Below are 271,207 nucleotides of genomic sequence, written 5' to 3' on the forward strand. Positions count from 1 at the left end.
CACAGGACCCCGGACCAGAACCCGTCGGCGATCAGCGGGGCCCAGTGATCCGACTCCTACCGCCGGCGCCGACAGATCAGAAGATATTATGTGGATACTATGTGTGGTATTGTTATATATATACACAGGTGTGCAGGCACTATTACTATATGGAGGCACAGAGGAGGCACTATTACTATATGGAGGCACAGAGGGGGCACTATTACTATATGGAGGCACAGAGGGGGCACTATTACTTTATGGAGACACAGAGGGGGCACTATTACTATATGGAGGCACAGAGGGGGCACTATTACTATATGGAGGAACAGAGGGGGCACTATTACTATATAGAGGCACAGAGGGGGCACTATTACTATATAGAGGCACAGAGGGGGCACTATTACTATATGGAGGCACAGAGGAGGCACTATTACTATATGGAGGCACAGAGGGGGCACTATTACTATATACAGGCACAGAGGGGGCACTATTACTATATGGAGGCACAGAGGGGGCACTATTACTATATGGAGGTACAGAGGAGGCACTATTACTATATGGAGGCACAGAGGGGGCACTATTACTATATGGAGGCACAGAGGGGGCACTATTACTATATGGAGGCACAGAGGGGGCACTATTACTATATGGAGGTACAGAGGAGGCACTATTACTATATGGAGGTACAGAGGAGGCACTATTACTATATAGAGGCACAGAGGGGGCACTATTACTATATACAGGCACAGAGGGGGCACTATTACTATATGGAGGCACAGAGGGGGCACTATTACTATATACAGGCACAGAGGGGGCACTATTACTATATGGAGGCACAGAGGGGGCACTATTACTATATGGAGGTACAGAGGAGGCACTATTACTATATGGAGGCACAGAGGGGGCACTATTACTATATACAGGCACAGAGGGGGCACTATTACTATATGGAGGCACAGAGGGGGCACTATTACTATATGGAGGCACAGAGGAGGCACTATTACTATATACAGGCACAGAGGGGGCACTATTACTATATGGAGGCACAGAGGGGGCACTATTACTATATGGAGGTACAGAGGAGGCACTATTACTATATGGAGGTACAGAGGAGGCACTATTACTATATGGAGGAACAGAGGGGGCACTATTACTATATGGAGGCACAGAGGAGGCACTATTACTATATGGAGGAACAGAGGAGGCATTATTACTATATAGAGGCACAGAGGGGGCACTATTACTATATAGAGGCACAGAGGGGGCACTATTACTACATGGAGGCACAGAGGGGGCACTATTACTATATGGAGGCACAGAGGGGGCACTATTACTATATGGAGGCACAGAGGGGGCACTATTACTATATGGAGGCACAGAGGGGGCACTATTACTATATGGAGGCACAGAGGGGGCACTATTACTATATAGAGGCACAGAGGGGGCACTATTACTATATGGAGGCACAGAGGGGGCACTATTACTATATGGAGGCACAGAGGGGGCACTATTACTATATGGAGGAACAGAGGGGGCACTATTACTATATAGAGGCACAGAGGGGGCACTATTACTATATAGAGGCACAGAGGGGGCACTATTACTATATGGAGGCACAGAGGAGGCACTATTACTATATGGAGGCACAGAGGGGGCACTATTACTATATACAGGCACAGAGGGGGCACTATTACTATATGGAGGCACAGAGGGGGCACTATTACTATATGGAGGCACAGAGGGGGCACTATTACTATATGGAGGCACAGAGGGGGCACTATTACTATATGGAGGCACAGAGGGGGCACTATTACTATATGGAGGAACAGAGGGGGCACTATTACTATATAGAGGCACAGAGGGGGCACTATTACTATATAGAGGCACAGAGGGGGCACTATTACTATATGGAGGCACAGAGGAGGCACTATTACTATATGGAGGCACAGAGGGGGCACTGTTACTATATACAGGCACAGAGGGGGCACTATTACTATATGGAGGCACAGAGGGGGCACTATTACTATATGGAGGTACAGAGGAGGCACTATTACTATATGGAGGCACAGAGGGGGCACTATTACTATATACAGGCACAGAGGGGGCACTATTACTATATGGAGGCACAGAGGGGGCACTATTACTATATACAGGCACAGAGGGGGCACTATTACTATATGGAGGCACAGAGGGGGCACTATTACTATATGGAGGTACAGAGGAGGCACTATTACTATATGGAGGCACAGAGGGGGCACTATTACTATATACAGGCACAGAGGGGGCACTATTACTATATGGAGGCACAGAGGGGGCACTATTACTATATGGAGGCACAGAGGAGGCACTATTACTATATACAGGCACAGAGGGGGCACTATTACTATATGGAGGCACAGAGGGGGCACTATTACTATATGGAGGTACAGAGGAGGCACTATTACTATATGGAGGTACAGAGGAGGCACTATTACTATATGGAGGAACAGAGGAGGCACTATTACTATATGGAGGAACAGAGGGGGCACTATTACTATATGGAGGCACAGAGGGGGCACTATTACTATATAGAGGCACAGAGGGGGCACTATTACTATATAGAGGCACAGAGGGGGCACTATTACTACATGGAGGCACAGAGGGGGCACTATTACTATATAGAGGCACAGAGGGAGCACTATTACTATATACAAGCACAGAAGGGGCACTATTACTATATGGAGGCACAGAGGGGGCACTATTACTATATGGAGGCACAGAGGGGGCACTATTACTATATGGAGGCACAGAGGGGGCACTATTACTATATAGAGGCACAGAGGGGGCACTATTACTATATGGAGGCACAGAGGGGGCACTATTACTATATGGAGGAACAGAGGGGGCAATATTACTATATAGAGGCACAGAGGGAGCACTATTACTATATAGAGGCACAGAGGGGGCACTATTACTATATAGAGGCACAGAGGGGGCACTTTTACTATATGGAGGCACAGAGGGGGCACTATTACTATATGGAGGAACAGAGGGGGCAATATTACTATATAGAGGCACAGAGGGAGCACTATTACTATATAGAGGCACAGAGGGGGCACTATTACTATATAGAGGCACAGAGGGGGCACTATTACTACTTGGAGGCACAGGCCTCATCGCCAGGACACAGCCTGTGTCGGCGCCTCCCACCTAACTACCAACGCGGACTCCATGAGCTCGGATCACGCTCCACACTGCCCCACCAATTGATGCACATCCACCCTATACTGGTGGACTAACACGGCGTGGAATTCCCTGCCTCCACTACCAAAACTCCCCCTCGGTTTGTCCGGTTCCCGCGGATTATACGATGCACGGACTAACAAAGCCAATCTAACATATGGCAGATGTCTCAAAACCACATATATACTGTCCCGGACAATCGCGGTTGAAAGTAAAGGGCCTGCATCTACAGTCTGGGAGAAAACGGGGCCGTCTCTACTTTTTGAATGTAATAGAATACCCTATTATCACATAACGGAATACGAACAACCACTAAGGCACTATTTTGTGATCAAGGCCACCGCGTGGCCGAAACGTTAAAATTGTTGCCTTATTGTTTCGTCTTCATCTTCGCATCTTTAATAAAATATTCACTTCAGCAAAAATTACCTGAACTGGATGAGTGCAGTGATTTGTCTCCTCTTAAAGTACCTGGGGGTCCCCGGACTCCGTTCACTTGCACCGTCAAACTCCACTTATAGTCGAGTGCTAGCTCCTCGCCTCTTCCACTATTATTATATGAAGGCACAGAGGGGGCACTATTACTATATAGAGGCACAGAGGGGGCACTATTACTATATGGAGGTACAGAGGGGGCACTATTACTATATGGAGGTACAGAGGGGGCTCTATTACTATATAGAGACACATAGGGGCACTATTACTATATGGAGGCACAGAGCGAGCACTATTACTATATGGAGGCACAGAGGGGGCACTATTACTATATAGAGGCACAGAGGGGGCACTATTACTATATGGAGGCACAGAGGGGGCACTATTACTACTTGGAGGCACAGAGGGGGCACTATTACTATATGGAGGCACATAGGGGACACTATTACTATAGAGGCACAGAGGGGGCACTATTACTACTTGGAGGCACAGAGGGGGCACTATTACTATATGGAGGCACATAGGGGACACTATTACTATATGGAGGCACAGAGCGAGCACTATTACTATATGGAGGCACAGAGGGGACACTATTACTATAGAGGCACAGAGGGGGCACTATTACTACTTGGAGGCACAGAGGGGGCACTATTACTATATGGAGGCACATAGGGGACACTATTACTATATGGAGGCACAGAAGGGGCACTATTACTATATCGAGGCACAGATGGGCCACTATTACTATATGGAGGCACAGAGGGGGAACTATCACTACATGTAGGCAAAGAGGGGGCACTATTACTATATGGAGGCACAGAGGGGGCACTATTACTATATGGAGGTACAGAGGGGGCACTATTACTACATGGAGGCACAGAGGAGACACTGCTACTCTATGGAGGCACAGATGGGCCACTATTACTATATGGAGGCACAGAGGGGGCACTATTACTATATACTGTAGAGGCACAGAGGGGGCACTATTACTACTTGGAGGCACAGAGGGGGCTCTGTTACTATATAGAGGCACAGATGGGGCACTATTACTAGATGGAGGTACAGAGGGGGCACTATTACTATACATACTATTACTATGCATACAGAGAGGAAGAGAAGGACTAGTTTTGCCCTTCACAATTCCCTTCCTGACAGCGGAGGTTTTCACCCTAAGTTGAACCAGTATGGCGCCCCCGCTCCTCGTCGACTGCCCCTATGTAGCTCTACCACTATTCTGACTGATCAGCCATCCTCTATAGGTGATCAGATAACATGTAACAAGCATATATACAGTGGCATTCAAAAGTTTGGGCAACCCTGATGAAAATTACTGTGTCTCTGAACAGTTAAGTGAGTTGAAGATGAAATGATCTCTAAAAGGCCTAAAATTGCAGATGACACATTTCTTTTGTATTTCAGAGCGAAAAAAATAATATATACAGCCCTGGCAAAAATCAAGAGCCCACTGCACAGTTTTATAAAAATCAGCTTCTCTCCATGTCTGACAGCCATTCCATTCCAGTGTCAGCTGAATTCCCACCAGAGTCCACATTCTACTTAATGTTCTTCTGATTGGGTGATCTCCAGAACCAAATCTTATTTAATGAGGGAAAGTATAAAAAACCCTGCTGTGGTGTTCACAATCCTCCTGCAATAGGACAAGCTGGATGGCAAAACAAGGGCTAGTAATATCTCAAAAGTCATAGGAATGAAAAAATAAATTTTAACCATGTCAAAGGAGTTGAAAAGAAAAGTCTTGTGTGAGGAAAAGAAGGGCTCAATTCTGGCTTTACTAGCAGAGGGACACAGCGAGCATCATGTTGCCTCCATCCTTAAAATTTTGAAGACGGCAGTCCATTACAACAAGGTCAAGCAGCAGACATTGGGGACAACAAAGCTACAGACCGGCAGAGGGTGAAAACGACTCTCCACTGACCGGGATGACGTCATCTTATTGAATGTCACTCAGTAACTGCAGGATGACATCAAGTGACCTACAAAAGGAACGGCAAATGGCAGCTGGGGTGAAGTGCACGGCAAGAATAGTTCGTAACAGGCTCCTAGAGGCAGGACTGAAGTCATGTAAAGCTAGAAAAAAGCCTTTCATCAATGAGAAGCAAAGGAGAGCCTGGCTGAAGTTTACCAAAGACCATAAGGATTGGACCATAGAGGACTGGAGTAAGGTAATCTTCTCTGATGAGTCTAATTTTCAGCTTTGCCCAACACCTGGTCGTCTAATGGTTAGACGGAGACCTGGAGAGACGTACAAGCCACAGTGTCTTCCACCCACTGTGAAATTTATTGGAGGATCGGTGATGATCTGGGGAGGCTTCAGCAAGGCTGGAATTGGGCAGGTTAATCTTTGCAAAGGATGTATGAATCAATCCGCATACAAGGTTATCCTGGAAAAACAGTTGTTTCCTTCTGCTCAGGCAATGTTCCCCAACTCTGAGGACTGTTTTTTCCAGCAGGACAATGCGCTATGCCACACAGCTAGGTCAATCAATGTGTGGATGAAGGACCAGCACATCAAAACCCTGTCATGGCCGCCCAATCTCCAGACCTGAACCTCATTGAAAACCTCTGGAATGTAATCAAGAGGAAGATGGATAGTCACAAGCCATCAAACAAAGAAGAACTGCTGACGTTATTGTACCAGGAGTGGCATAAGGTCACCCAGAACCAGTGTGAAAGACTGGAGGAAAGGTGCCAAGACACATGAAAGCTGTAATTAAAAATCATGGTTATTCCACAAAATATTGATTTCTAAACTCTTCCTGAGGTAAAACATTAGTATTGTTGTTTCTTAATGATTATGAACTTGTTTTCTTTGCATTATTTGAGGTCTGCAAGCAATGCATTTTTCTGTTATTTTGACCATTTCTCATTTTCAGAAAATAAATACAAAATGTATTGCTTGGAACTTCGGAGACATGTTGTCAGTAGTTTATAGAATAAAAGAACAATTTAGACTTTACTCAAAAATATACCTATAAAGAGAAAAATAAGACAAGCTGAACATTTTGCAGTGGTCTCTTAATTTTTGCCAGAGCTGTACGTACTGTAGCTCCCTTGAAACAGTATGAGCCCCAACTAGCCTCCTATATACTGTATGAGCCCTCGCTAAGCCCCCCAATACACAGTATGAGTGTTCACATAACTACCTGTGATGCTGGTCACTTCTCACGGCCAAGCCGTAAGTCAGGAAAATCAAGGAGTACAAGGTCAGAAGCCAGGAGGGTACGACATTAACCGAAGGATGAGACAAAAGTGTGCTCAGGTAACGTTCCAAGATCAGAATATCAGGAGGACAGTGGATCAGAGCAGATGGGGTTAAACAGACAGATGGTCAGAACAAGATCCGGCAATGAAAGAGCAACATAAAGAATGCAAGGCACCGAGGAAACAAACCACACTAGCTGAATGTACGTCTGGCAGAGGTCTGGGAGAAACAGCTCAGTTAAGTAGCATGGCAATTAACTGGAGTAATGAACACATGGAGACAGCCAGCGCCTTCCAACCTCAGATTGGATAGTCGAGCTGTCAATCAACACACTGACAGCTCAGCACGCCACTGTACCAGACTAGATGACTAAGCTGTCAATCAAAGCACCGGCAGCTTCAGTAGCAGATTGAGCAGCTGAGCCATCAATAACTGCATCCCGGACACACTGAGGGGTGAAATCGTTACAGTACCCCCTCTTCTAGGTGGGGCCACCGGACCTCCAGGCTTCCCAGGGAATTTTATATGGAAGGCCCTGACTAATTGATCAGCCTTCACATCTCGAGAAGGTGTAAGGGGTGTACAGGGACCGTGTAACACTCCATACGGTTGTAATTAATGTGAAGTATGTGTATATTGCTTTCCTCTACTGTGAATATTTAACAATGCTGCTATGAGCATAATGTAATGTATATATTTGCTATTGTGTACCTGTTAATTAGGGAAAGCATAGTACTCGTTTCTGGCTACTACATGGGGCATTATAATAGAAGTAATATAGTACAGTGAAACCAGTTAGAAAATGGTTAAACATAGGAGGGGTCAGCTGCAACTAAGACAGGGAGGATTTCCTGATTTGAGTCAGTTGGGCCAGGGTGCCAAACCACTTAAGTGCCTGGAATGTTAGCAGTGACCACGCAATGTTTATCAAGGTAAAAGTCCAGCCATCTGCAGCAGCAGGCCTGAACAGCAGTAGGCCAATACAGCAGCGGGAAAGGAGACTTAAGACAGAAGCAGTGACAGTACGGGGACTCAGGTGGCTCCATTATGTGGTAACTTTGCACATGGGCTGATGCCCTCAGATCCGGTGCGAAACAGCTGAAGGAATTCTCAGATGCAATGAGTTTGGACCAGGAGTACGCTGTGCCATCGCAAAGTACAGATGTGCAGGTCGCTCGCCAAGTGTCATCTGACTTCAGAGGCTGATACTCTCATGTCTGGGGCGAAACAGACTAAGAAAGGTCTATCCATAGCAGAGTTGAACAGGTAGGATGCTGAGGAACCGTACGATACGGTTCGACCTGGGTAAGTGCTGTGTGACAGAAATGGAAGTGCAGGGAAAGAGGAAGAAATGTGCCTTGTGAAACCTGTTGTAAATGCTGTGAAGAATATGGATGTGCTGCGTAAAGAAAATAGTAAAGTTGTTCAGATGAAAGTTGATATGGACTGTGTCTCAATCTGTGCAACACCATCTAAAGGCAGCCTACAGCGGAGCAGAGGGGACCCTGACGGCACAGAAAGTGGAGCCACAGGTATGCAAAGTAATGACATTATTTTCATGTGACGAGAAGCCGGGGCACAAATGCCCCGGTATCCTTGGCCATGACCACAACCCTGGCACTCTCTCACATAGGGACTCAGGATCTCTCTTGTGGTCCATATCCCCTCCAGTGGATGAGGTATTGGAGGGAATTACAGACCCTCAGAGAATCCACAACCGTCTGAACCTCATACTCCATGCCACCGTCTACTGAAAGTGGAGGAGGTGGGGATGAGGGAGACGATGCAGAAGGGACAAACTCCTTTAATAGGGATTTATGGAATAATTAGGGATGCAAATGGATGGAGGAAGCTTTAATCTAAATGCCACCGGACTGACCACCTCTAGGATCTCATATGGAGCAATTAGCTTTGGACCCAACTTCGCCGATGACACTTTAAGTTTAATGTTCCTAGATGACAACCAAACCTTATCCCCAATATTAAAAACACGACCCACCGAATGTCTTCTGAGCAGTCCCAATATTCTTTTGAACCTCCCTCCAGACATCCCCAAGTCTCTGCACGGTGACCTCCATCCCAAGGGCATTCAGAACTAATCCTAGAAAATTCACCAAAATGAGGATAAAAACCATAATTACAGAAGAATGGTGAAGTCCTGGTAGATTGATTTACACGACTGTTAAATCAAATTCAGTGAGAGGTAAAAACGAAGACCAGTCCTGTCGAGCTGCCTGAAAGCACCTTAAAATGTATTCCAAAGATGGATTTGTCCTCTCTGACCGTTGGTTTCAGGATGATAAGGAGAAGGAAATGACAAGTCAATGCCGAGTTTACTGCAAAAAGTTCTCCAGAATTTGCAGACAAATTGTACTCCCCTATCAGACATTCAGATATTCTGTCATGGCGGTCTGTTAAGGCCCCAACAAATTGTACAGGTGAGCGTTAGGCAATTTGGCGCCAGGAATGAGTTCAATAGCACAATCATAGGGATTATGGGGAGGTAGTGCGTCCACCTCTTTTTTCGAGAAAATATCTCCGAAGTCCTTCAGGTACCCCGGAAGACCCTTCAGTCTAGCGTAGCATATTTCTACATTTTTTAGACTTTTCTTGTAACACTTGGGGCTCCACGTCACATTCTCCTTCTGACACCAATCAATAACTGGATTGTGAATCTGCAATGATGCCTCCTATATACAGCATGAGACCCACACAGCCTCCTATATACAGTATGAGCCCATGCATAGCTCCCTTTATACAACATGAGCCTCACATAGCCCCCTACATACAGTATGAACCCCCACATAGCAACCTATATACAGCATGAGCCTCACATAGCCCCCTACATACAGTATGAACCCCCACATAGCAACCTATATACAGCATGAGCCTCACATAGCCCCCTACATACAGTATGAACCCCCACATAGCAACCTATATACAGCATGAGCCTCACATAGCCCCCTACATACAGTATGAACCCCCACATAGCAACCTATATACAGCACATACATCACATAGCCATATTTGTAGGCACACATCCCATATATATCTTATGAAAAAAATACAACCCATACTCCCCTCGCTCCCATTCCCCTTTGTTCTCTGCTCCGGTCCCCAGGTCCACTTCTACTTGGCACATCACAGCGGAGGTGGCCGGACCTCTGCGGTATTCTGCATGGTCGGCAGTGGAGCGCCAGGAAAGCTTCCTGCCGAGATATGTGCTCCGCCAATGGCAGAGTACAAAACCCTGTAATGACGGTATCCTGGCCATAGGCCCCCGGGCGGTATCCCTGATTGCCCTCATTCTAATCCTCCTATGGCGGCATTATGCGGAGACTCCACAAGCCCATGGTATTTTTTACATTCACCGCTCTTTGTGCTGACAGATGTCGGAGCTGAATCTCAGACCCACTTGGCCCCGGGCTGTGGACACAGACTGATTACACGGGAGGGTATGTGTGGGCCTGAGCCGTCACCACTGGGGTATGCTATGGCACCGTTCCCCTCGGTGTACCCCCTGCTCTGGATGCAGATGTTGGGGGCTCCTCTGGGTACATTTAGCGTCTTGCACTGGGAATACGATCTCCGCACTGCTAATTATATTGTTCCAGAGACGTAATGGTTTCCAGAGCTGGAGTGGGACAGGTGGGCGCAGAGCCCGGGACCCCTCAGACGCCTCCAGCACCGCACACAGATACAGCGCTAGAGAGTCAGGTGACCTGTGATACATACATACAGTATATATATATATATATATATATATATATATATATATATATACACATCTACATGTATAGACTCTCATGGCTCAGATCTATGGAGCCTGTATACAAGAGAGTGTGAGAACAGGACATGGATAGTATCAGTGTATGTCAGAACATGTCACACCTCTGCAGCAGGGGCAGATATCACGATATATGTGTATATGATCCGAGGTGACTCCTCCGCAGCAGGGGCAGATATCACGATATATGTGTATATGATCCGAGGTGACTCCTCCGCAGCAGGGGCAGATATCACGATATATGTGCATATGATCCGAGGTGACTGCTCCACAGCAGGGGAAGATATCACGATATATGTGTATATGATCCGATGTGACTCCTCCGCAGCAGGGGCAGATATCACGATATATTTGTATATGATCCGAGGTGACTCCTCCACAGCAGGGGCAGATATCACGATATATGTCTATATGATCCGATGTGACTCCTCCGCAGCAGGGGCAGATATCACAATATATTTGTATATAATCCGAGGTGACTCCTCCGCAGCAGGGGCAGATATCACGATATATGTGTATATGATCCGAGGTGACTCCTCCGCAGCAGGGGCAGATATCACGATATATTTGTATATGATCCGAGGTGACTCCTCCGCAGCAGGGGCAGATATCACGATATATTTGTGTATGATCCGAGGTGACTCCTCCGCAGCAGGAGCAGATATCACGATATATGTGTATATGATCCGAGGTGACTCCTCCGCAGCAGGGGCAGATATCACAATATATTTGTATATAATCCGAGGTGACTCCTCCGCAGCAGGGGCAGATATCACGATATATGTGTATATGATCCGAGGTGACTCCTCCGCAGCAGGGGCAGATATCACAATATATTTGTATATGATCCGAGGTGACTCCTCCGCAGCAGGGGCAGATATCACGATATATTTGTGTATGATCCGAGGTGACTCCTCCGCAGCAGGAGCAGATATCACGATATATGTGTATATGATCCGAGGTGACTCCTCCGCAGCAGGGGCAGATATCACGATATATGTGTATATGATCCGAGGTGACTCCTCCGCAGCAGGGGCAGATATCACGATATATTTGTATATGATCCGATGTGACTCCTCCGCAGCAAGGGCAGATATCACGATATATTTGTATATGATCCGAGGTGACTCCTCCACAGCAGGGGCAGATATCACGATATATTTGTATATGATCCGAGGTGACTCCTCCACAGCAGGGGCAGATATCACGATATATGTCTATATGATCCGATGTGACTCCTCCGCAGCAGGGGCAGATATCACGATATATGTGCATATGATCCGAGGTGACTCCTCCGCAGCAGGGGCAGATATCACGATATATGTGTATATGATCCGAGGTGACTCCTCCACAGCAGGGGCAGCTATCACGATATATGTGTATATGATCCGAGGTGACTCCTCCGCAGGAGGGGCAGATATCACGATATATGTGTATATGATCCGAGGTGACTCCTCCACAGCAGGGGCAGATATCACGATATATTTGTATATGATCCGAGGTGACTCCTCCACAGCAGGGGCAGCTATCACGATATATGTGTATATGATCCGAGGTGACTCCTCCGCAGGAGGGGCAGATATCACGATATATGTGTATATGATCCGAGGTGACTCCTCCGCAGCAGGGGCAGATATCACGATATATTTGTATATGATCCGAGGTGACTCCTCCGCAGCAGGGGCAGATATCACGATATATTTGTATATGATCCGAGGTGACTCCTCCGCAGCAGGGGCAGATATCACGATATATGTGTATATGATCCGAGGTGACTCCTCCACAGCAGGGGCAGATATCACGATAAATGTGTATATGATCCGAGGTGACTCCTCCGCAGGAGGGGCAGATATCACGATATATGTCTATATGATCCGATGTGACTCCTCCGCAGCAGGGGCAGATATCACGATATATGTGTATATGATCCGAGGTGACTCCTCCGCAGCAGGGGCAGATATCACGATATATGTGTATATGATCCGAGGTGACTCCTCCACAGCAGGGGCAGCTATCACGATATATTTGTATATGATCCGAGGTGACTCCTCCACAGCAGGGGCAGCTATCACGATATATGTGTATATGATCCGAGGTGACTCCTCCGCAGGAGGGGCAGATATCACGATATATGTGTATATGATCCGAGGTGACTCCTCCACAGCAAAGGCAGATATCACGATATATGTGTATATGATCCGAGGTGACTCCTCCGCAGGAGGGGCAGATATCACGATATATGTCTATATGATCCGATGTGACTCCTCCGCAGCAGGGGCAGATATCACGATATATTTGTATATGATCCGAGGTGACTCCTCCGCAGCAGGGGCAGATATCACGATATATTTGTATATGATCCGAGGTGACTCCTCCGCAGCAGGGGCAGATATCACGATATATGTGTATATGATCCGAGGTGACTCCTCCACAGCAGGGGCAGATATCACGATAAATGTGTATATGATCCGAGGTGACTCCTCCGCAGGAGGGGCAGATATCACGATATATGTGTATATGATCCGAGGTGACTCCTCCACAGCAGGGGCAGATATCACGATATATTTGTATATGATCCGAGGTGACTCCTCCGCAGCAGGGGCAGATATCACGATATATTTGTATATGATCCGAGGTGACTCCTCCACAGCAGGGGCAGATATCACGATATATGTGTATATGATCCGATGTGACTCCTCCGCAGCAGGGGCAGATATCACGATATATTTGTATATGATCCGAGGTGACTCCTCCGCAGCAGGGGCAGATATCACAATATATTTGTATATAATCCGAGGTGACTCCTCCGCAGCAGGGGCAGATATCACGATATATGTGTATATGATCCGAGGTGACTCCTCCGCAGCAGGGGCAGATATCACGATATATTTGTATATGATCCGAGGTGACTCCGCAGCAGGGGCAGATATCACGATATATTTGTGTATGATCCGAGGTGACTCCTCCGCAGCAGGAGCAGATATCACGATATATGTGTATATGATCCGAGGTGACTCCTCCGCAGCAGGGGCAGATATCACGATATATTTGTATATGATCCGAGGTGACTCCTCCGCAGCAGGGGCAGATATCACGATATATGTGTATATGATCCGAGGTGACTCCTCCGCAGCAGGGGCAGATATCACGATATATGTCTATATGATCCAAGGTGACTCCTCCGCAGCAGGGGCAGATATCACGATATATTTGTATATGATCCGAGGTGACTCCTCCGCAGCAGGGGCAGATATCACGATATATGTGTATATGATCCGAGGTGACTCCTCCGCAGCAGGGGCAGATATCACGATATATTTGTATATGTTCCGAGGTGACTCCTCCGCAGCAGGGGCAGATATCACGATATATGTCTATATGATCCGAGGTGACTCCTCCGCAGCAGGGGCAGATATCACGATATATGTGTATATGATCCGAGGTGACTCCTCCGCAGCAGGGGCAGATATCACGATATATGTCTATATGATCCGAGGTGACTCCTCCGCAGCAGGGGCAGATATCACGATATATTTGTATATGATCCGAGGTGACTCCTCCGCAGCAGGGGCAGATATCACGATATATGTGTATATGATCCGAGGTGACTCCTCCGCAGCAGGGGCAGATATCACGATATATGTGTATATGATCCGAGGTGACTCCTCCACAGCAGGGGCAGATATCACGATATATGTGTATATGATCCGAGGTGACTCCTCCACAGCAGGGGCAGATATCACGATATATGTGTATATGATCCGAGGTGACTCCTCCACAGCAGGGGCAGATATCACGATATATGTGTATATGATCCGAGGTGACTCCTCCGCAGGAGGGGCAGATATCACAATATATTTGTATATGATCCGAGGTGACTCCTCCACAGCAGGGGCAGATATCACGATATATGTGTATATGATCTGATGTGACTCCTCCGCAGCAGGGGCAGATATCACGATATATTTGTATATGATCCGAGGTGACTCCTCCACAGCAGGGGCAGATATCACGATATATTTGTATATGATCCGAGGTGACTCCTCCGCAGCAGGGGCAGATATCACGATATATGTGTATATGATCCGAGGTGACTCCTCCGCAGCAGGGGCAGATATCACGATATATTTGTATATGATCCGAGGTGACTCCTCCGCAGCAGGGGCAGATATCACGACATATGTGTATATGATCCGAGGTGACTCCTCCGCAGCAGGGGCAGATATCACGATATATGTCTATATGATCCGAGGTGACTCCTCCGCAGCAGGGGCAGATATCACGATATATTTGTATATGATCCGAGGTGACTCCTCCGCAGCAGGGGCAGATATCACGATATATGTGTATATGATCCGAGGTGACTCCTCCGCAGCAGGGGCAGATATCACGATATATGTCTATATGATCCGAGGTGACTCCTCCGCAGCAGGGGCAGATATCACGATATATTTGTATATGATCCGAGGTGACTCCTCCGCAGCAGGGGCAGATATCACGATATATGTGTATATGATCCGAGGTGACTCCTCCGCAGCAGGGGCAGATATCACGATATATTTGTATATGATCCGAGGTGACTCCTCCGCAGCAGGGGCAGATATCACGATATATTTGTATATGATCCGAGGTGACTCCTCCGCAGCAGGGGCAGATATCACGATATATGTGTATATGATCCGAGGTGACTCCTCCGCAGCAGGGGCAGATATCACGATATATTTGTATATGATCCGAGGTGACTCCTCCGCAGCAGGGGCAGATATCACGATATATGTCTATATGATCCGAGGTGACTCCTCCGCAGCAGGGGCAGATATCACGATATATGTGTATATGATCCGAGGTGACTCCTCCGCAGCAGGGGCAGATATCACGATATATGTGTATATGATCCGAGGTGACTCCTCTGTAGCAGAATTCCACTAGTCTAAGATCAGACGTCGCCCCGTGTGCTCCACCTATGAAGGAAATGGTTGTGCTATACTGGTTGGGACCGGGCGGCCGACAAATGCCACCGGGCAGCGACTTCCTGCAGGCAATCCTGGCTGGGAGCGGGCGCCACTTCCTGAGGGCGCAGTTCTGGGCCTGATGTCACCTCATGCGCCTGTAATTATTAATATTCCATCACAATTACTGTAATCAGTCATGTATCGGGCCGGAGGATGAGAATGTTAGTGGGGGGCTGTGATCACACTGTAGGGATGTAAACTCCCGGTGACCCCATTACTGGCAGAGAAGGGGTTAAGTCCTATGTGGCTGACACTGCCGACCTCCTCCTCACTACTCTTTCATCATCCTCTGCTGTTTACATAAGGGTCCTCCCTGGAGACATGTGTATTCAGCCAGGATCAGGGGGCTGCCGAAATCTCTACACTGGGGTCATAGGTCAAATCATTCCTGGAGGAGGAATGAGGAGAAGGACAGGAGTGTGACACAGAACCTCCACCACTCAACACTCAAGTCATTACTATGAGTTCCTGTAGTTAATGCACTCGTTTTACAATGCAAATTAGGGTTAGTGCTAAGGACACGGAAATGTTAGGGATAGGGATATGGTTAGTGCTAGGGATAGGGTTAGTACTATGGATAGGGTTAGTGCTAGGGACAGGGATAGTGCTAGGGACAGGGAAATGTTAGTGCTAGGGACAGGGAAATGTTAGGGATAGGGTTAATGCTAGGGACTAGGGTTAGTGCTAGGGATAGGGTTAGTGCTATGGATAGGGTTAGTGCTAGGGACAGGGAAATGTTAGTGCTAGGGACAGGGAAATGTTAGGGATAGGGTTAGTGCTAGGGACAGGGTTAGAGCTAGGATTAGGGGTAATGCTAGGGATATGGCTTGGTTTAAGGCCAGGGTAAGGGCTGGGGTTAGAGTTAAGGATAAGCTAGGGATAGAGCTAGGGTTAGGGATAGGATTAGAGTTAGTGTGAGGGATAGGATTAGAGCTAGGGTTAGTGATAGGGCAGGGGATATAGCTAAGGATAATCTAGGGCTAGGGTTAGGCTAAAGTTAGGGCGAGAGTTAGGGCTACATTTACGGCTAGGGTTTAGCTTTGGGGCTAGAGTTAGGCTTAGGGATAAGGATAGAGCTACGGTTAGGGATAGGGATTGGACTAGGGTAAGGGCTAAAGTTATAGCTAGAATTAGGGCTAGGGTTTAGCTTTGGGGCAAGAGCTAGGGTTAACACCCTTAAAATCCAAAACAGACGGACCGATCAAACCTGTCTGACACATTTCAGACCCACACACGTTATAGTTTTTTTTAGTTATAGTATATGGCGACTACATTGATACAATATACAACCGCTGGCAAAAATTATGGAATCACCGGCCTTGGAGGATGATCATTCAGTTGTTTAGTTTTGTAGAAAAAAAGTAGATCACAGACATGGCACAAAACTACAGACATTTCAAATGGCAACTTTATGGCTTTAAGAAACACTAAAAAAAATCAAGAGCAAAAAATGTGGTAGTCAGTAATGGTCACTTTTTTTTAGAACAAGCAGAGAGGAAAAATTATGGAATCACTCAATTCTGAGGAAAAAATTATGGAATCATGAAAAACAAACAAACAAAAAACCCTCCATCACATCCCTAGTATTTTGCTGCACCACCTCTTGCAGTCTCTGAGGCCTGGACTTAATGAGGGTCACACAGGACTCTTCACCAATCTGCCTCCATCTTTCCCTGATTGCTGTTGCCAGATCAGCTTTGCAGGTTGGAGCCTTGTCATGGACCATTTTCTTCAACTTCCACCAAAGATTTTCAATTGGATTGAGATCCGGACTATTTGCAGCCCATGACATTGACCTTGTGTCTTTTTTCCAGGAATGTTTGCACAGTTTTTGCTCTATGGCAGGACGCATTATTATCTTGAAAAATGATTTTATCATCCCCAAACATCCTTTCAATTGATGGGATAAGAAAAGTGTCCAAAATATCAACATAAACTTGTGCATTTATTGAAGATGTAATGACCGCCATCTCCCCAGTGCCTTTACCTGACATGCAGCCCCATATCATCAATGACTGTGGAAATTTGCATGTTCTCTTCAGGCAGTCATCTTTATAAATCTCATTGGAACGGCACCAAACAAAAGTTTCAGCATCATCACCTTGCCCAATGCAGATTCGTGATTCATCACTGAATATGACTTTCATCCAGTCATCCACAGGCCACGATTGCTTTTCCTTAGCCCATTGTAACCTTGTTTTTTTCTGTTTAGGTGTTAATGATGGCTTTCGTTTAGCTTTTCTGTATGTATACAGCATGAGAATAACCGAAGGGTGAGAATCACCAAATACAGCATGAGAACAACCAGAGGGTGAGAAGTACCAAATACAGCATGAGAATAACCGGAGGGTGAGAATGACCAAATACAGCATGAGAATAACCGGAGGGTGAGAATGACCAAATACAGCATGAGAATAGCCGGAGGGTGAGAATGACCAAATACAGCATGAGAATAACCGGAGGGTGAGAATGACCAAATACAGCATGAGGATAACCGAAGGGTGAGAATGACCAAATACAGCAAGCGAATAACCGGAGGGTGAGAATGACCAAATACAGCATGAGAATAACCGAAGGGTGAGAATCACCAAATACAGCATGAGAACAACCAGAGGGTGAGAAGTACCAAATACAGCATGAGAACAACCAGAGGGTGAGAAGTACCAAGTACAGCATGAGAATAACCGGATTGTTGTGAATTTACCTTTTGGCTCCCTCTAGTGGCTACTAGTGATTTGACTCTGGGTATGTCATTCATCCCTTGTATGCTCACCTGGGTCGTTAGGTCAGGGGTGTTGCTATATAAGCTCCCTGGACCTTCAGTTCAATGCCTGGCAACGTTGATATCAGAGCTAATCTGTAGTGCTCTTGTCTACTGATCCTGGTTCCTGCTTGATTAAGCTAAGTCTGCTTTCTTGCTTTTTGCTATTTGTTTTTTGTTTGCATTTTTTGTCCAGCTTGTATATAATCTGTTTTCTGACCTTGCTGGAAGCTCTAGGGTGGCTGGTGTTCTCCCCCCGGGCCGTTAGACGGTTCGGGGGTTCTTGAATCTCCAGCGTGGATTTTTGATAGGGTTTTTGTTGACCATATAAGTTATCTTACTACATTCTGCTATTAGTAAGTGGGCCTCTCTTTGCTAAACCTAGTTCATCTCTGTGTTTGTCATTTCCTCTTACCTCACCGTTATTATTTGTGGGGGGCTTGTATCCTACTTTTGGGGTCTTTTCTCTGGAGGCAAGAGAGGTCTTTGTTTTCCTCTTCTAGGGGTAGTTAGCTCTCCGGCTGGCGCGAGACATCTAGTGACCAACGTAGGCATGTTCCCCGGCTACTTCTAGTGTTGGCGTTAGGAGTAGATATATGGTCAACCCAGTTACCACTGCCCTATGAGCTGGATTTTTGTACTTCGCAGACTTGCTGACATCTCTGAGACCCTCACCATTGGGGTCATAACACCGGATGGTGAGAATGACCAAATACAGCATGAGAATAACTGGAGGGTGAAATTACCAAATACAGCATGAGAATAACCGGAGGGTGAGAAGTACCAAATACAGCATGAGAATAACCGAAGGGTGAGAATGACCAAATACAACATAAGAATAACCGGAGGGTGAGAATGACCAAATACAGCATGAGAATAACTGTAGGGTGAAAATGACCAAATACAACATGAGAATAACCGGAGGGTGAGAAGTACCAAATACAGCATGAGAATAACCGGAGGGTGAGAATGACCAAATACAACATGAGAATAACCGGAGGGTGAGAATGACCAAATACAGCATGAGAATAACTGGAGGGTGAAAATGACCAAATACAGCATGAGAATAACCGGAGGGTGAGAAGTACCAAATACAGCATGAGAATAACCAGAGGGGGAGAAGTACCAAGTACAGCATGAGAATAACCGGAGGGTGATAATGACCAAATACAGCATGAGAATAACCGGAGGGTGAGAAGTACCAAATACAGCATGAGAATAACCGGAGGGGGAGAATGACCAAATACAGCATGAGAATAACTGGAGGGTGAGAATGACCAAATACAGCATGAGAACAACCGAAGGGTGAGAAGTACCAAATACAGCATGAGAAAACAACCGAAGGGTGAGAAGTACCAAATACAGCATGAGAATAACCAGAGGGTGAGAATGACCAAATACAGCATGAGAATAACCGGAGGGTGAGAATGACCAAATACAGCATGAGAATAACCAGAGGGGGAGAAGTACCAAATACAGCATGAGAATAACCGGAGGGTGAGAATGACCAAATACAACATGAGAATAACCGGAGGGTGAGAATGACCAAATACAGCATGAGAATAACTGGAGGGTGAAAATGACCAAATACAACATGAGAATAACCGGAGGATGAGAAGTACCAAATACAGCATGAGAATAACCGGAGGGTGAGAAGTTCCAAATACAGAATGAGAATAACAGGAGGGTGAGAATGACCAAATACAGCATGAGAATAACCGGAGGGTGAGAATGACCAAATACAGCATGAGAATAACCGGAGGGTGAGAATGACCAAATACAGCATGAGAATAACCGGAGGGTGAGAAGTACCAAATACAGCATGAGAATAACCGGAGGGTGATAATGACCAAATACAGCATGAGAATAACCGGAGGGTGAGAAGTACCAAATACAGCATGAGAATAACCGGAGGGTGAGAATGACCAAATACAACATGAGAATAACCGGAGGGTGAGAATGACCAAATACAGCATGAGAATAACTGGAGGGTGAGAAGTTCCAAATGCAGCATGAGAATAACAGGAGGGTGAGAATGACCAAATACAGCATGAGAATAACCGGAGGGTGAGAATGACCAAATACAGCATGAGAATAACCGGAGGGTGAGAAGTACGAAATACAGCATGAGAATAACTGGAGGGTGAGAATGACCAAATACAGCATGAGAATAACCGGAGGGTGAGAAGTTCCAAATACAGCATGAGAATAACTGGAGGGTGAGAATGACCAAATACAGCATAAGAATAACCGGAGGGTGAAAAGTACCAAATACAGCATGAGAATAACCGGAGGGTGAGAATGACCAAATACAGCATGAGAATAACCAGAGGGTGAGAATGACCAAATACAGCATGAGAATAACCGGAGGGTGAGAAGTTCCAAATACAGCATGAGAATAACTGGAGGGTGAGAATGACCAAATACAGCATAAGAATAACCGGAGGGTGAAAAGTACCAAATACAGCATGAGAATAACCGGAGGGTGAGAAGTACCAAATACAGCATGAGAATAACCAGAGGGTGAGAATGACCAAATACAGCATGAGAATAACCGAAGGGTAAGAAGTACCAAATACAGCATGAGAATAACCAGAGGGTTAGAATGACCAAATACAGCATAAGAATAACTGGAGGGTGAGAAATACCAAATGCAGCATGAGAATAACCGGAGGGTGAGAATGACCAAATACAGCAGAAGAATAACTGGAGGGTGAGAAATACCAAATGCAGCATGAGAATAACCGGAGGGTGAGAATGACCAAATACAGTATGAGAATAACCGGAGGGTGAGAAGTACCAAATACAGCATGAAAATAACCGGAGGGTGAGAAGTACCAAATACAGCATGAGAATAACTGAAGGGTGAGAATGACCAAATACAGCATGAGAATAACCGGAGGGTGAGAAGTACCAAATACAACATGAGAATAACCAGAGGGTGAGAATGACCAAATACAGCATGAGAATAACCGAAGGGTGAGAATGACCAAATACAGCATGAGAATAACCGGAGGGTGAGAATGACCAAATACAGCATGAGAATAACCGGAGGGTGAGAATGACCAAATACAGCATGAGAATAACCGGAGGGTGAGAATGACCAAATACAGCATGAGAATAACCGGAGGGTGAGAATGACCAAATACAGCATGAGAATAACCGGAGGGTGAGAATGACCAAATACAGCATGAGAATAACCGGAGGGTGAGAATGACCAAATACAGCATGAGAATAACCGGAGGGTGAGAATGACCAAATACAGCATGAGAATAACCGAAGGGTGAGAATGACCAAATACAGCATGAGAATAACCGGAGGGTGAGAATGACCAAATACAGCATGAGAATAACTGGAGGGTGAGAATGACTAAATACAGCATGAGAATAACCGGAGGGTGAGAATGACCAAATACAGCATGAGAATAACCGAAGGTTGAGAATGACCAAATGCAGCATGAGAATAACCGAAGGGTGAGAATGACCAAATACAGCATGAGAATAACCGGAGGGTGAGAAGTACCAAATACAACATGAGAATAACCGAAGGGTGAGAAGTACCAAATACAGCATTAGAACAACCGGAGGGTGAGAAGTACCAAATACAGCATGAGAATAACCGGAGGGTGAGAAGTACCAAATACAGCATGAGAATAACCGGAGGGTGAGAAGTACCAAATACAGCATGAGAATAACCGGAGGGTGAGAATGACCAAATACAGCATAAGAATAACAGGAGGGTGAGAATGACCAAATACAGCATGAGAATAACCGGAGGGTGAGAATGACCAAATACAGCATGAGAATAACCGGAGGGTGAGAATGACCAAATACAGCATGAGAATAACCGGAGGGTGAGAATGACTAAATACAGCATGAGAATAACCGGAGGGTGAGAATGACCAAATACAGCATGAGAATAACCGAAGGGTGAGAATGACCAAATACAGCATGAGAATAACAGGAGGGTGAGAATGACCAAATACAGCATGAGAATAACCGGAGGGTGAGAACTACCAAATACAGCATGAGAATAACCGGAGGGTGAGAATGACCAAATACAGCATAAGAATAACAGGAGGGTGAGAATGACCAAATACAGCATGAGAATAACCGGAGGGTGAGAATGACCAAATACAGCATGAGAATAACCGGAGGGTGAGAACTACCAAATACAGCATGAGAATAACCAGAGGGTGAGAATGACCATATACAGCATGAGAATAACTGGAGGGTGAGAAGTACCAAATACATCATGAGAATAACCGGAGGGTGAGAAGTACCAAATACAGCATGAGAATAACCGGAGGGTGATAATGACCAAATACAGCATAAGAATAACAGGAGGGTGAGAATGACCAAATACAGCATGAGAATAACCGAAGGGTGAGAATGACCAAATATAGCATTATTATTATTATTATTTATTGTTATAGCGCAATTTATTCCATGGCGCTTTACAAGTGAGGAGGGGTATACATAATAAAAACAAGTACAATAATCTTGAACAATACAAGTCATAACTGGTACAGTAGGAGAGAGGACCCTGCCCGCGAAGGCTTACAATCTTCAAGGGATGGGTGAGAATACAGTAGGTGAGGGTAGAGCTGGTCATGTAGCGGTTTGGTCGATCGGTGGTTACTGCAGGTTGTAGGCTTGTCGGAAGAGGTGGGTCTTCAGATTCTTTTTGAAGGTTTCGATGGTGGGCGAGAGTCTGATGTGTTGTGGTAGAGGGTTCCAGAGTAGGGGTGATATGCGAGAGAAATCTTGTATGCGATTATGGGAAGAGGAGATAAGAGGGGAGTAGAGAAGGAGATCTTGTGAGGATCGGAGGTTGCGTGTAGGAAAGTACCTGGAGACGAGGTCACAGATGTATGGAGGAGACAGGTTGTGGATGGCTTTGTACGTCATGGTTAGGGTTTTGTACTGGAGTCTCTGGGCAATGGGGAGCCAGTGAAGGGATTGACAGAGGGGAGAGGCCGGAGAATAGCGGGGGGACAGGTGGATTAGTCGGGCAGCAGAGTTTAGAATAGATTGGAGGGGTGCGAGGGTGTTTGAGGGGAGGCCACAGAGCAGGAGGTTGCAGTAGTCAAGGCGAGAGATGATGAGGGCATGGACTAGGGTTTTTGCAGATTCTTGGTTGAGGAATGAACGGAATGTACCAAATACAGCATGAGAATAACCGGAGGGTGAGAATGACCAAATACAGCATGAGAATAACCGAAGGGTGAGAATGACCAAATACAGCATGAGAATAACCGGAGGGTGAGAAGTACCAAATACAGCATGAGAATAACCGGAGGGTGAGAATGACCAAATACAGCATGAGAACAACCGAAGGGTGAGAATGACCAAATACAGCATGAGAACAACCGGAGGGTGAGAAGTACCAAATACAGCATGAGAACAACCGGAGGGTGAGAAGTACCAAATACAGCATGAGAATAACTGGAGGGTGAAAAGTACCAAATGCAGCATGAGAATAACTGGAGGGTGAAAAGTACCAAATACAGCATGAGAATAACTGGAGGGTGAAAAGTACTAAATACAGCATAAGAATAACCAAAGGGTGAGAAGGATCAAGTACAGCCAGAAAATAACCTGGGAGGGGGGTGAGAATGAACAAATACGGCATGGGAATAACTGGAAGGTGAGAATTACCAAATACAGCATGAGAATAACCAGAGGGTGAGAAGTACCAAATGCAGCATCAGAATAGCTGGAGGGTGAGAAGTACCAAACACAGCATGAAAATGGTCACTATGTGATGGTAATATGTGATCTGGCCATGGTCTGGCAGTATTTGTCCTTTGTATGTGACATTATTTGGTCACTATGTGGTGGTAATATGTGGACAAGGCATGGTGTGGCAGCATTTGTCCCTTGTATGTGGTGGTATTATGTCACTTTGTGGTATTAATATGTGGTCTGTCATGGTGTGGCGGTATTTGTCCTTTGTTTATGGCAATATTCGGTCACTATGTGGTGGTAATATGTGGTCTGATCATGGTGTGGCAATATTTGTCTTTTGTGGCATTAGTCGGACACTATATGGTGGAAATTTGTTGTCACGGGGCTTCTGAGACAAAGAGGTTCCAGAGAACCGCAGCGCTCTGGGCCTCGTTTACACACAGTGAACAGAAGCTCTTCACCTGTATTCTGACCTGGCTGCTTTGTGCCAGCAGTGCAGGAGTTAACCTTATTGCTGTGTTGCTGAGAGCTGGGTCTCTCAGCTGAAGTGGATCTTGTAATCTGAACCTCTATATAGACCCAGTCCTGACTTCAGCTATTGTCAGTGATCAGTTCTACTGCCTGGCTTGGAGATTGAAGGAGCGTAGTGTTGGAGTTGGAGGTTTATTTACAGAGATTGGTGTCTGCTGTTTTGGTTCCATGTAAAACCTGTTTTCTTTCCTAGTTTATTCCTTCTCTTCCCTTCTCTGTGTTTCCTCTGTGGTTGTGTGAGCATTTGGTGAGTTTGAGACTTTTAGTTACCTTGTCTGTTTACCCTGTTGTTTGTTGTATAGTTACACTGGTGCAGTCCACCTCCTTTGGGGGTAGAGGGGGCCCCTGATAGGGCCAACTCAGGAGACAGGAAAACACTGGCAGCCCGGGCCTCCTAACCATCATAGGTACCCCTGAGATAAGAGAAAGCCAGGGCCCCATTATTGTGGCAGGGTCAGGTGCGGGTCCCAGAACGCTGTCCTGCCCCTTTATCGCCGCTTACGGCGTGACATTTGTGGTCTGGTCATGGTTTGGTGGTATTTGTCCCTTGTATGTGGCATTATTCGGTCACTGTGGTAGGGTTGTAATATGTGCTTTGGTCATGGTGTGACAGTATTTTTCTCTTGTGTGTGGTATTATTCGGTCACTATATGGTGGTATAATATGTGGTCTGGTGAAGATGTGAACTTGTTCAGGAACAATATGGGTATATCTTTTTTTCGGTAATTGGATGACTTATTTATTGTTATGTTTTCTATGAGATTTTTTGTATTATACCCTTAGCCATTTTTATGGGGGGCACTTCTGTCTTTATAGGACCTAGATCACTCCAGATGGGACTGAAAAAACCTCTCTGAACTATCCAGAGCAGAGGAGGAAGTGAGGGAGTCAGAGATGAGAGAAAAGAAAGAGCAGAGGAAACAGCCAGAGGAAATGCTCGCAGACTATGTATAGATACAGGTCTGTGAGGTCATCTGTGGCGCTACATGGGACTGCAGGTAACATCAACTACATCATCTGTACTCAGAGTTATCACTGTGTTATCTGTGGTGTTACATAGGACTGCAGGTGAGATCTACTACATTATCTGTACTCAGAGAGTTATCACTGTGTTATCTGTGGTGTTACATAGGACTGCAGGTGAGATCTACTACATTATCTGTACTCAGAGAGTTATCACTGTGTTATCTGTGGTGTTACATAGGACTGCAGGTGAGATCTACTATATTATCTGTACTCAGAGAGTTATCACTGTGTTATCTGTGGTGTTACATAGGACTGCAGGTGACATCTACTACATTATCTGTACTCAGAGAGTTATCACTGTGTTATCTGTGGTGATACATAGGACTGCAGGTGACATCTACTACATTATCTGTACTCAGAGAGTTATCACTATTATCTGTGGTGTTACATAGGACTGCAGGTGACATCTACTACATTATCTGTACTCAGAGAGTTATCACTATTATCTGTGGTGTTACATAGGACTGCAGGTGACATCTACTACATTCTCTGTACTCAGAGAGTTATCACTATTATCTGTGGTGTTACATAGGACTGCAGGTGATATCTACTACATTATCTGTACTCAGAGAGTTATCACTGTGTTATCTGTGGTGTTACATAGGACTGCAGATGACATCTACTACATCATCTGTACTCAGAGAGTTATCACTGTGTGATCTGTGGTGTTACATAGGACTGCAGGTGACATCTACTACATTATCTGTACTCAGAGAGTTGTCACTGTGTGATCTGTGGTGTTACATAGGACTGCAGGTGACATCTACTATATTATCTATACTCAGAGAGTTATCACTGTGTTATCTGTGGTGTTACATAGGACTGCAGGTGACATCTACTACATTATCTGTGCTCAGAGAGTTATCACTGTTTTATCTGTGGTGTTACATAGGACTGCAGGTGACATCTACTACATTATCTGTACTCAGAGAGTTATCACTGTGTTATGTGTGGTGTTACATAGGACTGCAGGTGACATCTACTACAATATCTGTACTCAGAGAGTTATCGCTGTGTTATCTGTGGTGTTACATAGGACTGCAGGTGATATCTAATACATTATCTGTACTCAGAGTTATCACTGTTATCTGTGGTGTTACATAGGACTGCAGGTGACATCTACTACATTATCTGTACTCAGAGTTATCACTGTGTCATCTGTGGTGTTACACAGGACTGAGTGTGGAGGACAGGTGCGCACAATCAGTCACACCCTGCTGGGAGCAGCACCTGTATTGTGAGCTCCAGGACTTCCAGCAGGAGGCCCAGAGTCTGCCTCTCTTCTCCCCAGGGAGAGGCAGGCTTCCTGGGAGGCCGGCATGGCTTCCCAGGCTTCTGTTCCCCGGTCTGTGCCGGCGGGGGACAGAGAGCAGCAGCAGCAACTGGCCCAAGAGGGACTGAGGAGGTCAGGACGGGTGAAGAAAACCTTACCCACCTACACCAACCCTGAGACGGCTCATCGTCCGCCCAGAGAGGGAGACAGGGGCACCCCAGGCCCCAGGAAGGAGAGCCCAGGAACATCCTGGGGGGAGAAGAGCTCCGGCGAGTCCACGAGTACCTTCTCCTCCCGAGTGGTCGCCATGCTACGTGAGTATGAGGACGCCGGCAAAGCACTGACCGGGCTGAAGGAGGAGCTGCGGGAGGCTCGGATCCTGAATACCCGAGCCTCTAGCAAGGAGAAACCTGTGACCTCCCAGAGGTTAAGAGCCCTCAGAGATGAGGTGGCCCGGTTAGTGCTCCTCCGGGAGGGGATTGAGAAAAGCGCAGGTCCCTTCCTGGAGAGGTTTAAGAACCAGCGGCGGTTCTCAGAAATGAAGGGGTTAAATACCTCAGGAGAACCGCCAGCCGGCGTCCTAAGCGACGAGGAGGAGGAGGACGCCGATGTGGTCGTGACTGGAGTCCTACAAGCTGGAACCAGCCGGGAGAGTGAGCCGCAGAGCCGACAACAGGGAAGCGGCCTCCCGGCACGGCAGAGGACTCCGACAGCACAGGCTGGAGTGTCAGCGGAGGAGGAGGGCGGTCTGCTACAGGAGATCAGAGAGCTGGAGTCTCCAGTGAACTTGGACCGCTTCTCCTTTGGTGAGGACGAGCCAGCAGAGGAAACCAAGAAGAGGAAGAAGAAGACGACGGAGACCACACGGGAGGTGGTGAGTTACAGATATGTACTGATGGATGATGTTACACCTACCACCTCCTGTGTAAACCCCACCAAACCTAAACGCACGGGCTCTGCAGTGGGTCCGGGGCATAGGCAAGGTGGGGAGAGGAGGAGGACGTCCGGCGGTGCTGCCGTCTGTGCGGGGAACAGTGCAGGGGGCGAGGCTGTGGAGGTACTCACGGCGCCGGACATAGGGGACCCCGAGGAGTTTCCCTCCCTGCCCTCTGCGGCTAAGCCGGTTATCACCGGGGCTGAGGGGGGTGAGGTGGGTGTCCACGCCGTTGCGAAAGGGGGACGGTGTGGGCAGACTCCATCCCTGCTCACTACGGCTGAGCCGGCCGACGCCGGGGCTGTGGGGGGCAGGTCCGAGGAACATGGTGCGGCGAAAGGAGGGCGCACTGTTGTGACAGGGGCGCAGTGCGCCTTAAAGGAGAACAGGCACGCAGCTGTGACAGGAGAGCAGCGTGTCCAAAAAGGACAGAAAAAGGATAAATCATCTGCAGGGAACAAGAGGCGCCCTGCTGTGACAGGGGGACAGAGTGCTCCAGCACCCCAGCATGACACCAGGACTGCGAAGTCTGTGGGTGCGGGGCAGGCGGCGCCCCCCAACGAGCAGCGGGCCCAAAATAATAAAGTGCAAACTGCTGCAGTGGGGGGGCAAGGCGCTCCAAGGACACAACAGAGAGTCAGCACCAATCAAGGGAAATCGAGTGTGGTGCTGCACCCCTCCCCCGGTCCGGCAGGTGTGAGTGCAGAGAAGCTAGCAGACACAAGTGAGGAAGGAATGGATGTGACTGTGGCAGGTGCAGAGAACACTGGGACAAATGGTGGTGAGAATACTGGAAAAAAAGTGACGGGAAGTGGTGGCAGTGGTAAGAAGAATGAAAGCAGCTGTGCAGGAAATGATGGGAGTAGTAGTGGAGTGAATGATGGGAGTAGTGGTGGAGTGAATGGTGGGAATAGTGGTGGAATGAATGATGGGAGCAGTGGTGGAGTAAATGATGGGAGTAGTGATGTTGCAAATGATGGGAGTAGTGGAGGAGTGAATGAGGAGAGCATTACTGGTGTTGGTGGAGGGGAAGCAGGTAGTGGTCCCGCTGCCCCCCCAGCGGTGGCGGGGGCTTCAGCCCCAAGCTATTCAGCAGCTGTCACTGCTGGGGGTAGTAGTGCGCCCTTGTCTGGTGACCCTGAGGATGGTGACTTGCAACAGCGCTTCCTGGACGCCCTGAGGAGAGGGGAGAGTTCCATCAATGTAGAGGGGAGGGAGGTTGATCTGTCTTTCTGGATAGAGAGACACGGTCTTTCCGCCTTCCGAGATAGAGGGGCAGAGACTGTCTGGTCTCTGCCAACACCAGGGCAGAGGAGCAACCGTAGGAACGTGGCCCGTCTCCAGTGGGTAAGCAAGGATGCCTGTCCTGATCGGTCAAAGGTTGCTGAGCTCCTGCTGGGGATGGGCTTCGTGGCATATGACATCTTCGCCTTGATCCATCCCTATGGGACCTCCTACTTCGATGTCAGCTTCGTGAGACCGGAGGGCCTTGAGCTTTTCTGGTCTCGCCATGAGCTGGCTCGGGGTCGCCCCGAATGGCAGGGTTTCCTCGCTGTGGCAATATCTCGCCAGAACTCAGTCAGGAAGGTGACCGTTTTGACCAGTAACGAGTCACTTTCCTGTGTCGACATCTCCACCTGGGTTGGACGATACGGCGACATCGTCGGTATTCCCGAGAAGACCCTCGATGAGCATGGTATCTGGTCAGGAGCCTGGACCTTCATGGTGAAATTGAAGGTTTCAGGAAACACCGTTACCCATATCCCTTCCTCAACATTTTTGGGGAGGGACAGGATCTTGATTTTCTACCGGGGGCAGCCTAAGGTCTGTCACAGGTGCGGCAGCCCCACACACTTCAGTGCGCAGTGTACCACCCAGAAATGCGCACTGTGTGGGGACCTCGGCCATCTTGCTGCTACCTGTGGCAGGATTAGGTGTAACCTGTGTGGTGACCTCGGTCACCCGTTCAGTCGCTGTCCGCGTTCCTTTGCCAATGCGGTCCTGAAAGCGGCGAGTGCGGGACAGGCGAAAGCCGGGACTAATCTCGCCGGTGAAGGGACCAGCAGAGGCGGAGGAGGCAGGGAACCGGTGAGGAGCAGGCTGCCGCCATCCAATATCAGGCGGCAGGAGCAGCGCCATGGGAAAAGGGGGCAGGGAGTAATGACCCTAAACTCTGACCCGGGTGCTCCACTTGCAGCTGAGGATCCTAAAGACAGCGAATTGAGCGAGGAAGTCAAGAGACTTGAAAGAGAGGAGCAAAAGGACGCCATGTCTGCCCAGGAACCTTCATCCGGTGACAGTCTGGATGAGGGAGAGGGGGAGTGGTCACAGCAAAAGAAAAAGGGTAACAGGAAAACAACTAAGGATAAGAGGGGGTCCGGGCCTCGAGCCTCCTCCTCGGAGTGCGACCCCTCTGACTCCGTAGCCCTGATCCAGGTGCCATTGGAAGGTCCAGCCGCCCCCCCTCTGGTGGATCTCTCTAACCGGTTCCGGGCCCTCCAGGACTCCCCTCCAGAGGGGGGCGATGGGGACCCGGGGCCGGAGGTTGCGGACGGGGTTGTTGGGGCTCAGGAGGTCGCTGGGTCTTCTTCTCAGGGGGCAAATACAAAGCCTTCTGGGGGGGGGACTACCTCGGGACCACCAGACAAGGGCCAGAGTGTATGTAAGGAGAGAATGGATGAGTCAGTTTGTCTTAAGCGCACTAAAAACTCATCATTGTCAGAGGAAGAGGGTGAAACTGTTGGGGGTGGGAAGAAAAAGGCTATCTAATTCAATCAATCATGATGGCGGCACCCACCCCGTTGACGCTGGCAACCATTAATGTTGCCAGCATAAAGTCAGAAGCGGCAAGGTACACGGCCTTTCATTTTCTCGGCCAACTTGACGCCGACATTTTGTTTTTGCAGGAGACCAGGTTGACCGACCTATCAACCATGCATAAAGCAAGGCGGGAGTGGAGGCACGGGCCCTCCTACTGGTCTCTCGCGGCCGAGCCGTATAGCGGGGTGGCGGTCCTTTTTAAGACCGCAGCGGTTGAATGCAGACGATTGATCGAGTTAGAAATGGGGAGATGCTTGATCCTAGATGTCTCCATGGGGGGACAGGAGCTTCGGCTCATTAACATCTACAGTCCCCAGTCCAAGTGGGACCGCAAGTGTCTCTTCATGAAGATCAAACCTTACTTATTTTCGAGTCGGCAGGTGGTCTTTGGAGGGGATTTCAACAATGTCACGAGACCCTGTGATAGAGGAGGTTCCGTAGACCGGCTGGCTTACGATTGCGTCGCGCTAAATAGGATAGTAAGTGAGGCACGCCTGGTGGATGTCCACATCTGGCACAACACAGGCCACGCGGGGTTCACCTATTTTAGAGGTAGTCAGTGCAGGTCTAGGATAGACAGGTTTTATTTGAAGGAGGAGGCCGTTTCCTCGCCGTTGTCGGTTGTGGAGGTGGAATTCTCCGATCACTGTTTGATTATGTTTTCTCTGAGCGTTACAGAGACTCCTCGGATGGGAAGAGGTTATTGGAAGCTGAATTCGTCACTCCTTGAGGAAGAAGCTGTAAGACGGTCCTTTGAGGAATTTCTTCAGAGCCAGGTACCGCTGCTGGGCCTAAGTAACACTAAGTCGGAGTGGTGGGAGATGTTCAAACATCGGGTGGCGAGATTCTTCCGGCAACTCTCGAACCTCAGAAGCCTGAACAGGGATCGCCTGTATCAGAGCCTGAGGAGGAAACTCGAGCAACTTGTCTCGACTGGGGGTAGCCGCGAGGCGATCTCCAGTGTGAAATCCTTGCTAAAGAGGTGTCAATACGATAGGCACGCATCTTTGGTTTTTGAGAGGGACTACGGGAAGTACTACTCGCCCGACCCCTACAGAAGCTGCAAGATGTCAGTGAATAGTAAGATAGTGACGGGGCTGATGGACAGTACGGGATCCCTGAGAAGGTCCAGATCAGGGATCTTGGAGGTCGTCAGTTCATACTACTCGCACCTCTTGGGAAGGAAGGAACTGGATCGTGACAGGATGTCGGCTTTCCTGGCTGAAGCTGTTCCTGAGCCAGGGGCTGACCTCTCGCTGGGCGGTTTGGCAGAAGCGATCAAAGAAGAGGAAGTGAGACTGGCGATCGATGGGCTCCGGCCCAAAAAATCGCCAGGTCCGGATGGCTTAACATCCGAGTTCTTTAAGACCTTTAGGGACTCCTTGGTCCCCCTCTTGACTCAGGTGTTTAATGAGTGTCTCTCCTCGGGCACTCTGCCGAGATCATTAAGGAGGTCGGCTCTGATCATTTTGTCAAAGGGTAAGGATCCATCACGCATTGAGAATTGGCGTCCCATATCACTTCTCAATGTGGACAGGAAGGTTTTGGCTAAGATACTCTTCAACAGGCTGGTGAAATTTGCGCCGCGGCTCCTTTCGGAGGCCCAGCACTGTTGCGTTCCTGGCCGTAGCACTTTCAGTGCTGTTCTGGGTGTCCGAGAGGCCGTGGAGCAAGGCAGGGCGGGCCTTTGGAAGGGGTTCTTGCTGACCCTGGATCAGGCAAAAGCCTTTGATCGGGTTGACCACGAGTACCTCTGGTCCACTCTTTTGAGGTATGGTCTGCCTGGAGGGTTTGTGGACTGGCTTAAGACCTTGTACGCAGGGGCTGAGACTTTCCCTCTGGTAAACGGGTGGATTGGACAACCTTTCGGGGTAGAGTCCGGTGTCCGCCAGGGCTGCCCTCTTAGCCCTTTGCTTTACGCGTTTGCGATCGATCCCTTCCTCAGAAGGGTCGATTGTGGGCCGTTGGCGGGGGTGGGGATGGGCGGGGTGGCGCCGGAGGCTATCCTGAGGGTAGTGGCCTACGCGGATGACGTCACGGTCTTTGTTTCTTCGCAAGAGGAGGCGATGGTGGTGATGTCAGAAGTGGAGAGCTACTCGGAGGCATCCGGGTCCAAGGTCAACCAGGACAAGTGTGAGAGTCTCTGGCTGGGAGGCGGGGATCCCGCGTTTGATCTTCCGGACACCCTCCCCGAACCCCAAGAACATGCCAAAGTCCTAGGCATCGAATTTGGCCAGGGTGATTACCCCACGAAAAACTGGGAAGGCAGAATCAAAGGTGTCGCCCAAAGAGTGGACCAATGGAAGGGTTGGTCTTTGACCCTGAGGGAAAGGGTTGACCTGTGCAAAGCTTTCCTGCTCCCCTTGCTAATCTACCTGGGCAGCGTCTGTGTCTTACCAGAGCCTCTCTGGACACGGGTCTACAGTCTGTTCTTCCAGATGTTATGGGGGAATAGACTGAATCTAGTCAAACGGGAGGTCACTTACCGCACGAGGAGACTAGGGGGGTTGAATATGGTAAACCCCGTGGTGTTCCTAGTGAACACCTTTTTGAAAGTTAACGTGGCAAACCTCTGGAAAGAGAGGGCTCCTCCGTGGGTATTCTCCTGCAAGGGATGGTTTCAGCCTTTCTTCCAGGAATGGGAGACAGGGGGAAGATTGAAGGATCTCCGCACACCGCACGGGCATCTCCCGGCTTATGTTACCCCGGTTCTGAAAATGATGCGCCGGTGGGGTCTGGGAATGTGGGAAGTGAGGTCCCTCCCGAGGAAACTCCTCGACATGCGGGTCTTGCTTTCGCATTTTCAGAAACCATTGGTCCTCAAGGACTGCCCAAGTCGGGATCTAGAGGTTGGGTTAAGTTTGCTAAATTCTAGCAGGATCCCCAAGAAGTATTGGGACTTGACTTGGCGCTGCTTCCAAGGTAAGTTGTATGTGAAGGACAATTTGAAGCACAGGAGCTCCGTGGACAGGAATTGTCCCCGTGAGGCTTGCGCTACCATGCTGGAAAGCATGGAGCACTTCCTGCTTCATTGTCCTTTTAATACAGAGGTGTACAACAGGCTGGGCGCTTCCATTGGTTGGCCGCGGCTGGCCACTCTGTCCTATGCCGAGTGGGCCTATGGAGCGTTCAGAGACCTCGGGAGAAGGGACCGAGCCACTTTATTCTTAGTCAGCGCAGTGGTCAGGTACTTCACGTGGAACGCACGAGTTTTAGTTTCGACGCAGCATAAAATCCTCCGTGTAGATGAAGTTTGTAGCAGCATCCTAGGTGCCCTGGTGAAGGTGCGTTCTCTGGAGTGCGAAAGACTGGGTGCCCGGAGGGCGGCCCATCTCTGGAGGGGTTTCTCCTTCGGGGTGCCTTAGTCCGTTAGCGCTCCTATATCCTGGTGGTGGGCTGATATCTTTACACCCTAGATTTTTGTTTTGTATCTCTGTTCCCTGAATAGAAGGTTTGCAGGCATCGAACTTGAGCCTTGGGTGGTGAGTATGTAGGTTGTGAAGTTGGTTTATGTATATATTGTATATAGTGTATTGTATATATTGTATATAGTGTGTATAATAGAGGGTCTTAGTTAGGTTGGGTGGGGGATTGGGGGGTTTCAACAGCGGTGATATGAGACTGATCTGGCCTGGCCCAGGCCCCGCCTGGGGAAAAACTTTGGGGCCTGATCCTAGCTCGGATAATTCCTGAACTTTGTGGCCAGAGCTGGATCAGGGGTGGCGGGATAGTTAGTGTAGGTGTGTGTGTATATATATAAAAAAAAAAATAAAAAAAAAAAAAAATAATTAATAATAATAATTTTGTACAGTGTATTGTATTTAGGTTTGTTGTAGGGTGTATGTGGCGGTGCAAGCGGGTGGCTGTAAGGTAAGGCAGTGGGACCAGTAGGGTTTTGCTGTGTTTGCGGCATTGTATAAATCTGTATATAATGTGTTTATAGTGTATATATTGTTTATATTGTATATAGGACGGTGTGAATGTAGTTGGGGTTGTATATAGTAGTATGAATGAAGCTGGGCCGGGGGTCTTGTATGATTTTATTACTATTTATAATTTTTACAGGGGTATTAATGTAAGTTATGAGTATTTTGTTTGTTGTCTTTTCTTTTTGCTTTCTTTATTTAATTGGAATTTTCTTTCTTGTCCCTGATTAGTAGGTTTCTTTTTTGTCTTTTGTGGCCGTCTGATTGGAGCTTTGTTCTTATGTTTTGTTTTGTTGTGTTCTATTTGTAGTGTATCATAGTTAGTGTCATGTGAAAGTATTTTATTTAATAAAAGACTCACTGTGTTATCTGTGGTGTTACACAGGACTGAGTGTGGAGGACAGGTGCGCACAATCAGTCACACCCTGCTGGGAGCAGCACCTGTATTGTGAGCTCCAGGACTTCCAGCAGGAGGCCCAGAGTCTGCCTCTCTTCTCCCCAGGGAGAGGCAGGCTTCCTGGGAGGCCGACATGGCTTCCCAGGCTTCTGTTCCCCGGTCTGTGCCGGCGGGGGACAGAGAGCAGCAGCAACAGCAACTGGCCCAAGAGGGACTGAGGAGGTCAGGACGGGTGAAGAAAACCTTACCCACCTACTCCAACCCTGAGACGGCTCATCGTCCGCCCAGAGAGGGAGACAGGGGCACCCCAGGCCCCAGGAAGGAGAGCCCAGGAACATCCTGGGGGGAGAGGAGCTCCGGCGAGTCCACGAGTACCTTCTCCTCCCGAGTGGTCGCCATGCTACGTGAGTATGAGGACGCCGGCAAAGCACTGACCGGGCTGAAGGAGGAGCTGCGGGAGGCTCGGATCCTGAATACCCGAGCCTCTAGCAAGGAGAAACCTGTGACCTCCCAGAGGTTAAGAGCCCTCAGAGATGAGGTGGCCCGGTTAGTGCTCCTCCGGGAGGGGATTGAGAAAAGCGCAGGTCCCTTCCTGGAGAGGTTTAAGAACCAGCGGCGGTTCTCAGAAATGAAGGGGTTAAATACCTCAGGAGAACCGCCAGCCGGCGTCCTAAGCGTCGAGGAGGAGGAGGACGCCGATGTGGTCGTGACTGGAGTCCTACAAGCTGGAACCAGCCGGGAGAGTGAGCCGCAGAGCCGACAACAGGGAAGCGGCCTCCCGGCACGGCAGAGGACTCCGACAGCACAGGCTGGAGTGTCAGCGGAGGAAGAGGAGGAGGGCGGTCTGCTACAGGAGATCAGAGAGCTGGAGTCTCCAGTGAACTTGGACCGCTTTTCCTTTGGTGAGGACGAGCCAGCAGAGGAAACAAAGAAGAGGAAGAAGACAACGAAGGAGACCGCACGGGAGGTGGTGAGTTACAGATATGTACTGATGGATGATGTTACACCTACCACCTCCTGTGTAAACCCCACCAAACCTAAACGCACGGGCTCTGCAGTGGGTCCGGGGCATAGGCAAGGTGGGGAGAGGAGGAGGACGTCCGGCGGTGCTGCCGTCTGTGCGGGGAACAGTGCAGGGGGCGAGGCTGTGGAGGTACTCACAGCGCCGGACATAGGGGACCCCGAGGAGTTTCCCTCTCTGCCCTCTGCGGCTAAGCCGGTTATCACCGGGGCTGAGGAGGGTGAGGTGGGTGTCCACGCCGTTGCGAAAGGGGGACGGTGTGGGCAGACTCCATCCCTGCTCACTACGGCTGAGCCGGCCGACGCCGGGGCTGTGGGGGGCAGGTCCGAGGAACATGGTGCGGCGAAAGGAGGGCGCACTGTTGTGACAGGGGCGCAGTGCGCCTTAAAGGAGAACAGGCACGCAGCTGTGACAGGAGCGCAGCGTGTCCAAAAAGGACAGAAAAAGGATAAATCATCTGCAGGGAACACGAGGCGCCCTGCTGCGACAGGGGGACAGAGTGCTCCAGCACCCCAGCATGACACCAGGACCGCGAAGTCTGTGGGTGCGGGGCAGGCGGCGCCCCCCAACAAGCAGCGGGCCCAAAATAATAAAGTGCAAACTGCTGCAGTGGGGGGGCAAGGCGCTCCAAGGACACAACAGAGAGTCAGCACCAATCAAGGGAAATCGGGTGTGGTGCTGCACCCCTCCCCCGGTCCGGCAGGTGTGAGTGCAGAGAAGCTAGCAGACACAAGTGAGGAAGGAATGGATGTGACTGTGGCAGGTGCAGAGAACACTGGGACAAATGGTGGTGACAATACAGGTAATAAAGTGACGGGAAGTGGTGACAGTGGTAAGGGGAATGAAAGGAGCTGTGCAGGAAATGATGGTAGTAGTGGAGTGAATGGTGGGAGTAGTGGTGGAATGAATGATGGGAGCAGTGGTGGAGTAAATGATGGGAGTAGTGATGTTGCAAATGATGGGAGTAGTAGTGGAGTGAATGGTGGGAGTAGTGATGTTGCAAATGATGGGAGTAGTGGAGGAGTGAATGAGGAGAGCATTACTGGTGTTGGTGGAGGGGAAGCAGGTAGTGGTCCCGCTGCCCCCCCAGCGGTGGCGGGGGCTTCAGCCCCAAGCTATTCAGCGGCTGTCACTGCTGGGGGTAGTAGTGCGCCCTTGTCTGGTGACCCTGAGGATGGTGACTTGCAACAGCGCTTCCTGGACGCCCTGAGGAGAGGGGAGAGTTCCATCAATGTAGAGGGGAGGGAAGTTGATCTGTCTTTCTGGATAGAGAGACACGGTCTTTCCGCCTTCCGAGATAGAGGGGCAGAGACTGTCTGGTCTCTGCCGACACCAGGGCAGAGGAGCAACCGTAGGAACGTGGCCCGTCTCCAGTGGGTAAGCAAGGATGCCTGTCCTGATCGGTCAAAGGTTGCTGAGCTCCTGCTGGGGATGGGCTTCGTGGCATATGACATCTTTGCCTTGATCCATCCCTATGGGACCTCCTACTTCGATGTCAACTTCGTGAGACCGGAGGGCCTTGAGCTTTTCTGGTCTCGCCATGAGCTGGCTCGGGGTCGCCCCGAATGGCAGGGTTTCCTCGCTGTGGCAATATCCCGCCAGAACTCAGTCAGGAAGGTGACCGTTTTGACCAGTAACGAGTCACTTTCCTGTGTCGACATCTCCACCTGGGTTGGACGATACGGCGACATCGTCGGTATTCCCGAGAAGACCCTCGATGAGCATGGTATCTGGTCAGGAGCCTGGACCTTCATGGTGAAATTGAAGGTTTCAGGAAACACCGTTACCCATATCCCTTCCTCAACATTTTTGGGGAGGGACAGGATCTTGATTTTCTACCGGGGGCAGCCTAAGGTCTGTCACAGGTGCGGCAGCCCCACACACTTCAGTGCGCAGTGTACCACCCAGAAATGCGCACTGTGTGGGGACCTCGGCCATCTTGCTGCTACCTGTGGCAGGATTAGGTGTAACCTGTGTGGTGACCTCGGTCACCCGTTCAGTCGCTGTCCGCGTTCCTTTGCCAATGCGGTCCTGAAAGCGGCGAGTGCGGGACAGGCGAAAGCCGGGACTAATCTCGCCGGTGAAGGGACCAGCAGAGGCGGAGGAGGCAGGGAACCGGTGAGGAGCAGGCTGCCGCCATCCAATATCAGGCGGCAGGAGCAGCGCCATGGGAAAAGGGGGCAGGGAGTAATGACCCTAAACTCTGACCCGGGTGCTTCACTTGCAGCTGAGGATCCTAAAGACAGCGAATTGAGCGAGGAAGTCAAGAGACTTGAAAGAGAGGAGCAAAAGGACGCCATGTCTGCCCAGGAACCTTCATCCGGTGACAGTCTGGATGAGAGAGAGGGGGAGTGGTCACAGCAAAAGAAAAAGGGTAACAGGAAAACAACTAAGGATAAGAGGGGGTCCGGTGTTATGACCCCAATGGCGAGGGTCTCAGAGGAACGTGGAAGTCTGCAGAATACAAAAATCCAGCTCATAGGGCAGTGGTAACTGGGTTGACCATATATCTACTCCTAACGCCAACACTAGAAGTAGCCGGGGATCATTCCTACGTTGATTCTAGATGACACGCGCCAGCCGGAGAATCTAGCTACCCCTAGTAGAGGAAAACAAAGACCTTTCTTGCCTCCAGAGAAGGGGACCCCAAAGCTGGATAGAAGCCCCCCACAAATAATGACGGTGAGGTAAGAGGAAATGACAAACACAGAAATGAACCAGGTTTAGCACAGAGAGGCCCGCTTACTGATAGCAGAATAAAGAAAGGTAACTTATATGGTCAACAAAAACCCTATCAAAATCCACACTGGAAATTCAAGAACCCCCGAACCGTCTAACGGTCCGGGGGGAGAACACCAGCCCCCTAGAGCTTCCAGCAAAGGTCAGGATGTAGATTTGGAACAAGCTGGACAAAAATATAAAACCAAAACAAATAGCAAAAAGCAAAAGGCAGACTTAGCTGATATAACTGGAACCAGGATCAGTAGACAAGAGCACAGCAGACTAGCTCTGATAACTACGTTGCCAGGCATTGAACTGAAGGTCCAGGGAGCTTATATAGCAACACCCCTAACTAACGACCCAGGTGCGGATAAAAGGAATGACAGAAAAACCAGAGTCAAAAAACTAGTAACCACTAGAGGGAGCAAAAAGCAAATTCACAACAGTACCCCCCCCCTTAGTGAGGGGTCACCGAACCCTCACCACGACCACCAGGGCGATCAGGATGAGCGGCATGAAAGGCACGAACTAAATCGGCCGCATGAACATCAGAGGCGACCACCCAGGAATTATCCTCCTGACCATAGCCCTTCCACTTGACCAGGTACTGAAGCCTCCGCCTGGAGAGGCGAGAATCCAAGATCTTCTCCACCACGTACTCCAACTCGCCCTCAACCAACACCGGAGCAGGAGGCTCAGCAGAAGGAACTACAGGCACAATGTACCGCCGCAACAAGGACCTATGAAATACATTGTGAATAGCAAACGACACAGGAAGATCCAGACGAAAAGATACAGGATTAAGGATTTCCAATATCTTGTAAGGCCCAATAAAACAAGGTTTAAATTTGGGAGAGGAGACCTTCATAGGAACAAAGCGGGAAGAAAGCCATACCAAATCCCCAACGCGTAGTCGGGGACCCACACCGCGGCGGCGGTTGGCAAAGCGCTGAGCCTTCTCCTGTGACAACTTCAAGTTGTCCACCACATGATTCCAGATCTGCTGCAACCTATCCACCACAGAATCCACCCCAGGACAGTCAGAAGGCTCCACATGACCCGAAGAAAAGCGAGGATGGAAACCAGAGTTGCAGAAAAAAGGCGAAACCAAGGTGGCGGAACTAGCCCGATTATTAAGGGCAAACTCAGCCAACGGCAAGAATGTCACCCAATCGTCCTGATCAGCAGAGACAAAACACCTCAAATAAGCCTCCAAAGTCTGATTGGTTCGCTCCGTCTGTCCATTAGTCTGAGGATGGAAAGCAGACGAAAACGACAAATCAATGCCCATCCTACTACAAAAGGATCGCCAGAACCTGGAAACGAACTGGGATCCTCTGTCTGACACAATATTCTCAGGGATGCCGTGCAAACGAACCACGTTCTGGAAAAACACAGGAACCAGATCGGAAGAGGAAGGCAGCTTAGGCAAAGGAACCAAATGGACCATCTTGGAGAAGCGATCACATATCACCCAGATAACGGACATGCCCTGAGATAGCGGAAGATCAGAAATGAAATCCATGGAGATATGTGTCCAAGGTCTCTTCGGGACAGGCAAGGGCAAGAGCAAACCGCTGGCACGAGAACAGCAAGGCTTAGCTCGAGCACAAGTCCCACAGGACTGCACAAATGACCGCACATCCCTTGACAAGGAAGGCCACCAAAAGGACCTGGCCACCAGATCTCTGGTGCCAAAAATGCCCGGGTGACCTGCCAACACCGAGGAATGAACCTCGGAAATGACTCTGCTGGTCCACTTATCCGGGACAAACAGTCTGTCGGGTGGACAAGACTCAGGCCTATCAGCCTGAAATCTCTGCAACACACGTCGCAGATCCGGAGAAATAGCTGACAAGATAACTCCATCTTTAAGAATACCAACAGGATCAGCGACTCCAGGAGCATCAGGCACAAAGCTCCTAGAAAGAGCATCGGCCTTCACATTCTTTGAACCTGGTAAATACGAGACAACAAAATCAAAGCGGGAGAAAAACAATGACCAGCGGGCCTGTCTCGGATTAAGGCGTTTAGCAGACTCGAGATACATCAGATTTTTGTGATCAGTCAAGACTACCACACGATGCTTAGCACCCTCGAGCCAATGACGCCACTCCTCAAATGCCCATTTCATGGCCAACAACTCCCGATTGCCCACATCATAATTTCGCTCGGCAGGCGAAAACTTCCTAGAGAAAAAGGCACAAGGTTTCATAACAGAGCAACCAGGGCCTCTCTGCGACAAAACGGCCCCTGCCCCAATCTCTGAAGCATCCACCTCAACCTGAAAGGGAAGTGAGACGTCAGGCTGGCACAAAACAGGCGCCGAAGTAAACCGGCGTTTCAACTCCTGGAAAGCCTCCACGGCAGCAGGAGCCCAGTTAGCTACATCGGAGCCCTTCTTGGTCATATCCGTCAAAGGTTTCACAATGCTAGAAAAATTAGCGATAAAACGACGGTAGAAGTTAGCGAAGCCCAAGAACTTCTGAAGACTCTTAACTGACGAGGGCTGAGTCCAATCAAGAATAGCTCGGACCTTGACTGGGTCCATCTCCACAGCAGAAGGGGAAAAAATGAATCCCAAAAAGGGAACCTTCTGTACACCAAAGAGACACTTTGAGCCCTTGACAAACAAAGAATTTTCACGCAAAATTTTAAAGACCAACCTGACCTGCTCCACATGCGAATCCCAATTATCAGAAAAAACCAAAATATCATCCAGATAAACAATCAAAAATTTATCCAGATACTTCCGGAAAATGTCATGCATAAAGGACTGAAAAACTGAAGGCGCATTGGAGAGCCCAAAAGGCATCACCAAGTACTCAAAATGACCTTCGGGCGTATTGAATGCGGTTTTCCATTCATCACCTTGCTTAATGCGCACAAGGTTGTACGCACCACGAAGGTCTATCTTGGTGAACCACTTGGCACCCTTAATCCGGGCAAACAAGTCAGACAACAGCGGTAAAGGATACTGAAATTTGACAGTGATCTTATTTAAAAGCCGATAATCAATACAAGGTCTCAAAGATCCGTCCTTTTTTGCCACAAAAAAGAATCCCGCACCAAGAGGGGAAGAAGACGGACGAATATGTCCTTTCTCCAGAGACTCCTTGATATATGAACGCATAGCGGTATGTTCAGGTACCGACAGATTAAACAGTCTTCCCTTAGGAAATTTACTGCCTGGGATCAAATCTATAGCACAGTCACAGTCCCTATGAGGAGGCAGTGCACTGGACTCAGACTCACTGAAGACATCCTGATAATCAGACAAATACTCCGGAACTTCCGAAGGCGTAGAAGAAGCAATAGACACAGGCAGGGAATCCCCATGAATACCATGACAGCCCCAATTTGAGACTGACATAGCCTTCCAGTCCAGGACTGGATTATGGGTCTGTAACCATGGCAGCCCTAAAACAACCAAATCATGCATTTTATGTAAAACCAGGAAACGTATCACCTCGCGGTGTTCAGGAGTCATGCACATGGTAACCTGTGTCCAATACTGCGGTTTATTTGCTGCCAATGGTGTAGCATCAATACCCCTAAGAGGAATAGGATTTTCTAATGGTTCAAGAGTAAAACCACAGCGCTTAGCAAATGAGAGATCCATGAGACTCAGGGCGCACCTGAATCTACAAACGCCATGACAGGATAAGATGACAGTGAGCAAATCAAAGTTACAGACAGAATAAATTTAGGTTGCAAATTACCAACGGTGACAGGACTAACAACCTTAGCTATACGTTTAGAGCATGCTGAGATAACATGTGTAGAATCACCACAGTAGTAGCACAAGCCATTCCGGCGTCTATGAATTTTCCGCTCATTTCTAGTCAGGATTCTATCACATTGCATTAAATCAGGTGTCTGTTCAGACAACACCATGAGAGAATTTGCGGTTTTTCTATCACATTGCACCGAATTAGGTGTCTGTTCAGACAACACCATGAGGGAATTTGCGGTTTTGCGCTCCCGCAACCGCCGGTCAATTTGAATAGCCAGTGCCATAGTATCATTCAGACCTGTGGGAATGGGAAAACCCACCATAACATTCTTAATGGCTTCAGAAAGGCCATTTCTAAAATTAGCGGCCAGTGCACACTCGTTCCAATGTGTCAGCACGGACCATTTCCGAAATTTTTGGCAATACACTTCAGCCTCGTCCTGCCCCTGAGACATAGCCAGCAAGGCCTTTTCTGCCTGAATCTCAAGATTGGGTTCCTCATAAAGTAAACCGAGCGCCAGAAAAAACGCATCAAGATCAGCCAATGCCGGATCTCCTGGCGCCAGCGAAAAAGCCCAATCCTGAGGGTCGCCCCGTAAGAACGAAATAACAATTTTTACTTGCTGAGCAGAATCTCCAGATGAACAGGGTCTCAGGGACAAAAACAATTTACAATTATTCACGAAATTCCTAAACTTAAACCTGTCTCCGGAAAACAGTTCAGGAATCGGTATTTTAGGTTCTGACATAGGATTTCTGATAACATAGTCTTGTATGCCCTGCACACGAGTAGCCAGCTGGTCCACACTTGTAATCAAGGTCTGGACATTCATGTCTGCAGCAAGCTTAAGCCACTCTGAGGTAAAGGGGAAGAAGAAAAAAAAAAAAAAAACTCAGAATCTTCTTTCTTATAATCCCTCTTCTGCAATGCATTAAACATTTAATACTGGCCTGGCAAACTGTTATGACCCCAATGGCGAGGGTCTCAGAGGAACGTGGAAGTCTGCAGAATACAAAAATCCAGCTCATAGGGCAGTGGTAACTGGGTTGACCATATATCTACTCCTAACGCCAACACTAGAAGTAGCCGGGGATCATTCCTACGTTGATTCTAGATGACACGCGCCAGCCGGAGAATCTAGCTACCCCTAGTAGAGGAAAACAAAGACCTTTCTTGCCTCCAGAGAAGGGGACCCCAAAGCTGGATAGAAGCCCCCCACAAATAATGACGGTGAGGTAAGAGGAAATGACAAACACAGAAATGAACCAGGTTTAGCACAGAGAGGCCCGCTTACTGATAGCAGAATAAAGAAAGGTAACTTATATGGTCAACAAAAACCCTATCAAAATCCACACTGGAAATTCAAGAACCCCCGAACCGTCTAACGGTCCGGGGGGAGAACACCAGCCCCCTAGAGCTTCCAGCAAAGGTCAGGATGTAGATTTGGAACAAGCTGGACAAAAATATAAAACCAAAACAAATAGCAAAAAGCAAAAGGCAGACTTAGCTGATATAACTGGAACCAGGATCAGTAGACAAGAGCACAGCAGACTAGCTCTGATAACTACGTTGCCAGGCATTGAACTGAAGGTCCAGGGAGCTTATATAGCAACACCCCTAACTAACGACCCAGGTGCGGATAAAAGGAATGACAGAAAAACCAGAGTCAAAAAACTAGTAACCACTAGAGGGAGCAAAAAGCAAATTCACAACAGTCCGGGCCTCGAGCCTCCTCCTCGGAGTGCGACCCCTCTGACTCCGTAGCCCTGATCCAGGTGCCATTGGAAGGTCCAGCCGCCCCCCCTCTGGTGGATCTCTCTAACCGGTTCCGGGCCCTCCAGGACTCCCCTCCAGAGGGGGGCGATGGGGACCCGGGGCCGGAGGTTGCGGACAAGGTTGTTGGGGCTCAGGAGGTCGCTGGGTCTTCTTCTCAGGGGGCAAATACAAAGCCTTCTGGGGGGGGGACTACCTCGGGACCACCAGACAAGGGCCAGAGTGTATGTAAGGAGAGAATGGATGAGTCTGTTTGTCTTAAGCGCACTAAAAACTCATCATTGTCAGAGGAAGAGGGTGAAACTGTTGGGGGTGGGAAGAAAAAGGCTATCTAATTCAATCAATCATGATGGCGGCACCCACCCCGTTGACGCTGGCAACCATTAATGTTGCCAGCATAAAGTCAGAAGCGGCAAGGTACACGGCCTTTCATTTTCTCGGCCAACTTGACGCCGACATTTTGTTTTTGCAGGAGACCAGGTTGACCGACCTATCAACCATGCATAAAGCAAGGCGGGAGTGGAGGCATGGGCCCTCCTACTGGTCTCTTGCGGCCGAGCCGTATAGTGGGGTGGCGGTCCTTTTTAAGACCGCAGCGGTTGAATGCAGACGATTGATCGAGTTAGAAATGGGGAGATGCTTGATCCTAGATGTCTCCATGGGGGGACAGGAGCTTCGGCTCATTAACATCTACAGTCCCCAGTCCAAGTGGGACCGCAAGTGTCTCTTCATGAAGATCAAACCTTACTTATTTTCGAGTCGGCAGGTGGTCTTTGGAGGGGATTTCAACAATGTCACGAGACCCTGTGATAGAGGAGGTTCCGTAGACCGGCTGGCTTACGATTGCGTCGCGCTAAATAGGATAGTAAGTGAGGCACGCCTGGTGGATGTCCACATCCGGCACAACACAGGCCACGCGGGGTTCACCTTTTTTAGAGGTAGTCAGTGTAGGTCTAGGTTAGACAGGTTTTATTTGAAGGAGGAGGCCGTTTCCTCGCCGTTGTCGGTTGTGGAGGTGGAATTCTCCGATCACTGTTTGATTATGTTTTCTCTGAGCGTTACAGAGACTCCTCGGATGGGAAGAGGTTATTGGAAGCTGAATTCGTCACTCCTTGAGGAAGAAGCTGTAAGACGGTCCTTTGAGGAATTTCTTCAGAGCCAGGTACCGCTGCTGGGCCTAAGTAACACTAAGTCGGAGTGGTGGGAGATGTTCAAACATCGGGTGGCGAGATTCTTCCGGCAACTCTCGAACCTCAGAAGCCTGAACAGGGATCGTCTGTATCAGAGCCTGAGGAGGAGACTCGAGCATCTTGTCTCGACTGGGGGTAGCCGCGAGGCGATCTCCAGTGTGAAATCCTTGCTAATGAGGTGTCAGTACGATAGGCACGCATCTTTGGTTTTTGAGAGGGACTACGGGAAGTACTACTCGCCCGACCCCTACAGAAGCTGCAAGATGTCAGTGAATAGTAAGATAGTGACGGGGCTGATGGACAGTACGGGATCCCTGAGAAGGTCCAGATCAGGGATCTTGGAGGTCGTCAGTTCATACTACTCGCACCTCTTGGGAAGGAAGGAACTGGATCGTGACAGGATGTCGGCTTTCCTGGCTGAAGCTGTTCCTGAGCCAGGGGCTGACCTCTCGCTGGGCGGTTTGGCAGAAGCGATCAAAGAAGAGGAAGTGAGACTGGCGATCGATGGGCTCCGGCCCAAAAAATCGCCAGGTCCGGATGGCTTAACATCCGAGTTCTTTAAGACCTTTAGGGACTCCTTGGTCCCCCTCTTGACTCAGGTGTTTAATGAGTGTCTCTCCTCGGGCACTCTGCCGAGATCATTAAGGAGGTCGGCTCTGATCATTTTGTCAAAGGGTAAGGATCCATCACGCATTGAGAATTGGCGTCCCATATCACTTCTCAATGTGGACAGGAAGGTTTTGGCTAAGATACTCTTCAACAGGCTGGTGAAGTTTGCGCCGCGGCTCCTTTCGGAGGCCCAGCACTGTTGCGTTCCTGGCCGTAGCACTTTCAGTGCTGTTCTGGGTGTCCGAGAGGCCGTGGAGCAAGGCAGGGCGGGCCTTTGGAAGGGGTTCTTGCTGACCCTGGATCAGGCAAAAGCCTTTGATCGGGTTGACCACGAGTACCTCTGGTCCACTCTTTTGAGGTATGGTCTGCCTGGAGGGTTTGTGGACTGGCTTAAGACCTTGTACGCAGGGGCTGAGACTTTCCCTCTGGTAAACGGGTGGATTGGACAACCTTTCGGGGTAGGGTCCGGTGTCCGCCAGGGCTGCCCTCTTAGCCCTTTGCTTTACGCGTTTGCGATCGATCCCTTCCTCATAAGGGTCGATTGTGGGCCGTTGGCGGGGGTGAGGATGGGCGGGGTGGCGCCGGAGGCTATCCTGAGGGTAGTGGCCTACGCGGATGACGTCACGGTCTTTGTTTCTTCGCAAGAGGAGGCGATGGTGGTGATGTCAGAAGTGGAGAGCTACTCGGAGGCATCCGGGTCCAAGGTCAACCAGGACAAGTGTGAGAGTCTCTGGCTGGGAGGCGGGGATCCCGCGTTTGATCTTCCGGACACCCTCCCCGAACCCCAAGAACATGCCAAAGTCCTAGGCATCGAATTTGGCCAGGGTGATTACCCCACGAAAAACTGGGAAGGCAGAATCAAAGGTGTCGCCCAAAGAGTGGACCAATGGAAGGGTTGGTCTTTGACCCTGAGGGAAAGGGTTGACCTGTGCAAAGCTTTCCTGCTCCCCTTGCTAATCTACCTGGGCAGCGTCTGTGTCTTACCAAAGCCTCTCTGGACACGGGTCTACAGTCTGTTCTTCCAGATGTTATGGGGGAATAGACTGAACCTAGTCAAACGGGAGGTCACTTACCGCACGAGGAGACTAGGGGGGTTGAATATGGTAAACCCCGTGGTGTTCCTAGTGAACACCTTTTTGAAAGTTAACGTGGCAAACCTCTGGAAAGAGAGGGCTCCTCCGTGGGTATTCTCCTGCAAGGGCTGGTTTCAGCCTTTCTTCCAGGAATGGGAGACAGGGGGAAGATTGAAGGATCTCCGCACACCGCACGGGCATCTCCCGGCTTATGTTACCCCGGTTCTGAAAATGATGCGCCGGTGGGGTCTGGGAATGTGGGAAGTGAGGTCCCTCCCGAGGAAACTCCTTGACATGCGGGTCTTGCTTTCGCATTTTCAGAAACCATTGGTCCTCAAGGACTGCCCAAGTCGGGATCTAGAGGTTGGGTTAAGTTTGCTAAATTCTAGCAGGATCCCCAAGAAGTATTGGGACTTGACTTGGCGCTGCTTCCAAGGTAAGTTGTATGTGAAGGACAATTTGAAGCACAGGAGCTCCGTGGACAGGAATTGTCCCCGTGAGGCTTGCGCTACCATGCTGGAAAGCATGGAGCACTTCCTGCTTCATTGTCCTTTTAATACAGAGGTGTACAACAGGCTGGGCGCTTCCATTGGTTGGCCGCGGCTGGCCACTCTGTCCTATGCCGAGTGGGCCTATGGAGCGTTCAGAGACCTCGAGAGAAGGGACCGAGCCACTTTATTCTTAGTCAGCGCAGTGGTCAGGTACTTCACGTGGAACGCACGAGTTTTAGTTTCGACGCAGAGTAAAATCCTCCGTGTAGATGAAGTTTGTAGCAGCATCCTAGGTGCCCTGGTGAAGGTGCGTTCTCTGGAGTGCGAAGGACTGGGTGCCCGGAGGGCGGCCCATCTCTGGAGGGGTTTCTCCTTCGGGGTGCCTTAGTCCGTTAGCGCTCCTATATCCTGGTGGTGGGCTGATATCTTTACACCCTAGATTTTTGTTTTGTATCTCTGTTCCCTGAATAGAAGGTTTGCAGGCATCGAACTTGAGCCTTGGGTGGTGAGTATGTAGGTTGTGAAGTTGGTTTATGTATATATTGTATATAGTGTATTGTATATATTGTATATAGTGTGTATAATAGAGGGTCTTAGTTAGGTTGGGTGGGGGATTGGGGGGTTTCAACAGCGGTGATATGAGACTGATCTGGCCTGGCCCAGGCCCCGCCTGGGGAAAAACTTTGGGGCCTGATCCTAGCTCGGATAATTCCTGAACTTTGTGGCCAGAGCTGGATCAGGGGTGGCGGGATAGTTAGTGTAGGTGTGTGTGTATATATATAAAAAAAAAAAAAAAAAAAAAAAAAAATAATTAATAATAATAATTTTGTACAGTGTATTGTATTTAGGTTTGTTGTAGGGTGTATGTGGCGGTGCAAGCGGGTGGCTGTAAGGTAAGGCAGTGGGACCAGTAGGGTTTTGTTGTGTTTGCGGCGTTGTATAAATCTGTATATAATGTGTTTATAGTGTATATATTGTTTATAATATTATATATAGGACGGTGTGAATGTAGTTGGGGTTGTATATAGTAGTATGAATGAAGCTGGGCCGGGGGTCTTGTATGATTTTATACTATTTACTATTTATAATTTTTACAGGGGTATTAATGTAAGTTATGAGTATTTTGTTTGTTGTCTTTTCTTTTTGCTTTCTTTATTTAATTGGAATTTTCTTTCTTGTCCCTGATTAGTAGGTTTCTTTTTTGTCTTTTGTGGCCGTCTGATTGGAGCTTTGTTCTTATGTTTTGTTTTGTTGTGTTCTATTTGTAGTGTATCATAGTTAGTGTCATGTGAAAGTATTTTATTTAATAAAAGACTCACTGTGATCTGTGGTGTTACATAGGACTGCAGGTGACATCTACTATATTATCTATACTCAGAGAGATATCACTGTGCTATCTGTGGTGTTACATAGGACTGCAGGTGGCATCTACTACATTATCTGTACTCAGAGAGTTATCACTGTGTTATGTGTGGTGTTACATAGGACTGCAGGTGACATCTACTATATTATCTATACTCAGAGAGTTATTACTGTGTTATGTGTGGTGTTACATAGGACTGCAGGTGACATCTATTACATTATCTATACTCAGAGAGTTATCACTGTTATCTGTGGTGTTACATAGGACTGCAGGTGACAACTACTATATTATCTGTACGCAGAGAGTTATCACTGTGTTATCTGTGGTGTTACATAGGACTGCAGGTGACACCTACTACATTATCTGTACTCAGAGTTATCACTGTGTTATCTGTTGTGTTACATAGGACTGCAGGTGACATCTACTACATTATCTGTACGCAGAGAGTTATCACTGTGTTATCTGTGGTGTTACATAGGACTGCAGGTGACATCTACTACATTATCTGTACCCAGAGAGTTATCACGGTGTTATCTGTGGTGTTACATAGGACTGCAGGTGACATCTACTACATTATCTGTACTCACAGTTATCACTGTGTTATCTGTGGTGTTACATAGGACTGCAGGTGACATCTACTACATTATCTGTACGCAGAGAGTTATCACTGTGTTATCTGTGGTGTTACATAGGACTGCAGGTGACATCTACTACATTATCTGTACTCAGAGATATATCATTGTGGGGACATACTAAAAAGAATGAAGAAAAGGAATAAAGAAAAAGAATGAACATAATAACTTATAGGTCCAAAGAGATGGAGAGGTGTTATAGAGAGGTGTTATAGAGAGGTGTTATAGAGAGGTGTTATAGATTTCTTATGCATCTTGGATATGAAATGAGCATGAATTATATGTAGATAATAGGAGAATGAGCACATTTCCCATATAAGCAGGTGTATATTGCATTATCTGTGCTATCCCTGTGTTATCTACATATATTTCATGTTCATTCCCCACCTATAAAGCTCAGGGAATATAATGTACACCCGTTTTTATGGGATCTTTGTTCATTCTCCTATTATCTACATATATTTCATGTTCATTTCATATCCAAGTGCATAAGAAATCTATAACACCTCTCTATAACACCTCTCTATAACACCTCTCCATCTCTTTGGACCTATAAGTTATTATGTTCATTCTTTTTCTTTATTCCTGTTCTTCATTCTTTCAGTACGTCCCATCACTGTTATCTGTGGTGTTACATAGGACTGCAGCTGTCCAGTAACTAGTAATAATTGGTAACACCCGGTCAGTGATGTGTCGGCAGCCTGAGATGTAGCAGAGCTGAGTGTGCGGCGTTTCCTCCCGGGGGATGTCGGCTCAGCCTCCGCCCTCCACATCTGGGGCGGCAGCAGTGTGAGGCAGCGCTGAGCGGGGAGTTACTGCCCAGAGGAAGCGAGGATCAGACTGCAGCCAGAGGAAAACCGAGAATGAACTTCACTTCAGAGGAGAACGAAGACTTTCTCCCCCGCAGCCAATAAACCGGATCTACAGGAACCGCACGAACAGCGCAAAACTGTCCGGAGCCGGGCAGCGGACCCCCGAACATTGAGGTACGGCGTACGGACTACTAATAGGCGACATCTCCTCTGTGGGCAGAGTTGTGGGGTGCACTCACATTCACTACAGGATCACATACTGCGGCTTTTGTGGGGGCCGACAGCGTCTGCGACATTACCCGATCCGACCAGATGCTGAGCGTCTCCTCACACCGCACCTCCATGTGGATGGTCCCCACCGGTCCCATCGTCATTACCACATCATAGTGTGACCAGAAGGAAAGCGCAGACAGATGTTTACCGACAACTCTGAGAATACGACTGATGTGTCTAATGTCCACCGCTGTGTGCGAACCGGGCCGGATGGGAAACTTACCCCCATATCGCACCTGGGCTAGAACTCAACCCTCAAATCCCCATGGGCAAGAAACCGACCCCCAAATTCCACCAGGCAAGAAACCGACCCCCAAATCCCCACCGTGCAAGAAACCGACCCTCAAATACCCACCGTGCAAGAAACCGGCCTTCAAATCCCCACTGTGAAAGAAACCGACCCCCAAATCCCCACCGTGCAAGAAACCGACCCTCAAATCCCCACCGTATCAGAAACTGACCCTCAAATCCCCAACGTGCAAGAAACCGACCCTCAAATTCCCACCGGGCAAGAAACCAACTCTCAAATCCCCGCTGGGCAAGAAACCAACCCTCAAATCCCCATGGGCAAGAAACCGACCCTCAAATTCCACCAGGCAAGAAACCGACCCTCAAATCCCCACAGTGCAAGAAACCGACCCTCAAATCCCCACTGGGCAAGAAAACAACCCTCAAATCCCTAACGTGCAAGAAACCGACCCTCAAATCCCCAATGGGCAAGAAACCGACCCCCAAATCCCACCGTGCAAGAAACCGACCCCCAAATCCCCACAGTGCAAGAAACCGACAATCAAATCCCGATCGGGCAAGAAACCAAAACTCAAATTCCCAATGGGCAAGAAACCAACCCCCAAATCCCCACTGGGCAAGAAACCAACCCTCAAATCCCCACCGTGCAAGAAGCCAACCCTTAAATCCCCACCGTGAAAGAAACCGACCCTCAAATCCCCACCGTGCAAGAAACCGACCCTCAAATCCCCACCGTGCAAGAAACCGACCCTCAAATCCCCACCGTGAAAGAAACCGACCCTCAAATCCCCACCGTGAAAGAAACAGTCCCTCAAATCCCCACCATGCAAGAAACGAACACTCAAATTCCCCCCATCCTAGAAATCGTCCCTCAAATCCCCACCGTGCAAAAACAGACCCCCAAATCCCCACCATGCAAGAAACGACCCTCAAATCCCCACCGTGCAAGAAACCGACCCCAAATCCCCACCATGCAAGAAACTGACCCCCAAATCCGCACCGTGCAGGAAACCGACCCCCCAAATCTGCACCCTGCAGGAAACCGTCCCTCAAATCCCCACCGTGCAAGAAACCGATCCTTGAAATCCCAACCGTGCAAGACACCGACCCTCAAATCCCCAATGTGCAAGAAACCGACCCCCCAAATCCCCACTGTACAAGAAACCGACCCTGAAATCCCCACCGTGCAAGAAACCGTCCCTTAAATCCCCACTGTGCATGAAACCGACTATTAAATCCCCAATGGGTGAGAATTGAAACCTACCCCCATATCCTCACCGTGCAGGACACTGACCCCCAAGTCCCCAATGGGTAAGAAACCCACTCCCATATCCCACCATGAAGAAAACCGACCCTCACGTCCCCACTGGGCAAGAAACCGACCACCAAATCTGCACTGGGAAAGAAACCGACCCCAAAATCTCCACCATGCAGGAAATTCACCCTCAAGGCCCCACTGGGCAAGAAACAGACCCCAAAATCTGCACTGGGCAATAACCCGACCCTTAAATCCCCACCGTGCAAGAAATCGACCCACAAATCCCTACTGTGCAAGAAACCATCCCCAAATCTGCACCGTGCAGGAATCCAACCCCCAAATGCCCACCAAGCAAGAAACCACCCTAAAGTCCCCACATGGCAAGAAACTGACCCCCAAGTCCCCACCATGCAATAAACCAACCCTCAAATCCACACTGGGTAAGAAACCGATCCCCAAATGCCCACTGGACAACAAACAGACCCCCAAATCGCCACCGTGAAAGAAATCAACCCCAAAATCTCCACCATGCAAGAAATTGACTCCCAAATCCCCAATGGGAAAGAAATCAACCCCCAAATAGCCACCATCCAAAAAACTGATCCCCAAATACACATCATGCAGGAAACTAACCCCAAATGTCCACTGGGCAAGAAACCTGTTTCCAAATATCCACAATGCAGGAAACCGACCCACAATTCCCCACCGTGCAAGAAATAGTCCCTCAAATTCCCACCGTGCAAGAAACTGACCCTCAAATCCCCCCCATGCAAGAAACCGTCGACCGTGCAAAAAACAGACCCTCAAATCCCCACTGTTTAAGAAACCGACCCCCAAATCCCCACGGTGCAAGAATCCATCCCCCACATCTGCACCGTGCAAGAAACCGACCCTCAAATCCCCACCGAGCAGGAAACCGACCCTCAAATCCCCACCGGGCAAGAAACTGACGCCCAAATCCCCACCATGTAAGAAACCAACCCTCAAATCCCCACCGTGCAGGAAACCGACCCTCAAATCCCCACCAGGCAAGAAACCGACCCCCAAATCCCCACCGTGCAAGAAACCGACCCCCAAATCCCCACTGTGCAAGAAACCGACCCCCAAATCCCCACCGTGCAAGAAACCGACCCCCAAATCCCCACCGTGCAAGAAACCGACCCCCAAATCCCCACCGTGCAAGAAACCGACCCCCAAATCCCCACCATGCAAGAAATCGACCCCCAAATCCCTACTGTGCAAGAAACCGTCCCACAATCTGCATCGTGCAGGAATCCAACCCCCAAATGCTCACCAGGCAAGAAACCACCCTAAAGTCCCCACTTGGCAAGAAACCGACCCCCAAATGCCCACCGTGCAGTAAACCAATCCTCAAATCCACACTGGGCAAGAAATCAATCCCCAAATGCCCAATGGGCAACAAACAGACACCCAAATCGCCACCGTGAAAGAAATCGACCCCTAAATACCCACCATGCAAGAAATTGACTCCCAAATCCCCAATATGAAAGAAATCAACCCCCAAATAGCCACAATGCAAGAAACCGATCGCCAAATACACATCATGCAGGAAACTAACCCCAAATGCCCACTGGGCAAGAAACCAGTCGCCAAACACCCACCATGCAGGAAACTAACCCCAAAATCTCCACTGGGTAAGAAACTGACCCCGGAATACCCACCGTGCAAGAAACTGACCCCGAAATGCCCACCGGCCAAGAAACCGACCACTGAATCCTCACTGGACAATAAACTGACCCCCAAATCCCCAATGGGAAAGGGACCAACCCCCAAATCCCCACCGTGCAAGCAACCGACCCCCAAATCCCCACCGTGCAAGCAACTGTCCCTCAAATCCCCACCATGCAAGAAACCATCCCTCAAATCTCCAATGTGCAAAAAACCCACCCTCAAATCCCCACTGTACAAGAAACCGACCCTCAAATCCTCACCGTGCAAGAAACCGACCCCCAAATTCGCACCATGCAGGAAATCGACCCCCAAATCTGCACCCTGCAAGAAACCGTCCCTCAAATCTCCACTGTGCAAGAAACCGATCCCTCAAATCCCCACCGTGCAAGAAACCGACCCCCAAATCCCCACTGTGCAAGAAACCGACCCTTAAGTCCCCACCATACAAGACACCGTCCCCCAAATCCCCAATGGGTAAGAAACCCATATCCCCACCATGCAGGAAACCGACCCTCAAGTCCCCACTGGGCAAGAAACCGAGCACCAAATCTGCACTGGTAAAGAAACTGACCCCCAAATTGCCACCATGAAGGAAATCCACCCTCAAGTTCCCACTGGGCAATAAACCGACCCTTAAATCCCCACCGTGCAAAAAACCAACCCCCAAATCCCCACCGTGCAAGAAACCGACCCCCAAATCCCCACCATGCAAGAAATCGACCCCCAAATCCCTACTGTGCAAGAAACCGTCCCACAATCTGCATCGTGCAGGAATCCAACCCCCAAATGCTCACCAGGCAAGAAACCACCCTAAAGTCCCCACTTGGCAAGAAACCGACCCCCAAATGCCCACCGTGCAGTAAACCAATCCTCAAATCCACACTGGGCAAGAAATCAATCCCCAAATGCCCAATGGGCAACAAACAGACACCCAAATCGCCACCGTGAAAGAAATCGACCCCTAAATACCCACCATGCAAGAAATTGACTCCCAAATCCCCAATATGAAAGAAATCAACCCCCAAATAGCCACAATGCAAGAAACCGATCGCCAAATACACATCATGCAGGAAACTAACCCCAAATGCCCACTGGGCAAGAAACCAGTCGCCAAAAACCCACCATGCAGGAAACTAACCCCAAAATCTCCACTGGGTAAGAAACTGACCCCGGAATACCCACCGTGCAAGAAACTGACCCCGAAATGCCCACCGGCCACGAAACCGACCACTGAATCCTCACTGGACAATAAACTGATCCCCAATGGGAAAGGGACCAACCCCCAAATAGCCATCATGCAAGAAACCGATCCCCAAATACCCATCATGCAAGAAATCGAACCCCAAATACCCACTGGGCAAGAAACTGCCCCATATTCACCAGCAGGAAAGAAACTGACCCCAAATGCCCACTGGGAAAGAAAACAGTCCCCAAATACCCACCGTGCAGGATATCGACCCCAAAATCTCCACTGGGCAATAAACTGACCCCAAAATCCCCACAGTGTAAGAAACCAATCCCAAAATACCCACCGTTCAAGAAACCGAGTCCCACATCCACACCGTGCAGGAAACCGTCCCTCACCTCAAATCCCCACCGTGCAAGAAACCAACCCTTAAATCCTCACAGTGCAAGAAACCGACCCCCAAATCCCCACCATGCAAGAAATCAACCCCCAAATCTGCACCGTGCAGGAAACTGACCCTCAAGTGCCCACTGGGCAAGAAACCGACCCTTAAATCTGCGGCGTTCAGGAATCCAACCCCCAAAATGCCCACCAGGCAAGAAACCACCCTAAAGTCCCCACTTGGCAAGAAACCAAACCCCAAATCCCCACCGTGCAATAAACCAACCCTCAAATCCACACTGGGAAAGAAACAGACCCCCAAATACCAACTGGGCAACACACTGACACCCAAATCACCACCATCAAATAAATCGACCCCTAAATACCCACCATGCAGGAAATGGACCCCAAAATCTCCACCGTGCAAGAAACTGACTCCCAAATCCCCAATGGGAAAGAAATCAACCCCCAAATAGCCACCATGCAAGAAACCGATCCCCAAATACCTATCATGCAGAAAACTGACCCCAAATGCCCATTGGGCAAGAAATCAGTCCCCAAATACAAACCATGCAGGAAACCAACCCCCAAATCTCCACTGAGCAAGAATCTGACCCCCAAATCCCCAATGAGAAAAAAACAACCCCTAAATAGCCACCATTCAAGAAATCGACCCCAAATACCCGTCATTCAGGAAGCTAACCTCAAATGCCCACTGGGCAAGAAACCAGTCCCCAAATACCCACCTTGCAGGAAACCGGCCCCAAAATCTCAACTAGGCAAGAAACTGACCCTCAAATCCCCACTGTGCAAGAAACCGACCCCGGAATACCCACCATGCAAGAAACTGACCCTGAAGTGCACACCGTCCAAGAAACCGACCCTTAAGGCTATGTGCACACTTTGCGGTTTTTGCTGCGGATCCGCAGCGTTTTTGGACACTGCGGATCCGCAGCAGTTTTCCATGTGGTGTACAGTACAATGTTAACCTATGGAAAACAAAAAACGCTGTGCACATGCTGCGGAAAAAAACGCGCGGAAACGCAACGGTTTACATTCCACAGCATGTCAATTCTTTGAGCGGAATCCGCAGCGGTTTGGCACCTGCTCCATGTTAAAAAACCGCAGGTGTCTAAAACCGCAGTGGAAACCGCACAAAAGACCGCAATAAATCCACAGTACTTTTTGCACTGCGGAATTCATCAAATCCGCTGCGGAAAAATCCACAGCAGAATCCGCAAAGTGTGCACATAGCCTAAATCTGCGCCGTGCAGGAATCCAACCCCCAAATACCCATCAGGCAAGAAACCACCCTAAAGTCCCCACTTGGCAAGAAACCAAACCCCAAATCCCCACCGTGCAATAAACCAACCCTCAAATCCATACTAGGCAAGAAACAGACCCCCATATGCCCACTGGGCAATAAACCGACACCCAAATCACCACCGTGAAATAAATCAACCCCTAAATACCCACCATTTAGGAAACGGACCCCAAAATCTCCACCATGCAAGAAATTGACTCCCAAATCCCCAACGGGAAAGAAATCAATCCGCAAATAGCCACCATGCAAGAAACCGATCCCCAAATACCGATCATGCAGGAAACTGACCCCAAATGCCCACTAGGCAAGAAACCAGTACCCAAATACTCACCATGTAGGAAACCAATCCCAAAATCTCTACTGGGCAAGAAAACAACCCCCAAATCCCCACTGTGTAAGAAACCGATCCCAGAATACCCACCGTTCAAGAAACCGACCTCCAAATCCGCACCGTGCAGGAAACCGACCCCCAATTCAGCACCGTGCAGGAAACCGACCCCCAAATCAGCATTGTGTAGCAAACGAGCCCTCAAATCCCCACCGTGCAAGAAACCGACCCCCAAATCCCCACTGGGTAAGAAACCGACCCCCAAATCCCCACCGTGCAAGAAACCAACCCCCAAATCCCTACCGTGCAAGAAACCGACCACCAAATCCCCACCGTGCAAGAAACCATCCCCCAAATCTGCACCATGCAGGAAACTGACCCTCAAGTCCCCACTGGGCAAGAAATCGATCCCTGAAATCCCAACTGTGCAAGACATCGACCCTTAAATCCGCGCTGTGCAGGAATCCAACCCCCAAATGCCCACCAGGCAAGAAACCACCCTAAAGTCCCATTTGGCAAGAAACCAAACCCCAAATCCTCACCGTGCAATAAACCAACCCTCAAATCCACATTGGGAAAGAAACAGACCCCCAAATACCCATTGGGCAACAAACCGACACCCAAATCACCACTGTCAAATAAATCGACCTCTAAATACCTACCATGCCGGAAATGGACACCAAAATCTCCACCGTGCAAGAAAGTGACTCCCAAATCCCCAATGGGAAAGAAATCTACCCTTAAATAGCCACCATGCAAGAAACCGATCCCCAAATACCCATCATGCAGGAAACTGACCCCAAATCTCCACCGTGCAAGAAACCGTCCCTCAAATCCCCACCGTGCAAGAAACCGACCCTCAAATCCCCACCGTGCAAGAAACCGTCCCTCAAATCCCCACCGTGCAAGAAACCGACCCTCAAATCCCCACCGTGCAAGAAACCGTCCCTCAAATCCCCACCGTGCAAGAAACCGTCCCTCAAATCCCCACCGTGCAAGAAACCGACCCTCAAATCCCCACCGTGCAAGAAACCGACCCTCAAATCCCCACCGTGCAAGAAACCGACCCTCAAATCCCCACCGTGCAAGAAACCGTCCTTCAAATCCCCATCGTGCAAGAAACCGACCCCAAATCCCCACTGTGCAAGAAACCGTCCTTCAAATCCCCACCGTGCAAGAAACCGACCCCAAATCTGCACCGTGCAGAAAACCGACCCTCAAATCCCCACCGTGCAAGAAACCGACCCTCAAATCCCCACTGTGCAAGAAACCGTCCTTCAAATCCCCACCGTGCAAGAAACCGACCCCAAATCTGCACCGTGCAGAAAACCGACCCTCAAATCCCCACTGGGTAAGAAACTGACCCCCAGATCCACACCGTGCAAGAAACCGACCCCCATATATGCACTGGGCAATAAACCGACCCCTAAATACCCACCATGCAGGAAATAGACCCCAAAATCTCCACTGGGCAAGAAACCAACCCAAAAATCTGACTGTTGATTCGGGGGGGTAGACTTATAAACTGGGGGTCTGGATTTATGATTCGGGGAGCTGACAGAAGATTTGGGGGGGGGGGGGTAGACATATGATTTGGGGGTCTGGATTTATGATTCCGGGAGCTGACTGATGATTCGGGGGGCAGATATGATTTAGGGGTCTGGATTCATGATTGAGCTGACTGAAGATTTGGGGAACTGACTTATGATTTGGGGAGCAGACAAATGATTTGGGGTACTGGACTTAAGATTCGGGGGGCCGACTGGTGACTTGGGGGCAGATTTATCATTCAGGGTGCTGGACTCATGATTCAGGGGGCTGACTGATGATTTTGGGGGCTTAGTGACACCACTGAGTGATAAAAAGCAATGATCTTAAGATGTTTATCTGTACAATGATAAAGCTGAATTTGCATAGGACTGCGCACATGCTGGTTATCCTTGTATCTTACGCTTCCTCCAACTCTGGTACATTGTACACAGCCCCCATTATGTGACCTGACTGAAGACAGAGATGAGCAGACCACCCAGTGACTCAAACACTGCTCCCCCCCAGGCTTCCCCCCCAGTAGCGCCCCCATCCTACACCCTTACTGCTAGAGGAGTGCACCGGACCGCACAGCAGGAGACCCCCTATGTAATCAATATTCTAACAGCTAATAATAATGTCCAGAACACAACTCCCATCATCCGTAACCTACAGCTTAATTTGTATCCCTCACTCTGACCATCACTTGTTACATATGTTACATGGGACTGTGCTGTTACATAGGACTGCAGGTGATATCTACTACATTATCTGTACTCAGAGAGTGATCACTGTGTTATCTGTGGTGTTACATAGGACTGCAGATGACATCTACTACATTATCTGTACTCAGAGAGTGATCACTGTGTTATCTGTGGTGTTACATAGGACTGCAGGTGGCATCTACTATATTATCTATACCCAGAGAGATATCACTTTTATCTGTGATGTTACATAGGACTGCAGGTGACATCTACTACATTATCTGTACTCAGAGAGTTATCACTGTGTTATCTGTGGTGTTACATAGGACTGCAGGTGACATCTCCTACATTATCTGTACTCAGAGAGTTATCACTGTGCTATCTATGGTGTTACATAGGACTGCAGATGACATCTACTACATTATCTGTACTCAGAGAGTTATCACTGTGTTATCTGTGGTGTTACATAGGACTGCAGGTGACATCTACTACATTATCTGTACTCAGAGTTATCACTGTGTTATGTGTGGTGTTACATAGGACTGCAGGTGACATCTACTACATTATCTGTACTCAGTTATCACTGTGTTATCTGTGGTGTTACATAGGACTGCAGGTGAGATCTACTATATTATCTGTACTCAGAGTTATCACTGTGTTATCTGTGGTGTTACATAGGACTGCAGGTGACATCTACTACATTATCTATTCTCAGAGAGATATCACTGTTATCTGTGGTGTTACATAGGACTGCGGGTGACATCTATTACATTATCTGTACTCAGAGAGTTATCACTGTGTTATCTGTGGTGTTACATAGGACTGCAGGTGACATCTACTACATTATCTGTACTCAGACAGTTATCACTGTGCTATCTGTGGTGTTACATAGGACTGCAGGTGACATCTACTACATTATCTGTACTCAGAGAGTTATCACTGTGTTATCTGTGGTGTTACATAGGACTGCAGGTGACATCTACTACATTATCTGTACTCAGAGAGTTATCACTGTGTTATCTGTGGTGTTACATAGGACTGCAGGTGACATCTACTACATTATCTGTACTCAGACAGTTATCACTGTGCTATCTGTGGTGTTACATAGGACTGCAGGTGACATCTACTACATTATCTGTACTCCGAGAGTTATCACAGTGTTATGTGTGGTGTTACATAGGACTGTAGGTGACATCTACATTATCTGTACTCATAACTGTTATCTGTGGTGTTACATAGGACTGCAGGTGAGATCTACTATATTATCTGTACTCCGAGTTATCACTGTGCTATCTATGGTGTTACATAGGACTGCAGGTGACATCTACTACATTATCTGTACTCAGAGAGTTATCACTGTGTTATCTGTGGTGTTACATAGGACTGCAGGTGACATCACTACATTATCTGTACTCAGAGTTATCACTGTGCTATCTATGGTGTTACATAGGACTGCAGTCAATTTCTTGAAAAGGATTAATTTTGCTGCACATATGTCTGCAGTATAGACCAGTGGTCACCAGAATATGTTTTTCCTGGGACTGCCTCCTTCCAGTTTTGGTCCTTCAAGTACACAGCATTATGTCTGGGGTTCTTTATGTAATTTTGTGCTCTGAAGGTAAAATAATTCAGGTTCTGTATTTCTAGGTGATGACCACGTTGCTGGACAGCAGGATGGGAACTCTGCGGATAGGTGAGAGAATCACATGCTATTATTAAGAGCTGTATATGGGATTTGACTGGAATAGACGTTTAGATCCACCCCTGCTTAACTAAGCCACACACCTGCTCCACTAAGCCACACCCTGGCTATATTAAACCACACCCCTTCTCACCAAAACCACACCCAGGCTCAACAAAACCACACCTTAGTCCTATTAAACCACACCCCAGCTCAATTAAACCACACTCTGGGGAATTAAATCTCACCCTGGCTCATCTGATCCAGACCCCTGCTCAATTGAAACACACAGACTCATGGACCCCACACCCCTGCTCTACTACACCACACCTCTGCTCAACAAAACTACGCCCATGCTCACCTGATCTAAACCTTTTCTCAACAAAACCATACCCTGGTTCAACAAAATTACACCCCTGGTCAACTAAAGCACACCCCCGTCCAATATGTGCACAGTGCCTGATACTGCGGGATTCTGGGACAAGTCAGGGACAAGTGAGGGAAGCTACCGCCTCACCAGCGCCGGAGCTACCGCCTCACCAACGCCGGAGCTACCGCCTCACCAACGCCGGAGCTGCAGCAACCCTCAACCTATTGTGTCCATCCCCACCATCCTGTAGAATGTAAGGGCAGGGTCCTCGCCCCTCTGTATCAGTCTGTCATTGTTAGTTTGTTTACTGTAAGTGATATCTGTAATTTGTATGTAACCCCTTCCTCATGTACAGACCATGGAATCAATGGTGCTATAGAAATAAATAATAATAATAATAACCGGACTGATGAATTCTAGAATAATGTGATTGGGATTCCGGGGATTTATTCGTCACATGTCAGTTGTTTTTTTTTTACGTCTATTCTATTGGAAGTGTAATGTCCACAGCAGCACAGATGATTTAAGGACAAGACATTATCTGTTAGAAATGTTTCCCAGCCGCACGGAGCATTGTCCGGATTGTCGGAGGGACACTTTGTCTTCGGGATGACTGATCCGTTCCGGTGAGCTCATCTTCAGGTCCGGGCTGACTCCTCACTCAGGGAGCGTCTGATGGAGGAGGCAATGTACGATGGAGCTCATATCTGTGTCTCCTCCTGTAAATGCACAGAGCCCATCAAATAGCTGCCAGATGGGAGATCTCACCCAGCGCCCGAGCAGCGGCCAGAGCCAAGCAACCAGCGGCCAGAGCCAAGCAACGGGAAATGTTTATTCTGGAGGCCACATGAGAAGAAGGCAGCCGAGGAGCAGATCGCAGCCGCTGATAAGAGGAAACCTACAGAAAGGTATTTCCTTCTCCTCCTTTCTCAGAGGATGTTTGGAGAGAACAGAATGACAACGCCCAACTTCCATGTACTGAGGGCTGAAGTCCGGGCGTCCATGGGCCACAGGGTCACAACAGGCAGGATGATGTCACCGAAACAGAGGCCGAGGCTCCACAAACTCAACAGAGAGGAGGCCGAGAGATCATCAAAACCGTGAGAGAGGAGACCGAAGGCTCCACAGGATCATCAGAGAGGAGACCGAGGGCTCCACAGGATCATCAGAGAGGAGACCGAAGGTTCCACAGAATCATCAAAGAGGAGGTCGAGGGCTCCACAGGATCATCAGAGAGGAGACCGAAGGCTCCACAGAATCATCAGAGAGGAGACCGAAGGCTCCACAGGATCATCAGAGAGGAGACCCAGGGCTCCACAGAATCATCAAAGAGGAGGTCGAGGGCTCCACAGAATCATCAGAGAGGAGACCGAAGGTTCCACAGAATCATCAGAGAGGCGGCCGAGTGCTCCACAGAATCATCAGAGAGGAGGCCGAAAGCTCATCAAAACCATGAGGGAGAAGACCGAAGGTTCCACAGAATCATCAAAGAGGAGGCCGATGGCTCCACAGAATCATCAGAAAGGAGACCGAAGGTTCCACAGACTCAGAGAGGAGACCGAAAGCTCATCAAAACCATGAGAGAGAAGACCGAAGGCTCCACAGAATCATCAGAGAGGAGGCCGATGGCTCCACAGAATCATCAGAGAGGAGACCGAAGGCTCCACAGAATCATCAGAGAGGAGGCCGATGGCTCCACAGAATCATCAGAGAGGAGACCGAAGGCTCCACAGAATCATCAGAGAGGAGGCCGATGGCTCCACAGAATCATCACAGAGGAGGCCGAAAGCTCATCAAAACCATGAGAGAGAAGACCGAAGGTTCCACAGAATCATCAGAGAGGAGGCTGATGGCTCCACAGAATCAACAGAGAGGAGACCGAGGGCTCCACAGAATCATCAGAAAGGAGGCCGAAGGCTCCACAGAATCATCAGAGAGGAGGCCGAAGGCTCCACAGAATCAGAGAGGAGGCCGAAGGCTCCACAGAATCATCAGAGAGGAGGCCGAAGGCTCCACAGAATCATCAGAGAGGAGGCCGAAGGCTCCACAGAATCATCAGAGAGGAGGCCGAAGGCTCCACAGAATCATCAGAGAGGAGGCCGAAAGCTCATCAAAACCATCAGAGAGGAGGTCGAAGGTCCAATAGAATCATAAGAAAGGAGGCCGAGGGCTCCACAGAATCATCAGAGAGGAGACCGAAGGCTCCACAGAATCATCAGAGAGGAGACCGAAAGCTCCACAAAGTTGTCAGAGAAGAGGCCGAGGGCTCCAAGAAGTCAGAGAGGAGGCTGAGGGTTCCACAAAATCATCAGAGAGGAGGCCGGGGGCTCCATAAAATCATCAGAGAAGAGGACAAGAGCTCCAAGAAGTCATCAGAGAGAAGGCCGAGGACTCCAAGAAGTCATCAGAGAGGAGGCCGAGGGCTCCACAAAGTTGTCAGAGAAGCGGCTGAGGGCTCCACAAAATCATCAGAGAGGAGGTGGAATGCTCCACAAAATCATCAGAGACGAGGCAGAGGACTCCAAGAAGTCATCATAGAGGAGGCCGAGGGCTCTACAAAAGGCAGAGGGCACAGATGCCTAAAACAGCAGAAATGGAGGACGGCCCCTGTAATGTGTGCATGGTGTCCTAGCTTTAGTCCACTGACAGATCTCTTGCGGGGAAGAAACATCAGACTGTGAAGTTTATACACAACTGATAACTTGTTCTCACAGGAGATCAGCCGCAGCCTTAAGTGACTGACAGCAGCTCACACGACATAAAAGCTACAATTACAGTATAGACCTATATAGTGCTGAAAAAGAGGATATCCACGTACATGGAACACTTGGCCAAATGCACACGGTCAGTAATTGGCAGCGCTTTGGGAGCAGCACATGTCCACTGCCAGCTATTGAATGCAGGAGACTCCTCTGATCACTGAACCGTGCGGATTCACAGCATCCAATACATTGTACGGGTGATTTATCACTTTTCGCAAGATAAATTGACATGATGCGGTCTGAAAAGACGCACCGCATGTCCGTCTCCGCGGAATCCCATGTCCACTATGCGTGCACTGTCGCCCTTGTGAGGGACGAGGGAGACTCCATTTTGGATTTATGAATTCAGGCCCCATAGGTTACCCAGATCTCCCTCCACTCCTGAAATCTGGCCCCCATCCTTGGGAAAAGTGCTCAGATTTCCAAAATAGCCGTATTAGAGGCCATGTGTTAGGGTACCGTCACACAGTGCCATTTTCATCGCTACGACGGCACGATTCGTGACGTTGCAGCGTTGTATGATTATCGCTCCCGCGTCGTAGACTGCGGTCACACGTTGCAATACACGGCGCTGGAGCGATAATTTCATGACGTATTTGCGATGTAGAAGCCGTTGGTTACTGTGCGCACATCGTATACAACCTGTGTCACACGATGCAATCATGCCGCCACAGCGGGACACTAGACGACGAAAGAAAGTTTCAAACGATCTGCTACGACGTACGATTCTCAGCGGGGATCCGGATCGCAGTAGCGTGTCAGACACTACGATATCGTAACGATATCGCTATAACGTCACGAATCGTGCCGTCGTAGCGATGAAAATGGCACTGTGTGACGGTACCCTTAATGAAGGCAGGGAGGAGCAGAGCTGAGACCCCCTGCTGTCTTTTGTGCAAGTCTGCCTACTTCAAGGGAAACCTAGACTTTTTGTCACCGACATCTAGAGATAAATTGTGAAAGTGCAGTGCATCTCAGGGCTATATCCGATATACCACCAGAACCCCCCCTGCACGCACACCTGAATCTCATATTTCTCCAGCACTCACGGATTCCGAGCTATTGAAACTGGCTCTCCAGAACCACTTAGCAGCCCCGAGTGTGGACTCTCTGTATCAGTCCAGCACCGACGAACCCGTTGAGACGTCAGTCGTCTCGTTTGGACCTCCCGCTAGGAAGTTATGACCCATCTTAGATATTGGAAATTATTTCGGCTAGAAGGAAAAGGGAGGAGAATTCAGCCAAACCCAGAGGGTCGGCGGCAAATATGGGAGGGGGCGCGCTAAGGGTTAAAAGCTAGCCACACACTTTTAACCCCGTCTTCGTTATGCCATGGAAGCCACTTCACGTCACGTGTGGAGACGGACCAGGAACTACGAAGGTGCCTGTGGACTCAGCGCTTCCCTGGGGTCCACATGCTATAAGAAACGGTAACTTGACACCGACAGCTAACTGCTATTCCCAACCTGTACCCTACTTTTATCTGTATTTCTGGCTGTATTATCTGTATATTACTCTGTACATATTTTTAGTATCTAGTGCGCCTTTCGGCAATTAAAATATCAATTAATTTTGGGCTGCTCTTTTACCTCAAAACCAGATCTCTCACTTCCATGAGTCCGGCTAGTTCCTGATATATGGTTGTTAACGGATCAGGCTTTTATCTAACGAGGAACTGGTGGCAGTATACCGTTCTGCTGTTATTAGGGGATCGGAGGTTTACATATATATATTCCTGGCCTGAGCCTGGTGATATATACCGCCCTCACTGCAAAGATAACCGATGTTACCGATGACCAGTACGTGACAGGGCAGCCACTCCGGCGACCACTTATCCTAGGTGCAGTTCCCTGACTGACCTGAGGGTAAGGGGGGCGCCAGAGAGCTGAGACTGTGTAAGCTCCGTCACAGATTGATAACTGGGGGGGGTGATATTCATATCCCCCGGTCCTCTCGTGTGTGGTTTTCCTTACACCCATGCCTTAACTGTGGAGACAGACATGCGGCGCATCTTTTCAGACTGCAGCATGTCAATTTATCTTGCAGAGATGCAATAAATCACCCAATGTATTGGATTTGGTGAATCCGCACGGTTCAATGAACACATGGGGATTCACCTACGTTCAATAGACTGCAGCGGACATGTGCTGCGTCCAAAGTGAGGGAGCATAGCCATATACACATACTGTACAAAGAAAGGAGGGGGCCAAGATAAGTTACATCCTGTACTATACTCCAGAGCTGCGCTCACTATTCTGCTGGTGCAGTCACTGTGTACATACATTACTGATCCTGAGTTACATCCTGTATTATACCCCAGAGCTGCACTCACTATTCTGCTGGTGCAGTCACTGTGTACATACATTACATTACTGATCCTGAGTTGCATCCTGTATTATACCCCAGAGCTGCACTCACTATTCTGCTGGTGCAGTCACTGTGTACATACATTACATTACTGATCCTGAGTTACATCCTGTATTATACCCCAGAGCTGCACTCACTATTCTGCTGGTGCAGTCACTGTGTACATACAGTGGGGCAAAAAAGTATTTAGTCAGTCAGCAATAGTGCAAGTTCCACCACTTAAAAAGATGAGAGGCGCCTGTAATTTACATCATAGGTAGACCTCAACTATGGGAGACAAACTGAGAAAAAAAAATCCAGAAAATCACATTGTCTGTTTTTTTATCATTTTATTTGCATTTTATGGTGGAAAATAAGTATTTGGTCAGAAACAAAATTTCATCTCAATACTTTGTAATATATCCTTTGTTGGCAATGACAGAGGTCAAACGTTTTCTGTAAGTCTTCACAAGGTTGCCACACACTGTTGTTGATATGTTGGCCCATTCCTCCATGCAGATCTCCTCTAGAGCAGTGATGTTTTTGGCTTTTCGCTTGGCAACACGGACTTTCAACTCCCCCCAAAGGTTTTCTATAGGGTAGAGATCTGGAGACTGGCTAGGCCACTCCAGGACCTTGAAATGCTTCTTACGAAGCCACTCCTTCGTTGCCCTGGCGGTGTGCTTTGGATCATTGTCATGTTGAAAGACCCAGCCACGTTTCATCTTCAATGCCCTTGCTGATGGAAGGAGGTTTTCACTCAAAATCTCACGATACATGGCCCCATTCATTCTTTCATGTACCCGGATCAGTCGTCCTGGCCCCTTTGCAGAGAAACAGCCCCAAAGCATGATGTTTCCAGCACCATGCTTTACAGTAGGTATGGTGTTGGATGGATGCAACTCAGTATTCTTTTTCCTCCAAACACGACAAGTTGTGTTTCTACCAAACCGTTCCAGTTTGGTTTCATCAGACCATAGGACATTCTCCCAGAACTCCTCTGGATCATCCAAATGCTCTCTAGCAAACTTCAGACGGGCCCGGACATGTACTGGCTTAAACAGTGGGACACGTCTGGCACTGCAGGATCTGAGTCCATGGTGGCGTAGTGTGTTACTTATGGTAGGCCTTGTTACATTGGTCCCAGCTCTCTGCAGTTCATTCACTAGGTCCCCCCGCGTGGTTCTGGGATTTTTGCTCACCGTTCTTGTGATCATTCTGACCCCACGGGGTGGGATTTTGCGTGGAGCCCCAGATCGAGGGAGATTATCAGTGGTCTTGTATGTCTTCCATTTTCTAATTATTGCTCCCACTGTTGATTTCTTCACTCCAAGCTGGTTGGCTATTGCAGATTCAGTCTTCCCAGCCTGGTGCAGGGCTACAATTTTGTTTCTGGTGTCCTTTGACAGCTCTTTGGTCTTCACCATAGTGGAGTTTGGAGTCAGACTGTTTGAGGGTGTGCACAGGTGTCTTTTTATACTGATAACAAGTTTAAACAGGTGCCATTACTACAGGTAATGAGTGGAGGACAGAGGAGCCTCTCAAAGAAGAAGTTACAGGTCTGGGAGAGCCAGAAATCGTGATTGTTTGTTTCTGACCAAATACTTATTTTCCACCATAAAATGAAAATAAAATGATAAAAAAACAGACAATGTGATTTTCTGGATTTTTTTTTCTCAGTTTGTCTCCCATAGTTGAGGTCTACCTATGATGTAAATTACAGACGCCTCTCATCTTTTTAAGTGGTGGAACTTGCACTATTGCTGACTGACTAAATACTTTTTTGCCCCACTGTACATTACTGATCCTGAGTTACATCCTGTATTATACCCCAGAGCTGCACTCACTATTCTGCTGGTGCAGTCACTGTGTACATACATTACATTACTGATCCTGAGTTACATCCTGTATTATACCCCAGAGCTGCACTCACTATTCTGCTGGTGCAGTCACTGTGTAAATACATTACATTACTGATCCTGAGTTACATCCTGTATTATACCCAAGAGCTGCACTCACTATTCTGCTGGTGCAGTCACTGTGTACATACATTACATTACTGATCCTGAGTTACATCCTGTATTATACTCCAGAGCTGCACTCACTATTCTGCTGGTACAGTCACTGTGTACATACATTACATTACTGATCCTGAGTTACATCCTGTATTATACCCAAGAGCTGCACTCACTATTCTGCTGGTGCAGTCACTGTGTACATACATTACATTACTGATCCGGAGTTACATCCTTTATTATACCCCAGAGCTGCACTCACTATTCTGCTGGTGCAGTCACTATGTACATACATTACATTACTGATCCTGAGTTACATCCTTCTCCCGGCTTTGCTCACTGGATGATTTCACAAACTCCCCTCTCCCGCTCTCTGACCACAACCTTCTTTCATTCTCTATCAAGAACTGCCATCCCGCTCAGGTCACCCCCACTTTCCACACTTATAGAAACATACAGGCCATTAACACCCAGAAACTTATGAAGAACTTGCAGTCTTCATTGGCCCCAATCTCCTCCATCTCTTGTCCTGATTCTGCTCTGAAGCATTACAATGAAACCATGCAAAGTGCCCTGGAAGAAGCTGCACCTCCTATACATAGAACAACTCGGCACAGACGGCGACAACCGTGGCACACGCTGCAAACACGTTTCCTGCAGCGGTGCTCCAGGTGCGCCGAACGTCTGTGGAGAAAATCTAATCTGCCCGAAGATTTCATCCATTATAAGTTCATGTTAAAAACATACAACTCTGCCCTTCACCTCTCCAAACAAACCTATTTCAACACCCTCATCACCTCGCTGTCCAATAACCCTAAACGTCTCTTCGACACCTTCCAGTCCCTACTCAACCCAAGAGAGCAGGCCCCAACCACGGATCTCCGCGCTGACGATCTGGCCAATTACTTCAAAGAAAAAATTGACCACATTCGACAGGAAATCATTTCCCAATCTCTTCATACCAAGCACTGTCCTCCCTCCCCCACTGCATCTAGTTCACTCTCTGACTTTGAACCAGTTACAGAAGAAGAAGTAAGCAGGCTCCTTGCATCTTCTCGCCCGACCACTTGCACCAGCGACCCCATTCCGTCGCATCTCCTCCAGTCCCTTTCCCCGGCTGTCACCTCTCACCTAACAAAAATATTCAACCTTTCCCTCACTTCCGGTATTTTTCCCTCCTCATTTAAGCATGCCATCATACATCCACTACTTAAAAAGCCCTCCCTCGATCAAAATTGTGCCGCTAATTATAGACCTGTCTCTAATCTTCCCTTCATCTCTAAACTCCTGGAACGCCTGGTCCACTCCCGTCTTACCCGCTATCTCTCAGATAATTCTCTTCTCGACCCTCTTCAATCTGGTTTCCGCTCTTTACACTCTACTGAAACTGCCCTCACTAAAGTCTCTAATGACCTACTAACAGCTAAATCTAATGGTCACTATTCCATGCTAATTCTCTTGGATCTCTCCGCAGCATTCGACACTGTGGATCATCAGCTCCTCCTCACTATGCTCCGCTCCATCGGCCTCAAGGACACCGTTCTCTCTTGGTTCTCCTCCTATCTCTCTGGCCGATCCTTCACTGTTTGTTTTGCTGGTTCCTCCTCCTCTCACCTTCCCCTTACTGTTGGGGTTCCTCAAGGATCAGTCCTAGGCCCCCTCCTCTTCTCTTTGTATACTGCCCCTATTGGACAAACAATCAGTAGATTTGGTTTCCAGTACCATCTCTATGCTGACGACACCCAATTATATACCTCTTCTCCTGTTATCACGCCGACCTTTTTAGAAAACACCAGTGATTGTCTTACCGCTGTCTCTAACATCATGTCCTCCCTCTATCTGAAACTGAACCTGTCAAAAACTGAACTCCTCGTGTTCTCTCCCTCTACAAACCTACCTTTGCCTGACATTGCCATCTCTGTGTGCGGTTCCACCATTACTCCAAAGCAACATGCCCGCTGCCTTGGAGTCATCCTTGATTCCGAGCTTTCATTCACCCCCCACATCCGATCACTGGCTCGCTCTTCTTATCTGCATCTCAAAAACATTTCCAGAATTCGCCCTTTTCTTACTTTCAACTCTGCAAAAACTCTTACTGTCTCACTTATTCATTCTCGTCTGGACTATTGTAACTCTCTACTAATTGGCCTCCCTCTTACCAAACTCTCCCCACTCCAATCTGTCCTGAATGCTGCTGCCAGAATCATACTCCTCGCCAACCGTTACACCGATGCCTCTACCTTGTGCCAGTCATTACACTGGCTACCCATCCAATCCAGAATCCAGTACAAAACTACTACCCTCATCCACAAAGCACTCCATGGCTCAGCACCACCCTACATCTCCTCTCTGGTCTCAGTCTACCAACCTACCCGTGCCCTCCGCTCTGCTAATGACCTCAGGTTAGCATCCTCAATAATCAGAACCTCCCACTCCCGTCTCCAAGACTTTACACGTGCGGCGCCGATTCTTTGGAATGCACTACCTAGGTTAATACAATTAATCCCCAATCCCCACAGTTTTAAGCGTGCCCTAAAAACTCATTTGTTCAGATTGGCCTACCGCCTCAACGCATTAACCTAACTATCCCTGTGTGGCCTATTAATAAAAAAACAACAACATAATCACGTTCCTCCATCATGTTCTCATACACTTTATGCAGTTAATAGCCTCTGTGTCTGTACTGTTACATACTTAGGCAGTTAACTGGTTCATGCAGCTTTACATGAACACCCGAGCCTTACACTATGGCTGGTCCAAACAACTAAAGCAATTGTTACCATCCACCTCTCGTGTCTCCCCTTTTCCTCATAGATTGTAAGCTTGTGAGCAGGGCCCTCATTCCTACTGGTATCTGTTTTGAACTGTGATTTCTGTTATGCTGTAATGTCTATTGTCTGTATAAGTCCCCTCTATAAGTTGTAAAGCGCTGCGGAATATGTTGGCGCTATATAAATAAAATTATTATTATTATTATTATTATTTATACCCCAGAACTGCACTCACTATTCTGCTGGTGCAGTCACTGTGTACATACATTACATTACTGACTCGGAGTTACATCCTGTATTATACCCCAGAGCTGCACTCACTATTCTGCTGGTGCAGTCACTGTGTACATACATTACTGATCCTGAGTTACATCCTGTATTATACCCCAGAGCTGCACTCACTATTCTGCTGGTGCAGTCACTGTGTACATACATTACATTACTGATCCTGAGTAACCTCCTGTATTATACCCCAGAGCTGCACTCACTATTCTGCTGGTGCAGTCACTGTGTACATACATTACATTACTGATCCTGAGTTACCTCCTGTATTATACCCCAGAGCTGCACTCACTATTCTGCTGGTGCAGTCACTGTGTAAATACATTACATTACTGATCCTGAGTTACATCCTGTATTATACCCCAGAGCTGCACTCACTATTCTGCTGGTGCAGTCACTGTGTACATACATTACTGATCCTGAGTTACATCCTGTATTATACCCCAGAGCTGCGCTCACTATTCTGCTGGTGCAGTCACTGTGTACATACATTACTGATCCTGAGTTACATCCTGTATTATACTCCAGAGCTGCACTCACTATTCTGCTGGTGCAGTCACTGTGTACATACATTACTGATCCTGAGCTACATCCTGTATTATACCCCAGAGCTGCACTCACTATTCTGCTGGTGCAGTCACTGTGTACATACATTATACTACTGATCCTGAGTTACATCCTGTATTATACTCCAGAGCTGCACTCACTATTCTGCTGGTGCAGTCACTGTGTACATACATTACTGATCCTGAGTTACATCCTGTATTATACTCCAGAGCTGCACTCACTATTCTGCTGGTGCAGTCACTGTGTACATACATTACATTACTGATCCTGAGTTACATCCTGTATTATACCCCAGAGCTGCACTCACTATTCTGCTGGTGCAGTCACTGTGTACATACATTACATTACTGATCCTGAGTTACATCCTGTATTATACTCCAGAGCTGCACTCACTATTTTGCTGGTGCAGTCACTGTGTACATACATTACATTACTGATCCTGAGTTACATCCTGTATTATACTCCAGAGCTGCACTCACTATTCTGCTGGTGCAGTCACTGTGTACATACATTACATTACTGATCCTGAGTTACATCCTGTATTATACTCCAGAGCTGCACTCACTATTCTGTTGGTGCAGTCACTGAGTACATACATTACATTACTGATCCTGAGTTACATCCTGTATTATACTCCAGAGCTACACTCACTATTCTGCTGGTGCAGTCACTGAGTACATACATTACTGATCCTGAGTTACATCCTGTATTATACCCCAGAGCTGCACTCACTATTCTGCTGGTGCAGTCACTGTGTACATACATTACATTACTGATCCTGAGTTACATCCTGTATTATACTCCAGAGCTGCACTCACTATTCTGCTGGTGCAGTCACTGTGTACATAAATTACATTACTGATCCTGAGTTACCTCCTGTATTATACTCCAGAGCTGCACTCACTATTCTGCTGGTGCAGTCACTGTGTACATACATTACTGATCCTGAGTTACATCCTGTATTATACCCAAGAGCTGCACTCACTATTCTGCTGGTGCAGTCACTGTGTACATACATTACATTACTGATCCTGAGTTATCTCCTGTATTATACCCCAGAGCTGCACTCACTATTCTGCTGGTGCAGTCACTGTGTACATACATTACATTACTGATCCTGAGTTACATCCTGTATTATACTCCAGAGCTGCACTCACTATTCTGCTGGTGCAGTCACTGTGTACATACATTACATTACTGATCCTGAGTTACATCCTGTATTATACCCCAGAGCTGCACTCACTATTCTGCTGGTGCAGTCACTGTGTACATACATTACATTACTGATCCTGAGTTACATCCTGTATTATACTCCAGAGCTGCACTCACTATTCTGCTGGTGCAGTCACTGTGTACATACATTACATTACTGATCCTGAGTTACATCCTGTATTATACCCCAGAGCTGCACTCACTATTCTGCTGGTGCAGTCACTGTGTACATACATTACATTACTGATCCTGAGTTACATCCTGTATTATACTCCAGAGCTGCACTCACTATTCTGTTGGTGCAGTCACTGAGTACATACATTACATTACTGATCCTGAGTTACATCCTGTATTATACTCCAGAGCTGCACTCACTATTCTGCTGGTGCAGTCACTGAGTACATACATTACTGATCCTGAGTTACATCCTGTATTATACCCCAGAGCTGCACTCACTATTCTGCTGGTGCAGTCACTGTGTACATACATTACATTACTGATCCTGAGTTACATCCTGTATGATACTCCAGAGCTGCACTCACTATTCTGCTGGTGCAGTCACTGTGTACATAAATTACATTACTGATCCTGAGTTACCTCCTGTATTATACTCCAGAGCTGCACTCACTATTCTGCTGGTGCAGTCACTGTGTACATACATTACTGATCCTGAGTTACATCCTGTATTATACCCAAGAGCTGCACTCACTATTCTGCTGGTGCAGTCACTGTGTACATACATTACTGATCCTGAGTTACATCCTGTATTATACCCCAGAGCTGCACTCACTATTCTGCTGGTGCAGTCACTGTGTACATACATTACTGATCCTGAGTTACATCCTGTATTATACCCCAGAGCTGCACTCACTATTCTGCTGGTGCAGTCACTGTGTACATACATTACATTACTGATCCTGAGTTACATCCTGTATTATACTCCAGAGCTGCACTCACTATTCTGCTGGTACAGTCACTGTGTACATACATTACATTACTGATCCTGAGTTACATCCTGTATCTCTTTTTTATTATAAAAGTACAAAACAAAACTTACAGGCAAAGCTTACAGACAAACTCAATAACAAAACAAATTATCCCCAAAAGTCCAATGTCCAGCATATTTATACAAACAAAATGTTCCTCCATTTCATTAATACCCCCAGCAAGGGAAGAGACCTCAACCTATATCCTTTTTCCTCTCCCCTTGTACCTTTTTCCCTCATACACACATACCCATGCATTCATCCCTAGAAAAATAAACAAAAGTCGGCCAACTGCCCCAAAGAAAGCAAATAGGCCACCTGGCCAAAACTTAATTATATATATATATATATATATATATATATATATATATATATATATATATATATATATATATATATATATATATATATATATATATATATAATTTTTTTTTTTTCTTTTTTTTTTTAACCTCCTAAACTAAACCACCACCATTCCCCCAAAGGTCCCACGAAAGTTTGTGGCCTATCACACCAGGTCCCACGAGAGTTTGTGGCCTATCACACAAGGTCCCACGAGAGTTTGTGGCCTTCACTATACAACAAGGTCCACAGAAGTTTATGGCCCTTTTTTCCTCTTCTTGGCATCCCGCCGGACGTCCATTCTCCAAAACCCATCCCCCCACCCTCCAAGAAACCCCCCACCCCACCTAAACTAAATCCCCCCTACACGCATCATAGTACACATGTAACATATATACAACCTTATAATAACATATAATCAATAATAACATAATAATAACCAATACACACCTTAACCATGACCAAAGAACAGGCCCAAGTTCAATGCTTGCAAGCCCTATACCCGGGTTACCAATTACAAAACAAAAATCTATAAGTGAGGGTTACAGCCCACCACCAGGAACTGGAGACCATAGAGGCTCTCACCCTAATCTACCGCACATCACCCTGACCCTCCCTAACAACACAAAAGAGAAAATCCTGTCCCTATAGCCCTACCAATCTCTCCCTACCTGCCCCTACCTGTCCCTCACTGACCCTCACTACCAACCTAATACTAACTACCTGTCCCTAAAGACTGTCCCTATCTGTCCCTACACATCTATCTGACCCTACAAAATAAAGATAAAAAGATAAAAAAGACTAACTCAACCCTATCACAGGCACACAGAACCTAACTCTCCCTAGGGCACATTAAAGGAGAAACCCCTCCAAAGAAGAGAGGCCCTCCCTGCACCCAGCCTCTCAAACTCCAGCAAGCGCACTTTTGCCAGGTCACCCAGGATGTTCCTAATCACCTCTTCCCTGGGGAGGACTTTCCGCTGAGTAGACACTAGACACCGTGCATTCCACGTGTGGAACCTAGTTACTAAACTAACTAAGAAAACAGTGCCCCGATCTCGGCCACCAAGGGACCTGAATGCCCCATAGGCCCACTCCGCATAGGAAAGGCCTGCCAGCCTAGGCCAGCCAATGGAAGCACCCACCCTGCTGTAGACCTCTGTATTAAAGGGACACCGAAGCAGGAAATGCTCCATGCTTTCAAGCATACCGCCACACTCTTCGCGGGGACAATCCCGGTCATCAGAGCATCTGCACTTCAGGTTGTCCCTCACATACAGCTTCCCATGGAAGCAGCGCCAAGCCAAGTCCCAAAACTTCAAGGGGATCCGCTTAGAGTTCAATAACCCGAGCCCCACCTCCAGATCCCAGCTTGGGCAATCCCTGAGCGCCAGGGGCTTCTGAAAGTGGGTCAACAGGACCCTATTGTCAAGTAACCTTCTCGACATGGTCCTGATCTCCCACACTCCCAGACCCCACCGACGGATCACCTTCAGAACCGGGGTAGCATAAGCCGGAAGATGCCCATGAGGTGTTCGAAGGTCCTTTACCTGCCCTCCTGTCTCCCATTCCTGGAAGAAAGGCCGAAACCACCCCCTACAGGAGAATACCCACAGAGAAGCCCTCTCTGACCAGAGGTTGGCGATGTTTGCCTTAAGAAAGGTGTTTACTAGAAACACCACTGGGTTGACCATACCCAACCCTCCTAGTCTCCTCGTGCGGTACGTGACCTCCCTCTTGATTAGGTTCAGCCTATTTCCCCATAACAATTGGAAAACCAGGCTGTAGACCCGTGTCCAAAGAGGCTCTGGCAAGATGCAGACGCTGCCCAAATATATTAGCAAAGGAAGCAAATAGCCCTTGGCAAGACTAACCCTTTCCCTTAGGGTCAAAGACCAACCCTTCCACTGATCCACCTTCTGGGCGGCAATCTTAAGTCTGCCCTCCCAGTTTTGCTGGGGATAGTCCCCCGGGCCGAAACTGATGCCTAATATTTTTGCTGTGGCCTGAGGCCCTGGAAGGGTGTCCGGGAGATCAAAACTTGGATCTCCCCCTCCCAGCCAGAGACTCTCACACTTGTCCCGGTTCATCATGGAACCGGATGCCACCGAGTAGCGTTCAACCTCAGACATCACCCAATCTGCCTCCTCTCTCGAGGATACAAAAAGGGAAACATCATCAGCGTACGCCACTACCCTCAAGGCGGCCTCTGGCTCCGCCTGGTCCATCCTGACTCCCACCAACGGTCCACGCTCCACCCTCCTTAAAAGGGGGTCGATCGCAAACACGTATAACAGCGGGCTCAGAGGACAGCCCTGGCGGACACCAGACCTCACCTCAAAAGGGTGTCCGACCCAACCATTCACGAGCGGAAAAGTCTCTGCCCCATTGTATAAAACTCTCAACCAATCAACAAACCTCCCAGGCAGACCATACCTCAGAAGGACGGACCAGAGGTACTCATGGTTAACCCGGTCAAAGGCCTTCGCCTGGTCTAAGGACAGCAAGTACCCCTTCCTGTTACCTGCCCTGCCCTGCTCCACTGCCTCCCGGACACCGAGCACAGCACTAAATGTACTGCGGCCTGGAACAGAGCAGTGCTGGGCCCCCGAAAGGAGCCGGGGCGCAAACTGCACCAACCGATTAAAAAGCACCTTTGCCAGAACCTTTCGGTCCGTATTGAGAAGCGCTATGGGACGCCAATTCTCAATACGGGATGAGTCTTTACCCTTTGACAGGATAATCAGGGCTGACTTCCTCATTGAACTGGGTAGAATGTCCGAGGAGAGGCACTCATTAAAAACCTCAGTCAAGAGGGGGACCAAAGAGTCCCTAAAAGTCTTGTAGAACTCGGATGTTAAGCCATCCGGACCGGGCGACTTTTTGGGCCGGAGCCCATCAATCGCCCGTCTCACTTCCTCTTCCCTGATTGCTTCTGCCAAAACATGAAGAGAGGGGTCATCCCCTGGCTCAGGGATGGTTTCAGTCAGGAAAGCCGACATCTCATCCCGATCAGGATCCCCCCTCCCCAAGAGGTGCAAGTAGAAGGATCTGACCACCTCCAGGATCCCTGATTTGGATCTGTTCAGGGACCCCGTACTGTCAATCAGTCCTCTCACCATCTTACAATTCACTGACAACCTGCAGTTTCTGTAAGGGTCGGGCGAGCGGTACCTCCCGAAATCCCTCTCAAAAACCAAGGATGTGTGCCTATCATACTGGCACCCCTTGAGCAAGGTCTTCACCCTGGAGATTTCCTCTCGGTCCCCTCCAGTCGAGACGAGCTGCTCGAGTTTCCTCCCCAGCTCCCGATACAGGCGGTACCTGTTCAGGCCTCTGAGGCTCGAGAGCTGACGGAAGAACCCTGCGACCCTTCTTTTGAAGATCTCCCACCACTCAGACTTACTGCTACAAAGACCCAAGAGAGGTACCTGGCTCTGAAGAAATTCCTCAAAGGACTGTCTTACTTCCGCCTCTTCCAGAAGGGACGAATTCAGCTTCCATAGGCCTCTCCCCATCCGGGGGGTCTCTGTAACATTCAAAGTAAAGAAAATGAAACAGTGATCGGAGAACTCCACCTCAACAGCGGACACTGCAGAAGAGACGGCTTCCTCCTTTAAAAAAAACCTATCTATCCTAGACCTACTGCTTCCCCTAAAAAAGGTGAAACCCCCGTGACCTGGGGTGTGCCGGATGTGGACATCCACCAGGCGAGCTTCGCTTACTATGCTATTCAAGGCTACGCTATCATAAGCCAGCCGGTCTCCGGGGCCTCCCCTATCACGGAGTCTGGTTACAGTATTAAAATCCCCACCGAAGACCACCTGCCGGCTCGTAAAAAGATAGGGCTTGATCCTCAGGAAGAGACATTTACGGTCCCACTTGGATTGTGGGCCATAGATATTGATGAGCCGAAGCTCCTGTCCCCTCATGAAGACGTCAAGGACCAAACATCTCCCCATTTCTACCTTGATCACCCGTCTGCATTCCACCTCCACGGTCTTAAAAAGGACCGCTACCCCGCTATACGGCTCGGCCGCAAGAGACCAGTATGAGGGCCCACTCCTCCATTCCCTCTTTGCTTTGTAGATGGACCCCAGGTCCGTTAGTCTGGTCTCCTGCAAAAATAAAATATCAGCCTCAACCCGGGTGAAAAAATCAAAGGCCGTAAATCTAGCCGTATCTGACTTTATGCTGGCGACATTAATCGACGCCAGAGTCAACGGGGTAGGTTCCGCCATCATGGGTGATTGAGTTAGATGGCCTGTTTTTTAACCGTACCCCCTGATTTCCTCTCCCCTTCTGAGGAGGAGCCCGACTCACCCCTCCTCTTTAAAGATACCGAGGTGTCCATATCCTCCTTTATAGCACTGGATTTCCCAGAAATAGATTCCTTGCCCCTGGACCCCGAGGTGGTCCCCCCTCCAGAGGAGTGTGAATCCCCCGGAGGACAGACCTCACCACTCCCCGAAGGCACCCCAGATGTTGCGACCGGCCCCTCACCCCCGACCTCCGACACAGCAGAGTCATCGAGGGCTTGGAACCGATTGGAGAGGGGGATCAGAGGGGAGTCAGCGAGCCCTTCCGTAGGCACCCCAGTGGCCAGGGGGGGGGGCTTAGATTTTTTAGCCTTGCTCTTCCTCTTCTTCCGACTCTTACCGGTACGATTGTCACCCATTTTTTTAGGCTGCTCCACCACCTCTTCTTCCAGACTTTCATACTGGGAAGAGTTATCAGAAGCAGCCAACTCCTCCCTCTCCATCCTCCGGATCTCCTCGCTCACCGCCTTCTCCCCCAGGGCCTCAGAGGCTTCGGCTGCCGTCTCCAGGTTGGGGGCAGTCATCACCCCAGTTGCCTGAGGCTTATCCTGCCCCCTGCCCTTACGGCTCCTCACCTGTTGCCACTGGTGGGCAGATGTACCAGCCTCGCCTTTCCTCACTGACCCCTCAGCTCCCCTCATGCCTCCACCCTCAGCCACAGCAGAAGTTGCACCACCGGGGACCCCCCCTTGGCTCCCCCCTGCCGGGCCAGAGATGGTGCTGGAAAAGGAACGGGGGCAGCGGCTATACGGGTGACCTAGGTCACCACACAGGTGACACCTAATGTCACCACAGGCCGCGGCAAGATGGCCTACCCCGCCACACAAGGCACATTTCTGTACCTTGCAGCCTGCGCTGAAGTGGCGGGGATCACCGCACCTGTGGCAGACCTTCGGTTGCCCCTGGTAGAAGATCTGGATTCTGTCCCTCCCCAGAAATGCTGAGGAAGGGATGTGGGTGACCGTACCTCCTGAAACCTTCAACTTTACCATGAAGGTCCAGCCCCCTGACCAAATGCCAAACTCGTCCCTATTTTTTTTTAGGGACCTCGGTGACTTCCCCATAACGGGAAAGCCACGTCATTATGTCGACCCCAGAGAGTGACTCGTTAATTGTCAGAACGGTCACCCTCTTTACACTATTTTGGCGAGACACCGCCTGCACGGCAAAGTCTCGCCAGCCGGGCTCCCCCTTTGCCAGTTCGAAATTCGACCAGAAAAGCTCCAAGCCCTCTGGCCGAACAAAACTGACATCGAAGAAGGAGGTGCCAAACGGATGAATCAGGGCAAAGATGTCCGTCGCCCTGAAGTCCATCTTCAGAAGGAGCTCCACAACCCTCGCCCTTGGCGGGCACGCTTCACTGCCCCTCCACCGAAGACGGACCACATTCCGCCTGGCCACCCCCTGCCCGGCTGTCGGGAGGGACCAAACCGTTTCCCCTTCCCTTTTATCTTGGAAGGCAGCCTGGCCGTGTCTATCCAGCCAAAAGGCCAAGTCCACCACTCTTCCCTCTACTTCGATCGTCCGTTCTCCCTTTTTGAGGGCCTCCAGGAAGCGGCGCCGCAAAACGCTATCCCTGAGGTCCAGAGGCGAGGAAACCCCCTGACTAGACCCCGGGGCTCCAGCCACCACCCCCGAATAACTCCGAGAACCTGTGGCTGGGGGGGCAGATGGACCGACCCCCTCCCCCCTTCTCCCACTACCATCAGACACCGTACTCACACTTGCCACCTTAGACGCACTGCCACTCGCATCCTCAACCATAGACACTTCCATACCCGCACCCTCCTCATCCACTCCATCAGTCACCCCACTCTCACTCACATGCACACTGGGGTCAGTTTTATTTTGCCTCACCTTTTGGGTATTTCCAGGTTCACTGCTACCGCCACCTACTGGTGGCATCCTCCCTGCTGGGGGGTTTGGCACACACAGCGCTGCTGTCCCTTTAAGAGTCCTGCTGCCATAGGACTTAAGCAGCACAGCCTGACTTTGCACCACAGCAGGCACAGAGCCTCCTCCCTCACTGGCAGGTAGGAAGCCAGGTGCAGACCCGCCTCCAGCTCCATCCTGCCTTGTCACCGGAGACCCCACCGCAGGTAAGCCCCCAGACTCAGGGGACCCCGCCAGGCAGGCGCCCTTGCTGCTATCTGCTGCAGTCCCTGCTCCATTGCTGGCTAAGACCATTTTTTTTTCCTTTCTTTGGGCAGCCACGCCCCCAGCCTTCAGCCGCACAGCACAGCTATCCAAAGCTGCACCTGCATGGGCAGCGGGTGCCGAGGAGGCCACGCCCCCTGAGACTGGCCGCAGCGGGACCCCCAGAGCCGACCCAGAGCTGGATCCACCCCCCGGAATCCCCCCAGCGGTACCAGTCCCCTGAGGGACAGCGCCCCCCACCACCACAGCCTGGGCCACAAACAGCCTGGCCACAGCAGCTCCAGCGGCTGGCCCCAGGCTAGGCCACTCTCCCTCAGCATCCACCAGCGGTGGTGCCCCCAATGCAGGAGGCCCCGACTTCACCGCAGACCCCGCCAGGGGAGGCCCCACCATTTTCTTTTTATGAGCCGGTTCTGCTGGAGCCGCCGGCCCCTCCCCCTTTACTTTACTAGGTGCCTGGGACCCCAGAAGCGATCCAGATTTAGCGGATCCGTAAGTGGGGGACCCGGACACCCCAGCGCTCACCGCCGGAGATGCGGTCCTGGCTGCCACTCTCTTGCCCACCTCTGGGCCACCTTCCACACCATGCTCCATATCAGACACATCACTACCCCCTCCGTTACCAGAAACAGAGGCAGCGCCCTGCGTGTCATGGCCTGTAATCTCCCCGCTCCCTCGCTGCGGACCCACAACAGAGCCCAAGCCGGGGTGGGTAGCGGGTGCCGCACAGCGGGATCGGGGGGCCCCAGAGAGGGGGACATACACATATTTCTCCACAGTAGATGTTTTCTTGTTATTCCTTTTCTTAACCTTCCTCTTCATCCCCCTCCTGGTTGCCTCGTCCTCACAGATCTCATCCCCGAACCTCAGCTGGTTAAAACGGACCGGGGACTCGATCTGCCGGATCTGCTGCATGACGAGGCAGCCCCCCTCGCTGCTACTACCACCATCCTCATCCTCCCCCTCGCTCCCGCTGTCCCCTGAAGGGCCAGAATCTGACGGGAGAGCCACCTGCTCGGGGGCTATCCCGCTATGCGACGCCTGGAGATCTCTTACCAGGCCACCAGGCGGTGGGTAGGGCGCGACCTCCTCCTCGCATTCCTCATCATCCTCCTCCACCACCTGGCCGGAGCTCCGTGACCCCTCCGGAGCCCCACCGGTCATGGCTCTGAACCGGTCGTCGTTCTCCAGCTTTTCACGGAAGGGCCCGCTGCCATCCAGGATCTCACACCTCCGGCTTTCCAGGTCTTGTATGGATTGTTTTATCTTCTTGACCGCGGCGGATAGCTCGGCCTTCTTATTGCCGGAGGCCCTGTCAGACCTCTCCTTAGCTACCCTCAACTCCCCCCAGAGGGATTTTAGCTTCCTTGAGGCGTCCTCATACTCGCAGAGGTGCGCATGGATGCGTGAACCATAGCCCACGGCGGATTCTCTAGCCGCCTTAGTACCCCAACCAAGGGGCACCGCTGCAGCACCCCTGCTCGTACTCGGCCTACCTCCGGGGGAAGGAGCCGCCGCGGCCTCAGGGGTCCTACGGGTCTTCATACTGGATCCCTTGCCTGATCCTTGGCCAGATCTTGTGGCCCTAGCCGGAGTTGGAGTCCTCCCACCCCCCGCCGGCTTGGACCGGGAGGCGGGAGCCGGGGGCCCAGCCCCGGAGGCCAGTCCCAAAATGAGCCTTCTTTCCTGGGAAGGGGGCAGACAAAAAGTCCTGGATGAAAAAGTTTACCTCCCTTCCCAGGAGCTCTCTCTAGGCAGCACACAGAGCACACGGCAAGCAGGCTCCGCCTATTCCTGCTGTGCAGTCACTGTGTACATACATTACATTACTGATCCTGAGTTACATCCTGTATTATACCCCAGAGCTGCACTCACTATTCTGCTGGTGCAGTCACTGTGTACATAAATTACATTACTGATCCTGAGTTACCTCCTGTATTATACTCCAGAGCTGCACTCACTATTCTGCTGGTGCAGTCACTGTGTACATACATTACTGATCCTGAGTTACATCCTGTATTATACCCAAGAGCTGCACTCACTATTCTGCTGGTGCAGTCACTGTGTACATACATTACATTACTGATCCTGAGTTACATCCTGTATTATACCCCAGAGCTGCACTCACTATTCTGCTGGTGCAGTCACTGTGTACATACATTACATTACTGATCCTGAGTTACATCCTGTATTATACCCCAGAGCTGCACTCACTATTCTGCTGGTGCAGTCACTGTGTACATAAATTACATTACTGATCCTGAGTTACCTCCTGTATTATACTCCAGAGCTGCACTCACTATTCTGCTGGTGCAGTCACTGTGTACATACATTACTGATCCTGAGTTACATCCTGTATTATACCCAAGAGCTGCACTCACTATTCTGCTGGTGCAGTCACTGTGTACATACATTACATTACTGATCCTGAGTTACATCCTGTATTATGCCCCAGAGCTGCACTCACTATTCTGCTGGTCACTGTGTAGCACAGTAGTATCATACTTGGATACTCTACACCTGGCTGCACTCTGACGCCTGACACTGGACATAGAGCTCAGGGTCAGTAAGTCTCCATAAAGGCCGCTGTGCACTGATTCTTCATCCATTACTGCACATTGCTGTTTTTTATCTTTGAATCAGTTCTGACAATTCTTGTTCTTTTCTACATTGTTTCTTTTTCCATTGTTACCATCACTCCCATCATCCACACTAATCTTCCCCAGGATGTCGGCCGGCGCTGCTTCATTTCACATTTTTGTCCGTGTTACTTGAGCCCCTAGCGCTGATCCTGCTTTGGAGCCCCCCAGCCCCTCCGTCACCCCCCAGCCCTTCCGTCGCCCCCCCAGCCCCTCCGTCGCCCCCCAGCCCCTCTGTCACCCCCTCCGTCTCCCCCAGCCCCTCCGTCGCCTCCTCGTCGCCCCCCAGCCCCTCCGTCACCCCCTCCGTCGCCCCCTCTGTCGCCCCCCAGCCCCTCCGTCGCCCCCTCCGTCACCCCCCAGCCCCTCCGTCGCCCCCTTCCCTTTCATCACACAATTCAGGGCACATCTGTTATTAATCAACATGAAATTTGTGAAATTCTACCCCAGACCTGTGCCAGGGGAGGATGGGGCGAAATAACCGGAGCCGCTCTATTTTATCCAAATCTCCACTTCCTTTGTGTAGCAGAAGTAAGTGCACCCGACGCTCGTGGTGTGGAGGGAGCTGGTCTTGGGGCTGAGATGAGGGTCTCACGTCCCCCAGTCTTCATTACATACTTTATTTCTTTATGAATATTTCAATGTAAAAGTATCAGTTAATCAGTGACGGCGCCCCCGTGTGGCAGTGACGGCGCCCCCGTGTGGCAGTGACAGCGCCCCCGTGTGGCAGTGACAGCGCTCCCGTGTGGAGAGATAGCGCCCCCGTGTGGAGAGATAGCGCCCCCGTGTGGCAGTGACAGCGCTCCCGTGTGGCAGTGACAGCGCCCCCGTGTGGAGAGATAGCGCCCCCGTGTGGCAGTGACAGCGCTCCCGTGTGGCAGTGACAGCGCCCCCGTGTGGAGAGACAGCGCCCCCGTGTGGCAGTGACGGCGCCCCCGTGTGGCAGTGACAGCGCCCCCGTGTGGAGAGATAGCGCCCCCGTGTGGAGAGATAGCGCCCCGTGTGGCAGTGATGTAACAGTAATGGCTTTTACCTGTTCCTTCTCTTGTAGCAGAAAACATGGATCGTTCCTGCACACCGTCCCCAACACTCTCCCCGAACTCCCTGAATGAGAGTTGTAGTATCGCTCCGCTGACCCCATCACAGTCTCCGGTACGTGGGGGGAGCAAAAGCAAAAATATGTACCTATGTTATACAGCTGTACATATATATGCAGGAAATACCCAGGTTATACCAGCTCTACATAAATAATTATATACAGGAGATGCCCAGGTTATACCGGCTGTACATATATAATCATATACAGGAGATGCCCAGGTTATACCAGCTGTACATATATATACAGGAGATGCCCAGGTTATACCGGCTGTACATATATAATTATATACAGGAGATGCCCAGGTTATACCAGCTGTACATATATAATTATATACAAGAGATACCCAGGTTATACCCGCTGTACATATATAATTATATACAGGAGATACCCAGGTTATACCGGCTGTACATATATAATTATATACAAGAGATACCCAGGTTATACCCGCTGTACATATATAATTATATACAGGAGATGCCCAGGTTATACCGGCTGTACATATATAATTATATACAAGAGATACCCAGGTTATACCCGCTGTACATATATAATTATATACAGGAGATACCCAGGTTATACCAGCTGTACATATATAATTATATACAGGAGATGCCCAGGTTATACCAGCTGCACATATATAATTATATACAGGAGATACCCAGGTTATACCTGCTGTACATATATATACAGGAGATGCCCAGGTTATAGCAGCTGTACATATATAATTATATACAGGAGATGCCCAGGTTATACCAGCTGTACATATATAATTATATACAGGAGATGCCCAGGTTATACCAGCTGTACATATACAATTATATACAGGAGATACCCAGGTTATACCGGCTGCACATATATAATTATATACAGGAGATACCCAGGTTATACCAGCTGTACATATACAATTATATACAGGAGATACCCAGGTTATACCGGCTGCACATATATAATTATATACAGGAGATGCCCAGGTTATACCAGCTGTACATATACAATTATATACAGGAGATACCCAGGTTATACCAGCTGTACATATATAATTATATACAGGAGATGTCCAGGTTATACCAGCTGTACATATATAATTATATACAGGAGATGCCCAGGTTATACCAGCTGCACATATATAATTATATACAGGAGATACCCAGGTTATACCTGCTGTACATATATATACAGGAGATGCCCAGGTTATACCAGCTGTACATATATAATTATATACAGGAGATGCCCAGGTTATACCAGCTGTACATATATAATTATATACAGGAGATACCCAGGTTATACCAGCTGTACATATACAATTATATACAGGAGATACCCAGGTTATACCGGCTGCACATATATAATTATATACAGGAGATACCCAGGTTATACCAGCTGTACATATACAATTATATACAGGAGATACCCAGGTTATACCGGCTGCACATATATAATTATATACAGGAGATGCCCAGGTTATACCAGCTGTACATATACAATTATATACAGGAGATACCCAGGTTATACCAGCTGTACATATATAATTATATACAGGAGATGTCCAGGTTATACCAGCTGTACATATATAATTATATACAGGAGATGCCCAGGTTATACCAGCTGCACATATATAATTATATACAGGAGATGCCCAGGTTATACCTGCTGTACATATATATACAGGAGATGCCCAGGTTATACCAGCTGTACATATATAATTATATACAGGAGATGCCCAGGTTATACCAGCTGTACATATATAATTATATACAGGAGATGCCCAGGTTATACCAGCTGTACATATACAATTATATACAGGAGATACCCAGGTTATACCGGCTGCACATATATAATTATATACAGGAGATACCCAGGTTATACCAGCTGTACATATACAATTATATACAGGAGATACCCAGGTTATACCGGCTGCACATATATAATTATATACAGGAGATGCCCAGGTTATACCAGCTGTACATATACAATTATATACAGGAGATACCCAGGTTATACCAGCTGCACATATATAATTATATACAGGAGATACCCAGGTTATACCTGCTGTACATATATATACAGGAGATGTTGGTCCCCCTCATTTAATGACAGAAAACCCCACAATGGTCACAGAAATAACTGGAATCTGGCAAAAGTAATAAATAAAAGATCTATGAAAATGAACAGATGAAGGTCAGACATTGCTTTTCCACCATGTTTCCACAGAATTTAAGAAAAAATAAAACCCCTGATAATAATGTGTCCACTAACTATCATCTCAGGGGTCTACAATCCTGGAATCAGTGAGTGGCCGATATATAAGGCTGCTGATCCTCAGGCCATGTGCACACGTTCAGTATTTTTCGCGATTACATATGCCTCCCATTATTTTCAGTGTATTTCGCATTTCTAGTGCAAATGTTGCATTTTTTTTCCGCGAAAAAATCGCATCGCGGAAAAAAAAACAACATGTTCATTAAATTTGCGGAATTGCAGGGATTCCGCACACCTAGGAGTGCATTGATCTGCTTACTTTCCGCACGGGGCTGTGCCCACCATGCGGGAAGTAAGCAGATTATGTGCGGTTGGTACCCAGGGTGGAGGAGAGGAGACTCTCCTCCACGGACTGGGCACCATATAAGGGCAGTCTCACACGTCCAGATAATTCCGGTACTGGAAAAATCGGTACCGGAATTATCTGTGTCCGTGTGCCCGTGCGTTTCTGTGGCACATCAGTGTGGCACACGTGTGCCGCCCGTGTGCCGACTGAGTACCACACGCACCATGTCGGAGACAGCGCTAGAGATAAGCGCTGTCCCCCCACGTGGTGCTGAAGCCACCATTCATATCTTCTCTGCAGCAGCGTTTCCTGTAGAGAAGATATGAATAATCCTTTTTTTTTTGTTTCTCGTCTTTAACATAAAGATCCCTGTCCCGACCCCCCTCCCACCCCCTGTGCGCCCGCCCGCTGTTATTAAAATACTCCCCCGCCTCCCTCGCAGTGTCCTGTCCTGGCCGCAGCTTCTACTGTATGAGCGGTCACGTGGGGCCGACGATTACAGTCATGAATAGGCGGCTCCACCTCCCATAGGGGCGGAGCCGCATATTCATTACTGTAATGGGCGGCCCCACGTGACCGCATACAGTAGAATGTGCGGCCAGGACAGGACACTGCGAGGGAGGCGGGGGAGTATTTTAATAACAGCGGGCGGGCGCACAGGGGGTGGGAGGGGGGTCGGGACAGGGATCTTTATGTTAAAGACGAGAAACCAAAAAAAAAGGATTATTCATATCTTCTCTACAGCAAACGCTGCTGCAGAGAAGATATGAATGGCAGCTTCATCACCATGTGGGGGGGACAGCGCTTACTGTAAGCGCTGTCTCCTGCATGGCACACGGACTGCACACGGAAAACATCCGTGTGCGGTACGTGTTTTACACGGACCCATTGACTTTAATGGGTCCGTGTAATCCGTGCGCTCCCACCAACACTGACATGTCTCCGTGTTTGGCACACGGAGACACGGTCCGCAAAAAATCAATGACATCTGCACAGATGCATTGATTTCAATCTGTCTACGTGTGTCAGCGGCTCCGGTACGTGAGGAAACTGTCACCTCACGTACCGGAGCCACTGACGTGTGAAACCGGCCTAATTGGTAAAAAAAAAAGAATTAATATAAAAAATATTGACATACTCACCTTCGATGACCCCCGGAGTCTTCCCGCCTCTCAGCGCTGCATGCTGCCGTTTCGGTTCCTATAGATGGTGTGGTGAAGGACCTGTGATGACGTCGCGGTCCTGTGATTGGTCGCGTGACCGCTCATGTGACCGCTCACGTGACCGTGACGTCATCGAAGGTCCTGCACACACACACTGTCATGATTCCCAATGGCAGGGAAACATCAGAACACAAAAATAACGGACGAGCTCTGGGTGATCGTGAGCTAAATCTACCACACAACTAATAGTAGCCAGGGAGCATACCTACGACTTCCTAAATGCCACGCGCCAGCCGGAGGACTAACTACGCCTGGTAGAGGAAGGAACAGACCTGGCTTACCTCTAGGGAAATACCCCAAAAGATGATAGCAGCCCCCCACATGTAATAACGGTGAGTTAAGAGGAAAAGACATACACAGTATGAAAGTAGATTTAGCAAAGAGAGGTCCACTTACTAGATAGCAGAAGGATACAAAAGAGGACTTCACGGTCAACTGAAAACCCTTTCAAAAACCATCCTGAAATTGCTTTAAGACTCCTGTGTCAACTCATGACACAGGAGTGGCAATTTCAGCCCGCAAGAGCTTCCAGCTACAGAGAATAACAAAAACTGCAAACTGGACAAAGATACAAAACAAAAGGACAAAGTCCACTTAGCTGATCAGCAGACTAGTAGCAGGAACATGCAACCGAAGGCTCTGGTTACAATGATGACCGGCAAGGAAATGACTGGAGAGCAAGGCTAAATAGGAAACTCCCAAACACTGATGGGAGCAGGTGAACTGAGACAGCAAAGCACACACAAGTCACCAGTACCACCAGCAACCACCAGGGGAGCCCAAAAAGAGGATTCACAACAGTACCCCCCCCTTAAGGAGGGGGCACCGAACCCTCACGAGAACCGCCAGGGCGATCTGGATGAGCCCTATGAAAGGCACGAACCAAATCCGAGGCATGAACATCAGAGGCAGTTACCCAAGAATTATCTTCCTGACCATAGCCCCTCCATTTAACCAGATATTGAAGTCTCCGTCTGGAAATACGGGAATCCAAGATCTTCTCTACAACGTACTCCAATTCACCCTCCACCAGCACAGGAGCAGGAGGTTCAGTAGAAGGAACCACCGGTACCTCATATCTCCGCAACAACGACCGATGGAATACATTATGGATAGCGAAAGATGCCGGGAGGTCCAAACGAAAGGACACAGGGTTAAGTATCTCCAAAATCCTATAAGGACCGATGAACCGAGGCTTAAACTTAGGAGAAGAAACCCTCATAGGGACAAAACGGGAAGACAACCACACCAAGTCCCCAACACGAAGGCGAGGACCAACACGACGACGGCGGTTAGCAAACTGCTGAGTCCTCTCCTGGGACAACTTCAAATTGTCCACCACTTGTCCCCAAATCTGATGCAACCGATCCACCACCGCATCCACTCCAGGACAATCCGAAGATTCCACCTGACCAGATGAAAAACGAGGATGAAACCCTGAATTGCAAAAGAAAGGATAAACCAAAGTGGCAGAACTAGCCCGATTATTAAGAGCAAATTCTGCCAACGGCAAAAAGGCAACCCAGTCATCCTGATCAGCAGACACAAAACACCTCAAATAAGTCTCCAAGGTTTGATTAGTTCGCTCCGTCTGGCCATTAGTCTGAGGATGGAATGCAGACGAAAAAGACAAATCAATGCCCAACCTGGCACAGAATGCCCGCCAAAATCTAGACACGAACTGGGTTCCCCTGTCAGAAACGATGTTTTCCGGAATACCATGCAAGCGAACCACATTTTGAAAAAATAGAGGGACCAACTCAGATGAGGAAGGCAACTTAGGCAATGGTACCAAATGAACCATTTTAGAAAAACGGTCACACACCACCCAGATGACAGACATCTTCTGAGAAACAGGGAGATCAGAAATAAAGTCCATAGAGATGTGCGTCCAAGGCCTCTTCGGAACAGGCAAGGGCAACAATAACCCACTAGCCCTAGAACAACAAGGCTTGGCCCGAGCACACACATCACAAGACTGCACAAAAACACGCACATCCCGAGACAGGGAAGGCCACCAGAAGGATCTAGCCACCAAATCTCTGGTACCAAAAATTCCAGGATGACCTGCCAGCGAAGAAGAATGAACTTCCGAGATGACTCTACTGGTCCAATCATCAGGAACAAACAGTCTACCAGGCGGACAACGATCAGGTCTATCCGTCTGAAATTCTTGCAAAGCACGTCGCAGATCTGGGGAGACAGCAGACAAAACCACCCCATCCTTAAGGACACCAGCAGGTTCAGAATCCCCAGGAGAGTCAGGCTCAAAACTCCTAGAAAGAGCATCTGCCTTAACATTTTTAGAACCCGGTAAGTATGAAACCACAAAATTAAACCGAGAAAAAAACAACGACCATCGTGCCTGTCTAGGATTCAGGCGCCTGGCAGACTCTAGATAAATCAGATTCTTGTGATCCGTCAAAACTACCACCTGATGTCTGGCACCCTCAAGCCAATGACGTCACTCCTCAAATGCCCACTTCATGGCCAAAAGCTCCCGATTACCACCAACATAGTTTCGCTCGGCGGCCGAAAATTTTCGAGAAAAGAACGCACAAGGTCTCATCACTGAGCAGTCGGAACTTTTCTGCGACAAAACCGCCCCCGCTCCGATCTCGGAAGCATCGACCTCAACCTGAAAGGGAAGAGAAACATCAGGCTGGCGCAACACAGGGGCAGACAAAAAACGGCGCTTAAGCTCCCGAAAGGCCTCCACAGCAGCAGGGGACCAATTGGCAACATCAGCACCCTTTTTGGTCAAATCCGTCAGAGGTTTAGCAACGCCAGAAAAACCAGTTATAAATCGACGATAAAAATTAGCAAAGCCCAAGAATTTCTGAAGACTCTTAAGAGAAGTAGGCTGCGTCCAGTCACAAATAGCCCGAACCTTGACAGGGTCCATCTCAATAGAAGAAGGGGAAAAAATGTACCCCAAAAAGGAAATCTTTTGAACCCCAAAAACACACTTTGAACCCTTTACACACAAAGAATTCTCCCGCAAAACCTGAAAAACCCTCCTGACCTGTTGAACATGAGACTCCCAGTCATCAGAAAAAATCAAAATATCATCCAAATACACAATCATAAATTTATCCAAATATTCACGGAAAATATCATGCATTAAGGACTGAAAGACTGAAGGTGCATTAGAAAGGCCGAAAGGCATTACTAAATACTCAAAATGGCCCTCAGGCGTATTAAATGCGGTTTTCCACTCATCCCCCTGCTTAATTCGCACCAAATTATACGCCCCACGAAGATCAATCTTAGAGAACCACTTAGCCCCCCTTATGCGAGCAAACAAATCAGTCAGCAAAGGCAACGGATACTGATATTTGACTGTAATTTTATTCAGGAGTCGATAATCAATACAAGGCCTCAGAGAGCCATCCTTTTTAGATACAAAGAAAAAAACAGCTCCTAAAGGAGAGGAAGAAGGACGAATGTGTCCCTTTTCCAGGGACTCCTTAATATACTCTTGCATAGCAGCATGTTCAGGTACAGATAAGTTAAACAAACGAGCCTTTGGAAATTTACTGCCAGGAATCAGATCTATGGCGCAATCACAATCTCTGTGGGGAGGGAGTGAACCAATTTTTGGCTCCTCAAAAATATCACGATAATCAGACAAAAATGCCGGAATCTCAGAGGGAATAGATGACGAAATGGAAACCAAAGGTATGTCCCCATGAGCCCCCCGACATCCCCAGCTTAACACAGACATTGTTTTCCAGTCAAGGACTGGGTTATGAGATTGTAACCATGGTAATCCAAGCACCAAAACATCATGCAAATTGTACAACACAAGGAAGCGAATCACCTCCTGATGGTCTGGAGTCATACGCATAGTCACTTGCGTCCAGAATTGTGGTTTATTACAAGCCAAAGGCGTAGAATCAATACCCTTCAGAGGTATAGGGACTTCCAGAGGCTCTAAATCAAACCCACAGCGCCTGGCAAAGGACCAATCCATAAGACTCAGAGCGGCGCCAGAGTCCACATAGGCATCCACGGTAATAACTGATAATGAACAAATCAAGGTCACAGACAGAATAAATTTAGACTGTAAAGTGCCAATTGAAATAGACTTGTCAACCTTCCTTGTACGTTTAGAGCATGCTGATATAACATGAGCAGAATCACCACAATAGAAGCATAACCCATTTTTACGCCTATAATTCTGCCGCTCGCTTCTGGACAGAATTCTGTCACATTGCATTTTCTCTGGCGTCTCTTCAGAAGATACCGCCAAATGGTGCACGGGTTTGAGCTCCCGCAAACGCCGATCAATCTGAATTGCCATTGTCATGGACTCATTCAGACCTGTGGGCGCAGGGAACCCGACCATAACATCTTTAACGGCATCAGAAAGGCCCTCTCTGAAATTTGCCGCTAGGGCGCACTCATTCCACTGAGTAAGCACAGACCATCTACGAAATTTTTGGCAGTATATCTCAGCTTCATCTTGCCCTTGAGATAGGGCTATCAAATCTTTTTCAGCTTGAATCTCCAAATTAGGTTCCTCATAAAGCAACCCTAAAGCCAGAAAAAACGCATCCACATTGAGCAACGCAGGATCCCCTGGTGTCAATGAAAATGCCCAATTTTGAGGGTCACCTCGCAGCAAAGAGATTACAATCTTAACCTGCTGGACAGGATCTCCAGAGGAGTGAGGTCTGAGAGAAAGGAACAATTTACAATTATATTTGAAATTCCGGAACCGAGATCTATCTCCGGAAAACACCTCTGGTGTAGGAATTTTAGGTTCAGACATCGGAGTATGTATAACAAAATCTTGTAAATTTTGAACCTTGGTAGCAAGATTATTTAAACCTACAGCCAAACTCTGAGGGTCCATCTTTAAACAGGTGAGATCAGAGCCATTCAAGGATTAGAAGGAGAGAAAGGCAAAGGCTGTAATTAGAGCTGAAATACAACTGATCCAACTATGGAGCAAGCATAGGGGGAAAAAAAAAAATCTACAGACTTCTTTTTTCTCTCCTTTCTTCTGCCAATAACTTTAAGAGCGGCCGGTCATACTGTCATGATTCCCAATGGCAGGGAAACATCAGAACACAAAAATAACAGACGAGCTCTGGGTGATGGAATCTCGAGCTGACCGTGAGCTAAATCTACCACACAACTAATAGTAGCCAGGGAGCATACCTACGACTTCCTAGATGCCACGCGCCAGCCGGAGGACTAACTACCCCTGGTAGAGGAAGGAACAGACCTGGCTTACCTCTAGGGAAATACCCCAAAAGATGATAGCAGCCCCCCACATGTAATAACGGTGAGTTAAGAGGAAAAGACATACACAGTATGAAAGTAGATTTAGCAAAGAGAGGTCCACTTACTAGATAGCAGAAGGATACAAAAGAGGACTTCACGGTCAACTGAAAACCCTTTCAAAAACCATCCTGAAATTACTTTAAGACTCCTGTGTCAACTCATGACACAGGAGTGGCAATTTCAGCCCGCAAGAGCTTCCAGCTACAGAGAATAACAAAAACTGCAAACTGGACAAAGATACAAAACAAAAGGACAAAGTCCACTTAGCTGATCAGCAGACTAGTAGCAGGAACATGCAACCGAAGGCTCTGGTTACAATGATGACCGGCAAGGAAATGACTGGAGAGCAAGGCTAAATAGGAAACTCCCAAACACTGATGGGAGCAGGTGAACTGAGACAGCAAAGCACACACAAGTCACCAGTACCACCAGCAACCACCAGGGGAGCCCAAAAAGAGGATTCACAACAACACACCATCTGTAGGAACGGACGCTGCTGAGGAGATCAGCTGTCTGCAGGTGAGTATAACCATTTTTTTATTATTTTTAACATGATATCTTTTACTATAGATGCTGCATAGGCTGCATCTATAGTAAAAAGTTGGTCACACTTGTCAAACACTATGTTTGACAAGTGTGACCAACCTGTCAATCAGTTTTCCAAGCGATGCTACAGATTGCTTGGAAAACTTTAGCATTCTGCAAGCTAATTACGCTTGCAAAATGCTAAAAAAAAGCGCGAAAAAAACGGGAAAAAAACGCAAAAAAAATGTGGATTTCTTGCAGAAAATTTCCAGTTTTCTTCTGGAAATTTCTGCAACAAATCCTGACGTGTGCACATACCCTCACTGTGCTGTGTGGTGATACGGTGTGTAGTATCTCACTCACCATGGACCAGACGAAGCGAAGGAAAGAGTTGTCTCAGGAGATTAGAAAGGAAATTATAGACAAACATGTTACAGGTAAAAGTTATCAGACCATCTCCAAGCAGCCTGATGTTCCTGTGACTACAGCTGCACATATTATTCAGAGATGTAAGATCCATGGACTGTAGCCGACCTCCCTGGACGTGGCCGCAGGAGGAACATTGGTGACAAATCAAAGAGACGGATAATACGACTGGTAACAAAAGAGCCAGAAAACTTCTAAACAGATGAAAGGTGAACTTCAAGCTCCAGGAACATCAGTGTCAGATCGCACCTGTTGTGAATTCCGTTCTCGAACTCCCTCCTGTGGTCATGAATGGTACTTCGGCGAGTTCTGTTCGTGGACTCCCTCTGGTGGCTGTGAGTGGAACTGCTGGTTCTGAGGTTGTGTCCTCAGCTGCCCTCGTTTGCAGCTAGGCTGGCTTCTCTATTTAACTCCACTCAGATCATTACTCCATGCCAGCTGTCAATGTATCGGTACTGGTTTAGATCTCTCTCGGATCTTTCTGATGACCTGTCTACTCCAGCATAAGCTGTCCCTGCTGGTTCATTCATTGTTCATTTGTGTACTGAATATGTTTCTTAGTACTTGCTATGTTCTGTCCAGCTTGCTAACATGATATTGCCTTGCTAGCTGGAAGCTCTGGGTTGCAGAGTGGCACCTCCGCATCGTGAGTCGGTGCGGGGGTCTTTTTGCACACTCTGCGTGGCTTTTGGTAGTTTTTTGTGCTGACCGCATAGATCCCTTTACTATCCTCAATCTATCTAGTAAGTCTGGCCTCCTTTGCTGAAACCTGTTTCATCCCTGTGTTTGTGACTTTCCTCTTAACTCAGTTAATATATGTGGGGGGCTGCCTTTACCTTTGGGGAATTTCTCTGAGGCAAGGTAAGGCTTATTTTCTATCTTTAGGGGTAGTTAGCTCTTAGGCTGTGAAGAGGCGTCTAGGCAGAGTCAGGTACGCTCCACAGCTATTTCTAGTGTGTGTGTTAGGATTAGGATTTGCGGTCAGCAGAGTTCCCACTTCCCCAGAGCTAGTCCCGATTTCTAGTTTACTCATCAGGTCATTCCAGGTGCAACTAACCACCAGGTCCATAACAGTACAGCTGGCCAACAAAGTGTTAATGCATCTCAAAAGAGGGATAAGAGAAGTTCTGAGACCATTTTTTTTCTCTGCAGTGTTTTTTGTCTTTCTTTTCCCCTTAACCTCTGGGTGGTTCAGGACTCAGGTGTAGATATGGACATTCAAGGTCTGTCCTCTTGTGTTGATCGCCTCGCTGTGAGGGTACAAAGCATTCAAGATTATGTAGTTCAGAATCCTACGTTAGAGCCTAGAATTCCAATTCCTGATTTGTTTTTTGGAGATAGATCAAAATTTCTGAATTTCAAAAATAATTGTAAACTGTTTCTTGCTTTGAAACCCCGCTCTTCTGGTGACCCCATTCAGCAAGTAAAAATCATTATTTCTTTGCTACGTGGCGACCCTCAAGACTGGGCATTCTCCCTTGCGCCAGGAGATCCTGGACTGCTTAATGTAGATGCGTTTTTTCTGGCGCTTGGATTGCTTTATGACGAACCTAACTCTGTGGATCAGGCAGAGAAAATCCTGCTGTCTTTGTGTCAAGGTCAGGATGAAGCGGAGGTATATTGCCAGAAGTTTAGAAAGTGGTCTGTGCTTACTCAATGGAATGAGTGTGCCCTTGCAGCAATTTTCAGAAAGGGTCTTTCTGAAGCCCTTAAGGATGTTATGGTGGGGTTTCCCACGCCTGCTGGTCTGAATGAATCAATGTCCTTGGCCATTCAGATCGATCGGCGCTTGCGTGAACGCAAGGTTGTGCGCCATTTGGCGGTGTCTTCTGAGCAGAGGCCTGAGCCTATGCAATGCGATAGGACTTTGACCAGAGCTGAACGGCAAGAACACAGACGTCAGAATGGGCTGTGTTTTTACTGTGGTGACTCCACTCATGCTATCTCTGATTTTCCTAAGCGCACTAAGCGGTTCGCTAGGTCCGTCACCATTGGTACTGTACAGCCTAAATTTCTTTTGTCTGTTACTCTGATTTGCTCTTTGTCGTCCTATTCTGTTATGGCATTTGTGGATTCAGGCGCTGCCCTGAATTTGATGGACTTGGAGTTTGCCAGGCGCTGTGGTTTTTTCTTGGAGCCCTTGCAGTATCCTATTCCATTAAGGGGAATTGATGCTACGCCTTTGGCCAAGAATAAACCTCAGTACTGGACTCAGTTGACCATGTGCATGGCTCCTGCACATCAGGAAGATGTTCGCTTTTTGGTGTTGCATAATTTGCATGATGTGGTCGTGTTGGGTTTGCCATGGCTACAGGTCCATAATCCAGTATTGGATTGGAAATCAATGTCTGTGTCCAGTTGGGGTTGTCAAGGGGTACATGGTGACGTTCCGTTGTTGTCAATTTCTCCTTCTACTCCTTCTGAAATCCCTGAGTTTTTGTCGGATTACCGAGATGTATTTGATGAGCCCAAATCCAGTGCCCTTCCTCCTCATAGGGATTGTGATTGTGGTATTAATTTGATTCCTGGTAGTAAATTTCCTAAGGGACGGCTTTTCAATTTATCTGTGCCGGAACACGCCGCTATGCGGAGTTATATAAAGGAGTCCTTGGAGAAAGGGCATATTCGCCCGTCGTCACCGTTGGGAGCAGGGTTCTTTTTTGTGGCCAAGAAGGATGGTTCTCTGAGACCCTGTATAGATTACCGCCTTCTCAATAAAATCACGGTCAAATTTCAGTACCCTTTGTGTTGTGGATTCTGTTTGCGGGCTCCCTCTGGTGGTTACTGCTGGTACTGGGTGACTTTGGTGGGTTGCGGCCTTTGGTTTCCATCTGTCCATCAGAGGCTGGGTGTTTCCTATTTTACCTGGCCTCTCTGTCATTTCCCTTGCTGGCTATCAATGTGTTCAGATGTGCTCTGTTTGGTTCCTGCCTACCTGCTCCCAGATCTTTCAGGATAAGCTAAGTGCTGATTTTCAGTTGTTTGGTTTTTTGTCCAGCTTGCTTAGAATGTCTCTTTGTTAGCTGGTTGCTCTAGTGGACTGAGGTTCTCCCCATGTGCCATGAGTTGGCACATGGGTTCTTGTAATCTCAGGATGGTTTTTTTGATTAGGGTTTTTTGCTGACCGCTCAGTCCCCTTTTGTGTCATTCTGCTTTCTAGTTTTCAGCGGGCCTCTATTTGCTAAAGCTATATACATCATCTCTATGTGTGTGCCTTCCTCTCATTTCACCGTCAATACATGTGGGGGGCAACTATATCTTTGGGGTTAATTCCTCTGGAGGCAAGTGAGGTCTTTGTTTTCTCTGCAGTACTAGTTAGCTCTTAGGCTGGTGCGTGGCGTCTAGAACCAACGTAGGCACGCTCCCTGGCTATCTCTAGTTGCGTTTGTCAGGCGTAGGGCAGCGGTCAGCCCAGGTTCCATCACCCTAGAGCTCGTCCGATATTTATTATACTTTGCTCATCCTGTGCTATCCCTAGCCATTGGGGATTCATGACAGTATAGCCGGCCCACAAAGTGTTAATTGTTTGGGCTGAAGCAGGAGAAAAAGAAGTGTTCAAGGAAAATTTTTTTTTTTTTTTTTTTCCTTCAGAGTTTTGCTGCCTAGCCCTTAATTGCTGTCTAGCTGCTTCTTACCTCCTCTTAACCCTTGAATGGCTCTGATCTTAGCTGTTTATCATGGATGTCCAGAGTTTGGCTTCCAGCCTGAGTAATCTCGCGGCAAAGGTTCAAAACATACAGGATTTCGTTGTTCACACTCCCATGTCTGAACCTAGAATTCCTATTCCAGAGTTTTTTTCTGGAGATAGATCTACCTTCCTGAATTTCAGGAACAATTGTAAATTGTTTCTCTCTTTGAAATCTCGCTCCTCTGGAGACCCTGCTCAACAGGTCAAGATTGTTATATCGTTCCTACGGGGCGACCCTCAGAATTGGGCATTTGCATTGGCACCAGGGGATCCTGCATTGCTCAGTGTGGATGCGTTTTTTCTGGCATTGGGATTGCTCTATGAGGAACCTAACCTAGAGATTCAGGCTGAAAAGGCTTTATTAGCCCTCTCTCAGGGGCATGATGAAGCGGAAATATATTGTCAGAAATTTCGGAAATGGTCGGTGCTTACTCAGTGGAATGAGTGCGCCCTGGCTGCAAACTTCAGAAATGGTCTTTCTGAGGCCATTAAGGATATTATGGTGGGGTTCCCTGCGCCTACAGGTCTGAATGAGTCTATGGCTATGGCCATTCAGATTGATCGGCGTTCACGGGAGCGCAAACCCGTGCACCAGTTGGCGGTGTCTTCTGAACAGGCACCTGAGACTATGCAATGTGATAGAATTCAGTCCAGAAGTGAACGGCAAAATTATAGGCGGAAAAATGGTTTGTGTTTTTATTGTGGTGATTCAGCTCATGTTATATCAGCATGCTCTAAACGCACAAAAAGGGTTGATAAATCTTTTGCCATTGATACTCTGCAGTCTAAGTTCATTTTGTCTGTGACTCTGATTTTTTCACTGTCTTCCATTTCCGTCGATGCCTATGTGGATTCAGGCGCTGCCCTGAGTCTTATGGATTGGTCATTTGCTAAACGCTGCGGTTTTAGTCTAGAGCCTCTGGAAGTTCCTATTCCTCTGAAAGGAATTGATTCTACACCATTGGCTATGAATAAACCGCAGTATTGGACACAAGTGACCATGCGCATGACTCCCGTTCATCAGGAGGTGATTCGCTTCCTTGTACTGTATAATTTACATGATGTACTAGTGCTTGGTCTGCCATGGTTACAAACTCATAATCCTGTCCTGGACTGGAAAACAATGTCTGTGCTAAGCTGGGGATGTCACGGGGTTCATGATGATGCACCTCCGATTTCTATAGCTTCATCTACTCCTTCGGAGATCCCTGCGTTTTTGTCGGATTATAGGGATGTTTTTGAGGAGCCTAAGCTCAATTCGCTCCCTCCCCATAGAGAGTGTGACTGTGCTATAGAATTGATTCCTGGCAGTAAGTTCCCTAAGGGTCGTTTATTTAATCTGTCACTGCCAGAGCATACTGCTATGCGGAATTATATTAAGGAGTCCTTGGAAAAGGGACATATTCGTCCATCTTCGTCCCCTCTGGGAGCAGGTTTTTTTTTCGTGGCAAAAAAAGATGGTTCCCTGAGGCCTTGTATAGATTATCGCCTTCTGAATAAGATTACAGTCAAATACCAGTATCCATTGCCATTATTTACTGATTTGTTTGCTCGCATTAAGGGGGCTAGGTGGTTCACTAAAATAGATCTTCGTGGTGCGTATAATCTGGTGCGGATAAAACAGGGTGATGAGTGGAAAACCGCATTTAATACGCCTGAGGGCCATTTTGAGTATTTGGTAATGCCTTTTGGACTCTCCAATGCTCCGTCAGTCTTTCAGTCCTTTATGCACAATATTTTCCGTGAATATCTGGATAAGTTTATGATTGTGTATTTGGATGATATTTTGGTGTTTTCTGATGACTGGGAGTCTCATGTTCTACAGGTCAGGAAGGTGTTTCAAGTTTTGCGGGCCAATTCTCTGTTTGTGAAGGGCTCAAAGTGTCTCTTCGGAGTCCAGAAGATTTCTTTTTTGGGGTACATTTTTTCTCCTTCTACTATTGAGATGGATCCCGTTAAGGTTCAGGCTATTTGTGACTGGACACAACCTACATCTGTTAAGAGCCTTCAGAAGTTCTTGGGGTTTGCTAATTTTTATCGTCGGTTCATTGCTAATTTTTCCAGTATTGTTAAACCTTTGACTGATTTGACTAAAAAGGGTGCTGATGTTGCTGATTGGTCTCCTGCGGCTGTGGAGGCCTTTCGGGAACTTAAGCGCCGGTTTTCTTCTGCTCCTGTGTTGTGTCAACCAGATGTTTCACTTCCTTTCCAGGTGGAGGTTGATGCTTCCGAGATTGGAGCGGGGGCGGTTTTGTCACAGAGAAGTTCTAATGGCTCGGTGATGAAGCCATGTGCTTTCTTCTCTAGAAAATTCTCGCCCGCCGAGCGCAATTATGATGTGGGTAATCGGGAGCTTTTGGCCATGAAGTGGGCATTTGAGGAGTGGCGTCATTGGCTTGAGGGTGCTAAACATCGCGTGGTGGTCTTGACTGATCACAAGAATCTCACTTACCTTGAGTCTGCCAGGCGTTTGAATCCTAGACAGGCTCGTTGGTCGTTATTTTTTTCTCGTTTCAATTTCGTGGTTTCATACCTGCCAGGTTCAAAGAATGTGAAGGCAGATGCTCTTTCCAGGAGTTTTGTGCCTGACTCCCCTGGAGACACTGGGCCTGCTGGTATCCTTAGGGATGGGGTAATATTGTCCGCCGTATCCCCAGACTTGCGACGCGCATTGCAGGAGTTTCAGGTGGATAAACTGGATCGATGTCCACCAGAAAGACTGTTTGTTCCGGATGATTGGACCAGTAGAGTCATCTCCGAGGTCCATTCTTCTGTGTTGGCTGGTCATCCTGGAATATTTGGTACAAGAGACTTGGTGGCCAGGTCTTTTTGGTGGCCTTCCTTGTCTAGGGATGTGCGTACCTTTGTGCAGTCTTGTGAAGTGTGTGCTCGAGCTAAGCCTTGCTGTTCACGGGCTAGTGGGTTGTTGTTATCCTTGCCCATCCCGAAGAGGCCTTGGACGCACATTTCCATGGATTTTATTTCTGATCTCCCGGTTTCACAGAAAATGTCCGTTATCTGGGTTGTGTGTGACCGCTTTTCTAAGATGGTTCATTTGGTGCCCTTGCCTAAGTTGCCCTCCTCCTCTGAGTTGGTTCCTTTGTTTTTTCAGAACGTGGTTCGTTTGCATGGGATTCCGGAGAATATCGTTTCTGACAGGGGATCCCAGTTTGTGTCTAGATTTTGGCGGACGTTTTGTGCCAAGATGGGCATTGATTTGTCTTTCTCGTCTGCATTCCATCCTCAGACGAATGGCCAGACGGAGCGAACTAATCAGACCATGGAAACTTATTTGAGGTGTTTTGTTTCTGCTGATCAGGATGACTGGGTTGCTTTTTTGCCACTGGCCGAATTTGCTCTTAATAATCGGACTAGTTCGGCCACGTTGGTCTCTCCTTTTTTTTGTAATTCGGGGTTTCATCCTCGTTTTTCCTCTGGTCAGGTGGAGTCTTCGGATTGTCCTGGAGTGGACGTGGTGGTGGACAGGCTACATCACATTTGGAATCAGGTGGTGGACAATTTGAAGTTATCTCAGGAGAGGACTCAGCAGTTTGCTAATCGCCGTCGCCGCGTGGGTCCCCGACTTCTTGTTGGGGACTTGGTGTGGTTGTCTTCTCGTTTTGTCCCTATGAAGGTCTCTTCTCCTAAGTTCAAGCCTCGGTTCATCGGTCCTTATAGGATCTCGGAGATTCTTAACCCTGTATCTTTCCGTTTGGATCTCCCAGCATCGTTCGCTATTCATAATGTGTTCCATCGGTCGTTGTTGCGGAGGTATGAGGTGCCTGTTGTTCCTTCCGTCGAGCCTCCTGCTCCGGTGCTGGTGGAGGGAGAATTGGAGTATGTTGTTGAAAAGATCTTGGATTCTCGTGTTTCCAGACGCAAACTCCAGTATTTGGTTAAGTGGAAGGGTTATGGTCAGGAGGACAATTCCTGGGTGGTCGCCTCCGATGTTCATGCGACTGATTTGGTCCGCGCCTTCCATAGAGCTCACCCTGATCGCCCTGGGGGTTCTCGTGAGGGTTCGGTGACCCCTCCTCAAGGGGGGGGTACTGTTGTGGATTCTGTTTGCGGGCTCCCTCTGGTGGTTACTGCTGGTACTGGGTGACTTTGGTGGGTTGCGGCCTTTGGTTTCCATCTGTCCATCAGAGGCTGGGTGTTTCCTATTTTACCTGGCCTCTCTGTCATTTCCCTTGCCGGCTATCAATGTGTTCAGATGTGCTCTGTTTGGTTCCTGCCTACCTGCTCCCAGATCTTTCAGGATAAGCTAAGTGCTGATTTTCAGTTGTTTGGTTTTTTGTCCAGCTTGCTTAGAATGTCTCTTTGTTAGCTGGTTGCTCTAGTGGACTGAGGTTCTCCCCATGTGCCATGAGTTGGCACATGGGTTCTTGTAATCTCAGGATGGTTTTTTTGATTAGGGTTTTTTGCTGACCGCTCAGTCCCCTTTTGTGTCATTCTGCTTTCTAGTTTTCAGCGGGCCTCTATTTGCTAAAGCTATATACATCATCTCTATGTGTGTGCCTTCCTCTCATTTCACCGTCAATACATGTGGGGGGCAACTATATCTTTGGGGTTAATTCCTCTGGAGGCAAGTGAGGTCTTTGTTTTCTCTGCAGTACTAGTTAGCTCTTAGGCTGGTGCGTGGCGTCTAGAACCAACGTAGGCACGCTCCCTGGCTATCCCTAGTTGCGTTTGTCAGGCGTAGGGCAGCGGTCAGCCCAGGTTCCATCACCCTAGAGCTCGTCCGATATTTATTATACTTTGCTCATCCTGTGCTATCCCTAGCCATTGGGGATTCATGACACCTTTGCATCTACTGTCTGATTTGTTTGCTCAGATTAAGGGGGCTAGTTGGTTCACCAAGATAGACCTTCGAGGGGCGTATAATCTCGTGCGTATTAAACAAGGCGATGAATGGAAAACAGCATTTAATACGCCCGAGGGCCATTTTGAGTACCTGGTGATGCCATTCGGGCTTTCTAATGCTCCATCTGTGTTTCAGTCCTTTATGCATGACATCTTCCGAAAGTATTTGGACAGATTCATTATTGTGTATTTGGATGATATTTTGGGCTTTTCGGATGATTGGGAGTCTCATGTGAAGCAGGTCAGAATGGTGTTCCAGGTTCTTCGTGCTAATTCTTTGTTTGTGAAGGGGTCTAAATGTCTCTTCGGAGTTCAGAAGGTTTCCTTTTTGGGCTTCATTTTTTCCCCATCTACTATTGAGATGGATCCTGTTAAAGTTCAGGCCATTTATGATTGGACTCAGCCTACATCTGTAAAGAGCCTTCAGAAATTCCTGGGCTTTGCTAATTTTTACCGTCGCTTCATCGCTAATTTTTCTAGTGTTGTTAAACCATTGACTGATTTGACCAAGAAAGGTGCTGATGTGGTGAATTGGTCCTCTGCGGCCGTTGAGGCTTTTCGGGAGTTGAAACGTCGTTTCTCTTCGGCCCCTGTGTTGTGTCAGCCAGATGTTTTGCTCCCTTTTCAGGTCGAGGTTGATGCTTCTGAGATTGGAGCAGGGGCTGTTTTGTCTCAAAGATATTCTGATGGCTCTGTGATGAAGCCATGTGCTTTCTTTTCTAGAAAGTTTGCGCCTGCTGAGCGTAATTATGATGTTGGCAATCGGGAGTTGTTGGCTATGAAGTGGGCGTTCGAGGAGTTGCGACATTGGCTTGAGGGAGCCAAGCATCGCGTGGTGGTCTTGACGGATCACAAGAATCTGACTTATCTCGAGTCTGCTAAGCGGTTGAATCCTAGACAGGCTCGATGGTCGCTGTTTTTTTCCCGTTTCGATTTTGTGGTTTCTTACCTTCCGGGTTCTAAGAATGTGAAGGCCGATGCCCTTTCAAGGAGTTTTGTGCCTGATTCCCCGGGAGTTTCTGAGCCAGCTGGTATTCTCAAAGAGGGGGTAATTCTGTCTGCCATCTCACCTGATTTGCGGCGGGCGCTGCAGGAGTTTCAGGCTGATAGACCTGACCGTTGTCCATCAGAGAAACTGTTTGTCCCTGATAGATGGACTAGTAGAGTTATCTCTGAGGTTCATTGTTCGGTGTTGGCTGGTCATCCTGGGATTTTTGGTACCAGAGATTTGGTGGCTAGGTCCTTTTGGTGGCCTTCCTTGTCACGGGATGTGCGTTCTTTTGTGCAGTCCTGTGGGACTTGTGCTCGGGCCAAGCCCTGCTGTTCTCGTGCCAGTGGGTTACTTTTGCCCTTGCCAGTCCCAAAAAGGCCTTGGACGCATGTTTCCATGGATTTTATTTCAGATCTCCCTGTTTCTCAAAGGATGTCGGTCATCTGGGTGGTTTGTGATCGCTTCTCTAAGATGGTCCATTTGGTACCCTTGCCTAAATTACCTTCCTCCTCTGATTTGGTTCCACTATTTTTTCAGCATGTGGTTCGTTTGCATGGCATTCCGGAGAACATCGTGTCGGACAGAGGTTCCCAGTTTGTTTCAAGGTTTTGGCGGTCCTTTTGTGCTAAGATGGGCATTGATTTGTCTTTTTCTTTTGCTTTCCATCCTCAGACAAATGGCCAAACCGAACAAACTAATCTGTTATGATCCTTAGTGGTTGAGGATCACGAATTAATCCAGCTAAGTAACAAACATAGGACAAGCTCTAAGGAGGTGGCAAACTGGACTGACCGCAAATGTGAACCTATCCAAACACACTAGAAGTAGCCGGTGAACGTGCCTAAAAAAATCCTAGACGTCTCGAGCCAGCCTGAGGAACTAACTACCCCTAGAGAGAAAGAAAGACCTCTCTTGCCTCCAGAGAAATAATCCCCAAAGATATAGAAGCCCCCAACAAATAATAACGGTGAGGTAAGAGGAAGGCACATACACAGGGGTGAAAACAGATTAAGCAAATGAGGCCCACTAATACTAGATAGCAGAAAATAGTAAAGGGGTCTGTGCGGTCAGTAAAAAACCCTTACAAAATATCCACACTGAGATTCAAGAACCCCCGCACCAAATAACGGTGTGGGGGGAGAAACTCAGTCCCCTAGAGCAACCAGCAAGTGAGGAGATCACATCTTAGCAAGCTGGACAAGAAACACGATGAATGCTGATAATCAAAAAATTAACGGACAAAAACTTAGCTTGTCTTGGAGAGGCTGGGAGCAAGGTAATCACAAGGAATCTGAAGAGCACTGAATACATTGATAGCAGGCAAGGAACTGAGTATCCAGGTGAGCTAAATAGGAAACCAACCAAGGATAACGAACCAGCTGATACAGCCAACCTGCAGAAAGACAACACTACACAGTACCGCTTGTGACCACTAGAGGGAGCCTAAAAATAGAGTTCACAACACTAATCAGACTTTGGAGACCTATCTGAGATGCTTTGTTTCTGCTGATCAGGATGATTGGGTGACCTTCTTGCCATTAGCTGAGTTCGCCCTTAATAATCGGGCCAGTTCGGCTACTTTGGTTTCGCCTTTTTTTTGAAATTCTGGTTTTCATCCTCGTTTTTCTTCAGGGCAGGTTGAGCCTTCGGACTGTCCTGGTGTGGATTCCGTGGTGGACAGGTTGCAGCAAATGTGGACTCATGTAGTGTACAATTTGACATTGTCCCAGGAGAAGGCTCAACGTTTCGCCAACCGCCGTCGCTGTGTTGGTCCCCGACTTCGTGTTGGGGATTTGGTTTGGTTGTCGTCTCGTCATGTCCCTATGAAGGTTTCTTCTCCTAAGTTTAAGCCTCGTTTCATTGGTCCTTATAAGATTTCTGAAATTCTCAATCCTGTGTCGTTTCGTTTGGCCTATGGTTCCCTCCGCTGACCCTCCTGCTCCGGTGTTGGTCGAGGGGGAGTTGGAGTATGTGGTGGAGAAGATTTTAGATTCTCGTGTTTCGAGACGGAAACTTCAGTACCTGGTCAAATGGAAGGGCTATGGTCAGGAGGATAATTCCTGGGTTTTTGCCTCCGATGTCCATGCGGCCGAGTTGGTTCGTGCCTTTCATTTGGCTCGTCCTGATCGGCCTGGGGGCTCTGGTGAGGGTTCGGTGACCCCTCCTCAAGGGGGGGGTACTGTTGTGAATTCCGTTCTCGAACTCCCTCCTGTGGTCATGAATGGTACTTCGGCGAGTTCTGTTTGTGGACTCCCTCTGGTGGCTGTGAGTGGAACTGCTGGTTCTGAGGTTGTGTCCTCAGCTGCCCTCGTTTGCGGCTAGGCTGGCTTCTCTATTTAACTCCACTCAGATCATTACTCCATGCCAGCTGTCAATGTATCGGTACTGGTTTAGATCTCTCTCGGATCTTTCTGATGACCTGTCTACTCCAGCATAAGCTAAGTCCCTGCTGGTTCATTCATTGTTCATTTGTGTACTGAATGTTTCTTAGTACTTGCTAAGTTCTGTCCAGCTTGCTAACATGATATTGCCTTGCTAGCTGGAAGCTCTGGGTTGCAGAGTGGCACCTCCGCATCGTGAGTCGGTGCGGGGGTCTTTTTGCACACTCTGCGTGGCTTTTGGTAGTTTTTTGTGCTGACCGCATAGATCCCTTTACTATCCTCAATCTATCTAGCAAGTCTGGCCTCCTTTGCTGAAACCTGTTTCATCCCTGTGTTTGTGACTTTCCTCTTAACTCAGTTAATATATGTGGGGGGCTGCCTTTACCTTTGGGGAATTTCTCTGAGGAAAGGTAAGGCTTATTTTCCTATCTTTAGGGGTAGTTAGCTCTTAGGCTGTGAAGAGGCGTCTAGGGAGAGTTAGGTACGCTCCACAGCTATTTCTTGTGTGTGTGTTAGGATTAGGATTTGCGGTCAGCAGAGTTCCCACTTCCCAGAGCTTGTCCTGTCTTTAGTTTAACCATCAGGTCATTCCAGGTGCACCTAACCACCAGGTCCATAACACGCACCATCCGTCGCTGTATGAGCCAAAATGGACTTCATAGGAGACGACCAAGGAGGACACCATTGTTGAAAAAAAATCATAAAAAAGCCAAATTGGAATTTGCCAAACTACATGTTGACAAGCAACAAAGCTTCTGGGAGAATGTCCTATGGACAGATGAGACAAAAAATAGAACTTTTTGGCAAGGCGCATCAGCTCTATGTTCACAGACGGAAAAATGAAGCCTATCAAGAAAAGAACACTGTCCCTACTGTGAAACATGGAGGAGGCTTTGTTATGTTCTGGGGCTGCTTTGCTGCATCTGGCACAGGGTGTCTAGAATCTGTGCAGGGTACAATGAAATCTCAAGACTATCAAGGGATTCTAGAGATAAATGTGCTGCCCAGTGTCAGAAAGCTTGGTCTCAGGTGCAGGTCATGGGTCTTACAACAGGATAATGACCCAAAACACACAGCTAAAAACACCCAATGGCTAAGAGGAAACATTGGACGATTCTGAAGTGGCCTATGAACCCTGACCTAAATCCTATTGGAAAGAGCTGAAACCGGCCATCTGGAAGAGGCAACCCACAAACACGAGACAGCTGGAGCAGTTTGCTCTTGAGGAGCGGCCAAAATACCTGTCGAGAGGAGCAGAAGTCTCATTGACAGTTACAGGAATCGGGTTATAGCAGCTATACATACGTATGTACACTGGAGATACCCAGGTGATATATATATAGCAGCTATACACATGTGTCTATACAGAACACGCCCGGGTTATACCAGCTATACATATGTATGTACACCAGAGATACCCAGGTTATATATATATATATATATATATATATATATATATATATAGTAGCTATACACATATGTATATACACAGAACACGCCCGGGTTATAGCAGCAGGGTCACACAGTGCAGATATGTTTGGCATGTCCCCGTACTCCCGGTTTCCTACACCCAGTGACCCTCTTTGTGTTGCAGAGGAGCGAGCACCGGTCCCTGGCGCCGTCCCGGTTCATCGTAGTGGTGGCCATCGACTTCGGCACCACGTCCAGTGGTTACGCCTTCAGCTTTGTGAAGGACCCTGAGGCGATCCACATGATGAGGTACGTGGCGGTGGGGGAGGGGATGTGACCACCAGATGTAGCAATGCTCCGGTAATGTGAGGGGTTTCTCGGTGATAATGGAATCCATCCTGAAGAGGAGACTCCCCAAGTATTCATGGTGGAATCCGCTATCTCATCACTGCCAGTGCTAATCTGAGCACAAGTTAGTGAAGCTCAGGTTATAGCGGTCTCCTAGCAACCGAAGAATGCAGGAATGTGCTTTGGTTTCACCTCCGCCCGTATCAGACCCCAGGATGCGCCGGCTCTGTGTTAGGCCTCAGAACCAGGGGAGACCTGGGAGGCGACCATTACACGCAGTCCGCCACAAGTGTGGGGGTCTCATGTGTCTCATAGCGATGGCCACCCTGGGCTCACTGGTAGCCGACACTTAAAGGGAATGTCCAGACTGCACTCTTAGAACTCATCACGGCTTCCCTTCAGGCTCACGTTACTAGAATTGTGGACTTCAGACATGACGACAAAGTGCTATATTATTATTGGTTTTGCTTTTCATGTTTTGTTTATTAAGAATCCAAAGTTAAATGACAACAGCACATAAATCAAGTCGGGTAAACACGAAAGATACAACAGCTCATACAATAATCAAAACATCTCAAGAAACCTCAGATGTAAAGATGTCATCAGACAATTCACCCAAATTATAAAAACGCATTCTTGATTATTTTCACACAAACGTGCTGGGATAAAAAACTACGTGCTATATTATTATTATTATTATTATACATTTTTATAGAGCCATTTCTTCCATGGCGCTTTACATGTGAAAAAGTGGAATACAAAGACAAGTACAATAAACATGAGCAATACAAGGCACACAGGTACATAAGTAGGGAGGACCCTACCCGCGAGGGCTCACAGTCTGCAGGGGATGGGTGAGGATACACTAGGAGAGAGGACCCTGCCCGCGAGGGCTCACAGTCTGCAGGGGATGGGTGAGGATACACTATGAGGGAGGACCCTGCCCGCAAGGGCTCACAGTCTGCAGGGGATGGGTGAGGATACACTAGGAGAGAGGACCCTGCCCGCGAGGGCTCACAGTCTGCAGGGGATGGGTGAGGATACACTAGGAGAGAGGACCCTGCCCGCGAGGGCTCACAGTCTGCAGGGGATGGGTGAGGATACACTAGGAGAGAGGACCCTACCCGCGAGGGCTCACAGTCTGCAGGGGATGGGTGAGGATACACTAGGAGAGAGGACCCTGCCCGCGAGGGCTCACAGTCTGCAGGGGATGGGTGAGGATACACTAGGAGAGAGGACCCTGCCCGCGAGGGCTCACAGTCTGCAGGGGATGGGTGAGGATACACGAGGAGAGGGTAGAGCTGGTTGTGCGGCGGTTCAGTAGGTTGAGGATCACTGCAGGCTGTAGACTTGTCGGAAGAGGTGGGTCTTCAGGTTCTTTTTGAAGGTTTCTATGGTAGGCAAGAGTCTGATGTGTTGAGGTAGAGAGTTCCAGAGTATGGGGGAAGCACGGGAGAAGTCTTAGATGCAGATGTGGGAAGAAGAGATGAGAGGGGAGTAGAGAAGGAGGTCTTGAGAGGATCCGAGGTTGCGTGTAGGTAAGTACCGGGAGACGAGGTCACAGATGTATGGAGGAGACAGGTTGTGGATGGCTTTGTATGTCGTTGTAAGGGTTTTGAGCTGGAGCCTCTGGACAATAAGAAGCCAGTGAAGGGCCTGGCATAGGGGAGAGGCCGGAGAATAATGGGGAGACAGGTGGATTAGTCGGGCAGCAGAGTTTAGGATAGATTGAAGTGGTGCAAGAGTGCAAGAGGGGAGACCAGGGAGTAGGAGATTGCAATAGTCAAGGAGGGAGACCATAAGGGCGTGCACAAGCATTTTTGCAGTTTCTTAGTCAAGGAATGTACAGACCCGGGAAATATTTTTGAGTTGTAGTCGACAGGAGGAGGCAAGGGCTTGGATATGTGGCTTGAAAGAGAGGGCAGAGTCGAGGATCACCCCGAGGTACCGAGCATGCGGGAGCGGGGAAAGTGAGCAGCCATTGACATTGATAGATAGGTCTGGTGGAGGGGTAGAGTGATATGGGGGAAAGATGAATTCTGTTTTGTCCATATTCAGTTGTAGAAAGCGAGCAGAATAGAAAGATGAAATAGCAGACAGTCAATGTGGGATTTTGGTGAGTAAGGAGGTGAGGTCAGGTCTAGATAGGTAGATCTGCGTGTCATCGGCGTAGAGATGGTACTGCAAACCGTGGGATTCTATGGTCTGGCCCAGGCCGAAGGTGTAGATGGAGAAGAGTAGGGGCCCTAGAACTGAGCCTTGGGGAACACCAACAGACAAGGGGCGAGGTGCGGAGGTGGTGTGGGAGCGGGAGACACTGAATGTCCGGTCTGTTAGATATCACGTGATCCAGGATAGGGCCAAGTCTGTGATGCCAAGAGATGATTGAATCTGTAGCAGGAGGGAATGGTCCACAGTGTCAAAGGCAGAAGACAGATCCAGGAGAAGGAGGACAGAGTAGTGTCGCTTGCTCTTGGCGGTTAGTAGGTCATTGGTGACTTTAGTCAGGGCAGGTTCAGTTGAGTGATGTGCCGGAAGCCAGATTGTAACAGGTCTAAGAGGGAGCAGGAGGAGAGCTGGGAGGAGAGTTCAAGATGGACGTGTTGTTCCAGTTGTTTTGAGGCATAAAGGAGAGGTGATATCAGGCGATAGCAAGACATAGAGGATGGATCAAGGGAGGGCTTTTTGAGGATGGGTGTGATCGAGGCATGTTTGAAGTATGAGGGGAAGACACCATTTGCAAGTGAAAGGTTGAGGAGATGGGTTAGGGTTGGAATGAAGACTGTGGTGAGGTTAGGGATGAGGTGGGACATGAGTGGGTCAATCGTGCAAGTGGTGAGATGTGATCTTGACAGAAGAGTGGAGAGCTGATCTTCTGTCATGGTGGAGAAGCTGGTTTTGGATGAAGAGGGCTGAGCAGTTAAGAGAAGGGGCATTGGGGGCTGCGGGCCAAAGCTTTGTCTGATCGTATCGATCTTCTGCTTAAAGAAAAAGGCAAAGTCTTCAGCAGAAATGAGAGAAGAGGGAGGAGGTGCTGGGGGACGGAGTAGAGAATTAAAAGTGTTGAAAAGCTGTTTAGGGTTGTGAGACAGGGAGGATATGAGAAATGAGAAGTAAGATGGTTTTGTGGCAGTGAGCGTGGACTTGAAGCTGGCGAGGGACTGCTTGTATGCGATGAAGTGCTCGGCAGAGTGGGATCTCTTCCGTCTCTGCTCAGTGACCCTGGAAGCCCATCTCAGGTCTTTGGTCAGGCTGGTCAGCCAGGGTTGCGTGTTGACTGTATGAGTTTTGCTGTGCGTGAGGGGGGGCGGCCGAATCAAGTGTTGCTGTTATTGTGGTGTTATAAAAAGTGGCAGCAGCATCTGTGTCATGAAGGGAGGCTATGTCTGTAAGAGCGAGAAGGGACTCAGAGAGTGAGTGTAAATTGAGGTGTTTGAGATTTCTGTGAGGGTGAGTGAGTTTGTGGAGCGGGGGTTGCACACTAGGAGAGGAGAGGGAAGAGATGTCAGTAGGTTGTGATCAGACAAGGGGAGGGGGTGTGTTAGTGAGATTAGTAAGGGAGCAGAGGCGGGTGAAGATGAGGTCCAGCATGTGCCCATCTTTGTGAGTGGCTGCGAAGGACCATTGAGTGAGACCGAAGGAGGCAGTCAGTGATAAAAGTTTAGAGGCAGCTGAGGTGGGAGTGTCAATGGGGATAGTGAAGTCACATCATCACGTCAGATGATAGTGGGGATGTCAGCAGAGAGGAAATGAAGCAGCCAGGTGGTGAAGTGGTCGAGAAAGGTGGAGATGGCTAGTTCTGGGGGGGTAGATTACAGCCAGCTGGAGGTTGCAGGGGGAGTAGATGCAGACGGGGTGCACCTCAAATGAGGGAAGAGTAGCAGAGGGTGGTAGTGGAATTGGGGCAAAGGAGCAGGTATCAGACAGGAGCAAGCCAACTCCTCCACCATGTTTGTTGCTGGGGCGAAAAAGAGATGAGATGGAATCTGCCATAAGAAAGTGCAGCTGGAGAGGCTGAGTCAGAGGGGGAGAGCCAGGTTTCAGTGATGCCATGGAGAGTTAGTTGGTGAGGAAGAGGTCATGGATATACGACAGTTTGTTGCAGACAGAGCATGCGTTCCATAGAGCCCCAGGTAGGGGGACCGGGGGAGTGGGGGCTGGATGAATGGGTATGAGGTTATCATCATTGCGAAAATGTGCAGAGGATCGAAAAATTAGAAATTAATGTGGGAATGTGTTGAGGAGGGCCAGGATTAGGGGGTACGTCACCAGCAATGAGGAGCAGCAGACGGAGCGTTAGAAGGTGGGAGCAGATAGGACATTATGTGGCCGTGTGTGTCTGGAGCAAAAGGATTGTATGTGGTGGAACAGTTCTGAGGAGGAGGTGAGATGGCTGGGGAGGATGGAGGGAGATATGATTATTTCCTTACTAGGTGGAAGGATTACAGGAGATAGTAAGAAAGAAAGTAGTATGGGGGTGAAAGTGAAAAGAAACAGAAACATTGTAGTGGTTTTCTATCCCATTACATTAGTCATTTCCAGTCCAATTTGAGTCTAATTCTAAGTGTTGTACTTCGAAATCTGTACTTTGAAAGATGCAATTTCAAGCATGCCTGGATCAGACTAGAGTCTGGATCAGATCCATAGGTCGGAATATATCTTCAGCTAAGGGCAATCAGGTGTGAATGAGGAGGTGGGTGGGTAAGGCCAAACCAGATGTAGAGAGTTAAGCAAAGGTCATAAAGAGAGTGAGGGGTTGGAGAGACCACGCAAAGATATGCCAGAGTAACCTAATCAAGAGAAATTAAACAGATCATTGAACAAAATGATAGGTACGAAAAGCATACCAGAAAGACGTTACATGTGCTTCACATAGACAGTCAGATGCCAAGGAAAGCTGTGTGAGATGAAAGCATATCTGTGGGAAGAGGAAACAACTCTGTTAGATGATACAGATGGTGATGACGATAGTACAGCAATATGCAGTCCTTATAGCTTCTGCTCCTGCACAGCACTCTACAGCAGCTGTGGGAGGAGCCTATACACAGCACTCTACAGCGGCTGTGGGAGGAGCCTACACACAGCACTCTACAGCAAGTGTGGGAGGAGCCTATGCACAGCACTCTACAGCGGCTGTGGGAGGAGCCTACACACAGCACTCTACAGCAAGTGTGGGAGGAGCCTATGCACAGCACTCTACAGTGGGTGTGGGAGGAGCCTACACACAGCACTCTACAGCAGGTGTGGGAGCCTATGCACAGCACTCTACAGTGGGTGTGGGAGGAGCCTAGGGAGCATTCTACACTTACTTGCCATATAAGCCTTATTGAGGTCACATGACACTATCATGGGTGTGGTTTCATTGTATTAGTACAGTACATTGTACTGCTGAGGGGTGAGGCTGGACATTAACGATGCTATAAAGGTGTATGGACATATATATCGGGCACCCACTGTGATCAGACATTACTGACCTATATCTGGACAATCCCTTTAAGGGCTGATGACACCATCACAGCAGTTGTGCGTTCCCAGAGAGGCAGATCTCCTGCACTGTATACAATCATTAGTAGAACAGGAGCGATCTATAGGGCACAGCACACTCTTGGCCTCGCTCCTCAGACCACACATCTCACCACTCTCCAGACGGATTCCATTATGGAAATATGAAAAATGACTTGTTTCTCAGAGTGGAATGTGCAAACGAGCCAGCGCCATGTAGTAAATCATGGAGGCATCTGCTCACCATCTCATCTTCAGAGTTACTGTGGAATATTGTGCTCCCAGTACATACTGTCTGCTGGTCTATACCATCACTGGTCCAGTCTTCTGCTGCTTGTCCTCTCGGATGACACACTGGACCCCACTACTTGGACTTGTCAACATGTTATATACAGTTGTGCTGAAAAGTTTTTGCTTTCTTGGCCTTTTTTCAGAGAATATGAATGATAACACCCAAACTTTTTCTCCACTCATGGTTAGTGGTTGGGTGAAGCCATTTATTGTCACACTACTGTGTTTTTGCTTTGTAAATCATAATGACAACCCAAAACATCTAAATTACCATGATCAAAAGTTCACATCCCCCATTTCTTAATACCGTGTATTGTCCCCTCTAACATCAATGACAGCTTGAAGTCTTTTGTAGTAGTTGTGGATAGGGTTCTTTATTTTCTCAGATGGTAAAGCTGCCCACTCTTCTTGGCAAAAAGCCTCCAGTTCCTGTAAATTCCTGGGCTGTCTAGTATGAACTGCACACTTGAGATATCCCCAAAGAGGCTCAATGATACTGACGTCAGGAGACTGAGATGGCCACTCCAGAACCTTCACTTTCTTCTGCTGTAGCCAATGACAGGTAGACTTGGCCTTGTGTTTTGGATCGTTGTCATGTTGGAATGTCCAAGTACGTCCCATGCGCAGCTTCCATGCTGATTAGTGCAAATTTGCCTCCAGTATTTGCTGATAACGTGCTGCATTCATCTTTCCTTCAACTTTGACCAACTTTCCTGTGCCTTTGTAGCTCACACATCCCCCAAAACATCAGCGATCCACCTCGGTGCTTTACAGTAGGAATGGTGTTCCTTTCATCATAGGCCTTGTTGACCTCTCTCCAAATGTAACGTTTATGATTGTGGCCAAAAACTTCAATTTTGGTTACATCACTCCAAATTACCTTGTTTCAGAAGTTTTGAGGCTTGTCTCTGTGCTGTTTTGTGTATTGTAGGTGAGATACTTTGTGGCATTTGCACAGTAATGGCTTTCTTCTGGCGACTCGACCATGCAGCCCTTTTTCCTTAAAGTGCCTCCTTATTGTGCATCTTGAAGCAGCCACACCGCTAGTTTTCAGAGAGCCCTGTATTTCAGCTGATGTTATTTGTGGGTTTTTCTTTGCATCCCGAACAATTTTCCTGGTAGTTGTGGACGACATTTTGGTTGGTCTACCTGACCGTGGTTTTGATTTTACAGAGCCTCTGATTTTTCATTTGTTAATCACAGTGTGAACGCTGCTGTCTGGCATTACAACTTCCTTGGATATCTTTTTGTATCCCTTTCCTGTTTTATACAGTTCAACTACCTTTTCCCATAGATCCGTTGGCAATTCTTTTGCTTTCCCCATGACTCACAATCCAGAAACGTCAGTGGCTGGATGAAAGATGCAAGAGTCTGTCTGGATCCAAGAAACTCACTCAGCTTTTATGCACACACACTGATTACAAGCAAACAGGTCACAGGTGAGCATGTTACCTTTAGTAGCCATTCAAACCCAGGCTAAAATCACCAGGGTATGTGAACTTTTGATCAGGGTCATTTGGATGTTTTGGGTTGTCATTATGATTTAAAAAGAGAAAACACAGTAGTCTGACAATAAATGGCTTCACCCAACCACTGACCATTAGTGGAGAAAAAGTTTTGGTGTTATCATATTCTCTAGAAAAAGGTCAAGAAAGCAAAAATTCTACCGGGGTATGTAAACTTTTGAGCACAACTGTAATCTTCTGTTATTAGATCCTAAATGCTACAACTTGGTGACCAACTAGACCAAAGGAGGGTTCCTAACCACTAGTAGGTGGTACCATAGACACCTTCCACCAATAGAATCGACTGAGTGGGAATTCACTAAAAGAAGAGAAGGGAAGGACTTGGTGGCCTCACGTCTAGGAATCCATGAAGATCTTCAAAGCTCAGGAAACATATTGTAAGCAGGTCTGAAATGACCCATCCCATCAGGTGTCCCGGGAACGCAACATAAGATCTCACTAAAGTAACGTCTCTGTCCTCACCACACCGGCAGATGATCGATCATATATGGTCTTACGGAGCCATACACAGTGGAAGACAGTCAGTCAAACTCGCCTATCATGGCATCAGGGGATGACTGTCTCATACATATGGTGGTGGAGTCCCAACTGTTTTCAGTCAGTGGATGTTAGAGAAAAAAGAATTGGACATACAGTAATTGTGAGCCTCACAAGGACATACAGTATCTTCTCCTCGTCACGCTAATCAGCAGATGGTCATACATGGTCTTGATTAGAAGAAAGTTGTCCAACCTTGCCATTCGCACATGTATTGGGAAGATGTCTCAACTCTCTCCAGATGAAAGGATCAGGAACTAGGAATTTCAACAATGCTTTAAATCATCGATGAGATCTTCTGTTGGTTCATCTGGAGCCATATAGCCGGACAACACCCTAAAAACAACTGAAGTTTACACATCAGCCAAATTTGTGAGAGATGATGAGCGTTTCCAACTGTAAGCAGCACTCATTAAGACCACTACCCAGTACAATCATCATACTGAGCCGAAATACTATCTAACTAGCTGAAGACCACATCGATGGCGGCACAAATTATTTCTTTATCTCCAGAAGTCATAGTCAAGAAGTACACTCTGTTCTTCGAAGTACTGGTTATAGTTAAGACAAATATCTCCAAGATGGCTCCATCAATAATCCATAATCTTCTGCTGTTAACTTTTAGGAAATGGGAAGGAGGGGACCCTGGAGTTGCCCACCAGAAAACTCCCACCAGTTTACTGCTGACTCCGGACAAGGCGTTCCATAGTTTTGGATACACGGCCAGAGACTTCTACCATGATCTGGACCCTGAGGAGGCACGAGACTGGCTCTATTTTGAGAAATTCAAGATGAAGATTCACAGCACCAGTGTAAGAGAGATGGGCACAGTTGTAATGGTGAAATATGACATTTTCCCTTCTGTCACCTCTCTAGTTATGATATTTTGTCCCTTAGGATCTCACCATGAAGACAGAATTGGATGCCTTGAATGGGAAGAAGGTCCAAGCGCTGGAGGTGTTTGCACACGCATTAAGGTTCTTCAAGGAACATGCAGTGCACGTGAGTCAGCTATCTACAATAGTACAAGGGAAGGGACATAGAATAAAAAGGCTTCAATAAATTCAGGTCACAACAGCTGATGTGTGCAGATGGCGGCACTAAATTATTGTTATTCTTCTTAAAAGGAACTGAAGGAACAATGTCCATCTCTAGATGAGAAAGAAGGCATCCGATGGGTGATAACTGTCCCCGCCATTTGGAAGCAACCAGCAAAGCAATTCATGAGAGAAGCAGCATACCTGGTAAGACATTATACCTCCTACAGAAACTAAAGAAAGCGTGTCTCGGGATACAAAAAAATTAAAATGTGAGTCCTCTCTACCTAACTCACTTCACTTATGCTCCTATGTACAAGAACTACTATAATACTGCCCCTATGTACAAGAATATAGCTACTATAATACTGCCCCTATATACAAGAATATAACTACTATAATACTGCCCCTATGTACAAGAATATAGCTACTATAATACTGCCCCTATATACAAGATTATAACTACTATAATACTGCCCCTATATACAAGAATATAACTACTATAATACTGCTTCTATGTACAAGAATATAACTACTATAATACTGCCTCTATATACAAGATTATAACTACTATAATACTGCCACCTACGTACAAGAATATAACTACTATAATACTGCCTCTATGTACAAGAATATAACTACTATAATACTGCCCCCTATGTATAAGAATATACCTACTATAATACTGCCCCCTATGTATAAGAATATAACTACTATAATACTGCCCCCTATGTATAAGAATATAACTACTATAATACTGCCCCATGTACAAGAATATAACTACTATAATACTGTTCCCTATGTACAAGAATATAACTACTATAATACTGTCCCCATGTATAAGAATATAACTACTATAATACTGCCCCCATGTATAAGAATATAACTACTATAATACTGCTACCTATGTATAAGAATATAACTACTATAATACTGCTCCTATGTACAAGAATATAACTACTATAATACTGCCCCCTATGTATAATAATATAACTACTATAATACTGCCCCTATGTATAAGAATATAACTGCTATAATACTGCCCCCTATGTATAAGAATATAACTACTATAATACTGCCCCCTATGTACAAGAATATAACTACCGTACTATAATACTGCTACCTATGTATAAGAATATAACTACTATAATACTGCCCCTATATACAAGAATATAACTACTATAATACTGCCCCTATGTACAAGAATATAACTACTATAATACTGCCCCTATGTACAAGAATATAACTACTATAATACTGCCCCATGTACAAGAATATAACTACTATAATACTGTTCCCTATGTACAAGAATATAACTACTATAATACTGCCCCTATGTATAATAATATAACTACTATAATACTGCCCCCATGTATAAGAATATAACTACTATAATACTGCTACCTATGTATAAGAATATAACTACTATAATACTGCTCCTATGTACAAGAATATAACTACTATAATACTGCCCCCTATGTATAATAATATAACTACTATAATACTGCCCCTATGTATAAGAATATAACTGCTATAATACTGCCCCCTATGTATAAGAATATAACTACTATAATACTGCCCCCTATGTACAAGAATATAACTACCGTACTATAATACTGCTACCTATGTATAAGAATATAACTACTATAATACTGCCCCTATATACAAGAATATAACTACTATAATACTGCCCCTATGTACAAGAATATAACTACTATAATACTGCCCCTATGTACAAGAATATAACTACTATAATACTGCCCCTATGTACAAGAATATAACTACTATAATACTGCTCCTATGTACAAGAATATAACTACTATAATACTGCCCCTGTGTATAATAATATAACTACTATAATACTGCCCCTATGCATAAGAATATAACTATTATAATACTGCTCCTATATACAAGAATATAACTATTATAATACTGCCCCCTATGTACAAGAATATAACTGCTATAATACTGCCCCCTATGTATAAGAATATAACTACTATAATACTGCCCCCTATGTACAAGAATATATCTACTATAATACTGCTCCTATGTACAAGAATATAACTACTATAATACTGCTCCTATGTACAGGAATATAACTACTATAATACTGCTCCTATGTACAAGAATATAACTACTATAATACTGCTCCTATATACAAGAATATAACTACTATAATACTGCTCCTATGTACAAGAATATAACTACTATAATACTGTCCCCATGTACAAGAATATAACTACTATAATACTGCCCCCTATGTACAAGAATATAACTACTATAATACTGTCCCCATGTACAAGAATATAACTACTATAATACTGACCCCTATGTACAAGAATGTAACTACTATAATACAGCCCCTATGTACAAGAATATAACTACTATAATACTGCTCCTATGTACAAGAATATAACTACTATAATACTGCCTCCTATATACAAGAATATAACTACTATAATACTGCTCCTATGTACAAGAATATAACTACTATAATACTGCCCCTATGTACAAGAATATAACTACTATAATACTGCCCCTATGTACAAGAATATAACTACTATAATACTGTCCCCATGTACAAGAATATAACTACTATAATACTGCTCCTATGTACAAGAATATAACTACTATAATACTGTCCCCATGTACAAGAATATAACTACTATAATACTGCCCCTATGTACAAGAATATAACTACTATAATGCTGCCCCTATGTACAAGAATATAACTACTATAATGCTGCCCCTATGTACAAGAATATAACTACTATAATACTGCCCCCTATGTACAAGAATATAACTACTATAATACTGTCCCCATGTACAAGAATATAACTACTATAATACTTCTATGTATAAGAATATAACTACTATAATACTGCCCCCTATGTATAATAATATAACTACTATAATACTGCCCCTATGTATAAGAATATAACTGCTATAATACTGCCCCCTATGTATAAGAATATAACTACTATAATACTGCCCCCTATGTACAAGAATATAACTACCGTACTATAATACTGCTACCTATGTATAAGAATATAACTACTATAATACTGCCCCTATATACAAGAATATAACTACTATAATACTGCCCCTATGTACAAGAATATAACTACTATAATACTGCCCCTATGTACAAGAATATAACTACTATAATACTGCCCCATGTACAAGAATATAACTACTATAATACTGTTCCCTATGTACAAGAATATAACTACTATAATACTGCCCCTATGTATAATAATATAACTACTATAATACTGCCCCCATGTATAAGAATATAACTACTATAATACTGCTACCTATGTATAAGAATATAACTACTATAATACTGCTCCTATGTACAAGAATATAACTACTATAATACTGCCCCCTATGTATAATAATATAACTACTATAATACTGCCCCTATGTATAAGAATATAACTGCTATAATACTGCCCCCTATGTATAAGAATATAACTACTATAATACTGCCCCCTATGTACAAGAATATAACTACCGTACTATAATACTGCTACCTATGTATAAGAATATAACTACTATAATACTGCCCCTATATACAAGAATATAACTACTATAATACTGCCCCTATGTACAAGAATATAACTACTATAATACTGCCCCTATGTACAAGAATATAACTACTATAATACTGCCCCTATGTACAAGAATATAACTACTATAATACTGCTCCTATGTACAAGAATATAACTACTATAATACTGCCCCTGTGTATAATAATATAACTACTATAATACTGCCCCTATGCATAAGAATATAACTATTATAATACTGCTCCTATATACAAGAATATAACTATTATAATACTGCCCCCTATGTACAAGAATATAACTGCTATAATACTGCCCCCTATGTATAAGAATATAACTACTATAATACTGCCCCCTATGTACAAGAATATAACTACTATAATACTGCCTCCTATGTATAAGAATATAACTACTATAATACTGCTCCTATGTACAAGAATATAACTACTATAATACTGCTCCCTATATACAAGAATATATCTACTATAATACTGCTCCTATGTACAAGAATATAACTACTATAATACTGCTCCTATGTACAGGAATATAACTACTATAATACTGCTCCTATGTACAAGAATATAACTACTATAATACTGCTCCTATATACAAGAATATAACTACTATAATACTGCTCCTATGTACAAGAATATAACTACTATAATACTGTCCCCATGTACAAGAATATAACTACTATAATACTGCCCCCTATGTACAAGAATATAACTACTATAATACTGTCCCCATGTACAAGAATATAACTACTATAATACTGACCCCTATGTACAAGAATGTAACTACTATAATACAGCCCCTATGTACAAGAATATAACTACTATAATACTGCTCCTATGTACAAGAATATAACTACTATAATACTGCCTCCTATATACAAGAATATAACTACTATAATACTGCTCCTATGTACAAGAATATAAATACTATAATACTGCCCCTATGTACAAGAATATAACTACTATAATACTGCCCCTATGTACAAGAATATAACTACTATAATACTGCTCCTATGTACAAGAATATAACTACTATAATACTGTCCCCATGTACAAGAATATAACTACTATAATACTGCCCCTATGTACAAGAATATAACTACTATAATGCTGCCCCTATGTACAAGAATATAACTACTATAATGCTGCCCCTATGTACAAGAATATAACTACTATAATACTGCCCCCTATGTACAAGAATATAACTACTATAATACTGTCCCCATGTACAAGAATATAACTACTATAATACTTCTATGTATAAGAATATAACTACTATAATACTGCCCCTATATACAAGAATATAACTACTATAATACTGCTCCTATATACAAGAATATAACTACTATAATACTGCTCCTATGTACAAGAATATAACTACTATAATACTGCCCCTATGTACAAGAATATAACTACTATAATACTGCTCCTATATACAAGAATATAACTACTATAATACTGCTCCTATGTACAAGAATATAACTACTATAATACTGCCCCTATGTACAAGAATATAACTACTCTAATACTGCTCCTATATACAAGAATATAACTACTATAATACTGCTCCTATGTACAAGAATATAACTACTATAATACTGCCCCTATGTACAAGAATATAACTACTATAATACTGCTCCCTATGTACAAGAATATAACTGCTATAATACTGCCTCTATGTACAAGAATATAACTACTATAATACTGCCCCCTATGTACAAGAATATAACTACTATAATACTGCTCCTATATACAGGAATATAACTACTATAATACTGCTCCTATATACAAGAATATAACTACTATAATACTGCTCCTATGTACAAGAATATAACTACTATAATACTGCTCCTATGTATAAGAATATAACCACTATAATACTATAAGTCACTAGATGGGAGAATCTTTATAGCTGGACTTTCTCTCTGAATAGAATTACAATTAATAAATAATAATACATTTTTATTTATATAGCGCCAACATATTCCACAGCACTTTACAACTTATAGAGGGGACTTGTACAGACAATAGACATTACAGCATAACAGTAATCACAGTTCAAAATAGATACCAGGAGGAATGAGGGCCCTGCTGCTCGGGAGCTTACAATCTATGAGAAAAAAGGGGAGACACGAGAGGTGGATGGTAACAATTGCTTTAGTTATTTGGATCAGCCATAGTGTAAGGCTCGGGTGTTCATGTAAAGCTGCATGAACTGGTTATCAGCCTAAATATGTAGCAGTACAGACACAGAGGCTATTAACTGCATAAAGTGTATGAGAACATGATGCGAGGAACCTGATTATGGTTTTTTTTTTGTTTTTTTAATAGGCCACACAGGGATAGTTAGGTTAATGCGTTGAGGCGGTAGGCCTGTGGGGATTGGGGATTAATCGTATTAACCTGGGTAGTGCATTCCAAAGAATCGGCGCAGCACGTGTAAAGTCTTGGAGACGGGAACGGGAGGTTCTGATTATTGAGGATGCTAACCTGAGGTCATTAGCGGAGCGGAGGGCACGGGTAGGGTGGTAGATTGGGACCAGGGAGGAGATGTACGGTGGTGCTGAGCCATGGAGCACTTTGTGGATGAGGGTAGTAGTTTTGTACTGGATTCTGGAGTGGATGGGTAGCTAGTGTAATGACTGGCACAGGGTAGAGGCATCGGTGTAACGGTTGGTGAGGAATATGATCCTGGCTGCAGCATTCAGGACAGATTGGAGCGGGGAGAGTTTGGTAAGAGGGAGCCCGATTAATAGAAAGTTACAATAGTCCAGACGAGAATGAATAAGAGAAACAGTAAGAGTTTTTGCAGAGTCGAAAGTAAGAAAAGGTCGAATTCTAGAAGTGTTTTTGACGTGCAGATAACAAGAGCGAGTCAGTGATCGGATGTGGGGGGTGAATGAAAGCTCGGAATGAAGTATGACCCCAAGGCAGCGGGCATGTTGCTTGGGAGTAATGGTGGAACCACACACGGAGATGGCAATGTCGGGCAAGGTAGGTTAGTAAAGGAAGTAAACACGAGGAGTTCAGTTTTTGACAGGTTCAGTTTCAGATAGAGGGAGGAAGCAGTAAGACAATCACTGGTGTTTTCTAAAAAGGCTGGAGAGATATCAGGAGCAGAAGTGTATAATTGGGTGTCATCAGCATAGAGATGGTACTGGAAACCAAATCTACTGATTGTTTGTCCAATAGGGGCAGTATACAATGAGAAGAGGAGGGGGCCTAGGACTGATACTTGAGGAACCCCAACAGTAAGGGGAAGGTGAGAGGAGGAGGAACCAGCAAAACATACAGTGAAGGATCGGTCAGAGAGATAGGAGGAGAACCAGGAGAGAACGGTGTCCTTGAGGCCAATGGAGCGGAGCATAGTGAGGAGGACCTGGTGATCCTAGTGTCGAAAGCGGCGGAGAGATCCAAGAGAATTAGCATGTAGTGACCATTAGATTTAGCTGTTAGTAGGTCATTAGAGACTTTAGTAAGGGCAGTTTCAGTAGAGTGTAAAGAGCGGAAGCCAGATTGAAGGGCTGAGAAGAGAGTTATCTGAGAGATATCGGATTAGACGGGAGTGGACCAGGCATTTGAGGAGTTTAGAGATGAAGGGAAGATTAGAGACAGGTCTATAGTTTGCAGCACAGTTTTGGTCGAGGGATGGATTTTTAAGTAATGGATGTATGATGGCATGCTTAAATGAGGAGGGAAAGATACCGGAAGACAGAGAAAGGTTGAACATTTTTGTTAGGTGAGCGGTGACAGCAGGGGAAAGGGACTGGAGGAGATGTGATGGAATGGGGTCACTGGTGCAAGTGGTCTGGCGAGAAGATACAAGGAGCCTGATTACTTCTTCTTTTGTGACTGGTTGAAACTCAGAAAGTGAGCTAGATGAAGTGGAGGAGGGAGGACAGTGCATGGTATGAGGGGATTGGGAGATAATTTCCTGTCAGATATGGTAAATTTTTTCTTTGAAGTAATTGGCCAGATCGTCAGCGTGGAGATCCGTGGTTGGGGCCTGCATCTGTGGTTGAGCAGGGAATGAAAAGTTTCATAGAGACGTTTAGGGTTAATGGACCTCAATAATCAGAACCTCCCACTCCCGTCTCCAAGACTTTACACGTGCGGCGCCGATTCTTTGGAATGCACTACCTAGGTTAATACAATTAATCCCCAATCCCCACAGTTTTAAGCGTGCACTAAAAACTCATTTGTTCAGATTGGCCTACCGCCTCAACGCATTAACCTAATTATCCCTGTGTGGCCTATTAATAAAAAACAACAACATAATCACGTTCCTCCATCATGTTCTCATACACTTTATGCAGTTAATAGCCTCTGTGTCTGTACTGTTACATACTTAGGCAGTTAACTGGTTCATGCAGCTTTACATGAACACCCGAGCCTTACACTATGGCTGGTTCAAATAACTAAAGCAATTGTTACCATCCACCTCTTGTGTCTCCCCTTTTCCTCATAGATTGTAAGCTTGCGAGCAGCAGGGCCCTCATTCCTCCTGGTATCTGTTTTGAACTGTGATTTCTGTTATGCTGTAATGTCTGTTGTCTGTATAAGTCCCCTCTATAAGTTGTAAAGCGCTGCGGAATATGTTGGCGCTATATAAATAAAATTATTATTATTATTATTATTATTAATGGACAGTGAGGTGATGAGGGTGTTGAAATAGGTTTGTTTGGAGAGGTGAAGGGCAGAGTTGTGTGTTTTTAAGCATAAACTTATAATGGATGAAATCTTCGGGTAGATTAGATTTTCTCCACAGACGTTCGGCGCACCTGGAGCACCACTGCAGGAAACATGTTTGCAGCGTGTGCCACAGTTGTCGCCGTCTGTGCCGAGTTGATCTCTGTATAGGAGGTGCAATTTCATCCAGGGCACTTTGCAGGGTTTCATTGTAATGCTTCAGTGCAGAATCGGGACATGAGATGGAGGAGATTGGGGCCAATGAGGACTGCAAGTTCTTCATAAGTTTCTGGGTGTTAATGGCCTGTATGTTTCTATAAGTGTGGAAAGTGGGGGTGACCTGACAATTGATGTTGATTCTCATTTCCTTAATCGTGTGACTTTCTAGGCAGGCTTGGTGTCCCCAGAATATCCTGAGCAGCTCCTAATAGCTTTGGAGCCAGAGGCCGCCTCCATTTACTGCAGAAAGCTTCGACTCCACCAACTGATTGACCTCAGCTGTAAGGCTTTTTTCAATGGCTTTTCTCCTGATCAGTCAGTTGACTCCAGCTTCAGGCAAGGTGAGAACGTATCAGTATAGCATGAAATTAAGACTTAACCTTTAATCTTATTTATGAGAAAGGAGTGTGGTATGAACCTTGTTCTCGGATAGGTTCAATCTCACCAAGAGCCTCTATTAATCAAATCATCATGGAAGTACACAGAACCTGGATCAAGGAATGCGGACAAAACGTACCTTGCATGTCCTGTCCTCACTAAAATCCTAGCCACACCGATATACCTCCCGCCCTGACAGTGACAGGACCCATCTAACTATTAACTTAACTATTGTTACCCTATAAAGTCCCTACCAGCCTCCTCAAGTCTAATATTTCCCAACAGCTGTGAGGAAAGGACTTGAAGGTCTACAGATAGATAAGGGTGTGCTGCTCTCCAATTGTCAATAAAGTTGTGATGGTCTCCAGATATAGATGAGGATTTGATGATCCCCAAGTCTGAATGAAGATGTGATGGTCTCCAAATATGGATGAAGGTGTGGTGGTCTCCAGATATACATGATCCACGTGTGGATAAGAATGTAATGGTCTACATTGGGCTGGATGAGGATGTGATTCTTTCCAGGTCTGGATAAGGATGTGATTTTCTCCAGGTGTGAATGATGTGATGGTCTCCAGCTGTGGATGAAGATGTGGTCTCACGTCTGGATGAGGATGTGATGGTATCAATGTCTGGATGAGAATGTGATGGTCTCCAGATATGGATGAAAACGTGGTGATCTCCAGGTGTTGATGGCGATGTGCTTATCTCCAGGTGTGGATGATGATGTGATGGTCTCCAGGTGTAGATGATGTGTTGGTCTCCAAGTGTGGATGAGGATGTGGTTGTCTCTACATCTGGATGAGGATATGATTGTCTTCATGTCTGGATGAGAATGTGCTGGTCTCTAGGTGTGGAAGAGGATGAGGTGGTCTCCAGGTGTGGAAGAGGATGTGTTGGTCTCCAGATACAGATGAAAATGTGATGGTCTCCAGGTGTAAATGAAGATATGGTGACCTCCAGGTCTGGATGAGAATGTGCTGGTCTCTAGGTGTGGATGAGGATGTGCTGGTCTCAGGTGTGGATGAAGATGTGGTGGTTTGCAGGTCAGGATGATGGTGTTCTGGTCTCTAGGTGTGAATGAGATTGTAATGGTCTCCAGGTGTAGATGAGGATGTTGTAGTATCCAGATGTGTATGAGGATGTGATGGCCTCCTGGTCTGATGATTATGTTATTGCCTCCAGGTTTTCATGAGAATGTGCAGGTCTCCAGGTGTGGATGAGGGTGTGCTGGTCTTTAGTTGTGGATAAAAATGTGAGGGTCTCCAGGTGTAGATGAGAACGTGCTAGTCTCCAGGTGCACATGAGGATGTGATGGTGTCCACGTCTGGATAAAGATGTGTTGGTCTCCTGGTTTGGATAAGGATGTGCTGGTCTCCTAATGTCCAGATATAGATGAAGATGTGGTGGTCTCCAGCTATAGATGAAGATATGATTGTCTCCAGGTCTGGATGAGAATGTTGTCACATCCAGGTCTGAATCAGGATGTGATGGTCTCCTGGTCTGGATGAGGAAGTGCTGTTCTCCTGGTGTGGATGAAGATGTGGTGGTCTCCATGTCTGGATGAGTATGTGATGTTCTCCAGGTGTGGATGAGGATATGTTGATTTCCAGGGGTGGATGAGAATGTGATGATCTCCAGCTGTGAATGAGGATGTAATGGTCTCCAAATGTGGATGTGCTGGTCTCCATGTGTGGATGAGGATGTTATGGCTTCCAGGTCTGAATAAGGATGTTATGGTCTTCAGGTGTGAATGAGGATGTGCTGGTCTCAGGTCTGGATGAGGATGTAGTGGTTTGCAGGTCAGAATGGCGACATGATGGTCTCCAGTTGTGAATGAGAATGTGATGGTCTCCAGATGTGGATGAGGATGTTATGGCTTCCAGGTCTGAATAAGGATGTTATGGTCTTCAGGTGTGAATGAGGATGTGCTGGTCTCAGGTCTGGATGAGGATGTAGTGGTTTGCAGGTCAGAATGGCGACATGATGGTCTCCAGTTGTGAATGAGAATGTGATGGTCTCCAGATGTGGATGAGGATGTTATGGTCTCCAGGTCTGGATAAGAACGTGTGGTTGAGGATGTGATTGTATCACTGCTTCTCATTATTACACTTGCCCAATATATTAACTTTTCTCTGGAGACCATCTACTGTTTGGGTTTTCAGGGTTCTTGATGATGTGCTCAGCAGTCTTACATTCAGAGGCTGAAATCTTAAAGTCATGAGACCACAAAAACAAATCACAAACTTGTTGCTTCAACCATATAATGTGTAATTTACAGGGGTCTTAGTGATTAATTTACGCTCTACAGACTTATACTTTAATTTACTGATTAAAGCAGTTTATTGTTCCCTGTTATCAGACACTTAGGGTTTAGGGAATGCTGACTGTCATGCATTGTAGCCTTGTAGGGGGTGTTTGGTTAGCACAATCCTTGTCCTATGAGGGTCCACACTGGGTGGAGACCATCCTGAGGCTCGTGTAGCTTGGGTTGGGGTCTTCATGTCATTTGTTTTGCACGGTTGAGCATTTCCAATCCTGATCTCAATCATTAGTATGTTTATGAATGACGTTATTATAAATGTCAGATGTTATCAACCATGGACCCCATATAACCAGAGTCTCCCCTATCATTCCCAGCACGGGAGCAGCTTAGAAGATCCCGGCACAGCCGCACGTTTCTGGTGGAGACCGGGATGGGAGAGCTGTGGTCAGAGATGCAGGCAGGTGAGTGACGGTGATCACAGATGGATGATTGTTGTGAATTTGCTTTTTGCTCCCTCTAGTGGTTACTAGTTTTTTGACTCTGGTTTTTCTGTCATCCCTTTTATCCGCACCTGGGTCGTTAGTTAGGGGTGTTGCTATATAAGCTCTCTGGACCTTCAGTTCAATGCCTGGCAACGTAGTTATCAGAGCTAGTCTGCTGTGCTCTTGTCTACTGATCCTGGTTCCAGTTATTTCAGCTAAGTCTGCCTTTTGCTTTTTGCTATTTGTTTTGGTTTTGTATTTTTGTCCAGCTTGTTCCATATCTATATCCTGACCTTTGCTGGAAGCTCAAGGGGGCTGGTGTTCTCCCCCCGGACCGTTAGACGGTTCGGGGGTTCTTGAATTTCCAGTGTGGATTTTGATAGGGTTTTTGTTGACCATATAAGTTACCTTTCTTTATTCTGCTATCAGTAAGCGGGCCTCTCTGTGCTAAACCTGGTTCATTTCTGTGTTTGTCATTTCCTCTTACCTAACCGTCATTATTTGTGGGGGGCTTCTATCCAGCTTTGGGGTCCCCTTCTCTGGAGGCAAGAAAGGTCTTTGTTTTCCTCTACTAGGGGTAGCTAGATTCTCCGGCTGGCGCGTGTCATCTAGAATCAACGTAGGAATGATCCCCGGCTACTTCTAGTGTTGGCGTTAGGAGTAGATATATGGTCAACCCAGTTACCACTGCCCTATGAGCTGGATTTTTGTATTCTGCAGACTTCCACGTTCCTCTGAGACCCTCGCCATTGGGGTCAGAACAGTTTGCCAGGCCAGTATTAAATGTTTAATGCATTGCAGAAGAGGGATTATAAGAAAGAAGATTCTGAGTTTTTTTTTTTTTTTCTTCTTCCCCTTTACCTCAGTGTGGCTATGCTTGCTGCAGACATGAATGTCCAGACCTTGATTACAAGTGTGGACCAGCTGGCTACTCGTGTGCAGGGCATACAAGACTATGTTATCAGAAATCCTAGGTCAGAACCTAAAATACCGATTCCTGAACTGTTTTCCGGAGACAGGTTTAAGTTTAGGAATTTCGTGAATAATTGTAAATTGTTTTTGTCCCTGAGACCCTGTTCATCTGGAGATTCTGCTCAGCAAGTAAAAATTGTTATTTCGTTCTTACGGGGCGACCCTCAGGATTGGGCTTTTTCGCTGGCGCCAGGAGATCCGGCATTGGCTGATCTTGATGCGTTTTTTCTGGCGCTCGGTTTACTTTATGAGGAACCCAATCTTGAGATTCAGGCAGAAAAGGCCTTGCTGGCTATGTCTCAGGGGCAGGACGAGGCTGAAGTGTATTGCCAAAAATTTCGGAAATGGTCCGTGCTGACACATTGGAACGAGTGTGCACTGGCCGCTAATTTTAGAAATGGCCTTTCTGAAGCCATTAAGAATGTTATGGTGGGTTTTCCCATTCCCACAGGTCTGAATGATACTATGGCACTGGCTATTCAAATTGACCGGCGGTTGCGGGAGCGCAAAACCGCAAATTCCCTCATGGTGTTGTCTGAACAGACACCTAATTCGGTGCAATGTGATAGAAAAACCGCAAATTCCCTCATGGTGTTGTCTGAACGGACACCTGATTTAATGCAATGTGATAGAATCCTGACTAGAAATGAGCGGAAAATTCATAGACGCCGGAATGGCTTGTGCTACTACTGTGGTGATTCTACACATGTTATCTCAGCATGCTCTAAACGTATAGCTAAGGTTGTTAGTCCTGTCACCGTTGGTAATTTACAACCTAAATTTATTCTGTCTGTAACTTTGATTTGCTCACTGTCATCTTATCCTGTCATGGCGTTTGTAGATTCAGGTGCTGCCCTGAGTCTCATGGATCTCTCATTTGCTAAGCGCTGTGGATTTACTCTTGAACCATTAGAAAATCCTATTCCTCTTAGGGGTATTGATGCTACACCATTGGCAGCAAATAAACCGCAGTATTGGACACAGGTTACCATGTGCATGACTCCTGAACACCGCGAGGTGATACGTTTCCTGGTTTTACATAAAATGCATGATTTGGTTGTTTTAGGGCTGCCATGGTTACAGACCCATAATCCAGTCCTGGACTGGAAGGCTATGTCAGTCTCTAGTTGGGGCTGTCGTGGTATTCATGGGGATTCCCTGCCTGTGTCTATTGCTTCTTCTACGCCTTCGGAAGTTCCGGAGTATTTGTCTGATTATCAGGATGTCTTCAGTGAGTCTGAGTCCAGTGCACTGCCTCCTCATAGGGACTGTGACTGTGCTATAGATTTGATCCCAGGCAGTAAATTTCCTAAGGGAAGACTGTTTAATCTGTCGGTACCTGAACATACCGCTATGCGTTCATATATCAAGGAGTCTCTGGAGAAAGGACATATTCGTCCGTCTTCTTCCCCTCTTGGTGCGGGATTCTTTTTTGTGGCAAAAAAGGACGGATCTTTGAGACCTTGTATTGATTATCGGCTTTTAAATAAGATCACTGTCAAATTTCAGTATCCTTTACCGCTGTTGTCTGACTTGTTTGCCCGGATTAAGGGTGCCAAGTGGTTCACCAAGATAGACCTTCGTGGTGCGTACAACCTTGTGCGCATTAAGCAAGGTGATGAATGGAAAACCGCATTCAATACGCCCGAAGGTCATTTTGAGTACTTGGTGATGCCTTTTGGGCTCTCCAATGCGCCTTCGGTTTTTCAGTCCTTTATGCATGACATTTTCCGGAAGTATCTGGATAAATTTTTGATTGTTTATCTGGATGATATTTTGGTTTTTTCTGATGATTGGGATTCGCATGTGGAGCAGGTCAGGTTGGTCTTTAAAATTTTGCGTGAAAATTCTTTGTTTGTCAAGGGCTCAAAGTGTCTCTTTGGTGTACAGAAGGTTCCCTTTTTGGGGTTCATTTTTTCCCCTTCTGCTGTGGAGATGGACCCAGTCAAGGTCCGAGCTATTCTTGATTGGACTCAGCCCTCGTCAGTTAAGAGTCTTCAGAAGTTCTTGGGCTTCGCTAACTTCTACCGTTGTTTTATCGCTAATTTTTCTAGCATTGTGAAACCTTTGACGGATATGACCAAGAAGGGCTCCGATGTAGCTAACTGGGCTCCTGCTGCCGTGGAGGCTTTCCAGGAGTTGAAACGCCGGTTTATTTCGGCGCCTGTTTTGTGCCAGCCTGACGTCTCACTTCCCTTTCAGGTTGAGGTGGATGCTTCGGAGATTGGGGCAGGGGCCGTTTTGTCGCAGAGAGGCCCTGGTTGCTCTGTTATGAAACCTTGTGCCTTTTTCTCTAGGAAGTTTTCGCCTGCCGAGCGAAATTATGATGTGGGCAATCGGGAGTTGTTGGCCATGAAATGGGCATTTGAGGAGTGGCGTCATTGGCTCGAGGGTGCTAAGCATCGTGTGGTGGTCTTGACTGATCACAAAAATCTGATGTATCTCGAGTCTGCTAAACGCCTTAATCCGAGACAGGCCCGCTGGTCATTGTTTTTCTCCCGCTTTGATTTTGTTGTCTCGTATTTACCAGGTTCAAAGAATGTGAAGGCCGATGCTCTTTCTAGGAGCTTTGTGCCTGATGCTCCTGGAGTCGCTGATCCTGTTGGTATTCTTAAAGATGGAGTTATCTTGTCAGCTATTTCTCCGGATCTGCGACGTGTGTTGCAGAGATTTCAGGCTGATAGGCCTGAGTCTTGTCCACCTGACAGACTGTTTGTCCCGGATAAGTGGACCAGCAGAGTCATTTCCGAGGTTCATTCCTCGGTGTTGGCAGGTCACCCGGGAATTTTTGGCACCAGAGATCTGGTGGCCAGGTCCTTTTGGTGGCCTTCCTTGTCAAGGGATGTGCGGTCATTTGTGCAGTCCTGTGGGACTTGTGCTCGAGCTAAGCCTTGCTGTTCTCGTGCCAGCGGTTTGCTCTTGCCCTTGCCTGTCCCGAAGAGACCTTGGACACATATCTCCATGGATTTCATTTCTGATCTTCCGCTATCTCAGGGCATGTCCGTTATCTGGGTGATATGTGATCGCTTCTCCAAGATGGTCCATTTGGTTCCTTTGCCTAAGCTGCCTTCCTCTTCCGATCTGGTTCCTGTGTTTTTCCAGAACGTGGTTCGTTTGCACGGCATCCCTGAGAATATTGTGTCAGACAGAGGATCCCAGTTCGTTTCCAGGTTCTGGCGATCCTTTTGTAGTAGGATGGGCATTGATTTGTCGTTTTCGTCTGCTTTCCATCCTCAGACTAATGGACAGACGGAGCGAACCAATCAGACTTTGGAGGCTTATTTGAGGTGTTTTGTCTCTGCTGATCAGGACGATTGGGTGACATTCTTGCCGTTGGCTGAGTTTGCCCTTAATAATCGGGCTAGTTCCGCCACCTTGGTTTCGCCTTTTTTCTGCAACTCTGGTTTCCATCCTCGCTTTTCTTCGGGTCATGTGGAGCCTTCTGACTGTCCTGGGGTGGATTCTGTGGTGGATAGGTTGCAGCAGATCTGGAATCATGTGGTGGACAACTTGAAGTTGTCACAGGAGAAGGCTCAGCGCTTTGCCAACCGCCGCCGCGGTGTGGGTCCCCGACTACGCGTTGGGGATTTGGTATGGCTTTCTTCCCGCTTTGTTCCTATGAAGGTCTCCTCTCCCAAATTTAAACCTCGTTTTATTGGGCCTTACAAGATATTGGAAATTCTTAATCCTGTATCTTTTCGTCTGGATCTTCCTGTGTCGTTTGCTATTCACAATGTATTTCATAGGTCCTTGTTGCGGCGGTACATTGTGCCTGTAGTTCCTTCTGCTGAGCCTCCTGCTCCGGTGTTGGTTGAGGGCGAGTTGGAGTACGTGGTGGAGAAGATCTTGGATTCTCGCCTCTCCAGGCGGAGGCTTCAGTACCTGGTCAAGTGGAAGGGCTATGGTCAGGAGGATAATTCCTGGGTGGTCGCCTCTGATGTTCATGCGGCCGATTTAGTTCGTGCCTTTCATGCCGCTCATCCTGATCGCCCTGGTGGTCGTGGTGAGGGTTCGGTGACCCCTCACTAAGGGGGGGGTACTGTTGTGAATTTGCTTTTTGCTCCCTCTAGTGGTTACTAGTTTTTTGACTCTGGTTTTTCTGTCATCCCTTTTATCCGCACCTGGGTCGTTAGTTAGGGGTGTTGCTATATAAGCTCTCTGGACCTTCAGTTCAATGCCTGGCAACGTAGTTATCAGAGCTAGTCTGCTGTGCTCTTGTCTACTGATCCTGGTTCCAGTTATTTCAGCTAAGTCTGCCTTTTGCTTTTTGCTATTTGTTTTGGTTTTGTATTTTTGTCCAGCTTGTTCCATATCTATATCCTGACCTTTGCTGGAAGCTCAAGGGGGCTGGTGTTCTCCCCCCGGACCGTTAGACGGTTCGGGGGTTCTTGAATTTCCAGTGTGGATTTTGATAGGGTTTTTGTTGACCATATAAGTTACCTTTCTTTATTCTGCTATCAGTAAGCGGGCCTCTCTGTGCTAAACCTGGTTCATTTCTGTGTTTGTCATTTCCTCTTACCTCACCGTCATTATTTGTGGGGGGCTTCTATCCAGCTTTGGGGTCCCCTTCTCTGGAGGCAAGAAAGGTCTTTGTTTTCCTCTACTAGGGGTAGCTAGATTCTCCGGCTGGCGCGTGTCATCTAGAATCAACGTAGGAATGATCCCCGGCTACTTCTAGTGTTGGCGTTAGGAGTAGATATATGGTCAACCCAGTTACCACTGCCCTATGAGCTGGATTTTTGTATTCTGCAGACTTCCACGTTCCTCTGAGACCCTCGCCATTGGGGTCATAACAATGATGGTCCACAGTCAAAGACCAAACTGGGTCCTGAAACATTACAGAGCGTTTATATAGTGCTGTCCTGTTACACTGCACAGGAACCCGTCAGGTGGCAGGTATTAGGTAGAGCTACAACCCTCCAGCAAGCACCTCTGCCCTGATGCCACTTCCCAGGATCCAGATGACCTCATAGACCACGTCCGGGGAGAGTTTCCCTTTATTTCTCCAGATTTGCTGATTTTTGTCTGGGAAAGTGAAGAAGATTGCTTCTCCTGTCATCTAGTGGCACCTAGTGACTGACCAACAGAATGCAGGACGTATGACCCCAGAGTCATATAATGTTTGATCCATTTTTAAACATCTGTGGCTGCGTCCGGGTCTGCCAGCTGTGGTGGCCTGTTAGACTCAGCCTCTAAGGGTATGTGCAGATGATCAGGAACTGTCCCATCCCACCAGTTAATTTCCTTTTGCATACCGTAAAAAAAAAAAAACGAAGCAAAAAACTTTGCTTCTTCATCATACTGCCAAACAAAGTTGACTAAAACGCAATAAAAAAAATATGGAACCGAATACGTTATTTGGTCATGCAAAAAACAAGCCACTATACAGCTCCATCAGTGGACTAAAAAAGTTATAGCTCTCAGAATAAAGTGATGCAAAAACAATTCTTTTTTTTCTATAAAATAGATTTTACTGAGTAAAAGCGGCAAAACGTAAAAAAGCGATATGAGGTATCATAATTGTACTGTCCTGAAGAATAAAGCAGTGTTATCAATTTTTCCACATGCAGAATGACAAAAAAAAAAAACACAAAACACAAAATTCTTGAATTGATGTTTTTTGTTCATTCTGCCTCCCACAAATTGGAATAGAAAGTGATGAAAGAATGTCATGTGTCTGAAAATGGTACAAATAAAAACGTCAACTCGTCCCACAAAACATAAGCCCTCACATGACTCTATGAGCCAAAATATTGTGATGCGAAAACTAGTTTTTGCTGTAAAAAGCATCTTTTGGTCTGTGACAGCAGCCAATAATAAAAACCTGATGCCAGATTTATATTGCACTGACCCAAAGAATAAAGTCACCTAATCATTTATACCGCACGAGGAATGGTGTAAAAAATAAATAAAATCAATTTTTCATCTGCTGTTAATTTGTTCATTCTGCCTCCCAAAGATCACAGTAAGGCTCAGCGCACATTTATCCTGCGCTCTGTGCTGAGCGCTTGCATTGTGATTTCTATGTAAATTTCCAAAATACGTGATTCAGACAGAAGATTCCATGTATTAGACTGTATCAGGGACTCTGTCCCCATCATTCTTCTTCAGCCGGTATAAAGAAACTCGGGAACAAGCGTCAAACAACTTCAAAGCCGTTGATCACGCTTGTTTAATGGCCTGAACTCTGCACCTGTAAATACTGCCAATATGTTTGTGTGATGTGGAAAATGTGAGAATCAGGGTCCCCACTTTAAACTTTTGCCCGTTGACCCACTTTCTGTAAAACCAGCCTTGACCCACAGTGTACCTAAACCACATATAGCTTCCACATGTTTGGCATTTCTGTAGCAATGAGAACCCAACTAATTTACAAGTGCGTGTCTCCAGAAGCACGGGCTGGTCATAATGTACTGGTGGCTGCAACGTACTGGTCACTACAGCGTACTGATCACTACAACGTACTGGTCACTACAGCGTACTGGTCACTACAGCGTACTGGTTACTACAGAGTACTGGTCACTACAGCGTACTGGTCACTACAGCGTACTGGTCACTACAACGTACTGGTCACTACAGCGTACTGGTCACTACAGCTTACTGGTGACTGCAACGTACTGGTCACTGCAGCGTACTGGTCACTACAGCGTACTGGTCACTACAACGTACTGGTCACTACAGCGTACTGGTTACTACAGAGTACTGGTCACTACAGCGTACTGGTCACTACAGCGTACTGGTTACTACAGGTACTGGTCACTACAGCGTACTGGTCACTACAGCGTACTGGTCACTACAGCGTACTGGTCACTACAGCGTACTGGTCACTACAACGTACTGGTCACTACAGCGTACTGGTCACTACAGCTTACTGGTGACTGCAACGTACTGGTCACTGCAGCGTACTGGTCACTACAGCGTACTGGTCACTACAGCGTACTGGTCACTACAGCTTACTGGTGACTGCAACGTACTGGTGACTGCATCGTACTGGTCACTACAGCGTACTGGTCACTACAGCGTACAGGTCACTGCAACGTACTGATCACTGCAGCGTACTGGTGACTGCAGTGTACTGGTCACTACAGCGTACTGGTCACTACAGTGTACTGGTCACTACAGCTTACTGGTGACTGCAACGTACTGGTGACTGCATCGTACTGGTCACTACAGCGTACTGGTCACTACAGCGTACTGGTCACTGCAGCGTACTGGTCACTGCAGCGTACTGGTCACTACAGCGTACTGGTCACTACAGCGTACTGGTCACTACAGAGTACTGGTCACTACAGAGTACTGGTCACTACAACGACAGTTTGCAATTTTCACTCAGCAACATCCATTGCTGTTTGTGTCTGGAAAATACCTATGGAGTCAAAATCGTCACTACACCTGCAGATAAATTACCTGAGAAGTGTCATTTCCAAAATGGGGTCACTTGGGGGGGATTCTGCTCTTTTGGCACTTAGGGGCTCTGTATATGGAGTCTGCAAACCGTTTTAGAATAATTTGTTCTCCAAGAGTCAAATAGTTCTCTGTTCCTCCCAAGTCTCCCCGTATGGCTAAGTAGCACTGTACAGCCACATATGGGGTATTGTCACGTTCAGAAAAAATTGTGGGACAAATTTTGGTGCCATTTTTACCTACTTCTTGTGTGAAAATGTAAAATCTGGGGCTAAAACAAGTTTTTTTGTGATAAAAATGCAGTTATTTTTTCTTCACTGCCCAATGGTATAAAATGCTGCGACGCCACACACTTGAAGTGTCAATATGATCACTGCACCCCTAGATGAATTCATAGAGAGGAGTAGATTACAACATGGGATCACCTCCGGGGCTCTGCCAATGTAACATGCTGTTTGCAATCTATTCCAGCCATAATAGCTCTCATTCCCTTTCCAGCCTTGCCGTGCGCGCTAACAGTCGTTTTCCGACAAATATGGGGTATCGGTGTACGCAAGAACAATTGCACAAATGTTGGCATCCAATTTCTCCTGTTACACTTGTGAAAATACAAAAAATAGGGGCTAAAAAAATATTTGTAGGAAAAACGTAATTTTTTTTTTTACTTCACGGTACAACATTATAAAATTCTTTGAAGCCCCTGAAGGTTCAAGGTCCACACAAAACATCTAGATAAGTTCCTTGATGCATCTAGTTTCCAAAATGTGGTCATTTGTGGGGGAATTCCACTGTTCAGGCACATCATGGCGTCCGCTATAGATTGCAGCCAATTTCTAATTGAAAGACTCAAACGGTGCTCCTTTCCTTCTGAGCATCGCCGTGCGTCCAAATAGTAGTTTTCCACCACATATGGAGTATTGGCGTACTCCGGAGAAATTGCACAACACATTTTATGGTGCATTTTCTCCTGTTACCCTTGTGAAAATGAAAAATTATGGGTTAACCCCTTCACGCCACAGCCCATTTTCATTTTTGCGTTTCTGTTTTTTGCTCCCCTGCTTCCCAGAGCCATAACTTTTTTATTTTTCTGTCAATATAGTCATGTGAGGGCTTGTTTTTTCACGGGACAAGTAATTTTGAAAAACATCATTGGTTTTATCATATCATGTACTTGAAAATGGGAAAAAAAAATCCAAGTGCGGTGAAATTGCAAAGATTAGCCCCACCAGGTAACCATCACCGTCCAATGTATAGGACGCCGTGATTCCGCATGGTTTAATAAACACATGTGGAATCACCAGCGTTCAAAAGCCGGCAGCACTTTGGGTGGAGTGGACATTTGCTACGCCCAAAGCGCTGCTGGTTTCTGCCCGTGGAAACATACCCTTACCGTTCCTTGTAGGACATACTTTGCAGTCTGCTCACCATCCTGGTCTCTCTTCTCTGAACTTGCTCCAGTTTGTTGATGTCTTTTGTAATATGTGGTGCCCAGAACTGGACCCAGTATCCAGATGAGGTCTGACCAAGGAGGAGTAGAGGGCAATAATGACTTCACGTGATCTAGACTCTATGCTTCTGTTAATACATCCGAGAACTGTGTTTGCCTTTTTTTGCTGCTGCACCACACTGTTGACTCCTGTGCAGTCTGTGATCTATTAGTATACCCAAGTCTTTTTCACACGCACTGTTGCTTAGTTCTATTCATGTAAAAAAAAAAAACACTAGAGCCCTCACTGATAATAAGATAAAGGGAAACTGGAAAACAGAAAGCTGCAGACAAACACTGGATTCTGTATGATAAATCCAAAGACTAAGTCACAAACTAAAAATGCATTTAATGGTTTGTCGCACTAGTCTGTTTTTATAGCTGGTAATTGGCCCAAATGAAATATCTACAAAGAGTGGACACTTAATGGGAGATAGAATAAATGAATGAATGCAGTTCTGAATGGTGAACCATCGTCACAGAAACCAGACATTAAAAATAGAATTGAACGGAGGCAAAACAAAGTACAAAACCAAAAAGAACATTGGGGTTTCGGGTCCCTGGTATGTCTCTTCACAATTACAGGACATGCATAACAATTGTGGCTGATAGGATGCAGGGGAAGGCGGCAGGTAGGACAAAAGAATAGTGCCTCTCAGTCCCTGAGAATGAGGCAAACCTGCCCCCATCCTAAGGATACATGCATACAGTGCAGATTGTCTGTGGCACTGCTATCCTAAAAACTGACCCTGATCTGGCCAAATGCATCTCCCCTTATCCATCAGTAAGATATAGAAGAGGAAGATCAACTAAGGATCAACTTGTCAGTCGTCATTATGCTCCCCCTAAAAAAGAAGGCACCTGCTTGGATCAGAGATCTGTGGGGACTTTTAGATGTGGACATTGTATTTTTTGAAAATCTATTACACCATCGAATACTTTCCAAAGTTCGGTTACAAAAAGAACTTATAAGAACGATTTTTTTGCAAACTGAAAATATCTGTGTACCTGCTCTTGTCCCAAAGATTATGTGGGAAAAACCAAAAGACAGCTACGTGTCAGAATAGGGGAATATCCGGAATAAAAGCGATGTCCCCATAGCTAGACACATCAGCTCCAGCACAGAGGTAATCCTGAGAGCATCACATTCCGAGCTCTACAAGAGGTTAATCCATCTGGAAGGCAGGGGATTGCGGGAGTAAGATCCTGCAAAGAGAGAGCAGATGGATCCACTGGCTGCAGAGCTTAAGCCCTGGGGGTCTGAACGAGCAGATTAGTTTCCCAAGCTTCACATAAGTCTACTTGTTTTTCATTTTGTGATAGATGAACCCCAAAGTCCAGAGACCCAATTCTAGTTTTAATGTGAGTCTGGTTTCTCGGTGTCGGAGCTTCACCATTCAGGACCGCATTCATTTACTCTCCCATTAGGTGTCCACTCTTTGAAGATATTTCATTTGGGCCAATTACCAGCTATAATAATGGACTAGCGCAAAAAAACCATTATATGCATTTTTTAGTTTGTGGCTTAGTTCCATTCCTCCCTTTCTACAGATGTAATTTTCATTTTTCTTGCCCAAATGTAGAATCTTGCATTTCTTCCTGTTAAATACCATTCTATTAGTCGCTGCCCATTGTTGCAGCTTATCTAAATCCTTTCTCTGTCTTCTCTAGTGTAAAGGTACCTTCACACTAAACGATATCGCTAGCGATCCGTGACGTTGCAGTGTCCTGGCTAGCGATATCGTTGAGTGTGACACGCAGCAGCGATCAGGATCCTGCTGTGATATCTCTGGTCGGTGCTGAAAGTTCAGAACTTTATTTGGTCGTCAGAGCGGCGTGTATCGTCGTGTTTGACACCAAAAGCAACGATGCCAGCGATGTTTTACAATGGTAACCAGGGTAAACATCAGGTTGCTAAGTGCAGGGCCGCGCCTAGTAACCCGATGTTTACCCTGGTTACCAGCGTAAAATGTAAAAATAACAAACAGTAGATACTCACCTTCGCGTCCCCCGCCGTCCGCTTCCCACACTGACTGAGCGCCGGCCGCAAAGTGAAAGTACAGCACAGCGGTGACGTCACCGCTCTGCTGTTAGGGCCGGCGCTCAGTCAGTGCAGGAAGCGGACGCCGGGGGACGCGCAGGTGAGTATGTACTGTTTGTTTTTTTTACATTTTAAGCTGGTAACCAGGGTAAACATTGGGTTACTAGGCGCGGCCCTGCGCTTAGCAACCCGATGTTTACCCTGGTTACCCGGGGACCTCGGCATCGTTGGTCGCTGGAGAGCGGTCTGTGTGACAGCTCTCCAGCGACCAAACAGCGACGCTGCAGCGATCGGCATCGTTGTCGCCATCGCTGCAGCGTCGCTATGTGTGACGGTACCTTTAGCCATCCCTCCTAGCTTTGCATCATCTGCAAATTTGATCAGTTTATCTTTAGTTCCCTAGTCTAGATCATTTAGAAAAGAAGTGTTGAACACTGGGGTCAGGACAGAGCCTTGTGGTCCCCACTTAAATCACTCAAATCTGATCACTGAGCCAGTTATGACTCCACCTAACCGTAGCCTTCTCAGTCCCATACTTAGTCATTTTTTCAATAAGGATAGTGTGACATACTTTATCACATGCTTTGCTGAAATTGAGATATACTGTATCTTCTGCATTTTCCTGATCCACCCAGTCAGTGATTCTTTCATAGAAAAAAAAATTAGATTAGTCTGGCATGACATGTTTGCTACAAACCCATGCTGACTCTGATTAATTACTGTATTCTTATCCAAGTATTACATACATGCTGTTTAATAATTTGTTCACAGATCTTTCCTGGTATAGAAGTAAGACTCACTGGCCTGTAATTTTCTGGTTCTGTCTTCTTTCCTTTTTTGAAGATAGAGACAACATTTTCCCGTCTCCAATCTTCTGGGACTTCTCCTGTTCTGCAGGATTTTTGAAAGGTTCTGGCAAACGGTTCAGCAATTTCCTCTGACCACTCTTTCACTATCCAAGGATGTAATTCATCTGGACGAGGAGAGTAAAATTTATGTAAATTAGCTCAGTGTTCCCTCACCATCTCTCTGTCTATGGATAGTGTGGATTCTTTTATTCCTTCAATGGTGCCGTAAGGATCAGTTGATATTGCATTTGATTTCTTTGAGAACACAAATACAAAATAGGAATTTATAAGTTTGGCCTTCTCAACATCATTTTTGACCACTTTCATCCTGTAAAATCCTATAGTGTCTTTGCCTTTTCTTTTGCTTTTGACATACCCCGAAAATCCTTTTTATTACTTTTGGTCTCCCTTCCAAGCCTTCCTTCATCACTGGCTTTATCTTTTCTAACTCTTGCCCTGCATTCCCTGCAAACAGCATTATGCACTTAATAGCCCTCTGTGTCTGTACTGTACGCATAGTGGTTGGCGACTGCTTCATGCAACGTTATATGCAGACACTAATATACTCATGGCTAGTCCGGACAATACAAGCAGGCTCGGACTGGCCCACCGGAGAACCGGAGGATTCTCCGGTGGGCCCAGGCACTGACACCTGCTGGCATACTGGCCAGCAGCTGCCTAGGGCCCCCACTGCTCCAGGGGCCCCTTGCCAGTGGCTATAGGGCCCTTGAGTCAAGGGGCCCGCCCTGTGCCAGTAGCAGCAGCTGGAGACAAGATCCTATCCCCGCTGCTAAAGCCAAATGAATATTCACGCTTCCCCACGCCCCTATGGGCGTGAAGAGGTGTGAATACCATTTCTCTTTAATAGCGGGCAGCGTTAGCGGGTGCAGCTAACACTGCCCGAATGTAAAGCCACACCACCGCACGCACAGTACTGCACACCCACACAGACAGCACCGCTCCGCACACATAGACACATGCAGGCACACAGACTCACAGAGCAGCTCACCTCCCGGTGTCCTACTTCCTGTCTGAGACAGCCCAGCTGGAGGACGTCATCATCCAGCGTGCTGCTGTCTCAGTCAGAAAGCTTCCAGGAATCCAGCGAGGAAGAGGCTGCTGGGATGAGCTGCTGCCGCGGGGAGGTGAGCTGTGCTGTGTGTGCCTGTGTGTGTGTGCCTGCGTGTGTCTGAGAGAGTGTGTGTGTGTGTGTGTGTGTGTGTGTGTGTGTGAGAGAGTGTGTGAGTGTCTGAGAGTGTGTGTGTGATGAGCTGCTGCTGGTGATGAGCTGCTGCTGCTGCGGCGAGCTGTGTGTGTGTGGTGAAGGACAGTGATATTGGTGGGGGGAGACAATGATGGAGGTGATGGGCAATGATGGTGGTGGGGGAGACAATGATACAGGTGATGGGCAATGATGATAGGAGGGAAGACAATGATGGAGGTGATGGGCAAGGATGGTGGTGGTGGTGAAGGCAATGATGGAGGTGAGGGGAGGCAATGATGGAAGTGATGGGCAATGACGGTGGGGGAGACAATGATGGAGGCGATGGGCAATAATGATGAGGGAGGGAATGATGGAGGTGATGGGCAATGAGGGTGAGGGGAGGCAATGGTGGTGGGGGGAGGCAATGATGGAGGTGATAGGCAATGATGGTGGGGAGGCAATGATGGAGGTGATGGGCAATGATGGTGGGGGAGACAATGATGGAGGCGATGGGCAATAATGATGAGGGAGGGAATTATGGAGGTGATGGGCAATGATGGTGGGGAGGCAATGATGGAAGTGATGGGCAATGACGGTGGGGGAGACAATGATGGAGGTGATGGGCAATAATGATGAGGGAGGGAATGATGGAGGTGATGGGCAATGAGGGTGAGGGGAGGCAATGATGGTGGGGGAGGCAATGATGGAGGTGATAGGCAATGATGGTGGGGAGGCAATGATGGAGGTGATGGGCAATGATGGTGGTGGGAGGCCATGATGGAGGTGATGAAATGGGCAATGGTGGTGGGAGGCAATGATGGAGGTGATGGACAATGATGGTGGTGGGGGAGAGGCAATTATGGAGGTGATGGGCAATGGTGGTGGTGGGAGGCAGTGATGGAGGTGATGAAATGGGCAATGATGGTGGTGGGGGAGGCAATGATGGAAGTGATGGGCAATGATGGTGGTGGGGAGGCAATGATGGAGATGATGGGCAAGGATGGTGGTGGTGGTGAGGCAATGATGGAGGTGAGGGGAGGCAATGATGGAAGTGATGGGCAATGATGGTGGGGGAGACAATGATGGAGGCAATGGGCAATAATGATGAGGGAGGGAATGATGGTGATGGGCAATGAGGGTGAGGGGAGGCAATGATGGTGGGGGAGGCAATGATGGTGGTGGGAGGCAATGATGGAGGTGATGAAATGGGCAATGGTGGTGGGAGGCAATGATGGAGGTGATGGGCAATGATGGTGGTGGGGGAGAGGCAATTATGGAGGTGATGGGCAATGGTGGGAGGCAGTGATGGAGGTGATGAAATGGGCAATGATGGTGGTGGGGGAGGCAATGATGGAAGTGATGGGCAATGATGGACGTGATGAATTGGACAATGATGTTGGGGAGGAGGCAATGATGCAGGTGGTGGAATGGGGATTGATGGAGGTGGTGGGGGAGAATGATAGGGGTGGTGGGGGAGAAGGCAATGATGGAGGTGGTGATGAGGACAATGATGGGGGTGGAGAGGGGCTGCATTATACTTTATGAGGGGGCTACATTATATTGTGGGGGACTGCATTATTCTCAGGGGACTGCATTATATTATGGGGGGCTACATCATCCTATGTGAGGGGGCTACAGTATACTCTATGGGGGGCTGCATTATATTCTGTGGTGGGGCTGCATTCTCTCAAGGGACTACATTATATTCTGTTACTTAGCTTGGATTCATCTGTGAAATTACCTTGCGTTAAATACACCGGTATATGCACTATTTTGTACTCTGTGCTCTTTGGTTTTAACATTTTATGTGTGATTTATTAATAACAATAAAGTTTTTCACTTTTGGTATATATTAGAATTGACTCTTTTTGCGCTCCATGGTTTCATTATATTCTGTGGTGGGCTGCATTATACTATATGAGGGGGGCTGCATTATACCCTATGTTATTATATTATATTCTATCGTGGGGACTGCGCTATACCTGAGGGGGTTGCATTATATTTTGTGGGGTGCTGCATTATATTCTATGAGAGGGGACTGCATTATATTTTATGAGGGGGCTACATTATATTCTGTCAGGGGGCTACCCCAACCCTTGCTACATAATTAAGACGTGAACTACCTTATATTATACCCTGATATTAGCGCTTTTTACCCCACAATTGGTGGTCTTGTATCTATTTCTATGTAGCTACACAGTGGGCCCCAAGAATGATTTTCTCTGGTGGGCCCAAGGTGCTCCAGTCCGACGCTGAATACAAGCACTTGTTACCATTCACCTTAGGACAGGAGACTACAGTCTATTACTCCCTGGTATCAGCCACTACTGGGGAGGAGACTGCAGGACAGGTGCCCACAATCAGTCACACCCTGCTAGGAGCAGCACCTGTATTGTGAGCTCCAGCACTTCCAGCAGGAGGCCCAGAGTCTGCCTCTCTTCTCCCCAGGGAGAGGCAGGCTTCCTGGGAGGCCGGCATGGCTTCCCAGGCTTCTGTTCCCCGGTCTGTGCCGGCGGGGGACAGAGAGCAGCAGCAGCAGCAACCGGCCCAAGAGGGACTGAGGAGGTCAGGACGGGTGAAGAAAACCTTACCCACCTACTCCAACCCTGAGACGGCTCATCGTCCGCCCAGAGAGGGAGACAGGGGCACCCCAGGCCCCAGGAAGGAGAGCCCAGGAACATCCTGGGGGGAGAGGAGCTCCGGCGAGTCCACGAGTACCTTCTCCTCCCGAGTGGTCGCCATGCTACGTGAGTATGAGGACGCCGGCAAAGCACTGACCAGGCTGAAGGAGGAGCTGAGGGTAGCTCGGATCCTGAATACCCGAGCCTCTAACAAGGAGAGACCCGCGACCTCCCAGAGGTTCAGAGCCCTCAGAGATGAGGTGGTCCGGTTAGTGCTCCTCCGGGAGGGGATTGAGAAAAGCGCAGGTCCCTTCCTGGAGAGGTTTAAGAACCAGCGGCGGTTCTCAGAAATGAAGGGGTTAAATACCCCAGGAGAGCCGCCAGCCGGCGTCCTAAGCGACGAGGAGGAGGAGGACGACGACGTGGCTGTAACTGGAGTCCTACAAGCTGGAACCAGCCGGGAGAGTGAGTCGCAGAGCCGACAACAGGGAAGCGGCCTCCCGGCACGGCAGAGGACTCCGACAGCACAGGCTGGAGTGTCAGCAGAGGAAGAGGAGGAGGGCGGTCTGCTACAGGAGATCCGACAGCTGGAGTCTCCAGTGAACCTTGACCGCTTCTCCTTTGGTGAGGACGAGCCAGCAGAGGAAACAAAGAAGAGGAAGAAGACGAAGGCGACCGCACGGGAGGTGGTGAGTTACAGATATGTACTGATGGATGATGTTACACCTACCACCTCCTGTGTAAACCCCACCAAACCTAAAGGCACAGGCTCTGCAGTGGGTCCGGGGCACAGGCAAGGTGGGGAGAGGAGGAGGACGTCCGGCGGTGCTGCCGTCTGTGCGGGGAACAGTGCAGGGGGCGAGGCTGTGGAGGTACTCACGGCACCGGACATAGGGGACCCCGAGGAGTTTCCCTCCCTGCCCTCTGCGGCTAAGCCGGTTATCACCGGGGCCGGGGAGGGTGAGGTGGGTGTCCACGCCGTTGCGAAAGGGGGACGGTGTGGGCAGACTCCATCCCTGCTCACTACGGCTGAGCCGGCCGACGCCGGGGCTGTGGGGGGCAGGTACGAGGAACATGGTGCGGCGAAAGGAGGGCGCACTGTTGTGACAGGGGCGCAGTGCGCCTTAAAGGAGAACAGGCACGCAGCTGTGACAGGGGAGCAGCGTGTCCAAAAAGGACAGAAAAAGGATAAATCATCTGCAGGGAACACGAGGTGCCCTGCTGCGACAGGGGGACAGAGTGCTCCAGCACCCCAGCATGACACCAGGACTGCGAAGTCTGTGGGTGCGGGGCAGGCGGCGCCCCCCAACGAGCAGCGGGCCCAAAATAATAAAGTGCAAACTGCTGCAGTGGGGGGGCAAGGCGCTCCAAGGACACAACAGAGAGTCAGCACCAATCAAGGGAAATCGAGTGTGGTGCTGCACCCCTCCCCCGGTCCGGCAGGTGTGAGTGCAGAGAAGCTAGCAGACACAAGTGAGGAAGGAATGGATGTGACTGTGGCAGGTGCAGAGAACACTGGGACAAATGGTGGTGACAATACAGGTAATAAAGTGACGGGAAGTGGTGGCAGTGGTAAGGGGAATGAAAGGAGCTGTGCAGGAAATGATGGGAGTAGTGGAGTGAATGGTGGGAGTAGTGATGTTGCAAATGATGGGAGTAGTGGAGGAGTGAATGAGAAGAGCATTACTGGTGTTGGTGGAGGGGAAGCAGGTAGTGGTCCCGCTGCCCCCCCAGCGGTGGCGGGGGCTTCGGCCCCAAGCTATTCAGCAGCTGTCACTGCTGGGGGTAGTAGTGCGCCCTTGTCTGGTGACCCTGAGGATGGTGACTTGCAACAGCGCTTCCTGGACGCCCTGAGGAGAGGGGAGAGTTCTATCAATGTAGAGGGGAGGGAGGTTGATCTGTCTTTCTGGATAGAGAGACACGGTCTTTCCGCCTTCCGAGATAGAGGGGCAGAGACTGTCTGGTCTCTGCCGACACCGGGGCAGAGGAGTAACCGTAGGAACGTGGCCCGTCTCCAGTGGGTAAGCAAGGATGCCTGTCCTGATCGGTCAAAGGTTGCTGAGCTCCTGCTGGGGATGGGCTTCGTGGCATATGACATCTTCGCCTTGATCCATCCCTATGGGACCTCCTACTTCGATGTCAGCTTCGTGAGACTGGAGGGCCTTGAGCTTTTCTGGTCTCGCCACGAGCTGGCTCGGGGTCGCCCCGAATGGCAGGGTTTCCTCCCTGTAGCAATATCCCGCCAGAACTCAGTCAGGAAGGTGACCGTTTTGACAAGTAACGAGTCACTTTCCTGTGTCGACATCTCCACCTGGGTTGGACGATACGGCGACATCGTCGGTATTCCCGAAAAGACCCTCGACGAGCATGGTATCTGGTCAGGAGCCTGGACCTTCATGGTGAAATTGAAGGTTTCAGGAAACACCGTTACCCATATCCCTTCCTCAACATTTTTGGGGAGGGACAGGATCTTGATTTTCTACCGGGGGCAGCCTAAGGTCTGTCACAGGTGCGGCAGCCCCACACACTTCAGTGCGCAGTGTACCACCCAGAAATGCGCACTGTGTGGGGACCTCGGCCATCTCGCTGCTACCTGTGGCAGGATTAGGTGTAACTTGTGTGGTGACCTCGGTCACCCGTTCAGTCGCTGTCCGCGTTCCTTTGCCAATGCGGTCCTGAAAGCGGCGAGTGCAGGACAGGCGAAAGCCGGGACTAATCTCGCCGGTGAAGGGACCAGCAGAGGCGGAGGAGGCAGGGAACCGGTGAGGAGCAGGCTGCCGCCATCCAATATCAGGCGGCAGGAGCAGCGCCATGGGAAAAGGGGGCAGGGAGTAATGACCCTACACTCTGACCCGGGTGCTTCACTTGCAGCTGAGGATCCTAAAGACAGCGAATTGATCGAGGAAGTCAAGAGACTTGAAAGGGAGGAGCAAAAGGACGCCATGTCTGCCCAGGAACCTTCATCCGGTGACAGTCTGGATGAGGGAGAGGGGGAGTGGTCACAGCAAAAGAAAAAGGGTAACAGGAAAACAACTAAGGATAAGAGGGGGTCCGGGCCTCGAGCCTCCTCCTTGGAGTGCGACCCCTCTGACTCCGTAGCCCTGATCCAGGTGCCATTGGAAGGTCCAGCCGCCCCCCCTCTGGTGGATCTCTCTAACCGGTTCCGGGCCCTCCAGGACTCCCCTCCAGAGGGGGGCGATGGGGACCCGGGGCCGGAGGTTGCGGACAAGGTTGTTGGGGCTCAGGAGGTCGCTGGGTCTTCTTCTCAGGGGGCAAATACAAAGCCTTCCGGGGGGGGGGACTACCTCGGGACCACCAGACAGGGGCCAGAGTGTATGTAAGGAGAGAATGGATGAGTCTGTTTGTCTTAAGCGCACTAAAAACTCATCATTGTCAGAGGAAGAGGGTGAAACTGTTGGGGGTGGGAAGAAAAAGGCTATCTAACTCAATCAATCATGATGGCGGCACCCACCCCATTGACGCTGGCAACCATTAATGTTGCCAGCATAAAGTCAGAAGCGGCAAGGTACACGGCCTTTCATTTTCTCGGCCAACTTGAAGCCGACATTTTGTTTTTGCAGGAGACCAGGTTGACCGACCTATCAACCATGCATAAGGCAAGGCGGGAGTGGAGGCATGGGCCCTCCTACTGGTCTCTTGCGGCCGAGCCATATAGCGGGGTGGCGGTCCTTTTTAAGACCGCAGCGGTTGAATGCAGACGATTGATCGAGTTAGAAATGGGGAGATGCTTGATCCTAGATGTCTCCATGGGGGGGACAGGAGCTTCGGCTCATTAACATCTACGGTCCCCAGTCCAAGTGGGACCGCAAGTGTCTCTTCATGAAGATCAAACCTTACTTATTTTCGAGTCGGCAGGTGGTCTTTGGAGGGGATTTCAATAACGTCACGAGACCCTGTGATAGAGGAGGTTCCGGAGACCGGCTGGCTTACGATTGCGTCGCGCTAAATAGGATAGTAAGTGAGGCACGCCTGGTGGATGTCCACATCCGGCACAACCCAGGCCACACGGGGTTCACCTTTTTTAGAGGTAGTCAGTGCAGATCTAGGTTAGACAGGTTTTATTTGAAGGAGGAGGCCGTCTCCTCTCCGTTGTCGGTTGTGGAGGTGGAATTCTCCGATCACTGTTTGATTATGTTTTCTCTGAGCGTTACAGAGACTCCTCGGATGGGAAGAGGTTATTGGAAGCTGAATTCGTCACTCCTTGAGGAAGAAGCTGTAAGACGGTCCTTTGAGGATTTTCTTCAGAGCCAGGTACCGCTGCTGGGCCTAAGTAACACTAAGTCTGAGTGGTGGGAGATGTTCAAACATCGGGTGGCGAGATTCTTCCGGCAACTCTCGAACCTCAGAAGCCTGAACAGGGATCGCCTGTATCAGAGCCTGAGGAGGAAACTCGAGCATCTTGTCTCGACTGGGGGTAGCCGCGAGGCGATCTCCAGTGTGAAATCCTTGCTAATGAGGTGTCAGTACGATAGGCATGCATCTTTGGTTTTTGAGAGGGACTACGGGAAGTACTACTCGCCCGACCCCTACAGAAGCTGCAAGATGTCAGTGAATAGTAAGATAGTGACGGGGCTGATGGACAGTACGGAATCCCTGAGAAGGTCCAGATCAGGGATCTTGGAGGTCGTCAGTTCATACTACTCGCACCTCTTGGGAAGGAAGGAACTGGATCGTGACAGGATGTCGGCTTTCCTGGCTGAAGCTGTTCCTGAGCCAGGGGCTGACCTCTCGCTGGGCGGTTTGGCAGAAGCGATCAAAGAAGAGGAAGTGAGACTGGCGATCGATGGGCTCCGGCCCAAAAAATCGCCAGGTCCGGATGGCTTAACATCCGAGTTCTTTAGGACTTTTAGGGACTCCTTGGTCCCCCTCTTGACTCAGGTGTTTAATGAGTGTCTCTCCTCGGGCACTCTGCCGAGATCATTAAGGAGGTCGGCTCTGATCATTTTGTCAAAGGGTAAGGATCCATCACGCATTGAGAATTGGCGTCCCATATCACTTCTCAATGTGGACAGGAAGGTTTTGGCTAAGATACTCTTCAACAGGCTGGTGAAGTTTGCACCGCGGCTCCTTTCGGAGGCTCAGCACTGTTGCGTTCCTGGCCGTAGCACTTTCAGTGCTGTTCTGGGTGTCCGAGAGGCCGTGGAGCAAGGCAGGGTGGGCCTTTGGAAGGGGTTCTTGCTGACCCTGGATCAGGCAAAAGCCTTTGATCGGGTCGACCACGAGTACCTCTGGTCCACTCTTTTGAGGTATGGTCTGCCTGGAGGGTTTGTGGACTGGCTTAAGACCTTGTACGCAGGGGCTGAGACTTTCCCTCTGGTAAACGGGTGGATTGGACAACCTTTCGGGGTAGGATCTGGTGTCCGTCAGGGCTGCCCTCTTAGCCCTTTGCTTTACGCGTTTGCGATCGATCCCTTCCTCAGAAGGGTCGATTGTGGACCGTTGGCAGGGGTGAGGATGGGCGGGGTGGCGCCGGAGGCTATCCTGAGGGTAGTGGCCTACGCGGACGACGTTACCGTCTTTGTTTCTTCGCAAGAGGAGGCGATGGTGGTGATGTCAGAAGTGGAGAGCTACTCGGAGGCATCCGGGTCCAAGGTCAACCAGGACAAGTGTGAGTCTCTGGCTGGGAGGCGGGGATCCCGCGTTTGATCTTCCGGACACCCTCCCCAAACCCCAAGAACATGCCAAAGTCCTAGGCATCGAATTTGGCCAGGGTGATTACCCCACGAAAAACTGGGAAGGCAGAATCAAAGGTGTCGCCCAAAGAGTGGACCAATGGAAGGGTTGGTCTTTGACCCTGAGGGAAAGGGTTGACCTGTGCAAAGCTTTCCTGCTCCCCTTGCTAATCTACCTGGGCAGCGTCTGTGTCTTACCAAAGCCTCTCTGGACACGGGTCTACAGTCTGTTCTTCCAGATGTTATGGGGGAATAGACTGAACCTAGTCCAACGGGAGGTCACTTACCGCACGAGGAGACTAGGGGGGGTTGAATATGGTAAACCCCGTGGTGTTCCTAGTGAACACCTTTTTGAAAGTTAACGTGGCAAACCTCTGGAAAGAGAGGGCTCCTCCATGGGTATTCTCCTGCAAGGGATGGTTTCAGCCTTTCTTCCAGGAATGGGAGACAGGGGGAAGATTGAAGGATCTTCGCACACCGCACGGGCATCTCCCGGCTTATGTTACCCCGGTTCTGAAGATGATGCGCCGGTGGGGTCTGGGAATGTGGGAAGTCAGGTCCCTCCCGAGGAAACTCCTCGACATGCGGGTCTTGCTTTCGCATTTTCAGAGACCATTGGTCCTCAGGGACTGCCCGAGTCGGGATCTAGAGGTTGGGTTAAGTTTGTTAAATTCTAGCAGGATCCCCAAGAAGTATTGGGACTTGACTTGGCGCTGCTTCCAAGGTAAGTTGTATGTGAGGGACAATTTGAAGCACAGGAGCTCCGTGGACAGGAATTGTCTCCGTGAGGATTGCGCTACCATGCTGGAAAGCATGGAGCACTTCCTGCTTCATTGTCCTTTTAATACAGAGGTGTACAACAGGGTGGGCGCTTCTTTTGGTTGGCCGCGGCTGGCCTCTCTGTCCTATGCCGAGTGGGCCTATGGAGCGTTCAGAGACCTCGGGAGAAGGGACCGAGCCACTTTATTCTTAGTCAGCGCAGTGGTCAGGTACTTCACGTGGAACGCACGAGATTTAGTTTCGACGCAGAGTAAAATCCTCCGTGTAGATGAAGTTTGTAGCAGCATCCTAGGTGCCCTGGTGAAGGTGCGTTCTCTGGAGTGCGAAAGACTGGGTGCCCGGAGGGCGGCCCATCTCTGGAGGGGTTTCTCCTTCGGGGTGCCTTAGTCCGTTAGCGCTCCTATATCCTGGTGGTGGGCTGATGTCTTTACACCCTAGGTTTTTGTTTTGTATCTCTGTTCCTTGAATAGAAGGTTTGCAGGCATCGAACTTGAGCCTTGGGTGGTGAGTATGTAGGTTGTGTTCTGTGAAGTTGGTTTATGTATATGTTGTATATAGTGTATTGTATATATTGTATATAGTGTGTATAATAGAGGGTCTTAGTTAGGTTGGGTGGGGGATTGGGGGGTTCAACGGCGGTGATAGGAGACTGATCTGGCCTGGCCCAGGCCCCGCCTGGGGAAAAACTTTGGGGCCTGATCCTAGCTCGGATAATTCCTGAACTTTGTGGCCAGAGCTGGATCAGGGGTGGCGGGATAGTTAGAGTAGGTGTGTGTATATATTGAAAAAAGGAAAAAAAATATAATAAAAAAAATAAATAAATAAAAAAAAATAAAAATAAGAAAATAAAATAAAATAAATAAATAAAAATAAATAAAAAAAAATAAAAAAAATAAATAAATGTTAATTTTGTACACTATATCTTATTTAGGTTTGTTGTAGGGTGTATGTGGCGGTGCAAGCGGGTGGCTGTAAGGTAAGGCAGTGGGACCAGTAGAGTTTTGTTGTGTTTGCGGCGTTGTATAAATCGGTATATAATGTGTTTATAGTGTATATATTGTATATAATATTGTATATAGGACGGTGTGAATGTAGTTGGGGTTGTATATAGTAGTATGAATGAAGCTGGGCCGGGGGTCTTACATGATTTTATACTATTTATTATTTATAATTTTTTACAGGGGTATTCATGTAAGTTATGAGTATTTTGTTTGTTGTCTTTTGTTTTTGCTTTCTTTATTTAATTGGATTTTTTCTTTCTTGTCCCTGATTAGTAGGTTTCTTTTTTGTCGTTTGTTGCCGTCTGATTGGAGCTTTGTTCTTATGTTTTGTTCTGTTGTGTTTTATTTGTAATGTATCATAGTTAGTGTCATGTGTAAGTATTTTTTATTTAATAAAAGACCTACAGTCTATTACTCCCTGTTATCAGCCATTACTGGGGGAGGAGGCTACAATCTATTACTCCCTGTTATCAGCCATTACTGGGGGAGGAGACTTTAGGATAGGAGCCTACAATCTATTACTCCCTGTTATCAGCCATTACTCGGGGAGGAGCCTACAATCTATTACTCCCTGTTATCAGCCATTACTGGGGGAGGAGACTGTAGGATAGGAGCCTACAATCTATTACTACTTGTTATCAGCGATGGTTGGAAGTGAAAAGGCTGATTCTTGTTTATTTGCAATGATCAATGATGGACGGACCATCCAGAAATATCTTCGGCCAAGTCTGTGATGCTATTTTTGCATTCTGAGGGCCTGATGGGTTCTTGGCCCTTTAGACCCCTGGAATGTGACATTACACACGCGGTTACAGCTTGGCTGCACCCTGCTCCCGCCTCGTAGCTATTACTCAGGATGGAGGAAACGGAGCCATTTGTATTTTTGGCCTGAGTGATTATGTACCATAGGGAATGGTGGGCTCAGAAATAATGTGACCCCCGACAGGAAGGCGAGGATGACACCCAGCGAGAAACCAGAGTACAGAAACTGTACAGTAAAGGATGAGCACAGACCGCCATCTACCAGCTGTCATTAATCCCGAACTGTCAGGATACGAGAGATTATTAACATAATAATAACAATGACTGATATCTGACAGCAGAATCTTCTATCCACTCCTAGGAGATCGCTATATTGTGGCCGACTGCGGAGGAGGAACGGTGGATCTCACAGTCCATCAGATCGAGCAACCGCAAGGAACCCTGAAGGAACTGTACAAAGCATCAGGTAGAAAATAACCTAATACTACCCCTATATACAGGAATATAACTGCTATAATACTGCCCCTATGTACAAGAATATAACTACTATAATACTGCCCCTATGTACAAGAATATAACTACTATAATACTGCCCCTATGTACAAGAATATAACTACTATAATACTGCCCCTATGTACAAGAATATAACTACTATAATACTGCTCCTATGTACAAGAATATAACTACTATAATACTGCCCCTATGTATAAGAATATAACTACTATAATACTGCTCCTATGTACAAGAATACAACTACTATAATACTGCCCCTATGTACAAGAATATAACTACTATAATACTGCCCCTATGTACAAGAATATAACTACTATAATACTGCCCCCTATATACAAGAATATAACTGCTATAATACTGCCCCTATGTACAAGAATATAACTACTATAATACTGCCCCTATGTACAAGAATATAACTGCTATAATACTGCCCCCTATGTACAAGAATATAACTACTATAATACTGCTCCTATGTACAAGAATATAACTACTATAATACTGCTCCTATGTACAAGAGTATAACTACTGTAATACTGCTCCCTATGTACAAGAATATAACTACTATAATACTGCTCCTATGTACAAGAATATAACTACTATAATACTGCTCCTATGTACAAGAATATAACTACTATAATACTGCTCCTATGTACAAGAATATAACTACTATAATACTGCTCCTATGTACAAGAGTATAACTGCTATAATACTGCTCCTATGTACAAGTATATAACTACTATAATACTGCACCTATGTACAAGAATATAACTACTATAATACTGCCCCTATGTGCAAGAATATAACTACTATAATACTGCTCCTATGTACAAGAATATAACTACTATAATACTGCCCCTATGTACAAGAATATAACTACTATAATACTACTCCTATGTACAAGAATATAACTGCTATAATACTGCCCCCTATGTACAAGAATATAACTACTGTAATACTGCTCCTATGCACAAGAATATAACTACTATAATACTGCCCCTATGTACAAGAATATAACTACTATAATACTGCTCCTATGTACAAGAATATAACTGCTATAATACTGCCCCCTATGTACAAGAATATAACTACTATAATACTGCTCCTATGTACAAGAATATAACTGCTATAATACTGCTCCTCTATACAAGAATATAACTGCTATAATACTGCCCATATGTACAAGAATATAACTACTATAATACTGCTCCCTATGTAAAAGAATATAACTACTATAATACTGCTCCTATGTACAAGAATATAACTACTATAATACTGCCCCCTATGTACAAGAATATAACTACTATAATACTGCTCCTATGTACAAGAATATAACTGCTATAATACTGCTCCTCTATACAAGAATATAACTGCTATAATACTGCCCATATGTACAAGAATATAACTACTATAATACTGCTCCCTATGTAAAAGAATATAACTACTATAATACTGCTCCCTATGTACAAGAATATAACTACAATACTGCTCCTATGCACAAGAATATAACTACTATAATACTGCCCCTATGTACAAGAATATAACTGCTATAATACTGCCCCTATGTACAAGAATATAACTGCTATAATACTGCCCCTATGTACAAGAATATAACTACTATAATACTGCTCCCTATGTACAAGAATATAACTACTATAATACTGCTCCTATTTACAAGAATATAACTACTATAATACTGCTCCTCTGTAGAAGAATATAACTACTATAATACTGCTCCTATGTACAAGAATATAACTGCTATAATACTGCCCCTATGTACAAGAATATAACTGCTATAATACTGCTCCTCTGTAGAAGAATATAACTACTATAATACTGCTCCCTATGTAAAAGAATATAACTACTATAATACTGCTCCTATGTACAAGAATATAACTGCTATAATACTGCCCCTATGTACAAGAATATAACTACTGTAATACTGCCCCTATGTACAAGAATATAACTACTATAATACTGCTCCTATGCACAAGAATATAACTACTATAATACTGGCCCCTATGTACAAGAATATAACTGCTATAATACTGCCCCTATGTACAAGAATATAACTACTATAATACTGCCCCTATGAACAAGAATATAACTACTATAATACTGCCCCTATGTACAAGAATATAACTACTATAATACTGCCCCTATGTACAAGAATATAACTACAATAATACTGCTCCTATGTAGAAGAATATAACTACTATAATACTGCTCCTCTGTACAGGAATATAACTACTATAATACTGCCCCTATGTACAAGAATATAACTACTATAATACTGCTCCTATGTACAAGAATATAACTACTATAATACTGCTCCTATGTACAAGAATATAACTACTATAATACTGCTCCTATGTACAAGAATATAACCACTATAATACTGCTCCTCTGTACGGGAATATAACTACTATAATACTGCCCCTATGTACAAGAATATAACTACTATAATACTGCTCCTATGTAGAAGAATATAACTACTATAATACTGCTCCTCTGTACAGGAATATAACTACTATAATACTGCCCCTATGTACAAGAATATAACTACTATAATACTGCCCCTATGTACAAGAATATAACTACTATAATACTGCTCCTATGTACAAGAATATAACCACTATAATACTGCTCCTCTGTACGGGAATATAACTACTATAATACTGCCCCTATGTACAAGAATATAACTACTATAATACTGCTCCTATGTAGAAGAATATAACTACTATAATACTGCTCCTCTGTACAGGAATATAACTACTATAATACTGCCCCTATGTACAAGAATATACCTATTATAATACTCCCCCTATGTACAAGAATATAACTGCTATAATACTGCCCCTATGTACAAGAATATAACTGCTATAATACTGCCCCTATGTACAAGAATATAACTGCTATAATACTGCCCCTATGTACAAGAATAGAACTGCTATAATACTCCCCCTATGTACAAGAATATAACTGCTATAATACTGCCCCTATGTACAAGAATATAACTGCTATAATACTGCCCCTATGTACAAGAATATAACTGCTATAATACTGCCCCCTATGTACAAGAATATAACTGCTATAATACTGACCCTATGTACCAGAATATAATTAATATAATACTGTCCCTATGTACAAGAATATAACTACTATAATACTCCCCCTATGTACAAGAATATAACTGCTATAATACTGCCCCTATGTACAAGAATATAACTGCTATAATACTGCCCCTATGTACAAGAATATAACTGCTATAATACTGCCCCTATGTACAAGAATATAACTGCTATAATACTCCCCCTATGTACAAGAATATAACTGCTATAATACTGCCCCTATGTACAAGAATATAACTGCTATAATACTGCCCCTATGTACAAGAATATAACTGCTATAATACTGCCCCTATGTACAAGAATATAACTGCTATAATACTCCCCCTATGTACAAGAATATAACTGCTATAATACTGCCCCTATGTACAAGAATATAACTGCTATAATACTGCCCCTATGTACAAGAATATAACTGATATAATTCTCCCCCTATGTACAAGAATATAACTGCTATAATACTGCTCCAATATACAAGAATATAACTACTATAATACTGCTCCTATGTACAAGAATATAACTACTATAATACTGCTCCTATGTACAAGAATATAACTACTATAATACTGCTCCCTATGTACAAGAATATAACTACTATAATACTGCTCCTATTTACAAGAATATAACTACTATAATACTGCTCCTCTGTAGAAGAATATAACTACTATAATACTGCTCCTCTGCACAAGAATATAACTACTATAATACTGCTCCTATGTACAAGAATATAACTGCTATAATACTGCCCCTATGTACAAGAATATAACTGCTATAATACTGCTCCTCTGTAGAAGAATATAACTACTATAATACTGCTCCCTATGTAAAAGAATATAACTACTATAATACTGCCCCTATGTACAAGAATATAACTACAATAATACTGCTCCTATGTAGAAGAATATAACTACTATAATACTGCTCCTCTGTACAGGAATATAACTACTATAATACTGCCCCTATGTACAAGAATATAACTACTATAATACTGCTCCTATGTACAAGAATATAACTACTATAATACTGCTCCTATGTACAAGAATATAACTACTATAATACTGCTCCTATGTACAAGAATATAACCACTATAATACTGCTCCTCTGTACAGGAATATAACTACTATAATACTGCCCCTATGTACAAGAATATAACTACTATAATACTGCTCCTATGTAGAAGAATATAACTACTATAATACTGCTCCTCTGTACAGGAATATAACTACTATAATACTGCCCCTATGTACAAGAATATAACTACTATAATACTGCCCCTATGTACAAGAATATAACTGCTATAATACTGCCCCTATGTACAAGAATATAACTGCTATAATACTGCCCCTATGTACAAGAATATAACTGCTATAATACTGCCCCTATGTACAAGAATAGAACTGCTATAATACTCCCCCTATGTACAAGAATATAACTGCTATAATACTGCCCCTATGTACAAGAATATAACTGCTATAATACTGCCCCTATGTACAAGAATATAACTACTATAATGCTGCCCTTATGTACAAGAATATAACTACTATAATACTGCCCCCTATGTACAAGAATATAACTGCTATAATACTGACCCTATGTACAAGAATATAATTACTATAATACTGTCCCTATGTACAAGAATATAACTACTATAATATTCCCCCTATGTACAAGAATATAACTGCTATAATACTGCCCCTATGTACAAGAATATAACTGCTATAATACTGCCCCTATGTACAAGAATATAACTGCTATAATACTGCCCCTATGTACAAGAATATAACTGCTATAATACTCCCCCTATGTACAAGAATATAACTGCTATAATACTGCCCCTATGTACAAGAATATAACTACTATAATACTGCTCCAATATACAAGAATATAACTACTATAATACTGCCCCTATGTACAAGAATATAACTACTATAATACTGCCCCCTATGTACAAGAATATAACTACTGTAATACTGCCCCTATGTACAAGAATATAACTACTATAATACTGCTCCTATGTACAAGAATATAACTACTATAATACTGCTCCTATGTACAAGAATATAACTACTATAATACTGCCCCTATGTACAAGAATATAACTACTATAATACTGCCCCTATGTACAAGAATATAACTACTATAATACTGCCCCTATGTACAAGAATATAACTACTATAATACTGCCCCTATGTACAAGAATATAACTACTATAATACTGCCCCTATGTACAAGAATATAACTACTATAATACTGCCCCTATGTACAAGAATATAACTACTATAATACTGCCCCTATGTACAAGAATATAACTACTATAATACTGCCCCTATGTACAAGAATATAACTACTATAATACTGCCCCCTATGTACAAGAATATAACTACTATAATACTGCCCCTATGTACAAGAATATAACTACTATAATACTGCCCCCTATGTACAAGAATATAACTACTATAATACTGTTCCCATACTGATGAGGTGTTCTGGTCATGTAGGTGGTCCTTATGGAGCTGTTGGGGTTGACCTTGCCTTTGAGAAGATGTTATGCAAGATATTCGGTGAGGACTTCATTCAGACCTTCAAGGTGAAGCGGCCGGCAGCCTGGGTGGACCTGATGATCGCATTTGAGGCTCGGAAAAGAACTGCAGCTCCACAGAGGTCCAACCACCTGAACATCTCCCTGCCGTTCTCCTTCATAGACTTCTACAGGAGACACACCAGGCAAAATGTGGAGACCGCCCTACGGAAGAGCAGGTGAAATGGAGGCTGCAGAGAGTACCAGACCCTCACCTCCAGGATACACGTTAGTAGGACGGGGACCCTCACCTCCAGGATACACGTTAGTAGGTCGGGGACCATTCACCTCCAGGATACACGTCAGTAGGCCGGGGACCCTTCACCTCCAGGATACACATTAGCAGGTTGGGGACCATTCACCTCCAGGATACACGTTAGCAGGTTGGGGACCCTTCACCTCCAGGATACACGTTAGCAGGTTGGGGACCCTTCACTTCCAGGATACACGTTAGCAGGTTGGGGACCCTTCACCTCCAGGATACACGTTAGCAGGTTGGGGACCCTTCACCTCCAGGATACACATTAGCAGGTTGGGGACCCTTCACCTCCAGGATACATGTTAGTAGGTTGGGTACCCTTCACCTCCAGGATACACATTAGTAGGTCAAGATCCCTCAACTCACTGGAAATCACTGTTATTATGGGGGCACTGTGGATATCACTGTTATTATGGGGCACTGTGGATATCACTGTTATTATGGGGCACTTTGGATATCACTGTTATTATGGGGCACTGTGGATATCGCTGTTATTATGGGGACACTGTGGATATCACTGTTATTATGGGGCACTGTGGATATCGCTGTTATTATGGGGCACTGTGGATATCGCTGTTATGGGGCACTGTGGATATCACTGTTATTATGGGGCACTGTGGATATCACTGTTATTATGGGGGCACTGTGGATATCGCTGTTATTATGGGGACACTGTGGAGATCGCTGTTATTATGGGGCACTGTGGATATCACTGTTATTATGGAGCACTGTGGATATCGCTGTTATTATGGGGGCACTGTGGATATCGCTGTTATTATGGGGGCACTGTGGATATCGCTGTTATTATGGGGACACTGTGGATATCACTGTTATTATGGGGACACTGTGGATATCACTGTTATTATGGGGCACTGTGGATATCACTGTTATTATGGGGGCACTGTGGATATCACTGTTATTATGGGGGCACTGTGGATATCGCTGTTATTATGGGGACACTGTGGATATCACTGTTATTATGGGGACACTGTGGATATCACTGTTATTATGGGGCACTGTGGATATCACTTATTATGGGGCACTGTGGATATCACTGTTATTATGGGGGCACTGTGGATATCACTGTTATTATGGGGGCACTGTGGATATCGCTGTTATTATGGGGGCACTGTGGATATCGCTGTTATTATGGGGGCACTGTGGATATCGCTGTTATTATGGGGCACTGTGGATATCACTGGTATTATGGGGCACTGTGGATATCACTGTTATTATGGGGACACTATGGATGTTACTGTTATTATGGGGACACTGTGGATATTGCTGTTATTATGGGGACACTGTGGATATCACTGTGTCACGATAATGTAAAATACCATAGTAGCGGGATTTCTGCGCATGTGACCATGGTCCTGAAAGCACATGGCAGCTTTGACCCCCCTTCTCTCTTTGTTTCTGCTGTATGTGAAGCTATTCTTCTCAATGCTCTGCCCTGCCCCCAAGCCAGGAATGTTTATTGTGCTTGTAGATGCACAAATCACCCTCCAGCTGAAACTGGTCTGATATCTCTCTTAAGACAGGAGGTTCTTTGTACTATTATAATAAGATATTGGGCCCCCGATTTGGGCTAGGAAAATAATAAGTACATATTGCTAACTTCCATCGGTAGCTCTGTTAAACACTGTAAGCGCGAGACACTAACCACAGCAGGTACAAAGTACAGATTTCTCTGGAACCGTGTGGAACTAGGACGAATTTGGTACCAATAGTAAGCTAATTTTAATACAATATGGATGAGGTGTGTGTTATGACTCTGCCAGATTCTCGAGCGAAGATATGAGAGTTATAAGAATTGCTGTTGAAATCTGTAAGTCTGAGGAAAGGGCAGGGTCCAGGGAAACCAGCCTTTTTAGTGTTGTCACAAGGCTGCAAGTTATAAGTTTCTGTACGTTACCCAGTCTTGAGTCTTGCCGGAGGAGCTGTTCCTATCCAGACCTCCTGATGCACTGGGACATTTGGGGCTCCGCCTTATGAAATCCTAGCTGTCTGAACACAGAATTTACACTGCAAACCATCCTTTTATCCTTAACTTAGCTGGCTCAAGGTGTGAGATCTGTCACTCAGCCTTTTTGAGGTTTGACCACCTGCTGAGCTAGGTGTCCCGTTACAGCTGAACAAAAAGGGGTTTTTATAATCCCATGCCAAATAGGATACAAATGATTGATATTAAATTATATTTTCAATATATTTCATAGGGTGCACTCTCGATATCACTGTTATTATGGGGCCACTGTGGATAGCACTAAGGCTAGGTTCACATTGCGTTAATGGGTTAACGCTAACGGACTGTGTTGCACGGCGAAAATGTCGCAATTAATGCCGTGCAACGGGTCCGTTAGCGCACCCATTGACAGCAATGTGATTTCTGCCTGTAGCGCATCGCTAGCGCATGCCCTTTTCGGCACGCACTAGCGATGTGCCGTTCTTTTGTGACGGACCTCGGACGCTGCTTGCAGGTCCGTCCCTCGCTAGCGCAGATCGGGGATCTGCGCTAGCGGGGACGGCGAACGCGGACCCTAGAGAAAGATTGCGTTAGCGCAATCCGCTAGCACTATGCGCTTAACGGATTGCCCTAACGCAATGTGAACCTAGCCTTATTGTGGGGCCACTGTGGATGTCACTGGTATTATGGGGGCTCTATGGGTATCACTGTTATTATGGGGCCACTGTGGATGTCATTATTATGGGTTTTGCTCCCGTCAAACTAAATTGGCCTGATATTGTAGTGGCAGATTTAGAACTTCTGCTCCTGGCATGGCCCGTGCTTCTGAAGAGTGACTTGATGATATAAGTGCAGCTCTTTTGCCCCTTTATCAGTGCCGAACCTTCTCTTCTTCATTAATCCCTCCAGTGCCGCTGTGTAATCTCTGATTTCTGCCCTCAGTGTGAACTTTGTGAAGTGGTCCTCGCAGGGGATGCTCCGGATGTCGTCGGAGGCCATGAATGAACTCTTCCAGCCGACCATCCAGCAGATCATCCAGCACATCGGTACGGACATAGCAATCTCCTGTGGGTTATTAACTTCACTTATCCAGAGAAGCTGTCATTAATAATGTCCCTGGGGGGCGGTGTACGGGCGAGGCCTTGGTGATGGCGGGACGGTGTGCAGGGAGGTCATGGTGACAGCAGGACGGGAAGAGGTAACATCTCTCCTTGTGGAGAGGGCCAAGCTGATGTAAGGAGACTTGTAGGCCATGCAATGCTTTACTGGGAAATTATATATACAAATTGCCTATTAAGAGGAAAAGAGGACACGCGCTCTAGGGTGCACACATTAGGAGGCACTAGTCAACCATAAACTCTCTAGTCAACCATAAACTCTGTTATTACTGACCTGATGAACAGAAGAAAATGTCAGATGGAGTCACAGGGCCACATTTTGTGCCATAAAGTAATAGGATGGTTTGTGTGCTGTCCTTTGGGTGTCATAAAAGTTGACTCTAGCAGAATTACGTTTACATTCTGTAAGTGTCCTAATAATGAGCAGCAAGAAGCTGACACACAGGGCTGCCACCAGTAACTTCAGGACCCCATACTAGGAAAATTTTCGGCCCCCCTTCAGACTCCACTCTCAGCTCCACCTCCACTCCGGGAACCTATCCCATCGCCCACTCTTGGAAAACTCACTTCTCCACCACGTCCTCACCAATCACACTTTAACAGTTCCCACCGGACACCAGATCACATACGTAGCCAGCAGCTTTTGTTTTAGCAAAAGATTTTAAGCCATCACTACGACACGGTACACTCTTCTGGCCGGGCCCTACTCTGACATATTAAATATTTCTTAAAATACCCAATACTCTTTTTAGGTATATTCTTATTTATTTTCCTTTAAGGGAATGTGTCACATACATTTTTTTTTTTTAAATGACCATTAATACCACATACAAGGAACAAATACTGTCACACTGTGATTAGACCACATATTACCACCACACAGAGACCGAATAATACCACATACAAGGAAAAATATGTCACACCATGGCCAGACCACATATTACCACCACATAATGACAGAATAATACCACATACAATAAAAAAAAATACATCACACCCTGGCCGGACCACTTATTATCACCACATAGTGACTGAATAATACCACAAACAAGGAACAAATACCACCACAGCATGGCCGCACCACATATTACCATCACATAGTGACCAAATAATATCACATACAAGGAAAATATACTGCCACACCGTGACTAGACCATATATTCCACCTAGTGACTTAATACCACAGTACAGTTCATTAATAAAAAATAAAAACAACTATTATATTAAGTGACATTATACACTAGTTACATTATACACAGGAGATCTGCATATTGTCAGTGTACAGGTAATACAATGATCACCAGTGACATTATACACAGGGGCTCAGTATATAGTGTACAGGTAATACAGTGATCACCAGTAACATTATACACAGGAGCTCTGTATATAGTGTATAGTGTACAGGTAATACAGTGATCACCAGTGACATTATACAAAGGGGCTCAGTATAAAGTGTCAGTGTACAGGTAATACAGTGATCACCAGTGACATTATACACAGGAGCTCTGTAGATAGTGTACAGTATACAGGTTATACAGTGATCACCAGTGACATTATACACAGGAGCACTGTATCTATATACAGAGTGTAGTGCCAGTGTACAGGTAATACAGTGATCACCAGTGACATTATACACAGGAGCTCTGTATGTAGTGTATAGTATACAGGTAGTACAGGGATCACCAGTGACATTACACAGGAACTCTATATATAGTGTCAGTGAACAGGTAATATAGTGATCACCAGTGACATTATACACAGGAGCTCTGTATATAGTGTCAGTGTACAGGTAATAAAGTGATAATCAGTGACATTACACAGGAGCTCTGTATATATTGTACAGGTAATACAGTGATCACCAGTGACATTATACACAGGAGCTCTGAATATAGTGTCAGTATACAGGTAATACAGCGATCACCAGTGACATTATACACAGGGGCTCTGTATATAGTGTATAGTGTACAGGTAATACAGTGATCACCAGTGACATTATACACAGGAGCTCTGTATATAGTGTCAGTGTACAGGTAATACAGTGATAATCAGTGACATTATACACAGGAGCTCTGTATATAGTGTACAGGTAATACAGTGATCACCAGTGACATTATACACAGGAGCTCTATGTATAGTGTCAGTGTACAGGTAATACAGTGATCACCAGTGACATTATACACAGGGGCTCTGTATATAGTGTATAGTGTACAGGTAATACAGTGATCACCAGTGACATTATACACAGGAGCTCTGTATATAGTGTCAGTGTACAGGTAATACAGTGATCACCAGTGACATTATACACAGGGGCTCTGTATATAGTGTATAGTGTACAGGTAATATAGTGATCACCAGTGACATACACAGGAGCTCTGTATATAGTGTCAGTGTACAGGTAATACAGTGATAATCAGTGACATTATACACAGGAGCTCTGTATATAGTGTACAGGTAATACAGTGATCACCAGTGACATTATACACAGGAGCTCTATATATAGTGTCAGTGTACAGGTAATACAGTGATAATCAGTGACATTATACACAGGAGCTCTGTATACAGTGTACAGGTAATACAGTGATCACCAGTGACATTATACACAGGAGCTCTGTATATAGTGTCAGTGTACAGGTAATACAGTGATCACCAGTGACATTATACACAGGAGCTCTGTATATAGTGTCAGTGTACAGGTAATACAGTGATCACCAGTGACATTATACACAGGGGCTCTGTATATAGTGTATAGTGTACAGGTAATATAGTGATCACCAGTGACATACACAGGAGCTCTGTATATAGTGTCAGTGTACAGGTAATACAGTGATAATCAGTGACATTATACACAGGAGCTCTGTATATAGTGTACAGGTAATACAGTGATCACCAGTGACATTATACACAGGAGCTCTATATATAGTGTCAGTGTACAGGTAATACAGTGATAATCAGTGACATTATACACAGGAGCTCTGTATATAGTGTACAGGTAATACAGTGATCACCAGTGACATTATACACAGGAGCTCTGTATATAGTGTCAGTGTACAGGTAATACAGTGATCACCAGTGACATTATACACAGGAGCTCTGTATATAGTGTCAGTGTACAGGTAATACAGTGATAATCAGTGACATTATACACAGGAGCTCTGTATATAGTGTCAGTGTACAGGTAATACAATGATAATCAGTGACATTATACACAGGGGCTCTGTATATAGTGTACAGGTAATATAGTGATCACCAGTGACATTATACACAGGAGCTCTATATATAGTGTCAGTGTACAGGTAATGTTATATGGTACTTAATTAACATGTTTTTATTTATCAAGAAAATGCAAAAGTCATCCTGCCTCGTTCCAGTGACCATAGTTGGGGCAGTCCTAACTCTAGTATTAAAATCCTTACAGTTTCTCAAGTGACATGCATGTAGATAAAGGCTGAAAGCCCAAGTTGACATCTCAAGTTCAAGTCCTTCACATTTTCCACTTTGTCACCAACGTCTACACTATCACAGATAAAGAAAAAAGCTACATATTGACGCACCGCACAGTAACAGGACCTCCCCACTGAAAACAATATCCTAAAAAATAAAATACATCACAGCAGTAATAATATCGCTTAATTAGCCCCTTTCTGTAATAACATCCCCTATCCTGGCCCCCGTGTATCTCAATTCTGGCCCCTACGAATCTCACTTCTGGCTCCCATTTATCAGTTCTCTATATTGTGGATTTTCACAGTGCAAGCAAACTGAAAAAAAAAAAAAAAAAAAAGGTTTTCTTACCTGGCCGCAGTCCAGCGGCTTCATCTTCCTTCTTGATATGCAGCGCGGATGCTCTGACGACATTCGCGCCGATATCACCTGCAAGCATCTAATTGGCTGGCAATTTTTAACTGTTGCCATGCTGGAAGTCACTAGCTTCCTGTCCGGCAATATATTTCAACTGAACATGCGTCTGAGGATGCATGTTCAGTTGAATACTCAACTGGCTCAACCCACCCCTGTGACGGTGAGCAAAAGCAAAAAAAAGGGGGGCCCGGACTGAGTGAGACATGCTGCCTGTGACTTGAGTAACGCGTGTTAAAGGGATAGTCACAACATAAAGGTATCCCCTATCCTGACTGCTGAGGATGACCAGTGGAACCATTAGCAGTGCCGAGAATGAGGTTCCGGAATCTGGAAGCTGCAGAGCCCTGTAGTGAATAGAGCAGAGCTGTGCAAGCTCAACCCCTTCTCCATTCATGGTGTATGGAACAGCCAGAAATAACGTAGCGCTGCACTCGACTTTCACCGGTATAAACCTGCACGCGCTTCTCTGCTCCATTCAAGATGGTGCTCTGTAGTCCCTGGCATTTATGACTGCAAAGGTCCCAGCGATCATTACGTTATTGTGCGGACACCCTGTTTTGTTGACAGCCCTGTAAGCGCAGTTTACCTGCCTGTGTTAAAGGACATTATGGTCCAATGGTCCGTAATGGATCATCCTGTGAAGATTCGCGCTGACAAAACATTGCCCCATTGCAAAAGGCCGAGTGGTGCACGCTCTATGCTAATACTGCTTTACCCTACTGTTTGCAGGCGATCTCGTCAACAAACCTGAAGTATCAGGCATCAAGTACCTCTTCCTGGTGGGCGGCTTTGCGGAGTCTCCCATGCTGCAGAATGCTGTACAGTCGGCCTTCAGCGAGGTGTGCCGGGTCATCATCCCTCAAGATGTTGGTCTGACGATACTTAAAGGAGCAGTCCTTTTTGGCCTAGACCCGACCATCGTGAGAGTGAGGCGTTCACCTCTCACTTATGGAGTCGGCGTCCTCAACAAGTTTGTGGAAGGAAAACATCCGAAAGAGAAGCTGCTTGTGAAGGAAGGCAAGAACTGGTGCACAGACATCTTTGACAAGTTTGTGTCCGTGGACCAGTCGGTGGCCCTTGGAGATATCGTGCAGAGGAGCTACTGCCCAGCCCGACTTGGCCAACGCAAAATCATCATCAACATTTACTGCTCATCCAGCGATGATGTGGTGTACATCACCGATGCCGGCGTCAGGAAGTGTGGTACCATCAATCTGGACCTGCCAGACATCAACGAGGAAAATGGCAAGATCCTTCGTCGGGAGATTAAAGCCAGCATGCAATTTGGAGACACAGAAATCAAAGTCACAGCAATGGACGTCAAGACTTCCAAGACTGTCCGAGCCGCCATCGACTTCCTCTCCAATTAGTGGGAGATCTCATGTGATCATAAACTCAAAGCACTTGACCATCATATACGTGGCTTCATCCAAAACAAAGGAGTTGGGAGCAGTTGGTTCAGCTTCATGTCCCTCTTTACTTTACATGGGGGTGCATATTTTTTGCCAAATATTTGCTATTTTTATAAAACACAGACAAGATCTCCTAACTCTTGGCCAACCCTCGCTGCATCAGAGCAGAAAAACAGGAGTCAACACGAGACTTTCCACAGCTCTGACCCAACATGTCACCAATCTCTGGCCAGACTCCACAGTGCAGAATGGCTGCTCCACCAGAAAAGGAGAGGATGGCGATTGTGGAGCTTCGGTTTTGGGAAGCCAATGGTCCTCTGTAATATTCAGGTGTTGTAAGGACAAGGAACCTTGCAGTCAATGAAAACCAAGTACCTGCTGCATCCAAACAGCTGTAGGTCCACCATCGATACATTTTGATAAAGCACAACTCCACCTGCTAAATCCATGAGACCACTATAGAGGAATCTGACAATGGGGGGTTGTAAGTTAGGTGGAGCCCGTGTACACTGACATCTAAGGGGCAAGATGGAGCATCAACTTCGCCAATTCCAGATCAGAGGAAGCCACAATTTCAGGTTGTATCCACTATTCTCGTAAATATTAATGCGTGGACAGTTTTTTGCAGCTCCATCTGAAGGGTTGATCTCCACACTTATGCAATCTTGTGCCGATCCAAACAGCCCCTTTTTTGCAGGTTGCTGCCTTGGGTTCAGAACATCTCCGTCCAATACTAGAAGCGATGCAGGCCTGGGAATGAGGTGGAAGCTATATTAGGTGTAGCGCCCTGGTGACTACCATCTGATCATCTCCAGAACCTTAATGGTCTCATCCGATGTGATAACATCCCCAATGTGAATACCGGATCCATCCTCCACCTCCGTCCTCTCACTATGAGAAGACTATGTAGTCAGAATATATTTTTTTACATGTAACTCTTCCCTGCAGTATCTGTGTACCATGTATGATACGTATTCCATGTATTAAATAAACCACTACCGTACACATGTCGTACGTCTACACCCCTCCAGTCACAGCCAAAGCTGCACGCCTGACGCAGGACCTCGCTGCTGCCCTCTGCTGGTTCAGTGCATGATCTGATGGCGGATGAAGGTCAGGTGGTTAGAAAGTTTGAAGAAGTTTTACTCCTCTTCCCCATCATATCCGCTCCATCCAGGGAGGAGATACTGTCATGGTATAGGACATGGTTCATGTCCTGCTCTCTCAGGGTTAATGTTGCTGGCCTCTCTTTGGATCTAGGAGGGGGATGTATACACACTCCAGACTAGGATTCCCTGTCAGCTATACTTTCGTTTAGGGCTCTTACTCACCAGCAAGAAACTCGGATGAGTCTCGCATGTTAATACCTGGCACTCAGATCGGAGCGTGCGGTCGCATAGGAATACATAGAGCCGCACGCTTCGCTCCTGAGTGCCGGCAGCAGCGTCGGGTATTGACGTGCGAGACTCATCCTAGTTTCTCGCTGGTGAGTATGAGCCCTTAGTATGTGTGTCTGACCCCTTGAGTGTGTGCTCGGTTTGCTTGTGTTGCTCTCCGAGCGTTGTTGCTTGTTTGTTCTGTTGGCTTTCTGACCTTTGCTCCCTTTCTGACTATCCCTCCGTCTCACCCCTCGGTTACCTCGTTATTCCTTGGTTTAGATCTTGGCACGTTTAACTACTCTCCAGTGTATTTCGTCTCCTCTGCACCCCGGCGTCTGGCGCCACCCTCGACCACCTCCTTCCCTGTCACATGGTTCAGGTCCTGTTTGCTACCCGGTGAGTTCTCCGCCACTCTGCTCTCAGCTCCCTTGCTGCGGCGCGCAGCAGTAATACCCGGGAGTCGTGACAGATACACATTGTATCACACAGGATGGGATTAGATACCACGTATTAGATACGGCAGCTCAGCAGACAGCGCCCCCCGATGGGATACATAATGGCTCAGCAGTTTCACAGAATAAGCTTAGATACTGCAGCTGAGAAGACAGTGGGGATTGAGGGCCTGAAAACTTCACCTCGAGGTGTTTCCACCGATAAGCTTCTCTCTGCTACCACTAGGGGACACTCCCCCCATACAGGTTTATTGCCGCGCTCAGTGCTCTGCAGCAGGCGCTCGCCCTGGTGGTGGCTGCAGGCATCGCACCTCGTACATGACACAGCTGTAATTGCATGCAATGTAATGTGATCACAGTCGCACGTTCTGCCTCTGTGGCCGCTGCACAAAATGCCGTATGGCCCGGGGCAATGCTGGACGGGGCTGTCCTGCTGCCTTCACTGTGGGGACCTGTGTGACAATGTGAGGATAGACCGGATCTGAGGGCCCGCGGGCTTTAATGATCTGCCGATAATGTGACAGGCATGATTAATAATTCGCTCCCACGGCTGCTGAGAACGCGGCGTCCGACTCCTAATTACTGTCACATCCCCGGAGAAAGACAAAATGGCAAATATCCTGCAGTAAGTAAATAGTAATAGTGCCGTGCTGTGCAAAACAACAGCAGCGAGGAGCCGAATCCTCATAGCCGCAGCCGCCCCCATATACGGTATAACCGCAGCCGCCCCCACATACGGTATAACCGCAGCCGCCCCCCGTATACGGTATAACTGCAGCCGCCCCATATACGGTATAACCGCAGCCGCCCCCACATACGGTATAACCGCAGCCGCCCCCCGTATACGGTATAACTGCAGCCGCCCCATATACGGTATAACCGCAGCCGCCCCCACATACGGTATAACCGCAGCCGCCCCCCCGGATACGGAATAACCGCAGCCGCTCCCACATATGGTATAACCGCAGCGGCCCCCTGTATACGGTATAACTGCAGCCGCCCCCCGTATACGGTATAACCGCAGCCGCCCCCATATGCAGTATAACCACAGCCGCCCCCATATACGGTATAACCGCAGCCGCCCCCCGTATACGGTATAACCGCAGCCGCTCCCACATATGGTATAGCCGCAGCCGCTCCCACATATGGTATAACCGCAGCTGCCCCCCGTATACGGTATAACCGCAGCCGCCCCCATATGCAGTATAACCACAGCCGCCCCCATATACGGTATAACCGCAGCCGCCCCCCGTATACGGTATAACCGCAGCCGCTCCCACATATGGTATAACCGCAGCCGCTCCCACATATGGTATAACCGCAGTGGCCCCCTGTATACGGTATAACTGCAGCCGCCCCCATATACAGCATAACCGCCGCCACCCCCCGTATACGGTATAACCGCAGCCGCCCCCCGTATACGGTATAACCGCAGCCGCTCCCACATATGGTATAACCGCAGCCGCCCCCGTATACGGTATAACCGCAGCCGCTCCCACATATGGTATAACCGCAGCCGCCCCCCGTATACGGTATAACCGCAGCCGCTCCCACATATGGTATAACCGCAGCCGCCCCCGTATACGGTATAACCGCAGCCGCCCCCATATACGGTATAACCACAGCCGCCCCCATAAACGGTATAACCGCAGCCGCCCCCATATACGGTATAACCGCAGCCGCCCCCATATACGGTATAACCGCAGCCGCCCCCCGTATACGGTATAACCGCAGCCGCCCCCCGTATACGGTATAACCGCAGCCGCCCCCATATACAGTACAACCGCAGCCGCCCCCATATACAGTACAACCGCAGCCGCTCCCATATACAGTACAACCGCAGCCGCTCCCATATACAGTACAACCGCAGCCGCCCCCATGTACAGTATAACCGCAGCCGCCCCCATATACAGTACAACCGCAGCCGCCCCCATGTACAGTATAACCGCAGCCGCCCCCATATACAGTACAACCGCAGCCGCCCCCATATACAGTACAACCGCAGCCGTCCACTGACACGGTACTGACCGGACGACGTCCCACAGGTCTTTAGCATTTTTTTATGTCAATCGACAAGTTCTCCATCGGACCGAGGTCTGCGGATCGGGCCGAGGTCTCTTCATAACATTAGTCTTGTTGGTCTGGAGCCAGGATGTCGCCCACTTGCTGCTGTTTGGGGTTGTTGTCTCCATTTCAAGGGCATTTCTTCTCCAGCGTAAGACTACATGACATCTCCCAGTATTATGATATATTCACTCTGGTCCATGGTGCCTTGTGTGTGATAAATGGGCCCAACTCCATAATATGAGGACGTACCCGAACCAATCTGCTCACACCTCCATGTTTTACAGTCTTCACCGTGTCCTGAGTCCAGTGTTTATGGGTCTCACCTTGTCTGCGGCAACACCCAACAAGTACAATCCTGCACTCATCAGTCCATAGAAGGTTCCACCACTTCTCTTTAGACCGATCAGTGTGTTTTTTGGGAACACTTTTTTTCAGCAATTATACTTTACGAGGATTTCTTGCACATAGTTTGTCTTCACGTAAGACCTCACAGCTAACTGAACGCCTGATGACACCATTATGTCAGGATCACGTAGTGCGGTCTCCCCACTTGCACCAATGTGACGTTCCACCACTGTCAGCACGGGACCAAGAAGGCATAGGTTGTGAGAGGATGGGGCCTGTTGTGAATTCCGTTCTCGAACTCCCTCCTGTGGTCATGAATGGTACTTCGGCGAGTTCTGTCCGTAGACTCCCTCTGGTGGCTGTGAGTGGAACTGCTGGTTCTGAGGTTGCTTCATCAGCTGCCCTCGTTTGCGGCTAGGCTGGCTTCTCTATTTAACTCCACTCAGATCGTTACTCCATGCCAGCTGTCAATGTATCAGTACTGGTTCAGATCTCTCTTGGATCTTTCTGATGACCTGTCTACTCCAGCAGAAGCTAAGTCCCTGCTAGTTCATTTGTTGTTCATTTTGTACTGAATATATTTTTTAGTACTTGCTAAGTTCTAGTCCAGCTTGCTTATATGATATTGCCTTGCTAGCTGGAAGCTCTGGGGTGCAGAGTGGCAACTCCGCACCGTGAGTCGGTGCGGGGGTCTTTTTGCACACTCTGCGTGGCTTTTTGTAGTTTTTTGTGCTGACCGCATAGATCCCTTTCCTATCCTCAATCTATTTAGTAAGTCTGGCCTCCTTTGCTGAAACCTGTTTCATCCCTGTGTTTGTGACTTTCCTCTTAATACACAGTTAATATATGTGGGGGGCTGCCTTTACCTTTGGGGGAATTTCTCTGAGGCAAGGTAAGGCTTTATTTCCTATCTTTAGGGGTAGTTAGCTCTTAGGCTGTGAAGAGGCATCTAGGGAGAGTTAGTTACGCTCCACAGCTATTTCTAGTTTGTGTGTTATAGGATTAGGGTTTGCAGTCAGCAGAGTTCCCACTTCCCAGAGCTTGTCCTGTCATCTAGTTTAACCATCAGGTCATTCCAGGTGCACCTAACCACCAGGTCCATAACAGGGGCATACACAGTCACTGATGTGGCACCACACTCGCCCACATCCCCAACAGGCTGAGAGGCCTCTTTCACTAACACCAGTTAGATATAAGACCAGTCCGTTAGCAGGATTATATCGGGCCAGAAACCAGCCACGGTACCATGGAACGTTAAGCCGAGAATAAAGGCTTGTGGATTCATGGATCAAGATAAAAGTACAGCCCAAGGTTAAATTATATATTTAAATCACCTTAAAGGCACACTAGACAATACACAGCGGTTATACATATACAATGGTCAGATATGCAAATATGGGTGAAGTACAAAAGATATAAGCAGATGGATCATGTCAATTACCAGTGTGATGTTCAACCATGTGTGCACTGGGCCACAGGGGGTTTGGGCTGCCAGCTGGTTCCTAGTTCCTTCACAGCAAATTACTTAATGTGGCCCCCAGTCTCAAAGTGAACAGCAAGCATAACAGAGAGACAACATGGCCTTACACAAGCCTTTATACCCTTGGTTGGTCACACCCTTTTCCACCCCCAGGAGGGTCCTTATGCCCCTCTCCTGGAGGTTTATAGCTACATCTCGGCATCTGGTCAGTCTCGCTGGGTCTCCATTACCCTTGGAGATCAAGCACGGCATTGATACCTGGTCTCCTACTAGCCTTTCTACGCATCTCCCCACTCTGGGATGCTGGGACGAATCGAGACACTGGAGGGCATTCAGTCCGTTCCAGAGAGCTTGAAAATGTAACCGCTGTGTGGCTATGACGTACGAAAGGCCCATATTCTCCTTATGATATCATAGCTGACTCAACAAAGCAGTTAGACCACATGGTATCAGCAGGTGGTCTTCCTATAGGAGCTTGGAGACTGCTAGCTGGTGGGGGTGCGAATTTCTTCTCTGAAGCCGAGATGCCAGGCCCCCTACTAAGCTATGTGTCCTGGTACAGCTACACGTTTCAGGAGGATAGTAAGCTGCCAATAAATCCCCCCCATCCTTCACAGCTCCCACCTTTAGAGGGCACTAGTAGACAGCACTTTCCGTTGCTCCCCCACGCTCTCGCTCGTCCGCAACCTCCCCTTGTCGGAATAAGCCGTCGGCATTGGCATTTGCCACAAGAAGGGCTGTATGGTGAAGTGGTACTGGTGGAGCATAAGGCTCCAGCGTAGCAACCTCCCATTTGTTCCAGATACTGTATGTAACCAGCTGAGGGGGTTGTGGTCTGTTTCCACAGTGAACTGACGTTAGTACAAGTGTGGCTGCAGACTCTGCAAAGCGCACATACCGTATTTTTCAGATTATAAGACGCTCCGGATTATAAGATGCACCCCAAATTTTGAGGAGAAAAATAAGAAAATTATATTTTTTAATAAAATGGTGGTGGGTGCGGTGAAGCGGGGTCCCAGGGTCGCTGCTGGAGGAGGCAGGAGTGGGGTGATGCTGCAGGCTAGGACGAGGGGGGGCTCCGATGTGCAGCACGCTGGTGCAGGGGTCTTGTGCTGGTGCATGTCCGCTGCTGCTGCCAAGTGTCTCCGAGTGCCTGGCGGTTGCTGCGGGTGTCTCCGGTGCCCAGCGGTGCTGCGTGGGTGTCTGGTGCTGCCCAGGGCTCTGCTGACATTTTGCGACAGACCAGAGCCCTGGTAATTCCATGGTTCTCTGTGCCTGTGCGGTGGACTCCGGGAATATGGCCGCCGCCGGGGGCGGAGCTGCGCAGATGTGATCTCGGAAACTAGATCCTGGAGGTTCGAAGCTAAATCTCCCAAAACCTATGAAAGATCATAACTTTCCAATGGAAGGTCATAGGGTGGTGGGTCTGGGGCCATCGGGTCCCCCTGGGCACTCGTTACACTTAGGGTAGGTTTCCACGGTCAGTAAACGCTGCGGATTGGATGCTGCATACAGTCGCAGCGTCTAATCTGCAGCAGCCAGATGTTACAGCATAGCGGAGGGGATTTTGTGAAATCACATCTCCACTATGCGTGCAGGGACGCCTCCGACCCATGCGGCATGTCTTTCTAGACGCTCCGTAAATATCACAGTCCAATGTATAGGATGTGGTGATTCCGCATGGTTCAGTGAACACATGCGGAACCACCGAGCGTACAAAAGCCGGCAGACATGTGCTGCCTCCAAAGCGCTGCTAATTCTGACCGTGGAAACATACCCTTCGAGACCAAACATGGCGCTGCTAGCTGGCTACTGCTAGCCATTCTACGCATCTCCCTACCCTGGTGCGCTAGAACGGATTGAGACCATGGAAGGTGTGTTGTCCGTTCCAGAGAATTAATACTTCACCTTGTCTCAGCTGACCTCAGCAGGAACGGGGGTCCAACTCTTCAAATACCTGCCCATGGGAATCTATATAGATGGCATGCCTTGCTAAGAAAGTAGAGCCTTTGTACAGAGCCGTGGCTCCCCCTTTGTGAACTAGGCATGTCATCTATATAGCTTCCCATGGGCAGGTGACTGAACAGACGGACCCCGATCCTGCTCTGCCCACATCCATTATTGAGGTGGGGTTTTACTACTCGAAACAGCATAGCACCGTCCCGGTTGCGCACATCTTGCCACAGTGGGATGGCTTTTAGGCAGGGTATATGCTCTTTGTGTTTTTTCATCTTGGGCTTTGTCTTTGCAGCGTTCTCTTACACATTACACTTATATTCAGTATCCTTTCTTCGGTTTCCCTAAACACTGGGCACGATATAGAGCGGAAGACCAAGAGATCCACTGAGACAGACAGCAAACATGTGGAGAGGAACCCGCACTTCATCACAGCCCCTGATAGAAAGATCAAACCCACAGCCGTGCTGACAACCAGCGTCCCACAGAGCCCGACCACCTCCATGGTGCATCCAGATAACAGCACCACACAGAGCCCGACCACAGCCACTGTGCTTTCCAGGAACATCATCCCAAAGAGCCCGACCACAGCCACTGTGCGATCCAATAACAGCACCACACAGAGCCCGACCACAGGCACTGTGCTTTCCAGGAACAGCATCCCAAAGAGCCCGACCACAGGCACTGCGCGTTCCAGGAACAGCATCCCAAAGAGCCCGACCACAAGCACTGCGCGTTCCAGGAACAGCATCCCAAAGAGCCCGACCACAGGCACTGTGCGTTCCAATAACAGCATCCCAAAGAGCCCGACCACAGGCACTGCGCGTTCCAGGAACAGCATCCCAAAGAGCCCGACCACAGGCACTGTGCTTTCCAGGAACAGCATCCCAAAGAGCCCGACCACAGGCACTGTGCGTTCCAGGAACAGCATCCCAAAGAGCCCGACCACAGGCACTGTGCGTTCCAGGAACAGCATCCCAAAGAGCCCAACCACAGGCACTGTGCGTTCCAGGAACAGCATCCCAAAGAGCCCGACCACAGGCATTGTGCATTCCAGGAACAGCATCCCAAAGAGCCCGACCACAGGCACTGTGCTTTCCAGGAACAGCATCCCAAAGAGCCCGACCACAGGCACTGCGCGTTCCAGGAACAGCATCCCAAAGAGCCCGACCACAAGCACTGTGCGTTCCAGGAACAGCATCCCAAAGAGCCCGACCACAGGCACTGTGCGTTCCAATAACAGCATCCCAAAGAGCCCGACCACAGGCACTGCGCGTTCCAGGAACAGCATCCCAAAGAGCCCGACCACAGGCACTGTGCTTTCCAGGAACAGCATCCCAAAGAGCCCGACCACAGGCACTGTGCGTTCCAGGAACAGCATCCCAAAGAGCCCGACCACAGGCACTGTGCGTTCCAGGAACAGCATCCCAAAGAGCCCAACCACAGGCACTGTGCGTTCCAGGAACAGCATCCCAAAGAGCCCGACCACAGGCACTGTGCATTCCAGGAACAGCATCCCAAAGAGCCCGACCACAGGCACTGTGCGTTCCAGGAACAGCATCCCAAAGAGCCCGACCACAGGCATTGTGCATTCCAGGAACAGCATCCCAAAGAGCCCGACCACAGGCACTGTGCGTTCCAGGAACAGCATCCCAAAGAGTCCGACCACAGGCACTGTGCGTTCCAATAACAGCATCCCAAAGAGTCCGACCACAGGCACTGTGCGTTCCAATAACAGCATCCCAAAGAGCCCGACCACAGGCACTGTGCGTTCCAATAACAGCATCCCAAAGAGCCCGACCACAGGCACTGTGCGTTCCAGGAACAGCATCCCAAAGAGCCCAACTACAGGCACTGTGCGTTCCAGGAACAGCATCCCAAAGAGTCTGACCACAGGCACTGTGCATTCCAGGAACAGCATCCCAAAGAGTCCGACCACAGGCACTGTGCGTTGCGATAACAGTGCCACAGCCATTTAACCATGTTCTGATCAGGATGATACGCCCTCACACGCTGCAATACCTTACCCCTCATGTCTCGCTGCTCCAGGATCTCTCGCCTCAGTATGATCAGGTGCTACTCACAAAATTAGAATATCATCAAAAAGTTAATTTCATTACAGAGTGATCTATTTCAAGTGTTTATTTCTGTTAATGTTGATGATTATGTCTTATAGCCAATGAAAACCCAAAAGTCTTTATCTAAGCAAGGCTGCTTTCACACACCTATGTTTTTGCTGTCAGGCCCAATCCAAAAGTTGCCGCCGGATCAGTTTTTTTCTCATAGACTTGTATTAGCGATTGATTGCGACGGATGGCCTCACGTTTCATACGTTTTTCGCCTAATCCATCGAATATTGTTTTTCCGGCGGCTGGAGAAAACAAAGTAACGTTTTTTGTGTCCATCGAAAAAAAACGGACAGCGACGGATCAGCTAGTCGGATCCGGCAAAAAAAAGGATCCATTGCATACGTTTTTCACAATTTGCGACGTATCCGTTTTTTTCTAAATTCGCCGGATTGAGCCTGAAGGCAAAAAACTGATGTGTGAAAGTAGCCTAAATTAGAATACTTTATAACACCAGCTTGAAAAAGGATTTTAAAATCTGAAATGTTGTCCTACTGAAATGTATGATCAGTAAATACACTCAGTACTTGTCATGGCTCCTTTTGCATCAATTATTGCATCAATGCGGCGTGGCATGGAGGCGATCAGCCTGTGACACTGCTGAGGGGTTATGGAGCCCAGGTTGCTTTGATAGCAGCCTTCAGCTAAGTCTGCATTGTTGGGTCTGGTGTCTCTCATCTTCCTTCTGACAATACTCCATAGATTCTCTATGGGGTTAAGGTCAGGTGAGTTTGCTGCCAATCAAGCCCAGTGATACTGTTGTTTGTAAACCAGGTATTGGTACTTTTGGCAGTGTGGACGGGCCAAGTCTTGCTGGAGAATGACATTTCCATCTCCTAAAAGCTTGTCGGCAGAGGGAAGCATGAAGAGCTCTAAAATGTCCTGATAGACGGCTGCGCTGACTTTGGTCTTGATAACACACAGTGGACCTACACCAGCAGATGACATGGCTCCCCAAACCATCGGGGATTGTGGAGACTTCACACTAGACCTCCAGCAGCTTGGATTGTGGCCTCTCCACTCTTCCTCCAGACTCTGGGTCCTGAATTTCCACATGAAATGCAAAACTCACTTTCATCTGAAAACAACACCTTGGACCACTGACAACAGTCCAGTACTTTTTCTCCTTGGCCCAGGTAAGACGCTTCTGGCGTTGGAGACAGGCCAGTACAACAGGAGATGTGGAGGGGGCCGTAGCAGGGCAACAACCCAGAAGCAGGACCGCTAAATCAGCCTTTGTGCAAGGAGCAGGAGCACTGCCAGATTCCTGCAAAATGACCTACAGCAGGCCACAAATGTGCATGTGTCTGCACAAATGGTTAGAAACTAACGTCCACAGATGGGGGCTGTGCTCACAGCTCAACACCATGCAGGACGCTTGGCATTTGCCACAGACCAGGATTGGCAAATTCGCCACTGGCGCCCTGTGCTTTTTACAGATGAAAGCAGGCTCACACTGAGCACATGTGACAGACGTGACAGAGTCTGGAGACGCCGTGGGGAGCGATCTGCCTGTAACATCCTTCAGCATGACCGGTTTGGCAGTGGGTCAGTAATGGTGCGGGGTGGCATTTCTTTGGAGGGCCACACAGCCCTCCATGTGCTCGCCAGAGGTAGCCTGACTGCCATTAGGTACCGAGATGAGATCCTCAGACCCCTTGTGAGACCATATGCTGGTGCAGTTGGCCCTGGGTTCCTCCTAATGCAGGACAATGCCAGACCTCATGTGGCTGGAGTGTCAGCAGTTCCTGCAAGATGAAGGCATTGAAGCTATGGACTGGCCCGCCCATTCCCCAGACCTGAATCCGATTGTACACATCTGGGACATCATGTCTAGCACCATCCACCAATGACACGTTGCACCAGACTGTCCAGGAGTTGGCGGATGCTTTAGTCCAGGTCTGGGAGGAGATCCCTCAGGAGACCATCCGCAGCCTCATCAGGAGCATGCCCAGGCATTGTAGGGAGGTCATACAGGCACGTGGAGGCCACACACACTACTGAGCATCATTTCCTTGTCTTGAGGCATTTCCACTGAAGTTGGATCAGCCTGTAACTTCATTTTCCACTTTGATTTTGATCATCATTCCAACTTCAGACCTCCGTGGGATATTAGTTGTGATTTACGTTGATCATTTTTAGGTTTTACTGTTCTGAACACATTCCACTATGTAATGAATAAAGATTTACAACTGGAATATTTCATTCAGTGATTTCTAGGATGTCAGATTTTAGTGTTCCCTTTATTTTTTTTGAGCAGGGTATATGAGTTTCACTTTTTGTATTGAAGAACTGAAATAAATGAACGTTTTGATGATATTCTAATTTTGTGAGAAGCCCCTGTATATTTCTCCAGTATTTGTCAGTCATCAGACCAGGAAACAAATGTGAAGACTGGCAGGAAAGCAACAAGAATCTGGGGCCACCATTGACTGCCCGAAGCAGATTTGCTTTCTGCACAGCACACAAGGTTTCTCCTGACCTTATATAACTCCTTATACCTCGGTTATTTCCAGAGCTACGATCACCATTCTGCTCCTGTTTGGATCACAAACCTCCCAGTACATTCTGGTGGTCCGCATCAGACTGATATATCTTAGACCGTTCATGGTCCTCCTGCCCCAGAAACAGTCTAAGGCTATGAAGAGGGGATAAGGGACAGACCGCCACAGCAGAGGACATTAGGTTGGCGCTTGGCTACTCCACGTATTAGCTACAGTGATATGGGAACCAGAGAGGACCTACTTTCTGAGGCCCAGGAGCTGCACAGTCCCCCACGTGTAGAAGCCAGAGAAGAGGCTCAAGGGGTCTGCAGAATTCAGAGTAGATTGAGATCTGAGCATCCGGGGACTCCTGGTGCAGGGAGACCGGCCATCGCTGTGCTGCCCTCGTTGTGCCGGGCCTGCAGATATGGGAGCCTCGCTACATACAGGATTCGTCTCATTGCACTGGTGTAATGGACACTACCGGAATACTTACCTCCCCCTGGAGACCTGGGCCGCCCCCTTGTCCACACAGGTGGATTCCTTCCTGTTTTTTACGTCAGCAATAAGCAGCGTCCACGATGTCAATCCTCCGGCACATGGGGGAGGCCGAATAATCCGCACGGCTCCGGATCACTGACGGGTCCACAATTAGGTTGTTTCCAGGCGCAGATGGTAATGATGAAGACAGGACAGCAGAGGCCACGGATCAATAGTGAGGACGATACTATCACTCCCACGGCAGGAGATTCTTCCATCTTGATCCCACAGAGGAGCTGCCCCTATTGAGACCCGACTGCTAAAACTTCCGTTACCTCTGCGGCCTCCTGCCCCCTTCCCCAATATGTACCCTGACACAAACAGTATGGGAGGCAGCTTCCTCCTATAGCCCCAATGACGAGAATACGGTGGGTTCCAGGAACAGATCTCGTTGGGACCAGAATGATGAAAACTACACACCCTGTGCTGTACGGAAATCTCTGCTAAGCTCTGGCAGGGTCTGGCCCATCTATGGACCCTATTACCACCCTTATAACTGAACCATACAAATATCTACATATGGCACAGGGGCAGAATACAGATGGTCTCTGCTGTGCCGCGGGAACCCTGGCGACACGTACCCTGCCCAACGGCGTCCTGCCCCACTGCTGATGACAGGCGAAATTCACAAAAATAAATCATTTTATTCTGGATTCTCACTTCTTGTACATTCTGGATCAGCAGACGACGAGTCTCGCGTCACCGTACCTGCAGGAGCACCGGAAGCAACACACCGACAGAGGGCGAGCGATAGGAGCAGGGTATAAGGGAAGGGACAGGCTCACACACAGTAGAGACGTGAGGGCACAAGGCCGTAGGGTCCATCCTGGCCGCACCCCCCAGACGCTGACAATCTCAGCTGGAGTGCACAGACCCTCCTCCTCACCGAGACTTAGAGCCACCATCCGGATTAATCGGATCCATCTAATCCCTACGATCTTCATGGCTAAAGGTGTGAGAAGTAGTGCGGCACAGAGAGGGCGCCTGTCTGTCCTCCACCGGCGGCATCAGTCAAAGCCGTGCCAGTCACTCTGCTCAGAGTCGTACTCCGTCTCGGCCCCGATACATCGCACTCCCTCCAGTAGCATCGGAGTGCCGTGATGGCGGTCTGCAACGAGAAGAGGAAGAGACAAGTGAGCTAGACAAGGAAGGAAGGAATGGGCGAGCAGAGCAAGGAAGAGACGGGGCGAGCAGAGCAAGGAAGGGACGGGGCGAGCAGAGCAAGGAAGGGACGGGGCGAGCAGAGCAAGGAAGGGACGGGGCGAGCAGAGCAAGGAAGGGACGGGGCGAGCAGAGCAAGGAAGGGACGGGGCGAGCAGAGCAAGGAAGGGACGGGGCGAGCAGAGCAAGGAAGGGACGGGGCGAGCAGAGCAAGGAAGGGACGGGGCGAGCAGAGCAAGGAAGGGACGGGGCGAGCAGAGCAAGGAAGGGACGGGGCGAGCAGAGCAAGGAAGGGACGGGGCGAGCAGAGCAAGGAAGGGACGGGGCGAGCAGAGCAAGGAAGGGACGGGGCGAGCAGAGCAAGGAAGGGACGGGGCGAGCAGAGCAAGGAAGGGACGGGGCGAGCAGAGCAAGGAAGGGACGGGGCGAGCAGAGCAAGGAAGGGACGGGGCGAGCAGAGCAAGGAAGGAGAGGACGGGAAGGGGAGGAAAGGATGGGGAAAGAGAGAGAGAAAGGAAAACACATGAACGTTTGGTTGAGAATGTCCATGTGTATCTTGAGGGTCATGAAAGTTAGCCATTCACATATAATGTCTGGGCACCTAATTAAATCGTGTCACATCAATACACTCTGGCTGATGTAGAACTACCAGAACCAGCATGTATTGTGTGGTAGGAGGACCACCACTTTCTTCGGTCAGACCACTAAAGTATTGGTTTAACATGAACCAGACAGGTTCTGCGTTCCGTGACAAATAATAAGATCCCAGATCTCACACCTACAATGTACATGTCACGGTTACACCCCTCAGTGTGTCTGGTATTGCGTTATTGACAGCTCAGCCGTCCAAAATCTGGTAACGCGGTGCGCTGAAGCTGTCGATGTGTTGATTGACAGCTCAACTGTCCAATCTGAGACTGGGAGGCGCTGGCTGTCTCTAAGTGTTCATTAACCCAGGTGCTTGCCATGCTCCTTAGCTGAGCTGTTTCTTCCAGACCTCTGCCAGATGAACATTCAGCTAGTGTGGTTTGTTTCCTCGGTGCCTGGCGTTCTATATGTTGATCTTTCATTGCCTGACCTTGGACCTCGTTTTGACCATCCGTTTAACCCCCTTCTGATCTGATCCACATCCTCCTGTTATTCTGACCTCAGAATGTTACCTGAATACGCTTTTGTCTCTTCCTTCTGTTTAGGACATACCCTCCCGGCTTCTGACCTTGAACTCCTTGACTATCCTGACTCACGGCTTGGCCGTGAGAAGTGACTGGCATCACATTGTGTCTGGCCAATACATTTTTCTTTCTAGCCAGTATGGAGCCTGTTCACACGCTTTGTAACCAGGTGGCGATTTTTGACGCAGATGACTCAGGATCTGGCTAAGGAAGGCCAGAGTCTTGAGTCATCGCAATATCAGTTGCAGGATCAGAAATAATTTGATAAAGACAACCTACAGCCCTCCACCGCCGGTAGTGGCTGTAAAGTCAGTACCCTCTGATGTACAGTTGGTCTCTCCCAATATCCATTTAATATCCATCCCTGATAAATTTTTGGGAGAGAAAGACCAGTTTATGGTATTCAGGGAGAGATGTGGGTTATTTTTTACCCTGCACCCCCGGTCGCCAGGGTAGGAGTTCCAGTGGGTGGGAATAATCATGTCCCTACTGCGAGGAGGTCCTCAGGCCTGAACATTTTCTTTGGCCCAAGAACAGTATTCTTTTGAAGCCTTTGACAGTTAGGTCTGATATATGAAGAACCCAACAAAATCCAGGTAGCTGAGGCTAAGATTATGAACCTGGCAGATGGGATAGGGAGTGGTCACACAGCTGAGGACTACTGTATCGAGTGGGCCACCAAAGCTCTATAGAACAATGCTGCTTTCAGGTGCCAGTTCCAAAAAGGCCTTTTCGAAAACCTCAAGGATGCTTTGGTCCTTCATGACACCCCTTGTTCTCTGGTCGATGCAATGACTCAGGCCATACGAATAGACCACAGAATCCACAAAAGACACCGTGAACAGCAGGCAGCTCATTATACTTCACCAGAGCAGGTCCATTTACCCAAGATGGAACCATTAGAGGTTAGAGTTGCTAGTCTTCATTTTGCGGAGAGAAGATGTAGACAAGATCTTGGTCTGTCTATACTGTGGTCTCTCTGGACATTTTATTAAGAATTGCCCAACTCATCCTCAAGTGATCAAACCATCGGGAGAACAGCCGAGGAGGTCACACAGACTCCCAGGTACCTTTTTCTTCCTCTGATAAAGTACTGATGAATACGGTGTTAACATTGCCGTTCATTGACTGTGAGTCTGATGTTAACTTTATTGATTCAGGACTGGTTTTGAAGTTAGGGTAAGGGACAGTTGTTTCGAAAGACCCATTCAAATCATCGCCTTTGACAAGACTACATTGGCTTAAAGTTTGGTGAAGAGAGCAATGGTGGATTTCACTCTCCAAGTGGGAGCACCCCACTCTGAATCCATCTCCTGTTTTGTGTTGGATAATTTACCTGCTTGATTGGTACTGAAGGTTCCATGGTTGTAGATTCACAATCCAGTTATTAACTGATGTCAGAAGGAGATTGTGAAATGGAGTCCCAATTGTTCCAAGAAATGTCTAAAATAAAATAAAAAAAACGTACAAATCGTATTCTCCACTAGTCTGAAGGGTCTACCAAGGTACCTGAAGGAATTTGGAAATGTTTAGAGATGAGCGAATATGTTCTGAAACGATCGCCAAATCCTTATTTGCCATATTGGTACACTATTTGTGCCGAATGTATGCATGACGATAGTTTCCGAACATATTAGATCATTTCTACCCCCCATTAACTCCAATGGCGATCGGCGAATATTGTAAATACAATATTCCCTGGCGATCATATTCTGAACCGAATATTGAAAAATTCGATCAACTCTAGAGATGTGTTCTCGGAAAAAGAGGCAGAGATACTACCTCCTCATTATCCCTATGATTGGCCCACTGACCTTATTCCTAGCGCCAGATTGCCTAAAGCTCGCCATTACAATATGTCAGGGCCTGAACGGACCGCCATGAAAGGATAGGTTATCAAAAGTTTAAGGAAGGGTCAGATCCGTCCTTCCTCATCTTCTACAGCTGGATTTTTTTTTGTTAAAAAGAAAGATGGGGGTCTCTGTCTTTGCCTTGATTTTTGAGAACTAAACAAGATCATGGTTAAAAATACTGAGGACTTCCACTCATCCCCGACCTACATAATCAGCTTCTGGGGGCCAGGGTGTTTTCTAAACTTGATCTTAGAGGGTTCTACAATTTGATACACATCCAGAAGGGTGATGAGTGGAAAATGGAGCTTTTAACGTCTGAGGGTCTATTTGAAAACCTTGTCATGCATTTTGGATTATCCAATGCACCTGCTGTGTTTCAGAATTTTATGAATTAGATTTTCTCTGATTGCAATGGAAGATATATTGTGATTTACCTGGATGATAGTCTAATATTCTCGCCAGATTTGGACACTCACCAGGAACAAGTCCGTGTTGGGTTACAGAGATTAAGGAAAATGTCTTTGTTTGCTAAATTAGATAAATCTGTTTTTTTCTGTTCTGGAAATTTTATTCTTGGTTTTTATCATGGACCCTGGAAAGGTGCAGGCCATAATTTTCAGCATTTTCTGGGATTCGCCAACTATTATAGTAAAAGTATCAAGGGGTTTTCTCAGATTGCTAAACCACTTACTGATCTTACATGTAAGGGGGGCGAATCTCAAGATTTGGTCCCCGGGTGCCATCAGGGCTTTTGAAAGATTAAAAGTGTTTTATGTCCGCACCCATTCTGATCCAACCTGATCTCCAAGAACCATTCATTGTAGAATCGGCTCCATTGCCAACTGCAGAAAGACCAAGGACTCAATTGTCCATGAATTTCATTACGGATTTGCCTCTGTCTGATGGGAAAACGGCTATCTGGGTGGTAGCTGATCAATTCAGCAAAAAGTCAGCTTTTTGTAGTAAAATCGGCATGGACTTCTTATTTTCTTCTGCTTACCACCCTGAAACCAACGGTCAGACCGATAGGGAAAATTCATCTTTGAACAAATTTTAAGGTTCTTTGTGGCAGCTCAGCAAGAGGACTGGTCTTTGTTTTTACCTCTCGACTGAGTTTGCCTTTAACAGTCAAGTAAATGAATCTACCGGAACCTCACTGGTCTTCTGTAATTATGGTTTTCATACTCATTTTGGTGAATTTTCAAGAGTAGTTCTGAGGAGGAGGTTGCAGTGCAGAGACTTAGGGATGTCTGGAAGGAGGTTGAAAAGAATATTCGGACTAGTCAAATTCGGAAAAAACGGAGGCCAATAGAAGATGTTCGGTGGGTTAAGATTGGGGATAAGGTTTGGTTTTCATCTAGGAACATTAAACCTAAAGTGCTGTCGGTGAAGTTGGGTCCAAAGTTTATCGCTCCATATGAGATCATAGAGGTGGTCAATCCAGTGGCATTTAGATGAAATCTTCCTCCATCCATTTGCATCCCTAACGTATTCTATAAATCCCTATTAAAGGAGTTTATTCCTTCTGCATAGTCTTCCTCATCTCTGCCTCCTCCAGTTTCAGTAGGTGGCATGGAGTATGAGGTTCAGAGGGTTGTGGATTCTCTGAGGGTCCGTAATCCCCTCCAATACCTCATCCACTGGAGGGGATAAGGACCACAGGAGAGATCCTGGGTCCCTGCTCGAGATGTGAAGGCTGATTGGTTAGTCAGGGCCTTCCATCTACAATTTCCCAGGAAGTCTGGAGAACCGGTCCCACCCAAGAAGAGGGATACTGCTACGGTTCCACCCCTCAGTGTGTCTGAGATGCAGTTACGGACAGCTCAGTCATCTAATCTGGTTCAGGGGTGTGCTGAAGCTGTCAGTGCGTTTATTGACAACTCAACTATCCAATCTGAGACTAGGAGGTGCTGGCTGTCTCCAAGTGTTCATTATCCCAGGTGATTGTTTCTTCCAGACCTCTGCCAGACATACATTCAGGTAGTTTTTTTTTCCCTCTGTACCTTGAACTCTGTATGTTGATCTTTCGTTGCCTGACCTTGGACCTCGTTCTGACCATCCGTCTGTTTAACACTGTCTGCTTTGATCCGCTATCCTCCTGGTATTCTGACCTCGGAACGTTACCCGACTATGCTTTTGTCTCTTCCTTCTGTTTATAACGTACCCTCCTGGCTTCTGACCTTGCACTTCTTGACTATCCTGACTTACGGCTTGGCTGTGAAAAGTGACCAGAGTCACAGTACATAAACAAAACAAAGGGTGACCCCTCCCATCGCCCCCGGCCCACATACAGTGGATCCCTCCCATCGCCCCCGGCCCACGTACAGTGGATCCCTCCCATCGCCCCCGGGCCACGTACAGTGGATCCCTCCCATCGCCCCCGGCCCACGTACAGTGGATCCCTCCCATCGCCCCCGGCCCACGTACAGTGGATCCCTCCCATCGCCCCCGGCCCACGTACAGTGGATCACTTCCATCGCCCCCAGCTCACATACTATACACTCGCTATAAATGCGGTGATACGTCAAGGTCACTGTACGGCGAGCGGAGTCACACGACACGGAGCTGGAAGGGGCAGCAATGGACAGGTGGTAATCTCATCTCAGGCTCGTCAGGGCCTCTACAGTAGGCTATTACACTAATGACCGGGGGGGGGGGAGGAACTTACCCAGCACCCGCGCCTGGACCACCACCTTGACCAGAGTCTTGGCGCTCGTTTCGCTGGCCAGAACCATCTCCTCCCTTAGGACGCCTTCTTTATGAGCCGTGTACTCACATGTGATGCCGTGTCCTGTGGAGAAATGACTAGATCAGGTGAGAACCTGCAGCAACTGAGAGGCCTCCTGAGAATTCCAGTAATGGGAGGGTGAGACGGGCGAGGGGCGGGGGGGAGCCGGCGGGCGTTCTTAAGACCCCGTGGTAAAGCAATATGAGTGTACATATACCAACGGTATCCCACACCCGATGCCATCTCACCCCCCTCCAGCATCATACACCCGCTGCCATCTCACCCCAGCACCATACACTCGCTGCCATCTCACCCCCCTCCAGCATCATACACCCGCTGCCATCTCACCCCAGCACCATACACTCGCTGCCATCTCACCCCCCTCCAGCATCATACACAAGCTGACATCTCCCCCCAGCACCATACACCCGCTGCCATCTCCCCCCAGCACCATACACCCGCTGCCATCTCCCCCCCTCTGGCATCATACACCCGCTGCCATCACCCCCCTCCGGCATCATACACCCGATGCCATCTCCCCCCCACCAGCATCATACACCCGATGCCATCTCCCCCCCACCAGCATCATACACTCGATGCCATCTCCCCCCTCTGGCATCATACACCCGCTGCCATCACCCCCCTCCAGCATCATACACTCGATGCCATCTCCCCCAGCATCATACACTCGATGCCATCTCCCCCAGCATCATACACTCTATGCCATCTCCCCCAGCATCATACACTCGATGCCATCTCCCCGAGCATCATATACACGCACCCAATGCCATCCCCCCAGCATCATACACCCTTGCCTAAAGCCATCCCCCTAGCATCATATACATGCACCCGATTCCATTCCCCCAGCACCCAATGCTATCCCCCTCAACATCATACACCAGCACGCAGTGCTATCCCCCCAGCATCATACACCCACACCCGAAGCCATCCTCACTGCTGATATCACCGTGTCATACATCAGTAACAATCCGGCGATCACAGCGGACAGTCTCCAGTTTTTAGAGCGCTGTTCCTTTAACGAGCAGAGATATTTGGTATTTTTATGCTCCCATCCGCTGTCACTGCAGAAATCATACTCATTCATCTGATGAGATCACAATCTGCAGCTGTAAACGAGGACGAGCGGAACGCTGGGAACAGACGGCAGGAGAGAGACTGAGCACAGGAACATAGCCGAAGTAACAGCGCGGCAGTGAGCAGCCGGTATACAAGGAGAGAGGTGGGGGACAGGCGAGGAGGAGGCGGTATACAATGAGAGGTGGGGGAGCAGGCAAGGAGGAGACGGCGGTATACAAAGAGAGAGGTGGGGGGCAGGCGAGGAGGCGGTATACAAGGAGAGGGGTGGGGAGCAGGCGAGGAGGAGGAGGCGGTATAAAAAGAGCGGTGGGGAGCAGGCGAGGAGGCGGTATAAAAAGAGGGAGGTGGGGAGCAGGCGAGGAGGAGGTATAAAAAGAGAGGTGGGGAGCAGGCGAGGAGGAGGCGATATACAAGGAGAGAGGTGGGGAGCAGGCAAGGAGGAGGAGGCAGTATAAAAGGAGAGAGGTGGAGACAGGCGAGGAGGAGGAGGCGGTATACAAGGAGAGAGGTGGGGGACAGGCGAGGAGGAGGCGGTATACAAGGAGAGAGGTGGGGGGCAGGCGAGGAGGAGGCGGAATACAAGGAGAGAGGTGGGGAGCAGGTGTATACAAGGAGAGAGGTGGGGGACAGGCGAGGAGGAGGCGGTATACAACGAGAAGTGGGGAGCAGGCGAGGAGGAGACGGCGGTATACAAGGAGAGAGGTGGGGGGCAGGCGAGGAGGCGGTATACAAGGAGAGGGGTGGGGAGCAGGCGAGGAGGAGGTATACAAGGAGAGGGGTGGGGAGCAGGCGAGGAGGAGGAGGCGGTATAAAAAGAGCGGTGGGGAGCAGGCGAGGAGGAGGCGGTATACAAGGAGAGGGGTGGGGAGCAGGCGAGAAGGAGGCGGTATACAAGGAGAGAGGTGGGGGCAGGCGAGGAGGAGGAGGCGGTATACAAGGAGAGAGGTGGGGGGCCGGCGAGGAGGCGGTATACAAGGAGAGAGGTGGGGAGCAGGCAAGGAGGAGGAGGTAGTATAGGAGAGAGGTGGGGACAGGCGAGGAGGAGGAGGCGGTATACAAGGAGAGAGGTGGGGGACAGGCGAGGAGGAGGCGGTATACAAGGAGAGAGGTGGGGGGCAGGCGGGGAGGAGGCGGAATACAAGGAGAAAGGTGGGGAGCAGGTGGTATACAAGGAGAGGTGGGGGGCAGGCAAGGAGGTGGTATACAAGGAGAGGGGTGGGGAGCAGGCGAGAAGGAGGCGGTATACAAGGAGAGAAGTGGGGGCAGGCGAGGAGGCGGTATACAAGGAGAGAGGTGGGGGGCAGGTGAGGAGGAGGAGGTGGTATACAAGGAGTGAGGTGGGGACAGGCGAGGAGGAGGCGGTATACAAGGAGAGAAGTGGGGGGCAGGTGAGGAGGAGGCGGTATACAAGGAGAGAGGTGGGGGGCAGGTGAGGAGGAGGCGGTATACAAGGAGAGAGGTGGGGGGCAGGTGAGGAGGAGGCGGTATACAAGGAGAGAGGTGGGGGGCAGGTGAGGAGGAGGTATACAAGGAGAGAGGTGGGGGCAGGCGAGGAGGAGGCGGTATACAAGGAGAGAGGTGAGGGGCAGGCGAAGAGGAGGCGGAATACAAGGAGAAAGGTGGGGAGCAGGTGGTATACAAGGAGAGAGGTGGGGGGCAGGCGAGGAGGCGGTATACAAGGAGAGGGGTGGGGAGCAGGCGAGAAGGAGGCGGTATACAAGGAGAGAGGTGGGGGCAGGCGAGTGGGCGGTATACAAGGAGAGAGGTGGGGGCAGGCGAGGAGGCGGTATACAAGGAGAGAGGTGGGGTGCAGGTGAGGAGGAGGAGGTGGTATACAAGGAGTGAGGTGGGGACAGGCGAGGAGGAGGCGGTATACAAGGAAAGAAGTGGGGGCAGGCGAGGAGGAGGCGGTATACAAGGAGAGAGGTGGGGGGCAGGTGAGGAGGAGGTATACAAGGAGAGAGGTGGGGGCAAGCGAGGAGGAGGCGGTATACAAGGAGAGGTGGGGGGCAGGTGAGGAGGAGGTATACAAGGAGAGAGGTGGGGGCAGGCGAGGAGGAGGCGGTATACAAGGAGAGAGGTGGGGGGCAGGTGAGGAGGAGGTATACAAGGAGAGGGGTGGGGAGCAGGCGAGAAGGAGGTGGTATACAAGGAGAGAGGTGGGGGGCAGGCGAGAAGGAGGCGGTATACAAGGAGAGAGGTGGGGGGCAGGCGAGAAGGAGGCGGTATACAAGGAGAGAGGTGGGGGCAGGCGAGGAGGAGGAGGTGGTATACAATGAGAGGGGTGGGGAGCAGGCGAGAAGGAGGCGGTATACAAGGAGAGAGGTGGGGGCAGGCGAGGAGGAGGCGGTATACAAGGAGAGAGGTTGGGGGCAGGTGAGGAGGAGGAGGTGGTATACAAGGAGAGGGGTGGGGAGCAGGCGAGAAGGAGGCGGTATACAAGGAGAGAGGTGGGGGCAGGCGAGGAGGAGGAGGCGGTATACAAGGAGTGAGGTGGTGACAGGCGAGGAGGTGGTATACAAGGAGAGAAGTGGGGGCAGGCGAGGAGGAGGCGGTATACAAGGAGAGAGTTGGGGGCAGGTGAGGAGGAGGTATACAAGGAGAGAGGTGGGGTGCAGGTGAGGAGGAGGTATACAAGGAGAGAGGTGGGGGCAGGCGAGGAGGAGGCGGTATACAAGGAGTGAGGTGGGGGGCAGGTGAGGAGGAGGTATACAAGGAGAGGTGTGGGGAGCAGGCGAGGAGGAGGTGGTATACAAGGAGAGAGGTGGGGCCAGGCGAGGAGGAGGCGGTATACAAGGACAGGAGTGGGGGCAGGCGAGGAGGCAGTATAGAAAGAGAGGTGGGGGCAGCCGAGGAGGAGGAGGTGGTATAGGAGATAGGTGGGGAGCAGGCAAGGAGGCGGTATACAAGGAGAGAGGTTGGGGGCAGGCGATACAAGGAGAGAGGTTGGGGGCAGGCGATACAAGGAGAGAGGTTGGGGCAGGCGATACAAGGAGAGAGGTTGGGGGCAGGCGATACAAGGAGAGAGGTTGGGGGCAGGCGATACAAGGAGAGAGGTTGGGGGCAGGCGATACAAGGAGAGAGGTTGGGGGCAGGCGATACAAGGAGAGAGGTTGGGGGCAGGCGATACAAGGAGAGAGGTGGGTGGCAACTGGGGAGGAGGAGCCAGTATATAAGGAATGGGGTCAGCCAGTCTATGACAAGCCCACTCACTTCCAGAAAGTGATGTACAGGGTCGTTAATCTCCTAACTGGAAAGTGGAAGAAATGACAGATTTCATACGACTGTGAAAAAGTCAATATCCTATTACGGTATGTTTTCTGGCACGGTGCCCCCCATCCTGTATGACTCCCCCGGATACATGCCATCTGCCAGCGCTGAGCCGCTATGGGGCGGTCGGGAAGTTGTAGGGGTTCCTGAGATTTCCCTTTGGATGTCAAGGTCACGCTGGTACAGTAAGACAGCAGTGGAGTGACGGCGCAGGGCGAGGGTGGAGAACCCCCGCAGGGCGAGGGTGGAGGACCCCCACAGTCCTTGGGTTGGAGGCACAATGACTTTACAATTGTGTCAGGGTTGATACAAAAACTAAATGCAGAGACTTGGGCAGCGGGCGCCGACTCCAGACAGGCACTAATTCACTTACTTTCCCATTTGCCGCTGAGTGCAGATTCTCTAACGAGTCTGTAAATGTCTGAGAGCGGCTCCCTGCGCCGCAATCATTACTGAACACGATGAGACGGAGGCGAGGTGTCCATCACTGACCACTGTACGACTACTCCCCCATCATCCCCCCAAAGGGCCACTCCTGGGCACATACAAGACTACGGGGCTGCCAAGAGCCCTACAACCTAAAGTGGAGGCTCTGACCAATAGCAGAGCTGTGCCCCCAATAGAAGACAGCGTCTCGCCCCGATCACTGTACACAATCAGAGGAGTCAGCAGCGGCTGGTTATGGACTGGGATCATCCCTGGAGAATGAGAACCAGAACCCTCATCCTACAGCGAGCACAAGCCAAAACAGACCCACCCCGAGGGTGAGACACCCACACATTTCTCTAATGGAGTGCATCAATCACCCGTAGCCTGTCCAGCTCTGGGGCCGAACATCACAGTCCATCCCGGCTGCCGGTGAAGACCCCGGAGGTCGGTGTGCGGCTCTGCGCATCTTCACCTGATGCCGGAATGAACAATTGCTAACAGCACGGACTATGGACTCAGAAATATCACCCGGCTGCGGGCCCAAGGACATACGGGTGATGTGTGAAGATTTATTGTAATGTGGTGGCTGCTTCTCAACGATATCCATGCTCTTTATTTAGCTCCATGTTGCTTTGTCTGGAGGAGAGGCCCACTGAACACGGTGCTGGTGTCCGTCGTTATCATAGTAGTAACATAGTTAGTAAGTAAGGCCGAAAAAAGACATTTGTCCATCCAGTTCAGCCTATATTCCATCATAATAAATCCCCAGATCTACGTCCTTCTACAGAACCTAATAATTGTATGATACAATATTGTTCTGCTCCAGGAAGACATCCAGGCCTCTCTTGAACCCCTCGACTGAGTTCGCCATCACCACCTCCTCAGGCAAGCAATTCCAGATTCTCACTGCCCTAACAGTAAAGAATCCTCTTCTATGTTGGTGGAAAAACCTTCTCTCCTCCAGACGCAAAGAATGCCCCCTTGTGCCCGTCACCTTCCTTGGTATAAACAGATCCTCAGCGAGATATTTGTATTGTCCCCTTATATACTTATACATGGTTATTAGATCGCCCCTCAGTCGTCTTTTTTCTAGACTAAATAATCCTAATTTCGCTAATCTATCTGGGTATTGTAGTTCTCCCATCCCCTTTATTAATTTTGTTGCCCTCCTTTGTACTCTCTCTAGTTCCATTATATCCTTCCTGAGCACCGGTGCCCAAAACTGGACACAGTACTCCATGTGCGGTCTAACTAGGGATTTGTACAGAGGCAGTATAATGCTCTCATCATGTGTATCCAGACCTCTTTTAATGCACCCCATGATCCTGTTTGCCTTGGCAGCTGCTGCCTGGCACTGGCTGCTCCAGGTAAGTTTATCATTAACTAGGATCCCCAAGTCCTTCTCCATGTCAGATTTACCCAGTGGTTTCCCGTTCAGTGTGTAATGGTGATATTGATTCCTTCTTCCCATGTGTATAACCTTACATTTATCATTGTTAAACCTCATCTGCCACCTTTCAGCCCAAGTTTCCAACTTATCCAGATACATCTGTAGCAGAATACTATCTTCTCTTGTATTAACTGCTTTACATAGTTTTGTATCATCTGCAAATATCAATATTTTACTGTGTAAACCTTCTACCAGATCATTAATGAATATGTTGAAGAGAACAGGTCCCAATACCGACCCCTGCGGTACCCCACTGGTCACAGTGACCCAGTTAGAGACTATACCATTTATAACCACCCTCTGCTTTCTATCACTAAGCCAGTTACTAACCCATTTACACACATTTTCCCCCAGACCAAGCATTCTCATTTTGTGTACCAACCTCTTGTGCGGCACGGTATCAAACGCTTTGGAAAAATCCAGATATACCAGGTCCAATGACTCACCGTGGTCCAGCCTATAGCTTACCTCTTCATAAAAACTGATTAGATTGGTGACAGGAGCGATTTCTCATAAACCCATGCTGATATGGAGTTACACAGTTATTCTCATTGAGATAATCCAGAATAACATCCTTCAGAAACCCTTCAAATATTTTACCAACAGTAGAGGTTAGACTTACTGGCCTATAATTTCCAGGTTCACTTTTAGACCCCTTTTTGAATATTGGCACCACATTTGCTATGCGCCAGTCCTGCGGAACAGACCCCGTCGCTATAGAGTCCCTAAAAATAAGAAATAATGGTTTATCTATTACATTACTTAGTTCTCTTAGTACTCGTGGGTGTATGCCATCCGGACCCGGAGATTTATCTATTTTAATCTTATTTAGCCGGTTTCGCACCTCTTCTTGGGTTAGATTGGTGACCCTTAATATAGGGTTTTCATTGTTTCTTGGGATTTCACCTAGCATTTCATTTTCCATCGTGAATACCATGGAGAAGAAGGTGTTTAATATGTTAGCCTTTTCCTCGTCATCTACAACCATTCTTTCCTCACTATTTTTTAAGGGGCCTACATTTTCAGTTTTTATTCTTTTACTATTGATGTAGTTGAAGAACAGTTTGGGATTAGTTTTACTCTCCTTAGCAATGTGCTTCTCTGTTTCCTTTTTGGCAGCTTTAATTAGTTTTTTAGATAAAGTATTTTTCTCCCTATAGTTTTTTAGAGCTTCAATGGTGCCATCCTGCTTTAGTAGTGCAAATGCTTTCTTTTTACTGTTAATTGCCTGTCTTACTTCTTTGTTTAGCCACATTGGGTTTTTCCTATTTCTAGTCCTTTTATTCCCACAAGGTATAAACCGCTTACAGAGCCTATTTAGGATGTTCTTAAACATTTTCCATTTATTATCTGTATTCTTATTTCTGAGGATATTGTCCCAGTCTACCAGATTAAGGGCATCTCTAAGCTGGTCAAACTTTGCCTTCCTAAAGTTCAGTGTTTACTGGTTTCTGGTGGAGCTGTCGGGGCTCAGTGGGCATCACCACAATGCAGATCTCCCCTTTCTCAGTGCTCCCAACTATATTATGTCCTTCTCTCACATATCTGCTGGTGGAGCTGCGGGGTCAGGGCTCAGTGGGCATCACCACAATGCAGATCTCCCTCTTCTCAGTGCTCCCGTCTATATTCAGTCCTTCTCTCTAACATATCTGCTGCGGGGTCAGGGCTCAGTGGGCATCACCACAATGCAGATCTCCCCCTTCTCAGTGCTCTTGTCTATATTCAGCCCTCTCTAACATATCTGCTGGTGGAGCTGCAGGGTCGGGGCTCAGTGGGCATCACCACAATGCAGATCTCCCTCCTTCTCAGTGCTCCCATCTATATTCAGTCCTTCTCTCTAACATATCTGCTGGTGGAGCTGCGGGGTCAGGGCTCAGTGGGCATCACCACAATGCAGATCTCCCCTTTCTCAGTGCTCCCGTCTATATTCAGTCCTTCTCTCTAACATATCTGCTGGTGGAGCTGCGGGGTCAGGGGCTCAGTGGGCATCACCACAATGCAGATCTCCCTCCTTCTCAGTGCTCCCATCTATATTCAGTCCTTCTCTCTAACATATCTGCTGGTGGAGCTGCGGGGTCGGGGCTCAGTGGGCATCACCTCAATGCAGATCTACCCCCTTTCCAGTACCAAGGCTTATATTCATCCCTTCTCTCTGACATCAGTGGGCACCATGTGATGCAACCTCTTTCCACTCACTGACCCACCTTATATTTGAGTCTTCACAAAGCATCATGCAGCGCCCCAGAGTCCTGGTCGTTGCAGTACTGTGGCTCCGCCGCTAAGGGGGGCTATGGTACGTCTGATGGCACTGAAGGAGTTCATCTGACCAGGTATCACAGACACCAATACATTTCACAGTCGGGCCTCCAGGGGGAGCTAAGGGTTCTATTCATTAGGCCACTCCTCACATACTGGTAAAACTGGGGGTCAGGCAGGAAGTTAGAGAGAAGCTGACTGGGTTGGAACCAGGCAACACCTTGTGGCAGAGGGTGTTGCGGGAGAAGATTCGGTAGGGTCCCTGTCAGGGGTGGGATCCTGACAGAGGCCTGGCAACTTGAGAGAACGTCACGGGACCGTGCCTGCTCAGCATAGCGGCGGTGCCCAAGGAAGGATTAGAAGCGAGATAGATTGTGCTGAGTGAGAAACGAGATCAAAGCAACAAGGAGAATACCAGTAGGGGTCGTGCTGTAAGACCGAGGCAACATCCTACTGAGGCGCACAACCGGCGGCCGGAACGCCGAGGAAGTATTTATATATCTAGCTTCAAGCAATACTTCAAACCAACGGCAGGACAGTCAGTCATAGGCGGGCTGTCACACCAATCACCTAAGAAGACATAGGGGGCAACCTGTGGAGAGGGGCGACTCTAGGGTCCCGGAAGAGCTCCGAGCCTACCCGTCATACGGGTGCCGTCCTAACCGTATCATCAGGGAGGGACGGAGGATTAGCAGAACATCATCTAATCGAGTTGTGAGGGAACTTAAGAAACAGACACAACAGTTGTGGGGACTTTCCGTAAGCACAGCAGGGAAGGACCACAACACATAGCGCTAGCAGGAAGGCACCGATTTCCACCTGTGAAGTGAACTCTGGAGGTGCCATCGGACCGGCCGGACTTGCGCAGCCTGGGGAACCGTATTCCGGATTGAGGACCCAGAGATCTTCAGTAAAGAGGTAAAGAGACTGCAACCTGGTGTCCTCGTTATTTACTGCGACCGGCACTTCACAACTACACCACCATTCACCACTCATTCACTGGACTCCCCCTCCGCGCAGGCAGGGTCACGGACCGGGTCTAGCCACCGTGACAAACCCCAGAACAAGAGACCCAGAGGCCCGGTACCGGGTACCCCTCGGCCCTGCGGCAGTGGGGGCGCCGCACATCACACAGGGAATGATTGCAGTCAGTGACTACGGAGACACATAGCTCTGCCTTGGAGCTGCGGACACTAAACAGGAGGAGATTAATTATGGATATTGGCAACTGAAGGGGGCCTGAGGACAGACACCTATTGGTAACTATAATCTGTCAGTATAAGCAGGCCCCCCACAATGTCTGAGGATCTACAGCCTGCAGGTCTGAGCGGTGCCCACCCGGGGATGGAGGACTGCGTGCATTCCCTGCGCCCTTAGTAGTGTGCATGCCCACGGGCGCCGCCGCAGCCACTTACATTACTCAGGATATTCAGCAATTACTTGTTACTCATTAGACCCGACGGGCTTTTCTTTTTTGCTCAGTTCCCCATGCTGGAGTGGTTATTATAAAGTGGGCCACGTATCGGGGGTTACTAAATCATCTGACCGGCATCCGGTGACAGATCACAGCACTTGTTGGTTACTTAAAGTGCAAACCTTGCTTAAGGGCAACACAACACCGTCCCTTTAAATGATTAATCCTGGGTTCCATGCAGGGACTGCAAAGCTTAACCGGTAACATGCCAGAACGGCCTCGTCACAGAGCGACACCATCAGCACCCCAAGGTTGTCATCATCGCCCCAAACCAATGACAACACCCTGCTCACAGCTGAGGGCTCGTTACAATGTACAAGTGCAGGCAATCACTTAGGACTTGTGCACCTGCTGCCTTCAATCTACAAACGTCAGCAAAGGAAGTATTCACTGATTGCAAGCAAAGCAGCGGTAAGAGCCCGGGAGTACGCTAAGCAAGGGTTAATCATAAGCCCAGTGCTGCCCCCACCTGGCCGCAGACCCCCAGATGTCTCACATGTTGTCTCTGGAGGGTACATACGGCAGCCCGCATGGGTGGTGACGGAGGAGGTCTCACCTTCAGGCAGGGGGGTGACGGAGGAGGTCTCACCTTCAGGCAGGGGGGTGACGGAGGAGGTCTCACCTTCAGGCAGGGGGGTGACGGAGGAGGTCTCACCTTCAGGCAGGGGGGTGACGGAGGAGGTCTCACCTTCAGGCAGGGGGGTGATGGCCGTCACTCTGAGGTTCAGGTTAGGAAGAGGAACAGCACAGACATTCCGGCCAAGACGCTGCACCGCCGGCAACGTGAATGAGATCTCATACTTGTGGAGGATCTTCAGAAAGCCGACCTGCAGAGGAATGAAGTCAATAAACAAACATGGGAGGCAAGAGAGAGGAGCAAAAGGCAAGAGAGAGGAGCAAAGGGCAAGAGAGAGGAGCAAAGGGCAAGAGAGAGGAGCAAAGGGCAAGAGAGACGGGAGCGGGAAAATGGGAGAAGGAAACAGGGAGGGAAGGAGATGGCAAGTCAGTGAGATAAGACGTTCCAAGCCATCTAGAAAGTGTTCGTTGGCCATAGGGCAGCACCGCACCCACATCGCCAATTCGGGAGCACTTGGACACATACAACAATTCTGAGTGTTTCCATCTCCTCCCCAGCCGGGGCCACAGCGTCCGCACATTCCCAGATGGCGTCTTGTCGGTGGCAAGTTGTGTGGGACGTCAGCGAGGAGCGATCATCTCCTGCCATCATCCACCGATGTACTGGGCAGTGATGGGATAGTGAACGTGCACACTGACCGAGCAGCCAAGGGTTAATGTGTCTGCCCGATACTTCGGCGTCATGGCACAATGCCCGCACCAACAGAGGCTGCGATTAATGAGCATTTCCAGGATGCCGCGCGCTCGGCTCTGCTGTAATCTCCCCTAATAGGATAATCAGCTCCGAACAACACACAGAGGCGTCAGCAGAAGATCAGTGGAGGCTCGGATACAGCGCCGAGGTGTACACCGGTACCACGGACTGTGCACCGGACTCGCCTCGGTAACCCCCCACAACCGGGAAGATAGGGACCCCCGCATGCCCCATCCCCAGGAGGACGCCCTCCCGACTCATCTCTGCTCTCAGTCACTTACCTTGACTAAGTAATGGCCGTCGTCTTCCCGAGAGACCATCACCACCGAGTCGTGGAGCTTCTCCTCAAAGTGCACGTGGCTGTGGGACCCCTCCCCAGAGAGGCCGGCGGCGAACCGCACACCCGACACTTTGGGTTTCGCTCCTGGAGAGGAAATAAAACAACTGATCAGGTTATCGGGGGCCACAACATACAGGGACACAGAGCGCAAGACACCTGTGGCGCCCCCCGCAGACAGAGCTGTGATAACAGGGGAAGGTTCGGTCTTAGCCAGTGATCGGACATGGACCGGGGGTCTCTGTGCTCACACTACAGCGGCTGCTCAGTGACCCCCCCATTAGGACGGTGGATGAGGCCCCTCGGAGGACGCGGAGCTCGGATATGTGTAATCCCAACAGGCGGAGGACTGAGCGGAGCAAACACTATGGGGGGCTCAGGACTGCGCCAGTAATGACACACATGGGGGAGACCACCTCACCTTTCTTAGCTGCAGCCATCGATCGCACCGGAGAAACCTTCCAGTCCGTCAGAAGTCGGTGCCCATTGTGGCCACGCGCCTGTACCTGAGAAAACACAGGGGGTGAGCGGAGGGACGGGACTCCTCTACAGCGGTAGATGTACGGTGTCAGCTGCACCCGGGGATCTATCTGCCCTGACCGGGTGGTCCGGACCCATGGCATGACGTGGCGAGGATGCGATGCCAGGTAACTGTGGGAGCCACCGGGCAGAGGGACAGGGATCTGCCAAACGACCAGGACGTGCCGCTGACGGGTGTTACCCTCCAACCTGCAGAAGTATGGACACCCGCTCCCTACCCTGCCCCATCTGATGCTAAAGTCCTGAACGGCGCCAACAGTGACCGCCAAGGTGACTGAAAGTTCTGAAATGGCACATGAAGGACATCCTTACCCCACCCGGGGCCGAGCGCAGGAGAAGCGGCACAAGCTCCAGAGCAGACACAGAAGAGCCACTGCCACATCATGGAGTCCAACCACAACCTGTAAGGTCACCTCCACCACCCCGTGCCAGCCAGGGAGCGATGCCCTGCACCCAGCTCCAGGACACCTCCCTGCATCGCCAGCTGTTGCCCCGGGAAATGGGGGAGATGTCCTGCATCAGTGCACCCAGCTCCAGGACACCTCCCTGCATCGCCAGCTGTCGCCCCGGTTAATGGTGGAGATGTCCTGCATCAGTGCACCCGCTGCACCACCAGCTGTCACCCCGGGTAATGGGGGAGATGTCCTGCATCAGTGCACCCGCTGCACCACCAACTGTCACCCCGGGTAATGGGGGACATGTCCTGCATCAGTGCACCCGCTGCACCACCAGCTGTCACCCCGGGTAATGGGGGAGATGTCCTGCATCAGTGCACCCCCTGCACCCAGCTCCAGGACACCTCCCTGCACCACCAGCTGTCACCCCGGGTAATGGGGGAGATGTCCTGCATCAGTGCACCCGCTGCACCCAGCTCCAGGACACCTCCCTGCATCGCCAGCTGTCGCCCCGGTTAATGGGGGAGATGTCCTGCATCAGTGCACCCGCGGCACCCAGCTCCAGGACACCTCCCTGCATCGCCAGCTGTCGCCCCAGGTAATGGGGGAGATGTCCTGCATCAGTGCACCCGCTGCACCCAGCTCCAGGACACCTCCCTGCATCGCCAGCTGTTGCCCCGGGTAATGGGGGAGATGTCCTGCATCAGTGCACCCGCTGCACCCAGCTCCAGGACACCTCCCTGCATCGCCAGCTGTCGCCCCAGGTAATGGGGGAGATGTCCTGCATCAGTGCACCCGCTGCACCCAGCTCCAGGACACCTCCCTGCATCGCCAGCTGTCGCCCCAGGTAATGGGGGAGATGTCCTGCATCAGTGCACCCGCTGCACCCAGCTCCAGGACACCTCCCTGCATCGCCAGCTGTTGCCCCGGGTAATGGGGGAGATGTCCTGCATCAGTGCACCCGCTGCACCCAGCTCCAGGACACCTCCCTGCATCGCCAGCTGTTGCCCCGGTTAATGGGGGGAGATGTCCTGCATCAGTGCACCCGCTGCACCCAGCTCCAGGACACCTCCCTGCACCACCAACTGTCACCCCGGGTAATGGGGGAGATGTCCTGCATCAGTGCACCCCCTGCACCCAGCTCCAGGACACCTCCCTGCATCGCCAGCTGTTGCCCCGGGTAATGGGGGAGATGTCCTGCATCAGTGCACCCGCTGCACCCAGCTCCAGGACACCTCCCTGCATCGCCAGCTGTTGCCCCGGGTAATGGGGGAGACGTCCTGCATCAGTGCACCCCCTGCACTCAGCTCCAGGACACCTCCCTGCATTGCCAGTGGTCGCCCCGGGTAATGGGGGGAGATGTCCTGCATCAGTGCACCCGCTGCACCACCAACTGTCACCACGGGTAATGGGGGACATGTCCCGCATCAGTGCACCCGCTGCACCACCAGCTGTCACCCCGGGTAATGGGGGACATGTCCCGCATCAGTGCACCCGCTGCACCACCAGCTGTCACCCCGGGTAATGGGGGACATGTCCTGCATCAGTGCACCCGCTGCACCACCAGCTGTCACCCTGGGTAATGGGGGACATGTCCTGCATCAGTGCACCCGCTGCACCACCAGCTGTCACCCCGGGTAATGGGTGACATGTCCTGCATCAGTGCACCCCCTGCACCCAGCTCCAGGACACCTCCCTGCATCACCAGATGTCACCCCAGGTAATGGGGGAGATGTCCTGCATCAGTGCACCCGCTGCACCCAGCTCCAGGACACCTCCCTGCATCGCCAGCTGTTGCCCCGGTTAATGGGGGGAGATGTCCTGCATCAGTGCACCCCCTGCACCCAGCTCCAGGACACCTCCCTGCATCGCCAGTGGTCGCCCCGGGTAATGGGGGGAGATGTCCTGCATCAGTGCACCCGCTGCACCACCAGCTGTCACCCCGGGTAATGGGGGACATGTCCTGCATCAGTGCACCCGCTGCACCACCAACTGTCACCCTGGGTAATGGGGGACATGTCCTGCATCAGTGCACCCGCTGCACCACCAACTGTCACCCCGGGTAATGGGGGACATGTCCTGCATCACTGCACCCGCTGCACCCAGCTCCAGGACACCTCCCTGCATCGCCAGCTGTTGCCCCGGGTAATGGGGGAGATGTCCTGCATCAGTGCACCCGCTGCACCACCGGCTGTCACCCCGGGTAATGGGGGCGATGTCCTGCATCAGTGCACCCGCTGCACCACCAACTGTCACCCCGGGTAATGGGGGACATGTCCTGCATCATTGCACCCGCTGCACCACCAACTGTCACCCCGGGTAATGGGGGACATGTCCTGCATCATTGCACCCGCTGCACCACCAACTGTCACCCCGGGTAATGGGGGACATGTCCTGCATCAGTGCACCCGCTGCACCACCGGCTGTCACCCCGGGTAATGGGGGCGATGTCCTGCATCAGTGCACCCGCTGCACCACCAACTGTCACCCCGGGTAATGGGGGACATGTCCTGCATCATTGCACCCGCTGCACCACCAACTGTCACCCCGGGTAATGGGGGACATGTCCTGCATCAGTGCACCCGCTGCACCACCGGCTGTCACCCCGGGTAATGGGGGCGATGTCCTGCATCAGTGCACCCCCTGCACCCAGCTCCAGGACACCTCCCTGCATCGCCAGCTGTTGCCCCGGGTAATGGGGGAGATGTCCTGCATCAGTGCACCCGCTGCACGAATGTGCAAGAAACGATTGAAGATTAATCCCTCAGTCAAACACCAGTGACCGCAGCCTCGTACCCAGAGGAAGACGCCAGGACAGGAGATGCCGTGGTAATAATCCCTCCAAGCTGTGCACAATGCCCCCATTATCTCAGCCCCGCACTCCGACGTCTGGGAACGCTCAGCGGCTTTATTACCATTGTTGCATTAAACCCTGCAAATTACAGGACATTCATAGAGAGGACGCTTCCTGGCAGAACGGACGGTGACGGGTGAGACCTGAGTGGACTCTGATGTGCAGAATCCCCTATAGTCACCAATGCGCGACACATCGGTCCAAACGGTACTGGACTGAAGGACCTGAGACAGCGCAGGCTCTGCAGCACAGTCACCACTATGTGGCAAACTTGAGTGACCGGACATGAGGCGCATCTTTCCAGACTGCAGCATGTCTATTTCTGTAGTGGAGACGCTCCGTCCCTGCAGGATAAATATCACCACCCAATGTACAGGACGCGGTGATTCCTCGCGGTTCAATGAACACATACAGAATCACCACGCGTACAAAAGCCGGCAGCGCTCTGGGAGGAGCGGGTATCTGCTGCATCCAATGCGCTGCTGTTCCGGACCATGGAGACATAGTCACATGCGTATTAACTATGGAAACACAGCTTATTGCGCATGTGTACTAATTTACATACGTGGAATGTGTCACATCCGGAAGTACTTGACAGGCCGGGGTCACTTTTGCATAGAAATACATGTAGCCGCACACTCCGGTCCTGAGCGCGTGTTGATGCGAGAGACCCCGGCCACACAGGAAGTTAATGAAAGCACAGAGAGGTCAGTAATTTGTAAAGCAGACAGCTGCGGCCTGGTATTTCAGGCTGGTAAGGATCCAACATCCATGAACCTTACCAGCCTGATAATACCAGGCCACAGCAGTCTGCTCACCTTGAATGGTTAGCAAAAATAGGGGAATCCACTCAAAAAACAAATAAATAGCGTGGGGTCCCGCTTTATTTGTTAGCCAGCCAAGGAAAAAGCAGACAGCTGCAGCCTGGTATTCTCAGGCTAGCCAGGCCCATGGATTTTGGCCCTCACCAGCCTAAAAATAGCAGCCCACAGCCGCCCCACAACTGGCACATCCAAAGATGCAACAATGGTGGCACTTTACCCGCCTCTTCCCCACTTGCCCTGTAGTGGTAGCAAGTGGGATAATATTTGTGGGGTTGATGTCACCTGTGTATTGTCAGGTGACATCAAGCCCACGGCTTAGTAATGGAGAAGTGTCTATAAGAGACCTATCCATTACTAATCCTACAGTTACATGGTAAATAAAGACACGGCCAGAATAAAGTCCTTTAATAACCTTAATTTACCATGCTTCCTGCATCGCCTAATCCCCGATGCCCTCGATCTCCAGCAAAAATAAATAAATAAACCAACACAAATACTCCCTGTCCAACGTAGTCCAATTACTGAGTGTCCCACAACGAGTCCAGCTCTGCTACATCTGGATGCCTTTGGCTGAATGATGGCATGGTGGCACCCAGACACAGCAGAGCTTGTAGATGACCACCGGAGATAACTCTGTGTCCGGTGGTCACGTGCACGGCAGTTCTCGCGGTCAGCTGATGTCATCGCGAGAACTGCAGTGGATGCGAACTTCTGGCTCTGGCATAAGGTAAGACATTACGTAAATTAGTTCACATGTGGAGTCAGCTGCATTTCTGCACTTACTACGCATGTGACTATAAAGTTGATGCGGTTTTACTTCATGTAATGATAGTCAGAGCGTCTCTGCGACATAAATAGACATGCTGCTGTCTGGAAAGACGCGCCACATGTCCGTTTACACAGAGAGCCGCGGGCGTCTTTTAGCGCATACTGGCGATGGTATTTATTGAAATCCCAGCCATCAAATCGTGGAATTTTCTGCACAGCGAGGACGTGTTGTGGAATTGTAAGTCCAGTCTCTCCGGACACACGATCCTTCGCTCAGGACGATGTCGGCTGACTCCATGGTTCTCTGCACGGCGTCAGGTTTCAGTCAGTAGATGATGATTTGTCTCCAGGGATCTACTGACGTTGTATCGCGGCCGTTGCCCGAACACACGGAGGAGGAACGTTACACAGAATCCACCTCTGCGCAGCGAACTCGGCGAAACATGAGACTTCTCCCGGCAGCCGAGACCACAGATCCCTGTACATGAGGAGGCCACAGAAGACCAGCGCCAGTCACTACGCTTCCCTCACCGGACCCTCATACTGTCTGCATCCCTCACACCCCACCCAGAGTAACGAGACCTCCCTGGTGCATCATCACCGAGTGCGACAGTGAGAAGACGAGAAAAGAGAACCGGGACCAAAGCAAGAGGCTGCTCCTGTCTACATCCTGCAGCCTCAGTGCCAGATCCTACATCTCCACCACCACCTCCACCAACCTACCTACCTACCTACCTACCTACCTACCTACCTACCTACCTACCTATCTATCTATATATGTATGTACTCTCTCTGTACACAGGGGGGCAGTACTCTCTCCGCACACAGGGGGGCAGTACTCTCTCCGCACACAGGGGGGCAGTACTCTCTCCGCACACAGGGGGGCAGTACTCTCTCCGCACACAGGGGGGCAGTACCCTCTGTACACAGTGACCACACTCCTCTGCGCACATGGAATCCTCGATCTCCCGGCACATCAGACATCAGTAGACAGATAACCCGCAGCTCCGATGTAAACTCCCCGCACTGACTCCGAGGACTGTAAGGAAAGAAGAGCCGCCATGTTCCTACCTGTCACAGGAGGTAAGTATTGCCCCGCAGCACAGCGCCCTCTCCCGGTACAGCCCCGTCACGTCCCGGGCTCAGACTGAAGCAGCAGTTCTAGCACCAGACTGAAACCGCCGAGACGCTCCGCCTACCAAGTCGTCATTGGATGTAATACCTGAGGGACATCTTCACCACACCCCCAAGTGATGTCATCCCTCACTGCAAACCACGCCTTCATCCCTCTGAAGTATTCTCCTCACGTCATCGGCGCCATTTCTTGATTGGCATATGGTTGGCGCAAAATAACTGTGGTCGTGGCCTAGAAGGAGATCATAACAAAATAATAATGTACTCAGCCGCCTAGCAACAGTGCCCCCATAACAACAGCGACAGTGCCCCCATAACAACAGCGACAGTGCCCCCATAACAACAGCGACAGTGCCCCCATAACAACAACGACAGTGCCCCATAATAACAGTGATATCCACAGTGCCCCATAATAACAGTGATATCCACAGTGTCCCCATAATAACAGTGATATACACAGTGCCCCCATAATAACAGTGATATCCACAGTGTCCCCATAATAACAGTGATATCCACAGTGCCCCCATAATAACAGTGATATCCACAGTGCCCCATAATAACAGTGATATCCACAGTGCCCCCATAATAACAGTGATATCCACAGTGCCCCCATAATAACAGTGATATCCACAGTGCCTCCATAATAACAGTGATATCCACAGTGCCCCATAATAACAGTGATATCCACAGTGCCCCCATAATAGCAGTGATATCCGCAGTGCCCCCATAATAACAGTGATATCCACAGTGTCCCCATAATAACAGTGATATCCACAGTGCCCCCATAATAACAGTGATATCCACAGTGCCCCATAATAACAGTGATATCCGCAGTGCCCCCATAATAACAGTGATATCCACAGTGTCCCCATAATAACAGTGATATCCACAGTGCCCCCATAATAACAGTGATATCCACAGTGCCCCCATAATAACAGTGATATCCACAGTGCCCCCATAATAACAGTGATATCCACAGTGCCCCATAATAACAGTGATATCCACAGTGCCCCCATAATAGCAGTGATATCCACAGTGCCCCATAATAACAGTGATATCCGCAGTGCCCCCATAATAACAGTGATATCCACAGTGTCCCCATAATAACAGTGATATCCACAGTGCCCCCATAATAACAGTGATATCCGCAGTGCCCCCATAATAACAGTGATATCCACAGTGCCCCCATAATAACAGTGATATCCACAGTGCCCCCATAATAACAGTGATATCCACAGTGCCCCATAATAACAGTGATATCCACAGTGCCCCCATAATAGCAGTGATATCCACAGTGCCCCATAATAACAGTGATATCCGCAGTGCCCCCATAATAACAGTGATATCCACAGTGCCCCCCATAATAACAGTGATATCCACAGTGCCCCATAATAGCAGTGATATCCACAGTGCCCCCCATAATAACAGTGATATCCACAGTGCCCCCATAATAACAGCGATATCCACAGTGCCCCATAATAACAGTGATATCCACAGTGCCCCCATAATAACAGTGATATCCACAGTGCCCCATAATAACAGTGATATCCACAGTGCCCCATAATAACAGTGATATCCACAGTGCCCCCATAATAACAGTGATATCCACAGTGCCCCATAATAACAGTGATATCCACAGTGCCCCATAATAACAGTGATATCCACAGTGCCCCCATAATAACAGTGATATCCACAGTGCCCCCATAATAACAGTGATATCCACAGTGCCCCATAATAACAGTGATATCCACAGTGCCCCCATAATAGCAGTGATATCCACAGTGCCCCATAATAACAGTGATATCCGCAGTGCCCCCATAATAACAGTGATATCCACAGTGCCCCCCATAATAACAGTGATATCCACAGTGCCCCATAATAGCAGTGATATCCACAGTGCCCCCCATAATAACAGTGATATCCACAGTGCCCCCATAATAACAGTGATATCCACAGTGCCCCATAATAACAGTGATATCCACAGTGCCCCCATAATAACAGTGATATCCACAGTGCCCCATAATAACAGTGATATCCACAGTGCCCCCCATAATAACAGCGATGTCCACAGTGCCCCCATAATAACAGAGATATCCACAGTGTCCCCATAATAACAGTGATATCCACAGAGCCCCATAATAACAGTGATATCCGCAGTGCCCCATAATAACAGTGATATCCACAGTGCCCCCATAATATCAGCGATATCCACAGTGTCCCCATAATAACAGTGACATCCACAGTGCCCCCATAATAACAGTGATATCCACAGTGCCCCCATAATAACAGTGATATCCACAGTGTCCCCATAATAACAGTGATATCCACAGTGCCCCCCATAATAACAGTGATATCCACAGTGCCCCCATAATAACAGAGATATCCACAGTGTCCCCATAATAACAGTGATATCCACAGTGTCCCCATAATAACAGTGATATCCACAGTGCCCCCATAATAACAGTGATATCCACAGTGCCCCATAATAACAGTGATATCCACAGTGCCCCCATAATATCAGCGATATCCACAGTGCCCCCATAATATCAGCGATATCCACAGTGCCCCCATAATAACAGCGATATCCACAGTGCCCCCATAATATCAGCGATATCCACAGTGCCCCCATAATAACAGTGATATCCACAGTGTCCCCATAATAACAGTGATATCCACAGTGCCCCCATAATAACAGTGATATCCACAGTGCCCCATAATAACAGTGATATCCACAGTGCCCCCATAATAACAGTGATATCCACAGTGCCCCATAATAACAGTGATATCCACAGTGCCCCCCATAATAACAGCGATGTCCACAGTGCCCCCATAATAACAGAGATATCCACAGTGTCCCCATAATAACAGTGATATCCACAGAGCCCCATAATAACAGTGATATCCGCAGTGCCCCATAATAACAGTGATATCCACAGTGCCCCCATAATATCAGCGATATCCACAGTGTCCCCATAATAACAGTGACATCCACAGTGCCCCCATAATAACAGTGATATCCACAGTGCCCCCATAATAACAGTGATATCCACAGTGTCCCCATAATAACAGTGATATCCACAGTGCCCCCATAATAACAGCGATGTCCACAGTGCCCCCATAATAACAGAGATATCCACAGTGTCCCCATAATAACAGTGATATCCACAGTGCCCCCCATAATAACAGTGATATCCACAGTGCCCCCATAATAACAGAGATATCCACAGTGTCCCCATAATAACAGTGATATCCACAGTGTCCCCATAATAACAGTGATATCCACAGTGTCCCCATAATAACAGTGATATCCACAGTGCCCCATAATAATAGTGATATCCACAGTGCCCCCATAATAACAGTGATATCCACAGTGCCCCATAATAACAGTGATATCCACAGTGCCCCCATAATATCAGCGATATCCACAGTGCCCCCATAATATCAGCGATATCCACAGTGCCCCCATAATAACAGCGATATCCACAGTGCCCCCATAATATCAGCGATATCCACAGTGCCCCCATAATAACAGTGATATCCACAGTGTCCCCATAATAACAGTGATATCCACAGTGCCCCATAATAACAGTGATATCCACAGTGCCCCCATAATAACAGTGATATCCACAGTGCTCCATAATAACAGTGATATCCACAGTGCTCCCATAATAACAGCGATATCCACAGTGCCCCATAATAACAGCGATATCCACAGTGCCCCATAATAACAGTGATATCCACAGTGCCCCCATAATATCAGCGATATCCACAGTGCCCCCATAATATCAGCGATATCCACAGTGCCCCCATAATAACAGCGATATCCACAGTGCCCCCATAATATCAGCGATATCCACAGTGCTCCCATAATAACAGTGGTATCCACAGTGCTCCCATAATAATAGTGATATCCACAGTGCCTCCATAATAACAGTGATATCCACAGTGTCCCCATAATAACAGTGATATCCACAGTGCCCCCATAATAACAGTGATATCCACAGTGCCCCCATAATAACAGTGGTATCCACAGTGCCCCATAATAACAGTGATATCCACAGTGCTCCCCATAATAACAGTGATATCCACAGTGCCCCATAATAATGCAGCACCCCAGAGTCCTGGTCGTTGCAGTACTGTGGCTCCGCCGCTAAGTGGGGCTATGGTACGTCTGATGGCACTGAAGGAGTTCATCTGACCAGGTATCACATACACCAATACATTTCACAGTCTGGCCTCCAGGGGGAGCTAAGGGTGCTATTTATTAGGCCACTCCTCACCGTGTGGGTAAACTGGGGGTCAGGCAGGAAGTTAGAGAGAAGCTGACTGGGTTGGAACCAGGCAACACCTTGTGGCAGGGGGTGTTGTGGGGAAGATTCGGTAGGGTCCCTGTCAGGTTTGGGACCCTGACAGAGGCCTGGTAACAAGAAAGAACGTCACGGGACCGTGCCTGCTCAGCATAGCGGCGGTGCCCTAAGAAAGGATCAGAAGCGAGATATATTGTGCTGAGTGAGAAACGAGATCAAAGCAATAAGGAGAACACCAGTAGGGGTCGTGCTGTAAGATCGAGGCAACATCCTACTGAGGCGCACAACCGGCGGCCGGAACGCCGAGGAAGTATTTATATATCTACCTCCAAGCAATACTCTAAACAGCGGCAGGACAGTCAGTCACAGGCGGGCTGTCTCACCTAAATCACCTATGCAGACTTGGGGGGCAACCTGTGGAGAGGGGCGACTCTAGGGTCCCGGAAGAGCTCCGAGCCTACCCGTCATACGGGTGCCGTCCTAACCGTAACATCAGGGAGGGACGGAGGATTAGCAGAACATCATCTAATCGAGTTGTTGTGAGGGAACACGAGAAACAGACACAACAGTTGTGGGGACTATCCCGTAAGCACAGCAGGGGAGGACCACAACACATAGCGCTAGCAGGAAGGCACAGATTTCCACCTGCAAGGAGAACTCTGGAGGTGCCATTGGACCGGCCGGACTTGCGCAGCCTGGTGAACCGTATTCCGGACTGAGGACCCAGAGACCTTCAGTAAAGAGGTAAAGAGACTGCAACCTGGTGTCCTCGTTATTTACTGCACCGCACCCCCACCACTATCTACATCTATCATTGTGCGCCCCTCAGCAGGGTCACGGACCGGGTCTAGCCACCGTGACAACCCCAGAGCAGAGACTCAGAGGCCCGGTACCGGGTACCCCTCGGCCCTGCGGCAGTGGGGGCGCTACAACTTGGCGTCACGAACAGGATCTACTTAAGCCCGAAGAATCGGGTCATGTGTGCCTTGGAACTGGAAGTGGCAAAGACTGTGCTGTGCCACTTGCCGCCAAAATCCGCCGCCATTACAGCGCTGAGGAGAGCGCAGGAGAAGAAGAGGGGCGTGGAGTTGGCGTAGACAAGCTGGAGAGCGCGAAAGACAATGGCCGCCCAGTCTAAATATTTCTGCACCGTGAGGACGTGTCCGTCAGCAGCCGAGATCCGCCTCCTGATTCTCAATGGTGGGCGGAAACAGAGAAAACGAAACCACCCACGAAGGAGAGAGCGGGAAAAGAACCAGGAAGCGACTCACGTGGAGGACGCCATGGCCAGCAGCTCGGAACCCGAATGTGGGGTGGAAGCAGAAGTCTCCCCCAACTACCCGGATGAGTACCGCAGCCACTACTCCACAGACAACGCTGATCTTTTGCAGGCTGAGATGGGAGACCTGATTCACCAGCTCCTTCAGCTGAACACGGGGGCCCAGGCTCCGCACCAGGTAGCGCAGGAAGGAAGTCCTCTGACAACGGATCCTGTACCGCTACCGGAGTTGTTGCTGAGGCCCTTGCCATCACCGTTAGCGGAACCCGCCGCGGAGGAGAAACCTGCATCGGCTGGTGAGTCCGTCGACCCCGTCCCGCCGGCGGAAGACTTGTTAATAGGTCCCGTCGCGGCACCCCCTCTCCCTGGGACCCATAGACTCCAACGCCTGTTACCATGGGAGGAGGCCACGGGCATGGAACACCGCCTGAAGGCTCCGATCGAGCCAACCACCCTGTCGTGTGAGACCCGTGCGGAACGCACGGTCTGCCGCTGGGTGAACCCAGGATCCAACCTCATGGGGTTCCCCGGGGTGAAGACACGGGAAGGGGAGATGGTGCAGGCTCTGAGCTGGGAAGAATACCAGGCCCAGCTGGAACAGCAGTGGAAGGAGAGAGAAAAGGAGTACCAGGCCGGGCTGGAGGCCTACCATCAAAAAGACCTGGCGGTCAAGGACCGGGCCCGCAAGGACCCCACCGCTCACCAGGCCCCGCGCAGGCAGGGCATCATCATCACCACCTTCAAGCTCCGCGGAGGCTGGGGCTTCATTAAAGAGCCGGGCCTGTATGCTGAGGTGTTTGTAAACCGAAGGGATGTCGAGTCGCATCTCAGAGAGGGCCACCCAGACCGGGATCTCTACCCGGGGGATGAAGTCTCGTACACCAGGCACTTTGGGGAAAAAGGGTGGTTTGCCCTAAATGTCCGCAAGAGGCAGAACCCTGTGATGCCCCCGATTAAGGTGCCAGTGAAGCTGACCCCTGTAGCGAAGGTGCCCCCTTGTGGTCAACCCATGGTCATTGCCAGGACCACCGAGGTCACCCCCACGTGCACTATGGTCAAGACCACGACATGCAGCATTGTCACCTCCACCACCCTCGTGGCCAAGGAGGCACCTCTTCAGGTGGGTGGTGCTCGTGCTGCTCCAGAATTGAAGACAGTGGGTACCCAGACCCCCAGATGGGACAGTACTCCCCCGTATGCAGTACCAGGCGGTGGGCAATATCCAAAGGGGTTGCCTCCGCCAGTGCTGCCCCCTGACTGGTTTAAGTAAATATCTTAACACTTTGCCATTGTAAATAGTTCCTTGTTTTTTTCTGCTATGTTGCTGCTAAAACCTGTTTAGGGTTACTCTTAAAGGGATCCCTTTGTTGACCCGGGATCCCTATTGCTTTTTGGTTGTTTTTCTACCTTTTGCTCCGTTACTAAGAAACTGCCGAATCATGAACAATGCATGATACAAACTCCTTGTACATAGTTTGCACCTTCTTAAAGGTGCTCTCTACTGGTTTTATATAAAAGACGGACTCTTTGCGAAGATACGGTTCTTGGAACTTGTACTGGAGTCCTTGCTGCAAACGGATTTGCAGCTTGAGAAGTTGCACTACCTCATAGAGACTTGGTCCCCTCTTAAAGGGGATGTTCATCGATAGCACTTAAGGAATAATGATGCTTTAAAAGAAGAAGTAATAATGTTGATATGTGAAAGTTAAATGTAACCAATTAGTTAACTGTAAGAAATGTTCAATAATGTTAATAGAAGGATGAGGACAGGAAGTGAACCCGTAGGGGTTAGTGGTGAGTCCTCTTAGGAGCCATATAGAGATGGCTCAGTGATCTCAAACTGAAAGAAAAACATGTTCTATACTGTGTATAGTAGTGGAAGGACAGTAGGCTCGGGCGGAAAGGAGCGGTCCTGTAATAGAAAGGAGAGGCAGTAGGTCTGGAGCCGTTAGGACAGGCGGTCCTGCAGACGTAAAGAAGGAGAATGTAGCACAGTAGCTTAAGCCTTATAATGTGTTGTAAGAAGGTCTTTAGTGGATTTAGAGTGTACATCCTTAAAGGCAATGTTGAATTAATGTTTAAAAATTTTGCACTTAGTAGAATACCCGGTTGGGTAAGAAAAGTTATTTAAAAGTATTTAACCATGTTTGTAACGTTTAAGTGTCCTCACCTCCCATAAAGGGAAGCTCTGTTCAAATATGCTTATTGTTATTGCACTCACAAAAATTGTATGTCTTTTTGCTGACATGTATTGTTGTTTTCTTCCCAGTCCAGGAGTACTGGATTTAACCGGGGGGGAGTGCAGTGCCCCAGAGTCCTGGTCGTTGCAGTACTGTGGCTCCGCCGCTAAGGGGGGCTATGGTACGTCTGATGGCACTGAAGGAGTTCATCTGACCAGGTATCACATACACCAATACATTTCACAGTCGGGCCTCCAGGGGGAGCTAAGGGTGCTATTTATTAGGCCACTCCTCACCGTGTGGGTAAACTGGGGGTCAGGCAGGAAGTTAAAGAGAAAGCTGACTGGGTTGGAACCAGGCAACACCTTGTGGCAGAGGGTGTTGTGGGGAAGATACAGTAGGGTCTCTTTCAGGTTTGGGATCCTGACAGAGGCCTGGCAACAAGAAAGAACGTCACGGGACCGTGCCTGCTCAGCATAGCGGCGGTGCCCTAAGAAAGGATCAGAAGCGAGATATATTGTGCTGAGTGAGAAACGAGATCAAAGCCATAAGGAGAAATACCAGTAGGTGTCGTGCTGTAAGATCGAGGCAACATCTGTTATGACCCCAATGGCGAGGGTCTCAGAGGAACGTGGAAGTCTGCAGAGTACAAAAATCCAGCTCATAGGGCAGTGGTAACTGGGTTGACCATATATCTACTCCTAACGCCAACACTAGAAGTAGCCGGGGATCATTCCTACGTTGATTCTAGATGACACGCGCCAGCCGGAGAATCTAGCTACCCCTAGTAGAGGAAAACAAAGACCTTTCTTGCCTCCAGAGAAGGGGACCCCAAAGCTGGATAGAAGCCCCCCACAAATAATGACGGTTAGGTAAGAGGAAATGACAAACACAGAAATGAACCAGGTTTAGCACAGAGAGGCCCGCTTACTGATAGCAGAATAAAGAAAGGTAACTTATATGGTCAACAAAAACCCTATCAAAATCCACACTGGAAATTCAAGAACCCCCGAACCGTCTAACGGTCCGGGGGGAGAACACCAGACCCCCTAGAGCTTCCAGCAAAGGTCAGGATATAGATTGGAACAAGATGGACAAAAATACAAAACCAAAACAAATAGCAAAAAGCAAAAGGCAGACTTAGCTGATATAACTGGAACCAGGATCAGTAGACAAGAGCACAGCAGACTAGCTCTGATAACTACGTTGCCAGGCATTGAACTGAAGGTCCAGGGAGCTTATATAGCAACACCCCTAACTAACGACCCAGGTGCGGATAAAAGGAAAGACAGAAAAACCAGAGTCAAAAAACTAGTAACCACTAGAGGGAGCAAAAAGCAAATTCACAACAGTACCCCCCCCTTAGTGAGGGGTCACCGAACCCTCACCACGACCACCAGGGCGATCAGGATGAGCGGCATGAAAGGCACGAACTAAATCGGCCGCATGAACATCAGAGGCGACCACCCAGGAATTATCCTCCTGACCATAGCCCTTCCACTTGACCAGGTACTGAAGCCTCCGCCTGGAGAGGCGAGAATCCAAGATCTTCTCCACCACGTACTCCAACTCGCCCTCAACCAACACCGGAGCAGGAGGCTCAACAGAAGGGACTACAGGCACAATGTACCGCCGCAACAAGGACCTATGAAATACATTGTGAATAGCAAACGACACAGGAAGATCCAGACGAAAAGATACAGGATTAAGGATTTCCAATATCTTGTAAGGCCCAATAAAACGAGGTTTAAATTTGGGAGAGGAGACCTTCATAGGAACAAAGCGGGAAGAAAGCCATACCAAATCCCCAACGCGTAGTCGGGGACCCACACCGCGGCGGCGGTTGGCAAAGCGCTGAGCCTTCTCCTGTGACAACTTCAAGTTGTCCACCACATGATTCCAGATCTGCTGCAACCTATCCACCACAGAATCCACCCCAGGACAGTCAGAAGGCTCCACATGACCCGAAGAAAAGCGAGGATGGAAACCAGAGTTGCAGAAAAAAGGCGAAACCAAGGTGGCGGAACTAGCCCGATTATTAAGGGCAAACTCAGCCAACGGCAAGAATGTCACCCAATCATCCTGATCAGCAGAGACAAAACACCTCAAATAAGCCTCCAAAGTCTGATTGGTTCGCTCCGTCTGTCCATTAGTCTGAGGATGGAAAGCAGACGAAAACGACAAATCAATGCCCATCCTACTACAAAAGGATCGCCAGAACCTGGAAACGAACTGGGATCCTCTGTCTGACACAATATTCTCAGGGATGCCGTGCAAACGAACCACGTTCTGGAAAAACACAGGAACCAGATCGGAAGAGGAAGGCAGCTTAGGCAAAGGAACCAAATGGACCATCTTGGAGAAGCGATCACATATCACCCAGATAACGGACATGCCCTGAGATAGCGGAAGATCAGAAATGAAATCCATGGAGATATGTGTCCAAGGTCTCTTCGGGACAGGCAAGGGCAAGAGCAAACCGCTGGCACGAGAACAGCAAGGCTTAGCTCGAGCACAAGTCCCACAGGACTGCACAAATGACCGCACATCCCTTGACAAGGAAGGCCACCAAAAGGACCTGGCCACCAGATCTCTGGTGCCAAAAATTCCCGGGTGACCTGCCAACACCGAGGAATGAACCTCGGAAATGACTCTGCTGGTCCACTTATCCGGGACAAACAGTCTGTCAGGTGGACAAGACTCAGGCCTATCAGCCTGAAATCTCTGCAACACACGTCGCAGATCCGGAGAAATAGCTGACAAGATAACTCCATCTTTAAGAATACCAACAGGATCAGCGACTCCAGGAGCATCAGGCACAAAGCTCCTAGAAAGAGCATCGGCCTTCACATTCTTTGAACCTGGTAAATACGAGACAACAAAATCAAAGCGGGAGAAAAACAATGACCAGCGGGCCTGTCTCGGATTAAGGCGTTTAGCAGACTCGAGATACATCAGATTTTTGTGATCAGTCAAGACCACCACACGATGCTTAGCACCCTCGAGCCAATGACGCCACTCCTCAAATGCCCATTTCATGGCCAACAACTCCCGATTGCCCACATCATAATTTCGCTCGGCAGGCGAAAACTTCCTAGAGAAAAAGGCACAAGGTTTCATAACAGAGCAACCAGGGCCTCTCTGCGACAAAACGGCCCCTGCCCCAATCTCCGAAGCATCCACCTCAACCTGAAAGGGAAGTGAGACGTCAGGCTGGCACAAAACAGGCGCCGAAGTAAACCGGCGTTTCAACTCCTGGAAAGCCTCCACGGCAGCAGGAGCCCAGTTAGCTACATCGGAGCCCTTCTTGGTCATATCCGTCAAAGGTTTCACAATGCTAGAAAAATTAGCGATAAAACGACGGTAGAAGTTAGCGAAGCCCAAGAACTTCTGAAGACTCTTAACTGACGAGGGCTGAGTCCAATCAAGAATAGCTCGGACCTTGACTGGGTCCATCTCCACAGCAGAAGGGGAAAAAATGAACCCCAAAAAGGGAACCTTCTGTACACCAAAGAGACACTTTGAGCCCTTGACAAACAAAGAATTTTCACGCAAAATTTTAAAGACCAACCTGACCTGCTCCACATGCGAATCCCAATTATCAGAAAAAACCAAAATATCATCCAGATAAACAATCAAAAATTTATCCAGATACTTCCGGAAAATGTCATGCATAAAGGACTGAAAAACTGAAGGTGCATTGGAGAGCCCAAAAGGCATCACCAAGTACTCAAAATGACCTTCGGGCGTATTGAATGCGGTTTTCCATTCATCACCTTGCTTAATGCGCACAAGGTTGTACGCACCACGAAGGTCTATCTTGGTGAACCACTTGGCACCCTTAATCCGGGCAAACAAGTCAGACAACAGCGGCAAAGGATACTGAAATTTGACAGTGATCTTATTTAAAAGCCGATAGTCAATACAAGGTCTCAAAGATCCGTCCTTTTTTGCCACAAAAAAGAATCCCGCACCAAGAGGGGAAGAAGACGGACGAATATGTCCTTTCTCCAGAGACTCCTTGATATATGAACGCATAGCGGTATGTTCAGGTACCGACAGATTAAACAGTCTTCCCTTAGGAAATTTACTGCCTGGGATCAAATCTATAGCACAGTCACAGTCCCTATGAGGAGGCAGTGCACTGGACTCAGACTCACTGAAGACATCCTGATAATCAGACAAATACTCCGGAACTTCCGAAGGCGTAGAAGAAGCAATAGACACAGGCAGGGAATCCCCATGAATACCACGACAGCCCCAACTTGAGACTGACATAGCCTTCCAGTCCAGGACTGGATTATGGGTCTGTAACCATGGCAGCCCTAAAACAACCAAATCATGCATTTTATGTAAAACCAGGAAACGTATCACCTCGCGGTGTTCAGGAGTCATGCACATGATAACCTGTGTCCAATACTGCGGTTTATTTGCTGCCAATGGTGTAGCATCAATACCCCTAAGAGGAATAGGATTTTCTAATGGTTCAAGAGTAAAACCACAGCGCTTAGCAAATGAGAGATCCATGAGACTCAGGGCAGCACCTGAATCTACAAACGCCATGACAGGATAAGATGACAGTGAGCAAATCAAAGTTACAGACAGAATAAATTTAGGTTGTAAATTACCAACGGTGACAGGACTAACAACCTTAGCTATACGTTTAGAGCATGCTGAGATAACATGTGTAGAATCACCACAGTAGTAGCACAAGCCATTCCGGCGTCTATGAATTTTCCGCTCATTTCTAGTCAGGATTCTATCACATTGCATTAAATCAGGTGTCTGTTCAGACAACACCATGAGGGGATTTGCGGTTTTTCTATCACATTGCACCGAATTAGGTGTCTGTTCAGACAACACCATGAGGGAATTTGCGGTTTTGCGCTCCCGCAACCGCCGGTCAATTTGAATAGCCAGTGCCATAGTATCATTCAGACCTGTGGGAATGGGAAAACCCACCATAACATTCTTAATGGCTTCAGAAAGGCCATTTCTAAAATTAGCGGCCAGTGCACACTCGTTCCAATGTGTCAGCACGGACCATTTCCGAAATTTTTGGCAATACACTTCAGCCTCGTCCTGCCCCTGAGACATAGCCAGCAAGGCCTTTTCTGCCTGAATCTCAAGATTGGGTTCCTCATAAAGTAAACCGAGCGCCAGAAAAAACGCATCAAGATCAGCCAATGCCGGATCTCCTGGCGCCAGCGAAAAAGCCCAATCCTGAGGGTCGCCCCGTAAGAACGAAATAACAATTTTTACTTGCTGAGCAGAATCTCCAGATGAACAGGGTCTCAGGGACAAAAACAATTTACAATTATTCACGAAATTCCTAAACTTAAACCTGTCTCCGGAAAACATTTCAGGAATCGGTATTTTAGGTTCTGACCTAGGATTTCTGATAACATAGTCTTGTATGCCCTGCACACGAGTAGCCAGCTGGTCCACACTTGTAATCAAGGTCTGGACATTCATGTCTGCAGCAAGCATAGCCACTCTGAGGTAAAGGGGAAGAAGAAAAAAAAAAACTCAGAATCTTCTTTCTTATAATCCCTCTTCTGCAATGCATTAAACATTTAATACTGGCCTGGCAAACTGTTGTGACCCCAATGGCGAGGGTCTCAGAGGAACGTGGAAGTCTGCAGAGTACAAAAATCCAGCTCATAGGGCAGTGGTAACTGGGTTGACCATATATCTACTCCTAACGCCAACACTAGAAGTAGCCGGGGATCATTCCTACGTTGATTCTAGATGACACGCGCCAGCCGGAGAATCTAGCTACCCCTAGTAGAGGAAAACAAAGACCTTTCTTGCCTCCAGAGAAGGGGACCCCAAAGCTGGATAGAAGCCCCCCACAAATAATGACGGTTAGGTAAGAGGAAATGACAAACACAGAAATGAACCAGGTTTAGCACAGAGAGGCCCGCTTACTGATAGCAGAATAAAGAAAGGTAACTTATATGGTCAACAAAAACCCTATCAAAATCCACACTGGAAATTCAAGAACCCCCGAACCGTCTAACGGTCCGGGGGGAGAACACCAGACCCCCTAGAGCTTCCAGCAAAGGTCAGGATATAGATTGGAACAAGCTGGACAAAAATACAAAACCAAAACAAATAGCAAAAAGCAAAAGGCAGACTTAGCTGATATAACTGGAACCAGGATCAGTAGACAAGAGCACAGCAGACTAGCTCTGATAACTACGTTGCCAGGCATTGAACTGAAGGTCCAGGGAGCTTATATAGCAACACCCCTAACTAACGACCCAGGTGCGGATAAAAGGAAAGACAGAAAAACCAGAGTCAAAAAACTAGTAACCACTAGAGGGAGCAAAAAGCAAATTCACAACAAACATCCTACTGAGGCGCACAACCGGCGGCCGGAACGCCGAGGAAGTATTCATATATCTAGCTCCAAGCAATACTTCAAACCAACGGCAGGACAGTCAGTCACAGGTGGGCTGTCTCATCTAAATCACCTATGCAGACATGGGGGGCAATCTGTGGAGAGGGGCGACTCTAGGGTCCCGGAAGAGCTCCGAGCCTACCCGTCATACGGGTGCGTCCTAGCCATATCATCTGGGGGACGGAGGATTAGCAGAACATCATCTAATCGAGTTGTTGTGAGGGAACACGAGAAACAGACACAACAGTTGGGACTATCCCGTAAGCACAGCAGGGAAGGACCACAACACATAGCGCTAGAAGGAAGGCACAGATTTCCACCTGCAAAGAGAACTCTGGAGGTGCCATTGGACCGGCCGGACTTGCGCAGCCTGGTGAACCGTATTCCGGACTGAGGACCCAGAGACCTTCAGTAAAGAGGTAAAGAGACTGCAACCTGGTGTCCTCGTTATTTACTGATAATATAAATAGAATACCAGCGCACTACCAATATACACAAATATATACGGGGTGCAAACAAAAGCGGTGAAACACAATGAAAAGAAAACAGAGCCGCTTCATGCGATTGCACACCACACAATGAAGATAAATAGCAAGGTAAACTTTTATTGACACATCAGATAAAAACAATTAAAACAGGAATAAACCAACATCCCCACGTATGCCCGCACAAGTGCAACAATACAAATAAATAAAGGCGCCATTAATCAAAATGCTAAAATAGCAATAAGTAACACAGTGACCTCAATGTCCCGTGAGGCATAATACATATATAGCTAAACCCTGATGGCATGAGGGGTATAATGGGCACCTCTACCAAATAGACACAAATCTACTGATTGTAGGATAGAGAAAAAGCCCATATGGGTCAATATGGCATATGAGAACCAAGAGGTGCCTGAACAACTGGGTCCCGATAATGCGGTAGTGAAAGCAAAGGTCAATATAGGAATAGTAGTTGTGTATCCGCATCAATGCCCAAAAAACTAGATATATCTACCGCCAATGGAGAAAATAAATCCAGGTCCCGGGAGCTGCCAAACAGAGCACAGAGAGGCGCTGTGAAAAAACCCAGATAAGGGTGAGAGGCGCTGGAGGCAGGGCGAGAGCGTGGGGAGGAAGCCCAACGCGTGTCGCCGTTACATGAACGGCTTCGTCAGGGGAAGGTGAGTGACAACGGTCAACAGAAGTTTAAATACCTTATGTGAGAATGAACTGGAGGACGAGCGATGCCGAGAGCCGGAACAGGAAGTGACGCCGGAAGGGCGGAAGAGCATGAAATGGCAGACGTCTCTGCCAATACTACACAATGCGCATGCGCTGGGAAGTCAGCGCCGCGCATTGTGTAGCAAAATGGGAGCAAGATAGAATAAAATAAATGGCAGCGAAAATGAACATACATAATGGGGGCACCCAACTAAACCGGTAATGATGATGGGGGACCCCACAAAAAATGGAAAGAATGGAAGGTACCCTAAGTAAAAATCCCGTCCCACACTGACACACCCACAGAAAACACATAACGAGACATACAAAACGGTGAGTACCCCAGCTGGTGTGTATTTACTGCACCGCACCACCACCACTATCTACATCTATCACTGTACGCCCCTCAGCAGGGTCACGGACCGGGTCTAGCCACCGTGACAACCCCAGAGCAGAGACTCAGAGGCCCGGTACCGGGTATCCCTCGGCCCTGCGGCAGTGGGGGCGCTACAATAACAGTGATATCCACAGTGCCCCCATAATATCAGCGATATCCACAGTGCCCCCATAATAACAGTGATATCCACAGTGCCCCCATAATAACAGTGATATCCACAGTGTCCCCATAATAACAGTGATATCCACAGTGCCCCCATAATAACAGTGATATCCACAGTGCCCCATAATAACAGTGATATCCACAGTGCCCCCATAATAACAGTGATATCCACAGTGCCCCCATAATAACAGTGATATCCACAGTGTCCCCATAATAACAGTGATATCCACAGTGCCCCCATAATAACAGTGATATCCACAGTGCCCCCATAATAACAGTGATATCCACAGTGTCCCCATAACAGCGATATCCACAGTGCCCCCATAATAACAGTGATATCCACAGTGCCCCCATAATAACAGTGATATCCACAGTGCCCCCATAACAGCGATATCCACAGTGCCCCCATAATAACAGTGATATCCACAGTGTCCCCATAATAACAGTGATATCTACAGTGCCCCATAATAACAGTGATATCCACAGTGCCCCCATAATAACAGTGATATCCACAGTGCCCCATAATAACAGTGATATCCACAGTGTCCCCATAATAACAGTGATATCCACAGTGCCCCCATAATAACAGTGATATCCACAGTGCCCCATAATAACAGTGATATCCACAGTGTCCCCATAATAACAGTGATATCTACAGTGCCCCATAATAACAGTGATATCCACAGTGCCCCCATAATAACAGTGATATCCACAGTGCCCCATAATAACAGTGATATCCACAGTGTCCCCATAATAACAGTGATATCCACAGTGCCCCCATAATAACAGTGATATCCACAGTGCCCCATAATAACAGTGATATCCACAGTGCCCCCATAATAACAGTGATATCCACAGTGTCCCCATAATAACAGTGATATCCACAGTGTCCCCATAATAACAGTGATATCCACAGTGCCCCCATAATAACAGTGATATCCACAGTGCCCCCATAATAACAGTGATATCCACAGTGCCCCCATAATAACAGTGATATCCACAGTGCCCCATAATAACAGTGATATCCACAGTGCCCCCATAATAACAGTGATATCCACAGTGTCCCCATAATAACAGTGATATCCACAGTGCCCCCATAATAACAGTGATATCCACAGTGCCCCATAATAACAGTAATATCCACAGTGCCCCATAATAACAGTGATATCCACAGTGCCCCATAATAACAGTGATATCCACAGTGCCCCCATAATAACAGTGATATCCACAGTGCCCCATAATAACAGTGATATCCACAGTGCCCCCATAATAACAGTGATATCCACAGTGTCCCCATAATAACAGTGATATCCACAGTGCCCCCATAATAACAGTGATATCCACAGTGCCCCATAATAACAGTAATATCCACAGTGCCCCATAATAACAGTGATATCCACAGTGTCCCCTATAATAACAGTGATATCCACAGTGCCCCATAATAACAGTGATATCCACAGTGTCCCAATAATAACAGTGATATCCACAGTGCCCCATAATAACAGTGATATCCACAGTGCCCCCATAATAACAGTGATATCCACAGTGCCCCCATAATAACAGTGATATCCACAGTGCCCCATAATAACAGTGATATCCACAGTGCCCCCATAATAACAGTGATATCCACAGTGTCCCATAATAACAGCGATATCCACAGTGCCCCCATAATAACAGCGATATCCACAGTGCCCCATAATAACAGTGATATCCACAGTGCCCCCATAATAACAGCGATATCCACAGTGCCCTCATAATAACAGTGATATACACAGTGCCCCCATAATAGTGATATCCACAGTGCCCTCATAATAACAGTGATATACACAGTGCCCCCATAATAGTGATATCCACAGTGCCCTCATAATAACAGTGATATCCACAGTGCCCTCATAATAACAGTGATATACACAGTGCCCCCATAATAGTGATATCCACAGTGCCCCCATAATAACAGTGATATCCACAGTGTCCCCATAATAACAGTGATATCCACAGTGCCCCCATAATAACAGTGATATCCACAGTGTCCCAATAATAACAGTGATATCCACAGTGCCCCATAATAACAGTGATATCCACAGTGCCCCATAATAACAGTGATATCCACAGTGCCCCATAATAACAGTGATATCCACAGTGTCCCCATAATAACAGTGATATCCACAGTGTCCCCATAATAACAGTGATATCCACAGTGTCCCCATAATAACAGCGATATCCACAGTGCTCCCATAATAACAGTGATATCCACAGTGCCCCCATAATAACAGTGATATCCACAGTGCCCCATAATAACAGTGATATCCACAGTGCCCCCATAATAACAGTGATATCCACAGTGCCCCATAATAACAGTGATATCCACAGTGCCCCCATAATAACAGCGATATCCACAGTGCCCTCATAATAACAGTGATATCCACAGTGCCCCCATAATAACAGTGATATCCACAGTGTCCCCATAATAACAGTGATATCCACAGTGCCCCCATAATAACAGTGATATCCACAGTGCCCCCATAATAACAGTGATATCCACAGTGCCCCCATAATAACAGTGATATCCACAGTGTCCCCATAATAACAGTGATATCCACAGTGTCCCCATAATAACAGTGATATCCACAGTGTCCCCATAATAACAGTGATATCCACAGTGCCCCCATAATAACAGTGATATCCACAGTGCCCCCATAATAACAGTGATATCCACAGTGCCCCATAATAACAGTGATATCCACAGTGTCCCCATAATAACAGCAACATCCACAGTGCCCCATAATAACAGTGATATCCACAGTGCCCCATAATAACAGTGATATCCACAGTGCCCCATAATAACAGCGATATCCACAGTGCCCTCATAATAACAGTGATATCCACAGTGTCCCCATAATAACAGTGATATCCACAGTGCCCCATAATAACAGTGATATCCACAGTGTCCCCATAATAACAGCAACATCCACAGTGCCCCATAATAACAGTGATATCCACAGTGCCCCATAATAACAGTGATATCCACAGTGCCCCATAATAACAGCGATATCCACAGTGCCCTCATAATAACAGTGATATCCACAGTGCCCCCATAATAACAGTGATATCCACAGTGCCCCATAATAACAGTGATATCCACAGTGTCCCCATAATAACAGCAACATCCACAGTGCCCCATAATAACAGTGATATCCACAGTGCCCCATAATAACAGTGATATCCACAGTGCCCCATAATAACAGTGATATCCACAGTGCCCCCATAATAACAGTGATATCCACAGTGCCCCATAATAACAGCGATATCCACAGTGCCCTCATAATAACAGTGATATACACAGTGCCCCCATAATAGTGATATCCACAGTGCCCCCATAATAACAGTGATATCCACAGTGTCCCCATAATAACAGTGATATCCACAGTGCCCCCATAATAACAGTGATATCCACAGTGCTCCCATAATAACAGTGATATCCACAGTGTCCCCATAATAACAGTGATATCCACAGTGCCCCCATAATAACAGTGATATCCACAGTGCTCCCATAATAACAGTGATATCCACAGTGCCCCATAATAACAGTGATATCCACAGTGTCCCCATAATAACAGCAACATCCACAGTGCCCCATAATAACAGTGATATCCACAGTGCCCCCATAATAACAGCGATATCCACAGTGCCCCATAATAACAGCGATATCCACAGTGCCCCCATAATAACAGCAACATCCACAGTGCCCCCATAATAACAGTGATATCCACAGTGCCCCATAATAACAGTGATATCCACAGTGCCCCCATAATAACAGTGATATCCACAGTGCCCCCATAATATCAGTGATATCCACAGTGCCCCCATAATAACAGTGATATCCACAGTGCCCCCTGTTATGACCCCAATGGCGAGGGTCTCAGAGGAACGTGGAAGTCTGCAGAGTACAAAAATCCAGCTCATAGGGCAGTGGTAACTGGGTTGACCATATATCTACTCCTAACGCCAACACTAGAAGTAGCCGGGGATCATTCCTACGTTGATTCTAGATGACACGCGCCAGCCGGAGAATCTAGCTACCCCTAGTAGAGGAAAACAAAGACCTTCCTTGCCTCCAGAGAAGGGAACCCCAAAGCTGGATAGAAGCCCCCCACAAATAATGACGGTTAGGTAAGAGGAAATGACAAACACAGAAATGAACCAGGTTTAGCACAGAGAGGCCCGCTAACTGATAGCAGAATAAAGAAAAGTAACTTATATGGTCAACAAAAACCCTATCAAAATCCACACTGGAAATTCAAGAACCCCCGAACCGTCTAACGGTCCGAGGGGAGAACACCAGCCCCCCTAGAGCTTCCAGCAAAGGTCAGGATATAGATTAGGAACAAGCTGGACAAAAATACAAAACCAAAACAAATAGCAAAAAGCAAAAGGCAGACTTAGCTGATATAACTGGAACCAGGATCAGTAGACAAGAGCACAGCAGACTAGCTCTGATAACTACGTTGCCAGGCATAGAACTGAAGGTCCAAGGAGCTTATATAGCAACACCCCTAACTAACGACCCAGGTGCGGATAAAAGGAATGACAGAAAAACCAGAGTCAAAAAACTAGCAACCACTAGAGGGAGCAAAAAGCAAATTCACAACAGTACCCCCCCCCCTTAGTGAGGGGTCACCGAACCCTCACCACGACCACCAGGGCGATCAGGATGAGCGGCATGAAAGGCACGAACTAAATTGGCCGCATGAACATCAGAGGCGACCACCCAGGAATTATCCTCCTGACCATAGCCCTTCCACTTGACCAGGTACTGAAGCCTCCGCCTGGAGAGGCGAGAATCCAAGATCTTCTCCACCACGTACTCCAACTCGCCCTCAACCAACACCAGAGCAGGAGGCTCAACAGAAGGAACTACAGGCACAATGTACCGCCGCAACAAGGACCTATGAAATACATTGTGAATAGCAAACGACACAGGAAGATCCAGACGAAAAGATACAGGATTAAGGATTTCCAATATCTTGTAAGGCCCAATAAAACGAGGTTTAAATTTGGGAGAGGAGACCTTCATAGGAACAAAGCGGGAAGAAAGCCATACCAAATCCCCAACGCGTAGTCGGGGACCCACACCGCGGCGGCGGTTGGCAAAGCGCTGAGCCTTCTCCTGTGACAACTTCAAGTTGTCCACCACATGATTCCAGATCTGCTGCAACCTATCCACCACAGAATCCACCCCAGGACAGTCAGAAGGCTCCACATGACCCGAAGAAAAGCGAGGATGGAAACCAGAGTTGCAGAAAAAAGGCGAAACCAAGGTGGCGGAACTAGCCCGATTATTAAGGGCAAACTCAGCCAACGGCAAGAATGTCACCCAATCGTCCTGATCAGCAGAGACAAAACACCTCAAATAAGCCTCCAAAGTCTGATTGGTTCGCTCCGTCTGTCCATTAGTCTGAGGATGGAAAGCAGACGAAAACGACAAATCAATGCCCATCCTACTACAAAAGGATCGCCAGAACCTGGAAACGAACTGGGATCCTCTGTCTGACACAATATTCTCAGGGATGCCGTGCAAACGAACCACGTTCTGGAAAAACACAGGAACCAGATCGGAAGAGGTAGGCAGCTTAGGCAAAGGAACCAAATGGACCATCTTGGAGAAGCGATCACATATCACCCAGATAACGGACATGCCCTGAGATAGCGGAAGATCAGAAATGAAATCCATGGAGATATGTGTCCAAGGTCTCTTCGGGACAGGCAAGGGCAAGAGCAAACCGCTGGCACGAGAACAGCAAGGCTTAGCTCGAGCACAAGTCCCACAGGACTGCACAAATGACCGCACATCCCTTGACAAGGAAGGCCACCAAAAGGACCTGGCCACCAGATCTCTGGTGCCAAAAATTCCCGGGTGACCTGCCAACACCGAGGAATGAACCTCGGAAATGACTCTGCTGGTCCACTTATCCGGGACAAACAGTCTGTCAGGTGGACAAGACTCAGGCCTATCAGCCTGAAATCTCTGCAACACACGTCGCAGATCCGGAGAAATAGCTGACAAGATAACTCCATCTTTAAGAATACCAACAGGATCAGCGACTCCAGGAGCATCAGGCACAAAGCTCCTAGAAAGAGCATCGGCCTTCACATTCTTTGAACCTGGTAAATACGAGACAACAAAATCAAAGCGGGAGAAAAACAATGACCAGCGGGCCTGTCTCGGATTAAGGCGTTTAGCAGACTCGAGATACATCAGATTTTTGTGATCAGTCAAGACCACCACACGATGCTTAGCACCCTCGAGCCAATGACGCCACTCCTCAAATGCCCATTTCATGGCCAACAACTCCCGATTGCCCACATCATAATTTCGCTCGGCAGGCGAAAACTTCCTAGAGAAAAAGGCACAAGGTTTCATAACAGAGCAACCAGGGCCTCTCTGCGACAAAACGGCCCCTGCCCCAATCTCCGAAGCATCCACCTCAACCTGAAAGGGAAGTGAGACGTCAGGCTGGCACAAAACAGGCGCCGAAGTAAACCGGCGTTTCAACTCCTGGAAAGCCTCCACGGCAGCAGGAGCCCAGTTAGCTACATCGGAGCCCTTCTTGGTCATATCCGTCAAAGGTTTCACAATGCTAGAAAAATTAGCGATAAAACGACGGTAGAAGTTAGCGAAGCCCAAGAACTTCTGAAGACTCTTAACTGACGAGGGCTGAGTCCAATCAAGAATAGCTCGGACCTTGACTGGGTCCATCTCCACAGCAGAAGGGGAAAAAATGAACCCCAAAAAGGGAACCTTCTGTACACCAAAAAGACACTTTGAGCCCTTGACAAACAAAGAATTTTCACGCAAAATTTTAAAGACCAACCTGACCTGCTCCACATGCGAATCCCAATTATCAGAAAAAAACAAAATATCATCCAGATAAACAATCAAAAATTTATCCAGATACTTCCGGAAAATGTCATGCATAAAGGACTGAAAAACTGAAGGCGCATTGGAGAGCCCAAAAGGCATCACCAAGTACTCAAAATGACCTTCGGGCGTATTGAATGCGGTTTTCCATTCATCACCTTGCTTAATGCGCACAAGGTTGTACGCACCACGAAGGTCTATCTTGGTAAACCACTTGGCACCCTTAATCCGGGCAAACAAGTCAGACAACAGCGGTAAAGGATACTGAAATTTGACAGTGATCTTATTTAAAAGCCGATAATCAATACAAGGTCTCAAAGATCCGTCCTTTTTTGCCACAAAAAAGAATCCCGCACCAAGAGGGGAAGAAGACGGACGAATATGTCCTTTCTCTAGAGACTCCTTGATATATGAACGCATAGCGGTATGTTCAGGTACCGACAGATTAAACAGTCTTCCCTTAGGAAATTTACTGCCTGGGATCAAATCTATAGCACAGTCACAGTCCCTATGAGGAGGCAGTGCACTGGACTCAGACTCACTGAAGACATCCTGATAATCAGACAAATACTCCGGAACTTCCGAAGGCGTAGAAGAAGCAATAGACACAGGCAGGGAATCCCCATGAATACCACGACAGCCCCAACTTGAGACTGACATAGCCTTCCAGTCCAGGACTGGATTATGGGTCTGTAACCATGGCAGCCCTAAAACAACCAAATCATGCATTTTATGTAAAACCAGGAAACGTATCACCTCGCGGTGTTCAGGAGTCATGCACATGGTAACCTGTGTCCAACACTGCGGTTTATTTGCTGTCAATGGCGTAGCATCAATACCCCTAAGAGGAATAGGATTTTCTAATGGTTCAAGAGTAAAACCACAGCGCTTAGCAAATGACAGATCCATACGACTCAGGGCAGCACCTGAATCTACAAACGCCATGACAGGATAAGACGACAGTGAGCAAATCAAAGTTACAGACAGAATAAATTTAGGTTGCAAATTACCAACGGTGACAGGACTAACAACCTTAGCTATACGTTTAGAGCATGCTGAGATAACATGTGTAGAATCACCACAGTAGTAGCACAAGCCATTCCGGCGTCTATGAATTTTCCGCTCATTTCTAGTCAGGATTCTATCACATTGCATTAAATCAGGTGTCTGTTCAGACAACACCATGAGGGAATTTGCGGTTTTTCTATCACATTGCACCGAATTAGGTGTCTGTTCAGACAACACCATGAGGGAATTTGCGGTTTTGCGCTCCCGCAACCGCCGGTCAATTTGAATAGCCAGTGCCATAGTATCATTCAGACCTGTGGGAATGGGAAAACCCACCATAACATTCTTAATGGCTTCAGAAAGGCCATTTCTAAAATTAGCAGCCAGTGCACACTCGTTCCAATGTGTCAGCACGGACCATTTCCGAAATTTTTGGCAATACACTTCAGCCTCGTCCTGCCCCTGAGACATCGCCAGCAAGGCCTTTTCTGCCTGAATCTCAAGATTGGGTTCCTCATAAAGTAAACCGAGCGCCAGAAAAAACGCATCAAGATCAGCCAATGCCGGATCTCCTGGCGCCAGCGAAAAAGCCCAATCCTGAGGGTCGCCCCGTAAGAACGAAATAACAATTTTTACTTGCTGAGCAGAATCTCCAGATGAACAGGGTCTCAGGGACAAAAACAATTTACAATTATTCACGAAATTCCTAAACTTAAACCTGTCTCCGGAAAACAGTTCAGGAATCGGTATTTTAGGTTCTGACCTAGGATTTCTGATAACATAGTCTTGTATGCCCTGCACACGAGTAGCCAGCTGGTCCACACTTGTAATCAAGGTCTGGACATTCATGTCTGCAGCAAGCATAGCCACTCTGAGGTAAAGGGGAAGGAGAAAAAAAAAACTCAGAATCTTCTTTCTTATAATCCCTCTTCTGCAATGCATTAAACATTTAATACTGGCCTGGCAAACTGTTATGACCCCAATGGCGAGGGTCTCAGAGGAACGTGGTAGTCTGCAGAGTACAAAAATCCAGCTCATAGGGCAGTGGTAACTGGGTTGACCATATATCTACTCCTAACGCCAACACTAGAAGTAGCCGGGGATCATTCCTACGTTGATTCTAGATGACACGCGCCAGCCGGAGAATCTAGCTACCCCTAGTAGAGGAAAACAAAGACCTTCCTTGCCTCCAGAGAAGGGAACCCCAAAGCTGGATAGAAGCCCCCCACAAATAATGACGGTTAGGTAAGAGGAAATGACAAACACAGAAATGAACCAGGTTTAGCACAGAGAGGCCCGCTTACTGATAGCAGAATAAAGAAAGGTAACTTATATGGTCAACAAAAACCCTATCAAAATCCACACTGGAAATTCAAGAACCCCCGAACCGTCTAACGGTCCGAGGGGAGAACACCAGCCCCCCTAGAGCTTCCAGCAAAGGTCAGGATATAGATTAGGAACAAGCTGGACAAAAATACAAAACCAAAACAAATAGCAAAAAGCAAAAGGCAGACTTAGCTGATATAACTGGAACCAGGATCAGTAGACAAGAGCACAGCAGACTAGCTCTGATAACTACGTTGCCAGGCATAGAACTGAAGGTCCAGGGAGCTTATATAGCAACACCCCTAACTAACGACCCAGGTGCGGATAAAAGGAATGACAGAAAAACCAGAGTCAAAAAACTAGCAACCACTAGAGGGAGCAAAAAGCAAATTCACAACAGCCCCCATAATAACAGTGATATCCACAGTGCCCCCATAATAACAGTGATATCCACAGTGCCCCCATAATAACAGTGACATCCACAGTGCCCCCATAATAACAGTGATATCCACACTGCCCCCATAATAACAGTGATATCCACAGTGCCCCCATAGTAACAGTGATATCTACAGTGCCCCCATAATAACAGTGATATCCACAGTGTCCCCATAATAACAGTGACATCCACAGTGTCCCATAATAACAGTGATATCCACAGTGCCCCCATAATAACAGTGATATCCACAGTGCCCCCATAATAACAGTGATATCCACAGTGTCCCCATAATATCAGTGATATCCACAGTGCCCCCATAATAACAGCGATATCCACAGTGTCCCCATAATAACAGTGATATCCACAGTGCCCCATAATAACAGTGATATCCACAGTGCCCCCATAATAACAGTGATATCCACAGTGCCCCCATAATAACAGCGATATCCACAGTGCCCCCATAATAACAGTGATATCCACAGTGCCCCCATAATAACAGTGATATCCACAGTGCCCCCCATAATAACAGTGATATCCACAGTGCTCCATAATAACAGTGATATCCACAGTGTCCCCATAATAACAGTGATATCCACAGTGCCCCCATAATAATAGTGATATCCACAGTGCCCCCATAATAACAGTGATATCCACAGTGCCCCATAATAACAGCGATATCCACAGTGCCCCCATAACAGCGACAGTGCCCCCATAATAACAGCGATATCCACAGTGCCCCCATAACAGCGACAGTGCCCCCATAATAACAGTGATATCCACAGTGCCCCCATAATAACAGTGATATCCACAGTGCCCCATAATAACAGTGATATCCACAGTGCCCCCATAATAACAGTGATATCCACAGTGCCCCCATAATATCAGCGATATCCACAGTGCCCCATAATAACAGTGATATCCACAGTGCTCCCATAATAACAGTGATATCCACAGTGCCCCCATAATATCAGCGATATCCACAGTGTCCCCATAATAACAGTGATATCCACAGTGCCCCATAATAACAGTGATATCCACAGTGCCCCATAATAACAGTGATATCCACAGTGCCCCCATAATAACAGCGATATCCACAGTGCCCCATAATAACGGTGATATCCACAGTGCCCCCATAATAACAGCAATATCCACAGTGTCCCCATAATAACAGTGATATCCACAGTGCCCCCATAATAACAGTGATATCCACAGTGCCCCATAATAACAGTGATATCCACAGTGCCCCATAATAACAGTGATATCCACAGTGCCCCCATAATAACAGCGATATCCACAGTGCCCCATAATAACGGTGATATCCACAGTGCCCCCATAATAACAGCAATATCCACAGTGTCCCCATAATAACAGTGATATCCACAGTGCCCCCATAATAACAGTGATATCCACAGTGTCCCCATAATAACAGTGATATCCACAGTGCCCCATAATAACAGTGATATCCACAGTGCCCCCATAATAACAGTGATATCCACAGTGCCCCCATAATAACAGTGATATCCACAGTGCCCCCATAATAACAGTGATATCCACAGTGCTCCCATAATAACAGTGATATCCACAGTGCCCCCATAATATCAGCGATATCCACAGTGTCCCATAATATCAGCGATATCCACAGTGTCCCCATAATAACAGTGATATCCACAGTGTCCCCATAATAACAGTGATATCCACAGTGCCCCATAATATCAGCGATATCCACAGTGTCCCCATAATAACAGTGATATCCACAGTGTCCCCATAATAACAGTGATATCCACAGTGCCCCCATAATAACAGTGATATCCACAGTGCCCCATAATAACAGTGATATCCACAGTGCCCCCATAATAACAGTGATATCCACAGTGCCCCCATAATAACAGTGATATCCACAGTGCCCCATAATAACAGTAATATCCACAGTGCCCCCATAATAACAGTGATATCCACAGTGCCCCATAATAACAGTGACATCCACAGTGCCCCATAATAACAGCGATATCCACAGTGCCCCATAATAACAGCGATATCCACAGTGCCCCATAATAACAGTGATATCCACAGTGCCCCCATAATAACAGCGATATCCACAGTGCCCCATAATAACAGCGATATCCACAGTGCCCCATAATAACAGTGACATCCACAGTGTCCCCATAATAACAGTGATATCCACAGTGCCCCATAATAACAGTGACATCCACAGTGTCCCCATAATAACAGTGATATCCACAGTGCCCCATAATAACAGTGATATCCACAGTGCCCCATAATAACAGTGATATCCACAGTGCCCCATAATAACAGTGATATCCACAGTGCCCCATAATAACAGCGATATCCACAGTGCCCCCATAATAACAGTGATATCCACACTGGTTTTTTGCCTGAAGGCCTGTGTTTTACTTTCCCCTTCTTCTTGGTTAATGCCGCCATATAATAAACCAACCGAAGATTTAAAGAGACAGTGTTCCTGTTTTCTTCCTCCGTGTACTGCTGAGTGAGTTGAACTACCACAGTATATACCCCAGTACTGTCTCTGCCACCACCAATCGTATGGCTGCAGGGTGCGTTTTACAGAATAAGAAGAATAAAGCTATTACATTTTATATTTAAGCAGAAAGGTATTCAGTGTTTATAGAAATCTACAAAATATTTTACGGAGGGGAGAAGACAATATGGCATACAGTGACATAAAATAAAAAGGTCTAACTAAAGACTTAGTAAACCTGACCACAGAGATGGCTCAGATCTGCGCGGACTGAAGCACTCCGATAGGGAAATGGACAGAACTTTCACAGCGAGCAATGTCTTCTAAGTGCTGAAAATTGACCCAGACCCAAATACTGCTTTATATTGGCTCTTAGGGTACACACTGTTAGCACCATGCCGGATCCCTGCTCTGACCGGCAGGATCTCCAGCGTATCACTTCACTCATCCGCGCTGTTGTCTGTACTTCCCTTCCCCATGCTCTGCATGCTTCCAGCCAGGCCTCCAGCCATGTCCTTAGGGCACGCGCATGCTCCCACCCTCTTAAAGGGTCAGCTTGTGCACTTGCTATTTCCTCCCCAGCCAATGGCTGTGGGGCATTATGTATATGTTGCTTCCTCACCACTGGGGAGGTGCCTGAGCAACCTTCCTGTTCTGCAGTCTAAGTTGTGTAAGGTAGTGTACCAGTCCTTGCTGCACTCTTGTGCAGATCCTGCCTGCTGCACTCTGGCGCCAGCTCTGCTTACTGCTCCATCCAGTCTGTCCTTCAGGTCCAGCTGCTGAGCGTCCGTTGTTCTGTCCTGGCGTGGCACCTGGTATTCTTCGGGAGCCAGGTCTAACCTCCCCCTCAGAGGCTCTAGTGAACAGTCCGATGCTCGCTTAGTCATGCCCATCCAGGCTCTCCACGGTCCGAGGCACAGTGGTTCCACAAACCACGTCCGTGACACCCACACACCTTCCCTTGATGAGCTGGGTCTGTCAGAATTTTAATAGATCCCCAACTTACAAAATTGCTTTGCCTCTGAAGGTTGCAGGGATTTGATATTGACGTCATATTTGTTGTCAAGATTTTACCTTTATGCAGGTACCAAATATGACAGGTATAGCATCATCTATCAGTCCATTATTGGAGGGATTCCAGTGGCCCCACGGCGATGTGAGAGAATGTGTCACGGTTGTCCCTTTAGTATGACGCCGAAAATCCATATCCCTTAGATATCGGATCGACACAAACCCCAATCTTCCCATATAACCATCGGAGACAGCGCCTCTACGAATCATCTAGCTGCAGATTCGTACAAACCCTTTCAACTTAGGATGTCTTTCCTGGGAACAAAAATAAACTTCTCCACTTCTCTTCCTGCGCATCAACAAATCTCAGCTGCTTTGTCTCTCTTACAGAGAATCTGCTGTTTAATCACCTGTCCACGGCAGGAGGTCTCTGCCTAACAAGGGGTTAAAGTGTTACCTCTTTCCCCATCTCCCGTTAATTGGTTTCTCTGATTCTAGGTCTAATTAATTCCAGATATTTCATGTGTGATTCCGCTTCTAAAGGGTTTGAGTGTCAGCTCCTGTTGCTTCTTTCCTCTGCAGCACATCGCAGCAGCCGGACGGACCCTCCATACGTGATACTTATCCCTGACGTCGCCTGGTGTTTGTGTTCCAGGATTTGATGCAATTTCCATTTCTCGTATTTGGATTCGGGATGAACGATTGAGAGAAATCCGCAGCCAAAGTGCTGAGTGCTGCAGCTGGTTACTGTCATCTGCACACAGAGGCGGCGGTGGCTCATCTATCCCCCCATGTCCTGACGGTACCTGGGCAGAGCTCCCACCGCCTCAGCTGTGCCAGCACCACACCAGCAGGACTCTGCCCGCTCATGGGATGGACCTAATGCCCAGGACGATCTCTGCCCCAGGAGTGGCTGCCCCTCAGTCTCCTCCCCCCAGGAGTGGCTGCCCCTCAGTCTCACCCCCCTCCCCCTAGGTGTGGCTGCCCCTCAGTCTCACCCCTCCTCCCCCTAGGTGTGGCTGCCCCTCAGTCTCACCTCCCTCCCCCTAGGTGTGGCTGCCCCTCAGTCTCACCCCCCTCCCCCTAGGTGTGGCTGCCCCTCAGTCTCACCTCCCTCCCCCTAGGTGTGGCTGCCCCTCAGTCTCACCCCTCCTCCCCTAGGTGTGGCTGCCCCTCAGTCTCCCCCCTCCTCTAGAGTGGCTGCCCCTCAGTCTCACCCCCCTCCCCCTAGGTGTGGCTGCCCCTCAGTCTCACCTCTCCTCCCCCTAGGTGTGGCTGCCCCTCAGTCTCACCTCCCTCCCCCTAGGTGTGGCTGCCCCTCAGTCTCCCCCCTCCTCTAGAGTGGCTGCGCCTCAGTCTCACCCCCCTCCCCCTAGGTGTGGCTGCCCCTCAGTCTCACCCCTCCTCCCCCTAGGTGTGGCTGCCCCTCAGTCTCACCCCTCCTCCCCCTAGGTGTGGCTGCCCCTCAGTCTCACTCCTCCTCCCCCTAGGTGTGGCTGCCCCTCAGTCTCACCCCTCCTCCCCCTAGGTGTGGCTGCCCCTCAGTCTCACCTCCCTCCCCCTAGGTGTGGCTGCCCCTCAGTCTCACCTCCCTCCCCCTAAGTGTGGCTGCCCCTCAGTCTCACCCCCCTCCCCCTAGGTGTGCCTGCCCCTCAGTCTCACCCCTCCTCCCCTAGGTGTGGCTGCCCCTCAGTCTCCCCCCTCCTCTAGAGTGGCTGTGCCTCAGTCTCCCCCCCCCTCCCCCTAGGTGTGGCTGCCCCTCAGTCTCACCCCTCCTCCCCCTAGGTGTGGCTGCCCCTCAGTCTCACCCCTCCTCCCCCTAGGTGTGGCTGCCCCTCAGTCTCCCCCCTCCTCTAGAGTGGCTGTGCCTCAGTCTCCCCCCCCCTCCCCCTAGGTGTGGCTGCCCCTCAGTCTCACCCCTCCTCCCCCTAGGTGTGGCTGCCCCTCAGTCTCACCCCCCTCCCCCCAGGAGTGGCGGCCCCTCAGTCTCACCCCCCTCCCCCTAGGTGTGGCTGCCCCTCAGTCTCACCCCTCCTCCCCCTAGGTGTGGCTGCCCCTCAGTCTCACCCCCCTCCCCCTAGTTGTGGCTGCCCCTCAGTCTCACCCCCCTCCCCCCAGGAGTGGCGGCCCCTCAGTCTCACCCCTCCTCCCCCTAGGTGTGGCTGCCCCTCAGTCTCACCCCTCCTCCCCCTAGGTGTGGCTGCCCCTCAGTCTCACCCCCCTCCCCCCAGGAGTGGCGGCCCCTCAGTCTCACCCCCCTCCCCCTAGGTGTGGCTGCCCCTCAGTCTCACCCCCCTCCCCCTAGGTGTGGCTGCCCCTCAGTCTCACCCCCCTCCCCCTAGTTGTGGCTGCCCCTCAGTCTCCCCCCCCTCCCCCCAGGAGTGGCGGCCCCTCAGTCTCACCCCCCTCCCCCTAGGTGTGGCTGGCCCTCAGTCTCCCCCTCCTCTGGAGTGGCTGCCCCTCAGTCTCACCCCCGGGAGTGGCTGCGCCATTGGCTTCTGCTCCCCAGTTTCCCCGTTTTAGTCAGTGTTTGGTGAAGTTGGTTATTGCGGCTCGGCGCCCGTGGACGATCTGACCCCGCATCCCTCGAGTCTTGGTGCGGCATTAATAGTCGTGTCCAGTCACCTGCGCAGAACAGCAGAATTTGTTTTCTCACTTGCAGAAAAGCAAAGATCAAGAAGCAGAATTTACATAAATGCAGAAAAGTCCGAACAGAAACGTCATCTCCCCGAGTGCTGAAAAGATAGCAAACCCCCAAAATCCAGCAGACGGGGGCCTTACGAGGTGGCCATTCTCGTTTATGGGCACGGCTGCTCTGACATCACCAGAATTCACAGAATAACAAATGTGGAGATGGGAAAAATCACCTCAATGTGAGCAGCGCCAAGAGAATAGAGTGGGCACCTCCGAGGGAGGACCCTAGGACTAGACAGTGCCCCAAAACACGATGGGCGCCTCCGAGGGAGGACCCCAGGACTAGACAGTGCCCCTGCTCACGATGGGCGCCTCCGAGGGAGGACCCCAGGACTAGACAGTGCCCCTGCTCACGATGGGCGCCTCCGAGGGAGGACCCCAGGACTAGACAGTGCCCCAAAACATGATGGGCGCCTCCGAGGGAGGACCTCCAGAACTAAACAGTGCCGCTAAACACGATGGGCGCCTCCGAGGGAGGACCCCAGGACTAGACAGTGCCCCTGCTCACGATGGGCGCCTCCGAGGGAGGACCCCAGGACTAAACATTGCCCCTAAACACAATGGGCGCCTCTGAGGGAGGACCCCCAGGACTAGACAGTGCCCCTGCTCACGATGGGCGCCTCCGAGGGAGGACCTCCAGAACTAAACAGTGCCGCTAAACACGATGGGCGCCTCCGAGGGAGGACCCTAGGACTAGACAGTGCCCCTGCTCACGATGGGCGCCTCCGAGGGAGGACCCCAGGACTAGACAGTGCCCCTGCTCACGATGGGCGCCTCCGAGGGAGGACCCCAGGACTAGACAGTGCCCCTGCTCACGATGGGCGCCTCCGAGGGAGGACCCCAGGACTAGACAGTGCCCATTAATGCTGTGAGGAAGGACGGTGCGGCTGATTAGGCCGCTGCTCAGACCCAGACAGACACTTGATGGACAGGAAGCTTCTTTCTGTGGCCATTATCTGCTCACAAAGCTTTTCTCCGTGGAATCCGCCCTCACCAGGTGATGGCCGCTGTAACCACCAGGAGGATTTATAGAGAGCTAAAGTGACGGATCGATTTCAGATAAATTAACCCCTTCCCAGCTTGAAATCAAATAGGTTGATAACTGCATACAGAAGGGGAATTAAACTGACATATTAAAAAGCTAAAAATATTTTATGTATTTTTCATTTTATAGTAACTGCTAACCAACAGTAAAGTAAGTGTGGATCTCTGAAGAGAGAACTACAAAGAATAAAAAGCAAAATTCAACGATGTTTATGAAGGATCTGAGGGAAGCTAATTGTGGCCCTGGGGCTTCCAGGTATTCGGCAGCCGATCCTGCACGTGTATGGCCTCAGGCCGATTCCACGTGTCCGTATATCTCCGGTGCCGCAGGGATCCATGTGTACTACGTGTGTGTACTACGTGTGTGTACTACGTGTGTGTGCTACGTGCGCCGCATCAGTGCCACACGGACGGCCACCGGGGAAGAAGCCCTACAGTAAGCCGCCATCACAGCGAGCAGAAGAGAATGATGAGCGTTATATCAGAGTCCAAACGACGGGACTGTTCCCCCCATCATCCCACACCTGCTGCCGCTAATAGCAGTGACACAGGAGCGGATGATGGGGGTATTCCTCAGCCGCCGGCTGCGATCGTTCAGAAATAAAGGAATGAAAAACCTGCAGTGTAAAGCTTGGGGGAGGCACGACGCGAAATCCTGAGCCTCAAATAAGACAAAGAAGGGTTTAGCACTGGATCAGACTCCAGTGTACCGAGTATGCGGGAGCCATTATCACTGTGCCCAAAAGAAGTGCTGCAGTGTAAAGCAGAGGAGGCACGGGGCAGCAGAATCATCGCATTACCCTGATGGAGCAGAGCTGCAGTGTAAAGCATGGGCAATATAAGGCACAAGTCTGGGATGATGGTTTAGGACAGGGGTCAGGAACCTTTTTGGCTAAGAGAGCCGTAAACGCCACATATTTTGAAATATAATTCCGCGAGAGCCGTACAATATGTTTAAAGGGCCATTGACAGATCAATCGCTCCAATGTTCACTTAGTACAGCAAGGAATGCTCCTCCCTGCTGTATAAAGCCACAACTGGACTGAAACACCGGTGACATACACAGGACCTCAGTATATAGTATACAGTGTATAGGTAACACACTGACTCACCAGTGACGTCTCTAAGTGAAGTCCTTCATCTTTCATCCCGCACAGACCGCCATCACTTCATCCAGCCAGGACTCGTCTCTGCAGGAAATAACACAGCTATCACGAGTTCCACTTGCAGAACACATTACTTAATTTTCCCAACTTCTACATTACACCACATGAAGAAGGCGACATAGTGTCACTCTACACAGTAATAGGACCGCCCCGCCATTTAAAACAGTATACTCAAAAAATAAAATAAATACATCCCTGCAGTAATAATATCCCTTAATTAGCCCCTGTGGTAATAATATTCGCCATCCTGGCCCCCGTGTGTCTCATTCCTGGCGTCAGCCACATGTTCTCCCATCCTGCCCTCATGAGTATCCATCCTGCCCCATATGATCTTCCCATCCTGCCCCATCTGTCTCCATCGTATCCATCCTGCCCCATGATCCTGCCCCATCTGTCTCCAATCCTGCCTCCAGTGTCTCCAGTCATGATGCCATGTCTGTCATCCTGCCCCGTGTCTCCAATCATGCCCCGTTTCTCCATTCTGCCCCTGTGTCCAGCTTTCTGCCCGTGTCCAGCTTTCTGCCCCAGTGTCCAGTGTTCTGGCCCCGTGTCCAGCGTTCTGCCCCAGTGTCAAGCGTTCTGCCCCAGTGTCCAGCGTTCTGCCCCAGTGTCCAGCTTTCTGCCCCCGTGTCCAGCGTTCTGCCCCCGTGTCCAGCGTTCTGCCCCCGTGTCCAGCGTTCTGCCCCCGTGTCCAGCGTTCTGCCCCCGTGTCCAGCGTTCTGCCCCCGTGTCCAGCGTTCTGCCCCAGTGTCCAGCGTTCTGCCCCAGTGTCCAGCGTTCTGCCCCAGTGTCCAGCGTTCTGCCCCAGTGTCCAGCGTTCTGCCCCAGTGTCCAGAGTTTTGCCCCCGTGTCCAGCGTTCTGCCCCAGTGTCCAGCGTTCTGCCCCAGTGTCCAGCGTTTTGCCCCCGTGTCCAGCGTTTTGCCCCCGTGTCCAGCGTTCTGCCCTCGTGTCCAGCGTTCTGCCCCAATGTCCCTTCTGCCCCCCTGTGTCCAGCTTTCTGCCCCCCTGTGTCCAGCTTTCTGCCCCCCCTGTGTCCAGCTTTCTGCCCCCGTGTCCAGCTTTCTGCCCCCCGTGTCCAGCTTTCTGCCCCCCTGTGTCCAGCTTTCTGCCCCCCAGTGTCCAGCTTTGTGCCCCCCTGTGTCCAGCTTTCTGCCCCCCTGTGTCCAGCTTTCTGCCCCCCTGTGTCCAGCTTTCTGCCCCCCTGTGTCCAGCTTTCTGCCCTGGGCCCCCCCCCCCCCCGATCGCCGCTCTCAATAAAAAAAAAAAAAAAAAACAAGTTTTACCTGACCGCGATCCTGCTCTGTCTGGTTATCGGTGGGGGCGGCCATCTTCCTGAGGCCGCGCGTGCGCAGGTGGAGCGCTCTGCTGCCTGGGGCTTCAGGAAAATGGCCGCGGGATGCCGCGCATGCGCAGATGGAGATCGCGGCGGCCATTTTTCTGAAGCCGAGATGCGAACAGGTAAATTCTGCGCCGCCGGCGACCCGCCCCCCGCATTGTGCCGCCCCCCGCATTGTGCCGCCCGGGGCGGCCCGCTCCCCCCGCGAGCCAGATACGGCCATCAAAAGAGCCATATCTGGCTCGCGAGCCATAGGTTCCCGACCCCTGGTTTAGGAGGTAGATTTCAGACACTGCAGCTTTGCGTCTTTAGGGAACACTGATCTACCTGATTAGGCTATGTGCACACGTTGCAGATTTGCCTGCGGATTTTTCTGCACTAAATCCGCAGCTCTTGGCAGAAAACGCAGGTGCATTTTTTGCGCTGTTTTGATGCGTTTTTTTGATGCGGTTTTTTGATGCGTTTTTGAAAGCTAAATAAAGATGTGTTATTGAACAAAAAAAAAAAAGATTTGTGATGTCATGTCTTGTCCAACCTCCTCTTTTACATTTGTCCAACGGATCCGTTTTTCCACAAATTCACCGGATCCTGCCTGACGGGGACAAACTGATGTGTGAAAGTAGCCTGACTATCCATATATCCATCTACATCTATCCGTCAGGCAGGATCCGGCGAATTTTTGAAAAAACGGATCTGTTGCTAATAGTGAAAAACTGATGCAACTGATCCGGTTTTTTTTAGAGAGAGAGAACGGAAAACGTGCATGATTTGAATGGAAAAATGCATGAAAAAACGGATTCCGAGGCCGGATTCATCATTTCACATCTCAGTTTCATACGTTTTTCACCGGATCCATCGCTGTGCGTTTTTTCGCCAGACAGAAAAACCGTTCCTCTGTATGTGTTTTCTGTCCGCCGGAAACAGCTTTTCTGACAGATCCGGCAAAAAACGGATGAAACGTGTGGCCATCAGGCGCAATCTGGCGCTAATACAACTCTGAGAAAAAATGGATCCGGCGGAAAAAAAAAGGATCCGTTTTTTTCAAAACTTGCCGGATTGTGCCTGACGGCAAAAACCTGATGTGTGAAAGTAGCCAGATAGATATATGGATAGAAACATCTATGTACCTATAGATATAACTATCTATCTATGAATATATCTACAGATAGATATATAATAGCAAGGCCGATGTTTCTTAAAGAACGTTTAAAAAACCCCCAAAAAACGGAAAAAAATGGCGTGGGCTCCCGCGCAATTTTCTGTGCCAGAGGGGGAAAGCCGACGGCCGGGGGCCAATATTTGTAGCCTGCTATGAATATCAGCCCGCAGCTGTCTGCGTAGCCTTTACTGGCTATTAAAATAGGGGGACCCAAAAAAAAAATGACATGGGGTCCCCCTATATTTTATAGCCAGAAAGGCTATGCAGACAGCTGCGGGCTGATATTCATAGCCTAGAGAGGGGCCATGGATATTGCCCCCCCCCCCCGGCTACAAATACCAGTCCGCAGCCACCCCAGAAATGTAAGATGCGCCAATTCCGGCACTTAGCCCCTCTCTTCCCACTCCCGTGTAGCGGTGGGATATGGAGTAATAAGGGTTAATGTCACCCTGCTATTGTAAGGTGACATTAAGCCGGGTTAATAACAGAGAGGCGTCAATAAGACACATATCCGTTATTAATCCAATAGTAAGAAAGGGTTAATAAAACACGCACACATTAGGAAAAAGTATTTTATTATTCTTAATTTAACCATACTTACCATACTTCAGCGCCTGCAAAAAATTAAAAATAATAAACCGTATACTACCTGTCCGCCGTAGTCCAATTAATAACGAGTGTCCCACGACGATCTCCCCTGTAGAACAGTGACATCGGGTGATGTCACTGCTCTATAGGACCCTCAGTGACACACTGACAGGAGACAATGGCTCCTGCAGTGCATCACTGAGAGGTTACTGTAGTTCACTGGTCTCACTTTATGGCAATTGCTGCGTGGGAACTTTCTCACACAGCAGTGCCACAAGTGAGACTAGGGACTATTTCTCACAGGGGCGGAGGAATACAGTGCGGAAGGATACCTTCTGTCATTGTATTCTTGGAGCCCCTGGAGAGCGGTCACATCAGCTGATGCTGCTGCTCTCCATGGGAGATCGTCGTGGGACACTCGTTTTAATTGGATATCTGCGGATCAGCGAGTATAGTGTTTATTATTTTAATATTTTTTACAGGTGACACTGGCTTCGGGGAACAAAGTGACAAGGTGATGGTGAGTATGTACTCTTTGTATGTATGTATGTATTGTATGTAATGTATGTTATATGTTCTGTTATATGTTGTATGTTATATGTTCTGTTGTATGTTATATGTTGTATGTACTGTTATATGTTGTATATTATATGTTGTATGTCATGTTATATGTACTATTATATGTTGTATGCACTGTTATATGTTGTATGTTCTGTTGTATGTTGCATGTTATATACTGTATGTTTTGTTGTATGTTGTATGTTCTGTCATATGTTCAGTTGTATGTTATATGTTTGTTTTTTCTATTTTTTACATTCAACACATTAGCCGGATGATGGGACTACTACTGTCCCATCATTGGCTAATGTGTCGATCATTGTCATTGTAGCAGGCATAGCCCGATGGGACTTGTAGTCCCATCGGACGATGCCTGCACACACGCACGCAGGCACAGACCCCCGGCAGCCCGCACAGACCCCCGGCAGGCCGCACAGACCCCTGGGCAGGCCGCACAGACCCCTAGGCAGCCCGCACAGACCCCCGGCAGCCCACAGACCCCCGGCAGCCCGCACAGACCCCCTGGGCAGCCCGCACAGACCCCCTGGGCAGCCTGCACAGACACCTGGGCAGCCCGCACAGACCCCCGGCAGCCCGCACAGACCCCTGGGCAGCCCGCACAGACCCCCGGGCAGCCCGCACAGACCCCTGGGCAGCCTGCACAGACCCCCGGCAGCCCCGCACAGACCCCGCCCGCACACACATACACGCAGTCTCCGCCTACACACTGCCCACACTCCGCCCACACACTCCCCCCTCCCGATCTGCAGCGTTTCACCCGCAGCTAAACCGCAGATCTTTTTTACACCTGCGGTTTTGCTGCGGATGTGCCCAACTCCATGCAAGTCAATCGGTGCAGAAACGCTGCAGATCCGCACAAAGAATTGACATGCTGCGGAAAAAACAATGCTGCGTTTCCACGCGTTTTTTTTCCACAGCATGTGTACTGCGGATTTGGTTTTCCATAGGCTTACATTGTACTGTACACCACATCGGAAACTGCTGCAGATCCGCAGCGTCAAAAACGCGGATCCGCGGTAAAAACCGCAACGTGTGAACATGGCCTTACACTTAGGCCCCTTTCACACAAGTTTTTTGCTATCAGTCGCAATCCGTCGAATTTTGAAAAAAAAACAGATTCGGCTACTGATGCCGCAGGATCCATTTTTTTTCTCTTAGACTTGTATTAGCAACGGATTGCGACGGATGGCCTCACGTTTCATCAGTCGTTCGCCGGATCCGTCGAAAATTGTTTGTCCGGCGGCAGGAGACAACAGACGTAACGTTTTTTGCGTCCGTCGAAAAAACAGACAGCGACGAATCCGCCGCCGTCCGTCGTTTGCTAGAATGGAAGCCTATGGCGCAGGATCTGTCAAATGACGGAATCCGGCAACAGATTCCATTTTTTTAACTGAGCATGCTCCGATTTTATTAGGATCCAATTGGCGGGATTAGCTAGTCGGATCCGGATGAAAAAATGGATCCGCCACATCAGTTTTCACAATCTGGAAGGATCCATTAGTTTTAAAATTCGACGGATTGCGACTGATGGCAAAAAAAACTGATGCGTGAAAGGGGCCTAAGCAATCACCCCCATGAGTTGGCAGGCTGTGCTGGGAGTGGTCGTCTCATCAGTATTTTTCACCCATTTTGCCACAATCTTTATTACATGGGTCCACAGCATCCTGACACAGCATTGGGTCTGAGACCCGGGCAGGTGAGCGCTGAAGTCGCTTTGTGCTGTATTAACATATGAGGTAGACTTTCACGATAATGTAAAAATGCCATGTGCTGAGTAATTTTTTAGAAGGTACCATGGTGGCAGACACACGCTGTGGGCCCTCTGCCGCCCCCTCTTCACACTGCCTGGAAAGCAAAACCCTTGATGGACCTCACCAGGAAGAGGCTACCCTAAACAGTCGACTGGACAGACGACTGAGGTGGCCTTCCAGGCTTTGAAAACAGCCCTGTGCAACTCTCCCGTGTTAAAAGCAGTCGACAGTAGTCGACCGTTCCTGGTGCAGACTGACGCCAGCGAGTTTGGCCTCAGTGCTGTGCTCAGCCAGGTCGACTCGGGGAACCAAGAGCACCCGTGTTGTACCTGAGCCTTGCCCTCCAACAGTCCGACTTTACCGTGAAAAGCAAAAAGGGCAGCGAGCATGGCAATGCAGATGGGATTTCCCGCTGTGGCGAACCTGCTGAGGTGCGCATGGAGGAGTACCGAGAGGTTCTGCCTCTGTAGCGCAATCCAAAAGGGGGAGGTGTCACAATAATGTAAAAATGCCATGTTCTGAGTAATTTTTTAGAAGTTACCATTGTGGCAGACACACGCTGTGGGCCCTCTGCATGACCCTCTTCACACTGCCTAGAAAGCTCTTCTCTCTTGGCCTGCAAGCAACTCCCTCCCCCCTGCATGCAGCTGTAATGTGAAACCAGCGTGCCTACAAAAAGCACATGGCCAGAGGGCCTTCCCTTTGTTCTCTTAAACTGGAATATAATCACGCAGCTTAGGTCTGGAAGCAGGACAAATACATTTTTGGCCTCTGCATCAGCCAGGCCATCACACAGTGCGTTTTCTAGGCGTAGTGCCTAGCGGAAACGGAGAAACGATTTGCTGCTTAACAGGGGCTCATAACCACGTCATGTTTGGGCTCAAATTAACGTCCAGCTCAAGCCGTGGTCGCTATACGGGGTGCCATCCCCGAGCTGGGATGTCCAGGAGCTTTCAGTATGCTTCAGTCCCTTTGAGAAAAGAGGAGTGCATTTCATAACTCAGCCCACTCAGTGATGTCACGACCAGAGGGCATATCTTAACCCAGCTGAGTTTTACCCAGGAAAAGAGCTAACAGCAGCTCTGCAAGCTGCTCCGATGCATTCTGATGTTCGCCCCTCACCCAGCCACATGGTTTGCCATGATCTGAAATTATATGAGAGAACTGTGTTTTTTCAACTTTAATCCCTTTTTGATTTGTAATTGTTTGTACATACGATACTTTTTCTTCTTTTATAATATCCTTTTACCCTTTTGTAAACACGGCCTACCTTTTTGGAGTAAAATATATAAAATTACTAGCTTCGTTTCTCCTTGCTCTATAACGTACTTTCATGTCCTCTGTAGTGAATTACGCTACTAATCTGGGTTGACTCCGGACCCGTTATTAAGAAATCGGAGCTGGTGGCAGCTGATTTGTCCTGTGCGTTTGGAAAACCTGGTAGTGACGGACGGCGTTGATAATTATTGTTCTCGCCTCAGTGGGAGTAGTTATATTGCCCTCGCTGCAGTGTGCCCATTAGCCAGTACATAGCAGGCAGTCTTTCTGGCAACTAATTATCCTAGGTGCAGTACCCTGACCGACCTGAGGGTAAGGGGGGCGCCAGAGAGCTGCAAGTTCCAAACTGGAAATGGGATATAGATAAACCCTCTTCAGAAAGAACCAGGGGCAACCAAACAACCCCAGTTCATGACAAATTGGTGTGAGCGGTGGGGAGGATAAAAATATCCTCCCTGTGAGTCCCGACATGGACGACAGATTACTGCAGATTGTAAGAGATGATGGCGCTAATCCGATGTCACCTACCATAGCACTGACATCAGGGAGAAGAGTTGTAGTGTAAAGCATGGGGGGACATACAACTATCTGCATGAGGACTGAAGTTGTGAGCCGGCGATCACCTTATAAAATCAAATAAATACTTTATTGCTGGGATTTACAAACAAACTTGAAGCGAAGGGGAATATAAAACATCCTAAATACAGTATGTATAATCCCAGTATGTATAATCCCAATATCTATAAACAATCCCAGTATTTATATATAATCCCAGTATGTACAATCCCAGTATTTATATATAATCCCAACAAACATATTATATATAATCACTATAATCTACAGGTAACGCAGCGTGCTGTACAGGGCGGAGGAACGGGTGGGTGGGCAGCTTGTCCGGGGGTCACTTCTTCTCGGCCTCCTGCAGGCGGCGGCTCAGGTCGTCTATTCGGACGTTCTTCAGGTGAAGCAGCTGCTCCATTCTCCGCAGCTTCGCCTGTAAAATCTGAGACATGGAGGTGATAGATGGAGGGCGGCCATACTTGTTACACAGGGAGGCGCAGGGAGCAGGACATGGAATAATGCTGGTGATCAACCACTGTCAGTGATGGGTACTGTGCGCCCCCTGGTGGTTGATGGGTACTGTGCGCCCCCTGGTGGTTGATGGGTACTGGGCGCCCCCTGGTGGTTGATGGGTACTGTGCGCCTCCTGGTGGTTGATGGGTACTGGGCACCCCCTGGTGGTTGATGGGTACTGGGCGCCCCCTGGTGGTTGATGGGCACTGGGCGCCCCCTGGTGGTTGATGGGCACTGGGCGCCCCCTGGTGGTTGATGGGCACTGGGCGCCCCCTGGTGGTTGATGGGCACTGGGCGCCCCCTGGTGGTTGATGGCACTGGGCGCCCCCTGGTGGTGGCTGCAACAATCTACATGTGCAGAGAAAAGTCTTCATATCCCGTGAACTTTTCCACATTTTTTTAATTACACCCAGAAACTTACATGTATTTTTGGGGGATTTTATGTAACAAGTATTTGTGACGTGTAAAGGAAATGATACAAGGTTTTCTAATTATTTTACAAGTATAAACTTGAACATTGTGAGATGCATTTATATTCAGCCCCTGAATGAATACTTTATAGGACCACCTTTCGCTGCCATTACTGCTGGGGTCTGTGTATCCAGCTTTGCACATATGGATTTTGCTCAGTGAGATCGGATGGAGACGTCGGTGATCAGTAATTATCACGTCTTGTCACAGATTCTCTGCCCCTGCTGACGAAAAGCCTCCCCACAGCAGGATGCTGCCACCACCATGTCTGATGGTGGCTATGGTGTTTTCAGGGTGATGTTCAGTGTTGTTTTCCACTACACCTAGTGTTTTGCTTTTAGATCAAAAAGTTCTCCAATGGACTGATCTGAGCAGAGCCCCTTCTTCTTCCACATGTTCACTGTGTCCCCTACCTGGGACTTCTTATGGCTTTCATTATTGTCAGTATTGATTTCCTCTTCCATACAGACCAGATTTGTGGAGTACACGACTAATAGTCGTCCTGTGGACAGATTCTCCCTCTGAACTGTGGATCTCTGCGGATCCTCCAGTGACCATGGGCCTCTCGGCTGCTTCTCCCATTAGTTCGCTCCTTGCTGGGGATGTCAGGTTAGGTGGACGGCTGTGTCTTGGTAGGTTTTCAGTTGAGCCATAATCCTTCCATTTTTGGATGATTAATTCATGCTCCGTGAGATGCTCAGAGCTTGGGCTATTTTCTATAACCTAACCCTCCTTTCCTCTCCTCCACCACTTTATCCCTGACCGGTCTGGTGAGCTCCTTGGATTTCTTGATGCTGTTTGATCTCTAATGTTCTCACACAAACCTCGGAGGCGATTGGTCACTAGTAGGTGATAGTTTAACTACCGGAGGGGCAGAGGGTGCGGCCGCCCCGGGCTCATAGCCCTGAGGGGGTCCACCCGGAGCTGCGCTACTTCTAACTGTATCGGCAGGGGGAGGCCGTATGAGAGCGGACATAGGGAGGGCCCCTCCAGCAAGTTCTGCCGAGACCTGATACAGATGAAAGCAAATTGGAGGAGGGAGAATCAGCCGCTGCTTCATCCCCAGTCATTCTTCCTCAGTGTCTGATGTCTCAGCGCGATGACGTCACTAAATGGCCTCCTGTACGCCGGGATGTTCGACTATTCAGAAGACAAGCTGGCACTGCGGAGACCAGAGCAGCGGAGGAATGGGGAGGAGAGGGGAGTATTGTATTTTATTGTTTTTTAGAACACTGTGTGCAGATAACACTGTATTCAGGGCCATGGGGGGGGGGTGTATTATACTGTATGGACCATGGGGGATGCTTTATACTGTATGGACTATTGGGGGGTGCATTATACTGTACGGACCATGGGGGGGTGCATTATACTGTACGGACCATGGGGGGGGTGCATTATACTGTACGGACCATGGGGGGTGCATTATACTGTACGGACCATGGGGGGTGCATTATACTGTACGGACCATGGGGGGGTGCATTATACTGTATGGACCATGGGGTGTGCATTATACTGTATGGACTATTGGAGGGTGCATTATACTGTACGGACCATGGGGGGTGCATTATACTGTACGGACCATGGGGGGGTGCATTATACTGTACGGACCATGGGGGGGTGCATTATACTGTACGGACCATGGGGGGGTGCATTATACTGTACGGACCATGGGGGGGTGCATTATACTGTACGGACCATGGGGGGGTGCATTATACTGTACGGACCATGGGGGGGTGCATTATACTGTACGGACCATGGGGGGGTGCATTATACTGTACGGACCATGGGGGGGTGCATTATACTGTATGGGACAAGAGGTGCATTATACTATATGGGACATGGGTGCATTATACTACATGGCGTGCATTATGCTGTATGGAGGACTATGTGGGGCTATTATAGTATTTGAAGGATTGCGTGGGAGTCTTTAAACTATGCAGACAATTATACAGTGTGAAAGTTTGTGCAGGGTCCATCATACTATGTGGGGGCAATATACAGTGTGGAGAAGTGTGGGGCCATTATACTACATGGAGGGCTGTCGGGGTGACAGTTGGGGGATCATGCTGTGCTGGGGTCACCATACTTTTCTGGGACAGTTGCGGAGTGGGGTACAGTAGGGGCATCATACGGTGTGAGAGGAGGGCACTGGGAGGAACGCACTATGGGGGTATCTTAGTGTTTGTGGGCACTATTGTTGACATAATACTTTATGAGTGCAATGAATGAGGAATCTAGGGCTCCAGTAGGAGGAAAATTAGAGGGTGCACAGAACCGCACAGCAGGTGCAGTAGTAGAAGTCAGATGTGTCTTTGCTGTATTCTCTGCAGACGAGTCCTGGGTGGAGAAGTCGTCATGTCGGTCTGGGCCAGATGGAAAAGACGGGAAAAGTGACCGATTCCACCAGAAAGAACGTCAGCAGTAAGTCACCATCTGTAACTGCGCTGTGATCTGCTATATGTTCTGTAGGGCTGGTATCTACCACTGACCATATGGCGGTAATATCCACGTAGGTCGTTATATAGAGATTATCTTCATCTGCTGAGGTTCTCCTCCACTATTAGCTGTAATCAGGGTTACCTCGTTAGGGGCCACTCAGAAGATTGGCGCCCCCTGAACCAAACCCCAGCTACACTAAGGAGATCAGGTTACAGGGGGCTGAATACAGATGCACAGAACAGTTTTCACATTTATAATTTTGTAATATTGAGTAAACCTCGTATAATTTCCTTTACACTTCACAAATACGTGTTATTTAGGCCTGAGAACACATAAAATCCCAATAAAATACAATTATGCTCGTGGCTGTCCGTGGACCAGAAATGTCAATGTTTTCTTCCCCGGCCACTATGTCCTCACTTTCCCATGTGACCTGATCTCTATCATGCTGTGAAAAGCATCATCACCGCATTGTCCTGGATGATGGGAGACAATCCCTCCATGGATGAGAAGCCCCCGCACATTGTGAGTGATCCCCTCCATGGATGAGAAGCCCCCGCACATTGTGAGTGACCCCCTCCATGGATGAGAAGCCCCCGCACATTGTGTCTGACCCCCTCCATGGATGAGAAGCCCCCGCACATTGTGAGTGATCCCCTCCATGGATGAGAAGCCCCCACACATTGTGAGTGACCCCCTCCATGGATGAGAAGCTCCCGCATATTGTGAGTGATCCCCTCCATGGATGAGAAGCCTCCACACATTGTGAGTGACCCCCTCCATGGATGAGAAGCCCCCACACATTGTGAGTGACCCCCTCCATGGATGAGAAGCCCCCACACATTGTGAGTGACCCCCTCCATGGATGAGAAGCCTCCACACATTGTGAGTGACCCCCTACATGGATGAGAAGCCCCCACACATTGTGAGTGACCCCCTCCATGGATGAGAAGCCTCCACACATTGTGAGTGACCCCCTCCATGGATGAGAAGCCCCCGCACATTGTGAGTGACCCCCTCCATGGCTGAGAAGCCCCCGCACATTGTGAGTGATCCCCTCCATGGATGAGAGGCCCCCGCACATTGTGAGTGACCCCCTACATGGATGAGAAGCCCCCACACATTGTGAGTGACCCCCTACATGGATGAGAAGCCCCCACACATTGTGAGTGACCCCCTCCATGGATGAGAAGCCTCCACACATTGTGAGTGATCCCCTCCATGGAGGAGAAGCCCCCACACATTGTGAGTGACCCCCTCCATGGATGAGAAGCCTCCACACATTGTGAGTGATCCCCTCCATGGATGAGAAGCCCCCGCACATTGTGAGTGATCCCCTCCATGGAGGAGAAGCCCCCACACATTGTGAGTGACCCCCTCCATGGCTGAGAAGCCCCCACACATTGTGAGTGATCCTCCATGGATGAGAAGCCCCCACACATTGTGAGTGACCCCCTCCATGGATGAGAAGCCCCCACACATTGTGAGTGATCCCCTCCATGGATGAGAAGCCCCCGCACATTGTGAGTGATCCCCTCCATGGATGAGAAGCCCCCACACATTGTGAGTGATCCTCCATGGATGAGAAGCCCCCACACATTGTGAGTGACCCCCTCCATGGATGAGAAGCCCCCGCACATTGTGAGTGACCCCCTCCATGGATGAGAAGCCCCCGCACATTGTGAGTGATCCCCTCCATGGATGAGAAGCCTCCACACATTGTGAGTGACCCCCTCCATGGATGAGAAGCCCCCACACATTGTGAGTGACCCCTCCATGGATGAGAAGCCCCCACACATTGTGAGTGATCCCCTCCATGGATGAGAAGCCCCCACACATTGTGAGTGACCCCCTCCATGGATGAGAAGCCCCCACACATTGTGAGTGACCCCCTCCATGGATGAGAAGCCCCCGCACATTGTGAGTGATCACTCCATGGATGAGAAGCCCCCACACATTGTGAATGACCCCCCCATGGATGAGAAGCCCCCGCACATTGTGAGTGATCCCTCCATGGATGAGAAGCCTCCACACATTGTGAGTGACCCCCTACATGGATGAGAAGCCCCCACACATTGTGAGTGATCCCCTCCATGTATGAGAAGCCCCCACACATTGTGAGTGACCCCTCCATGGATGAGAAGCCCCCGCACATTGTGAGTGATCCCTCCATGGATGAGAAGCCTCCACACATTGTGAGTGACCCCCTCCATGGATGAGAAGCCCCCGCACATTGTGAGTGACCCCCTCCATGGATGAGAAGCCTCCACACATTGTGAGTGACCCCCCCATGGATGAGAAGCCCCCACACATTGTGAGTGACCCCCTCCATGGATGAGAAGCCCCCGCACATTGTGAGTGACCCCTCCATGGATGAGAAGCCTCCACACATTGTGAGTGACCCCCTCCATGGATGAGAAGCCCCCACACATTGTGAGTAACCCCCTCCATAGATGAGAAGCCCCCACACATTGTGAGTGATCCCCTCCATGGATGAGAAGCCCCCGCACATTGTGAGTGACCCCCTCCATGGATGAGAAGCCCCCGCACATTGTGAGTGATCCCCTCCATGGATGAGAAGCCTCCACACATTGTGAGTGACCCCCTCCATGGATGAGAAGCCCCCACACATTGTGAGTGACCCCTCCATGGATGAGAAGCCCCCACACATTGTGAGTGATCCCCTCCATGTATGAGAAGCCCCCACACATTGTGAGTGACCCCTCCATGGATGAGAAGTCCCCGCACATTGTGAGTGACCCCCTCCATGTATGAGAAGCCTCCGCACACTGTGAGTGATCCCCTCCATGGATGAGAAGCCCCCGCACATTGTGAGTGACCCCCTCCATGGATGAGAAGCCTCCACACATTGTGAGTGATCCCCTCCATGGATGAGAAGCCCCCACACATTGTGAGTGATCCCCTCCATGTATGAGAAGCCCCCACACATTGTGAGTGACCCCTCCATGGATGAGAAGCCCCCGCACATTGTGAGTGACCCCCTCCATGGATGAGAAGCCCCCACACATTGTGAGTGATCCCCTACATGGATGAGAAGCCCCCACACATTGTGAGTGATCCCTCCATGGATGAGAAGCCCCCACACATTGTGAGTGACCCCCTCCATGGATGAGAAGGCCCCACACATTGTGAGTGATCCCCTCCATGGATGAGAAGCCCCCACACATTGTGAGTGATCCCCTCCATGTATGAGAAGCCCCCACACATTGTGAGTGACCCCTCCATGGATGAGAAGCCCCCGCACATTGTGAGTGACCCCCTCCATGGATGAGAAGCCCCCACACATTGTGAGTGATCCCCTCCATGGATGAGAAGCCCCCACACATTGTGAGTGACCCCTCCATGGATGAGAAGCCTCCACACATTGTGAGTGATCCCCTCCATGGATGAGAAGCCTCCACACATTGTGAGTGACCCCCTCCATGGATGAGAAGCCCCCACACATTGTGAGTGACCCCTCCATGGATGAGAAGCCCCCGCACATTGTGAGTGATCCCTCCATGGATGAGAAGCCTCCACACATTGTGAGTGACCCCCTCCATGGATGAGAAGCCCCCGCACATTGTGAGTGACCCCCTCCATGGATGAGAAGCCTCCACACATTGTGAGTGACCCCCCCATGGATGAGAAGCCCCCACACATTGTGAGTGACCCCCTCCATGGATGAGAAGCCCCCACACATTGTGAGTGACCCCCCCATGGATGAGAAGCCCCCGCACATTGTGAGTGATCCCTCCATGGATGAGAAGCCCCCACACATTGTGAGTGACCCCCCCATGGATGAGAAGCCCCCACACATTGTGAGTGACCCCCTCCATGGATGAGAAGCCCCCACACATTGTGAATGACCCCCTCCATGGATGAGAAGCCCCCGCATATTGTGAGTGACCCCCTCCATGGATGAGAAGCCCCCACACATTGTTAGTGACCCCCCTCCATGGATGAGAAGCCCCCGCACATTGTGAGTGACCCCCTCCATGGATGAGAAGCCCCCGCACATTGTGAGTGACCCCCTCCATGGATGAGAAGCCCCCGCACATTGTGAGTGATCACTCCATGGATGAGAAGCCCCCACACATTGTGAGTGATCCCCTCCATGGATGAGAAGCCCCCGCATATTGTGAGTGACCCCCTCCATGGATGAGAAGCCCCCGCACATTGTGAGTGACCCCCTCCATGGATGAGAAGCCCCCGCACATTGTGAGTGATCACTCCATGGATGAGAAGCCCCCACACATTGTGAGTGATCCCCTCCATGGATGAGAAGCCCCCGCACATTGTGAGTGATCCCCTCCATGGATGAGAAGCCCCCACACATTGTGAGTGACCCCTCCATGGATGAGAAGCCCCCACACATTGTGAGTGATCCCCTCCATGGATGAGAAGCCCCCGCACATTGTGAGTGACCCCCTCCATGGATGAGAAGCCTCCACACATTGTGAGTGACCCCCTCCATGGATGAGAAGCCCCCACACATTGTGAGTGATCCCCTTCATGGATGGGAAGCCCCCGCACATTGTGAGTGATCCCCTCCATGGATGAGAAGCCCCCACACATTGTGAGTGACCCCTCCATGGATGAGAAGCCCCCACACATTGTGAGTGATCCCCTCCATGGATGAGAAGCCCCCACACATTGTGAATGACCCCCTCCATGGATGAGAAGCCCCCACACATTGTGAGTGACCCCCTCCATGGATGAGAAGCCCCCGCACATTGTGAGTGATCACTCCATGGATGAGAAGCCCCCCACACAATGTGAGTGACCCCCTCCATGGATGAGAAGCCCCCACACATTGTGAGTGACCCCCTCCATGGATGAGAAGCCCCCGCACATTGTGAGTGACCCCCTCCATGGATGAGAAGCCCCCGCACATTGTGAGTGATCACTCCATGGATGAGAAGCCCCCACACATTGTGAATGACCCCTCCATGGATGAGAAGCCCCCACACATTGTGAGTGACCCCCTCCATGGATGAGAAGCCCCCGCACATTGTGAGTGATCACTCCATGGATGAGAAGCCCCCACACAATGTGAGTGACCCCCTCCATGGATGAGAAGCCCCCACACATTGTGAGTGACCCCCTCCATGGATGAGAAGCCCCCACACATTGTGAATGACCCCCTCCATGGATGAGAAGCCCCCGCACATTGTGAGTGATCCCCTCCATGGATGAGAAGCCCCCACACATTGTGAATGATCCCCTACATGGATGAGAAGCCCCCGCACATTGTGAGTGATCCCCTCCATGGATTAGAAGCCCCCACACATTGTGAGTGATCCCCTCCATGGATGAGAAGCCCCCACACATCGTGAGTGACCCCCTCCATGGATGAGAAGCCCCCACACATTGTGAGTGATCCCCTCCATGGATGAGAAGCCCCCACACATTGTGAGTGACCCCTCCATGGATGAGAAGCCCCCACACATTGTGAGTGATCCCCTCCATGGATGAGAAGCCCCCACACATTGTGAATGACCCCCTCCATGATGAGAAGCCCCCACACATTGTGAGTGATCCCCTCCATGGATGAGGAGCCCCCACACATTGTGAGTGACCCCTCCATGGAGGAGAAACCCCACACACATTGTGAGTGACCCCCTCCATGGATGAGAAGCCCCCACACATTGTGAGTGATCCCCTCCATGGATGAGAAGCCCCCGCACATTGTGAGTGACCCCCTCCATGGATGAGAAGCCCCCGCACATTGTGAGTGACCCCCTCCATGGATGAGAAGCCCCCACACATTGTGAATGACCCCCTCCATGATGAGAAGCCCCCGCACATTGTGAGTGACCCCCTCCATGGATGAGAAGCCCCCACACATTGTGAGTGATCCCCTCCATGGATGAGAAGCCCCCACACATTGTGAATGACCCCCTCCATGATGAGAAGCCCCCACACATTGTGAGTGTCCCTCTCCATGGATGAGAAGCCCCCGCACATTGTGAGTGATCACTCCATGGATGAGAAGCCCCCACACAATGTGAGTGACCCCCTCCATGGATGAGAAGCCCCCACACATTGTGAGTGACCCCCTCCATGGATGAGAAGCCCCCACACATTGTGAGTGATCCCCTCCATGGATGAGGAGCCCCCACACATTGTGAGTGACCCCTCCATGGATGAGAAGCCCCCACACAATGTGAGTGACTCCATGGATGATCTCAGGGGGCTTTACTGCTTACAGACAGAGGACTCATGGCAGCGTCATCTTCAGACGTCAGAGAACACAATGTGACCCCCGTCCTCCCGCTTCGTGCAGAGTGTCAGTCTGTCAGCGGCTTCTTTACTTCCCTTCTTCCCGCCTGGCCGCCTCCACCGCCCTGATGGACTAACACCTCCCGGCTGCCATGCCAGGGCAAGCTCTGCACTCGAGGAGCTAATTTCTCTTTAGGAGACATCCTGGCACTTTCTGGATTCTCTTGGATGCCCTCAACCCTACTTCACAGCTATTGAACCTCTCTGTTTGAGCTTCTTGAAGATTCAGTTAATGGCTGATTTAGGTGCCATCTTACAAGCAGCAATGTCCTTGCCTGTAAAGCAATGATGACTGTTTCCTTGGAGGTTTCCTTGGTTATCAGGAGAAGACAATGTTTTCAGGCACCAGTCAGCCTGACAGAGTGACATCAGCTGACTTGTCCTTGCTATTCTTCTTAACAAGCTGAAGTGACTACAAATTTCCACTCTAAAAACTGAAACCGTAAAATGTGTGAAACCCGACAGTTGTGTCTCAGAACTTTGTCACAACTGTATGTTCCATTTTTAATTTTCACAATAAAAACAGTCAGCAGCTGCTCTTCCGGGACTCCCCACCAGCTGCTCTTCCGGGACTCCCCACCAGCTGCTCTTCCGGGACTCCCCACCAGCTGCTCTTCAGGGACTCCCAACCAGCTGCTCTTCAGGGACTCCCAACCAGCTGCTCTTCAGGGACTCCCAACCAGCTGCTCTTCAGGGACTCCCAACCAGCTGCTCTTCAGGGACTCCCAACCAGCTGCTCTTCAGGGACTCCCAACCAGCTGCTCTTCCGGGACTCCCCACCAGCTGCTCTTCCGGGACTCCCCACCAGCTCCTTTGACCTCCTATAACCTTGGGGAAAGTGGTTTTGTGATTGAACAAGCGATGAACTCAGGGATATTTCAGCACAGAACTATGAATACAGCTCTGGAGTAAAGGATGACCTTCTGGACTATTGGATGTAGAGTCTACATATAATGGTAAGAGCCATGGGAGGTATGCTGGGCACGGGCGAGGGATGCTGGGAGTTGTCCTTACCTGAACGGTTTCCAGGGAGACCATCAGCGCCCGCTCCTTCTCTGCCAGCTGGATCCGGACGCTGGAGTCAGGGTGGGCGACCTGAGCATAACCCTGCGAGGCTTTACTGCGGGCGGCGAGACCAAGAGGTTATTACATCAAATAATATAATAATCGCCATAGCAACAGAATGTTATAATAGTGATGATAATAATCCTCGTCACCATAGGAACAGAACGCTATAATATACTAGTGAGGATAATAATCCTCATCACCATAGGAACAGAACGCTATAATATAATAGTGAGGATAACAATCCTCGTCACCATAGGAACAGAATGTTATAATAGTGATGATAACGATCCTCATCACCATAGAAACAGAATGTTATAATATAATAGTGAGGATAACAATCCTCGTCACCATAGGAACAGAATGTTATAATAGTGATGATAACAATCCTCGTCACCATAGGAAGAGAACATTATAATTTAATAGAGAGGATAACAATCCTCGTCACCATAGAAACAGAATGTTATAATATAATAGTGAGGATAATAATCCTCGCCATCCCTATAGTATAACATTGTAATCACACAGGCGCCTCCTCTCTGTTGTTTCGCTGTTGTCACCCACCTCCCAGCGTCCGCCTTGTCTCCGCCGTTGCTATTCTGCTTTGTTGCATAACCTGGGATATAAGGAAGATTAGGAGACGTGTGATTGGATGGATTCAGGCGTGTTTGACCCTTAACGTCCCATAAATCTGACATGTAACCTACTGTGCAGAACTATGAGTGCTGCTCTGGATGTGATTATGGTATAAGATGTAATATAATAGTAGAACTATGAGTGCTGCTCTGGATGTGATTATGGTATAAGATGTAATATAATAGTAGAACTATGAGTGCTGCTCTGGATGTGATTAGAGTATTTGACATTATATAATAGCAGATTTAGGAGTGCTGCTCTGGATGTGATTAGAGTATAAGACGTTATATAATAGCAGATCTAGGAGTGCTGCTCTGGATGTGAAGTGTCACAGCTCTGGCTGTGTGCGGAGACACAATGTCACGCTGCCTCAGTACTGTGTAGACATCTTTACACTTGTACACGGATCACATGACTCCGCCAACACCGGAGTGACGGCCGCCATTACCTGAGTCTGGGAGGTTATTCGGCTCTGAGCACGGACTCGACTCCTGCGAGGAAATAAAGGTCAGATGTCACGCTGTGTCCTACAATCACTCCCATCATCCCCGACCCCAGGAGCTCACAGTCTACTGCTATTACTCCCATCATCCTCACCTGCTCGCTCTGCCGCTGCCGCTCCTCGATCTTCTGTCTCAGGGTGCAGAGGACGAGCTCCACCACCCCCGGGGAGCACTGCACGATCCTGCGCACCACGTCGTCCGGCACGGAGAAGCTCATCTTACTCAGAACTTTCCTGAGGCAGAAGAAGGAATATTCTCTGCTTACTGTCAGTGAATGGAAACATTGTTTATATCTAAAGGCAAAAAATAAACTAACTGAAGAGGAAGAAAAGGGGGGGATGAAGCTGCAGGGTCTGAGCCTGAGAGAGGGGAGGAGTAGGCTGCCGATTGGCTTAGAGCACACAGGGAACACCCCGCCCACTAGAGAAATGACAGGGATTGGAGAAGTAGAGAGAGGAGGAGGAGCAGTAATGAAAACAGAGCAGGGCACAGAGGCGCCGCCGGGAACATGGACCTGGAGGGGCCCACCTATTCAGGGTGCTCCAGTTACTGAGCTTCTGCTGGGAGGAGTTGGCCGGGACGTAGTTGTGCATCTCCACCAGTTTGGGAAAATAATGTTTGACGACTTCTGCAGTTAATACTGTGAGGACAGAGACATTATATTGTTATTACAGATCAGTGCGCCGATAAACCCCCATAATAACAGCAACATCCACAGTGCCCCCATAAAAACAGCGATATCCACAGTGCCCCCATAATAACAGCAACATCCACAGTGCCCCCATAATAACACATAATAACAGTGATATCCACAGTGTCCCCATAATAACAGTGATATCCACAGTGCCCCCATAATAACACATAATAACAGTGATATCCACAGTGTCCCCATAATAACAGTGATATCCACAGTGCCCCCATAATAACAGTGATATCCACAGTGCCCCCATAATAACAGCGATATCCACAGTGCCCCCATAATAACAGCGATTTCCACAGTGCCCCCATAATAACAGCGATATCCACAGTGCCCCCATAATAACAGTGATATCCACAGTGCTCCATAATAACAGTGATATCCACAGTGCCCCATAATAACAGCGATATCCACAGTGCCCCCATAATAACAGTGATATCCACAGTGCCCCCATAATAACAGTAACATCCACAGTGCCCCCATAATAACAGTGATATCCACAGTACCCCCATAATAACAGTGATATCCACAGTGCCCCCATAATAACAGTGATATCCACAGTGCCCCCATAATAACAGTGACATCCACAGTGCCCCCATAATAACAGTAACATCCACAGTGCCCCCATAATAACAGTAACATCCACAGTGCCCCCATAATAACAGTGATATCCACAGTGCCCCCATAATAACAGTGATATCCACAGTGCCCCCATAATAACAGTGATATCCACAGTGCCCCCATAATAACAGTGATATCCACAGTGCCCCCATAATAACAGTGATATCCACAGTGCCCCCATAATAACAGCGATATCCACAGTGCTCCCATAATAACAGCGATATCCACAGTGCTCCCATAATAACAGCGATATCCACAGTGCCCCATAATAACAGCGATATCCACAGTGCCCCATAATAACAGCGATATCCACAGTGCCCCCATAATAACAGCGATATCCACAGTGCCCCCATAATAACAGTGATATCCACAGTGCTCCCATAATAACAGTGATATCCACAGTGCCCCCATAATAACAGTGATATCCACAGTGCTCCATAATAACAGTGATATCCACAGTGCCCCATAATAACAGTGATATCCAGTGTCCCCATAATAACAGTGATATCCAGTGTCCCCATAATAACAGTGATATCCACAGTGCCCCCATAATAACAGTGATATCCACAGTGCTCCATAATAACAGTGATATCCACAGTGCCCCATAATAACAGTGATATCCAGTGTCCCCATAATAACAGTGATATCCACAGTGTCCCCATAATAACAGTGATATCCACAGTGTCCCCATAATAACAGCGATATCCACAGTGCCCCCATAATAACAGTGATATCCACAGTGCCCCCATAATAATAGTGATATCCACAGTGCCCCCATAATAACAGTGATATCCACAGTGCCCCCATAATAACAGTGATATACACAGTGCCCCCATAATAGTGATATCCACAGTGCCCCCATAATAACAGTGATATCCACAGTGCCCCCATAATAACAGTGATATCCACAGTGCCCCCATAATAACAGTGATATCCACAGTACCCCCATAATAACAGTGATATCCACAGTGCCCCCATAATAACAGTGATATCCACAGTGCCCCCATAATAACAGTGATATCCACAGTGCCCCCATAATAACAGTGATATCCACAGTGCCCCATAATAACAGTGATATCCACAGTGCCCCCATAATAACAGTGATATCCACAGTGCCCCCATAATAACAGTGATATCCACAGTGCCCCCCATAATAACAGTGATATCCACAGTGCCCCCATAATAACAGTGATATCCACAGTGCCCCCATAATAACAGTGATATCCACAGTGCCCCATAATAACAGTGATATCCACAGTGCCCCATAATAACAGTGATATCCACAGTGCCCCATAATAACAGTGATATCCACAGTGCCCCATAATAACAGTGATATCCACAGTGTCCCCATAATAACAGTGATATCCACAGTGTCCCCATAATAACAGTGATATCCACAGTGCCCCCATAATAACAGTGATATCCACAGTGCCCCCATAATAACAGTGATATCCACAGTGCCCCATAATAACAGTGATATCCACAGTGCCCCCATAATAACAGTGATATCCACAGTGCCCCATAATAACAGTGATATCCACAGTGCCCCATAATAACAGTGATATCCACAGTGCCCCATAATAACAGTGATATCCACAGTGCCCCCATAATAACAGTGATATCCACAGTGTCCCCATAATAACAGTGATATCCACAGTGTCCCCATAATAACAGTGATATCCACAGTGCCCCCATAATAACAGTCATATCCACAGTGCCCCATAATAACAGATATCCACAGTGCCCCCATAATAACAGCGATATCCACAGTGCCCCCATAATAACAGATATCCACAGTGCCCCCATAATAGTGATATCCACAGTGCCCCCATAATAACAGTGATATCCACAGTGCCCCATAATAACAGTGATATCCACAGTGCCCCCATAATAACAGTGATATCCACAGTGCCCCCATAATAACAGTGATATCCACAGTGCCCCCATAATAACAGTGATATCCACAGTGCCCCCATAATAACAGCGATATCCACAGTGCCCCATAATAACAGCGATATCCACAGTGCCCCATAATAACAGTGATATCCACAGTGCCCCATAATAACAGTGATATCCACAGTGCCCCCATAATAACAGTGATATCCACAGTGCCCCCATAATAACAGTGATATCCACAGTGTCCCCATAATAACAGTGATATCCACAGTGCCCCCATAATAACAGTGATATCCACAGTGTCCCCATAATAACAGCGATATCCACAGTGTCCCCATAATAACAGTGATATCCACAGTGCCCCATAATAACAGTGATATCCACAGTGCTCCCATAATAACAGTGATATCCACAGTGTCCCCATAATAACAGTGATATCCACAGTGCCCCATAATAACAGTGATATCCACAGTGCCCCATAATAACAGTGATATACACAGTGCCCCCATAATAACAGTGATATCCACAGTGCCCCCATAATAACAGCGATATCCACAGTGCCCCCATAATAACAGTGATATCCACAGTGCTCCCATAATAACAGTGATATCCACAGTGCCCCCATAATAACAGCAATATCCACAGTGTCCCCATAATAACAGTGATATCCACAGTGCCCCCATAATAACAGTGATATCCACAGTGTCCCCATAATAACAGCGATATCCACAGTGTCCCCATAATAACAGTGATATCCACAGTGCCCCATAATAACAGTGATATCCACAGTGCTCCCATAATAACAGTGATATCCACAGTGTCCCCATAATAACAGTGATATCCACAGTGCCCCCATAATAACAGTGATATCCAGTGCCCCCATAATAACAGCGATATCCACAGTGCCCCATAATAACGGTGATATCCACAGTGCCCCATAATAACAGTGATATACACAGTGCCCCCATAATAACAGTGATATCCACAGTGCCCCCATAATAACAGCGATATCCACAGTGCCCCATAATAACAGTGATATCCACAGTGCCCCATAATAACAGTGATATACACAGTGCCCCCATAATAACAGTGATATCCACAGTGCCCCCATAATAACAGCGATATCCACAGTGCCCCCATAATAACAGTGATATCCACAGTGCCCCCATAATAACAGTGATATCCACAGTGCCCCCATAATAACAGTGATATACACAGTGCCCCCATAATAACAGTGATATCCACAGTGCCCCATAATAACAGTGATATCCACAGTGCCCCATAATAACAGTGATATCCACAGTGCCCCCATAATAACAGTGATATCCACAGTGCCCCCATAATAACAGTGATATCCACAGTGCCCCCATAATAACAGTGATATCCAGTGCCCCCATAATAACAGTGATATCCACAGTGCTCCCATAATAACAGCGATATCCACAGTGCCCCATAATAACGGTGATATCCACAGTGCCCCATAATAACAGTGATATACACAGTGCCCCCATAATAACAGTGATATCCACAGTGCCCCCATAATAACAGTGATATCCACAGTGCCCCCATAATAACAGTGATATCCAGTGCCCCCATAATAACAGTGATATCCACAGTGCTCCCATAATAACAGCGATATCCACAGTGCCCCATAATAACGGTGATATCCACAGTGCCCCATAATAACAGTGATATACACAGTGCCCCCATAATAACAGTGATATCCACAGTGCCCCCATAATAACAGCGATATCCACAGTGCCCCATAATAACAGTGATATCCACAGTGCCCCATAATAACAGTGATATACACAGTGCCCCCATAATAACAGTGATATCCACAGTGCCCCCATAATAACAGCGATATCCACAGTGCCCCCATAATAACAGTGATATCCACAGTGCCCCCATAATAACAGCGATATCCACAGTGCCCCCATAATAACAGTGATATACACAGTGCCCCCATAATAACAGTGATATCCACAGTGCTCCCATAATAACAGTGATATCCACAGTGCCCCCATAATAACAGTGATATCCACAGTGCCCCCATAATAACAGTGACATGCGCAGTGCGCCCTTTCCCAGCCGGGGGCCCCGCTCCCACCTCCATCGCTGAAGTCCCGGCTCAGGTTCCTCTTGGGCCGGGACAGCGGGATCTTGTCCACCCAGCTGTAGAGCTCCTGCAGGTTCTGCTCATCGAAGTCCCCGGCTGCGGCCATCGCGCCTCCCGCCCGCTGCTCTCCGGCTCCAGACACACATTGTTTACATGCAGCCATGGCTACGGCTGCCACAGCGACCAGAGGCGTCGGTCATCGTCAGTCATCAAGCTTTATTGTTCCTGCACAGTCACACTCTGGGGAGCCGGTTTTCTTCTTTTGCTACTCGGCGCCATGTATAATAATGAGGATTACACCCACACCCGTCCTCATAAAACAGGGCCGACCTCCCAGAAGTGTGTGGTGGGGGGCGCAGCTACGGTTGAAGGCAAGCATGTATTACTATGAGACCCCCGACCATCTCAGCTTAGGGCAGGCACGTAGCCCACATGTCCGGCCGATGCCCACATGTCCGGCCGATGCCCACATGTCCGGCCGATGCCCACATGTCCGGCCGATGCCCACATGTCCGGCCGATGCCCACATGTCCGGCCGATGCCCACATGTCCGGCCGATGCCCACATGTCCGGCCAGCGCCCACATGTCCGGCCAGCGCCCCGGATCTCCTGTAGGCCCAGTGTGACCATAGATCCGCCCTGCTTTGTGCTATTACAGCCATAGTGGTCTCCGTCAGACCCCGGGCTGTTCTGCTGCGGTGGGCGAGGTTTGTGACGCTTCCAGCTCAAGCACGTTAAATGCTGCTGTCAGAGATTAACATGTTAACAGCCGCGGGTGGATCGCAAGTCCAAGGGCCACATGGCAATCAAATCATTCAATATGCTGAAAAAAAGAGAGTGGACCGCACCTCCAGCAATCATACGTTCATCTAAAGCCACAGGCAAAAGTTTCTATAATGGAACATGAGGGTCTTAGCTTCACATTCTGATTGTATGAAGCCCACTGCCACGTCACACCTCGTAGTGGGTCCTACCACCCGAGCGGAGCCGTGTGGTGACCATGCACCAGCAGGGCGGACGGTCCGGTGCCCCACAGCCCCCATGCTGCAAGGCTGAGCCCCCACGACTCCAGACCGCGCCGCCAGCACAAAGACACAGCAACAATGGCCGCCACACAGCAACAAGTGAAAGGAGCACTGAAACTCGCCTTCCTCCAGCTCTTCCGTGAGAGCCAAAATGGGCCAGACCCCTTCCTCTGCAGTCCCCTAATTACAATCACCTGTGGCACATGGGAGGAGTGCACATCCAAAGAAAAAAAAGACAGATCATGCAATATGCTGAAAAAAAAGAGAGTGGACCTCATGTTCAGTTATACATACATATCTTTGCCGAGAGGCATTAGATCAGTGTCTGATTCTTGGAGGTGCCGTCCTTTCTCTTTTTTGAGTTGATGAAATCAGCTGACATGTGCAGGAAAGATGTTGGCTCAGCACCAGAGCCTACATAAAAGCGGGAGACCCGACTGGCACCGTACATGTAAGGCACATATCATGAATGGGGTTAACGGGAGGGGGATGGAAAACCACAGATCCCAACCAGGGCGAAGAGAGTTGGCTTGTGGCCCTGGACTGTCAGGGCTACTGTTGTGTTGGCCTTAGGGCCGTAGTTCTAGTTGAACTCTTTCTTCCAGGGTCCCAAACTAGTTGGACAGGGGTCACGCTGACCTACCAAGCAGAAGGACCTTATTTGCCTCCGGAAAAGAGACTGTTGTCTGATTTAGGCCGGTTTCACGCATCAGTGGCTCCGGTACGTGAGGTGACAGTTTCCTCACGTACCGGAGACACTGACTCACATAGACACATTAAAATCAATGTGTCTCTGCACATGTCAGCGTGTTTTCACGGACCGTGTGTCCGTTTGCAAAACACGGAGACATGTCAGTGTTCGTGGGAGCGCACGGATCACACGGACCCATTAAAGTCAATGGGTCCATGTAAAACACGTACCGCACACGGATGCTGTCCGTGTGCCGTCCGTGTGCCGTGCAGGAGACAGCACTACAGTAAGCGTTGTCCCCTACTTTGGGTGCTGAAGCCGGAATTCATTCCTTCCCAGCAGCGTTCGCTGGAGAAAAGGAATTAAAAATCATTGTTTTTTTATTTTTTTTGTGGTTAAAATCAAGTTCCCGGCAACCTCCCCCCTCCCACCCCCTGTGCGCCCGCCCGCTGGCATTAAAATACTCACCCAGCTCCCTCGATGCTTCCTCTCAGCGCCACAGCTTGTCCTGTATGAGCGGTCACATGGTGCCGCTCATTACAGTGATTAATGAGAGGAAGCATCGAGAGAGCCGGGTGAGTATTTTATTTCCATCGGGCGGGCGCACAGGGGGTGGGAGGGGGGAGGTTGCCGGGAACTTGATTTCAACCGCAAAAAAAAAAAAAAACAATGATTTTTCATTCCTTTTCTCCAGCGAACGCTGCTGGAGAGAAGAAATGAATGGCGGCTTCAGCACCCAAAGCAGGGGACAGCGCTTACTGTAGCGGTACCGGAATTATCTGGACGTGTGAGACTGGCCTTATGTGCATTACGTTGGTGTCTTCCACAAGTTCAAATGGTCGAGGATGACCATTATTAACCCCTTCACCCCCCGGAGCTTTTTTAGTTTTCATTTTTCGCTCCCCTTATTTCTAGAGCCATAACTTTTTTATTTTTCCGTCAATTTGGCCATGTGAGGGCTTATTTTTTGCAGGACGAGTTGTACTTTTGAACGACATCATTGGTTTTACCATGTCGTGTACTAGAAAACGGGAAAAAAATTCCAAGTGCGATGAAATTACAAAAAAAGTGGAATCCCACACTTGTTTTTTGGTTGGCTTTTTTGCTAGGTTCACTAAATGCTAAAACTAACCTGCCACTATGATTCTCCAGGTCATTACGAGTTCATAGACACCTATCATGACTAGGTTATCATTTATCTAAGTGGTGAAAAAAAATTCCAAACTTTACTAAAAAAAATTGCGCCATTTTCCAATACCCGTAGAGTCTCCAATTTTCGTGATCTGGGGTCGGGTGAGGGCTTATTTTTTGCGTGCCGAGCTAGCATTTTTAGTGATACCATTTTGGTGCAGGTATGTGCTTTTGATCTCCCGTTATTGCATTTTAATGCAATGTTGCGGTGACCAAAAAAACGTAATTTTGGCGTTTTGATTTTTTTCTCACTACGCCATTTAGCGATCAGGTTAATGCTTTGTTTTTATTGATAGATCGGGCGATTCTGAACGCGGCAATACCAGATATGTGTAGGTTTGATTTTTTTTATTGTTTTATTTTGATTGGGGCGAAAGGGGGGTGATTTGAAATTTTATATATGTTTTTATATATGTTTATATATATATATATATATATATTTTTATATATTTAAACACTTTTTTTAATTTTGGCATGCTTCAATAGTCTCCATAGGAGGCTAGAAGCTGGCACAACGCGATCGCCTCTGCTACATAGAGGTGATGCACAGATCACCTCTATGCAGCAGAATTGCAGGTTTGCTATGAGCACCGACCACAGGGTGGCGCTCAAAGCAATCGGCCATCAACAACTATAGAGGTCTCAAGGAGACCTCTGGTTGTTATGGCAATGCACCGATGACCCCCAAACATGTGACGGGGGTCAGCGGTGCGAGCACTTACGGCCGCGCGGCTGGGAGCGCTAGTTAAATGCCGCTGTCAGCGTTTGACAGCGGCATTTAACTAGTTAATGGGCGCGGGCGGATCGCGATTCCACTCGCCCTCATTGCGCGCACATGTCAGCTGTACAAAACAGCTGACATGTCGCGGCTTTGAGGTGGGCTCCGGCTGTGAGCAGGGGATCTGCCAGCTGATGTACTATTCCGTCAGCTGGCAGAAAGGGGTTAAAGAATGGAGGAATGTAAGGGTGGTGGACTGTGCTATCGCTTTCCTGCCCCTGAAGACACCAATCGGGTTGGGTGTGTATTGAGTCTATCGTATATATCGTGAATAATGTGAATTGTAGTCTATTGCGATATGGTTATGCATATTTGATAAGTAAGTAATGTATAATGTAAGGTATAGTGTTATAGAATGGGTAGTGTAGGATGTATCATAGGTAGAGATGATAGGGTAAGTTGTAGTAGAGGCAAATTTGGGACTAGCCCATATGGGTGGGGTTAGAGTATGGCGGCCCAGTGGAGGTCCCAAGTGTAAAGGTTTCAGGGCTCCAGTTGTGGAAGAATCGGGATGCAGAACCCCAGAGCAAGTTGAGACTTGCTGATCAGGACTGTGGCGTTAAAGATGCATTGTGGTGAAGTAGGGTGAAATCCTTGCGCCTCACTAGCCCTGCAGTATACCACAGAGGAAGGACACTGTGTGGAAATTGCTCCTTACTGTGAAGGAAATGTCCATAAGACTTTGTACCCGCTACCTCTTGTATATAACCCTTATCAAGTTAGAGAATGTCTGAATGGTGGTGTCATGGGACAGTAATGGGAAAACAGGAGATGAGGAATCTGGGCCCCTGAACTGCCCCTCAGGCTGGGGGAACCCTGTCTTTCCTTAACTTGGGGGTGCCCTTGAAGGTAGGGAGGCCCAAGTCACCGACCTGTCCCTGTCTCCTGTTAAACCCTGAACTAAACCCCCAACCCCCACCCCAGGAGGCGAACAATGTAAACAGCACCACAAGGCAAATAAACAGGACGACTCAATATGAGAGTGAGGGGAACACAAGTCTGGAGCAGTTGGGCAAAGGCCTGCATTTGATCCATGGCTCACCAGATTAAAAAAAAGTAAGCTCGGTTGGTGATAATGTCACGGCCCGGGCAGTAATGGGAAAACAGGAGATGAGGAATCTGGGCCCCTGAACTGCCCCTCAGGCTGGGGAAGCCCTGTCTTTCCTTAACTTGGGGGTACCCTTGAAGGTAGGGAGGCCCAAGTCACCGACCTGTCCCTGTCTCCTGTTAAACCCTGAACTAAACCCCCACCCCAGGAGGTGAACAGTGTAAACAGCACCACAAAGCAAATAAACAGGAATAAACAATATGAGAGTGAGGGGAACACAATACCAAAAGCTGAATGCACAAGGAACAAGGTAACAAAAACTCAGCACTTAGCTTGTGCACACCGCTGCTAAACTCCACACCACAGATAGCACAGCAACAGGACTCCAAACACCAGACGTGGCGGACACCAGGGAGCTGCTCCTGCACGGTTGGTCTCCAGAAAGGACCTGTATCACCAACAGGTGACCTTATAAAGGATGATGGGAGTGGTCGCCACCACATCAGCTGACCCAGCAGCAATGCAATTACACCAGCGGCCACCGAGGACCTGAAAGGAAAAAAGTTTTAATCTGAGGGAAACCAGATCTGCCACAAATCCAAAAATGGATCATGACAGTACCCCCTTTCAATGAGGGACCTCTGGACCCTCAACACTGGACCTCACCACCGGCCCACGGTGGGAACGTCACGATTCACCATAGTTCACCTCGGCAGTCACTTGACCCTCAGGTTTACGGCGAACACAGCACGATGGAGATAACGTAGGCGGCACAAATCTCCAGAGCGCCGACCTGTGGAATGAGTTGTGTACGGGCATTACTGAGGGTAACTCCAGCTGGTAAGTCCCTGGGCTGAGAATGGCGACACCCGATATGGCCCGATTACCCTCGAACTCCAGATTCCAGTACCACATTTCCACCTGTTTTTGGTGGACACCCATACGTATTCATTCACACACACAGGTCCGGACCTGAACGTTTATTTTCACGCATGCGTCTGCCAAAAGATGGTGAACTCTTTACAGAACCAACACGAAAGTGACACCCCCACTATGCACTGAGGGAACCACCTCCCTCCTCTGATCCCTCCTCCTAAGAGGTCTCTGACCCACCGGGTTAGAATATAGTGAGGGTTGAGGTTTGCCCCTACTCCCTGGCAGCACCTCTGCTGCCCCCACTGGAGAAGAAGGGGTAGGTTGTAGAAGGACGGCAGAGACAGTAGCCCCCAGGCAGCAGCCCTCACACGACTGACCCCAGATGACTACTTCCCTGGACCGCCAATC

At 48.3% G+C, this 271,207-nt stretch overlaps 3 protein-coding genes across 6 annotated transcripts; 1 reads left to right on the plus strand and 2 right to left on the minus strand.

The window, feature by feature from the left end:
* The first annotated feature begins 25,459 nt into the window (after positions 1-25,459).
* Positions 25,460-168,872, plus strand: HSPA12B (heat shock protein family A (Hsp70) member 12B). Of its 4 annotated transcripts, none has more exons than XM_077280370.1 (13): positions 25,460-25,641; positions 61,011-61,056; positions 84,864-84,964; positions 108,443-108,567; positions 117,088-117,274; positions 117,360-117,464; positions 117,590-117,706; positions 126,160-126,331; positions 129,009-129,095; positions 154,290-154,394; positions 160,065-160,323; positions 163,309-163,412; positions 168,072-168,872. In XM_077280370.1, the coding sequence occupies exons 1-13, from the start codon at positions 25,630-25,632 to the stop codon at positions 168,710-168,712; spliced, it is 2,061 nt and encodes a 686-aa protein (XP_077136485.1). In that variant the 5' UTR covers positions 25,460-25,629; the 3' UTR covers positions 168,713-168,872. The 4 variants fall into 4 exon arrangements, with proteins under 4 accessions (XP_077136485.1, XP_077136486.1, XP_077136487.1 ...); XM_077280371.1 differs by having other exon boundaries at positions 25,527-25,641; positions 84,867-84,964; XM_077280372.1 differs by lacking the exon at positions 25,460-25,641 and adding an exon at positions 50,457-50,615.
* A 13,334-nt stretch (positions 168,873-182,206) lies between these two features.
* On the minus strand, positions 182,207-206,746 carry ADISSP (adipose secreted signaling protein). The gene is made up of 6 exons (XM_077280374.1): positions 206,593-206,746; positions 200,562-200,646; positions 200,085-200,227; positions 199,162-199,300; positions 188,437-188,559; positions 182,207-182,690 (listed from the first exon to the last, which is right to left on the minus strand). Exons 2-6 carry the CDS (start codon positions 200,578-200,580, stop codon positions 182,590-182,592), a joined length of 525 nt encoding a protein of 174 aa, XP_077136489.1. The 5' UTR covers positions 200,581-200,646; positions 206,593-206,746; the 3' UTR covers positions 182,207-182,589.
* Positions 206,747-248,008: 41,262 nt separating this feature from the next.
* Positions 248,009-265,486, minus strand: SPEF1 (sperm flagellar 1). Its single transcript, XM_077280375.1, has 7 exons — positions 265,182-265,486; positions 260,386-260,497; positions 259,952-260,090; positions 259,803-259,845; positions 259,283-259,334; positions 258,668-258,773; positions 248,009-248,387 (listed from the first exon to the last, which is right to left on the minus strand). Exons 1-7 carry the CDS (start codon positions 265,351-265,353, stop codon positions 248,286-248,288), a joined length of 726 nt encoding a protein of 241 aa, XP_077136490.1. The 5' UTR covers positions 265,354-265,486; the 3' UTR covers positions 248,009-248,285.
* Positions 265,487-271,207: the final 5,721 nt, after the last annotated feature.

The sequence above is a fragment of the Ranitomeya variabilis genome, chromosome 1 (assembly GCF_051348905.1).
Source record: "Ranitomeya variabilis isolate aRanVar5 chromosome 1, aRanVar5.hap1, whole genome shotgun sequence".
Classification (NCBI taxonomy): Eukaryota; Metazoa; Chordata; class Amphibia; order Anura; family Dendrobatidae; genus Ranitomeya; species Ranitomeya variabilis.

Excerpts from the sequence above, each read along its gene's own strand:
- ADISSP (XM_077280374.1), bottom strand. Across the intron at positions 188,560-199,161 it reads CATCACCCCCCTGCCTGAAG|GACACGGCATCACATGTGAG; the intron begins GTGAGACCTCCT and ends ATTTCTCCACAG. Across the intron at positions 182,691-188,436 it reads GGTCCAGGCGCGGGTGCTGG|ACCGCCATCACGGCACTCCG; the intron begins GTAAGTTCCTCC and ends TTCTCGTTGCAG.
- SPEF1 (XM_077280375.1), bottom strand. The coding sequence starts at position 265,353 with ATGGCTGCATGTAAACAATGTGTGTCTGGAGCCGGAGAGCAGCGGGCG. Across the intron at positions 260,091-260,385 it reads AACTGGAGCACCCTGAATAG|GAAAGTTCTGAGTAAGATGA; the intron begins GTGGGCCCCTCC and ends CTTCTGCCTCAG. Across the intron at positions 259,335-259,802 it reads GAATAACCTCCCAGACTCAG|GTTATGCAACAAAGCAGAAT; the intron begins GTAATGGCGGCC and ends CTTATATCCCAG.
- HSPA12B (XM_077280370.1), top strand. Across the intron at positions 129,096-154,289 it reads GTGGTCAGAGATGCAGGCAG|GAGATCGCTATATTGTGGCC; the intron begins GTGAGTGACGGT and ends ATCCACTCCTAG. Across the intron at positions 154,395-160,064 it reads GGAACTGTACAAAGCATCAG|GTGGTCCTTATGGAGCTGTT; the intron begins GTAGAAAATAAC and ends CTGGTCATGTAG.